Source organism: Schistocerca cancellata, chromosome 2 (genome assembly GCF_023864275.1).
Source record: "Schistocerca cancellata isolate TAMUIC-IGC-003103 chromosome 2, iqSchCanc2.1, whole genome shotgun sequence".
NCBI classification, from domain to species: Eukaryota; Metazoa; Arthropoda; class Insecta; order Orthoptera; family Acrididae; genus Schistocerca; species Schistocerca cancellata.
The window spans coordinates 140,670,403-140,952,671 of record NC_064627.1 but is presented as its reverse complement, the minus strand read 5'-3'; the positions used below and the strand labels follow the sequence as shown (position 1 = coordinate 140,952,671).

General features: G+C 40.3%; 2 protein-coding genes across 3 annotated transcripts; one reads left to right on the top strand and one right to left on the bottom strand.

The window, feature by feature from the left end:
• Positions 1 to 73,751: 73,751 nt before the first annotated feature.
• Positions 73,752 to 174,592, bottom strand: LOC126161419 (CDP-diacylglycerol--glycerol-3-phosphate 3-phosphatidyltransferase, mitochondrial). 2 transcript variants are annotated; one of them, XM_049917213.1, is made up of 10 exons: positions 174,442 to 174,592; positions 169,262 to 169,472; positions 144,367 to 144,489; positions 143,910 to 144,056; positions 107,384 to 107,511; positions 105,636 to 105,907; positions 104,975 to 105,183; positions 95,840 to 96,065; positions 75,639 to 75,852; positions 73,753 to 73,915 (listed from the first exon to the last, which is right to left on the bottom strand). In XM_049917213.1, exons 1-9 carry the CDS (start codon positions 174,483 to 174,485, stop codon positions 75,650 to 75,652), a joined length of 1,563 nt encoding a protein of 520 aa, XP_049773170.1. In that variant the 5' UTR covers positions 174,486 to 174,592; the 3' UTR covers positions 73,753 to 73,915; positions 75,639 to 75,649. The 2 variants fall into 2 exon arrangements, with proteins under 2 accessions (XP_049773171.1, XP_049773170.1); XM_049917214.1 differs by lacking the exon at positions 174,442 to 174,592 and having other exon boundaries at positions 73,752 to 73,915; positions 169,270 to 169,405.
• A 4,818-nt stretch (positions 174,593 to 179,410) lies between these two features.
• Positions 179,411 to 256,067, top strand: LOC126151928 (inactive peptidyl-prolyl cis-trans isomerase FKBP6). The gene is made up of 8 exons (XM_049915974.1): positions 179,411 to 179,627; positions 180,611 to 180,851; positions 212,578 to 212,842; positions 213,416 to 213,608; positions 219,997 to 220,194; positions 225,983 to 226,094; positions 230,326 to 230,421; positions 252,409 to 256,067. The coding sequence occupies exons 1-8, from the start codon at positions 179,542 to 179,544 to the stop codon at positions 252,631 to 252,633; spliced, it is 1,416 nt and encodes a 471-aa protein (XP_049771931.1). The 5' UTR covers positions 179,411 to 179,541; the 3' UTR covers positions 252,634 to 256,067.
• The last annotated feature ends 26,202 nt before the right edge of the window (positions 256,068 to 282,269 follow it).

The following is a 282,269-nucleotide window of genomic DNA, read 5'->3' as shown; positions in this document are numbered from 1 at the left end:
TCTGCTTTATTAGAAATTTTGATCTATTATATTGTATAAAATGCTTTTTTTTCTACAAGCCATTTCTTGTCGCGTTTTTAAACATAGCCTGTGACACATTGTGTGCCTGTACTGGCAACATGTTAATAGTTTTACCCCCTACATATATATAACTATCGTGAGAAACTTAGAATGAAGAGGGATATAACTGTTGGTATCTTTACTTTTTTAAAATGTGATCTGGGGAGTCATTATTTCTGACTCCACAGATGCTTTCTTTTGTCACATGAGAACTTTTTTTTTGCTTAAGGGAATTCCCCCTTATCAACAGCATTTGTCAAGCTGATGCAGTAGTTTAATTCTAACACAAAAATTTAGTTTATATATAACATCCTCACTTAGTACAGAATACAGATATAACCGGCGTGACTCTTCGATATAAATTTTCAATCAAGATATATCCGAAGAAGTTTCGAGGAACCTCAGTCATTGGCACCATCTTTAATGCATAAGCTAAAGAGAATATTTACAGTTTTTCAATGATTAATACACAATTCACTGATTTCGAACCATTTACTGGCTGCTCTGAGACGATCCCTCCTGCTTCAGTGTTCCTAAGTCTTTCCCAAACGACAAAAGTTGTATTATGTGGTTAGAGTGTGGATTTACACAACATAATACTGGGCAAGAAATTTACATGTATTATGAACAATAAATGAACCCTGTGGAATGCCCTGCGTCATATCCAAGAAATTTGACCTCATATAGTTGAACTGTACAGTCTTTATTCTGTCACTCGGATATTATCTCATCACAGATAGTTCTGAACCACTAAAATCATTGTTGTAGAGGTTTTATAGCGCATTTACGTGGATGACTTGAGTCAAGTGCCTTGGTGAGATTCAGAAGTATAGCACTTACACATAATCTCGACTGAAATGAAGATAGCATAAATGAAACAATACTGTCAACTGTGACTACATATGCTTTCCTGTTGTAATAACTGGTAATATTCTTTTTGGTTCTGCAGGTGGATCATGAGTGATCTTGACATAATATTTCCTTGATCCATTTGGGCGCCATCTTCAAGTGAATATGTCGGTGCACGAACTCACCATAAACAGTTCCGGTGACTACGTGCACCAGCATACTCACTTGAAGATTGCAGCCAAGTGGATGGCTGTCGAATTGTGTTAATATGATTCATGATCGCGCTGGAGCCCTGAGAAGAATATTATCAATATTTTCAACAGCTTTTTTTGACTAGAAGCTGGACGTGAAGCTATATTGTGAGTCACGAAGAATGTTATTCACAGACAGATGTTGAGTGATTTGGAACTTAAAGCAATATTCCAGTAGTACTTTCGAAAGGATGGGTACAAGTGACTGGGTGGTAATTATTAGGACAAGACTTGTCACCTTTCTTGTGCAGAGAAGCAACAACCGTCATTTAACTAAACATCTCTTCAAGTCTCTTTAAAACGTCTCTCAGAAAGCGAGTCGTGCAGAGATGTCAGTCACTATTTATTTTATGTATTTATTTATTTTCAGTTGGTCCAGTAAATCACGTTTATTACATTGTTCATACACATGACATAGGACTAGGCAGGGGTAACATAGTTAATTTATAATTACAATCGTTATTAAGTGAGACTACATGATGAACGCAATGCACACAACAGTAACATTAAATAACATAAAGTGCTACACTCTTTGTATGTACAATATAGGGCAAACGAGGAGGAACACAATTAATTTATCACTATAGTAGTTAATAAGTGAGACCACATGATCTACACAATCAAGATCAGTAATAATATAAACTGACATAAAATATAATTATACAATAAAATATTTGGTTAATTAGGTTTAGTGATTATGACGTTTCAGAAAGAGAGTTGAAGCATCAGTTAAGCAAGAACTGTTCCATCTTTACTTTAAATGTATTTAATGTCAGTATACATTTTAAATAAGAAGGTATATGGTTATATATCTTGATGCTGTTTTAAAGCGAGTCACTCATTAAAAACATCATAAAAGTGAAGTAATTCTAGAAGACTAATACAAAACCAACAAAGGACAACCAACAATAGTCTGTAGTGAACCCAAGAAGTTTCTATAATGACAACTGACAACATTCAAAGATCTATAACATTAAATAAACACTGATACTTTCACACTCTCCCACAACCTTTTATATATGTGATGAAGCAGACACAATACCAACAAGTACCTTCGTCATCTGTAGCCTTGTAAATGGTAACCCTTTGGTCAGAATGTTTGGTGCCTGTCCTCTAGTTGGTGTGTAATCCTCCCTTACCCTCTTCGCAGTAACCGGTTGACAAATGTAATGATACATTCTCTTTATGTTTTTTGATTGTGTATAAAACAGTGATCCATTAATTAATTTGGTAGCATTTTAGTTTTCTACTTGCAAAATAGGAGCTGAGGACTCATCCACAGCTGTAATTTCTTTCAGAAGTCGATTGAACCATACAAGTGATTTGCAAGATCCATTTGTAGCCACATATTATCTCTCTATCCAAAAATAAGCAACATGTTACTGTAAGTAACTTTTCTATGCATCTGATCCCCATGAAACTTGAGGAGACTGCCACTTGTTGATATCTTCGGCCTCTATCCCCATCACGATCAGCATCACTCTAAGCTTCAGTGTTACAGTATTCATCCTTCTCAAACTTAATATCATCTGCAATTGTTGATTTATGATTCCCAAATATTCGTTTGAGCAATGCAAAATACATCTGTGTTGCCGAGGAATCTTGAACTTTCTATGCAATATCAACAGCATGTGATAAATCTGGTCTTATAACTTGTCTTAGCTACGTCAAACGCAAACAATTTCCCACTGAATTTAAGTATTATTAAAAGGAAGAGACTCACCCAGTATCCACCCTAGTTAAATTCATGGAAATAATGGTTTGTAATCCAGCATACCACATTTTTCTAAAACTCTCTTCCCATGTATAGACTGATTTACTCGAATAAAATCGTCAAATTTCTTGATTTGCAAGTCCAGGAAATAATCTGTCTTTTCTACAGAGATCTGAAATCATTTACCCAACTGTTCAATAAACTCAGCCGTTGCATCAATAGAGCCCATAGCAAACCCATCAACATAAAACAGCAGTAGCGGCTTTTCCCCATAGAACACACGTGGATCTATACAGCTCCCTGTGCACTATATTCAGTAAGATATTTAACAGGACATCCACACCGCCATTTTGAGGCTTGCTTTTAACCATACAGATTCTTCAGTAATTTGCATACACACCCTTTACCATCATCAAAGACCTCTGCTTGATAAATGTAGACTTCCTCCTCCAAAATATTATTGGGAAGTGTTGTCCAAAATGCCTTATACACCAATCATGTTGAATTCCAAAACTCAACAGTGCGCACGTGATCTCAAAATTGTCACAGGGCTAAATGTGTCAATGTACACTATTCTAAAACGTTGATCAAAATCATTTAATGTTGCAGCAAAAACGCAACAGTTTTTGATCGCGATATTTGTTTTAGTTCTGCAAACTACTTCCTATATTTTATTTTTCTACAGAGCATTCATTTGTTCCTCCATTCTTTTCTTCCATTCTTCAATATTTTCGGACCGCATTGCTTGTTTATAATTCCTCCTTTGCATACGCACATACATTTTCACCACTGGATGTTACAACCGAAATTGCAATATTGTTTTTGAAAAAGACCTATTATTTGCCACCATTTTTAACTATTTGATTTATTTCTTTTTGTTGAGTTTTCTTAACAAAGAATGAGTTACAAGGTTCACCTGGGCATAATCAAACATCTTCAAAATATCACTCTATTCCTTTATGTCCATTGAATACCTGTACATTAATTTGTCCTGTACCACATGCTTCAATTTGTACATCATTTTTGGCATTATCCACCTCCTTGAAGTTTGAAATATTTCATATGTAGCGAACCACTCACGTTTATTCGTTTTGCGATGTGTCACAGTACTGTCAATGTACCATTCATCACACTATAGTTTCTTTATACGTAAGGGAAAAAAATCTGGTGTCTCACCATTGTAACTTTATTCTCAGTTTTTTAACTACCTGCATGGAAATGACTTCTTCATCTTCCCACTGTTGTTAAACTAGTTGACAATATAGTACAGTCTTTTCTTTTGTCTACACTAGTACATTCATTTGATCAGTGGCCATTTTACTTACATAAATCAAATTAAACTCTTTTCATGGGTGACCTACTTACTATGTGAAAAGCATTTTCTATGTTCATTCTGTTTTTATAATGAGCGTTTTGATATACTTGCTTTATATGTAATTTGATTGCACCATTGTTGCTGTCTGCTATACTTCATTTTCGACATCATTGCTGTAGCAATACTTTTATCATCATGACCTGTTATTTTCAGCTCATAATTTGACCACTGTTTTCGTAATGTATTCCATGTTTCCTCTTCAACAGGAAAATTGTACCATGTAACATAAATCGTAGTTGAACTTATTGAGCAAAATTAGCAAAAATTGTCCACAAAGATCACTGTCATCGATCAGTTCGTTATCAAAGGAAGTTGATTTTGTATGACATCAAATTTGGCTAGATGGCCTTCTATACCACCAGCAGTTTCTCTGATAATGTCATGAAATTTATATCTAAGTAAATCAGTTAACATCAGAAACCTTATCTAGCTTATCACAAATATTCTAGGTGATCTTGCATTCCCCAATAAGAGGTTAAAGGCTTTGGGTCAAGCGATAGTATAAATGGTTTTCTTACATTGGTTGACTGTTCCATCATTGCATTATGAATGAAACACACACAATGTTGAAGTAATACTCTACAGTATTGTAGAATATTGCGCAATTATTGTGTATGTTTCATTCATAATGCAGTTCCTTGTTCTTGCATTAGCTATAGCCTATTTATCAAGATTGGTTTCGTAATTTTGCCCATATATTTCTTGCTTGATCAGCTCACCATTTATGACATCAAAAATTTCGTCACACTCTAAGATGCTTCTTATTATGTTTCTCCAGGTTCCACAATTTTCTTCACTAATAAGTTTTTCAATTTGCTCTCTTTCGTTGGACATTGCGTCGCCTTTTGCATTTCTATAACTTCGTGTTATCGATAAAATCTGCTGCAACTGTTGCACTTCGTGATAACTTTACCAACCACACTCTGCTAACATGTTGATAAAACACACACACACACACACACACACACACACACACACACACACACACACATATATATATATATATATATATATATATATATATATATATATATATTAAACCTTGATACTTGCATGATATAACTCAAGTAGTAGATAATTCTGTTTTGCATAAGCTTGTACCCACTGTGTTTGTGGGTAGGTTAAGTTTCTGCCTGGCTTCTTATGTGTGTGAATCATAGTTCAGTTTGAGGACATTTTCTTTTTTAAACTACTACCTTCATAAAGGTTAGTATTTAATACATGTACAAACAAGGCAGAGGCAAATTTATTCTTTTAAAGGAGGTCTCCACGAATTTAGCTTTCCTTTTTTCTGTATTTTAAAGTTTTTTAAGTTGTGGAATTGTTCTGTATATCAGCAGAAAATCAGATAGTGCCCTGATACACAGCCATCACTGACGAGCAGCTTACATTTTTAGTAAGATAATGATGATATTTGGTTTGTGGGGCACTTAACAGAGCGGTTATCATCGCCTATACAAATTCCCAGTCTTTACTCAGTCCAGCCTCGATACTTCCATGAATGATGATGAAACGATGAGGACAACTGAAATACCCAGTCCCCAGGTGGAGAAAATCACCAACCCAGCCAGGAATCGAACCCGGGACTCTGTGTTCCAGAGGCAGCAACGTTAGCCACTAGACCATGAGCTGCAGACGTTTTTACTAAGAATCCTAATGGCTTACATAAGTCTATTTAGTTTTTTATTTACATTCTTAAGGTACATCTATCACATCATATCCTCCTCAATACATATCCCTGAAAATTTTGTATGACTCAAATTTGAAACATTTTTCCCTTTAATGTTGAAATTAGTGTTTGCAGGATGGAGGTTTTGTATGATACAAAAGTTAACTACCACAGATTTTTTTAGGTTTTTTGGTTATCCAGTTGGTCCTGAACCATTCTACTAAACTTTTCCTAGTTGATGCCACAGTTTCCTGAAGATTTTTCTCACCTTCTGATGTAGTTAGTATGTTAGTGTCATCTGCAAAGAGTATGTGGCACTGTCATTTATTTTATTGCCCATTCACTTAAATTCAGGAGAAACAGTACAGGTGCCAGGACAAGCCCTTGTGGGACGATATACTTGATTTCTTTATTTCTTATTACTGTTAAAACCAGAAATTTTGTGTGTTTCGTTGACTTTGTATTGGATGCTTGGATCCATATTTTGGACTGCCCTGCAGTTACGCAACATCTTTTCCTTTATAAGGTTGAAGCTATTGCTGCCATCAAGAAATGTTATAGATGCGGTACTTCATTTAAAAAATTAAAATTTGCTGATTTGACTTTCCCATACTGCAAGTTTTTATTAGTATTTCTTTATTCGAGAAGGCTTTTCTGAGGAACATTTTTTTCCATAATTTTTTTGAAGCCTGAAAAAACTGAACCTGGCCTACAACCAGCAGTTTCGGATTTGGCACCATTTTTATGCAGTGTTATAAATTTGGCAGTTTTTAGTCTTTACCCCTACTTGATTTTGTGTTGATAATCCTGTACTGACTTGATCTAAAGCCCTGTAATTCCTGCCACCACACTTCACCAGCCGGCCAGTTTTGGCTGAATGGTTCTAAGCGCTTCAGTCTGGAAGAGCGCGACCGCTACGGTCGCAGGTTCGAACCCTGCCTTGGGCATGAATGTGTGTGTTGTCCTTAGGTTAGTTAGGTTTAAGTAGTTCTAAGTTCTAGGGGACTGATGACCTCAGATGTTAAGTCCCATAGTGCTCAGAGCCATTTGAACACTTCACCAATTCCTATAATATTTAACTTCAACCCATCCATTTCCCTTTTCAAATTCTCTAACCTACCCACCTACATGATTAAGGGATCTATCATTCCACACTCTGATCTGTAGAATGCCACTTTTGTTTCTCCTGATGACGACATTCTCCTGAGTAGTCCCCTCCCAGAGATCTGAATGGGGAACAGTTTTAACTTCGGAATATTTTACACAATGAGACGCCGTCATCATTTAACTATACAGCCGAGCTGTACACGCTTGGGAAAGTTATCGCTGTAGTTTCCCCTTGCTTTCAGCCACATGCAGTACTAACATAGCAAAGTCAGATTGGCTATTGTAACAGGGCCAAGTCAGTAAATTATCAACTACCGAAAAAGCTGCTGCACCTCTTCAGGAACCACAGGTTAGTCTGGCCTCTCCACAGATACCCCTGGGCTGTGGTTGTATCTACAGTATGGTTACCTGTAACACTGAGACACACCAAGCCTCTACACCTTGACAAGGTCCGTGGTTCATGGCATTCTGGCCAGAATGGTGGGAAACAGCAGTCTTGTGTGCTTGACGTGTGCTAGCTTTTTGTTGCGCCTGTCTGAAAGTCAATGCGTCATCTTTACAGTGAGTATCCATCTATCATTTTTATAATATTTTTCGTGGAACTAGTTTTCACATGTGAACACCACATCTAATCAAAGCTGGCAGTTGATATAATCATTCTGATCCATACAAAGGTTGTGCTGACCAACCTCACATATTAAAATCTATCCTAATGCATGTCTCAAACCTGTGATCTGCACACACTAGTCACTGATACTATCCTCATACCACAGATGTCTGCTGTGCTCACTCATGCGACACCTAGATATGTAGCAACCAAAACACTATAATGTACACTGGTCGTTATTACCCATATTTCTGGGTGACTTATAGAGACTGCTGTAGCTTCCCATATTTCTAGTCGCTAAGCAACTTCATTAGTTTCTTTAGAACTTGTTTCCAAAACATTTTACCTGCATGTTTTTCCACAATCAATTTTGAAAGTTAATGTAAGAATTCGTTCCATAATTCTACATATTCGTTGTTTAAAATATACTACACAGGCCTTCAGTCACAAAGGATGCAGATCAAAGAATGTAGATACGGGAACCATCGGTATAACAGTTGTAAATTGTCATAGCTGTGTTGGGAAAGTATCAGAGCCCCAAGCGATAATAGAAAGCTCAAATCGTTAAAGGCACTGAAAGCTAGCTAAGCCAGAAATAAGCTCAGTTGTAATTTTTGCAAAGAACCTAACGGTGTTCTGAAAGGACAGGCTAAACACAGTTGGCAGTGGAGTGTTTGCTGCTGTTAGAAATAGTTCATCTTGCTGCGAAATTGAAGTAGGGAGTTCCTATGAGTTAGTATTGGCAGAGGTAACTGTTAGCAACCGGTATAATAATAATATTTGGATCCTTTTACCAACCTCCCAATTGAGATGATATAATTGCTGAAAGGTTCAAAGAAAACTTTAGTTTGATTTCAAAAATGTGCCCAACTCAAACAATTAAATATAGTGATGACTTTAATTTACCCTTCTTATGTTGACCAAAATACATGTTTAATTCCAGAGGTACACATAAGACACCATCCAAAATTGTGTTAAACACATTCTCTGAAAATTATTTCGAGCAATTAGTTCACGAGCCCACACGAATAGTTAATGATTGTGAAAACACACTTAACCACTTAGCAACGAATAATCCTGAGATAATAACGAGTATCAAAACAGATACAGAGATTAGTGAACATGGTTTGTTGCAGCGAGACTGAATATTGTAATTCTCAAATCCGCCAAAACTAAACGAAAAATATACCTATTCAAAAAAGCAGATAAAAATTCACTTGATGCCTTCCAGAGAGACAATCTGTACTCCTTCCAAATTAACAATATAAGTGTAGATCACATGTGGCTTGAATTCAAAGAAATCATGTTGGCAACCAATGAAAGATTTATATCAAATAAATTAACAAATGACGTAGCTGATCCTCTTTGGTACACAAAACTGGTCAGAACCCTGTTGCAGAAACAACGAAAAAGCATGTCAAATTTAAACAGATGCAAAATCTCTAAGATTGGCGATCTTTTACATAAGCTCGAAATTTAGGACGGACCTCAATGCGAGATGCTTATGATAGTTTCCACAGTGAAACTTATCTCTAAACCTGGCAGAAAATCCAGAGAGATTCTGGTTGTATGTGAAGTATGCTAGTTGCAAGATGTGATGGCAGTGGAGCTACTATTGAAGACAGTGGTGCCAAAGCAGAGATACTAAACACAGCCTTCCCAAGTAAATATTCCTGAATTCGAATAAAGAACAGCTGCCAACTCGAGTAACATGGAAGTAGATATCCTCGGAGTGGTGAATAACTTAAATCACTTAACGAATTCGATCCATACTGTATACCAATTAGGTTACTTTCAGAGTATGCTGATGCAATAGCTCCATACTTAATGAACATTATATGAAAGCATCATTTTACAAATGCTAATGCACTGAATTTAAAACAAAAAAGTTTTTTTAGTTATTTATAAGTTAATGAACATGTAATACAACAACTATAATACTTATTTACAATGAACACATTACTGCACTGAAATGGTGCAGAAGTTAGATTGTACTTACACACACACACACACACACACACACACACACACACACACATATCTATATATATATATATATATATATATATACAAATCAATTGGTTCTACTGAGAAATTCATCAATGGAGTAGAAGGAGTTCGCCACCAATAAATCCTTTAGGGTTTTCTTAAACTGAATTGCATTGGTTGTTAAGCTTTTTATGGCTGCTGGCAAGTTATTGAAAATGTGTGTTCCTGAATAATGCACACCTTTTTGTATAAGAGTAAGTGACTTTAAATCCTTGTGAAGATTATTCTTATTTCTAGTATTGATTCCATGAATTGAGCTGTTGGTTTGAAAAGTGATATATTTTTAATGACAAATTTCATTAAAGAATAAATATATTGGGAAGCAGTAGTAAGTATTCCTGGTTCCCTAAAAAGGTTTCTGCAGGATATTCTTGAGTTCTCACCACATATAACTCTTACTGCACATTTTTGTGCCCAGAAAACTTTAGCTTGGCTTGATGAATTACCCCAAGAAATAATCCCATCTGACATTGCGGAATGAAAGTGAGAATAGTATGCTAGCTTTTTCATTTTTATACCCCAGATCACAAAATATACCAGTTGCCTGCAATTTTTTATCTAATGAATTAAGCACATTACACTGCAAGTGTAGATACTTATGAAATGTTCGTTAAAAAGTTCTACAACACTATACATATCTGTCACCAATATCACCTATGTCTGACACAATTCGCATTACAAATAGAGATGCTTCAGCAGTTCTGTGGTTTGCTTTTCCCAATTGACTTTATTATCAAGCTGTAATCCCAAGAATTTAACACTGTCCACTTTTTCTCTCTGCTTGTCATCATATGTTAGGCATATACTCGTGGGACACCCCTTACAAGTTCTGAACAGCATGTAGTGTGTTTTTTTAAAGTTTAGTGATAAAGAATTGGTTAGGAACCTGTGGTTAATGTCCACAAATATTTTATTAGCTGATTTTCTAAGACTACAGTTGATTTGCTATTTATTGCAATGTTTGTATCATCGGCAAACAAAACGAACTTGGCATGTGGTAATGTTACTAATGAAAGGTCATTGATATACACAATAAAAAGTAAGGGCCCTAAAATGGAACCTTGTGGGACCCTACATGTAATTAGTTCCCAGTTGGATGATGCCTGGTAGCTTGATACATGTCTCTTTCCTAATAAAACCCTTTGTTTACTGACAGAGATATAAAATTTGAACCATTTTGCAGCATTTCCTGTCACAATATAATATTCTAATTTACTTAAAAGGATATTGTGATTTACACAGTCAAATGCCTTTGACAGATTGCAAAATATACCAGTTGCCTGCAATTTTTTATCTAATGAATTAAGCACATTACACTGTAAGTGTAGATACTTATGAAATGTTCCTTAAAAAGTTCTACAACACTATACACATTTGTCACCAATGTATCATTTATTCTTAATGCTATTTGTCCCTCTTCAGGTCTGGTTCTACTGGTCTCCTCCTTCACTATATCCCATATTGTCTTTATTTTGTTATCTGATATGACTATCTTTTCTTTGTAATATATTTGCTTTGATGTCCATATTACAGTCTTCAATAGTTTGCAGTATTTCTTGTAATGTGCTATAACATCAACATCGGAACTGTATTGGATTGACAGATACAGTTTTCTTTTTGTTTTACAAGATACCCCTATTCCTTGAGTAATCCCTGGCTTCTTTGTAGACTTAGCTGTAACCTTGGTAAGCTTTTGGGGAAAACAGTGTTCGAATAAGGTAAGCACTTTATTAGCAAAAGTGTTATATTTTTCATTCCTGCCATGAGCACTGTGAACATCAGTCTAGTGAATATCTCTGAGGAGTGTCCTAAAATAATCAATTTTTGGCTTATTGATTACCCTCTTGAGCTCAGATTTAACAGATTTTATATCATGTTCAGTGTTAACATTTAACAGAAGGAACTGAATGTCATGATTTGAGAGGCCATTGACTATTGGTTTTGTAATGTAATTTTGTTCATTGGGCTTTTCTATGAAGATATGGCTGTTTGTGAGAAATTGGCTACCCTAGTGGGGAACTTTACAGTGGGAATTAAGTTGAATGATAGTGTTAATAACTCAAATAAGTTCTTATTGGGAGAGTATTTCAGGAAATCTACATTGAAATCACCAGCAACCACTATTTCTTTGTTTTTGGTTGTTAAATGGGCCGGTACAGATTCAAGGTGGTTTATGAACAGATTAAAGTTACCTGCAGGTGCTCGATATACACTTAATATTATGAAGGATATTTTGTGAAATTCTACTTCTGTTGCACATGCTTCCATATGGTGTCCTAGGCAAAATTTATGAATGTCTATGTTCTTAAATTTATGACAGTTCCTGATGAATGTGGCAATTCCTCCTTTCTCCATTTCTGATCTACAAAAGTCAGACGCTAACCTAAACCCTGTAACACTTAAAAGTTCGATACCAGTGGTCACATGATGTTCAGAGAGGCAGATTATGTCAGCTGGATTTGAAAACTCAAATTCATCTATGCAGATAATTAATTCATTAATTTTATTTCTCAGTCCTCGAATATTTTGATGCAATAAAGATAGCTGACATTCGACATTGACTGAGTAAAAATTGGGTAGAGTTAAAACATCTGCTGACTGTTGAAAATTCTTAACAAATGGCTCCTTATGCTGATGTAATAACCTAGAATTATGTTTTTTGGTTTCTTTCTCAAACTGAAGTCCTAACCTCTTCCTAACCTCTCTTAAAATTTGGTTTCTTTCTGTCCTCACTACCGTAAAAAGTGTCTTTCCTTAACCCTATAACCACTTGTATTTTATCGCTCATGACAGTGCCTCCCCCCTTTAAATTTCCAGCTATTTTCCCAACCAGTTTACCCTTCCCCTTCCTGTTGAGGTGAAGGTCATGCCTAGTATAATCCCACCTATTGAGAGAATCAACAGGAACCACACCAATGTGTGACCCTGCACCCGACATAAGCAACCGTTCCAACTCCAAATTAACTCTCTTGACAGAAGAGTTCAAATGAGGTCGGTCATGGCACCCAAGAACAGATACAAACTCAACACTAATATGCTTCGATGCTGATGCAATCTATGCCAGGTCACACTCTATACTGTACCCAGGATCTCTGTCAATACTATTACCTGCCCCACCCACTATAACCACGATGTCTTCCTTAGTGAAATCTTTGCAAAGTGATCCTAAATCCTCTGTCACCTGCTCCAGACAAGCACCAGGCTTAAAAAATTGGTGACCTGGTATTCTGATCGTAGTTCATCTTGCAAAAGTTGGCCAACACCTCTTCCAAGGGAACTACCTGACAACAACACTTTCTTTCTCTTTACTGATTTCCCTACTTTCTTACTTTTCAATTTGCTGCTGAAAGTTTGTTGTGCCCTGTCTACACCTGCAACTGCTTGAGGCTCACCAGTTTCTAACTGACGCAACAGGTCAAATCTATTTTCCACATTCACCATGAAGCTGTCAGATAAAGTTCTTGCCTGTTCCTCCTGTTGCCTGTTGCCACTTCCCACCTCTCTTTACCCTTCTCCCTCCTTAACATGTCAAGATCTCCCATGGCCCAAGGACTGGAAAGTTGCACAAGTCACATCAACATTCAAGAAAGGTGGTAGGAGTAATCCACTAAATTACAGGTCCATAACATTAACGTCGATATGCAGCAGGATTTTGGAACATATGTTGTGTTTGAACATTATGAAATTGTGGTACAGAAAATGGCCCAGAGATCACCAGTGTGTGAGTGTGTGTGTGTGTGTGTGTGTGTGTGTGTGTGTGTGTGTAGTGAGTGAAGTGTTGTGAAACAATGTGTGTATAGTGTGTGCAGTGACTGACAGTGAGATATGAGTGAACAGTGTGGCATCACATTATTTAATAATATATAATAATATTTAATATGTATTTAATATGTTATATATTAATGTACATGGGTAATCACAAAAGTGAGGTCTCCCATTTTTATAAGTACATAGACTGTTTATTGCTACAAGCGTTAACATCTGTTTACAGCTTGAACATTTAACTGGCCCAGAGATCAGCTGTGTGTGTGAGTTTGTGTGTGTAGTGAGTGAAGTGTAATGCAAAAATGTGTGTATAGTGTGGGCAGTGACTGACAGTGAGATATGAGTGAACAGTGTGGCATCACATTATTTAATAATATACACTCCTGGAAATTGAAATAAGAACACCGTGAATTCATTGTCCCAGGAAGGCGAAAGTTTATTGACACATTCCCGGGGTCAGATACATCACATGATCACACTGACAGAACCACAGGCACATAGACACAGGCAACAGAGCATGCACAATGTCGGCACTAGTACAGTGTATATCCACCTTTCGCAGCAATGCAGGCTGCTATTCTCCCATGGAGACGATCATAGAGATGCTGGATGTAGTCCTGTGGAACAGCTTGCCATGCCATTTCCACCTCGCGCCTCAGTTGGACCAGCGTGACACATTGACACCGGTGTGTCAGACCCTCCATACTTGCTCCGGACACTGCGAGAGGGCTGTACAAGCAATGATCACACGCATGGCACAGCGGACACACCAGGAACCGCGGTGTTGGCCGTCGAATGGCGCTAGCTGCGCAGCATTTGTGCACCGCCGCCGTCAGTGTCAGCCAGTTTGCCGTGGCATACGGAGCTCCATCGCAGTCTTTAACACTGGTAGCATGCCGCGACAGCGTGGACGTGAACCGTATGTGCAGTTGACGGACTTTGAGCGAGGGCGTATAGTAAGCATGCGGGAGGCCGGGTGGACGTACCGCCGAATTGCTCAACATGTGGGGCGTGAGGTCTCCACAGTACATCGATGTTGTCGCCAGTGGTCGGCGGAAGGTGCACGTGCCCGTCGACCTGGGACCGGACCGCAGCGACGCACGGATGCACGCCAAGACCGTAGGATCCTACGCAGTGCCGTAGGGGACCGCACAGCCACTTTCCAGCAAATTAGGGACACTGTTGCTCCTGGGGTATCAGCGAGGACCATTCGCAAACGTCTCCATGAAGCTGGGCTACGGTCCCGCACACCGTTAGGCCGTCTTCCGCTCACGCCCCAACATCGTGCAGCCCGCCTCCAGTGATGTCGCGACAGGCGTGAATGGAGGGACGAATGGAGACGTGTCGTCTTCAGCGATGAGAGTCGCTTCTGTCTTGGTGCCAATGATGGTCGTATGCGTGTTTGGCGCCGTGCAGGTGAGCGCCACAATCAGGACTGCATACGACCGAGGCACACAGGGCCAACACCCGGCATCATGGTGTGGGGAGCGATCTCCTACACTGGCCGTACACCACTGGTGATCGTCGAGGGGACACTGAATAGTGCACGGTACATCCAAACCGTCATCGAACCCATCGTTCTACCATTCCTAGACCGGCAAGGGAACTTGCTGTTCCAACAGGACAATGCACGTCCGCATGTATCCCGTGCCACCCAACGTGCTCTAGAAGGTGTAAGTCAACTACCCTGGCCAGCAAGATCTCCGGATCTGTCCCCCATTGAGCATGTTTGGGACTGGATGAAGCGTCGTCTCACGCGGTCTGCACATCCAGCACGAACGCTGGTCCAACTGAGGCGCCAGGTGGAAATGGCATGGCAAGCCGTTCCACAGGACTACGTCCAGCTTCTCTACGATCGTCTCCATGGGAGAATAGCAGCCTGCATTGCTGCGAAAGGTGGATATACACTGTACTAGTGCCGACATTGTGCATGCTCTGTTGCCTGTGTCTATATGCCTGTGGTTCTGTCAGTGTGATCATGTATCTGACCCCAGGAATGTGTCAATAAAGTTTCCCCTACCTGGGACAATTAATTCACGGTGTTCTTATTTCAATTTCCAGGAGTGTATTTTTTAGTTTTTGAACAGTTTTATTGACTTTATTCTCTGTGATTGGAAGTAACATCATTGTATTTAGTGTATTATTATTTAATGTGTTATATTTGGTTTGGGGAATTTTTGCTGTAACTTGTCTGCAATACATGAAAATTGCTTATGTACAGTCTTAGACATAAAAACTGACCGCTGGCCGGCCGCTACAGAGACTAAGTCCGAGTCGTTCACTTAAGGTGGCCAAAAAAAGTGACCGCCCCTGACAACTCTAAGTCCGGCTGTCTGTACAATCTGGCAACACTGTAAGATGCGGAAGTGTCGAGGGAAGTGTTGTCTCCTTCCGACACGTTGTAGCATTGTGTGAGCCTGTGGTCTAGTGGATACCGTCGGGCATTCTAAACTTATGGTCGCCTGTTCACGTCCAACTGTACTTTCTTTATTCTTTTTTTTTTACCACTTTTCGGCCCTCGTCGTAAAGTTATGAGTCTGACTGAACATCGAACATAATTAGTTTCACATTATACACACCAGCAATAACAAGAACTTCCAGAAGCAATTCCGCAGGACAGCTCCTGGCTGCGTCGTGATCAGACAGCTTATGCTCGAGCGTTTCCTCGCGCTGCAGCGGCTACCGGCCATCGGCCAGACGTCACCCGCCGCCTGAAATCCGGCGCTTCCCATGTGCACGCGGCGCGGCGCCGTCAGTGTATGTATCAACTGTCATTTTCGAATTTGAAGTTCTAGTTACCATCTCGCAGTTAAGCATTGGATATTGCATACTCGAAAATCATGACCTACGGTTAAGCGCTGTAAAATTGAGTCGCAAGTGGAAAAAGATGTAACATCTGCAACACGATATTTACTTTTGGTATAACAGATGGATGAATGCGGAGGAGGCAGCTAGAAAGATTTGAATTGTGTGTGGAGCGAGTGCTTTTGGGAAAAACACGCCAGAAAAAGATATTCTTGTTTCAACAAAGATCGTTCTGGCATGAATGATTTTCCACATTAAGGAAGTCTCGACTACTGATATATGTGATGGATTACCATTCAACCATCAAGCGACATTTGCATTCAACAGGGAAAGTTCAGAAGTCTGCTCTAATTCGAAACAACAAAAATCAACGGAGTGACTATTATTGAACGTCATCAGGTCGCTCACTGAGCATTTCTATGCAGCACTGTTGCTGGTGACGAGTTTATCGTTAACTTCTAAGAAGAAATGAAAGGCTGAGCCCCACCAAAAGACATAAACTCGAGCAAAGGGTAGTGTGAACATAATAGTTTACATCTGATAGCTCCAAAAATGTGTTTTGGGCTAGGAATTCTGCCACAAGGAGTGTGTGTATCACAGCAGGAATTTGTTGCTAACAGCTGAGACACCTTTCGGTCGCAGTGTAAGAAAATCGACCGACAAAACTACATCACCTGTACTACTGTATGATAACGCACTCTGTTGATTTGAGAAACAAAACTATACAGGAGATTGATGGAAAAGTCGTCTCTCAGGCACTTGTATTGATAGGGAAGTCCTCTCTCAAGCACTTGTCTCTCTCGTCACATTCTCTTAGAATTTTACCTTTCCTGTTCTTAATCGATCAACCGTCAAGGCAATTCATTTCTAGACGAAAATATTCTTCAAACTACACTCTACACTGATTTCTACCGGCGTGGAATTTGTAAACTACTTTAGCATTGTCAGATTGTTTTAGATATCGTGAAAGAAAATTCTGCTGCTGCTTAATTTGTCTTTGATGATTACTTTTGCGTTCAGTAAACTAATGGAAAACGCAATTAAAATATTTACTGCACTAACACAAATTAAATTCAGCTTACTACAGAAACATTACGACAGCAGGAAAGCGTTAAGTATCTGTAAGACGATTGAGCCTATTTTAACACTAATTAGTAGGATATTACCGACTTTTGACTTCGAAAAGGTCTGTATTCGCTTCATTTCTTGTGCCATTCGCAAGTATTATGAAAAAGAGGCAGTTCATAGATAAAATTATGTATTCACAACAAAAAATATGTCGGCTGAAAACAATAGTGGAATTATGAATTTTGAGGTACCGTAAGGTTTTCTCTCTGACTCTAAAAGGTACTAAAAGCAGCAAGACGAATTTTGCTGGAGCGTTGTCTTACGATTCCCTTATTGAGTTCGTATCTGCCTGCTTGTAGCACTGCAACAGAATTAAAAATCTGGCTTTCAGCGAGTCTCGAAAGGCGAACGAAAGCAGTTTGCACCTGGTAACCAAGCATGTTACCTGAGAACTGGTTTTTTCCTTAATTGGGTAGACATCATTTTGAGGTTGAATTGCTGGCAAATGTCAGTCCGACGTGTGCCGCTGGGGTAAGTGCTTTGGTGTGTTGAATTTGTACCAATGATTTTTCTATAGGTTTTTTCTGTCCCAAATCGAGAGTTGAAGTCTCCCATTAGTATTTTTACGTCTCTTGGTGAATTTTGCTTATAGTTTTTTCATGTGCATTACAGACTTTTTCGACATTTTCGGTGTTTTTCTTATTTTCGATGTTGGTGGAGGCATGTGCATTGATGAGAGTATATTTTTGTTTGTTCCTCTGAATGAGCATAGTCATACGACGATTGTTGATGGGTGTGATTTCTTTGACAGAGGTGTTGATAGATCTGAGTTCGAGAAATGTCATGCTGAAGATTGGTGCGCCTTTCGCTACCTTTTATTGTGTTTCGCTCTTGAAGATGCGATGATTTCCGTAAGGCAAGGTTTCATTGTCAGTTAGGCGTGGTTCATGAAGAGCAAGGATGGAATTTTTTGCCAGCCAATTTTTTATGTGAGATTATTTAGTTTTAGTTTTCGGATCAATGTATCGATGTTTGGTCTGCAAATGCATGTTTTCTGGTTGTAGGGAAATTTACCAGAGATCTCCGATATTCTCTGCCGTGCTAGCCTGGACTCCCCAGAATCCGAAAATCCAGCAGCCGCCTTTCGACGGGCGGGTTGTGTACCATCTGCAGTAAAGTTGTCTTTGCTTGCACAGTTCATGATTGCTTGTGTTTCATTGGTATGGCCTGGGCGATACCAGGAACAGACAGGACCAGAGTGTGCTGAAGCCTTTGGAAGCAAATTTTTTCAGCCGAGCTCATTGAGCTAACAGGCGGTGATCAGAGCACCGGAGATTTTCACTCAGACGTATCTGGATTTTGTGTTCAGCAGATTAAGTAGCCGTTCAGAATTGTGTTAGTATTTGGTTCACCCCAAGTATTTGATTTCATCGCTACCACCCATATGTGGGAGGCTTTCTCCTATCCGTCACACGGTATTATTGTTATTATTATTATTATTATACAAATTTGGCCGTTAAAGAGCGTGAAAACAGTTATTTCTTGCGCTTCTGGGAAGTCTTCTTTCTCTCAGTCCACACTTCTTTCATTCTTGCGCTGAAGGCGTTTTTTTCTCTTCAGACCATTTAGTTCCACAAGTCTTCTTAATTTTCACACCGAAACCCGTGAATGAATTAAGTTTTTTTCTGAAAAGGTTTCTGTTAAATATTGTTTCCTGATCTATGTCCATTTCTTTTAGATCTCTTTCTGTGTTGATAAACCATAAATTTTTATTTTTTAGATTTGCGATGTACGAAAATATTTGTTTTGTTAGCCTATTCGGGTTCATCCTCATGATGTGAGCATAAAAGGAGCATCTTCTTTTTCTAATTTCGTCTGTAATTTTGGTGTACTTCGTATACACTTCTTTGTTGCTTTTTAGTCTGTATACAGGCTTGCCTTGATCATCTGTTATTTTCCTGTGTCCAAGAATTGTCCTCACAATTCTTTCACGATTTTCTATCAGTTCTGCGTATGTAAAATTTGCCAGTGTTTCTGATGCATATAGTATCTGCGGTCTAATGACAGTCTGGTAGTGTCTGAGTTTAATGTTTTTGGATACAAATTTTTTTGAATACATTTGTCTGCAGTAGTGAGTTGCTGTATCTAGTTTTTGTATTCTAGCCCTGCAGGCTGGATGACCTTTTGCCACAGGCTGAATTAGTTCACCAAGATATTTAAAATGTTTAGATACCTGTATTTTCCCGTATTTCGTAGTTATTTTCTTTGGTGGATTTTTGATATTTGTAATGATTTCTATCTTTTCAAATGAAATTTGCAAGCCTGCTTTTTCAGCAGTTTCTTTAAGCAATTCTATTTGTTTTATTGTGTCTTTTTGTGTGTAAGCTAAACAGGCGAGATCGTCAGCGAAGGCAAAACAGTTGGTTTCAATGGCTTTGTAGCACTTCCCTCCAATTTGGACTTTCTCAACTCCATGTTTTTGCGTGAGTTTTCTCCATTCTGCTACGACTTTATCCAGAACACAGTTGAAGAGTACCGGGGACAGCGCATCTCCTTGTCTGACGCCGATTTTGGCCTCGAAATGCCGTGAAATTTCTCCTTGGAATTTTACTTTTGATGTTGTATTTGTTAATGTTTCTTTGATTATGGTGATTGTTGCTTCATCTATTTCATATTCTCGAAGTGTTTTGATGAGTGTGTCCCTATCGATTGAGTCATAAGCTTTTTTGAAATCAATGAATGTTATGAAATATTTCTTGCTCCTTGTAGATAAATAGTTCATTGTTGTTTTGAGGTTAAAAATTTGTTCGGCGCAGTATCTTCCTGGTCTGAAGCCAGCTTGATATTCTCCAAGTTTTCCTTCTATAATTGGTGATACACGATTGAGCAGGGCTTTTGATAGAATTTTGTATGGGACTGGGAGAAGCGATATTCCACGATAGTTGTTAACATCCCTTTTGTCACCTTTTTTAAACAAAGGGTTAATTAGGGCAGTTTTCCAGTGACTTGGGATTTTCTTGGTTATGTCATCAGCAAATCAGATATGGTGTATCTTCCCATCACTGAAGTAGATGTGTATTGTTCGATTCAATATTTCCATCACGTAAATGTGGGTTATAATTACGTTACATTGCTGCTAGTAGACATATTTCTCACTTTTTCTTATACAGTTGCTGAATGATACTCCATCAAAGGAATTATGTGCCCAGCATTGTTGCAATACAGAAGTTCAAATTATCCGATTTCAGTAATTTCATTTCGATACCAGATCGTTCTAATCGGATTCAGCAAGTCCATCTTAATGTGGAAATCCGACTACGGCTCTCATCATACGATAGACTGGGTAAACCACATTCTTAATCGGACTGTTGAATCGGGATCACTTCCCTATGACAGGGCCTGAATTCTTAAATACTATGGAAAATACTAATAACTGCACTTCAGACTTCATTCAGTAAGACGTCAGGAGATGGACGGAAACGTCAAATTAACGTCACTTTCCGAGTCGTATTCAATCCACAATGACGTGTTATTAAGGTAGTCGACCGTTCTAGCAATTACACTTTGATAATTTCCATATGAGTATTACGATAGCAAAAAGAACCCGTTATTGTGATACCATCGGGAACTCAATTAATGGCGGCTTGGTGGCCGTGCGGTTCTAGGCGCTTCAGTCCGGAACCGCGTGACTACTATGGTCGCAGATTCGAATCCTGTCTCGGGCATGGATGTGTGTGATGTGCTTAAGTTAGTTAGGTTTAAGTAGTTCTACGTTCTAGGGGACTGATGACCTAAAATGTTAAGTCCCATAGTGCTCAGAGCCATTTGCACCATTTGAACTCAATTAATATCAGACTGCAAGAACTTGAGACAATACGTCGACTCTTCTCCTCGCTTTGTAACCTGTTATTATTATTTAGGATTCTTTCCGTCCCAGGCGTAATGCAAATGGAGCTTCACATTCATGAGGCGCTTTCCGCTATTCTTGACAAACATAAGCAACTTGTAATCACTGCGAGTTACAACTTCGTGTTGATAATGGTACAGGTCGTCAGTAGTTGTGGTGGTGTTGTTGTCAAACCGCTTACAATGACTTAAGTAAAGATAGTGTGGTGGCGTCCTAGCTTCTCTTTATTTGGTATCAGCTTTAGTAATCCGATTTAACGAACATAGTACTCCATCCACGAGCTGCTAATGATACAGTATGACTACAGAGATCATCATGCGGGTATTACATTAATTCTGCAGTGAATTGCTTAACAAATATTACCCTCAGCTACGCAGCTGGAATGACCATTACACAGGTACTCTACGTTGGACTTGGTTAAGTGATCAGTTCGCTGCAATCCTGCTTCTACTGTTCGTAAATACTTGTATACTGACCATTCGTTATTTGACTAAATATGCGCTACAATCTGATTCGCATGTATATGACATGGATTAGCGCCGTGACAAAGCAATGACTAACGGTTGGATGCCGGTGAAGTCCCGTTACATTGATGGCAAGACAAATGTTCGCAAATCACTTCTATTGTCTCAAAAAACAATTGCATCTTAAATAGCGAAGGACCGACTACCACACTGTCACAGCGCGTTGAAATACAGCAAGGACGGCAGATGAAAATTTGTGTCCGACCGGGCTTCGAACCTGGACCTCCTTCTTACTAGACAGACGCGCTGACCACTGCACATTTTTTTTTTTTTAAGTTAGAGAAGACTTTCAGCACCAGGTAGGCGGAGGCAAAGAGGACAGGGGTCGAAGATCCGAGGTCTGGCCACAATGCCTCCCCCATTGCTGTCACTGAGTAGCTGCCTTAATCCCATGTATTCAATGTTTGTTCCCTATTTGTGCTTTAAATTGTAGAACAAAATTGAAGTAGTAATTAAGATAAAATAAATTACAGATTGCCGCCTCCAATGGCGTGCGTTCGTTAAGAACGTAACTTATAACAGTCAAAAGGGTGACGGGAAAATACATAACAAACATTCATTCAGAAACATATTCACAATTTAAGTTATTATGCACTGGATGCATATGAGATCTGTAAGGAAGCCATATATTTTTCAACAAATGAAAGAAATTTCGGAGTCGGAGGATTTTTGCCAAATTAGAACAGTTCTGACTTTACAACCAACGTAAAAGAAGATTCCAGGAATAAAAAAAGTGAAAGGATAGTATTCTGCTTCTAATCAAACAGGTCACAAAGCGAAGAGAAGAGCCGACGTATTGTCTCAAGATCTTGCAGTCTGATATTAATTGAGTTCAAATGGTGCAAATGGCTCTGAGCACTATGGGACTTAACATCTTAGGTCATCAGTCCCCTAGAACGTAAAACTACTTAAACCTAACTAACCTAAGCACATCACACACATCCATGCCCGAGGCAGGATTCGAATCTGCGACCATAGTAGTCACGCGGTTCCGGACTGAAGCGCCTAGAACCGCACGGCCACCAAACCGCCATTAATTGAGTTCCCGATGGTATCACAATAACGGGTTCTTTTTACTATCGTAATACTCATATGGAAATTATCAAAGTGTAATTGCTAGAACGGTCGACTACCTTAATAACACGTCATTGTGGATTGAATACGACTCGGAAAGTGACGTTAATTTGACGTTTCCGTCCATCTCCTGACGTCTTACTGAATGAAGTCTGAAGTGCAGTTATTAGTATTTTCCATAGTATTTAAGAATTCAGGCCCTGTCATAAGGAAGTGATCCCGATTCAACAGTCCGATTAAGAATGTGGTTTACCCAGTCTATCGTATGATGAGAGCCGTAGTCGGATTTCCACATTAAGATGGACTTGCTGAATCCGATTAGACTGATCTGGTATCGAAATGAAATTACTGAAATCGGATAATTTGAACTTCTGTATTGCAACAATGCTGGGCACATAATTCCTTTGATGGAGTATCATTCAGCAACTGTATAAGAAAAAGTGAGAAATATGTCTACTAGCAGCAATGTAACGTAATTATAACCCACATTTACGTGATGGAAATATTGAATCGAACAATACACATCTACTTCAGTGGTGAAAAGATACACCATATCTGATTTGCTGATGACATAATAATAATAATAATAATTCCGTGTGACGGATAGGAGAAAACCTCCCACATATTGGTGGTAGCGATGAAATCAAATACTTGGGGTGAACCAAATACTAACATAATTCTGAACACAAAATCCAGACACGTCTGAGTGAAAATCTCCGGTGCTCTGATCACCGCCTGTTAGCTCAATGAGCTCGGCTGAAAAAATTTGCTTCCAAAGGCTTCAGCACACTCTGGTCCTGTCTGTTCCTGGTATCGCCCAGGCCATACCAATGAAACACAAGCAAACATGAACTGTGCAAGCAAAGTCAACTTTACCGCAGATGGTACACAACCCGCCCGTCGAAAGGCGGCTGCTGGATTTTCGGATTCTGGGGAGTCCAGGCTAGCACGGCAGAGAATATCGGAGATCTCTGGTAAATTTCCCTACAACCAGAAAACATGCATTTGCAGACCAAACATCGATACATTGATCCGAAAACTAAAACTAAATAATCTCACATAAGAAATTGACTGGCAAAAAATTCCATCCTTGCTCTTCAAGAACAACGACTAACTGACAATGAAACCTTGCCTTACGGAAATCATCGCATCTTCAAGAGCGAAACACAATAAAAGGTAGCGAAAGGCGCACCAATCTTCAGCATGACATTTCTCGAACTCAGATCTATCAACACCTCTGTCAAAGAAATCACACCCATCAACAATCGTCGTATGACTATGCTCATTCAGAGGAACAAACAAAAATATACTCTCATCAATGCACATCCCCCAACAACATCGAAAATAAGAAAAACACCGAAAATGTCGAAAAAGTCTGTAATGCACATGAAAAAACTATAAGCAAAATTCACCAAGAGACGTAAAAATACTAATGGGAGACTTCAACTCTCGATTTGGGACAGAAAAAACCTACAGAAAAATCATTGGTACAAATTCAACACACCAAAGCACTTACCCCAGCGGCACACGTCGGACTGACATTTGCCAGCAATTCAACCTCAAAATGATGTCTACCCAATTAAGGAAAAAACCAGTTCTCAGGTAACATGCTTGGTTACCAGGTGCAAGCTGCTTTCGTTCGCCTTTCGATACTCGCTGAAAGCCAGATTTTTAATTCTGTTGCAGTGCTACAAGCAGGCAGATACGAACTCAATAAGGGAATCGTAAGACAACGCTCCAGCAAAATTCGTCTTGCTGCTTTTAGTACCTTTTAGAGTCAGAGAGAAAACCTTACGGTACCGCAAAATTCATAATTCCACTATTGTTTTCAGCCGACATATTTTTTGTTGTGAATACATAATTTTATCTATGAACTGCCTCTTTTTCATAATACTTGCAAATGGCACAAGAAATGAAGCGAATACAGACCTTTTCGAAGTCAAAAGTCGGTAATATCCTACTAATTAGTGTTAAAATAGGCTCAAACGTCTTACAGATACTTAACGCTTTCCTGCCGTCGTGATGTGTCTTTAGTAAGCTGAATTTAATTTGTGTTAGTACAGTAAATATTTTAATTGCGTTTTCCATTAGTTTACTGAACGCAAAAGTAATCATCAAAGAGAAATTAATCAGCAGCAGAATTTTCTTTCACGATATCTAGAACAATCTGGCAATGCTAAAGTAGTTTACAAATTCCACGCCTGTAGAAACCAGTGTAGAGTGTAGTTTGAAGAGTATTTTCGTCTAGAAATGTATTGCCTTGACGGTTGATCGATTAAGAACAGGAAAGGTAAAATTCTAAGAGAATGTGACGAGAGAGACAAGTGCTTGAGAGAGGACTTCCCTATCAATACAAGTGCCTGAGAGACGACTTTCCTATCAATCTCCTGGATAGTTTTGTTTCTCAAATCAACAGAGTGTGTTATCATGCAGTGGCACAGGTGATGTAGTTTTGTCGGTCGATTTTCTTACACTGCGACCGAAAGGTATCTCAGTTGTTGGCAACAAATTCCTGTTGTGATACACACACTCCTTGTGGCAGGATTCCTAGCCCAAATACCATTTTTGGAGCTATCAGATGTAAACTATTATGTTCACACTACTCTTTGCTCGAGTTTATGTCCTTTGGTGGGGCTCAGCCTTTCATTTCTTCTTAGAAGTTAACGATAAATGCATCATAACTCGTCACCAGTTACAGTACTGCATAGGAATGCTCAATGAGCGACCTGATGACGTCAATAATAGTCACTCCGTTGATTTCTGTTGCTTCGAATTAGAACAAGCACTACTCCTACACCAGACTTCTGAACTTTCCCTGTTGAATGCAAATGTCGCATGATGGTTAAATGGTAGTCCATCACATATATCAGTAGTCGAGACTTCCTTAATGTGGAAAATCATTCATGCCAGAACGATCTTTGTTGAAACAAGAATATCTTTTTCTGGCGTGTTTTTCCCAAAAGCACTCGCTCCACACACAATTCAAATCTTTCTAGCTGCCTCCTCTGCATTCATCCCTCTGTTATACCAGAAGTAATTATTGTGTTGCAGATGTTACACCTTTTTCCACTTACGACTCAATTTTACAATGCTTAACCGTAGTTTATGATTTTCAGGTATGCAAAATCCAATGCTTCACTGTAAGATGATAATTAGAGCTTCATATTCGAAAATGACAGTTGACACATACACTGACAGCGTCGGGCCGCATTCACCTGAGCGGATTTCAGGCGGCGGGTGGCGTCTTTTACAGGGGGTGCTGCGTCTGGCCGGTGGCCGGTAGCCGCTGCAGCGTGAGGAAACGCTCTAGCGTAAGTTGTTCTGATCACGACGCAGCCATGAGCTGTCCTGCGGAATTGTTTCTGGAAGTTCTTGTTATTGCTGGTGGGTAGAATGTGAATTATGTTCGATGTTCAGTCAGACTCATAACTTTAGACGAGGGCCGAAAAATGGTAAAAAAAAAAAGAAAGATACAGTTGGACGCGAACAGGCGACCATAAGTTTAGAATGCCCGACGGTATCCTTTTTTTTTTAATCTCATTTTGTTCGCTTTTGTTCGTTGCATCTGCTCGGGGCGGACATCGTAAGACATCCGTTTAAGTTCGTTATTGATCGATTAGCTCAGTTTTTTTTTTATTACAGTGGGCAGCTAACCCTCTGACCGAACACGCTGAGCTACCGTGCCGGCTGCCGACTAGACCACGGGCCCACACAATGCGACAACATGCCGCAAGTAGACAACACTTCCCCTTGATTCTTCCGCATCTTACAGTGTTGCTAGATTGTGCAGACAGCCGGACTTAGAGTTGTCAGGGGCGGTCATTTGTTTTCGCCACCTTAAGCGAACGACTCGGACTTAGTCTCTGTAGTGGCCGGCAGGCGGCCAGTTTTTATGTCTAAGACTGAACATAGTTTGCTAAGTGTTGTGGATCATTTATTACACTACCTCCCTCCCTTAGCAGTACGTGATTCTGCATTTGTTTGCCTCTCCCCAATTCCTTTTTTTACAACATCCCAGACTGCTTTGCTTTTTTCTGTGCATTATATATTGTTTTGTCATTAAATGACTTGTTTGCAGCAATCAGCACCTTCCTATATATTTTTTGTGTCTACGATATAAATTTAAGAATTCTCGAACATTTTGACTCTTTTTTTCATGGAACTGAGGTGTTCAAGTGTTTAGGGAGGACTTCTTAATACCTACTGTTATCCATCTGTTTTTGCGAGATGTTGATACAGACATGCATAATTTTGGAAATGCCTTTTCAGAGTTCAGTTTTGTGGAGAATTTAGAGAATTTCATATTCAAATTGGTTTCCTTATACACTTCATTGTAGCTTTGTTTTGCTAGTTCTTTTGAAAAATCTTTTATTTTGATTTCTGATAGATGTCGTTTGTAGGTTTGTAGTTTATGGAATGATTTTATGCCTGCTTTTAATGTTGTTATTTGACAGAGATGATCTGATAGCCTGAGATCTTTTGCAGCTACATCGCATTTTTCCCTGTCCATATTTGTGGCCACCTGGTCAATTACTGATGCAGTCATTGTAGTAAACCTTGTTGCACTACTGACCAATAGGGACAAGCCAAAACTTTCAAGGATATTTATTAGGGTGCTGCTGCATTCATTTATGATATTAGTGTTAATGTTGATGTCCTCACACAGAATTATGTCACCTTTGTTCTTGAGACTGTATCTAGAACTTCTGTAAATTTATTGAAAAAAGTGTCCACACTTCCACTGCTGGAGATATTCTTTAGGCAGTGGAACCTGTTGTCTGGATTTATCCTAAAAAAGACTTACTTTGCCTACCCATGACAACAGGTATTTGACCATGTGTGATCCACCCCCTATACTTTAATGATTCAGCTGTACCAACCTTCCCTTCCCAGTACTGTATAGGTATAGTCCATGCCTATTGAAACCCCATCTGCTGATAGTCCTGATAGGCACCAGTGAAACATAAGCAAAGTTGGCTGCCCTCAGAGCCATCAATAACCCCACATTGATTCACCTCACAGCCCCATCAAGTTGTGGCCGTACATGACGCTGGCACAGCTCAACAAAGTTTACGTTGGTGAAATGAGTCAGGGAAGCTATCTTGCCCAGATCACCACCTATGTTATACGCCCCATCCCTGTCCAAACTGTTACCTGCCCCACCCACTATCACTACATGATCCTCTTTTGTAAAGTCCTTACATAATGACGCTAAGTCCTGTATCACATGACTTAGCCCTGCATTTGGCTTGAAGATACTGGTGGCCTGGTACGCTGCCTCTAAACTTTCCTGTAACTGAAGGCCTACACCTCGCCCGTGGCTACTACCTTGCAGCAGCAATTTCTTCTTCCTAACACTTTGTATACTCCTAGGCTTCTTGGCCTTGGTTGAAGTGTGCTGCACATTTTCTGCTCCTTGTTCTATCTGAGGCTCTTCTCCCCTTAACACTGGCAGTGGTAGATACCTGTTTTTGGCACTGATGATAAAAGTGTCAGATCGCGTTCTTTTCTTCCTATCCTCTTATCAGCTGCCAGTTCCCAACCACCTTCCTGCCCCCTACCTCCCTTGGTTGCTCCAACTGTGCCTGAAAGGCACAGATGTTCCTTTCCTGTTCCCCAATCAGAATGTTCCTACTGCATACTCTTCTGCCTCGTCTGTTCTCCCAACATTCTCTGCACTGCATCCCTATTGGCAACAAATCCCTCTACTCACTATCCTACGGGAGGACGACGGTTCAATCCCGTCTCCGGCCATCCTGATTTAGGTTTTCCGTGATTTCCCTAAATCGTTTCAGGCAAATGCCGGGATGGTTCCTTTGAAAGGGCACGGCCGATTTCCTTCCCAATCCTTCCCTAACCCGAGCTTGCGCTCCGTCTCTAATGACCTCGTTGTCGACGGGACGTTAAACCCTAACCACCACCACCAACACTATCCTATAACAGCTCCCACAGTTCTCACTCATGATCAGTTTCGAAAAAATAATTAAATTTAAGGATGTTTTAAATTTGTCAAGGCCGCGAGATTGGCTGTATGTAAACAAAAAACGACACAAAGGTCTTATGTGCGGTTTTTGTTATTTTTGTACTGATTTAGAGATATGATGACAGAAGAATGAATTAACAATTACTTTGCTTTTTAGAGAACTTACGTATCAAGCGTGTTTGGTCAGGTTTTTAAACTTTTATAACTTGGAAAATTTAGATCTAGATCGCGTCTATCTAACTAGTAAACAATAGGAAATGTGTTAGTTAAATACGATTTAGAAACAATTAATTTCACTTTTATTGCGACAGTAGACACTGATGAAACTAGTAGATGTCTTTTTTAACGAATTCTGCACTATCAAGAAAACCTGAATAGAATTTTTTGTGTTTATGTCAGGCAAAATTTCCAGTTATGTCGCGATTATCGGGACTTCAGACAACACGAAGTTTTTTCATGAACAAGTTCTGCTGGGACGCTAATATTCAGTTGTGCGACAAGAACAGACTCTACAGCAAGTATATGAAACAAAGAAAATTTAAATTTAACGCTATTTCCTCTTAAATAAGTTCTTTTAGCGGACGAAGAAAATACCTGTGATCTCACTCGTCGGTAATCTTGAACATACGTTTGATGAACCCTCTGCCAAGCACATAAATGTGATTTGCACACTATCCATGTAGATGTAGCTGTAGATGTATGGTGTTCATTTTAACTGAAGACATTGAAATATCTCGAAAACTACAAATCACATAAAAAAATAATTCTAATTTGTTTGTATCAGAGGGGGACATCCAACGCTCGACCCGCCACACCATGCTATGCACGGGTGGAAACTTTGAAATCTTCAGTAGGAACCCCGTTTTTATTGCAGATTACGATTCTGTGGCAAAATCTAGAAACGCTTCGTTTGATGCATTTTCTTCATTTCGCCACAGATGGCGATATAATCGGAGGAATAGAAATGGTATACAATCGTAATTTACCAGATGCTATTCAATGGCCCTTGAGTATCAGATGGCACGTGGAATCCAACTTCCATGCTGTGATGGTAAGACAGCCGAGTAATTCATAAGGTCTAATTGGAAACCCGATTCACATCATTGTATTCCTCCAACATAACGAACTACTCGATGCGCCTCTGTGGTTGTGGCTTGAGGCGAACGCTACTCAAAAAGTTCAAATGTGTGTGAAATCTTATGGGACTTAACTGCTAAGGTCATCAGTCCCTAAGCTTACACACTACGTAACCTAAATTATCCTAAGGACAAACACACACACCTAGCGAACGCTACTCTACCTTTCCAAATTAAAGTAAGTGTTCAAACGTAGTACCATCAACTTCAATACACCTAGTGATCCAATTTTCAAATGACTGTGCACAGGACAGAAGCAGATCTGAGGGAATTTCAGCACCGGCGTTTATGATGCAGTCAACCATGTCTTCATGGCCTGTTGGCACTTGCTGGTATGCCTTATCTTTTAAGTATCCCTACAGAAAGAAATTTGGCGACACCAAATCCGGTGACCTAGTGGGACAATTAATAGGGCCACCTCTGCCAAACCACCGACCATGTAAACACAATCTAATGCCTCCTGAGCTACAATTGCATAAAGCAGAGGTTCCTGTTCCAAAAATGTTCGATATTTGAGTCCATTCAACGTGCCGTCGATAAAATACGAACAATAAGTTTGTTACCCATGATGCCACTCCATATGTTAACTGACCAATGTTTAGTTTTCGAGCTATTTCAATAGTGGTAGGGTAATGGGGCTCTTGGTGTAATTTTGATATCAAATTGATATCCAAATTAATTAAATTGACCAATTAAATGCCTCCCATCCCACCTCACCCTTCGATGGCGTGAAGTATTTTTCATAGCTGGCACATTGTTCTTTGCCTCCTCCCCCTCTCCCCTCACGTATCCTACTGGTGATGATAATTTCTAATTTTGGCTGGAATTTCGAATTTTGGAGGGAATTTCTTTGCTCCAGCGCTATGCTGATGCCCCACTGCACCCCCCACCTGGGAATCGGCAGGAAACTGAAAATGGCGGCTGCCGTTTCTGGCACCCGAACCCCGGTCCTTCTGGACAAAAATCTCTTGTTCACCCCCCCCCCCCACGAACACATGGTAACTGTCCAGATGCAGGAGAGGAAGCATGTGTTAGGGTACATAACACTACACAAGAAACTCCTAAAATCGCGGTAGTTCAAAAATTGACAATGTCATACAACTGGTGTTATTCTACTGGAAAAAAAATTCACAATACCACTCTAAACGAGTGGCAGACATACTCAGACTCTACCCTTCACCTACAAGCTGGCGGGGAAAGGGTGGGAGTGGAAGGTACTATCTTTATTTTTTGGCAGGAACTGTGTTCAACTGACCAGATGCTGGTGTTAGAGAGAGAATAGTTGAATCAGTGCATTACCTGTAAGCATACAGCTGAGGACTGTATCTACCACTGCTTGACGTTAGAGTTCGCTACAGATGCCTCCCGCTGCATTGCTTGACACTCACCCTGCAGGCCATATAATCGAAGATAAGGAAAGCCAAAACACAGTACCATAACAGATGGAAAATGCTTCACTGTTCTAATTATATATCGAAATTGCCGTGAAAAAACCAGCACTCATAATCAATGGGTCATAATGCAACACTATTGGGGATGGGGAAAAATCATCATCCCAAAAGATTGCACCAGGAGAGGGGGGCACCAGTTGAACGTGCATTCTCCTCCATGTACAGTCACGAAATACTGAAATTAGAGGCACTCGCACCTCTTCTCATCTCTCCCTCTCCTCACCATAGGTGGGGATACAGGGTGTTTCAAATGGCCAGCTGCTACCACTTCCATGTGGCCCCTATGACGATAACAGACTCCCGTCAGTCTGGTGGCAGAGTCTTTGACCAGAGGAGCACGTGGCTGGGGGGTCGCCGCCCAGGGACAAAGCGAGATGAATGATAGGCACCCCGAGTACAACTTGCTTGTCTGTCTAAAATGTAGCCGTGTCCTGGCCAGAGCACAGCTACCTTGGATGATCACACAATCACTGGACCCATCCCCCACCCAAACAAGCATGCCATTCTGTGATGGAGAACACTTGTATTGAATGTCAACGCACCTCCCATAACTGAGCATCTATTAAGAAAAAGGAAAACACAATCGTGATGATAATAAATATCTTCTTTCCACGAATATAGATGCAGTCCATTTTCTTTTAGTTTTATGAGCAAAATCGGCATAGTTTTTACATTTGACTGCAGGATACAATACACAACACAGTACAATTTTTTTGTCATATCCAACGAACTTAATAGCAACTACAGCTGATTACAGATGACCAAACTGCAGAGGTCTGGGTGCTTTCTTTCACTTTGATGGTTGAAATGACATGGCTTGGGAGCATCTCTCACATTCAAATCAGTGTCTGTAAATAAATAGTCATGCACATGTGTATTACAAATATTTCAGACATGTGAAATACATTACAGAATGCAGCCTTTCACTCCATTTGCTCACATATCGGAAAAACACAATTATTTTATGTTCGACAACAAGAAGCTATAATTCAAGAGGATATTGTTTTTAACACTATGACAGTCCCCGTCTTACCAAGGCAATGCTATACCACACTGGCGTTTACGAAATAAATTGTGAGAGCATGTCTTGTAATAGAAGCTTTTAACATCATTTGGTAGAGAATCCTATAAGATTTTTCTGATACACTGAAAACAAATACCGTTTGTGTGATTATGTTTGACATTTTTGCTCTGTAATTCCCCTCTGCCGACCTAAGTGTACAGTTTCTATCATCCAGCAGTCAGTCATTAGCAATAGGAGCAGATTCTTGTGTCCTAGTTTCGTAAGCAATCTGATCATCACAAAACAGCTTGTTTCACGCAATCTACTCACATCTCAGGAATAACACTATCATTTATAGGTTCCTCAATGGGCTATAATTCAAGTGGTGTCTACTTTATACTTAGAGGTTTGACGTATGAAATAACACAGGACTTGATGTAACATCTATTTTTAAACACACAGTCATGACGATAATAATAAAAACAGTCATGATTCCATGAGAATAGATACAGTCGATTTATGTTAGTTTTATGAGCAAAATCAATGTAGTTTGAGAGCATTACACATGTCCAAATTACTAATTGCTGTGCACAATAGCATTATATTCATTTCATATGTATGAAACTCTGATACAGATCAGCATCTATACAGTCATTTATTATGTCCGAGAACAATCATCATCATTATTTGTAATAACCAGAGTAGATAAAAAATATTATCTATTGGCATCCAAACTTTAATCAGTGATACCTCTTCTTGTAATAGAATAGATTTTACTGCATATAGTGAGAAACAAATACCTTATGCATGTTGACATCGAGAATATTACATATAAATGTTTTGCTCCATTGGAGTAGGTGGCCATTAGCCGAAGTCGCTTGCACAGACCTGTACTGGAGGAAGACCATATCCAATAGACTATCAATCACAAGAGAGGTTTCCTATGTTGTCCTTTCGTAAGGTATTTAATACATTGTTTTTCAGTTGTAACACATACATGCTGTGTATGACTACATCTTTGTACACCATCATACATTTTGTTTTTCTGCCATGACTTTGAGGTCTGTGTCAGGACTGTGTGACATTAATACTTTTCGATACACTGGCTCTCACAGAAAGCTGGACTTTTCATGGTGTTAACTATGCTGCTCCGGTAACACAAATGCTGTTAGAAATAAAACACAGGGGCGATGTTTCTTATTGACAAAAATGTGGAAAACGTCGCAACATATGGAAACTGAAAGTTTGCTGCATTATGGAAAATTTCCAAACAGCTGTCTGAAGGTGATGACCTATACAATTAACCTCATCTTCCACAGTGGTGGGGTAACAGATGTCTAGTGTTCCACCAAGACTACTCAAAGAGTGTCCGGCATTAAATGATATGGACACTGCTCTGTATTATACCATTCCACAGAAGTTATCTTCCAACCAGAGCACCATAACTGGCATTCAGATCAGACGAATTCGATGGCTAAGGTGTGTTCATCAAACTAAAGTGACTTACAGTAGATGGTTAATGATAGATGTGGTTTGTGTGGGTTGATGGATATCTAAAATGTATTGAAAAGTGCTAAAACGCTGTTTAGTAACTTCGAAGTCTCCGACTGGAACGAGCACGCATATTTACTATATCGGTCCGACTCTGTTCATTACTGCAACATGGCGCTGCACTCCTAGTTAAACAGGAAGAGCGAACTTATTCAGATTAAAGACTGCGTCACCTCCTGAGCTGAAGAGGCACCCAGTGTCTTCAAACTGAATAACAAATGAGTCTTTTTAACGGGATCCGATGGGTGCTACACCTTTGGATACTTTTGAGAGGGTAAATATGCGTTTAAATTCTCTTTCTGGACTTGCTGTCACCATAAAAAACTCTATTACAACCAAAATACAGACTATTGCAGATATATATATATATATATATATATATATATATATATATATATATATATATATATATATATATATATATATATATTGCTGTTGTCATAGCAGGCAGGCAGATGCAGGAAATAGCGAATGCATTTCCCTGTCTTTGTTAATGACCAGCGTAGGTGCCCAATTTGCGCTCTCCACATGGCTCAGTGGGCGAGTAGCAAAACAACAGCTATTTGTTCTGGTCAGCTGTGGAGAATAGTGGGCAGACCTCTCTACCATGACCTGACACAAGATAAAAAATGTTTTCCTCGAGCGAAGCACTGGACTTGTTGTTAGATTAGATTAGATTAATGCTAGTTCCATGGATCATGAATACGATATTTCGTAATGATGTGGAACGAATCAAATTTTCCAATAAATGACATAATTAAGTTAATTTAACAGCATAATTAAGTTAATATAACAACTTTTTGTTTTTTTAATTATTTTTATAATTTGTTTTTTTTCTTTTTTTTTAATTTATATCTAAAAAATTCCTCTATGGAGTAGAAGGAGTTGTCATTCAGAAATTCTTTTAATTTCTTCTTAAATACTTGTTGGTTATCTGTCAGACTTTTGATACTATTTGGTAAGTGACCAAAGACATTAGTGGCAGTATAATTCAGCCCTTTTTGCGCCAAAGTTAGATTTAATCTTGAATAGTGAAGATCATCCTTTCTCCTAGTATTGTTGTTATGCACACTGCTATTACTTTTGAATTGTGTTTGGTTGTTACTAACAAATTTCATAAGAGAGTATATATACTGAGAAGCTACTGTGAATATCCCTAGATCCTTAAATAAATGTCTGCAGGATGGTCTTGGGTGGACTCCAGCTATTATTCTGATTACACGCTTTTGTGCAATAAATACTTTATTCCTCAGTGATGAATTACCCCAAAATATGATGCCATATGCAAGCAATGAGTGAAAATTTACTAAGCTGTTTATCACCAAAATTTGCAATGACCCTTATTGCATAAGTAGCTGAACTCAAACGTTTCAGCAGATCTAGCTGACTAGTGCAGCTGTGAGGTCTTTGGTTCTTATTTGGCAGCTCCACATGTTGAAGCAACATTTCTCCGGTGGTCTGCAGTTGGTGGGACCCTGTGGCTGTGTCTGTGGGGGGCACACCCTTGAGAGTGGACTGCAGACAAATAATGTTTTCTTCGAGTGAGGCATTGGACTCATTGTCAGTGGACTAGAACAGCTGTGAGTCTTTGGTTCTTATTTGGTGGCTGCAGGAATCCTGTGGGTGAGTCTCTGTGAGCCTACATCCTGTCTTACAGCCTTTTTAATCCGAGCACTTCGTTCTTGGTCGTCCACTCTTATTATTCCCTCTTGGTTCTTGCACATATTATACAATGAATAGCCATAGAAACTGGTACATCTGCCTAATATTGTTAGGGGTCCCACAAGCATGCAGAAGTGCTGCAACACAATGTGGCATAGGCTCGACTAGTGTCTGAAGTTGCGCTGGAGGAAATTGACACCATAAATTCTGCAAGGCTGTCCATAAATCCGTAATACTACGAGGGAGTGTAGAGCTCTTCTGAACAGCCCCTTGCAAGACAACCCAGATATCCTCAATAATGTTCATGTCTGGGGAGTTTGGTGGTCAGTGGAAGTGTTTAAACTCAGAAGAATGTTCCTGGAGCCACTTTGTATCAGTTCTGGACTTGTGGGTGTCGCATTGTCCTGCTGAAATCGCCCAAGTCCGTCGGAATGCAAAATGGACATGAATGGATACAGATGATGAGAGAGGTCTCTTACGTTTGTGTCAGCTATCAGTGTCATATCTATACCTATCAGGGGCCTCATATCACTCCAACCGCACATGCCCCACAACATTACAGAGTCTCCCTCAACTTGAAAAGTCCCCTGCTGACATGCATGACTCATGGATTCATATGATTGTCTCCACACCTGTACTCGTGCATCTGCTCAATACAGTTTGAAACAAGACTCGTCCAACCAGGCAAAATGTTTCCAGTCATCAACAGTACAATGTCAGTGTTAATGGGCCCAGGCGAGGCATAAAGCTTTGTGTCCTGTGGTCATCAAGGGTATGCGACTGGTCCTTATGTTCCAAAATCCCATATTGATGATGTTTCATTGAATGGTTCACACTTGTTGATGGCCCAGTATTAAAATCTGCAGCAGTTTGAGGAAGGGTTGCACTTCTGTCGTGTTGAACGATTCTCTTCAGTCATCATTGGTCCTGTTCCTGCAGGATCTTTTTCCGGCCACAGTGATGTTGGATATTTGATTTTTTACTGGATTACTGATACTCATGGTACACTTGTGAAATGGTCCTATGGAAAAAATCACCACTTCATCACTACCTTGGAAATGCTGTGTCCGATCGCTCGTGTGCCGACTCTAAGACTACATTCAAACTCACTTAAATCTTGATAACCTGCAATTGCAGGGGCCGTGATCGATCTAACAACTGCGCCATTATAGAGGTGGGGCCCCTCCACGTCAGCACCAACGTGGTGACCAGACCAAAAGTTCTACTGTCACCTCCGTCAACATGTTAGTTATCCAATAGGTGGGTCACAGGATGCTGGGCTGTGATGTTATCCATGCGTCTGGGTAAGACTACGCATTAACACGATCCATCAGGTGATAGATAGCGGACGAAACGCAAATGAGGGTAGCAATTTGAAGAGCAAAGAGAAAAAACCGACAAGGTTCCTGCTGTGGGAAAAAAAACCTCTGTGACAGTGGGATGGGTAGTAAGAGCAGTAGTGGCTTACTAGCTGTGATAGTTCATGCAAGGTTGGGTTTGTTAGTTTGGGTATCATGCATCATTACCGTGGCAAGCGATGGCGATGTATCCCAGTTTGCTGCAGCCGTTGCATTCCTGGAACAATCAAGATCGTTATATAGTAGGGGGAGATCGGCCATAGATCATCTCATTGTATGGGGTGTGTGTGGAGCTTGTCTGCATGCAGTTTACGGTACAGCTTCCCTGTGTGGTGTCAGTTATTCGGCAAGTGTGTTCCAGCTGGATATCCAGTAATGGCTCTGATTAACAGGGGCTCACCTGTACCGTTGTGTTTGCGTGTACTTGGCCATAGTTGTTAGGTCCTTACAAGTATGTCTTTTGGTCTTTTATGTTTCCATCTATGGTTGTGGTCGTAGTTCCCCAGATTCAGAATAAACGGGTTCTGCGAATGTCTGGAGTTTCTGTATAGTCTTGTGGTGAGTTTGTGGATTACCTCCGTGAGAGTCTCAAGTCGGTATTCCTGGTGAAGGTCCGTGAAGCGTGTGTATCGTGGAGCATTGCTTATGATTTTGAGTACTTTGTTTTGTATGAGCTGCAGACGGCGAAGGCGTGTGGGCGCAGCGTATCCCCTGACAGGAGCTGCGTACGTCATCAGGGGTCGAATAAGTGTCATGTACATGGACCTCGACACCCTTGTGTTCAGTGTGCTACGCCTGTTGAGCATAGGGTAGAACTGTTTGAGCCTTGCGCTTGCTCGGTCGGTCATGTGTTTTATGTGGTCCCCCCCATAGTAATTTCCAGTGCAGCCAGACACCGAGGTATTTGACTTTCTCACGGAAACGTATTGGGCGTGCATGTAGAGTTATTGGTCTGCAGTGTCGGTGTTTGCACTGTTGCTTCGCTCTTTTAGCGAACAGAATGGCTTCACACTTGTCGACGTTTACTCTAACACGTCATTTCTCCAAAAAAGGCTCAGCCACTCTGAGTGCAGTCTGCAAGCGTGACGTAATGTTTGATGGTTTCCGATCTTGCGCGAGGATGGCTGTGTCATCCGCATAGATTGCCATCGTTGTGTTGTGTGTGGTTGGGAGATCGTTTATGTAGAGGTTAAACAGTAGGGGCCCTAGGATGCTTCCCTGGGGTACTCCCACGTGTATACCGTGTCGCGTTGATTGTTTTCCCTGCACATCAGTGTTGAAACTCCTGTCTGTGAGGTATGAGTGCATGAGACGCACCAGCCCGTCGGGGAATCCCGCGTTTCTGAGTTTGCAAATGAGGCCATTGTGCCATAGACAGTCGAAAGCCTTTTCGATATCCAGGAACACTGCCCGTTGCTTTGTTTGTATTGAAGCCATGTGTTATATGTTCAACAACCCATAAGAGTTGTTGTGTTGTGGAGCCTTGATTCCTGAAGCCGAATTGCTCCAGTCTCAGGATGTCATTTGTTATACAGTGCCTAGTGATGCGTTTGAGGATCACCTTCTCAACAATCTTGATGAGCGAGCTCAGAAGGCTGATGGGTCAGTAATTTTGCGGCAGGCTGTGGTCTGTCCCTGGCCTCCTGAACATCAGGACCTTGGCCGTCTTCCAAAAGGCGGGGAAGTGTTGGTGTTTTAGTATGGCATTCATTATGTGTGTTAGGTATTCAGTGGCTTTATCCATGAACTCCTGGAGGACACGGTTTTGAATGCCATCATGACCAGGAGCTTTCCTAGCAGCGGAATGCATTATAGCCCAGGAGACTTCGGCTGTACTAGCATGTCGTCGCGCGATGGTGGGCTAAAATGCGTGTAACCTCCTGGTCAGTAGCAAGTGTGAACACTGGATCTGATCGTACCAGGTTCAGTGTGAATGACGCTGCGAGTGTGCAGGGCATTAGTTCTGCTTTCTCTTCCGCTGAGTATGCAGGTCCGTCAGGCCCTTGAAGTGTTGGGGTGAACATTTTCTCCATGGTGAAGTGTTGGGCTAGTTGCCACAGGCCAGATCACGCGGTGTCCAGCCCTTCGAGTTTTTGATTCCACTGTTGTGTTCTATGTGTTTGTATTTTGTCGTGTATGATGCCCTGTAGCCTGTTAAGGTGCCGTTTGAAGTACTGACGCCTGGTGCGCTGCCATTGTCACCTGAGGCGATTCATCATTGAGATTAGGCCCAGGATTTCCTGGGGCAGGGCCGCACTGTCTTGTTGTGAGGCGCGATCAGGTATAGTGCCCGCCATTGCGTCCTGGACGGCGTTAGTGAGGGTTTCTACTGCCACGTCAATTTGTGCTGTTTCGTTTATTTCTTGTATGGGTGGGATGTGGCTATCGAGCGTTTTCTTGAACAATGTCCAATTTGCATGCCCATAGTCCAACATCCTGTGTTGTTCCATGTGCTGCAGTGTTCCCTCAATGTATAGTATTACAAGTTGGTGATTTGAGGGCAGATGGTTTTCAATGGCATCGTTGAGTGTCGATATAATGCCCTTGATGAGGGCCATGTCTAACACGTCTGGCCTGTGTCCCCTCTGATAGGGAATGTGCGTCGGTTCAGTCGGCACTAGTAAAATGTAGTTTCTGCCTAGTGAATGTTCATACACTGGGATTTCGTATGCGTGAATTCCATTCTGGGTGCTTTGCGTTCAGATCTTCAGCCACTATTACTCGCGGTGAGATGTTGAGTAGTGTGTTGATGTCGCGTGTTGAAATGCCTGCAGGACTTTTGTATACCGATATCAGTGTGGTGTAGGATCCGTTGAACTTGACTCTGACGGCCGTGGCCTCGATTTTTTCCAGTTCAGGGAGCTTTATGTTTGTGTGCTCAATGTCTTTGTGTATGACGATTGCAGTTCCGCCTGCCACAGCGTCGCCCGGTCGGTCGGTACGATAGACGCAGTAGCCAGGAAAGTTTAATTGTTTGTGCGGTTTAAGCTTAGTCTCGCTCAGTAGTGCGACAAGGATTCCCTTGCGCTCCATGAACGCAGCAAATTCTGCCCTTTTGTTGTGGATCGAGTCTGCATTCCAGAACAGGATCTGTGATAGTGTGTGTGGATTTGCGTTACGGGCCGGGTGTGGTATGTTATTCATGTAAGAGTGTGAAAGAGTGTTGCGATGGCAGTGTGTATGACAGCCCAGTGTTGCCCGGGTTCGGCGCTCATGAGCTAGGTGATGAGTGTAGTGACGGCTGTCAGCACCTTGGTAAGGATTTGAACGGTCGTGTGTCGAGAGAATAGTGTTTCCAATATTCCCCCAGGAGATGTGTTGGTGTTGGTTGTGGCAGCCTGCGGTGCTGTTGTAGAGTTAGCGGCCACTTGTGTGGGTATTGGTGTGTTGTCAGGAGTGGCATTTGTGTTTATGTTTTGTGGCAGAGGTTGTGGCGCCTGTGTTACTTCTGTGGTGAGGGGGATGGTAGTGTGGGTTACAGTCTCGATGTCTTGTTGACTGTTTTCCTGTGTGTTATTGGTCTGTTGTTGCTGGGTGGCCTGTTGTGGTGATTTGGTGTTCCCCGCCCTGTGTTTACATGTACATCTATTCCTCCTCTGGGCTTGGGGTTCTTGTGTGGGTGTGTTTTCCTGTATTACAACTGGGCCATAGACTTGCTGTCTTATATAGGTGTTGCCGACAGCAGCACCGTATTTTGCCTGTTTACGTATCTCTGAATTTCAGTACACACGCCTATACCAGTTTCTTTGGTGCTTCAGTGTATATTACAAGTCTCTCTCTATAACTTACCCCCACAGAATTTCGAACATCTTGCAGGATTTTAGATTGACGAAAGCTTTTTCAAGGTCGACAAATCCTTTGAAGGTGTCTTGCCTTTTCTTAAGTCTTTCTTCCATTATCAACTGCAAGATCAGACTTGTGTCTCCAATGTTTTTACCTTTCCTAAAGCCAAAATGATCGTCATCTAACACATCCTCAATTTTCTTTACTATTCTCGCACTTGTTAGCTCCTGCTGTCTTCGTTATCGTGTTATTTTGCAAAAGTCAGATGGTATGTCGCCTGACTCATACCTTCTACACACAAATGTGTATAGTCGATTTGTTGCCACTTCCCCATCGATTTTAGAAATTCTCATGGAATGTTATGTATCCGTTCTGCCTTAATCATATGCCCTCCAAAGGTTTCTTAAATTCCGAATGAATACGAACCAGTGCAGTAGAAAACAAAAATAGATTGTTGGCTGTCACATATTACTCCAAAATTCGAGCACTGACCTTGTATCTTTTTTTTGTGCATAGTGTATGGTTTTACTTTTCTAATGAGATGACGAAAATATTTTATACTTATTTTACTTGTCTATGAAAGGTGGAAGGGTAAAGAAAGAAAAACTGAAAATAGTAATGGGCAGGCAGGCAATACCAATCACTTACAGTATTTACTGGAAAAATTTCATGTTCTCAAACGCGTCGTTTTTTCGTGACCCCTCGGCGCCGTCTACAGCGTCATTGAAATGTAATTAATTGGAAAAGAGATTCGACAATATGAATAACTGCAATAGAAAATGTAAAGATATCTTCTCTGCTGTAACTTCGTATGCTGTTAGCGAAAAACGAAAATAAACTGGAACATGAGCTATGATACTGTGGCGAAAAGCACAATACCATTGTTCTTGGCATCTTTAAGGGGTGATGTAATGGAAAATGTAAACATTTATTTAAAAAATCATTACAGCATGTAAAAATCTAAAATTTTGCATGTATAAAGTAAAAGCCATGTGTTTTAACGGAAAAATGTAATAAAATATGCAGGATTAATATTTTGCCAGAAATTTGAATTTTTAATTTTTTTAATTGTCTTTTTTGTAAAAATCCATAACTCAATTTCTAAATAATCTAATTAATCTGAAAATTTTATGTAGTGTCCTGAGAAGGTTATAAGACCATTGAACTACAGTTATTAATTTAAGGTACAAAAAGTATAATTAACAAAGTTTTTAATTTTGCACATAAAAATTAACTTTTTTCTACATACAATCATCTAGAAATCAGAATGTAATTGTAGGATTTCATATTTTTTAGTTCCACGGAGACAGCAATACGTTGCAAACAGTTTCTGAAAATTTCATAGCATTAGCGCATATACTTTTTGACAAAAGCCTTCCAATAACGTAAAAAATGTAAAACAGAGAAAGTGAGGTTCAAAGATTTTCTTCTCATACATGTAACAAGCTTACCTTAATTTTAAAATCCTCCATACTGATACTCCTCATCCTCCAGGTTTCTCTTTTCTCCTCTTTGAATCTGCCCTGCCTGTCTTTACACGTAAGACACTGACCTGGTAGCTTTCTTGACCCTGCTCTCATCAATGGTGTAAAATTCTTTTGTTGTAAACACACTTCAATTCTGCTATTATTTCCGTTATTGTAACATAAAATTGAATCATACTCACCTATGTTGAGTACTTCAAGTCCACAGAATGTCCTTTTTGAGCATCTAATCCAAATTAAATTATTGAGGCTTTCGTTTGCATTTTCAGGGTGTATATGTGGACAAGGAAAAAAAATTCCCGGATTTCTCCCGGATTTCCTGGTTAAAAATACACTTTCTCCCGGGTAGAAACAGTTTTTCCCCATTAATTGACAGTATATTTTCTCTCAGAACTGTATAACTTATCAATACTTTGAATGGTTATATTTATACATGGGCATAGAATTTCCCGGCACTTTAGAAGATGAAACACCGTTTGGAAAGATGTTTGATGTGCAGTAACATGTACGCTGCATATTTTCGTATTACGAATGTATAAATTCGAATTCCACCAAACACCGCATGTTACTTTCCGAGGCACTGAAATCGAGATTGCGATGCATATTTGTAAGCCAGTCATAGCTCATGTCACGTGATCTCGCCAGCCGATGACAGCGGATATTCAGAGCTTCGGACACGTGGTGTAGTCAGCCAATAGCAACATCACTGTTAAGTAGCGCGAACACATGAACAGGAAAAGTTAATGGTTTAAATTAATATATGTTAACGTTGCTACAAGAAAAACAAAGCTTTCACATATAATATTGGTCTCTAAGGCCAATACACTGGAAGAGAAGTTAAGATTTCACATATAATGTTGGTCTTTTATGCACGTATCACATTTTAAGATATATCACACAAATTTTATAATAACGACATAAAAGTGTGATCTTCTGGGCTATAAATTCTTCTAAGTGGCTCGTCATCAAAGAGCTGATTTTTAAATGAGTCCCAGATTCCCAGTGAAGTAGACATCGACCTGGTATTAAGTTTTTCAATGTGATTTTGGGATGTAAATTTCATTGGGTACCAGTACTTTGTTATCTCATGTCTGTTTCTTTGTTATGGCATAATGACATACGTGCTAGAAGATGAAACGTACACTTGCAATGCACTGAACAGTTGAAACTAGCCAATAGTTTGAAATTAAATCCTTTCTTTAAAATATATTGACTGCCTCAGCGGAAAAGATTAATAAAAGAAAATTTCTTCAGCAAACCGATAAAAACAGCTTCATTGTTCTGCATGGCAATTAATGCTTGACTGTCAGAAAGATGGAAATAAAATAAAATCTGGAACTAATAACGTATTTTAGCCTTCCGAATGAATTTTAATTCACATGATAACTCCCAGCCAAAGAAATCAATTTTGTTTTCATTTGACGTGAGTGCAGTAGACAAAGAGGAAACAGCAAAATCACTAAATGTAAACACGGGTCACATAGAGACTACCCGCTTCCCTATAACAACTCAAGACTGCTCTGCGCATCAGACCCGTATCTACGATATTTCCGAACCGGGGCAATAATAGACAGTGGTGTCCCTCGAGCGTTTGAGATAGGACGTCAAAAATTTTAAAAACAATCGAATTTTCAACAATACGTTCATTTTGTAGGGCACATCTTCCTGAAAACTTTGATACATAAAACATACGTGTCCGAGGAATTGTAAAACATGTTATCTGATGTTAAGTGTGCCAAAGCGCAGCGCCACACCTCTTCACACAGCATTCTTCTATCGCACATCACTGTATTTCGGTCAGTGGAATTGAAACGTGTATATTTTGTACTGGATGCCATCATACTATATTCAGGTGCCTCTCCTGCCTCCACTCGGCCGGTTTGACATCCTGCCCCTCTTTTTTTTCTTCAAAATACTCTTCAGAAAATTTGTACTCTTTATTTCCTATTAGCTAACAACTTGCTGCTTTGTGTGACATAAAATTAAGTATAGGATACATAAAACCAGTAAAGAGAAGAGACAAGCAAGACTACACATTTCTTCAATCCTTAGCTCCTAGAATTTTTTTCTCTCTAATCTTGCTACAGCTTTACATGACGTGCTTTCCTTTCTGCGAAAGGATCTGTTACCTCATCAAAGTTCGTCACACGTTTTGCTACATGAAAAATCGAAATGTCGTTGTCTAATACTGAAAAATCTGTAATTACAAATAGGCCCAAGACAGGTGTGGTTTCTCGACCTGATTACCTATATTTCGTCACTGCGAGATAAAATTAAAAAGGCCTTTATAATACTGCAGCAATTGTAACACACGCCAAATAAACGAGGCTGTTTTGGCAGAAATGGTCATTTTTATAACACGACGGAATATAATTCACAAAGTATCAATATCAAATGCCTAATAGGCCTACCACAAGCAAAAAGCTTTACGTTAGGAAATAGTTTTACACTTCATTCATATGCTCCAGTTTCTCAAGCATGAGATCGAAAACTAGTAGTGCGAAATTTTTATATAAATTTGGAATAGTCTTATTCTTCCATAATTTGTGTGATGTATCCGTTTCTTCTCCTTCCTCGTTCTATCAAACAATGTTGTCATCACTAATTTTGTATCTATTCCTGGCAATGTCAAAGCTTATTCGCCGGTAAACTTGACTAACTCTGCCAGAATCACCAGTTTAGTTATCCCGCGATTATTCTCTGGTTAGGCATCGTTACGTGCTCGTACAATGCGTTTCCCGCCGTACTTCCAGAACAGACCTTAAAGAGGCTGCTAGCCGGAGACTGTACAACTGGCCCTTGCTAGTATAGCGATCTGGCCAAAAATTTTCTGTCAAAATTTCATTTTCTTGGATACACCGAGAAGACAATACGTAATCTTTCTTACCTGTTATTCCTGTTAGTCGTTTATTCGCACTCTAGTAGTCTGAATCTATGGATTTCGCTGGTAATCGTAACAACACTCACCATTCGCAAACCCAATCAACCACATAATCAGACAGTGGTTGGCTTTCTTTCGTTCGGCTGTACTCTGCTCAGTTCGTATAGCCCCTTTTGTCTGCAGGAAAGCAACTGGAATCACTCAACAGAGGAAAGTCCACTGGGCCTGACGGGATACCAATTCGATTCTACACAGAGTACGCGAAAGAACTTGCCCCCCTTCTAACAGCCGTGTACCGCAAGTCTCTAGAGGAACGGAAGGTTCCAAATGATTGGAAAAGAGCACACGTAGTCCCAGTCTTCAAGAAGGGTCGTCGAGCAGATGCGCAAAACTATAGACCTATTCTAACAGCCGTGTACCGCAAGTCTCTAGAGGAACGGAAGGTTCCAAATGATTGGAAAAGAGCACACGTAGTCCCAGTCTTCAAGAAGGGTCGTCGAGCAGATGCGCAAAACTATAGACCTATTCTAACAGCCGTGTACCGCAAGTCTCTAGAGGAACGGAAGGTTCCAAATGATTGGAAAAGAGCACACGTAGTCCCAGTCTTCAAGAACGGTCGTCGAGCAGATGCGCAAAACTATAGACCTATATCTCTGACGTCGATCTGTTGTAGAATTTTAGAACATGTTTTTTGCTCGAGTATCATGTCGTTTTTGGAAACTCAGAATCTACTACGTAGGAATCAACACGGATTCCGGAAACAGCGATCGTGTGAGACCCAACTCGCTTTTATTTGTTCATGAGACCCAGAAAATATTAGATACAGGCTCCAAGGTAGATGCTATTTTTCTTGACTTCCGGAAGGCGTTCGATACAGTTCCGCACTGTCGCCTGATAAACAAAGTAAGAGCCTACGGAATATCAGACCAGCTGTGTGGCTGGATTGAAGAGTTTTTAGCAAACAGAACACAGCATGTTGTTATCAATGGAGAGACGTCTACAGACGTTAAAGTAACCTCTGGCGTGCCACAGGGGAGTGTTATGAGACCATTGCTTTTCACAATATATATAAATGACCTAGTAGATAGTGTCGGAAGTTCCATGCGGCTTTTCGCGGATGATGCTGTGGTATACAGAGAAGTTGCAGCATTAGAAAATTGTAGCGAAATGCAGGAAGATCTGCAGCGGATAGGCACTTGGTGCAGGGAGTGGCAACTGAGCCTTAACATAGACAAATGTAATGTATTGCGAATACATAGAAAGAAGGATCCTTTATTGTACGATTATATGATAGCGGAACAAACACTGGTAGCAGTTACTTCTGTAAAATATCTGGGAGTATGCGTGCGGAACGATTTGAAGTGGAATGATCACATAAAATTAATTGTTGGTAAGGCGGGTACCAGGTTGAGATTCATTGGGAGTGTCCTTAGAAAATGTAGTCCATCAACAAAGGAGGTGGCTTACAAAACACTCGTTCGACCTATACTTGAGTATTGCTCATCAGTGTGGGATCCGTACCAAATCGGGTTGACGGAGGAGATAGAGAAGATCCAAAGAAGAGCGGCGCGTTTCGTCACAGGGTTATTTGGTAACCGTGATAGCGTTACGGAGATGTTTAACAAACTCAAGTGGCAGACTCTGCAAGAGAGGCGCTCTGCATCGCAGTGTAGCTTGCTCGTCAGGTTTCGAGAGGGTGCGTTTCTGGATGAGGTATCGAATATATTGCTTCCCCCTACTTATACCTCCCGAGGAGATCACGAATGTAAAATTAGAGAGATTAGAGCACGCACGGAGGCTTTCAGACAGTCGTTCTTCCCGCGAACCATACGCGACTGGCACAGGAAAGGGAGGTAATGACAGTGGCACGTAAAGTGCCCTCCGCCACACACCGTTGGGTGGCTTGCGGAGTATAAATGTAGATGTAGATGTGACGAGGATTCCACTGACAGACATCACGTACACTATCCACGCATTCACATATCAGCTTATGGTTCATTCAGAAATCAACTTAGAATGTGTTCAACAATGTTCAAAAACCGACAGGGACATGTTTCAAAGTCATAGGACGCTGGCTGCTAGATGCTTTGTGAAACAGCCACGTTTCTGTCGCCAGAAGCGGAAGAAGATACTACTCAAGTGCACATGCACATGATCCCACTTGTAACTGCTAAAACAAATCTAATGTTAACAGTTGTGACGTCATGCTCATCGGAGGCAATTTGTTGTTACGAAGCATTGCATAGTCTTCCTAAAGCCTTTGACACATTTTGCTGCTGGCAGACGCTGTGTTTTGTTGCTGTATATGGCGCATTTCCTTTGCAATTTAAGTTTTATATTAGTTTTTCCTCTCGTTCATGTTTTATTGATGCAGTATTATTCTGCAGTAGCAGAATACAGTAATATCCTTTGTTAGAGTATTGGTTCTTACCAGTCAAAATTACAAAACTTTAACTGAGAACAAAAACAATGAAAAATTCCCAGAATTTAAAAAAATTTCCCGTGTTTTTCCCGGATGAAAAAATTCCCGGGTTTTTCCCAGATCTCCCGGTTGTCCCGGGTCATAGACACCCTGATATTGTATCTTTCCATGAAGACACTTCCTCAATAAATTAGGGTTTGCAAGAAACCTGAATGTGGGCTCAGTTGCAATCATAACAGGTTCTGATAATGAGTGTTTATGTGAATACGTCTAATTTCTGTTGTTAAAGTTACACCAATCATCTTTCAGACACAGATTGCGCATTGGTGTTTGGTCAGTAGATAGTTTGTGGGAAAAAAAATGCCCACATATCATGCCTCATGTGTGTTTTCGTGACAGCTCTCCCATAAAATAGAGAACCACTTTCTTTCAGAGGAAGCCTACGTTTTCCTCCTAGTGGTATTCCATCCTTAATTCCTTCACCTTTCTTCTCTTTCAGCAAGTGATGAAGTCTACAACCAAGCCTCCTATGGATGTGGCCAACACATTCCAAATTTTCTATTGTTTTACTATACGGATTTTTATGGTACAACTTTGAACTAAGAGGAGTCCCTAAGGTATTTAGTATATGTAACACCATACTGCTCCTTAGATCGGGAGAACATCCTGACAACAGCAGCAGCCACCATACTCCCACTTGAGCCACTATAATTTTTAGAGCTTGCTACTGCATGCTTTTTTTGCCACAGTGTCTCACTACCTTCATTGTTGGACATTTTACTTGTTGCACACTGGTGGCAGTATTTAGACATAATTTCTACGCTGAAAACATTACCTGAGTCAATATCAATAACAGATGCAACTCCATACAGAGATGTGAGAGCCCTTTATGTCCATCCCATCTACAGACACACACAGCACACAGGTCAGTGACATACGTAAGAGATCCACTGACATGAATATCCGCACCAGGATCTATTTCTTTTTGGATTATTTCCACCAATTCCGTCGCTGCTTTCTTCATGTTAACTTTGGTAATATTGCAAACAGCATCAGACATTTACTTATTAATTTTTCAAACCTTGCACAAGATGTAGGTATGTTCACAAAACCACACAATAAATTACCTCTTTCCTTGCCCTGTCCAAGGCATTTCATTTCAGAGCACATGCTAACCTAAAATTGCTTTCATAGGTTCCTGCGACAGATTTTTTTGGACGAGGAAAATGAAAATTCATAGCCACACGAATTACAAATTAACTTAAGATTACAAGCTGTTCCCACTCTTCTTTCTTCAACAATGATCATCCATTCTGTATTTTTGCAGCTAACATATGAACATGAAAACTTCATAGCCTGGCAGAGAAGCTGTAAATCAATAAGTCTGGATCCAGTGGAATCCATATTAACATCATTCAGGCAGCTGTACAATTCTCCCGTCCCAAGTTTCGATGCTGAAGCTGAGAGATTATGTTCTTTGTTCTTCATTTCGAGCTGCTTCCTCTTTTTTGTTGGTAATCCGATTCCCATGAAACCTCCGTTTCCTAAACACAGATTTTCCATCACCCATTACGCATAAATCTTGACTTCCACGTAAAGGTTTGGGAATTCAACCTTCCACCTACTAACATGTGTTAGTATTGTCAAAACGTAAATAAACCACACGCAAGAAAATATTCAGGCAAAAATATAGATGTCAGCCAGAGATATACATATCAGCCAAAGCTATCGAAAGAAAATAGCCTTCACACTGACAAAAATTTTGCTGAAGCAAGCAGTTTCCCAAGTGTCTGAAAAGGTGGGAGTGGCTGCCAGTACAGAGTCAATCAGTTTAACAATTTAAAGGCATTTCTATAGCTGCTATCATGATAAAATTCACGCACAATATAGATTAAACTGTGTAGATCAAGAAAATAATATTTTTGAAAATCGATTTTTTGGACCAAAATCCACATTACATCCCCCCTAAGCCAACTTCAGTTTCTGTTATCAAATTGTTAAGGTATGTGTAAAATGCGTATACAAAGTTCACAGTACTTAAGAAGATGAAATATCTGTAACAGCGAATAAACAACACCCGTATTGCGTCCCAATCTGTGCATCCGAATGTTCACTCCATAGATATTTATGCTTATTACCACAGTCTGGACTGTGCCTATCACTCAAAAGTGGTTATATCACTACATCTTCTGCATTTTTTCCTTTTTGTAGTCATTGCAATTAATATTGTCAACTGTAAAGAGTTGAATCAGTTCATTTCCTTGATTTATTCACGAAACCCTGAAATGTAGAATGATTGAAGTTTTTCTGTTAATTATAAACAAAACAGTCAATCAGTAACCATCAATAACATTCAATATTCGGTTATCACTTTATGTTTCATTATACATAATTACATGCAGTCGCTGTGGTAATAACTGATGAATGTCAGGTATACAACATTCACTTTCTCTATGGAAAATATGGCAAATTGACAGCTAAAATGAAAGTCTAATTGTATTCCAAAACTTGCCAGGCCCACTAGTGTGGACCAATGACCTCGCTGTTTGGTCCCCTTCCCCAAATCAACCACTCAACCAGGCCCATTAGTGCCACTACCTTGTGACGATGCTGTATAGAGTCTATGTTTCCTCAGCTGACATTCAGGCCCATAATTTCCTTGGCCTGTATGCAGTGAGTGAGCGTCGCATGATTGCGAGTGATGAACTGCTGGAAATACACGTGGGAAACAAGTGAGGGCAGCGAGAACTAATTGCATAGATGTAGTTCTCTAATGTGAACCATGTGTTGTACTTCCTGTATCTTAATATCACTGAGAGGTGACAGCTAGAGTAGGGGTAGACTGTAAATTCCGGTGTCTGACTGGGATTCGTCACTGCGACCTTATGGCCTCAAGGCTCGCACTTTACCAATAGGTCAACAAGCTTATAGCAGTTAATAATGAAAGGGGATAGATAAAAGCAGTACCCTGTCAGATAATAAGACATAATCACAATATACTGCTTTTACAATAACTTCATGTGCCAAGATAGTGGTTTTTTGTCATCTTCCGGAGCACAAAATCTCAATCATCCGAGGGCTTGCTGAGAAAATTTTTCAGGTAGCCTGAGAGGAGGACATAAGATGTGCATGGGACATAGCTACATGTTTATGAGTCCAGAGTCAGTTTTCTGAACGGGCTGGAATTAGTGTAAGAGGCATAGCAATATGTTTGTGGTCCAGGAGTCACCAGCAGCTGTCGATGTGTGCAGTGATCAAAAGCAAACCTACATTTCATATTACAGGTTGTGTGTAAATTGAAGAACATTGTACAGTCTAGACCAACCAAACGAGGCAGGGCAGTTGTTAAGATGCTGATCTCGTATTTGGGTGGATACAATCTGCTCTGTCCAGCCACCCTATTTAAGTTTTCCTAAATCATTTAAGGTAAATGTTGGGATGGTTTCTTTATCAAGGCCACAGCTAACCACCTGTCCCATATATATATATATATGTATATATATATATATATATATATATATATATATATATATATAATAGAGGGAAACATTCCACGTGGGAAAAATATATTTAAAAAGAAAGATGATGAGACTTACCAAACAAAAGCGCTGGCAGGTCGATAGACACACAAACAAACACAAACATACACACAAAATTCTAGCTTTCGCAACCAACGATTGCCTCGTCAGTAAAGAGGGAAGGAGAAGGAAAGACAAAAGGATATGGGTTTTACGGGAGAGGGTAAGGAGTCATTCCAATCCCGGGAGCGGAAAGACATGTCTGCTTGTGTCTGTGTATGTGTGGATGGATATGTGTGTGTGTGTGTGTGTGCAAGTGTATACCTGTCCTTTTTTCCCTCTAAGGTAAGTCTTTCCGCTCCCGGGATTGGAATGACTCCATACCCTCTCCCTTAAAACCCATATCTTTTTGTCTTTCCTTCTCCTTCCCTCTTTACTGACGAGGCAACCGTTGGTTGCGAAAGCTAGAATTTTGTGTGTAAGTTTGTGTTTGTTTGTGTGTCTATCGACCTGCCAGCGCTTTTGTTTGGTAAGTCTCATCATCTTTCTTTTTAAATATATATATATATATATATGAGAGAGAGAGAGAGATTTAACTAAATATTGTTGACAAACTCTTGTTCCATTGTGAGATGATCCCTGGATGAATAAATAAATATAGTTTTTTCAGTTTTGAAGTGGGTTTTGTCAAAATATTTATAGTCTGAAACTTCTTTGCAGATTAAAACTGTATGCCGGACCAAGAATCGACCTCGGGACTTTTGCCTTTCGCGGGCAAGTGCTCTGCCAACTGAGCTACCCAAGCACGACTCACGCCCTGTCCTCACAGCTTGACTTCCGCCAGTACCTCGTCTCCTACCTTGTAGTCTGTCTCCAAGTATCTGCAAGTTCACGTTTTCCAGCATCTCTGTGATGCTGTCCTACAGGTCAAACAAATCTGTGACCATTCAAGGTGCCCTTCTTTGTGTATGTACAATGCCCTGTTTGTTCTACTTGGTACAGGACCCACCACTTGAACTATATTCTAGGATAGGACGTTTTGTTGTTGTTGGTGTTGTTGTGGTCTTCAGTCCTGAGACTGGTTTGATGCAGCTCTCCATGCTACTCTATCCTTCCCTTTCATGTCCCTCGACTCTTATAACTGCCATCTGCTTTCTGTATAAATTGTAAATAGCCTTTCACTCCCTGTATTTTACCACTGCCACCTTCAGAATATGAAAGAGAGTATTCCAGTCAACATTGTCAAAAGCTTTCTCTAAATCTATAAATGCTAGAAACGTAGGTTTGCCTTTCCTTAATCTTTCTTCAGTATTGCCTCATGTTGTGTTCCAACATTTCTACGGAATCCAAACTGATCTTCCCCGAGGTCAGCTTCTACCAGTTTTTCCATTCGTCTGTAAAGAATTCGCGTTAGTATTTTGCAGCTGTGACTTGTTAAGCTGATAGTTCGGTAATTTTCACATCTGTCAGCACCTGCTTTCTTTGGGTTTGGAATTATTATATTCCTCTAAAAGTCTGAGGGAATTTCACCTGTCTCATTGCTCACCAGATGGTAGAGTTTTGTCAGGCCTGGCTCTCCCAAGGCTGCCAGTAGTTCTAATGGAATGTTGTCTACTCTTCACGCAGTATCATATCTCTCATTTCATCTTCATCTACATCCTCTTCCATTTCCATAATATTGTCCTCAAGACCATCGCCCCTGTATAGACCCTCTATATACTCCTTCCACCTTTCTGCTTTCCCTTCTTTGCTCAGAACTGGGTTTCCATCTGAGCTCTTGATATTCGATATTCATACAAATGGTTCTCTTTTCTCCAAGGGTCTCTTTAATTTTCCTGTAGGCAGTATCTATCTTACCCCTCGTGAGTTAAGCCTCTACAGCCTTACATTTGTCCTCTAGCCATCCCTGCTTAGCCATTTTGCACGACGTGTCGATCTCATTTTTGAGATATTTGTATTCCTTTTTGCCTGCTTCATTTTTGTATTTTCTCCTTTCATCAGTTAAATTCAGTATCTCTTCTGTTATCCAAGGATTTCTACTAGCCCCCGTCTTTTTACCTACTTGATCCTCTGCTGCCTTCACTATTTCATCCCTCAAAGCTACCCATTCTTCTTCTACTGTATTTCTTTCCCCCATTCCTGTCAATTGTTCCCTTATGCTCTCCCTGAAAATCTGTACAACCTCTGGTTCTTTCAGTTTATCCAGGTCCCATCTCCTTAAATTCCCATCTTGTTGCAGTTTCTTCAGTTTTAATCTATAGTTCATAACCAATAGATTGTGGTCAGAGTCCTCATCTGCCCCCGGAAATGTCTTACAATTTAAAACCTGGTTCCTAAATCTCTGTCTTACCATTATATAATCTATCTGAAACCTTCTAGTATCTCCAGGGTTCTTCCATGTATACAACCTCCTTTCATGATTCCTGAACCAAATGTTAGCTATGATTAAGTTATGCTCTGTGCAAAATTCTACCAGGCGGCTTCCTCTTGCATTTCTTAGCCCTAATCCATATTCTCCTACTACGTTTCCTTCTCTTACTTTTCCTACTGTTGATTTCCAGTCACCCATGACTATTAAATTTTCGTCTCCCTTCACTACCTGAATAATTTCTTTTATCTCATCATACATTTTATCAATTTCTTCATCATCTGCAGAGCTAGTTGGCATATAAACTTGTACTACTGTAGTAGGCATGGGCTTCGTGTCTATCTTGTCCACAATAATGGGTTCACTATGCTGTTTGTAGTAGCTTACCTGCACTCCTATTTTTTTTATTCATTATTAAACCTACTCCTGCATTACCCCTATTTGATTTTGTATTTATAACCCTGTATTCACCTGACCAAAAGTCTTGTTCCTCCTGCCACTGAACTTCACTAATTCCCACTATACCTAACTTTAATCTATCCATTTCCCTTTTTAAATTTTCTAACCTACCTGCCCGATAGGATGTAAGAGTGTAGGAGGTTTGTCCGGAAAATACGTATACAAGTTGAATAATGTCTTTATGTTACAAGTTGCAGTCACTGCCAGGTGGGACTACTGCTGTAATCAATCCCATCAACACTCAGTTCGAGTCAGAGCACTCTGCGTGAAGGTGGGAGTGTGCGGCAGCTTGTTGACAGTTATCCTTTTTCACCTGCCGTTGGCATGGAGCTCTCTCTGATTGAGGAACAGCGTGTCAACATCAAGTTTCTTGCAAAGCTAGGAAAGAATGGCAGTGAGATTTCTGAGTGTTTGAAACAGGTTTACGGAGACAATTCTCTGAAGGAACCAACCATTAACAAGTGGTTAAAAAGGTTCCAGGATGGCCGAGAAGAAGTGAACAAGCTCAAATCTCAAAGCAAGAAATGGAAACTAGCAGGAGAACCGAGAACAAAAAAGTCGCGAAAATCAAGGTCCAATGTGAAGACAATATTGATTCTAGGGGCACTGTTCACAAGGAATTTGTCCCTCCCGGCCAGAGAGTGAACGGAAATTTTTACGTTGAACTTCTGACACGTCTAAGAGCTCATGTGGCCCGAGTTGGCAAAAGGGGCAGGGGGATCCTTCATCACGGCAATGCGCCCGCTCACACGTCGCTCGTTGTGCACGAGTTTTTGGCCCGAAGCTCAATCACCGTGACAGACCACCCACCTAATTCACCCGATTTAGCCCCGTGTGACTTCTTCGTGTTGCCGAAATGCAAAATGGTGCTTCGGGGGCGGCACTTGGGAGATGTGGAAGCCATCAAGGCGGAAACGACACAGCAACTGAACAACATCACAACTGAAGACTTTCAGCAATGTTATCAACAGTTAAACGGCATTGGCAGAAGTGTATTGAGTCTCAGGGCGAGAACTTTGAAGGAGACCATATTGTAATACTTGAATAATTGTAAAATAAAGTTATTATTCAACTTTTATACGTATTTTTCGGACAAACCCCGTATTATAAGCAATCTCCTTTGTACAATGGTAGCATTTTCCTAATATTTTACCAGTGAACCTGTGTCTAATATCTTCTGTACTTATAACCAAGCCTGTGTGGTCACATCATGTCATACTCATACAAATTGTTATACCCACGTATTTGTATGGATTAGCCAGTTCCAGTTGTGACTCATTGATGTTGTATCCATTGTTTCATTTTGTGAAGCATACAATTTTACATTTATGAACATATAAAAGAAGTTGCCAATCCTCACACCACTTTGAAATCTTACAAACATTCAGTTGAATATTTGTGTGGTCTCTCCCCCCCCCTCTTCAGGCAGTTTTGTTACATATAGCCATATCAGCTGCAAGAAACTGATTATACTGTTAATATTGCCTAGAAGGTCATTAATAAACATCATTTACAACATAATTCCCAAAAAAAATACTACCCAGTGCCACTAACGAATACGTTGAGGATTCATGTAGATAAGGTGGTCACTGAGGCATAAACCACAATAAAACAGTGGAGAAATTAGCAAATAGAGCATTTTACAATGCAGAAGACAGAGGGTATTGCTTCCACACACAGGTATTCTTCACAAAGTAAAATAAGGTGCCAACTACTGAGCTAGAGTTCGAGGCAGTGGAATCATCCCCATGCAAGAGAGTAAAATGTTACACTTTCATCCAACCCTTCATATATCACAACCTTGGCACAGTTAGACCAATCTTACAAGAAGACATTCAGGTACCATTACTAGAATTTGATTAGGTCTTGCATACTGCTCAGCTTATAATATAAAGTCGACAATTCATGCAGTTGAAACCAGAACTAGTAACTCTTTTTTTCTGGTAACTAAACAAACACTCAGAAACCAAGATCACTAAAAAATTTTTATTGGCTGACTTGTTTTGATAAAGCTGTGCTGACATTATTGGACCTTATGTTTTAGAATATATTATCCATCAGTGTTACAAGCCGCTTCAGATTGTACATGTACATCCCACTACCAAGAAGGTCGCTACACATCAGCATGTGTAACGTAAAAGTATTATGTACAAACATAAACATAATATTATTGTGCCAATTGCAAGTGTTCATGTTCACTACCAGCTGGCAACTTCAGTTACCACACATTGCAGGTCACCTCCAGGCTGACCATGTTAAGAATATATGTACCTCTTATCCATATGTAAATTTTTTATAAATGTTATACACACTGATCACACTGATTATGTTTGAAATTTGTAAAATGTGTTCACTGAGAGTTGCAAGGACATAAAATTTGTACTGTTAGGATTAGCTGGTCTTCTAAAGTTGGTAACAAAATAAAAGAAGGCTGCATGAAATCACTCTGATGGTCTCGCATTGTTGTTTTGGAAAAAGTGATCTGAAGACACGACTTCTTGCCGCTGTGTTTCAGGCACACTGGAATAATTTGGAATCTCCCAGGTGCACCAAGGCACAGGGATGTGCACAAGAGTCTTCATTCTGTGCTCGCAATGTATTTACACAGCAGTAAATCCACTCAAACATCTAAATTAAAAGAACCAATGCTGGAATAACTAATCAGTAATTAAATCTCTGTCGATCCATCGTGGATACAGGACAGCGGCTGGTCAGATATTTACCCAAGAAAAATTGTCAAACAACCGTATGTTTTCAGATGTTATTTTATTTAGACTAACACTTTCAGCACCTCATTAATGTCGTCTTCAGTCCCCTGTGCAATCCATGTATAGACAATCAGATACATTGAGGAATGCACAACTGGAGCCATCAATATTTGGATTCCATGAAATTTGTTGTGGAGTGTGGCAGTCAAGTCTTCGAAGAACACACTCCACGTAAATTTCCTGAAACCCAGATATAGATGGCTCCAATTATGCAAGAATTGGTGTCTATACATGGAGTGGATAGGGACCTGAAGATGGCATTATAATGAGATGCTGAAACTGTTCGTCTAAACAAAATAACTTCTGAAAACATACACCTGTTTGGTGATTTTTCTTTGATAAATTAGTAATCAGTTACATGGTGGAACTGTGCATAGTGTTCTGGTGACCATATTGTTTTTGTAATGATTATATTGTTCTTTTCATTTTTTGCACATAACGAACACTTCCCCTGCTTCAGTGATTAGCAATACATTTAAATTGCCTTATTTTCAAACTTTTTAAGGTCTGGTCAAATAGGGAGCTGGCAGCAGCTCCACACTGTAGTAATGTCTCTGTAGCAGTCTTCTCCTCCTCCTCCTCCTCCTCCCCCCCCCCTCTCTAATCTTCACCTCAGAGTAGCATTTGCATGCAGTTTCTTAGTCTTCAGTTATTTGTTGGTTACATTCCAATCTCTGTCTTCCTCTACAGTCTTTAGTCTCTATAGCTCTCTCTACTATCATGGATATTTTTCCTTTATGTCTTAACTCATGTCCTCTCATCTTGTCCCTCCTTCTTTTCAAGTGTTTTTCACATTTACCTTTCCTCACCGATTCTGCAAAGAACCTCCTCATTCGACATCTTACTGTCTAGGTGCAGCGTACACTGGGACCGGCCAAGAGCACCTACACAAGTTTGGCCGTTCAACTGTGGCAGGAGCCTGGACTGCTGAAGGCACTGATAGAGGTCTCTGCAGTTCACAGTACAGTGATCCTACACTGAGGTAGTCACTGTAGCAGATAAATTAAAGCAGCAGCTCATTATATACTCAACTGGTCCTTTCATTGAAATTTTTGGAGCTCTTGCCGTCTTTTCTTCCTTTGTAAATGACAAACTCATACTCACGATTTGCATACTGGTACGTTTTAGAAAAAAGAACACTAACATGCGATTACGATAATTTACTATAAATTGCTGGAGTTATAATACAAAATTTAATACAGTGATTCTGAACTAGAAGGCTCATAATAAATTCTGAAAAACCAGTGACACTCAATTTCTATACACCCTGCAGCACTGATTTTTAACACTGATACAAAAACTTTCCCACCAGTAAGTGAGAAAAAATTGTTAGGTACATATGAGGGTGGTTCACAAAGTAAGGTCCATTTTGCTGTAAATAAAGAACTTCCGTATAAAAAAAGTTGTTACCTATCTCTTCAAACTGCAGCCTTTTCTTTATTTTTCAATACAGTCCCCATTTAAACTTAAGTATTTGTCATAGCATTTTAGTAGTTTAAAAATCCCTTCTTCATAAAATTATTTGCCTGGGTGCATCGCCAATCTTTCACAGTGTTTTGTAGTTCGCCGTCACTTTCAAAGTGTTGTGACCCAAGTCACTTCTTCATTTGAGTGAAGAGATCAAAATCACTTGGCGCCAAGTCTGGGCTGTTAAGGAATGTTCAAAAATGTCTCATTTGAGTTGCTTTAAAATCAGAAAGCCTATCACTTCTCTTTTCACCATGAATGTTCCATCATTTCTAAAAATCAGACCTATTGCCACACAAAACCTTCACTCACAATGTTTGGACTGTACGCAGTGCACACCGAACAATGAATGTCTACTGCTGAAACATCCTGTGCTGAAATAAATCTTATTACTGCTTGCACATTGGGGAACTTTTTATTGCAGTGCTCATATTTTGAGCGAATGTGCGAAAGAACTACTTCATACTTTCACGGCTGGGTGCTTACTGAATCAGAGAACATACAGATGTGACAACAGCAGCACTCCACGCACAAATACTAGCGCCACACTAGAGTGATGGTCACTTTTTGAACCAACATAGTACACTCTGGAAAACCTAAAATAGGAGACGCACTCTTATTGTCAGAATAATAAAACATGATCAGGATTGCTACAAGTTGCCCAGAGTGATAGTCCCTGATTTCCAGCCAAGTTTTAGCATTTTTCCCTGAAACATTTTGAGATCTCAACGGTAAGCAAATACACAAGTTGACAAAAAAATGTAAGAACTTCTGTATTTTTGAACATGCGAGCAAAAATCTTAAGTACTAACATGAAAATCTTCTGTAATGAACTGTTTTCAGGTAGTGAAAACAAGGCAAATGGTACATATGTCGCATTAAAACCACTATTGTTATTTTATTTCAATAAAACAAAACATATTTGATGACAAAAATACGCATTTCATTGGAGTCACAAGACAGATTTAAAATACCTTCAATAATTTCAGAAATAATGTTAGAAAATAATAGGCCTCTTGAAAGAAGTGTATAAGACAGGGAAAAGGTGTATAAACCACCACTATAGGTGACTGCCAATACAATGTTGGTTCTACTACGTTCATTATTGTCATTTATTACCCACTGTGTTATGTCTATTATTTTACAGGTATTGTGTAGTTTTTCTTTCAAGAAATACTGAGTACATAGCATACAACCTGCCAGCGACTGCTACAATTTTCTTCTTCTTATCCTCCATATTTTCTAATATACAAACTACTTTTGAAGTGCCAAAAGGCACTAGAATAAATAAAATGTCTATAAAGTGCTGCAGTGTACAATGTAATTGCAGTAAGACAGCTGCAGTTCCTGAAATCCATCCCCGTGGCCTCTAGCCCACCAAGGAACACCATAGTCCTGGGTCCATGGATAAACCACGAAAATCCACTGCATTATGCCACACACAAACAGACCTGGCCTGCGGGCAGATTGATGACATTAGATCCGATGGGCAGGGCCTGCATATTTGTGGGAAGCAACGGACTTCAGATCAACGGGCCTGATCTGTTAGAGATACCCAGGAAATGACCTGCGGTTTTGGTGCGTCACAGAAGTCCACTCATGTGGCCAGCTTTTCACATGTCACAGACACCATGTTGATGAAATGAGGCTGTGGTGATCAATCCATGCAACAGATAACTTGCGCAAATACTCTGAGAATCAATACTAATGAAGACAGGTAGCAACTCACAGTAAAGACGATCATTGACCTGCAGACAGGCACATACAAAAGACAATGACACTCTCACAACTAAATTTTTGGACATAGCCTTTGTCAGAGAATGAGACCACACAAACATTCACACAATCACTCAGACACAACTCGTGTATAAATGACCGCCGTCTCCAGCTGCTGTGTCAACAGTCTCTGAGAATCAGATCCAAACAAACCACTCCCTAGGCCTCCTTGCCTCTCGTTGGCAGCTGCTTGGCTAGTGGCAAGATGTGGTGGCAGCACTGGCTGCCAGCTGATGGAGTGGTAGAGAGGGTAGAAGCAGTACGAATGAGGAGTACAGTAGTGGCGCATGTACTCAGCTGCACCCAGCCAGCGACGATGGATGACATTTCAGTAACCAAACCATTTCATCTACTGAGACAAAAACAAGATTTTTCCAGTGTTTTTTTCTGAATTTTCCTGTTTTCCAGAACTTGTGGCAACCCTCAAGCTACACGCAGGGATTCCTGCAGATCAATATTCAAAAGTCTCAATGTACTGTCTCTGCCTTGTTTATCTATCTATCAAGTAATAACCTTCACAAAAGGCAAAAGCTTAAAAGAAGCAAATATATCCAAGTATAACTGATTTCGCATGTAATACTGAAAGTAAAAAAACACTTGTACAAGAAGGAGATATCATTCTCACATTATGCTGCGTAACCTCATGCATCCAGTTTCAAACAGATGCCAAATTTACATGAATTTAAAATCAAACTGAAAAGGAACTTGCTTGACCACAGCCTGGGAAGAATGGCTCCTTAAATGTCTTTGTGGACATGGTAGTTAGTCTAATCTTATCTTGGCAGGCCCTAATGGGGCATATATGCCGGGGGCTAAAGAAATAATATCTTTTTTGAAACCCTATAACTCCCACACATTGCAATGCTTAAGTTTCATATTTGGCTCAAAGGTGCCTACAACCTCCCTCTGCAATGGTGCAAAAGTATGGTGCACTGCAACATCACTCTTGGGCTTGACTGCTACAAACAGCAAGGTGCTGAGAGAGAAAAAAAAAGTCCATGTTCTGTTTAAGATGGGTTAACGATGTCACATTGGCACCAAATTTCACCACAATTCTGCTCAATGCCACTGTGGATGTGCCAAATGATCAGAAGATCATCAGATCTTCTGTTCCCCACATTTCATCCCTTCTTTCGATGCTTCAACAATGGTGGTCAAAACCTCTGTGATGGAGGTCAAAACCACAATTCTGAGTGTTTAAATTACATGGTTTTCTTATGAATGGTCAAGGAAAACTTTCTAGATACACTGCCACTCAGAATCGGTGTGAAAAGGTCACCGGGGGGAGGGGGGCGGGGGGGGTCGGAAGGGGGAGGGGTGCAGCATAAAGGGTGTCAATGAAACCACACCTTTCTCTGGGGCATTGATTCCCACACATTTTGCAGTTGCAAACGACAGTTCGCAGTTTGAGGAGCAACAGGAAGACTTTCTCCACAACCTCTGACACTCATTAGCATTTACACCCTTCTATAAGGACACTGTTGGGCTGCATCCCCACAGAAAGTGATCACATCAATTTGGAGTGCAGCTTGACCGCAACTCTGCTCTCCTGTACAGGTTGGAACCAATAGGGACTGTTGAAAGCCATTCCACAAAATTTTACAATGATCCGAAGCAGCTAAGGGTGCTTACGCTCTTTTAGCACCTCTAATTTGCATCCTCCTGTGGCATTATCATAGGGTGGGGAGGGGAGGGGGGGTTCTGGGGTGGGATATGACATTAACACATACATGAATGAAACGACGAAGGGTCTTCCCCCCTCCCCCACCCAAGCAAAACCAGTTGTGCCACCTGCCCACCTTTATTATGAATTTGAAAAATCTATCTGCACAGAAAGAACTCGTGACGAGAGTATCACACAGCAGAAGGCAGGCTACCCTGCTGCCTTTCGTCTAAACAGTATGCTGTTGAGCCTGATAGTAGACCATCCAGAATCAGAGAATGTCGAAGAGGTTTCCAATCAGCAAGGACCTAGTACTTTATCACAGGTTCTATCTGTACAGGTAGATTTTAAATGAAGGTGGGAGGGTGGCACCTAGGGTTCTTCTGAACTTGGGGGGGGGGGGGGGGGGTTATAATTCATGGACAGTCATCTGCAAAATGTCTGATGTTACCACTGATATTTTTATGTTAGCTTTTTAATGTATAACATGAATAACAAGGAGCATAATACACTTACCTGGGGAACGCCAAAGGTTACTTCAACTGATAACTCTCCATTCACAACAACGTGCTGTGTCCTGCTTACCAAGAAATCCTCAATCCACCCACAAACTTTGTTTGATACCACATAAAATCAGACTTTTGTTAATAAACATTGGTGTGGTACTGCGGCGTCTGCTTTCCAGAGGACTAGAAATTTTCTATCCACCAGATTGCCTTGATCTACAGCTTTTAAGATGTCGTGAGAAAAGCAAAGGTTGGATTATGTATGATAGACATTTTTGGAATCTGTGCTTGTACACACAGAGATGGCCATTCTGTTTACGATACCTGAAGAAAAGGCCATCACAAGACAACAGTTTGTTGCAACAATGGTTAAATTCACCATAGCCCTCTTGTTTGCTGCTAATATGATATGAGTGTGAATGAAAGCAACCGTTAGTAATCACTGGATCTACAATTCATTTTTACTAAAACAGCAGTTGACTCATTCACGAGTGCTATTCAAATCTGAGTGTCTATATGCACAGGCTTATAAGTTAGCTAAAAGGCAGACACTGTCCAACAGCTCAGGACCATTTTCAAACTTATGTATGTTCCTTTCAACTGCTCAATTCTTCAGCTATATGATGAGATGTTACCTTTACTCCTTCCATTACTTGCACTCCAGCCAAGGAGACTTTTCAGTATCATATAACACAATATTCCGTAACATTCCAGGGAGACTGAATGGCTGGATAGTACTTACTTTCAGGAGGCAAAACCAAGTATTACCAATAGGGAATGGTTGGGAGAGGTTTGAAAGGAAGGAAATATCACTCATCTGACAACTTGAGAGGTGCCCACATAGTATGGGGACAAGTGGAGGCAAAGCTGAAGGGGGACGACCAGGGGGAGTTAGGATAATCACTGTGCTAGCTTCAGTTCTCAGACATGATAGGTTAGTGTGAGGAGTAAAGACACGTCAGAGATGGTGAAAAATGAAAAGTGAAAATAGTAATGAAATTAAGAAAGTGGAGGAATAGGAAATAGGTGGGCAGAAACAAGGAGGGAAAACAGAGCGTGAGAGTGAGTGAGTAACAGGGAGAGAGAGAGGTAAATGAAAATAAAGCAATAATTGATTAAATAATGAAATTCTGTGATAAGGAAAATGTGTGTGTATGTGTGTGGGACAGGGAGGTGCCATTGGAGGTGAAGTCTAGGAGGGCGGCGGGATAAGAGGAAATGTTGAAGAGCAGGTTTTCATCTCCAACATTGTGATACTGGACAGAAGGATCCAAACAGCCCTTGTGATATAGCAGGCACCACTCATTATGTCAGCCATGTCCAATCATTACTATATAAAAAACTGGGGCATGGATATGTAACCTAGCAAACAACATAGGTCAGCTTGTATGGAATATTGGGAACTCTCAGAGAAACTAAATTTACTAGAGAAGTAAGGGAAATCTCAGAGAATTCTAAAACACTTAAGGAATTCTGCAAAATTAGACGAACTGAATTTTTCATTGACAGAAAAAAATGCTTGGAGTTATCTCACTCTGAGGTATTGCTTTGGCAACAATCTGTTGTAGAGCAGTGAACGGAAAGGTGAAGAAGGGCACTGATTTGTTGTAATGTTTTTTGCTTGATCATGGCAACTCACAGTGAGCTCGCTGAACTCCATTATTGTTAATACAATTTCAGACTCAAATTTTCATTTCCCTTGCTTGACTATGAGTATGATGGAGTGTAATGTGTGAATAACAAGAACACATATAGTTGTTAATTTGTCATTCACACTAAAGAAAAAGTACGTTTTTTAATTCTATAAAAATCTGCCACAAAGTACAGGTGTGTCTGCAATTGGTGGTGGTGGTGGTGGTGGTGGTGGTGAAGGCCAAGAGGATGCGTTTGCTCCTCATCCCTAGCCCCCACCCCCTTGCAGTCTGGTTGGTTTGTGTTGTGTACAAAGTTCCGCGTAGTCAGCGCGTACACAACTTTCCCACTAGAGCGTGCCCCGCTAAGCACAACAGCGCAGGCGCAGCGCTCGTCCGTCTCCGCACTACGAGATGGCGCTGTCTTAGAGACGGACCAAATTCTGCTTCCGCCGATCCGCGTATTAATATGTAACGCAGCCAATGAGATTGCTGCTAACGTAGAACCTTTTCTTCTCGCGGATCACACTCGTGCAGTGATACATAAACGCATGAGGTATTATAACGAGTGTACAGACCTCTGATTAGTCAGTTTGCACCAGTCTGCATTAGTCTACATTAGTCTGTACCAGTCTATAGCCAAGTTTCAGTCTGCACCTAATAAGATTACCATATTCCTGTACATAGCCATGAAGATAAATGACTGGACAATTTGTCAAGTATCAGAGATATGTGAGAATAAGATTAACATACCAAGACCAAAGGAACTTCAGATTGTCAATTGTAAACAGCATCCAGAATCAAGTTACATAATATCTATGATTTTTATTATTTTAATAAATGTGTGTGAAAATTAATCAAGTTCTGTTTAAAGTTGGTCACCGTCAATCTGCTACTCTAAGTGTGCAAGTGGCATTTCTATTGTCTGACCTAACGGCAGAAGATAAACATGCTACGATAAGACCACGAGACATATTGCTGACACTCGCCTATTTCGTTAGAGCAACAAGTCAAATAATCTGATGGTGTGTGTACTGAAGGTCTTACAGTACGCACAACACAGTTTGTAGAGAAAGGGACCAAACTAAAAGGTCATCCAGTCCCTATTGCAGCCTGGAGTATAGATTCTTTAGTCAGTAGAGAATCCTCAGACACTACTCTACGACATATATAAGCAGACTAAGTGACGAATTAAGATCTGTCCCAAGGCCAGGATTTGAACCTGGGTATCCTTTTACAAATGATTGTTTAATCCACAGATTTAGGTAATGCTACAATAACTTGGCTGACCACAATTGAAATACTTTGGCTTCAGCAAGTGCTACACAACTTCTGTTTATTTAGCTATCACACTGTTCACTGGAAATATTTTCTTTGATGTAGATTTCTTTTTTTTTCTGCTTAAAGCTCAAGACACTCAAACTTTTGCAGAACACTGCTAAAAGAGCCCAAATTTTTATTTCTGTTGATTTCCTGTACCCGCTGTTATTAGGTACTGATCAGTGTGCAGAGATTATTCAGTTTTACGCGGTAAAATGTTGGACTGGTCCCTGAAGAAAACAGTTGTTCTATAAAGCAGCTGTGCTTGTTTCAATTGCAGAAAGGCCTTTGTACAAAATTGTTGGTCATCTGAATAGTAAGGAACATTTCTTGAAACATTAATAATCAGGATTTTATTTAGCTCTTAGTCAATAGTGTGTTCAACATTGTCAATTTGTATGGAAGTTTTTATTTTTCTGGGCTGTCATAAAAATCTGTCTTTTAAAACTCCTGTAAATATTTTGGTACAATTTTCTTGGTGACTGTCAAAAGCAGACTTTACTGCTTTTTATGCTTTATGTACCCATTTATTCATGCCAGTAATATCCAGGGTGTACCCTGGGGTATGTCTCATCATGCCCTCTAACTTGACTACAAAAAAGTACTTCATATCTTTATTAATCACTTTTGAATGTCTGTAAGTGGCCTTGAAACAAAAATTTCAACAAATGAAGCTCTGCTTTATTACACAGTATACAATTTGAGTATAACAGTAATATCTGTGCACTGGAAGAAGACTCTCGGCATGTGGACTGATTGTAGCAACTGCATCAATTGAAATCGAAGGCTGGTAACTTGTACTGACTCCTTACTGACTGCTAGCAACTTTAGACAGTAGTCAACACTTGAAAGGGCCTAACATGTCAATAAATACCGTATTTACTCGAATCTAAGCCGCACTCGAATCTAAGCTGCACCTGAAAGATGAGACTCGAAATAAAGGAAAAAAAAAAAATTCCCAAATTTAAGCCGCACCTGAAATTTGAGACTCGAAATTCAAGGGGAGAGAAAACTTTTAGGCCGCACCTCCAAATCGAAACAAAGTTGACCCATTGTAATATGAGACACAATTTAGGTCGAATGAATGACGATACAGCTACAGTAGTTTGGTTCGAGTCGTAAGCTTAGCAGTTAAGCTTTACCAAGTAGCCATTGTTATGCGTCAGGCGCTCCGTCCGTATTTATACGGATACCGTTCCTTTTTCACGTGCTTCGTCTGGTTTGAATTGATTGCTTATTTTGCTTTGATCTGATAAGTGCCGCTTTCTATGTTATAGGTGTTTACATCAGTCACTCTAAGCTGAAAATGCATTACTATACTGTGTCATGCATTGTTTGTCGCATTCTGATAGTACGTGTTTACGGCCTGTCGCTGCTCACGGCATGGCTTGCTTTTGTGCGTGCTACCGCCGCCTACAATTAAAAAAAGAGAGGAATCGTCTCATTAGCGAAACAATGGCAAGAGACTGCTATTTGTTGTTACTTACACTGCTGCTTTCTTTGATAATGATCAACAAAAACCAAATAATAGACTGCGTATGATATAACATGTTCTGAACGAGTGTCTGGCGAAAATTTTTCTCCGTTTGAAAATCTTTGCGGCCGCTTCTTTAGTACATCAAATTCTGCACAGAATTTAGTCATCTTAGATTTAAAAATCTAGTCAGTTGCCGTGCTTCATTTCTGACTGTATCACTATTAGGCATAAGAGTAATACGAATATAAACATGACACGATACATATATTCTTCCGCGTTTGCTGTTGTCTCACTCTAGTTTCATAGTTTATTAGGCATACAGGATTTAAATGAGATAGAAGCAAACACGAAAGAATACATGACAAAATGTTTATATTTGTATTATTCTTATGGTGAAGAGAATACTGCATGTGACTCACATTTCATCAGGTTCCTATTAGCAACCATCTCTTCTCACAGGTAGGAAAAAATTCAGAACGTAGAGTTGGCCATACTGACAAAAATCCCAGTCTTGCCAGTCGGATTTTCGTAGTACATTGAAATTCTGCTACATTCGAAGGCGAACAATATGGAATTTGTATTTACTTCGTTGGATAATGTATGAAAATGCAGTGGTCGAAACTCGGGCGGAGAAAAAAAGCTTGTCTTCCAATTTTTTTTGTTTTAATTTTATTTACTGATGCAGAGGTTTAGGCGCCAGTATTTATTTTTGTGCCTACAAAGGATGCCTGTGGAGCGCTACATATATTCGACGGCAGAAGTTAGTTGTGGCGGCACCTACTGACATTTTTCAGAACCTCCGCTTGCTTTGCACTCGATTCTAAGTCGCAGGCAGTTTTTTGGATTACAAAAACCGGAAAAAGAGTGCAGCTTAGATTTGAGTAAATACGGTAAGGTAATTCCAAAGGTCCAGTTGCAAACCACTTTTCAGCAGTCATTAACTCATTGTGTCACTTGAGTTCACACAGATGTAGAAGCAGTAAGCCAGGGCTTAACGACTTACTGATTTCGATTTCGAGCGTGAGCACTAGCACCTGCTTGTGCTTTTCCTCACAAGTGGAGCAGTTGTGAGGAGTGAGGGGAAATGAACTCACATTGTGGACAAGACAACAGAGAAGAAACCATATGGAAAATGGGGGGAGGGGGGAGGAGGATCAATGCCTAATCAGTTTTGTGTAACAGTGGTAAGTTTTTGCATTTCAACCTCCAGTGGGAAGAATCTTCAGTTTTGCAAGTTTCCACTATCAAACATGACAGTCATGCACTGCACGTATGACACGGCAGACGATGTTCACATACAGCTTGTAAATATCTTTCTAAAGAGTTTGTTAAGGCACAGCTAGCCATTTTTATCAGATGTGTAAGTAGTGAACTTGAGACTGGGAGCAGTAATGAAGTAGTAGTAGTAAAGAAGAACATTCTTATCAGCATTGAAGAACTTGTAGAAAATATAGCTTTACCATGGAATTTATTAGCTTCTGTGTCTAGAGACAGAGCACCAGTCATCTTTTAATAAATCTGGACTATTAGTGCAACTCAATGAGAAAATGAAAGACCTCCAGTATCCAATGAAATCAGAGGTATTCTCTGCTTGTCTCCAATGAAATCAGAGGTATTCTATGCTTGTCTCATGAGGAGAATGTATGGGGAAAGAACGTCAGTTTGAAAAATGTAATGAGTGTAGTTTATACAATTAATAATATGTACAGCATGGACTTCAACAGTGCCAATTACAGAACCTTATTGAAGATATCCACAGCTACCAAAGAAGTCTGTCTTATTATAATGATGTGCACAGGCTTAGTAGAAGCTACTTGTTAAATCAATTTTTTTTTTTGTTTTTTGTTTTTGGTCTTTGTTTCACTCTGGTCTGCAACTTGAAGTAAGTGACCTGCAGTGCAACACTGAACAAAAGGACAAATTCAATAATGAGAAATATTCTAGATTTCTACAATCAGTTCCCTCAGGACTGATTTCCTTGATCACACAAGATGGCTGCTGGCATAACATTAATGTTATTTTACACCTGTGAACAACTGTTTTCAAATATGAGGAACGATAACATACATATGAGAAACTCATTTTCAGACTGTAGCCTAAACAGCAAGCTAGATCTGTGATGCCCATGAATGTTCCCGTGAAAGGGAAAAAGAACAAGAAGACTAGAGTGTGAGAGTTAGTTAAAAATCATTACATGTACAGCAACTGATTAAGGAATGTGATAAATATGTACCTAATTAATAATGAAATGATGTGGGAGTGTTACTTTTTGGTTCATTTGTCAAGGAATGGAAAATCCACATTGGAATATCAAATGATTCCAGTTGAAGCTGCCGATGGTAGCGGTCATGAGTGCATGAGGTGAGATTGCTTGTGTGAATGTGTGTGTGTGTGTGTGTGTGTATTTTTTTTTCCTGGAGAAGGCTTTGACCAAAAGCAGTAATGTGTAACAGTCTTTTCATTGTGCCTGCTTGCAACTCAACAAGTCGTCTTTATGATGAGTAGCCATCTTTCCTAATGTTGTTTAGTTTATTTGTTTAATTTATAGCAGAGAAATCTCATTTACAGTGAAATACATACTTCTGATTGCAATATTAATTAGTCTGACAAATATGCGACGTCCCATCTCAAATGTTCAAATTTGTGTGAATTTCTAACAGACCAAACTGCTTAAGTCATCGGTCCTGAGACTTACACACTACTTAAACTAACTTAACTTAACTTATGCTAAGAACAGCACACACACCCATGCCCGAGGGAGGAGGGAGGACTTGAACCCCCGGCAAGAAGCACTGTGCAGTCAGTGCATTGGCACCTCTAATCGCGCGGTGATATTCCATCCATCGCAAATTTCCATATGGCTCTTTCCCCCCCACCCCCCCCCACCCGCCCCCCCCTTTCCACCTTCCACAACCTTTGATGAGATGATGTTTGGGAGAGAGTACATGATTACATTAGTTGCTGATTGCAGACCTGCACTTGCTGGCTACTTGCAAAGCAAATTGGATGCAAAGCCTGGTATTAAACACTGTTGTTTGCTATATTTCATGTTTGCAAAGCCAAGAAACAGTTGATGCTAGTCAATGTCATTTGAATTCTATAGATTTATGTAGTCTCATCAGTCATCTCGCCAACTTGACAACGCAACAACAGAAATTGGCATGGCAAGAAAAAGAGCATGTTTTTTTCTCAATCCTTTCTTGCACTGTATGTCTAGACCTACACATTTACCCCGCAAGCCACCATATTGTGCATGGTGGAGGGTCCCTTTTACCACTACCCTACTCTTTCCTGTTCCACTCGCAAATGGAGCCAGGGAAAAAACGACTATATATGAAGGCAGTATCTGTTCCCAAAAGAACAGATACCACTGATGACAGTGCAGCTTCTCTAGAATGAAATGATAATTAAATCGACACCCTCGCTGCAAACAGGTGTCGATATACATCATTGGGGATATGCTGAAAATGTGTGCCCCAACCGGGACTCAAACCCGTGATCTCCTGCTTACAAGGCAGACACATTATCTATGTGAGCCACCAAGGGTGCAGAGGATAGTGTGCCTGCAGGGTCTTATCCCTCGCACGCTCCCTGGGAGACTCACATTCCCAACATGTTCACACCACTACATTAGTAGTGCACCTAATAGATGTTTGCCCATCACACCCATTACTCGTGGCAGATTAATCTACCAAGTTCCGTACTAGTTGGGCCATAGCGTGTGTATTCACACAAGAAGGTCAATGACCGGGTAGCCATATTTTAACTATATATGAAGGTAGTGTCTGTTCCCGAAAGAACAGATACCATTGATGACCGTGCAGCTTCTCTAGAATGAAACGATAATTAAATCGACACCCTAGCTGCAAACAGGCACATTTTCAACATGTCCTCAATGATGTATATCAATGCCTGTTTGCAGAAAGGGTGTCGATTTAATTATCACTTCATACTAGAGAAGCTGCACGGTCACCAATGGTATCTGTTCTTTTGGGAACAGGTACTACCTTCATATATAATTAAAATTTGGCTACCCGGCTAGCGACCTCCTTGTGCGAATGCACACGCTACGTCCCAACTCATATGGGACTTGGTAGATTAATCTACCACGAGTAATGGGTACGATGGGCAAATATCTATTAGATGCACTACAAATGTAGTCATGTGGACATGTTGGGAATGTGAGTCTCACGGGGAGCATGCAAGGGATAAGTCCCTGCAGGCACACTATCCTCTGTGCCTTCGGTGGCTCAGATGGATAGAGCATCTGCCATGTAAGTAGGAGATCCCGGGTTTGAGTCCCAGTCGGGGCACACATTTTCAACATGTCCCCAATGATGATATCAACACCTGTTTGCAGCAAGGGGGTCGAAAAAATGACTGTCTGTATGCCTCCACAGGAGCCCTAATTTGTCCTGTCTCCATGGTGCTTACACCACAGTATGTTAGTGGCAGTAGAATGGTTCTGCAGTCAGCTGCAAATTCTGCTTCTTTAAATCTTCTCTCAATAGTGTTTCATGGAAAGAATGCCTTCTTTACTTAGGGATTCCCATTAGACTCAGTGAACATTTATGTATTACCTCCTTGTTGATTGAATCTACTGGTAACAAATCTAGCTGCACACCTCTGAATTTATTTGATGTCTTCCTTTAATTGGACGTTGTGCAGATCCCGAACACTCAAGCAGTACTCAAGAATTGGTCACACACCTGGTCTGTATATGGTTGCCCATATAGATGAGCTACACTTTCCTAGAACTCTCCCAATGAACAGAAGTCGACCGTTTGCCTTCTCCACTACTGATCTTACGTGCTCATTCCATTTCATATCATTGTGCAACATTGTGCCTAGATACTTAATTGACCTGATTATGCCAAGTAGCACACAACTGATTTGAACATTACATGATTGTTTTTGCTACACAACAGCATTAAGTTATATCTTTTTACATTTAGAGTAAGCTGCCATTCATCACATCAAATAGAAATTGTCTAAGTCATCCTGTATTCTCCATCAGCCACTCAGTAGTGACAGCAATAAGTTAAAAAATGAGGAAGGGAGCATGACTTGCAAATGAATGAATTCTGCGCTCCGTAACCGACTGCCTTGTTTTACTCTGTCTCACTAGAATCTGTCCCCTATAAAATTAGTTCCTGTGGTAGCACACATTTCCAAATTGAATTATATAAAAAAATGGCAATTTTAGAGTCTTAGTACACCCTCTACATTGCCTAAATTTACATGGATGCCCAATGGACATTTTAGTTCAATGACAACAGTTCAAAGTGTGTTCCCAGGAGATTTTGCATGTAATTTAGGTTATTGTACAAAGATATGGGAGGGTGATGGCCAATGGTAATGAAGATATTTTTTAGGGATGGCAAGAGCTTACAACTTGCCAAATTGTTCATGAAACTGTAAATCCCTGCTGCAATTCATTAATAATTAAAGTGGCAACTCAAAAAAATTCATTTGCTAACTAAGAAAGTAAGACATGGTCTCACATGCACCAAAAGTTGACGTATGGAAAAATATGGAAATGATGAAATGAAGTTGCCATCTAGTTTTACAGGTAGCTCTGCCTTTACTATTGTAGGATTACGAGGGAGGGGGGGGGGGGCACTGGGTGAGACAGAATAAAATAATATTGGTGTGCCCATAGGCTGGTTTTACAGTGGGAACAATCTCAAACACAAAAATCTAGGTGTAGGGATAATGGTCTGGGAACATCATATGGTTTGACAAGGATCTTACACTATTAGGTATATGGTGGGTGATAGTGAATGGTGTGGGAAAACAATATTTCTATTGCATGACTGATGACTAAATGCTTTATTTACAGTCAGTGCATGAACTCATAAGATGATTCCATAAGACAACAGGGAATGAAATGTGCAAACTTGCCTCTGGGTGAAATAAATAAATCCATAAAGAGGCTTATATGTACAAAAAGTATCAAACTGAGATTTTCATTCATTTATCTGTTATAACTTTTTACCGAGTTGGATTCCAAGCAATTTTACACACTGAGTTTGTATTAGAGTATGACTGTTAATGTCAACTTGCAGAATTAGACCACAGTTGTGTCTTTTGTGACCAGTCCACCTTATATCTGTGAAGATTTTGAGTTCATTTATTCTCCAATGAAGTGGCATTGGCCTCACATGGAGATGCTGCCACATCTACTACTGTTTTTGCCAGTTGATCGATAATTTGATTCCGTACTAACTGTTTTCACTAACTTTTTTTCCAAGGAATTAATGGCCACATGACATCTTTTGAAAGTGTATAGGATGAGATAATTATTATTATTATGAGCTCAATGAAAATTGTTTTGTTTATGTCATTTTCTGATGTCATTTCCTTTTGAAACTCACATCAGTCATTTTGCTTTAGTACAAGTTCATGTTTTCCTCATCATCACCTCTTTTGTGTTACTTCAAAATTGTCCGACTATGTATTACAGTACTTCATACAGGGTATTATCTGCAAGAAAGAGAAAGAGAGTGAGAGAGAGAGAGAGAGAGAGAGAGAGAGAGAGAGAGAGAGAGAGATACTATCACTAAGGAACTATTTCTCACGACATTACGTTGTTTTTGGTCATGAATGATGTCCTTATTCTGTTCAAAAGAAATCATTTCAGTAGTAGTAGAAGAGCAGTTTTCTTCAGAGACATTCTTGTACTCTGATGGAAAATGTTGTATACAAGTTCTGATGCAAAGGCAAGACCAATGCTGAAAATCTGTCCACATACCAAGTACGTTCAATCAGTGGAGGGTACGTTAATATTTTCCTTTAGAGCCTACACTTCTAAATTCATTCAGGTGCTCAAAGCATTACTGTATGTCATTTTTCACAAGATTGCCGATCAGCTCTATTGTTTTGACTTCTGATAACCTTGTCACAGAAAAAGGACAGAGTGCAAGTTGGGAAGGTGGAAAATGAACAAGCACTAATGTACGATGAGAACTAGGTTCATAGTCAATGGGGCAGTCTTAATTCTTCTTGTCATATGAGTACCCATTGATTAATGCATTTTTCAGAATTTGTCTGCAAAAGATTTTTAAAATGTAGAATAATATCTGCATGTGTTAAAATTTTGCAGCCTCAATTCAAATGCAGTAAAAAACAATTACATATTTGAGACTGTTCATATTCTTTTTTCACTTTCAAGGAGGCATAATGATTTTCCATTTGGCTCATACTAATGCAAGAGACCTTTTTTATATTTGATAATACTGTAATTTTAATATATTAAAATGTTTTACAGATTCATAACATTTGTGCTATCAATTAACACTCTCATTATTTTGATCAATTTCCAACAAATCAGGTGGATAAAGAAATACAGTGTGTGTAATAATCTGAGTCACATTGACTGTCATGATGATCTTCATAGGCTCGAAGATTTAACGAATTGCAGCCTTAAAAAAAGAATTATAAAATAAACAAAATCTTTAATAAAAAAACACATTTTAGTTAGCATTTAATGAAGACATATTTGAAGCTATATATTGCAGGGTAAAAAAAAGAAATACAGGAAAGTACAATCAAGCTTCAATATTTTGCATTAATCGTGTGTACTTATCTGAAGTACATGAACACGTATTGAGATGAAAATTAATTTCCTTTTATTTTCCAGTAGTTATAGCACTTCATATACATTCATTTAAAATTTAGCAAGACACATGAAAATCTATACTCACAGGAATGTATGATTTAAATTGAATAATCCAGGGAAGGTATGGAAGAAAGACCAAAGAGAATTTGCCAGTATGCAACAATCAGCATGAGAAGACATTACTTTCGACATTCAAATGAAAACACATTGTTCCAATCACAATAAGGAGCGTTTATTTTTCAACAACACTTCCACGACTGTTATTATTTTTGAATAGTTACATTACTGAGAAATAATATTAAGAAAAAATATAATTTACATACACAAAGTAACAGTATTGTAACACAGAGGGGCAACATGAGTTTTTTAGAAATGCTCGTGGATAGAAAGGAGAGTTATAGTCAGAATTTCATTAAATTTCACAAATGCACCAATGAAATGGCCAGTGTTTATCTTAAAGAGGCACAACTCCCAGCATAACTGATACTGTGGTGGTCGAGATGCTTCTGGCACTCTCCGGACTGTGAATGGGGGTGGGGAAGGGGAGGAAGGTGATACGTAAAGTTAAACGAACATTACCATTATTAGTGTCAAATCTATAGTTACCTGGTTTGGTTGAGTCACTGTTGATTACATTAAAGTTTATTGACAAATTATGAATCGCCAATTTTGGCTTTAAGAATGATCATCAGTACAAGCGAAAGACATGAGCACTGTTTTGTTTTATATGATTGTAGCAGATGATACATTCTGCAGCATCTCCATTTAACAACACATTCACCACTGAATATGATGGATGGATTTAAATGATTAGCTAAGACCAAAACAGAATTTGAAGCACATGTTCAAAAGTTGTGTGAATCACTTGAAAATAGCATCATTCATTTCAACGCACTTCAATCCTTTCACAATATTCCTTGTGGCAGTGTAAGCTGTGTCATGCACCAGCTCTGTCCCCCTGTGTTGTTATTCCCACATACCCCATGGGGGAACCGCTAACAGTGGGGTTTGGAAATCATAGGTGGAAATATCAGTGACAAATTTTGAGTCAAGTCTGCAGGTGCTCTCAGAACAGTGAAAGTCACTGCTTATAGGTAAGCAGGAAATCTTGGCTTGAGTCCTGGTCTGGCACAGTTTTTCAATTCTCAGTATATATTCATCACATTATTGTTGTTTACATCTTAATGTTTTGTAACTCACGACTATGGTGTCTCTCATACCTGGATTCAAGAGCAACTGTCAATGACAAAATTGCACCTAGTAGCTAACAACATAAAATGAGGAAGCTCTGAAATTTCCTACAGATATTAGGAAATGCACACTGACCAATCAACTCTGCATACGGTGTTGAATAAAAGTGATAAGCAAATAAGGGCAGTAAAAGAACACTAAAACATGGACAGATAAGTTAGTGGCCTCCTACTTTATGATCTAGAGAAATTTCTCAATAAATTAGTTTAGTCAGTAGCACTTTTCAAAGAAGCATTTTCACACAAGCTGCCCAAACACAATAAACTGAAACTTACCTCTATTACTCTTAGAAGTAATGCCTGAATAATTTTACTACAGTATGAACCCAGAGAGCTGTCTCCTGTTTGGAATCCGCAACTGTCTTTTCTGTGAATGGAATTCCCCTGGAATAAAGTTGCTCTTGCTCTTCTTTGAGTGCCTTTTGCAGCTTCTTATTTGTTGTTACAATTACTACTTGTGTTTCAAGGTCTTTATAAACCGAACGGCTTCCTGGAACATTTGATAGGACAAATTTTTGAACTCAAAAGGTGTAAGAACAATAAGATAATTGTAACTGATATGTTATTTATGACTATTTCTTACAAATCTAGTGTTGGACATTTCTTAAAACCATCAAATAATTTAAAACAATTTGTGCAAGTTGTTACTTTAAGAACCCCACAACTCAACATTTTTTCAGTTTTCTTAGACATAAAGGTGTATCCTAATTAATGGTGTAAATGCATACAGTTGAAAGCACACAATAATAGAAGCAACAAAGTCTAATAAAAATGGGCTGTAAAATTCATACCTCAAGGGCTATGGATGACGACACTACTACTACTACTACTACTACTAACTACTACCACCACCACCACCACCACCACCACCACCACCTACTATTACTACCACCATTACATCTTCAATAATGTGAAACAAATCTCTTCTACTGCAAGCTCTTTGCTTTCCATATTTTGAGAGATGGTAGCATGGACCATAGCAAGTAAAAATGTCTATTAAATATGGACACTTAAGTGCATACCTTAAGAGCTATGAGCGCACTTTCATCTTCACTACTGCGAAATATCTCTTCTCCTGAAGAAGTGCACATAGATCTTAAAGTATGCACTTAAGAACTGAAGCCATTTTTATTGGGAATTTTTTTTTGGTCCATATTATCTTTCAAAATATGGAAAGCAAAGAGCTTGCAGTAGAAGAGTTTTGTTTTACAGTATCGAAGATGAAGTACCCACAGCTCTTCAGGTATGCATTTTAGATCCCTTATGTACCAGACTTTTTTGCTTCTAGTATCATGTACTTTCAATGTATGTGTTTATGCCATTAATTATTATAGACCCTGCATAATCCTTGAGAAGTGTGACATTTTAAAATACATTCTTAGAGTGCAGAAGGTATTAAATTATTTCCGCGAGCTCAGGATGATGATGATGATTGGTTTGTGGGGTGCTCAACTGGTCTGTCATCAGTGCCCGTACGAAGTCCCAATTTTGTTACCCTCCAATTTTTACACAGTCCAATCTAGCCACTATCACAAATAATGATGATGATGATGATGATGATGATGATGATGATGATGATGATGATGATAATGAAATGATGAGGACAACACAAACACCCAGTCCCTGCGCAGAGAAAATCCTCTACACTGCCAGGAATTGAACCCAGGACCCTGTGATCCAGATGCAGCAACGATAGCCACAAGAACACGAGCTGTGGACTCTCGAGCTCAGTATGAAACTAGATGATAAAATATGTAACACATTTGTCTATCTGTTTCCAGAATGAGATTTTCATTCTGCAGCGGAGTGCGAGCTGATATGAAACTTCCTAGCAGATTAAAACTGTGTGCCGGACTGAGACTCGAACTCGGGACCTTTGCCTTACGCGGGCAAGTGCTCTACCACCTGAGCTACCCAAAGACGACTCACGCCCCATCCTCACAGTTTTAGCCCTACCAGTACCTCGTCTCGTATCTTCCAAACTTTACAGAAGCTCTCCTGCGAACCTTGCAGAACTAGCACTTCTGAAAGAAAGGATATTGCGGATGAATGGCTTAGCCACAGCCTGGGGGATGTTTCCAGAATGAGATATTCACTCTGCAGCAGAGTGTGTGCTGATATGAAACTTCCTGGCAGATTAAAACTGCGTACCGCACCGCGACTCGTAGAGTAGCAATGAGGATGAGGCGTGAGTCGTGCTTGGGTAGCTCAGATGGTAGAGCACTTGCCCACAAAAGGCAAAGGTCCTGAGTTTGAGTCTCGGTCCGGCACACAGTTTTAATCTGGCAGGAAGATACTTTTATCTCTCTGTTACCTGAATTACAGCACGTATTCCAAGATAAACGAATATCAAGCCTGGTGACTAGGGGTAAAAGCATGTGCCTGTAATCTGAAAAGTTGCAAGATATAATCCTGACTGGACCTTTACTTCTCAATAATGTGAAGATAAAGCAGAAACTACACATGCTTCAGATTCCACGATAAACTACAGGTCCCCTTACCACAGGGGGATTACTGGGGATGCCAAACTGCCATCTAAGTATATCATTTTAACCTGGCCATTGAGCCACACTGACTAATAGTAATTACTACTACTGTTACTATTATTTTAGGTAAACAACTTATTGCCTCTCTTTATTGAGATAAAGTTGAACATCTATGCTCGACATTCAAGAAGAATGATTATTCCAACAAGGAGATAGATTGAGCACTTTGCCCTAGGGAGAGAATCAGGATCAACAAGGAATGACGACTGCCCATGGGGGCAAGTTTTCCTTCCTTGTATCAGTGAGCTTACAGACTGCATTAGGAAAGTGTTGAGCAAGTACGGTGTGGAAACTACCTTCATACTCACCAGCAAGATTAAAGAACGTTTAAGATTGGCAGGAGATATACGACTTCCTTTAGCTACAACAGGTCTAAACAAAATTCCTTGTAGTTGTGACTGGTTTATATTGGTACCATGAAAAGAAGTGTTAGCATCTGTCTGGTTAACACAAGAGAAATTGCCACCTGGAACTTATATATAAATCAGCTATAGTGGAAAATGTTTACCAAGACAGTGACCAAGAACTAAAATTCAGTGAAACGAGCGTCATGTTGAAAACATAACATTATTGCACACTTATATAGAGAGGCTATTAAGACTTATAAAAACCATAACAATTTCAACAGGAAAGAGGGCGATGTTAAATTAGATAAAATTTGGATGTCAACACTGCAACAAGAATGACAATCGACTACTTTCAATTGAGAATGTTGGCGCTACCAGAGATAATTTCATAGCCGACGTAATATGATAGACTGTGGTCCCCTCTACACTGCCCATATATTTGGGGATCCCTCAAGTTTTGGGTACAGCTTGCCACTTTACCTCTGAAGATGTCTCCTGTAGTTGGAAAGGAATCGCTAGGAAAAAGTTTTACACATCAACCACAGCCTATTAGCATGGAAGTTTTAAGTAGTATATAAACTCCTTTCCCCATTCCATATCCATCTCTTCCTCTCCCCACTTTCTTGTCCAGCCCAACCTCCCAACTATCTGTCCATCTCCTCCTACCCCTCTTTTCCCCCCTGCTGACCCTTCACTCCCTGGGCATCCTGCCTTGACCCCCTCTCTCCCTATCTATCCTGTGTTGCCCTCCCCTCTCTTCCTAACTATCCTGTGCTGCCCCTCCTCTCCCCCTCTCCATCCTGTCTTGCCACCCCCCCCCCCTCACTCCCTATCCATCCTGTATTGCTACCTCCCTCTCTCCCTATCCATCCTTTCTTGCCACATCCCCCCTCTCTCCACCTATTCATTCTGTCTTGCCCCCCCCCACTCCTCCTCTGTCCATTCTGTCTTGCCCCCTCCCCCCTCTCACTATACATCCTGTCTTGCCCCTGTCTCTCCCTATTCATCCTTTCTTGCCCCTGTAAAACAAAGTAAGAGACAATTGTTGCCCAAAGAACAGATACTAAACATAATTATGTACATGGAAGATAATCTGAGTGAATATGAACAGATTTGAAATAAGTCTGCAGCAATATGATGTGTAGTGCATGAGAAAAACTATGGCTATTCAAGGGAGAACAAGGCACACTTGTTACAAAAAATGGTATATGCATGTTTCAAGGATGCACGATACAATTTAGAGGCTGTGCATGATAATGACCTACTACATTATGCACATCAAATTGCACATAACATACACTCCTGGAAATTGAAATAAGAACACCGTGAATTCATTGTCCCAGGAAGGGGAAACTTTATTGACACATTCCTGGGGTCAGATACATCACATGATCACACTGACAGAACCACAGGCACATAGACACAGGCAACAGAGCATGCACAATGTCGGCACTAGTACAGTGTATATCCACCTTTCGCAGCAATGCAGGCTGCTATTCTCCCATGGAGACGATCGTAGAGATGCTGGATGTAGTCCTGTGGAACGGCTTACCATGCCATTTCCACCTGGCGCCTCAGTTGGACCAGCGTTCGTGCTGGGCGTGCAGACCGGGTGAGACGACGCTTCATCCAGTCCCAAACATGCTCAATGGGGGACAGATCCGGAGATCTTGCTGGCCAGGGTAGTTGACTTACACCTTCTAGAGCACGTTGGGTGGCACGGGATACATGCGGACGTGCATTGTCCTGTTGGAACAGCAAGTTCCCTTGCTGGTCTAGGAATGGTAGAACGATGGGTTCGATGACGGTTTGGATGTACCATGCACTATTCAGTGTCCCCTCGACGATCACCAGTGGTGTACGGCCAGTGTAGGAGATCGCTCCCCACACCATGATGCCGGGTGTTGGCCCTGTGTGCCTCTGTCGTATGCAGTCCTGATTGTGGCGCTCACCTGCACGGCACCAAACACGCATACGACCATCACTGGCACCAAGGCAGAAGCGACTCTCATCGCTGAAGATGACACGTCTCCATTCGTCCCTCCATTCACGCCTGTCGCGACACCACTGGAGGCGGGCTGCACGATGTTGGGGCGTGAGCGGAAGACGGCCTAACGGTGTGCGGGACCGTAGCCCAGCTTCATGGAGACGGTTGCGAATGGTCCTCGCCAATACCCCAGGAGCAACAGTGTCCCTAATTTGCTGGGAAGTGGCGGTGCGGTCCCCTACGGCACTGCATAGGATCCTACGGTCTTGGCGTGCACCCGTGCGTCGCTGCGGTCCGGTCCCAGGTCGACGGGCACGTGCACCTTCCGCCGACCACTGGCGACAACATCGATGTACTGTGGAGACCTCACGCCCCACGTGTTGAGCAATTCGGCGGTACGTCCACCCGGCCTCCCGCATGCCCACTACACGCCCTCGCTCAAAGTCTGTCAACTGCACATACGGTTCACGTCCACGTTGTCGCGGCATGCTACCAGTGTTAAAGACTGCGATGGAGCTCCGTATGCCACGGCAAACTGGCTGACACTGACGGCGGCGGTGCACAAATGCTGCGCAGCTAGCGCCATTCGACGGCCAACACCGCGGTTCCTGGTGTGTCCGCTGTGCCGTGCGTGGGATCATTGCTTGTACAGCCCTCTCGCAGTGTCCGGAGCAAGTATGGTGGGTCTGACACACCGGTGTCAATGTGTTCTTTTTTCCATTTCCAGGAGTGTAGATTGTACTGACTTCAAGGGAAACAGTGGATGGTTGCATAACTTCAAACAATGCTACAGAATTATAATGTAATTGGATGGATAGAAAAAAAATCTACTAACCAAGCAGTGGCAGGAGGCCACACATACAAAAAAAGGTTTTATTTATGAAAGCTTTCAGAGCCAATGGCTCCTCCTCCTGGGAGAAGAGTTAGGGGGGAAAGAAGAAGAGTGAAGGGAAAGGAATTGGAATTGTTTAGGAAAAGGGGTTTTATCTATCTAGTTATATTATATTGTGAAAAACTGATTATTGCCACTGTTATATTAGTCTACAGAACTGGAACACATAAGATAATAGAATATGAAACAAAGCATCAACTTGACAATGCACAGCAAACTGCAGAATCAGTCTGAAAATTTGTAGAGGAGATGATGAAACTTATCTCATTCTTCAGTAAGAAATTGGTTTTCAACTACAACCAATCTGGATTTGAAGAAAAATGCATATGGAAGGAACCCTGGAAATTATGGTAAATAGGCTGGAAAGTTATTTATTGTGCTTTGAGAAGTTGAAAGTGCTCTGCCTCTATGATTCTTTCTTGTGTGCGTGATCTTGCAAGGGCAGTAGGGAATATTGATGTTACAGCAAACTAGAGTGGGTAAATAGGCATAAGAGACCTACAACTATGTTATGAGCACTCCTTTTGGCCAACAGCTGGTCAAAACAACTTGCTTTTGCTAAATTCCTAGTCTGCATACAAAAATCATACTCCTTTAGAGCAAATTATCCTTCCTGGCAAGTGTGTGACATTGCAATTCATATCCCCTGAAACCACTGCACCAATTTAGTTTCTGGATGCCCTTTTTTTTTTTTCCATGCCTATAAAACATATAATCACATTATCTGCAGCTACACCTTAAAAGCTAGAATTTCATGATAAGCTCCATAACAGACTGTTTCGCTTTCGGTTGGACACCATCTCATCATCCCGTTATGCCAATATGATTCTAAAAGCATTCTTTAAGAGTGGATACCTAGCTGAACGTCCTGCAAGGTTTATAATTCCTGAAGAGTTCGCCTTTGATCTTGATGGTGCAAATCTTTGTGATCACTATAGCTTGCCATTTTTCATTTGGTGTTCATGGTGCAAGTTAATGGTTTGTCTTGAATATTTCATGAATGTAGACAATGTCCATTTTTTGAAGTGTAATACATACATCCCATAGAAAGTTGACCTCTGCACCTCCCAACACTCATTTTATGTCATCCTCCTCATGCACATGGTGAGTAATTAGCATCGAATATGTTTTCTGTCCTAATTGTTAGCACAAAAATTTCAAGTGAGCCTTACTCAAGATTGAACTTGCGAACTTTTACTTAAGGGGTTCCTAATCAGACTGATTGGAAGAATCCCCAGCAAGTGTAGTTCACATATGAATGAGGTCACTTATTAAATCCTTACTCATCTAATTCATGTGTAATTTTTAAGTACTGTCTGATGGCGTGCGATCCTTACTACATTGGTTTAGCAAGGATATTGGGAAAATTCAAAGAAAAGCTGCATGCTTTGTCCAAGTTCGTTCAATCAGTGAAGTGCGTCCTAGGAATTTTTAATAAACTGCAGGGAAAAGAGCTACAGGACACAGAGAGCTTTGTCCACAAAATTACAAGAATCACAAGAGGAGGAGGAGGAGGAAGAGGAGGAGGAGGAGGAGGAGGATGGGATGAATCTGGTGATATATATATACCCACTGTATGGTGGCTTGTAAAAAACAGCAATGGAATTTGCACACAGGAAGCCAATGACTTGTAATTAACAAATAAAAACAGATGAGAGATCTTCTGTGAAAAAGTTTTTTTTCTCAAAAGTGATACTGAATTAGACATGTGCAACAGTTACTGACATGCACATTTTTTACATTGTAATCATAGCAACTAGGTAAGGCAGAGAGAGAGAGAGAGAGAGAGAGAGAGAGAGAGAGAGAGAGAGAGAGAGAGAGAGAAAACAGTTAATTCTACATAAGGCATGTTGATTCCATGTGTTGTTCAATGCCACGCTTATATGAGTGTGAAAAGGTTGAGATTAGAATTGTCTAAATTATGTTGTGAGGTGTTTCTGATGAGTTAGTATACAACCTGCTTGGGAAGCAGTGTTGATATGTTTTATTTTTTACTGTCACATTAGTTTTACTGAAGACCTAAAAGAAGCATTATCCAATCAATGTACGAAGGTTATTTGGAAAGTAAAGTCCGAATCACCGTAGTTAATTGAATGTTGTGCAAACACTGAAATGCGCACGTGTACCACTTCCCAGCATGCCTTGCTCATCAAATGCTGTTTGCACTGGTATTGTTGCAATTTGCTGATGACAGAGTCAGTTCGAAAGGTTTAAAACTACTGATCAACACACAAATGCGAAATACGGTCAGTGATTTGATTTCTGACCGCAAGGAACATTGCAGCTACAGAATTTCATCAGCACATAAGTGAGAAGTATGGTTCCAATGCAATGAGAGACAGCAAAGTGCCTATGTGGATGAGAGCTTTCAAGGATGGATGGGATAACGTCCAAGATGAACTGCAATCAGACCAACCATCAGTGATCTCAGAAAATTTTGTCAATTCATAAAGACCAGTGATTCACAACTTTAGCAACATTTCTGAATGTGTGAAGAATGATGTCGCACAAAATTTTGTCAAAGCTGTGGATGAAATGATTCATAAAGACCAGTGATTCACAACTTTAGCAACATTTCTGAGTGTGTGAAGAACGATGTCGCACAAAACTGTCTCCCAAAATCGCAATTTCACAAATAGAGCACACATTTGGTTTCAAGGCTGCTTACTGAGAAACACAAAATGGAAAGAATGACTTGTGCTCTTGATTTTTTGGACATGTATCATAAGGAAGGTGAGCAACTTTTACAAAACATTTCCACAAGGGATCAGACGGAGGTTTCTCACATGACCCCAGAGTTTAACTGTCAGTTAATGGAATGGTGTCACACGACATCACCAATCGAAGTTAAGACCAAGCAGACAATCTCGACATGCAAGGTTCTAGCAACAGTACTTTGGGATAGACATGGAGTCTTGTTAGTCACGTTTATGCAGCCTGACTAAACTTCAACAGAATAAGCAATGTGGAGTTTTGTTGTGCATGACAATACTAGACCCTGTTCCGCACACCCAAAATCTGATCAGATCTTTGGTTCAAATGACTCTGAGCACTATGGGTCTTAACTGCTGTGGTCATCAGTCCCCTAGAACTTAGAACTACTTAAACCTAACTAACCTAAGGACATCACACACATCCGTGCCCAAGGCAGGATTCGAACCTGCGACCGGATCAGATCTTTTAGATGGGAATAAATTGGACTGTATGGTGGCTGGACAGACTTGGCAGTGAGTGATTTTTGTTTGTCCCACTACCTATAGGAGCTTCTCGGTGGCAATCACTTTGCAACAGATGATAAAGTGAAAGAAGCAGTTAAAGATGGGTTATCCCAACAAGTGGCACACATCTATAACTTACGGGTACAAAAGACTGTAGATCGATATGGCAAATGTTGAAACAAATACAGAGCTATGTAGAAAAACAGAGAAACGTGTAAGGAATTAAATAAAAACAGAGTTTTGAAAAAAAAATGATTGTTTACGTTTTATAAGAAACTGGACTTTACTTTCCAAATAACCCTCATACTTCGTCAGACAGTGAAAATGAGATTTTTCAACAATTATACCCATAACTGCACTTACAATCAGATTCTTTTAAACCTACTATGAGGCACTCCTACAGCCTACAAGTAAACCTTTCAATTAACTTTGAAAGGATGTTTATCACCAATTTTTCTACTTCTGTTTGAATCTTACTGAAAACAGAACCTACAGAATAGTTTACATTTTCTGTATAATGGTTACGGAAATATGGTACAAGTGCAAGTATTTTTTTTTAACTAACATTCAATAAGTGAATGTTGCAGCTTCTTTTGAATGAACCTATCTTCCTCCTTTTCCAGTATTCTTTGCTGGTGCAGTCTCCTTAAATTTCCTTTCCCCAGAACTGGCTCTGTCAGAAAACATCTATTTTCTGCACCTATAAATTATTTTTATATCTGCCACCATTGTTATTGTTGTTATTGTCATCACCACCCTCAATGGCAGCAGCAGTAGTAATAGAAATACTGTCAGTATTAACTTCATTATTTCACAGTATTATTTACTCAACTGTCTCTATACACACTCTGAGCATTTTATATTATTTACCTCATTAAAATTGTTGTTTCTTAGGTAACTATGATGTAAAAAAGGAGTTGCATGTGTGTACTCCTGGTCCAACGTAAGAAAGGGTCTAAATGGTCCTAATCAGACCAGTTTAAATAAAATAAATAATCACCCACTGTTCTCAAGACAGGTTATACAAGCAGGGATGACACAGGTAAAATTCTGAAACCCTTACAACAGTCTGTGCCATATTTACAAGCTGACACCACCGGTCAACCTGATATATTTGTCTTATCTAGGCATACTCATTGTGAGTGCACAGAGTTGTACCAAAACATGGTAGGACAGAACATTATGCATGTAAGAAATGTGTCAGTGACAGTGAAGACATTTTCTGCAAAAAATTGTGAATGAAATGCTTCCAAGAAAGGTTCTGCAATTTAGTCCTAAGAATTTATAAAGTTCAACTTAAATGACAATTTTATCATCATCTGATTGTAAAATGTCATTTTTATGAGAGTGTAGTGTCAAGACGTATATGCACTTCATGTTGTTGAAGTTAAATTACAATGTCTTTAAGATACAAGGTAATTGGTGTAATGAATATTTGAGAAATATAATTCAGTATGTCATACTGGACACTGAATGTTCTGCACAAATGAACACAACATTGGGTGTGCCAAGTGTAATAGGACCACTAATGTTCTCCATATACATAAACATTTTGTCACAGAGGCTCAGCAACATTACGAGATAGTTCACTGACAATGCTGTAGTCTACAGGAATGTATCGTCTCTGGATGATCCTAAGGAAATGCGGAAAGACAGTGACAAGATTTTTGCTTGGTATAATGAATGAGGCTGTCTTTAAATGTATATAAATGTAAGATAACTCTTATAACAAGAAAGAAACTGAAATCACCCAATTCAAGATTAGTGGTGAACATCTTGAGCATTCAACACTGTATAAGTATTTAGGGGTAATACTATGAAGTGATATGAAATGAAAATTACATACAGCTGGAGATCATGTCAAATATGCATGACAACAGACATTGAATGAATTTATAAACATGCTAGGTTCATAACAGGTCAATGTAACCCATGTGAAACTGTAACACGAATATTTTTTTTGCCAACATCATATATCTGACATACGAATGATGAGAACAAATAAGCTAGATTACGACATGTATGGAGGCAAAATATATCTTAATTTTTTCCCCTCACTCAATATTCAAATGGGATATGACACGCCATTCATTATATTGGTATGAAGCACACACTGCCATTCACTGTACAGTGGCTTGCTATGTGTATACATAAATGTAGCTGTTACCTGCTATCCTGTTTGCCTCGTCATTTATATTACACTTCCAATCATCCAGAACAGAAGTTTTGTCACATCTTGAGAGCAATACCTACCATTTCTTATTGCCTAGTTTCCATCAGCAAAGGCTCATGCTTTTTCTGCCAAAGAAGTTGCCTACTTTCAGGAAATTTCCTGTAGTTTTACTTTGAATGGAAAGAGACACTGTCTTCCTTCAAACACGTTTTTTAGAGTACACAACTGAATGCACTTTTGGAATCACAGATGTTACATTAAAAATGCCTTGTAAGTTAACAGAATCACCATTACGACCTTCATTATGAATGTGCAGCTGTGTGCTGCAGAGATTCACAAGTCCCTGAGAACCTAGAAGAATGTCTTTGCACAACAGAAAATGAAATTCAGTTTTTTACTTAAGCCTTCTTCAATTAAAAAAAGTCAGATAGCATCAATGGTATTACCTGCTAAGCTACACTCTGCACCTCCTTTAAAATAATGACAAAATGTTCCAAAGAACGCATTCGTTGCAATGACTTCTGTCTCATGGATTCCATACAGAGCTAAACCTAAATGGAACGAGTGTGTGTCAGGGCCACTACACTGCTGAAATACTCTTACAGTGTATGGCTACCCTACAATGAGTACTTCAGAATCAGGGTACTGACTTAAAATAAACCTCAGTGCTTTACTGTAAGATTTAAAGGTGCTAAAATTTGCTTTTCTTCCCACAAAAAAATTAAAAAGAGGATAATATGTAGTAGTTCTTACAGCGTGAACCACATCAGTTATTCATACTAACACAGGTAGTGAGTGGATGCACAGTTGAATTCACAATGAAACAGAACTGAGACCAAATCTATATCTACAATGATTCTCTATGAGCCACCATACAGCACATGGCAGAGGGTAGTCATTTCTCTTCCTGTTCTACACGCAAATAGAACGAGTGAAAAATGACTGTCTATATGCCTCCTTATGAGCCCTAATTTCTCATGCCTTATCTTCATGGTTCTTACGTGCGATGTATGTTGGTGGCAGTAAAACTGTTCAGCAGTCAGCTTCAGATGCTGGTTCTCTAAATTATCTCAATAGTGTTTCTTGAAAAGAACATTTCCTTGCCTCCAGGGATTCCCATTTGAGTCCCTGAAGCATCTCCATAACATTCACATGTTGTTCAAACCTACTGGTAACAAATCTCTTAGTTTGCTTCTGAATTGCTTCAATGTCTTCCTTCAATCCATGTTGGTACAGACCCCAAACACTCAAGCAGTACTCAAGAATAGGTTGCACCAGCCTCCTATATGTGGTTTCTTTTACACGTGAACCCCTCTTTCCTAAAATACTCCAATAAACCTAAGTCAATCATTCGTCTTCCCTACCACAGTTACCACATGCTCATTCCACCTCATATCGCTTTGCAACATTGTACCCAGGTATTTAAACAACTTGACTATGTCAAGCATGACACTAGTAATACTGTATCTGAACATCACAGATTGGATCTTCCTACTCATCTGCATTAACTTTCATTTTTCCACATTTAGGGCTATATGCCATTTATCACACAAGCTGAAAATATAGGCTAAGGCATCTTGTATCTTCCTACAGTCAATCAACTTTGACACCTTACCGTACACCACAGCACCATCAGCAAACAAGTGCAGATTGCTGCCCACCCTGTGCGCCAAATCATTTATGTATCAAACGGTCCCTTCCCTACAGCTTAGGTCTTCGTGGCAAATGAATCTTCTCCAGTCCTGAATCCCTTAACCGTTACACCAATAACCTGAAAACAGCTTTCACATCCCACAACTACCCTCCCGACCTGGTACAGAAGCAAATAACCAGAGCCACTTACTCATCCCCTCAAACCCGGAACCTCCCACAGAAGAACCCCAAAAGTGCCCCACTTGTGACAGGATACTTTCCGGGACTGGATCAGACCCTGAATGTGGCTCTCCAGCAGGGATACGATTTCCTCAAATCCTGCCCTGAAATGAGATCCATCCTTCACGAAATCCTCCCCACTCCACCAAGAGTGTCTTTCCACTGTCCACCTAACCTTCGTAACCTCTTGGTTCATCCCTACTAAATCCCCAAACCACTTTCCCTACCCTCTGGCTCCTACCCTTGCAATAGTCCCCGGTGTAAAACCTGTCACAAGCACCCTCCCACCACCACCTACTCCAGTCCTGTAACCCGGAAGTTGTACACGATCAATGGCAGAGCCACGTGTGAAAGCACCCACGTGATTTACCAACTGACATGCCAACACTGTGAAGCCTTCTATGTGGGAATGACCAGCAACAAACTGTCCATTCGCATGAACGGACAAAGGCAGACAGTGTTTGTTGGTAATGAGGATCACCCTGTGGCTAAACATGCCTTGGTGCACGGCCAGCACATCTTGGCACAGTATTACACTGTCCGGGTTATCTGGATACTTCCCACTGACACCTGCCTATCAGAACTCCGGAAATGGGAACTTGCCCTTCAATATATTCTCTCTTCCCGTTACCCACCAGGCCCCAACCGCCGCTAATTTCAAGTTGCCGCCCCTTGTACATCACCTGTCATTCAACATCTTTGCCTCTGTACTTATGCTTTGACTGACATCCCTGCCCAACCTCCTTGCATTTACACATGTCTGCCTGTGTGTGTGTGTGTGTGTGTGTGTGTGTGTGTGTGTGTGTGTGTGCGCGCGCGCACGCGCACGAGTGTATACCTGTCTTTTTTTCCCTCTAAGGTAAGTCTTTCCACTCCCGGGATTGAAATGACTCCTTACCCTCGCCCTTAAAACCCACATCCTTTCGTCTTTCCCTCTCCTTCCCTCTTTCCTGATGAAGCAACCTTGGGTTGCGAAAGCTTGAAATTTGTGTGTGTGTGTGTGTGTGTGTGTGTGTGTGTGTGTGTGTGTGTGTGTGTGTGTGTGTGTGTGTGTTTTTTTATTGTGTCTATCTACCAGCGCTTTCCCGTTTGGTAAGTCACAGCATCTTTGTTTTTTATATATAAATCATTTATGTATATAGAGAACAACAGTGATTCTATCACACTCCCCTGGGGCACTCCTGATTATACCCTTGTCTCTGATGAACACTCGCCTTTGAGGACAACATATGGGTTTCTATTACTTAAGACGTCTTCAAGCCACTCAGGTATCAGTACCTTCATTAATAGGCTGCAATGGGGCACACTTTCTGCAAATCTAGAAATATGGAATCTGTCTTTTGCCCTTCATCCTTTGTGAGAAAAGTGCTAGATGAGATTCGCACGAGCGATGCTTTTTAAGACCACACTGATTCGTGGACATAGGCTTCCCAGTCCCACGAAAGTTTATTATATTGAGCTGGGAATAAGTTCAAGGATTCTGCAGCAAACTGAAGTTAAGGATATTGTCTGTAATTTTGTGGGTCTGTTCTCCTACCCTTCTTATATACTGGAGGTACCTGCACTTTTTTCCAATTGCTCGGGACTTTGTGCTGGGCAAGTGATTCATGATATATGCAAGCTAGTATGCCGTAAAGTACTCCTTGTACAACTGAACTGGGATTCCACCCAGAACTGGTGATTTATTTGCTTTCAAATCTTTCAGGTGTTCCTCTGCACCAGGGATGCTTATTACTATCTCGTCCATAAGGGAGTCTGTCCGATATTCAAATGACGGTATGCTTGCACGATTCTCCTGTGAGAATGATTTCTTTAATTTGAAATTTAAAACTTGAACTTTCATTTTACTATCCTCAACTGCCATACTAGACTGGTCAACAAGGGTCTGAATTGAAGCCTTAGACCTAAATCCCATCACAACTGATCAAAAACGCAAAAATAAACAAACACAGTTTTCCTAACTTTTGGAATCTTAGGAGGAGGTTGGAAAGAAATTCTCAGTTACCAAGAGCTCCCAACACAGCAAAGCTTCTGTCCACAAATCGGCACAGATTTAGAAAGCATTACTCATGCAAAACTCCGCTTCCCCTTTTCTCAAAAGATTTCATGTGAACTATGGATTAAGGGCAACAGGCAGATTTCACATCTCTAGGTTTCTGAAGATTACTTGTGCAGTGCGCTGCAGACTGGAAGGTACCAGCATATGGAATAGGGTCTCAAATACATCAGTGGCTCTAAGCCTTCTTAAGTAATAGAACCCATTACATTGTTCTCGAAGGCAAGTGTTCATCAGAGGCAAGGGTATCATCAGGAGTGACCCATGGAAGTGTGAAAGGACTGCTCTCAGTCTCTACATATATAAATGATCTGAGAGACGGGGTGAGCAGCATTCTATGTCTATATCTACATCTACATGGATACTCTGCAAATCACATTTAAGTGCCTGGCAGAAGGTGCATTGAACCACCTTCACAATAATTCTCTATTATTCCAATCGCATAAGGCGCTTGGAAAAAAAAAGACACCTACATCTTTCCACGCAAACTCCGACTTCCCTTATTTTATTATGATGATTGTCCCTCCCTATGTAGGTCAGATTCAGCAAAATATTTTCGTATTTGCAGGAGAAATTTTGTAGTAGAAATTTCATGATGAGATTCACCACAATGAAAAATGCTTTTGTTTTAATGATGTCCACTCCAAATCCCATATCATTTCAGTGAGACTCTCCTCCCTATTTCGCAATAATACAAAGCGTGCTGCCCTTCTTTGAACTCCGTCAGTTCTATCTGGTATGGCTCTCACACCATGCAACAATATTCTAAAAAAGGATGGACACGCATAGTGTAGGCAATCTTCTTAGTAGATCTGTTACATTTTCTAAGTGTCCTGCCAATAAAACGCACTCTTTGGTTGGCCTTTCCCACAACGTTTTGTACATGTTCTTTTCAATTTAAGTTGTTCATAATTGTAATTCGATGTTTTCTAAATCCGTGTTGATTGTGTGTCAATAAATAATTCTCTTTGAGGTAATACAATTTGTGTTCCAAAATCCTGCTGCATATCGACATTAATGATATGGACCTGTAATTTAATGGATCACTCCTACCATCTTTTCGTGAATATTGGTGTGGCCTGTGCAGCTTTCCAGTCTTTGGGTACGGATTTTTGTCAGGCCAACAGTTGTACATGATTGTTAGTATGGAGCTACTATATCAGCATAGTCAGAAAGGAACCTAACTGGTATACAGTCTGGACCAGAAGACTCTTTTGTTGAGTTATTTAAGTTGCATCACAACTCCAAGATTATCTATTACTGCGTTACTCATGTTTGCAGCTGTTCTCGATTCAAATTCTGGAATATTTACTTCATCTTCTTTGGTGAAGGAATTTCAGAAATCTGTTTTTAGCAGATCTGCTATAGCGGCACTGTTGTTTATAGTATTTCCACTGCTACTGCACAGGGAAGGCATTGGTTGTGTCTTGCAACTACCATACTTCACATATGACCAGAACCTCTTTGAATTTTCTGCCCGGTTTTGAGACAAAATTTTGTTGTGGAAGCTATTATAAGCATCTCGTGCTAAGTCCGCTCTAAATTCGAGTGTCTGTAAAAGATTGTCAATCTTGGAGATTTTGCACCTGTTTAAATTTGGCATGTTATTTTTAATATTTCTTCAACAGTGTTCTGACCCATTTTGTGTACCAAGGAGGATCAGCTCCATTGTTTGTTAATTAATGTGGTATAAATCTCTCAATTGCTGCCAATACTATTTCTTTAATTCAAGTCACATACGATCTACACTCAAGCTGTTTATTTGGAAGGAGTGGAGATTGTCTCTCAGGAAGGAGTCAAGTGAATTATCATCTACTTTTTGGAATAGGTATATTTTTCATTTACTTTTGTAGACTTTTGGGGATTAACAATATTCAATCTTGCTACGACAACCCTGTTTTCACTAATCCCTGTATCCGTTTTGATGCTTGTTATTGGCTCAGGATTATTTGTTGCTAAGAGGTAAAGTGTGTTTTCAAAACCATTTACTATTTGCGTGGGCTCATGAACTAACCACTCGAAATAATTTTTAGAGTATGCATTTAGCACAATTTGAGATGATGTTTTATGTGTATCTCCCAATTTAAACATGTATTTTCACCAACATATCATGGGTGAATTAAAGTCACCACCAACTATTATCGTATGAATCGGGTACATGTTTGAAATCAAACTCAAGTTTTTTTAACCCTTCAGCAATTGTATCATCTGAATTGGGAGGTCAGCAAAAGGATCCAATTATTATTTTATTCCAGTTGCCAAGAATTACCCCTATCCATACTAACTCAAAGGAACCATCTACTTTAATTTTGCAACAAAATAAACTACTACTACTACTACTAGCAATAAACACGCCACCACCGTGTTTAGCCTACTCTTCCGGAACACCTTTAGGTTCTTCGCAAAAATTTTAGCTGAAATTATCTGTGGTTTTAGCCAGCTTGAAATGTCTATAACGATTTGAGCACAAATGCTTTCTATTAGCACTTGGAATCAGCACTTGGAGCTATAGTACTCACCCACCACAGCTACAACACCTTACGACTGTTATACCGATGGTTTCTGTATCTAAGTTCGAACTGTGTTCTGCCTGCACCCTGTGAGACTTAAGCCCTTTTTGTGTTTTCATGAGACCCTCTAACCTAAAACCTGCCCAGTCCATGTCATACAGCCCCTGCTACCCATGTAGTTGTCTCCTGCATGTAGTAGACTCCTGACCTATTCAGCAGAACCTGAAACCCCACTACCCTATGGCGCAAGTCAAGGTATCTGCAGCCTACACGGTCACAGAATTGTCTGAGCCACTGATTCAGACTCTACAATCTGCTCTGTACCAAAGATCTGCAATTGGTCCTGTCGACTATGCTGCACATGGCGTGCTCCGTTTTCAACTCAAAAGGAAGACTGGCACCCTTTAGCACTTCCAATAGCTGCTCGAAACCAGATAGAATCTCTTCCAATCCAAAGCAACACACATCTTTGGCACTGACGTTAGCCACCACCTGCAGTAGGCTGCACCCTGTGCTCTTGATGGCATCCGGAGGGACCCGTTCCATATCTAGAATGACTCCACCCAGTATGCACACTGAGTGTACATGGCTTTCTTCCCCTTCTTTGCAGCCATGTCCCTAAGGGGCCCCACAATGTGCGTAACATTGGAGCTCCAAACTACCAATAATCCCACCCTCTGTGATTGCCTGGATCTTGCAGGCTGAGAGGTTTCCTTTGAAACTGGCCACAGAGAGCACCTGGAACCTGTTTGTCAGACTAACTGGGGAGGCCTTCCATGCAGCTCCCTGGAAGTTTTTCACCACCTGCCATTCCCTGAGGTGACCTCCCACTCGACCACGGATGAGGGGTCAACCTCAGTGCAAACAGTAACAGGGCTGGCCACCGGTGAGGACTGATCAAAGGACTCGAACATGCTAAGCGTCCATTGGATCCCCACAGCTGGCCCACATCAATGATGCCTGCTGCAGTTTCAAGCTGTGTAACCGAAGCCATCAAAGCCTGGAGCTGAGAGTGAAGTGTCACCAACTCATCTCGCATCCGCACACAACAGTCACTAAAGATTGTGAAAAACTACACTACTAAGACAAATGGACTATAAACATGTGCTGCAGTACTCTACTATAGACCCTGACAAAAACAGAAGAATTGTATCTAATAAATTAAATTAATACACAGTGACTCCGAAAGTGAACCAGTGAAGCACTCATGTGACACTAAATAATTCGCCACTGGTTAGCAACTTGTACTATGTCACAAAATCGGTTTACTTTCTGAAGCAAACAAAAACACGAGAACTGTGTATTAGATATTGAATTAACACACAAAAACTCAAGAAACTAAACCATCAAAGCACACAGATGAAATTATACAATTTGCTCTTTGTTAGGAACTCGTAAAAGTCACAAAACCAGTTATTTCCCAGTTGCTGATTCTGTCTTGGCTGCCTGCTCCTGTCTGACTGACTGCGACTGTTTACTGATGACTCTGTGATGTATAGGAAGGCATTGTCGAGTGACTGTAGGACGATACAAGATGACAGACAAAATTCCTAGTTGGTGTGATGAATGGCAACTTAATCTAAATGTAAAAAATGTAAGTTACTACAGATGGATTTAATGCTGGCTGCAAAACAATTCTGCTGCTGCCAATATACATTTTGCATAAGAAGCACGAAGATAAGAGAAATTAGGACTCGTGGGGGCATATAGACAGTGTCTTTTTCCTTGCTCTATTTGCGAGTGGAACAGTAAGGGAAATGACTAGTAGTGGTATAAGGAACCTTCCAGCATGTACTATACAATGTACGTATGAAGATGTAGATGTTGGCTATGCTGAGAGCTGTTTCAGTTGATGGTAAATATGGGTCAGCCCATCTGTCTCTTTGTGAATTCAAAATTAATTTTGTTTGGAATTTTAATTTTTGGCACTGTGTGTGTCACGTAGGTCTATCTGCAGGCAATTTCTTTTACATAAAGAATATTTTTGATACTTTTTATTTCTAATTATCTCAGTGCAATCAGGATTATTCCCGCCTGAAGGAAACATAGCAACAATTGGTAAAATGATGTAAGCAAAGTTACTTTCAATTATACAGCAAACAGCATAAGAAAATATGATGAAGAAAGAATAAACAAGTGAGATAAATAAAGTAGCATAAGGAGGATGGTGTGTATATGTAATATTTAATGGATTGAAATTAATTATTTCTTGATCGTAGCCACTGTGCAATTGTATTTGTAATACATTTATGCATGTAGAAAATTACCCAAGAAAAGATATAGTCAAACAAAAGGATGATGTCTAAATACAAATGAAGCTGACTGACTCCATGAATAACTGCTAAGAAAATCACACACATTTAATTCATTCTGCAATACTTTTTACAAATAATTTATCATCACTGTCTTTTCAAGATTATATAAATCAACAGGTGCTATTGCTTTGGTTTTGTTACACCACACTTACTGTATCATTCTCTGCCCTTTGTACTCTCCTTTATAACTGTAGTTAGATGTGAAATCGTGGCTCATGTTCTCAAACAGGAGGCCAAATACAAGTGGCTTAGACAATAAAAATGGACTGTCTCTATCAATTTTAACAACTTCAAATTTTCTAATATTAGTTCAATAGGTGCATCATGATGCTACCCTCATCTACAGAAGTATTCTATGACCCAACAAAAAACTGAATGTGTATCTTCCTGCGGAAGTTCTTGTAACTTGAACAAACTGTGCCAGTTTCAGTTTCACATTTGATAAATGTGAAAGAAAATATTAAAAATAATTCATCAGGAATGAGCAGTTAAAACTGATAAACAGCAATGAGTTAGTGAATGGTTTAGTGTCAAAATGTGTGTTACCTTGATCGCACTTACCAAAGTTTGAAGATCCAACAAGGGTGAGAATTGGCAAGTTCTGCAATGGCAGGGTATACCAAAGTCCTTTGGCATGGTATGTCCATCCAGGTCTGAAGTATTCAAGAAGGCTCACACGGTCCTCCTGGCCTGCATTCTGTACTTTGTGCAAGAATGCAGCAGCAAGTTGGCGATATGCAGCTGGAATCCCACCTGCAGGGCCAGCAGCTCCAAGAAACCCATTTGCCTGAAAATTTTGGACATGGGAACAAAATAATGTGATGCAATGTGAATGAACTTCTCTCTCTCTCTCTCTCTCTCTCTCTCTCTCTCTCTCTCCTTCCCTCTCTATTATGACAGAGTCCCAATCCATGTAATCTTTTGTCCTGTTATTTCTTTCGCCTACTAAGGCATCCAGAAAAAGATATACTATATTAAGGCACAATTCAGTTACACATCTTTTTAGTGTAGCAGTGCATCATCTTTAAGAGTAAGGTTAAAAAGGCATGTGCTAACTGTACACTGCACTGATTAAGAAGTGAAGTTTACGGCAGAACTGCATTATATTAAAAATGACATGGGCGTGCTGAAAAGTAACAGCTCCAAATATTTTATGTGAAACTCTTACAGCTTTTTAAACAAAACAAACTTTATCAACATTCTACATCTTATGTTTCATGTCTACATATTCATTTCTCAACACAGTCACCCTGACGATGAACACATCTCTCCCAACAAGAGAAGGGTTTGTTAATACCATCACTGCAGAATGTCTGATATTGTTGATGGAGCCTCAACCTCACCTCAGCTTGCACCACTTCATCGCTAGCAAAGTGAAGTCCTCAAAGGTATTCTGTAAGTTTTGGAAACAGGTGAAAGTCAGATGGGGCCAAGTCAGGACTGTAAGGATGATGATTAATGACAGTGAACCCAAGATGTTGGATTGTTGTAGATGTCACAGTGAGGATGTTCCACATCACCTTGTCATATGCTACCATTTGGAGCCCTCTAGCAGTGGAGGGCTGGAAATATGTAGACATGAAGAACAAAGATGTAGAATGTTAATAATATTTATTTTTATAAAAAAGCTTTAAGAGTGTTTACTTTAAAAAATCAAAGGTATTACCTTTCAGCACACCCTCATACTCTCCTTTGTTTGCTCTATATGAATGACACAATATTAATTATTTAATTTTAATTATATTTGTTGTTCCCACAAAAGATGACATCCAGAAGATCACTTGCTAACGTTCAAACCAACTGTTGCACTAATTCTTTGATGACCCATGTGTTTTGATTCACATTCACCAAATCCAAATAATCACAAGTGGAACATACAAAAGATACCACTGTAATTAAAAATTATAGAAATTAATTATTTATGAATTTTGATAGCAGCTTGTTTCTGTTTAACAAAGAAACAACATAACTGAATTTTTGGAAATCAAACTGCTCCACAACAATTTTTGCACCACCCTTATGACTCCCTTAATTTATGTTTTTTTAAGATCAGAAACTTTTCTCAATACTCCTTTCAACGGAAGAAATTGCTTCATACGTCACTGCCAAATGTTTTTAAACCACTGTCAGATGTTTAAAAAAAGGAGCTTAGACAGTGGCTTATACTCAAATATCCATTTAACATGGAACCGGCTTAAATTGTATTGGAAACATAATGATAAACTTCTGTAAATGTAATGATAAATAAATATCACATTGTTAGATACATAACTTTTACACTTCATGCAATACGGAATGTGTAACTTTTGTGTAGAGATATCAGGTATGTTGAGATCCTGACATTGCCCAAGCGCATGATAATTATCTTACAAGTCTAAAGTTAAATATTTAAAGGTGAGCACTATATGCAGGCACTTGTGTAGTGAAGGTAAAAGTAAAACTACATTCTCAGCTTAGTTCAATATAGAATATGTCTTCCATTGCAAACAGGACAATGCAGCTTGCATATACCTTGCAATATGCATCACAATATCACATGAGGTTCAAACTGTGTGCACTTTGTCACTTTACAGAAATGAGGTTATCACATTGCCCGCCAAAATGACAAACACCACAGTGATGATGATTGATCATTCAGCTGCTGCCATAGCACACAATTATCGAGAAACATTGAAAGACTTGCATCATCGTCACTGACTGTGGTCAACAGCACCTGCTGATAACTGTCTACAAATCATAGTTTGTAGTTTTACCAAGAAGAATGCATCAGAACTGCACAATACATTGTTGGAGGGACCTGGGAGACCTGTGTTGATCCAGACAGTACACAGTTATCTACAAATAATCAGTTTCAGTTCTAGGTGTCAGTCATGAACAACATCATAAACCAGGGCCGGCCAAACGCTGCACAGTGTGCAGACGTGCGGAAGTGCTGCACATGTGCGCAAGTGTGCGACAGCGACATCTGTTATTAGACATGTGCCCTAATTGAACAGCGGCGGCTCCACTTCCCTGTGGTACAAGCAAGAGCGCAACATATCCAGCCTCGTTTACCCCTGGTGACCGTAACCTTAACAGAGAAGTACTGAGAAATGGCAAGTACTGTGAAAAAGCAAAGGATGGGAGATCTATGTTCTCAGTCATTTAAAAATGACTGGGAACTGCAATTCTTTTTGTAGCCGTTGGTGAAAACTCACAGTTTTTGCTGTGCCGCTGAATAATAGGGGGCCAGCGTAAGTTTTCAATTGAAAGACATTGCAATACATATCACAAAGACTAGTGTAGTGTACTCAACAGTGAAGAACGGCAAGCAAAATTAAATGTCCTAAGAAAATGGATGGGACACATCAACTCGATTTTACTGTACGTCAAAGTAACTGATACTTCTTGAACTCTTAGTTTCTTGTGTTACATTTATGTCTGTTTTACTGTACGCTGTACAATGTACTGTTTTCAATTTTCCAGAATGACAACCACACTAAATCTTCACTGCGAGCAAGTTTTCAAATCGCATTAAGAATTGCACAATCTCGGAAACCCTTTTCCGAAGGGGAGTTTGTGAAAGGGTGTCTGATTGATGCTGCAGAACTTGTGTGTCCCACGAACGTTAGGTTTCAAGAAATCAGACCATCCAAACAAACAGTGACAAGACGTATCAGTGCTATGGCCGGCGATCTGCACAGGCAGCTAATAAAGAAGGCTAAATATTTTGTTGCTTTCTCTGTTACGCTCGAAGAAGCAACAGATCTTACAGATACAGCCCACGTTGTGATATACAAACGAGATGTCGATAACGCACTTTGTGTAACAGAGGAGCGACATCTGTGTGTAGAAACATGCACTACATGAACGCTGACGGCTGCGGCGTGCTCGCTGTGACCCGGAAGTTGCACATATGCAAGAGCACCGCACGCATGCAGAATTTCTGGCCGGCCCTGTCATAAACCCTCCAGCACTATGGTGTGCAAAGACGGTGACCTGGAATGGAGTCTGTATCATTGGCAATACGTTCTCTTCAGCACTAGTGCAGAATTTATCCAACACCTGACGATACTATAGAAGAGCTTGAAGGTGGCCAGATACCAAAACATACCTCTAAACTGGTACTGAGCATAATTTGAGGGACGTGCAGTAGCAAGACAGAATCGTCCAATCTATCATTCAGCCTTATAGAAAACATTTCAGAAATGGGTTTTTCTTTGAAGAAGATAATGCATGTGCACACCATGAGCAACTCTAGAACATCTTCCCCCAGATGGCAGGAATAAATCAAATGGAATGGTCTGTGGTACCTGCTGACAAGAATGCGACTAAGTAAGTATGCCTCAGACCAGTTGAAATTCGCAGTGTGTTGACACAGGAACCCTCCTGTCACAGGAACTAGCTGATCTCAGGAAGGCCACTGTGAAAACTGGAATATGCTTGAGCAGTAATGTCTCTCCCATATTACTGACAGCATGTCAAGGGCATACAAACATGTTACAGTGTACAGGACACAGTAACACAGTATTGACTGCTATTCAGCAGCAGATTTTAATTCCACAGATACGCAAAGAGCGCACATTTGAACTGACTGCCTCTTTTGGTTATTGTTTTGTTTTGTTTTTACACTGAAGGACCAAAGAAACCAGTATAGCCACGTGTATTCAAATACAGAGATATGTAAACAGGCAGAATACAGTGCTGTGTCAGTAATGCTTATATAAGGCAACAAGTGACTGGCGCAGCACAGTTGTTAGATTGGTTACTGCTGCTACAAAGGCAGGCTATCAAGAGTTAAGTGAGTTTGACATGGTGCTATAGTCAGCACACAAGCTTAATGATGAAGTGGGAATTTTCCCGTATGACATTTCACGAGTGTACTGTGAATATCAGGAATCCGGTAAAACTTTAAATCTCCAACATCGCTACGGCCGCAAAACAATCCTGCAAGAACAGGGCCAACTTCCGCATATTGCTGCAGATTTCAATGGTGGGCCACCAACAAATGCGTACTATTCAATGAAACATCATCAATATGGGCTCTCGGAGCCAAACACCCATGTGTGTACCCTTGATGACTGCATGACACAAAGCTATACGCCGTGTCTGGGTCTGTCAACACCAACATTGGACTTTTGATGGCTGGAAACTTGTTGCCTGGTCAGACGAGTCATGTTTCATATTGTATCAAGTTAATGGAGGTGTACAGGTACGGAGATCAACCTCATAAATCCATGGACCCTGCATGTCAGCAGGGGACTGTTCAAGCTGTGGAGGTTCTGTAATGGTGTGGGGCGTGTGCAGTTGGAGTGATATGGGGATCCTGATACGTCTAGATACAACTCTGACAGGTGACACGTAAGTGACCTTCTGATCACCTGCATCCATTCATGTACATTGTGGATTCTGACGGACTTTGGCAATTCCAGCAGGATAATGCAACACCCCACATGTCCAGAACTGCTACAGAGTGGTTCCAGGAGCACTCTTCTGAGTTTAAACACTTCCGCTGGCCACCAAACTCCCCAGATACGAACATTATTGAGCATATCTGGGATGCCTTGCAACATGCTGTTCACAAGAGATCTGCACCACCTCGTACTCTTACTGATTTATGGACAGCCCTGCAGGATTCATGGTATAAGTTCTCTCCAGCACAACTTCTGACATTAGTCATCTCCACGCCACTTCATGTTGCAGCACTTCTGTGTGCTCGGGAGGGGGGCTTGATGTTAGACAGGTGTACAAGTTTTTTGGCTCTTCAGTGTGTTTATAGTAAGTCAAATCTCTCTTTTTTTCTCCGTAAGGGTCATTCTTTCACTCTCTCCTTCCCTTGAATCACGTCACAATAAGACGGTGATGAAAACATTTTTTTTAGCAGTTTAAATGACACACGCAGTTCATCATAATATTAATTTGTGAACATGAAAATTGAAGTACTGATTTTTAAGATTAACTGTACAAGATGGCCCATGATCCTTATGTAATTCAAAAGGTACTTTGCAACCGATTTACACAAGAAAAAATAATGCATGTATGTAGCCATTACAAGTGGTAAAAGGACGTAGAAGCTTTCACGTTCATAACACTGATGTTACATTCTCTATCACATATTTAAATTTCCAATATCTGAACATCAAAAATTTAAGAGCTACCATCTGCCCTGCACACCAGTCAGGTGCTACGGCAGAAATGACACACGAAAGTAACAACATTTCATGAAATCAAATTCTAGGGGCTTTCATATTTACATGGTTCAGTTGCAGTAAAACATGCACACTGGTCAGCTACAACACAACAACTGCTACATCGATGATGTTGCCAACAGCGAAAATCAACATATCATAGTAACCAAGTCTGTAAATAACATTGTATATCGGCGTCATTATTTCAGTCACTTTTCTGTACGAGCAGTTGTGTAGTCATTTGCTGCCATTACCAGAAAATTTGAAGTAAGTTCCTAATTTTTAATTTCTTCATTTTGAATAACTACGACAACTGAATTCTCTTACTATGCAGAAACTATATTTGTTTTAGGGTATGCCTTGATGGAGAAAGCCAATGAGTCAGACTGAAAGATGCACAACTAGACAGACAATTTTTGTGTAGAGAAGGTAATAGCAATGTGGACATTCATAATGATAATACATCTGTTTTATTTAATGATCATATTATTAATACTAGAGTACTGAAAATTGAAGTAGTGATTTTTAAAATTAATTATACAAGGAGGCCAATGAAACTTACATCATTCAAAAGGAACTCTGTTGTATATGTGCACAAATAATAATAATAATAATAATAATAATAATAATAATAATAATAATAAAAGCATGTATACGTAGCCATCAGGAGAGGTAAAAGGAAGTAGACACACACACGTGAGGAAAGCTTCCTTTTGTCTCTGACAATGCTACCAACTTCTACTACACATAACGATCAGATACTACTGTAGAAACGACACACAAAAGTAACAAAATTTTGTCAAGTTGCATGCTAGGGACATTCATGTTTAAATGTTGCTGATAGTTCAATTGCAGTAACACACACATACCAGAGAGCTACAATGCCACAACTGCTATGACACTGATGTTGTCAACAGTGGAAAACGAAACGTAGTAAAGAAGTTGTGAGGGACATCAAACACTGTTTATTAGTGTTTTTTAAATTAGTCTGGTTTAAGAGTAAATGGAACTAACTCTACGTTTGTTTGCTGCCGTCACTACAAAATTTAGTGTGTTTCTAATTTTCAGTGTCTTCATTTTGAGTAGCTACAACATCCTTATTATAAGGAAACTTACTTGGTTTTAGGCTGTTCCTTAAAAGAGAATATTAATAGGTCAGACTGAATGACAAAGATGCAAACACACATTCCCACAAGCAAGCACACCTCACACTGACACTGACTGCTACCTCTGGCCATTTCTGCCCAAGGTAGCAGTCGCATGTTTATGTGTGAGAGATGTGCTTGCTTATGTGAATGTATGTTTGCATTTCTCATTTCTGAAGAAGCTTTGGCCGAAAGCTAATGTGTAACAGTCTTTTCATTGTGTCTGCCTGCAACTGGACTTTCCATTGTTTGAAAATGTATTTAGAGCATAAAAGCCATCCAAAACAGGTCTAAATTCAATACCTTGGTGCTGTTTATTTCAAAACAAACTCTTCTTTTTTACTTTTTCATAAAAACGACCAATACATAAAAGTTTAATCATCCCAACAATTATGCATACAAATGACATTTAGAAAGAACGCACATTTGAATGAAAAATGTTCTGTTGCATACAAACTGTTCATACCAACATGTTTCTTCTGGCTTCAATACATCATTTTCTTATGATTTTGGGGATGATAACAGTTCAAATTATCTAAATCATTCTTTTTGTTTTGACTGTCTAAATAAGAAGATAGATTAAAAGTTTCAGTAACTATTCCTATGACTGACTTCTTTATTGCAGTACCCTGTGGATACAAAAATATGTCTAATGCTAGAGAACTGTACTATTGATCTATTGATTAAATAGCTGAGTAATTCATTACATGAAACCGTCATGGTGTTTTCAGTTATGGATTTTCCTCAGCACAATCAAACTACTTAAATCCATTTAACTTGGTTGCAATGCATTGGCAAAAATAATAAAGCAATTCTGGAATATAAATTTGCAGCTTAGTTACTAAATGAGTGGCCTTATATATATTTATACATGCAGATTGAAGTGATGAATGAAAATTTGTACTAAGGCCGGGATTCAAACCAGGTCTCTTGCTCACTAGGCAGATGTACTAACCACTACACCACCCTGGCACAGTGGATTTGCACAACTGCACATACTACCCTAGCATGCCTCTCTCCTCAATCCAAATTACCAGTCACACCTCAACCCACTTGGTATTCCCTCTAAATTCGAACAGAGGCTCTCCAACTATACTGGAATAGCACCTCAACATCAAACGAGAAGGGGGATCCTGCCTGAAACCCAGGCACAGATGCTTTAGTCAGTCCCGTCCTTGGTAAAAATTTTCATTTGTCAATTCAGTCTGCACATATATGTCATAAATGTTTGTGACTTGAAAATATCCCCGGAACCGTATTGTTTCATTTGCCCTCACATATGTTCAAACAAAGTTCAACATACATTGTGCTAAAGTGGTTCATATTAGGTTAGAGAAATCAAGACACATATGACATGTTTAATAATGCAACAGCTTCAAAATAATCATATTTCAATGGCTCTTTTACAAATAAACATATGGTATTTATAGAAAGTGTGTTTTGACATAAGCATCAAGTCACAACAACAAAAGTGCAAAACAAATGTGGACTAAAGTCTAGACCAGGGCCAATAGCAGTACTGGAGGTGCGTATCTATTGCTCATAGGCTGGCAATACATCAGTTTCATGAAGCCAGTTGGATGATTCTTTGACATAACCAATAAGAGGAGAGCAGAGAGGCAATGTATTTCTAGCACCAAAATTGAAAGCATTGTCTTGTTTCCTGTTGTCTGGTGTATTAATGAATGAAATATTTTCTGATTATGGCAGTGAGTGCTGTAAAATGGACTGACGTTGGTGCATGTCTCACGGATTAATTGCAGAGACACAACAATGTATCAAATGAGGTGGTGAATTGCATTCATAAAAGAGTTGCACATCTGATGTATTAATAAACATTGATCCACGTATCTTCTCCCACAATTTAATTAAAAAACACTGATCCACCTACATTCTTTCATGATTTAATTAAAAACAATGATCCACCTACCTCCTCTAAACCACTGATCCACTTACTCAGGGTGCTCATGCAGACTGATTGCTCAGCAGAGCAAGGGAACAATTCACTGCTTTTTCAGATATATCTTGGGTTGTGACAATGTCCTCGGTTTGCAGATGCTAACACAGTTTAAACAGCTATGACTCACACAAGGAACAATTAAATTTATAATCCTCATATACAGGACAGTTGCACCTTTTCTTACCAATCTATTACTTCAAAATACGTTGTCTGCTTGCCGCTTCTTTTGTTCCCATTGCACCTCATGGGGAGCACTAACATTCCTGCATGGAACATGTAAGTATGCCACTGGCCCTATTCTAGAGTTTTACCTAAAGATGCACTGCATTTAAACCATATGCCTAGTTATATCAAGTAGATACGAATTCAGTGTGTACAGCTGTTGACAGCAAAAAGGTAATAAAGTTAAGTTCACAAAACTTACAGTGGGGTGAGCCATGAGGACAGAATACGCTGCTGCAGACTGATGTATGATGCTTTCCATATACTGTGCAGTTAGGTTGAAGTACCCTGTGGCAAGATGCACGGTGGAGCCAGAAGCTGCACATTTCAGTAGTTGCAAAGTAACACGGCTATCTTGTCGGACACCAAGCTGGCCCATCTCCACAAGTGGGAAAATGCAAGTATCACCATCTGGAGCACATAGAAAACACTTCACCGCAAGTAATTCCACACAGGACCCACACTAAATATCCTCACATATAATTGTACACAATTTGTAGAATGCTTAACAGGACCCCCCCCCCCCCCAAACACATATACATTTTACTTACTAATGGCAAATCGAAATATATCTTTCCATTAGACATAATTTTATGGATGATTTTTTGTGATTTAAGCTACATTTACTTATATATTTGGGCTAGTTCACTACTGCAGGAGCAAGAAAGATAATGACTGCATTAGAATTAACAATAAGAGAACACAAACTTCCTACAAATTCTTCTTTCAAAGAATGTACAGTGAGGCATAATAAACATAGGTGGCTTTCACTCTTGCTTATTTTATTTACTCTCTTTTTGTAATTCTGAAGCAACTATAATTTGACACTACCAAGATAGTATGTTTAGGGCATCAACACTGACTATGTGACTGTTGTTGTGTTTGATGCAAAGCATTGTCCAAGAAATTATGAATGTTTGCACGAGCAGCAGCTGCAAATTCTTCATAACGTCCTTTAAATGGATGAATGTTCCATTTGTGATGAAGTTGTATTCTATTGCCTGGACAAAGTTGCAGTGAAAATTCACTGACTCGCTCAACAAGGTCATCATAAAAGTCTGCCAGTGGACGACAATCCTCCACCAATATATAGCGATCTTGTCTATTTGTGAAGTAGTCGTTACTCAGATTTGCCCTGAAAAGTGTACAAATGAATGTGAATACATGGAATATATACCACTTTATACAGAATTTATTACATCAGTATTTACACAACCCATCACTTAGCCCTAGCATGGCACAACAGAAACAAGTGAGGCATTCATCCATAAAAAAATTTTGATCACCTACCAAGTGATGTAAGGAAATTAATGGATAGTAAAATTAAATTCAAACACAAACTGAAATCCTATCTGCTGGTAAACTATTACTACTCTAGAGAAGAATTTCTGAATGAATAATGGTCAGCATCTTGCTGTGTTTTCTGCTAAGATGATGTACTATAATTGTAAAACTGACATTCTATATCATAGCAAGACATCACAATTATGGTCCACAGAACATACAAACACCTAAATAACTACAGCACTCTAAAGTATGCTATACACAGAGCATGATCCAACCCTTACAGGTTGTGCAATTCAGAATTCCAAGCAATATTTTTCTTTGTGTCTGTCTTGTACCACTGTCTCAGGCATGCTCAAACTTTCACTTATGACAAGCTCACTGATTAATTTTGCCATCCTGATCTTCTCCATGGCATGCAGTAATCAGTCTTATGTGAATCAGAGAAGCAAAGAGCACTTAATAAGGCACATTGGCTGATGCTGCAAGATGTGGTACAGCCACACTAACTTCTGAGGGGGCAAGAAAAGTTAATACTGATGAATAGCTTGACACTGAGATTTTACTCAAACAACAGACATCCTAGGTCTTTAACAAAAAGTGATTAGTGAACAAGTAGGGTGCATTTACAGTGAACACTTTCTCTTTACACAAATAGTACCATCTTAAGAATTTCATGCCCATAAATCTTCAGTAACACATTATAATGTGGTACATATTACAGATAGATACAAAGCTACTATAAAAACAACTGAGATCATAAAGGGGCAAGTTTTTTGGTTAATGGCAATTCTGCTAGACTGGAGAGGTGCAGGTAGGTCACAGACACGAAACTTCTCTACATATTATCTAACTTGAAGAGAGAGATTGAAAATTTCTTGCAACTGATGAGGACTGAACAATGCTGGATAAATTACAATCAACTGAAAAAAATCTAGTGTGTACTGCAGTATTCAGAAAATGAAAGAAGCCCAAATCAACTGACGCAAAGTCTGCCCATCCACCTACTAATGTAACCACGGAAAAAAAAGATATGTTACAGTAAATTTAAGGAACCAATCAAAACAACAGAAAAAGTAATAAACCCATGTCAATATCTCGTGTGACAACTACGATGTGAAGCTACTTAATTTCCATGTCAAAGAAAATAAATCATTTAGAGCTACCATTAACAGGTAATTCTCATTTCATGGGAATGCTAAGAGATTTAACTGCTGTGAAGAGGTATCCCACCTTTATTCCTAGATTCTTGACTCTTCTGCATCCAAAACACAGTAATTTTAATCCAATCCTTCATGAATTACTTTATGGCATGAAATGTACATACCCACTAATGAGCAGTGAATCATCAAAGAGATATATTTTCATGTGCTGTAGACCAACAAGTTCACTGTATCGAGGAGGAAGTAGTCTACGTAGAGGTCCACGGAGTGCTGGAGTGTGGTAAAGAGCAACCTGGAACCATAGAAATGTACGTACAGTAGCTCAGCAAAATTTCCATTTCTGACAGTCGAAACTGACACACTACATGTTTGGAAAATGAAGATGAAATACGTGATGCTCATCTGAACAACTGACAAACTGTAAGCCTTGTTAGAATACAAGGACAGACCCTTCGAAACATGAGTTACTATACAGACATGTACTTCATGTACAAATTCCTAAGGCAGTTCCTATACATTGCAAAATGTATTCAATGGTTCTTGACATAAAACCTTGACCTTTCTCTACTGTAATATTAGTCTCCAAATGAAAATGAATTATACAAATTATTTTACATTACACTGATAACTGCCCTGTGTGGTGTCAGCTCACGTAGCCCACCAGTATGACATACTGCCCCGCTAACTGTCAAAGCCCAAGAGTCCAAGGCCCATGACAATGCAAGCAAAACAGACTGTCATTAAGGCAACAGAAAGAACAAGCCAAATTATGGAGAACAACTCCAGATGCCACCGCTGCACCTACGGGTGCTCACCTTCCCTACAGACACTGTCAGAAGCGTTTAGTAGGGCAGAGACTTTGACTGATAACTATTCGTGTGAATTTATGCTGCAAGTAAGGGAAGAGTGAATTTCTGTTATTAGTAATAAACCTGTTGTTCATTGTTTACATGGATGTTAGTTTTTACAAACAGAGTGTGGGCCACTTAACACACTTTTCATCCTGTGCAGTGTGAAGTAATTTTACTTTCTTCGTAAATGTATTCAGCAGTGGCAAGTTACAGTTTCATCAGGAAGATACTAGTTTTTCATGCATGAGGACTGGGTACATACTCAAGTCGTGGGGAGGTAATGATTATGTACATATGTCTAATATATCTGACATATCTGGTTGTGGTCTTCAGTCCTGAGACTGGTTTGATGCAGCTCTCCATGCTACTCTATCCTGTGCAAGCTGCTTCATCTCCCAGTACCTACTGCAGCCTACATCCTGAATTTGCTTAGTGTACTCATCTCTTGGTCTCCCTCTACGATTTTTACCCTCCATGCTGCCCCCCCAATACTAAATTGGTGATCCCTTAATGCCTCAGAACATGTCCTACCAACCGATCCTTTCTCCTAGTCAAGTTGTGTCACAAACTCCTCTTCTCCCCAATTCTATTCAATACCACCTCATTAGTTATGTGATCTACCCATCTAATCTAGCATTCTTCTGTAGCACATTTCAAAAGCTTCTATTCTCTTCTTGACCAAACTATTTATCGTCCATGTTTCACTTCCATACATGGCTACACTCCATACAAATACTTTCAGAAACGGCTTCCTGACACTTAAATCTATACTCGATGTTAACAAATTTCTCTTCTTCAGAAATGCTTTCCTTGCCATTGCCAGTCTACATTTTATATCCTTTCTACTTCGACCATCATCAGTTATTTTGCTCCCCAAATAGCAAAACTCCTTTACTACTTTAAGTGTCTCATTTCCTAATCTAATTCCCTCAGCATCACATGAGTTAACTCAACTACATTCCATTATCCTCGTTTCGCTTTTGTTGATGTTCATCTTATATCCTCCTTTCAAGACACTGTCCATTACGTTCGACTGCTCTTCCAAGTCCTTTGCTGTCTCTGACAGAATTACAATGGCAAAAATTGTTTTCCAAACTGATACTTTGTTCATCTACTAAAGTTCATCAGGAAGATACTAGTTTTTCATGCATGAGAACTGGGTACACACTCAAGTCATAGAGAGGTAATGATTATGTACATAAGTCTGATATATCTGACATATAAATGGCAAAAATTATTTTCCAAACCGATACTTTGTTCATCTACTAAAGTTTCAGAAAAAAATAGTTCCATTATCAAGTCTATACAGTAGAGTCCTGGTGATTCAAGCCCTGGTATTATGAGGTTCTGTGTAATTTGAGCTGGTCTTAAGAAAATTAAAATTTTACAAAAAAGTACAGTAAAAATCTGTTTTCATATGTTGTCACATGTACATTTTAAGCACTTTCGAATGTATTACTTTTTGAACTTACTTTCAAATTTCCATGTACAATACAGGTACAACTGTCCCATTTAGGGTTTCCGTTCACAATGCACAAAAACAATCTTGTTCTCAGACAGCTTATCATTTCTATTACAGGTGGACAGGTACCATTAGGTTTTGAGGAGTGCACTTGCTGTTTCTTTGTCAACCCTTCACTAATTGGCACCACCTGACAATCAGTTGACATTACATGACATCCTTCTTGTTATCCCTGTTGTTGTGCCTCCTCAGCAAGAGTAGTCATTAAAATGCAGTACACCTAAATACCCACACAGTATACATTTTACGACACTGAGTGATCATTGTTTTATGTTCTGTACTGTGGTTGGTTGTGTAGTAACATCTGTACTGTAATGAGACCACCCATGCCACATTAAAGTTGTATCTGCAGTGTACTACACGTATGTACATGTGGAAAAATAAACCATTATCATATTTATGCTGTGTAGGCCACCCACACTTTCATTAGTTTACTGTTTGGTTTTGTTTGTCTCTGAATCAAAACCAATTAAGGGTATACAGAATGAGTTTTTCGATGAAAAATCGATTTTTGGGTAAATGCATTTTCGAAAAATTTAGACTCTCCCATTTAATACCATGTATAAAATATTTGGATGACATGAATAGAACTATTTTAAATAATTTTTTAAAATAATTTCGTCACACGATGTTCCGCACCTGGTATATGAGACGGGAAATATACCTGATATAGACAGCCTTGCCAGAGATATAATTGAGCACAAGAGAGTTAGCTTTTCTGTTGGCTACACTGCTAGACAGTTGACAATAGATTCTGCACCATTTGTATTGTTTCCTTTGTGAGTACATCCATGTCATTGTTGTGAAAGTCGTATGTGGAGAAGTCATTGAGTTTTCTTTCCTTCAACATGCCAAGACCTAGTCTGAGGGTATTTAGAAAGCGTGTACATTGGCGCAAGAAAGTAAAGTGTACTAAAAATTCGTCTGATTCATCTTCATCAGTATCTGATGTCCCAGTAGCGACTAACCTCAACACTGGTAGTGATGCATTGAGTGATGCTGCTGCCACTACACCGGAAAGTGCTTCAAGAAGAAAACTAGCTGGAATTGAAGAAGAATACAAGAAACTAAATGCTGGGACTACAAAATATGAGGTAATTAACGTCTCTTTATTATCAGACATTTTGGAGAACAATGTGTGCTGCAAACAATGTGGAAAATGTGGTGTTTCATTGAAAACAAACTTACATGTAGGACTTGCTTGTGAATTAGAGTTGATGTGCAGTTATTGCAAACACAGTGTTACTTTCTTCAATTCCTCACATGTTACTGCAGATACAGGTAAACTATACGATATAAACATTAGACTGGTTTATGGATTACTGTGTATAGGAAAGGGCAGGGCTGCAGGTGCTATGTTGTGTGGTGTAATGAACCTCCCTCCTCCACCTTCAAAATTTAACAAACACATAATTGCAATAGGGTCTGCTGTAGAAGATGTGGCACAGGAAAACATGAAAGATGCTGTTGAGGAAGCAGTTGTCGAAAATAATAATAGCAGAGACTTGTCCATAGCTTTTGTTGGAAGCTGGCAGAAGAGAGGCCACACATCTCTGAATGGTGTAGTAACAGCTACAAGTGTGGACACTGGTAAGGTAGTTGATGTGGCAATACTTTCCAAGCATTGCAGATGCAAGGAGAAAATGAAAAATAAACATGAAGAGGAGTGCATGGCAAATTACTATGGGTCAAGTGGTGGTATGGAAGTTGCTGGTGTACGAAGTATTTATCAACGCTCAGTAAAATGGTACAAAGTTAGATACATAAATTATCTTGGAGATGGTGACTCAAAGGCTTTCAAAGAAATTGAGGAACTGAGACCCTATGGTAACGATGTGAAAATTTCCAAACTGGAGTGTGTTGGCCATGTTCAGAAAAGGATGGGATCAAGACTTCGACGGCTCAAGGCTAGCATGAAAGGCAAGAAATTGAGCGATGGAAAAACTTTAGATGGGAAAAATAGACTGACAGATGCTACAATAGATCATATTCAGAAGTGCTATGGTCTAGCAATAAGACAGAATACAGCAGATGCAGAATTAATGAGAAGAGCAGTCTGGGGTCTGTTTTTTCATACAGCTTCAAACAATGAGAATCCCCAACATGGGCTATGTCCAAAAGGAGATGATAGTTGGCGCAAGTACAACAGAGGCAAGGTAACTAAGAAACAATACAATCACCCTAATCACCTGCCACCTGCCATAATGGATGAAATAAAACCAATATTCCGAGACCTCGCAGATATTAGTCTACTAAAGAAATGTCTTCATGGCCGGACTCAAAATCCAAATGAGTGTTTGAACCATGTGATATGGAATAGACTACCTAAAACTGTGTTTGTGGGTATAAACCCACTTCACTTTGGTGTTTATGATGCTGTTTCATCATTCAATCAGGGCAGTATAACAAAGTGCAAAGTTCTGCAGAAGTTGGGGCTCTGTGTAGGACTACGAACTGCCGCAGCTATGCTTTGTTTGGACAAGGAACGGCTCAGGTCTTCAGAAAATGCCATAAAAGTATATTCAAAGATGGCTAGACAGCATAGTAGAGCCATCAAGAGGAAGCTGTTGGACAATTCTGATGATACAAGCTATGGAGCAGGCTTGTACCGAAGTAAAAACTTTCAAGCTAATTTCCCGTAACTTTAGTTTTTTTGTGTATAAGGTACATTTTCTCAGGGTCTATTTATAGTAGAAAGATGAAATTTTCTGTAGTTGTTCCTTAAGACCTTCTAATATATCTAAATTAAAAGATATGTGGAATTATTTTGTATTAATGGATGTAAATTTTAAAATACTTGTTAAAATGTATAACTTTTTTAACATTTACAAAAAATAAAATATCTGAAAAACTATACATTATTTTTTCCAAAATTAATAATTCAGCATAAAAGCAGAACATATCTCTGCGTTCTGTGAAAAAATCAAGAGTATCGTCCAAATAACAAATGAGAAAATGTTCCTAACTTTTAGCTCAATTTAACATTGTAAGCATAGGGTGTTCCATATATCCTTAATGAGTTGCTATTGGTGTTTATTTTCGGCAATAACAACAGACTGACACTTGAAAGTTCAAACAGTTCATTCCGCATATCAATTATTCATTACCCTGCTCATCGCATACCATATGTGAAATAAATGCAACTTACTGGTTTCATCAGTAAGTTGAAGTAACATGTGATTTTGAGTATTGGAGTCAAAACTAAAATAATGAGTGTTTCTCAATATGTCTCTTCTCCTTTTTGAATTTTCAGAACCAACAAGCATAACATTTTTCAATGCCAAACTTCATCTTTTATTTTATTCCTCTGATTACTGGAGCTTTGCTTTTCAAAAGGTTCAGTAGTATTTACTTATTTATTCATGTCAAAAACATCAAACTTCAACATACAAGATAAATACATACGAGGGAGGCACTGAGAACCATCATGGAGCCCACATTTATGTGAATATCAGGGAAACTGGTGAGACAGCTGTTCGGGAATGTTGGTATATACAATATGGACCTAAAGCAAAGATAAACTTGACTCACCATAAGATCAAGAGATGTCAGAAGCATTAATAAATGCTACACTCTCACAATCAAAAATGGTGTGCTTTAAGTCCTTATGGTCCTCAGTTCCTCATACACATATACACATAATAGTATCTATAAACTACTTGCTAATTTAAATTTGAAGACAATGGTGCATTTGCAGTACATAATCTTCACTGGTGTAAGTGCACTCATAGATTATTGAACTCTGCAGTCACAAAGGGTTGATGGTGTGGAACAACTCCACTTCTGCAAATTGTCTTTTGACCTTGCAACCCTGTTTTGAGCCTGTTCAGAGTTTACTACATGGGCCATTCTTCAGTGAAACCAGCAGGTAGACTTTCCAATGGTTTCACCTAATGGTGTACAGACCCCATCTTCCATACAGATAGATGGGATCACATCTGTTGATCACGTAACATGTTGACGTCATGAAACTTTTCCCGGGCACTAATCTTTAAGAGGGTACCTTATGACTGATGTCTGGAGGTGCAATTCCAGCTAATGGCAGACTTTATCTCATGGTGTAGATTTCAGACAGCCAGTAATGAGCCTACATGACTCATTAAGAGCAATATCCACTAGTTTAGGTGTGCAGAGTTGTACCAAATATAGGTAGCATATCCACCAGCTGTATATCATGAAGATAAAGCTGTAGTTTTCACTGTTGCTGCACCCCTGAGAGGTTCACATAACTTCACACAACATGTTGTGTCTTGCACATACATTTTGCTTTAAATTCAAACATGCAGCCCATTTTTGGGCTGGAAACTGCGTTCCAACTGCAATCCTCCCCAAATCACTAGAAGTTCCCTGAGGGGTTATTTGTGCCTCAGGTGGACTGCGCAAACTTGGGTTTTGCTGAGATTTGGTTTTAACTGGTTTTTACAATAGTATTTACCTAATTTCCCCAAGCAGTGTTAAGGTGTAATTCCACCTGTTCAAACGTGTCACTCTGTCCAGAGATGGTAAGATCATCCGCACAGATGAAACTTCATATATTATTAGGAAGGGGTTGATCACTGGTAAAAATAAGGGAGGAGACAACATGTCCTTTGGGACCCTCCATCGGCTGCACTATGAAAAATCTATTTTGAAGGAAATCTTGAATTAATCACATACAATTGTAATATTTAGTTATTCCATACATTTTGTGCAGAACATCCGATAACTGATTGTGCTTAAGCTGCTGTCAAATCAACAAATGCTATCCTAGTGTCCTCTATTGCCTCAAAAATGTCTTCTGTATGTGATGTTAGATTTAATACCTATTATGTATGATCCTTACTGGTCTAATCCAATTTGCTGTGGGGTTGTGAGATGTTCATCTGCTTCCAAGAGTCTATTATGGATCATTTGTTCAAAGAGCTTGTGCAGACAACATAAGGGAGAGATTGGTTCATCAGCTTACTTGCCTCAAGAAATATCTTCATCACTAAATTACAATTCATTAAAGAGATCAGAAACAAGCCCCATAAACTCACTTTAAACTTGCCAGCGGGTCTATGAAGTCATCTCCAAACTTGTCATGTCTTTACACACTAAGACTTGACTCTCCAGTCCCTGCCGCTGGCCATGTAAGGAACAACATGTCACTTGAGTCTGTTGGCTGGTACCACTGCACTTTACCAGCATGGAAAGCAGCGCACATACACAAGTATAAGGGAGCACTTGTGACATTGCCATTAGACACCCAATGGTTGGAAATGACTTATCTCTACATATTATTACTGAAAGTCCCCTGCTGTGTTTTTCTGTCTGTATGTGGAGGCTAATCTCAGGAACTACTGTAGGGCTTTTGATATGGTTTTACTAAAAGACAAATTGATCAACAAGGAGGATTGGTGTATAAAATTTATTATTGCAATCACAGACAAGTTGTCTAGATGTCGATACTTAGGTGTCACCCATATGAACCTAATGTGAATCGTTAGTTATTTACTAATACTGATGGGTTAGCTGTGAATAATGTTCTATGCTTTCTTTGCAAAGACAATTGCAAATTTATTTTAATATATGTTCTTTTCAGAGAAAGTCTAACAATCTCACACACACACACACACACACACACACACACACACACACACACACAAACGCGCGCACGAGCGCCCCCTGTTGACAAGTTACCAAATATGACAACAGAACAAAAAAAACAGGATACGAGGATGAAGTGGATTCTGTGAATAGTGACTAAATATTATAATAAATTTACAGCAGATGTCAAAAAATTACAGAAACGAATGAAACTCTAACCAGCATGTTATTAACCTACAAACGCAAATCAGCATTACCAAAAAATACACAAACTGATGTACTTGAATTATTAGTACATATTACTAGTCTCTTTCCATTAACACTGTAAACAGCAGTCTACCTTGTGCTACCATAGACTGCTTTACAATACCTGTTCCTAGGTGTGTGGGTTTAAAACCAGCCCAGCATCACTTAATGACCCTTATGAGCAACATGACAATGCTGTGTCATTGGTTATCAGAACGTTAAGAAATTGCCGAGAGACGTTGGTCCACCAACTAGGTGTTTTTAGGAGAGCATTGGAAAGGATCATTAAATTTATATAGCATTGCATCAGAGTATTATTTTAATATATGAGTAGTATCAACATCAATTAATCTAAATCACAAGTATTTAACAGATCACTTTTACTGCGAACCAATAAAAGGTCATCCTCAACATCAGGGTCCAGCAATGCTCGGAAACGACCAAACTTGCACCCCTGAATTTCCTCTCACTGGAGCTGCTTGAGGCTGGAATACACAGTACACACTCTTACCCACACATGCCAGAGAAGGCAAGGTCTTTTCATGCTCTTCCCACAATCCAAGAATATCACTTCCCCACCTTCATCTCTTTGGTAACAACAATCGAGAGGTATAATGCTACTTCAAAGTGCTTGTCCACATGGTCCGCACTTTCAATTGATGTGGTAGTTTCGATAAGTCTTATGTACCTTTTGTGAACTACAAGTAACAAGAGAGAACGGAAGTCAAAATCTGTAACAACATTAACTCATAATCGTGCTCCAGGAGCACAGAATAATAAGTGTATACAGTTGCTCACTCACCTGAAACATTTACACACACAGCTCCAAACTCTTTGAAAACATTATCTCTCTCTTCAGTGCTCAGCATCAAAAGATCACAATATGAGACACAAAAATGTTCCTATCTTGTGGTACAAGTACAGTTTAATCTTATCATTCCATCTATGTAACTTCTGCATTTTATTTTAACTACTGCCATGGCAATGCTATATAATTCACTAGGGCACAAGTAGTCGCCCAGAAGTTTACACTGCCAGAGAAGTACCAAATGGATAATCAGATAATTGTCTTGTTTTAAATCATTGATAGCTTCTTTGAATGGCTTGAGGAACAGGACAAGCTCATTTAGGCTCTGTTGATCAATATTCTGAAGTGTACTTAAATTTTTGAGGGAGACACTCCTTAACCTCAATCACAGTGTGACATATTGGAACCAGGAAGTCTAACAAAGTATTCCATGAAACTTTGACCTTTTGTTTGAGTGATTTTCTGAGTCTCTTTGGAAGACCAACACTCTTACAACATGCCACTAATGCTTTACATGAGTTTATTGTCTCTCCCACATGAGTTAGTGCTGGCTATGATGCTAAAAGCTCTGACTTACACTTATCACTGAGCGAAGTTCTAAGACAACAACAACTGCAAGGAAGTCTAATGAAGCTGCCACTAAGATACAACTTTGATCTGTTAAGAAAAGTGCTGAGTTCATTAAATCCCCATAAATTTGCAAGGATATGAAATGGCAAACAACAGCTCTAATGAAACAGCTGTTTTTTCCTCATCAGGATATGGGATGGTAAACACTACTTTTGTACTTTGACCAACATATGCCGCATTTCGCTAATAGTGGATACAGTCACTGTTCTGTAGGTTATTTTGTGTGTATTATTCATCCACACATCAATATGAAAAGAGACCCTTATCAGTAACAGCAGCAGTACAGCCTCCACAGCCACCTCACAACACACTTCAGCTCTTGCAGATATGAGTTTGGGCTACCTTTTTGAAACGAGAACCATGAACCATACTGAATGATCTAAGTTCTTTGCATTTCAAGTGTCATTGAATCACATATGGCTCAGTGATGACGTTCTGTGCCCTGTTTTCATTCGATGGAGCATGTATGTTGTATGTTTTCCCATGGTTGACGTGGAATAAACAAGAATACAACTATTTTGTACGTTTTCCACATGCAGATTGGACTACAGTGTTGAACTTTTTCCACATGTCAGTCTTTCTCTCCTGGAGAACATCTGCAGTTACATACACTTTATCATTTAATTTTCCTTTTACATAATCTACAGTTGCACAACCCTGGATTTGGATTTGTACTTGCTCCACCCCAAGTGACTACAGCACATACTGCACACAGATCCCAAATGGCCTTGTTACTCATGGGTGATTGGAAAAAGGGTGTTTCAGAGCTGGACAAGCAACAGTTTGGTACACAGGTAAATTTGGAACTGTGAGGAACTTACATGCCTGATGCACCATGAGGAGTTGCCATAGGACTGTAAGTGATGGTTCACCAGCCTCAGCACAGAAACTGTTTACAAGTCTGGTCCTATAAGCACCTTGGCCAGGCTAATCCCCTCACTGCGCACAGCATCAACGATCTCCAAATACAAAGGCCACGCTGATCCATCTGCGAATGCACAAAAGTCCTATAAAAATGGAGCAGATATGCCCTATCTGCTTCCCAAGACCTTTAGCTAAGGCACTTTATGATGTTCAGTGTTCTGGCTCTCATGTCTCTTACGTATTGCAACCACAGCAGTTTGGAGTCAAAAATAAGGCCCTGAAATCTCACCAAGTTGCAGCCCACTCCTCTAACCCCCGCACTTTAAGTTGCGGCTGATGGCTCGTTCTTCAGACACTGGAGGAGGAACACTAAACAGCATGGTCGTCCACAAATAAGGAGCACTGTACAGGACTCCTTACTGTAGACATGATACTGTTTATGGTTATGGCAAAGAGGGCAACACTTAAAGCACAGTCCTGAGGAACACCATTCTCCTACTCAAAATGATCTGACAGCGTGTCACCAACTAGGGACTAAAAAACCGCAAAGACAGAAAACAATGAGTGAAGCTGGGGCGGTAGCCACAAAAGCCCTACTGATGCAGTTACGAGAGAACACTGTGTCTCAAAGTAGTGTAATATGCCATACTGATATCAAAGAATATGCCGATATAGTGTTTACGTAGGTAAATGTGCTGAGTTGCTGACTCTGGCAGGGTCAAATTGTCAACAGTGGACTGAAATCTCCAGAATCCAACCTGAGAGCAGCTAAGGATTTGCCTGTTCTCTAGCAACCAGAAGACAGTTAACCATTCACTTCAGGGTCTTTCCTACACAGGCAATGCTCTGGTGAGTACTGGAAGATGTGTGGACCTTTTCCAGCTTGAGGAAAGGTATCAGAATTGCCTCTCTCCACAAGATGGGGAAGTTGCCTACCCTGTCATACAAGATTAAAACATTCAAATAGGATTTCCTTTGACACTCCTGGCAAATATCAAAGCATGCCATACCGGATTTCATCATGGCTGGTTTAAGTGTCACAAGTCTCAGACAATGCCGATTCCAGCTCCCATATGGAGAAAGGGGAGTTGTAGGACTCAGAACTGTTGGATCTGAAGTCCAACTTGCCCCTCTCTACAGACGCATGGTAGTGATGAAATGCTGGATCCTGACTTGCACTGGCAGCAGTGTTTGCAAAATGCTTGGCCAGTGTCTGAGCAATGTCTCTGGGTGTTACTTGGAGAAAGCCCTTTTCAGCACTGCTGCAAATGGTAACTGATTGTGTGGCTCTCATGACTCTCTCAGCTTTGAGGTTGTTTGCTGTTGGGCAGCATTTAAACTGTCTAAGAGCAGTACGCCTGTCCCAGATTGCTGAATGGCACTCATCTGTCCATCAAGGTACAGGTCTTCTCCTAAGATGACCTGAGGACATTGGGACTGACAGGCCATTGGCATGATGGATCGCTCATATTATGTGGTCTACCCATTTCTTGACATTCTTGTGATGTTCATACACAGCCAGCTGGCTGAACAGTGCCCTGTTAGCCCTGCTCATCATGCATTTTGGTGGCTTCTGTTCAAGCAATCCTCCTTCCCGTAGGTGGACCCACAGTGGAGAGTGGTCACAGGAATTAAGGTGGTCAATTTATTCCCACTGTGCTCAGTCTCCAAGACATGGAGAGCAGAAGGAGAGTTCGATGGCTGAGGATAATAGCCTGTGTTGAGGATGCATAGCTCCTGAGACGTCCCGAGGTTCTCCAAGACTCGACCCCTGGGACAAGTACAGTTTGTGCCCACAATAAATTATGGGCACTGAAATCACCCAGTAGAAGGGAAGTTGCTTGCAAGAGCCTCAGACCCTATAGCATTCTGCGGAGGTAAGCACAAGGAGCAGATAGTGATGATTTGACTAATATGAACGGCAATGGCTACTGCTTGTAGCTCAGCAACCAAGGAGAGAGAACAGGGGTGGCATGTGTTACTGACGAAGACAAATAGAACAACAAATCTCTTGGCTCTTTCCCCAGCCAGGTCATTCTTTTGGTGGAGGGTATAGCCTGTTAGCACAGGGGCATCAGTGGCTTTGAAATGTGTTTCCTATCAACACAAGCACAGGGGTTGCACCTGTGCCAGGAGTTTCAGTTCCTCCACAAGAGTCCTGATGAACCCACCCATGTTCCACTGTACTATGGGAGCCATTTATCACGAAGGTTGCAGTTTCACCCAGTCTTTCCACTGGGCTGGTGAGCCCACAATGGGTGGAGGTTCAACCTTGGGGTAAGGTGGTTGCCCTGGGCTGACTTCGAATTCCATAGGCACTGAAGCAGAAACAGCAGAACAGTCATGCCAAATAACATCAACATGCTCTGACACTCTACTGTGTGGCCTTACAGATATTCTTCGCCTCACCGTATGGTATGTGTTTCGATGTTTTAATTTCCTATATTTTCCTTTCTTCACGGAAGACACTGCAATCCCTACTCGAGACAGGGTGATTCCCACCGCAATTTCCACACTTCAGGGGTGAGGAGGAACCACCTCTGTCATGGGTGGCTCTGTCACATTTGCCCCAATTGGCTTCACCCTTACAACTTAAGGTGGTGTGCCCAAAGTGCTGGCATTTAAAACAGTGCATGGGGTTGGGGACATGAGGCTGTACACTTAGGTGAAAGAAACCTGCTTTAACATGCTCCAGGAGTTTCGTGCTATTGAAGGTAAGGATGAAGGAGTCAGATTTTAATAGATACCATCCACACTTTTCAATATATTCTGCACATTGACAACCCCTTCCTGAGTCCACTCATTCTTCCATTCCTCCTTGTGAATGTCTACCAGATGCTGACACGACACGACACGACAACACAACACAACACAACGCAACACAACACAACACCTTTGCTCAAGTTCAAGATGTCGTGGAGCTCCATTTGTATGGCATACGAGTTCTGTTAGAAAAGTATCTAACCTTTTTTTGTTTTTTGGATTTGAATCTAGCGCACTTCCATGAGTTGACCTTTAACCTTCATGCGTATGTGTCACTTTTTTCCCATCTGTCAATAGTGTGAGTTGCTGGCAAGCAGCAGCTGAGTGAGGTAATGTATAGTGCTTATGTTAGTTTTTCATTTCAAGGGAAATGGTGGAACAACTGGAGGAGTGCTATTGCAACCAATTTTGACAGAAACTGGGCGACAGCCTAGTGGAAACCATGTGGAAGATTCAGAGGGTTTTCAGTGATTATGCTATGTGCATCACACAGACTAAGGCGTGGAACACCCATTTAGAGATGGCTGCTCATCGGTGGAGAGCAAGTCATGGTCCAGTCGGTCATCGGTACTTTTTTGACACATTCCACTGCGACCGAAGATTTGGCCAGGAAGAAAGAGTCGACAAAATTTGTGACAAAGCTATTGCTGGTGGAGCAAAAGCAACTTTGTGTTGAAGTCTCACAGGACATGCCAGACTACACACACACACACACACACACACACACACACACACACACAGGATCAAACAACCACCGAAGATTACTACAGGGATGTCCTCTATCACCTACGTGATACTTCGCACACAAGAGACTGGAATTGCAGTCAACAGGAAATTGGTGCCTCCATCAGGACAATGCTTCATTCTCCGCACTTGATTCACATTTTTTGGCAAAAAATGAGATTCCTTTGTTTCAACAGGCCCCTTACTTTTGTGATATGGGCCCCTGGAACTTCTGGCAGTTCCTCAAACTCAAGGGGCCATTGAAACGAACATGATTTTAGACAAGAGAGGGCCTTACGGCAGCAATGACAACCGAGCTAAACTCCATTCCAAACGAGGCCATTTCAGTGTGCTTCCAACAATGGCAGCACCACTGGGAGAAGTGTGTGGAGTCCTAAGGGAACTACTTTGAGGGTGATTAGGTGTCCTATGCTCCAGGTAAGCCATTTTTTCCCCAGCCTAAGGTCACATACTTTTCTAACAGATCTTGTGTAATCCAACGAACATAGCTTTCTGGAGATTTGTTGCTTGCTGGGTACTAGCAGTTACAACCAACAGTATGCCATTACATAATTTCCCGACACATTTTAGAGTAGCTACAATGCCCTCCAAACCTTTTTGAATATAAAAGGACAAAACCTTCTCTCAACTGCCCTCTTCCCATATCACAATCAAAAACACTTTCTGACCAGCAGCATGCATTTCTCTTACTATTCTTGGACACATTCTGTGTAACCCCTGAATCTGGAGGACTGGCTACATGAGCCCTCTTATTTGATTGGTTGTTAGTGCCTACCAGCAGCCCACGAATTCCACTGGGAGGAGAAGGAGAAAACTTTGAGGGTTCCATTTCAGTACCACAAGCAGCTAGGGAAAGAAGGGTCCATTCAAACAAAGCCCCATGTGCCTAAGTTAGCCTTATACAACCGAGATGCAGAAGGTTCCCCAGAGGTTGTCCACTAATGACTGTTCCATCTTAATAGCCATCTCATCCGTGTACAGCACACCTTGAGATTGAGGGTTTGTTCCATTGATGCGCATACAGTAGTCACTAAAACATGTCCAGAGCTTACGGTGACGGGGGACTGGCAGTGCTTAGCAGTGATACTTTAAGCATCCAGAGTGCTCTCTGAGAGGACGACGATCTACTCCACAGTTGTTCAGGCCATTAATAAGTTCTGGGGATATTTATTTGGTAAACTATTCACTACTGGCTGACTAGCCTGAAGTATCCGATGGGTCAACTGATGAGGTGAGCACTGAGGCTTCAAGAGCGCAGCGTCACAGCGATAAACAAAAGCATAGGCAAAAACAAGGACACTACCTGCCTTTCAAGGAATCCTTTGGTGGAACTCAGCTGTGTGGACCAGTGTCAACAAGGGGCATTAATGGTAAGTCATATCCCAGCTCATCTACATCCAGCTTTTCTGAAGTATTCTCATGATGCTTCAATGTCTGATCACCTTGGATCTCTGAAGACTCTACACAGAATCTGATCCAGGTGTCATTGGCCAGGTCTTCACCAGTCCATTGGACACTATTTGAGGTACCGTAAGAAATGCCAGTAACGAAGCACATGCCGCAATTACCTCTGGGGCATCTGGTACCAATTCCAGTGGCATCGCCATTTCACCAAACTGGAATCGATCTCTTGGGATGGTTCCTATGCTGACAAGTAGGAACCAATAGATAGTAGTCTTCACTGATTACCTTACCCACTGCATTGAAATCAGAGCTCTATTGGCTGTTGAAGCCTCAGAAATTGCTAAGTTCCTTGCAGAAGACCTTATTTTGAACCTCGTGGAAAAGTTTTCCAGTTGAGACTAGTATCAGAGTTGATTTCACACTTTGACATCATCTGCAGAGTGATGACTGCCTATCATACCTGGACGAATGGCCTCACAGAATGCTTTAATAAGACATTAGCAGATACATTCTTGATGTACAATGTTGTCGAACAGAGAGATTGCGATACAATACTATCTTTCGTCACATCTGCTTACAACACAGTGAAGTAATACACTACAGGTTACACGCCTTCTTTCTGCTCCAGGGTCATGAGGCTGAAATGACATTGGATACACTGTTTCTGTTACATTGGGATGATACTCACAACCTACTCACTACATGAAACATCTCTTAACCAGGACTGAAGATACAAGACAGCAGGCTCACGTACGGACTCTGGATGCCCAAGAGAAGGATTGAGAGCACTGTAATGAAAAGTACTGGCCAATGACATACAGACCAGGAGACTTGGTTTGGACTTTTACAGCTATGTAAATTACGACTGAAGTGCTACTTTGAACCATCTCATATTCTTTGTCACTTGCAGGATGTCACATACAAAGTCGAGGATTATGACCTTTCAGTAAGAAAACAAAAGTGGACACACATCATCCATGTCCTCTGCATGAAGCCCTACTACAGTCCTAAGATGCAGATCGATGATGAGACATCTTGTTCTAGGTAAGTGAATGCCCACTCAATGATCCAAAAATTTTGATGGGAGTGGTACCTCTGATGCTCATTATAGTGAAGAGGAAGTAAGACTATAACCAGAATCTGAGGGTCCACCGGCAGTGCCATACAGAGGGCCACTGACAAGATCTAGAGCCAGGGTGCTGCAATCAACTCCAATGAGAACTTTTGAAACAGATGTCCACTGTTTTTCCAAGGTGCAAACTGTGGTGCATGCAGTGTGGTCTAGCTGTTGGCGTCACTGGCTCGCATGCTACAGTTCACCATTCAAACTCTACCACCAGTAATTATTTGTTATTTAGTATTTATCATTTCTGGAAATTTCTTATTTTTGTATACTCTGGAATATTTGCTAATAGCAGCACACTCTATCCAGGAGTTCAGTTCTGTTCTGTTCTGGCTATACACTGGTGTTCGTAATAAACATGCTCTCAGTGACAAGTATTGAATTGTACTGACAACCCAGTTTTAAGATTTGGACTCTAGTGTGGTTACAATGTGACACTATTAAGTGGAAATGAAATTTTCCTACATAGAATGGGTGGAGTTTCTAAGGAGAAAATCATTCAAGTTATGTTTGGAAACCTGCACTTTTCTTTCCACCAGCACTTAAGAATTTACAGTTATTTGGAAGTGGAGCTACATAATTATTTTCAACCAGTAGTAATACTCTCTTCCACAAATATTAATGTTAAATTTGCGAAAAGGAACACCTACTATGTTAGTCAATTCAGCTGTAATAACGTTTATAAACATATCTATATTTTTTGGGATATGTCTTTTCCATTTGCAACTAGAAAGCAAATTAGTAGATTGATCCAACCTTTTATTTTGTAGTACATCCACAGCAAAGTCTCATGTTCTAAACACCTCATTTCAAATACAAAATACACACTCCACTTAATAGCATGATATAGACAAGAATTAACTGGCTGCTTTTAATAATGTAGTGTACAACCATAGAAAATGACTGTGCAGTACAATCATCCATTCCAAAGAAATTAATTCTTATATATTGAGTGATTATAATTAAAGTGCAGATACTAACAGAGTGTGGGCTGTAATTATAATGAGAGTGAATCATGAAAGATATGCCAACGCATTAAAGCTGAACCAATTTACGCTGGGAGGGGGGGGGGGGGGGGGAGTTCCAGTTTAGGCCACCAGGTGTAATTCTGGTGCTCTGGATGCAAGAAAGACGTACAGAAATGTTTCCATACGTAATGGATTAGGAACAGGAAGTGGATAGAAAAGGCCAAACAAGTGAGAGGGGTATAATGTTAATTTTATTATTAACTGCCACACAGTTTGTTCAATATGGACATTGGAGACGTCAACAAGGTGCTGTATCCATAGAACAATGTGATCAACAGCTGCTCACACCAGCTCCACTAGAATCTGCGCAATGTTTTTCTGTATACTGGCCTTCACATCATGTAGAGATCGAATGTGTCCCTGCTAAACACGTTCTTTTATATATTTCAGAATCAAAAGTAACTTGCAGAATGTGGAAAACCTCTGGAGATAATATGTTCAGGGAAGGATGCATTAAGATCTTCCACTGGGCGAGTGACATGTGGTGTTGCCCCATTTAACATAAAAAACATTGGATTCCACACAGTTGCTCTCTTCCAAAGCAAGCTGAACAAGAAGGTTTCAATAATGTGCAGACAGTATGGTACACCTGAAAGGCCCTCTGGGAGTATTCTCTTCAAAGAACAATGGACCTAGAATAAAGGTGCTTGTGAATCCACACCACACCACACACGGAGAGTGCAATGACTCTTCATGCACCAGTACCCCAAATCTGGCTGTTCTGTGCATTCAGTGTAAAATGTGCCTTGGGACTACACGGAATATCGCCCAGTCACAGTTCATCAACTTCGATTAGTGCCAGAAACCAAAGAGCAAAATTACAACATTGCTGCAGTCATGAGGTTTCAGTTGCTGCATCATCTGGGTACCAGTGTAATATAGACCACAAAACTTTCCATACTGTTGGCCATGGTATGAACAATTCTCGTGACACTGCATGAGCACTAGCACTACGCATGGCATGTTCTGCATGGTCACTTAAGGCAACAGCAACCTCATCACCAGGATAAGACTCCTATCTCTTGCAGGTGCCATACCAAGCTCACCTGAGGTTTTGAATTTGATTATCATCATCATCTTTAAACCATTTAATGACATTGGACCTCTCCTCACACCTTCCAGTCTGTGATACTCTCTCAATGCAACACTGTAATTGTTGCTCCTCACATAAAACAGTTTCACTGATAGTCTGCGATACTCTCTCAATGCAGTGCTGTAACTGCTACTGTTCACATTAAACAGTTTCACTAACAGTGCATGGTATCTCTTCTCAATACCTATTTTGTTCACCGACATTGTTGCTTGTCAAATGACAGCGTAGCTGCCATACCATCACACAAACAGTGTACTGTGCTAGATTTGCATTTGGCAGTCACAATTAGAACAATTTTTTTCCAGCATAAATCAGTGCCACATTAACATATCAGCATACCTACCAAGTTTCACTGCCATGCAATAATTACAGCCCACACTTGACCTTCATGAGTAGCTGCACTTTAATTCTAACCACCCAGTACTTGGAATTCTCTGTTCATAAATGCTTAAAGTAACTTTTGGGTCCAACACTAGGCTTACATAGATAAACAGTAATTCATTTTCCTATCCTGCAGTGTTCGAAGCTAACCTTGAAGATGCATGGAATATCACACAGTTGCGATCACAGTACAAACACCATTCAATAACTCACACTTACTTCAGAAAGATATTAGTATCACACTCAATTCAGAAACTCTTACACTAGCAACTATATTTCACTCACAGCAATACATGGTCTAAAATATTGTGAATGCTAAGCTATGTTCTATCACACTTTTTTTAAATGCCTTTCTAAATCAAGTGCACATTGTCCACAAGTAGCATAATTTCGCAATGACTACGACAAATTATCAAAATGTATGTAGTTCATTATGAAGCTAAGGTATAACACTAGCATAAGTTTAAAAAAACAAATCAGATTTATTAACCAAATACTTTCTTCAGAGAAAGTTGAGAATTACTGTGGAATTAATCATGCTAAATGGGAAGTAGCCCTTTTTTTCAAAGGGAAAGTATAACATTACAGAAATATGTCCAGAAGCATGTTTGTCATAGTGCCATATACTGGGAACTAATAACTGTATGAGCACCAAACCTGGTAGCATTAATGCCCAGAGTATGGGGTGCAGGAGTTCCATGCGCCACAGTGACACCGTCCAGTTTCAACGATGGCCACCAAGTGCTGTGATCAGTCATCGTGATTCACAGTCTCGCACACGTGACCAGTCACAGTGTCTTGTTGACATGTCAACACGAACTTGGACAAAAGACTGAGGGCATTATTAGTGACGCTCTATTATCAAAACAACAGTATTGCTGCAGCTGAATATCACCGTCTGGAAGGGTTACAGAACGGTCCTTTTTCTCCACCTGCTGCATGGAGCATGACGAAGTAGTTCGAATGAAATGGAGAACTGAGTGTCACTCCAGGAAGACACTGACAACCACTAGCACCATAGGTGGTTGACGAAATCGCTGTTGCTATGGCAGACAACAATATGTACAATTTCCAATCACCAGGCAGTGCGCATACTGTGTCATGACAGTTGAACATCCCATGAACACTGTACAGAAGATTCTTCGAACCATTCTCAAATGGTATCCATGCGAGATCCATAACATACAGCAGCTTGCACCACAGGACACACAATGATGTGTTAACTTCGCTCTCCACTTTCTCGTAAGGATTGAAGTTGACGATGGCTGGCTCTGGACCATTCTATGGACAGACAAAGCTCATTTTTCTCTGACAGGTAAACACACAGAATTGCTAAGTGTATGGATCTTCACCTAGAGTCACTGTGCATAAAGTTCCTCTATATGATGAACGTGTCACCGTATGGTATGGATTCATAGCTACGTTCATCATTGGCCCTTTCGTTTTTGAACAGGTTAGCTCTCAAGGACAAAAGACGCGCAGTGTGAATGGTCAGCGTTACTGTGATATGCTTCAACAGAATGATGGGGCCCCACCGCGCATCGCTCTTGCAGTTAGCCTGTTTCTCTGAAATACATTTGGAAACAATCGCATTATCAGATGATTGTTTCCAAATGTTTGACTGGCATGATCACTTGATCTCTCTCCCTATGAGTATTGGTAGTGAGACTGCCTGAAGGACAGGGTTTACCATGGGAACATTCAGAGATGTGCTGATCTGATGCACAGCATATCAAGAAAGGTAGTCAGCATACCTATGGGCATGCTTCGTTCTGCTGTGCAGAATGCAATCCAGCACATTCAGACTCTTCTGGACACTGATGGGAGCCATATTGGGCCCCTTTTGTAGCAGTAATGGTACCGGTATGTAATCCTATGATGTACCACAGCATCACATTAAAAGTGTTTCAATTGAACTGATTCTGCACTATCTCTCTCCCCCATGTCCTTGACATTAATGCCACCCAGTTTGGTCCTTGTCCAGTAATTATTTTCCGTGTTATAATGTGTTAAATAGGGAAAGTTTAATTATAGCCACCCGTTACATTCAAATGTTTTCTTAGCTCTAATATCAGTCATAAAAGTGATCAACACACAACCAGTAGTTTCAATATTTTTGACACATATATAGCAACTCCTTTTCTCATACTGACTTTGCATGGAGATAACGTTAGCCTGTAATCACTTCCATCTATACTATATCCTTGTGCGCACAAGGTGTTTAGACAGGTATAGAATATACAAGGTGGTCCATTGATAGTGACTGGGCCAAATATCTCACGAAATAAGCATCAAACAAAAAAACTACAAAGAACAAAACTCGTCTAGTTTGAAGGGGGAAACCAGATGGCGCAATGGTTGGCCCGCTAGATGGCGCTGCCATAGGTCAAACGGATATCAACTGTGTTTCTTTAAATAGGAACCCCCATTTTTATTACATATTCATGAAGTAAATAAAGAAATATGAACATTTTAGTTGGACCACTTTTTTCACTTTGTGATAGATGGCACTGTAATAGTCACAAACGTATAAAATCCACCAGTGCGGACAGTATTTGCTTCGTGATACATTACCCGTGTTAAAATAAACCATTTACCAATTGCGGAAAATGTCGATATCATGTTGATGCATAGCTATTGTGATCAAAATGCCCAACGGGTGTGTGCTATGTATGCTGCTCAGTATCCTGGATGACATCATCCAAGTGTCCGGACCATTCGCCGGATAGTTACGTTATTTAAGGAAACAGGAAGTGTTCAGCCACATGTGAAACTTCAACCACGATCTGCAACAAATGATGATGCACAAGTAGGTGTTAGAGCTGCTGTCACGGCTAATCTGCAAATCTGTAGCACACAAACTGCGTGAGAATCGGGAATCTCAAAAACATCGGTGTTGAGAATGCTACATCAACATCAATTGCACCCGTACCGTATTTCTGTGCACCAGGAATTGCATGGCGATGACTCTGAACATCGTGTATAGTTCTGCCACTGGGCAAAAGAGAAATTATGGGACAATGACAGATTTTTTGCACGTGTTCTATTTAGCGACGAAGCGTCATTCACCAACAGTGGTAATGTAAACCGGCATAATATGCACTATTGGGCAATGGAAAATCCACAATGGCTGCGACAAGTGGAACATCAGCGACCTTGGTGGGTTAATGTATGGCGGGGTATTATGGGAGGAACGATAATTGGCCCCCATTTTATCGATGGCAATCTAAATGGTGCAATGTGATTTCCTACATAATGTTCTACCGATGTTACTACAAGATGTTTCACTGCATTACAGGATGGTGATGTACTTCCAACATGATGGATGTCCAGCACATAGCTCATGTGTGGTTGAAGTGGTATTGAATAGCATATTTCATGACAGATGGATTGGTCGTTGAAGCACCATACCATGGCCCGCATGTTCACTGGATCTGATGTCCCCGGATTTCTTTCTGTGGGGGAAAGTTGAAGGATATTTGCTATCGTGATCCACCAATAACGCCTGACAATATGCGTCAGTGCATTGTCAATGCATGTGCGAACATTACGGAAGGCGAATTACTTGCTGTTGAGAGGAATGTCGTTACACGTATTGCCAAATGCATTGAGGTTGACGAACATAATTTTGATCATTTATTGCATTAATGCGGTATTTACAGGTAATCATGCTGTAACAGACGCATTCTCAGAAATGATAAGTTCACAAAGGTACCATCAAACGGGATCATTTGGGACACCGGGGCGAATTCAGACAGTATGGCTTATTTGCACTTTGCCACTGCATAGAAACAAAGATCTACTTATTTTAACGTCTGTGCACCAGTTATTTTAAGTGCAAGATTGCATTTATCACTTTCCACAACTTTTATTTTGCATCAATTGTTTCCCGAGGTGAATAATTGACGAGCAGTTTCAGTGTTAAAAATCCATGCATTATCATAAAGTGGAAACTTTCTATTGTTGCACCAAGCGGGAAGTTATTGTAACCATAATTGTCAATGCGCTCAGTAGCTAACAGCATTGAGACAATTTCTGTACAAGTTTGTCGAGTTTCTTGTGCAAGATTATAAAATAACGAAGGTTTTTATAAAACTGTGTACTGTGTGGGGTGATTTTGGACAAAGCCAAGAACGTTTAAGAGCAGGAGAGGTGCTACAGTATGGTGTAATTATGACCTGGAACTTTCAGATAAAGCTGTTCGTGATATTCAGAGTGGTAAATTGTCATACAGGAAAGCATGAGATTTGTATGGTATACCAAAATCAACCCTACAAAATAAAGTGCAGAAAGCACATAAAAAAATGGGAGGACACCCAGTGCTAAATAAAGAAGACGAAGAAGAAGAAGAAGAAATGTTGAAGCAAGTTATCTTGAGGGCTGCACATTGGGGATTTCCCTTCACTAAATTTGATATTAGATATTTAGTTAAAGGCTACTTTGATAACTCTGGATGAAAACAGAAGAAATTTCGTAATAATTTGCCAGGAGAAGAATGGGTGCATTTATTCCTCAAATGACAGTCAGAAGATCTTTCTGTTCACTTGGGTGAAAATATTAAATGAGCTCTTCCAGAACTTATCTGTAATATATAAAATTCATTATATCATTCCGTATCACTTATTTGTAACAAAAGGTTACCTTAAAATGTGTAAAATGTCACCAAAATAAAATAAAAAGCATGTAGAATTTTTAAAAAAGGCAGTAACTGTCCGAATTCGCCCTCTATATACTGTAACTTTGGACAGAGATTTAAAGAACACACGTGTCCGAAATCACTGCAATCCATGCGGCGACTTCGGACACTTTATTTAACTGCCTCAGATAAATATATCTACACATACACTTTCTGGTTCTGGGATATTTAATTTGTTACACATATACCCTACCACTTCCATAACAATCAATTTAATCTAACAATATATATGAAAGTTACAATCAAAATAATGACAAAACTGTCCGAAATCATCCGGTTTTATGGTACATATACCACATTGGAACAACCAAAATAAAATGTTCAAACATCCCTAGGTTCTGTATTTTAATTTAAAAAACCTACCTGTTACCAACTGTTCGTCTAAAATCGTGAGCCATATGTTTGTGACTATTACAGCACCATCTATCACAAAGCGAAAAAAGTGGTCCAACTAAAACATTCATATTTCTTTACGTACTACACGAATATGTAATAAAACATGGGGGTTCCTATTTTAAAAAACGCAGTTGATTTCCGTTTGACCTATGGCAGCGCCATCTAGAGTGCCAACCATAGTGCCATCTGGTTTCCCACTTCAAGCTAGACAAGTTTCGTTCTTTGTAGTTTTTTCATTTGACGCTTATTTTGTGAGATATTTGGCCCGGTCACGATCAATGGACCACCCTGTATATCTTCTCTGAATTCTGTAAATCATTCTAACATAAAAGAAAATCTTCTGCCATGTATTTCAGCCACCCAATGTGTCTATCAAACAAAGTAACTTTACTTTTCTGAATGTGGAATAATTTGGGGGCCTGTTCTTATTTCTTTTCTTTCATGACTGCATTTCTGTAATCTGTTTAACCTAAAATACATACCCCTCTGACTCCAGTAATCACAAGGATTTTGCTTCGTCGGCTTCTGGTATGCTTCTGACTCCTTGTAAGATCAGATAGTCTATCTAAACCCCAACGCCTCCCTCATACTGTCCCTCACTTCAGGAACAGGCCATCATTACTATATCCTCATTTCCCAATTTCTGCAACAGACATAGCACTTTGCTGCAGTCAAAAGCAACCCAACCCACTAAATTCTTTGTTTACATGGTTGACAGCTGTTACAGCACTGCAAAATCTATGCAAGTCCCATACATCTGTGTGCTTTTGCTGCTCCTTTTAGTTCCAGACCATATTTACTGCTACAGCCCAAACCATTAGATTGGCTACTTCCCATTCCTTCTAGCATGTGAAACTGATCTGTTTCTTCAAAATCCTGCTACAGCCTTAACCATTAGATTGGCTACTTCCCATTCCTTCTAGCATGTGAAACTGATCTTTTTCACCAAAATCTATGTACAAGGCCCTTATGATCTATTTAACTTGATTTCATGATACTTGGGACTTGACATCTTACATCTGAATTTTCTTTCAGCATCTGAACACCATCCCTCCAGTGACTGCTGCCTAGTAACTTACTTTGTACTCATTTTGCTTTCAACCTAAACTTAGGGTGGTGAGCACCAACCAGGAGTAAGAGAAACTAAAATAGTAAGTTACTAAGAGAGAAGGAAATCAGCGACTTCCAGTCGATAGTACTGAAGTAAAGAAGTAAATTACTCAAGGAGTAAATTTTTCATTTGTTTCTGAAGTAAATTTATTTATTTCATTACTGGTGGAGAGCACCAGTGAAGAGTATGCTACTGGGTTAGTAACTTAAGGAGGAAACAAGGCCAAAATTTACTCCTACAAATAGTACGAGTAAAGTCAGAGGGTAAGGCCCAATCTTTGAGATCTGTGGTTTAAGTGTCAAATTCTATGAGTTACCTGGACTACGAAGAGTATCTGGAGATGGAGGAAGAGGTGAACATCCCAAAAATGAGGGTTGTAATGGAGAGAAGAAACACATTTGTGATGTATAGCAACAGTGATTTCAAAGAGCAGTTAGCGTTTTGTAAGGAATCTTTAGAGTTGCTGCTTCATATGCTGGCACCCTTACTACAGCATAATTCTGACAGGAACTGTGCTTTGTCTCCTAGAGTAAAACTTCTTTACAGACTGCAAATCTTCTGCACAGTTACTTATCAAATCGTAGCAGGAGATCTCATTAAAATCCATCGTACTATTGCTGGAAGAGCTTTCAGCAGTGTGATAAAACAGTTTAACTGCCTTAAAACCACCGTATGAGTTCATGCCACAGAGCCAAGAAAATATATCATCTACATCTACATCCATACTTCGCAAGCCACTTGTCGGTGTGTGGCGGAGGGTACCCTGAGTACCTCTATCGGTTCTCCCTTCTATTCCAGTCTCGTATTGTTCGTGGAAAGAAGGATTGTTGGTATGCCTCTGTGTAGGCTCTAATATCTCTGATTTTATCCTCATGGTTTCTTCGCGAGATATACGTAGGAGGGAGCAATATACTGCTCGACTCTTGGGTGAAAGTATGTTCTCGAAGGTTTTAACAAAAGCCCGTACCTAGCTACTGAGCGTCTCTCCTGCAGAGTCTTCCACTGGAGTTTATCTATCATCTCCATAATGCTTACGTGATTACTAAATGATCCTGTAACGAAGCACATTGCTCTCCGTTGGATCTTCTCTATCTCTTCTATCAACCCTATCTGGTACGGATCCCACACTGCCGAGCAGTATTCAAGCAGTGGGCGAACAAGCGTACTGTAACCTACTTCCTTTGTTTTCGGATTGAATTTCCTTAGGATTCTTCCAATGAATCTCAGTCGGGCATCTGCTTTACCAACGATCAACTTTATATGATCATTCCATTTTAAATCACTCCTAATGCATACTCCCAGATAATTTATTTGCTTCCACAGCAGTTTTCTAACTCAGTTGTTGTACCACGGTGGCTCTTTTCCATCTCTTACGATCTTGCTTGGTACATATCAAAGAACAAAAGGGAATTCTATTGAACTGGTGGATTCCCAAATGTCAAAGGGGCAATCAATTGTGTACATATACCCATATCCTGCTGGAGCACAAGCAAAACTATATAGTAATCGCAAGAATTTCTTTTTTATCAATACACAAATCATCTGTGACGCCAATATGGAGGTGCTAAATGTGGTAATATGCTGGGCAGGTTCCACACATGATGCATGCATTTGGGACAATAGTAGAGTTGCTGCAGAATTTGAAAATGGACAATATGATGGGTTGCTTGTTGGAGACAGTGGATATGCTCTCTCCAAATATCTTATGATACCTGTGTTCTGAGTCCACACAGGAGCCAAACAGTGCTACAATAGAGACCATATTGCTACCAGATGTGAAATAGAGTGAGCATTTGTTGTCTGGAAGAAACATTTCCAAATTCTCACTAAAACAATGCGATTTAAACCAAACAAGTGTGGGAATGTTGTTGTGGTTGTTGCAGTTCTACACAACTTTGGAATATAAGTTAGAGATGCATTTCACCCTGATGCTGTGGAGATGAACGACATCGAACAATATGCGTTTCAGCCAGAAGCAGCTGCCGCAGGCCAAGTTGTCAAAAAGTCTATTGTATTTAATTACTTTAATTAAAGTTGTACCTAGTTTTCTAGTAAAATTAGATGTTAGTGTAAAGACTTTTCCCTCTTAAATGAATTAATAAGCCACCTGATTGTCACTGCTGCAGTGAAAAGTGACTCATTTTATTTATGTGTAATTTTATAGTTGTGTTCTTTTTTTTCCTTTCTTTTTTCTTTTTGCTAGGGGTTTACCATTCTCATTTTATTTCTTCACGAAGTATACAAAGTCATATAATGTTTTGATTATTTAAAAAAAAAAGACTTCTTTTGTAATATTGCAAATTCAGATAAATATAGAATGTGGTATTAACAAAAATTAGTACCGATGCTGAATTGATAACTGCCGTCTGTGTCACGTCTGCTGTGCAGTGAGCTACGTTAATTTAAGTATTAACTTACTTGTCACTACTTCTTCCGTGTGTTTTTGCTTTTAGGAAGCTTTAATTGTGGAGTGCCAGTAATAGTGTTGGCGGAGTTGGTGAAGGGGGAAAGACTCGCTCCTGGGGTGGAATCTGAGCTAACTATTTGTAGTATTGTTCCCAGAACCGATCGCGGTCCTCTGGTTTGGAGCCGAGTGGAAGGCTTAAACCTGAGGCTCAGACGATTCTGCAGAGATCTGGGGTGCAAATTTCTCGACCTTCACTATCGGGTGGAGAAATGTAGGGTCCCCCTGAATAGGTCAGGCATGCACTACACGCAGGAAGCGGCTACAAGAGTAGCGGAGTATGTGTGGAATGCACATGTGGGTTTTTTAGGTTAGAGAATTCCCTCCCTAGGCCCGACAAGACGCCTCCTTAGACATGGCAAGGTAGGAGTAGGCAAAATGCAACAGGGAATAACAATATTAATCTGCTAATAGTAAACTGCAGGAGCATCTATAGAAAGGTCCCAGAACTGCTCTCATTAATAAACGGTCACAATGCTCATATCGTACTAGGGACAGAAAGCTGGCTGAAACCAGATGTAAACAGTAATTGAAATTCTAAACTCAGATTGGAATGTATACCGCAGAGACAGGCTGGACAGTGAAGGGGGAGGCGTGTTTATAGCGATAAGAAGTGCAATAGTACCGAAGGAAATTGACGGAGATCCGAAATGTGAAATAATTTGGGTGAAGGTCACGGTGAAAGCAGGCTCAGACATGGTAATTGGATGTCTCTATAGGCCCCCTGGCTCAGCAGCTGTTGTGGCTGAGCACCTGAAGGATAATTTGGAAAATATTTTGAGTAGATTTCCCCACCATGTTATAGTTCTGGGTGGAGATTTTAATTTGCCCGATATAGACTGGGAGACTCAAACGTTCATAACGGGTGGCAGAGACAAGGAATAACATATTAGACCTTCTGGACACAAACAGACCCGAACTATTGGTAACAGTTAACGCAGAACAGGGAATCAGCGATCATAAAGCGATTACTGCATCGATGATGATGATGATGTTTGGTTTGTGGGGCGCTCAACTGCGTGGTTATCAGCGCCCGTACAATTTCCAAATCTTTGCTCAGTCCAATTTCGCCACTTTCCTGGATGATGATGAAATGATGAGGACAACACAAACACCCAGTCATCTCGAGGCAGGTGAAAATCCCTGACCCCGCCGGGAATCGAACCCGGGACCCCGTGCTCGGGAAGCGAGAACGCTACCGCGAGACCACGAGCGGCGGACAATTACTGCATCGATGATTTCAGCCGTAAATATTAATAAAGGTAGGAAGATTTTTCTGTTTAGCAAAAGTGACAAAAAGCAGATTTCAGAGTACCTGATGGCTCAACACAAAAGTTTTGTCTTAAGTACAGATAGTGTTGAGGATCAGTGGACAAAGTTCAAAACCATCGTACAATATGTGTTAGATGAGTATGTGCCAAGCAAGATCGTAAGAGATGGAAAAGAGCCACCGCGGTATAACAACAGAGTTAGAAAACTGATGTAGAAGCAAAGGGAACTTCACAGCAAACATAAACATAGCCAAAGCCTTGCAGACAAACAAAAATTACGCGAAGTGAAATGTAATGTGAGGAGGGCTATGCGAGAGGCGTTCAATGAATTCGAAAGTAAAGTTCTATGTACTGACTTGTCAGAAAATCCTAAGAAATTTTGGTCTTATGTCAAAGCGGTAGGTGGATCAAAACAAAATGTTCAGACACTCTGTGACCAAAATGGTACTGAAACAGAGGATGACAGACTAAAGGCCGAAATACTAAATGTCTTTTTCCAAAGCTGTTTCACAGAGGAAGACTGCACTGTAGTTCCTTCTCTAGATTGTCACACAGATGACAAAATGGTAGTTATCAAAACAGACGACAGAGGGATAGAGAAACAATTAAAATCACTCAAAAGAGGAAAGGCCGCTGGACCTGATGGGATACCAGTTAGGTTTTACACAGAGTACGCGAAAGAACTTGTCCCCCTTCTTGCAGCAGTGTTCCGTAGGTCTCTAGAAGAGCGTAGCGTTCCAAAGGATTGGAAAATGGCACAGGACATCAAACAGATGTGCAGAACTATAGACCTATATCTCTAATGTCTATCAGTTGTAGAATTTTGGAATACGTATTATGTTTGAGTATAATGACTTTTCTGGAGACTAGAAATCTACTCTGTAGGAATCAGCATGGGTTTCGAAAAAGACGATCATGTGAAACCCAGCTCGCGCTATTCGTCCACGAGAGACAGAGGGCCATAGACACGGGTTCCCAGGTAGATGCCGTGTTTCTTGACTTCCGCAAGGCATTCAATACAGTTCCCCACAGTCGTTTAATGAACAAAGGAAGAGCATATGGACTATCAGACCAATTGTATGATTGGATTGAAGAGTTCCTAGATAACAGAACACAGCATGTCATTCTCAATGGAGAGAAGTCTTCCGAAGTAAGAGTGATTTCTGGTGTGCCACAGGGGAGTGTCGTAGGACCGTTGCTATTCACAATATACATAAATGACCTTGTGGATGACATCGAAAGTTCACTGAGGCTTTTTGCGGATGATGCTGTGGTATATCTAGAGGTTGTAACAATGGAAATTGTACTGAAATGCAGGAGGATCTGCAGCGAATTGACACATGGTGCAGGGAATGGCAATTGAATCTTAATGTAGACAAGTGTAATGTACTGTGAATACATATAAAGATAGATTCCTTATCATTTAGCTACAATATAGCAGGTCAGCAACTGGAAGCAGTTGATTCCATAAATTATCTGAGAGTACGCATTAGGAGTGATTTAAAATGGAATAATCAGATAAAGTTGATAGTCGGTAAAGCATATGCCAGACTGAGATTTGTTGGAAGAATCATAAGGAAATGCAATCCGAAAACAAAGGAAGTAGGTTACAGTACGCTTGTTCGCCCACTGCTTGAATACTGCTTGGCAGTGTGGGATCCGTACCAGATAGGGTTGATAGAAGAGAGAGAGAAGATCCAACGGAGAACAGCCCGCTTCGTTACAGGATCATTTAGTAATTCCGAAAGCGTTACGGTGATGATAGATAAACTCCAGTGGAAGACTCTGCAGGGGAGACGCTCAGTAGCTTGGTACGGGCTTTTGTTGAAGTTTCGAGAACAGACCTTCACCGAGGAGTCAAGCAGTACATTACTTCCTCCTACGTATATCTCGCGAAGAGACCATGAGGATAAAATCAGAGATATGAGAGCCCACACAGAGGCATACCGACAATCCTTCTTTCCACAAACAATACGAGACTGGAATAGAAGGGAGAACCAATAGAGGTACTCAAGGTACCCTCCGCCACACACCGTCAGGTGGTTTGCAGAGTATGGATGTAGATGTAGATGTAGAAATACAGAGTGACGCAGAAAAACAAGAACATTTCCACAATCCAATAACACTACAAGTGATGAAGGAAAGAAATTTCATTCATAGTAATTGAAACCTTGCAACTTTGCCATTTACAAAACATTGATGGCATTTATCATTTTTTAAAATTACATCCTTTAGATGGTGTCCTCCTGTACGAATGCATTTGTGAAATCTGCTGTTCAGATTCCTCATTGACCGCTGCAACATCTCAGCTGAGATACTGTGAATTGCATCCCGAATTCTCAGTTTTAACTCATCCAGGGTTCTTGGTCGAGTCATGTAGACTTTGCTGTTGAGGTACCCCACGAGGAGGGGGGGATCTAGGGGGCACAGGGAATGTTACCAAATCGTCAGATCACACACTTGTCAAACAATTCTCGCACATATGCCATTGATTGCCTTGCAATGTGTGATGTTGCTCCATCCTGTTGAAATCGGGCTTCTTGAACGTTTGGAAAGTTGTTGAATATAGGTGTAACAAAAGTTCGTAACATCTCAGCATAACAATCAGCATTGACAGTTATTGTGTTTCCTGTTCATTTGCGGAAAAATATGGTCCGATAATCCCATGTGATGAATCACTACACCATACTGTCACTTAATTAGCATGTAACGGGTGCTCATGAAAGTCATTAGGATTCATGTCTGCCCAGAAACGGTACTTCTGTTTATTCACATACTCTGTGAGACGAAAATGTGCCTCATTTGACTTCCATAACTTGTTTAGAGATTCATCACCATTGTTCATTTTTGTCATCATTTGTTGACAGAATCCTAATCGTGACCAGTAATCGTTGTCCTTCAATTATTGCACCATCTGTAGTTTGTACGGATGAAATTTTAAATCAAGATGAAGAATTCTGTGAACACTCGCCCGGGACATTCCAACCACTGCTGGTTGCTTATGAATTGAACCCCGTGGGCTGCGTAAGACAGACTCGCATACAACATCAATGTTCGCTGGAGAACACACTCTTCTTGGTCGTCCTGTTGGTTTCTTCTTGAGGGCAGATCCAGTCTCTTCAAAGTCATTAATCCAACATTTTATCATGCGTTTCAGTGGAACGGCATCATGACATCCTAAATTATAAAAATGTCAAAACTCCCTCTTCACTGCTACCAAACTATCATTGTTTTTATAAAAAAATTTTATGGCTAACGCACACTGTTGTCTGTTCCACTGATCCATGATTACTGAAATGGTGGACTGTTTACTCGCTAACTATCATGAACCCGCAGTGCTGCCCCCTGCTCATGGCCGCCACTATTAATTTCAAACATTCCCATTATTCTGTGTCACCATGTACTATGCCACACAAGAAACAAGAACACATTAACCATTTGAAAAAAGTATTATGGAAATATACATATGAATATTTTCTTATTCATTCACAAAAACCTGAATTTCTCGAGCATATTTCCTGAAGATCTGGAACCTGAAGTTTGCTAAATTACGTCTTGAACTTATTCATAATTTCCATTTTAAGGTTATGATCTTCTTCCATGATTTCTCTTTGTCTTTCTATTAATAACATTTTTGCATTGTATTCCCGTCGTATTAAACACATTTTTAAGGAGTGAAGCTCGTCTGCTTTTTTCAACAACTCTCAGTTCTTCACTACAACTGCATGTTCTCTTCCTCTTTTGCTGGCCACATTATCTGATAAGCTCCCACTCGAGAATGCAGACCGATGAAGTTCCACCTTCAGCTGTTTCATTTCTACCTTCAGAGCAGTTAACATCATTGAAGTTGTTTGAAAGTATCACATTATCTTCTGATGTGTCATTGTCATTAACTTCAGATATCCCCCCGAAAATTTGTGGGATCATATCACAACCATTTGGCTTACATCGTTTATCTTTGTCTCACCTACTCCACCGCCATTTTGAAATTTTTCTCAATTATATTTCACTTTCATTTTCTTTGCTTTCACTTTCATGTCCTTCCAAATTACTTTAAGCTGCTCTTGTAATCTTTATGTAAGAGCTTCTGTGTTGTATTCAACATGTATTTTTCCCCAAGCATCCTTTTTTAGCATGTTGACAGCATGCTTTTTAGATGTATTTATGTACTTTTTCATTATTTCAGCAAAATGCTCTTTTTCATTTTCTGGCAGGTTTTTTGAATGTTTCTTGGCTACCTCCATGTTGCTGCTAGCTCATATCTCAAACCAGCACTTAAATTAACATGTGTCACCAACCAACAATGGACACAGGTAGCTGTATGGTGTGGTTAACAACAGATTCATCCATTAATAGCACATCTCTTTTTCATAATACACAGATCTTATCATTAATTAGTACAATAGCCTTTAGATTTTCCAATTCCAATAATTCAATTTCATAATCCTTTTTAGTTTCTAAAATTATAGCAATGAACATAAATTATGCAAAAGGCGATGCAATAATGAATAAAACTCTCTCAGTGTACGTGCCGCGTCAATTCAGGATATAACTCCAAGCTTTCGACCACTACCTCCGTGGTCGTCATCAGGGCTAAAACTGACTGTTGTAAACTAGCAGGGCTCCCACTTTTATATGCAAAGGACGGCTTCTGATTGGCTGGAATATGTCATAGCAACAGCATTATGGTGCGTAGTGAAGTGGTGCCCTCTACTTCCATAGATGTAGTTTCTACCACGCATTGCTTGCAGCGCCATCCCTTGAATCAGGAGGTAAAGTGCAGGAAGTTTTCCTCTGCGATTTTTCTTTATCCAGTGCACTCTTCCAGGTGTTGCTAAGTGCATAGCCATTGTCTCTGTTAAAGTTATTATTGCTGAGTCTAATTTCGACTGCTTCCCGGATCACAGAATCCCAGTAATTCGATGCGTGGGCTATTACTCTCGTTTCTTCAAATATAATCTTAACCACTGATTTTTCCAAATACCTGTATTTCAGGTGGCGCTGCTGCTCGATGCAACAGTTGGCCACGGTTCTTACAGACTGGCCCACATAATTCTTGCCGCATTCACAGGAATACTATAAATTCACAGCACGCTTAAGCTGAGACTATCTTTGACTGGTCACAACATTTCCTTAATTTTCCTAGGTGGTCGGAAAACTGGTTTTATTCCTTGCCTCTTTAGGACTCTGCCTATCTTGCTTGTTGTAGCACCGCAAAATGGAAGTTGCGCTATGTGTTGGTCGTCTTCTTGTTTATGGACGGCATCGTGTCTTACTTTCTTGGACATTACTGATTTAATTTCACCAGCAGAATGACCATTCCTCTTGAAGACAGTCGTCAAATGGTTAATCTCAGGACCGAGGTGGTCCTCGTCAGAAATAGTACTGGCTCTGTGTACTAAATTATTCAGCATAGCTCTCTTCTGAGGCGAATGATAGAAGCTGTGGCTATGCAGATATAAGTCTGTATGCGTTGGCTTCCTGTACACAGAATGGCCCAGTCATCCATCTGGTTTTTGCTCCACCAACACATCTAAAAAAGATAACTTCCCTTCCTTCTCTACCTCCATCATAAATTTTATGTTTGGGTGTACACCATTCAAATATTCGATGAACTGCTGCAACGTGTCACTGCCATGTGGGCAGATTAAAAAAGTGTCGTCGACTTATCTGTAGAAGCTTGATGAGCAGTGCTCAACGCTCGTTCTTCAAAATCCTCCATGAAAAAATTTACTATTGCTGGTGATAGTGGCGAACCCATGGATGTTCCATTCGTCATTTCCACTGTATAAAAAGCAAGTGGTCATCAAGGTATGCCGGAACAGCTTCAAAATTTCTGAGGAAAAATGAGCAGCCAACAGTTGTAATGTGTCATCCACAGGTGCTTTGGCGAACAGGGAAACCATGTCGAGGCTGACCATGATATCATTTGAGCCTATCTTCATCTGTTTTATGATATCAACAAACATTTTTGAATTCTTAATATGATGTGGGCAGTGACCAACTATAGGCGCCAACAATTTAGTTAAGTGTTTTGCAAGCCTGTACGTAGGAGAGCCAATAGCACTAACAATCGGTCTCAATGGGACATTCTCCTAATGAACCTTTGGCAAACCGTACAATCTTGGTGGCCTAAGTGCTCTCGGCCGCAAGTTCTTCACCAGTTCGTCGGAGAGGCCAGAGTTTTTTAGTAGCTCCCTTGTCTTCCTGCTGAGAGCCGATGTGGGATTGCATCTGAGAATCCGATATGTGCTATCCTCCAGTAACAATCCAACTTTATTGTGGTAATCTGTAGCATTGAGGATTACCGTGGCCTTCCCCTTGTCAGCAGGTAGAACAACTAGATCGTCATCCTTCTGCAACAATATCAGTCCTTGTCTCTACTCTCTGCTGATGTTTGACTTAGGCAGCTTGGATGTAGCTAAAATCCCGCTAGTAGCAAGCCTTACGTCACCGCTGCTTCTTGAGGAAGATGACGAACTGCTTGTTCCACTCCACTAATAATCTCAACCACAGGTAACTTACGTGGAGCTGGGGCAAAGTTCAGTCCTTCACTGATGCAATAATGTCTGCCGACAATCAAAATTTTCTGAGAGGGAATGTGATACATGTGCCAGCAGTGTACAGAAATGGCTTACTTCTTTAGTAAAAAGGCGTTACATCTTTAATTACAACTAAGGAAGTAAATAGAAATTGAGCTCTCCAACAGTTACCGAAAGAGTATATTACTAGAGAAGTAATTTACTAAAGTAGTCGAGACTAAAGAAGTAAGAGTTACTACAACAGTAATTTATACTAGTTTGTGCTTGCCAGTCTTAATCTTTTTCCTATTAGTCCGTCACATCCTGCTGTGCTGTAGAGATATTTAATGTTTCTCATTTTCTATCTCATGTAACAAATCAAACTGACTTCTATCTAGAATTTCAATTATGCTTTCAGTATTTTTCTCCTTTCCATTTTTACTTGTTACTGTTTGTCAGTTTTCATCACCCCCTTACCTTCCGTCCGATATAATTAAAAACACAATTTTCAACTCTTTCTGGAGGGTACAAACATTTATTCCTTATCTGTACCTTATTTCAACTTCATAATCTGCAGGTCCATGGGAGACCAGCATTAAGTCTTTATTAGCCTTCCCACTAGCCAAGCCATGTAATTTCTGCCACACAATTCTTGCATTCTTTCCATACTGACTAAGCTACGGCAACGTCACATTTATCACAAATTATGCTCATTTTATAATTACACACATTTCAACTGCAGTAAACAAAGAACTACTGAATATCTGCAAACTTCTCCTCTTATGATGAGCTGGGTGGCAAAACAAGTAAGTGAACTGGTCAGCAGACAAAAATGAGAAAGTAAACACCACACAGATATCATTGTAAAAAATATTGTTACATTTCATCCTGCATTTTCCATTGTTAAATATTAATGTAAAGTAGGTTCCAGCTCAAATAAAATATGACATGAATAATAATTTGTTACTACTGTTTCCCAAGAAAATATAACACAGGCATTATCAGAAAAAATATGAGAAGCATCACAATTAATGAAAATAAAACGGAGCATTCCGAACTGCCTCCAGTTGCTGATGACTTCTCACTGAAGAGTGAGTCACTTATGTACCATACACAATTCTGGCCATACCTGTATAGATATTTTCCAAGTTTTCTGAACTGTTTAAATTAAGAGACATTTGTCAACTTCGTTAACCAACAAATTACCTGACAATACTTCTTATGCTTCTCCAATAACGGTAAGAGCATATGGCGTGAATTGAAATTTCCCCTCGATCCTCGGCTAAAATCCAACAATACTTTCACTTTTAAGTTCCCTGAAGAAGTCTCCAGATTCTTGGCAATTGCAGATACCTGTAATGTATCATAAGTTTGTTTAAGAAAAGGTTCCACTGGTATACAACACAAATTGTCAATTAGAAAATAACTGAATATTTTGATCCTACACAAATATTTTCTGGACAGGGATCAGATCAGAATGCTTTCCATAAACCTGCATTTACAGTAAGCTATTATTCACAGCAATAGGCAGAAACTGCATTGTTACTCTTTTATGGTATTTCAAACAGACAGAGGGAGGGGCGAGATGGGGTGAGTTAATAATCAGTTGTCATAGATCAATCAAAATCACCATTTTGATTAAATTATTTAGTTTTCCACATACCAGCTCTTTCTCCAGGGTCCCTGTGCCCAGGTATAAAGATGCAAGTGTGATTCTCCTCTTGGCTGCTTTGCTCCTCTCTAAGAGTGTTTCATAAAATTTACTTGGTTCTGTAATAACAGTGACCTAGAAAATGAATTAAATTATGAAAGCTCATGTTGTTAATAATCAATTTCACAGCACAATTAAGTCGTTGTAACTGTACATCCAAAAAATCCACAATTCATCAGTGGCAACACTCAAGCAGCACAAATGAAGAAGTCATACACATTTATTATTCATAGCTGTGCTCTAGTTTTAGGTGTCAATAAGAGTTTTCAAGAGAGCTAATAACATGGACCTCATGCTCAATAATTACATTTGGTTCCATATGTTCTTGTTTTGTCCTAAAAATAAGTAATGTCACTTCTTTATTACAATGTATCCTTTCCAAGGTTACCTTTCATCACATATATTCAATACATTCTTTGGATGTCCTCCTCTAACCAGTGTAATTATTTCGATTACAACACAAAGTTACTCACTACAGAGGTGGTGTTGAGTGGGACAGGCACTAGACTGTTCATACCAGCTTTCAGATATAGTCCTCCATCATATAAAGAAAAGGACTATATCTGAAAGCTATTATCTAAGTGTCTACTTTGAGATGTACCTGTCTGCTATTTAAAACCACCTCTATGTGGTGTGTAGCATTTTGTTGTAATTCATATCGATTTTGTTATTGTTATTTCACTTTGGATTTTCCACTGCTATAATTTAATGGCTTCATTAATGCTAAAACTTTCACTCAGGCAAATGCCAAGAAATTATTATTATTATTATTATTATTATTATTATTTTGCACCTCATGCTTTCCCTAATCTACTCTGACACATGGTTATTAATCTTACACACACACACACACACACACACACACACACACACACACACACGAACTCATTAATAGCATTTTATTAACGTTAACAATAGGATTCTGAAAATTATATAATTTTATTTAGTCCGTCTCCTGTTCTCCAACTATGTAATGTCTACCCTGCTCAATGAATTTAAACTGATTTTCCTGTTGTAATAAGAAGTAATTATTCGTAATCATTGTGTTTTGTTGACATATGCACTCAGTTTTTCAATATCACTAGGACATCACCAACGTTTGGAAAAACACACAATCTGAGCAGTCTGAAGATATGCAAAAACATAGTAGAGTGAGCATGGCTCTCTGAAATATATTTTCTGTTAATTATAATCATAAATTACCTTTCAAATCAATTCCTACAATCTTTGTCCAAACTGAACGAATCTCTTTTTCTTCACCCCAAAATTTATGCAGATTGTTGCTATGCACATCTCATGAGCCATGGTATATTTTTTCCCAAGTGCATATTATTTTAAATTAGCGTTATCTTCCTGTTAATTCTCATGCGAATTGATAATACTACTCTTCTCTCATTTTTCAAGCAAAACATTTGGTGTAAAAGCCGAAGTTCTATGAGACACTATACAGAAAATCTTTTGATTCTTAAGATAAGAGTGTTTTCTTAATATCTGGGCACTGATCAAATCAAATTACTCTTCAGAGAACTCAGTTCCCCATTATTTTTGAGAGGGAAAAAAATGGAATGGGAAAGGAGTTATGTCCATTTTAAGTAGGACGATAAACATGAAGTGCTCAAAAAACTATTGCTGAAGTGCCCTATGTATCTCTCTGCTAGAGACGCTACAGTTGTGCAACACATTTTCCTGGTTTACCAGATAAATTACAAAGACACAGCACTTCTTATACACAGTTTCTCTCTCTAAGGTTACACCAGAAAGATACTTTTTAGTACAGTTCAAGACCTTTATTGATAATTTTCCTTACTAATCTAACCTAATTAAAATAAAGACTATGGATGCTAATGTCCAAGTGCAAGGATTATTTGGAACACTTTATCCATGTTTCACGTATTTTTATACCATTAGGTAAAAACTGTTTAATTTGACCATCTTTTGGATTCCATGCTTAATTTTACAACTCTGCAGAAGTGGTTGAGAGACCTGATTTACAGCTCAGTGCAACTATAACACATACCACCTGTAACAGGACCTCCTTGTAGTCAAACTGTAGTGTCACAAAATTGTTGAAACTGTCATCCATACTCCTATTGCTCACTCAGTCAAAGGTGATGTCAAATTTTGTCACATTATGTAATTCAGTGCCTCATTACGAACCTAATACATATTCTGTTGTAATGCACTACAATTTTAAAATATTTTTTGTAAAGATTGACTGGGCTTTATTGCCTTTTTTCATGTGGAGTGAGCTAGTGCCACTGTCGACTGAAGTTCACCCACTATGAGTTGTAAACTGGTCACTATTTCACCTCCCAAAGATGACAAGAAGATGAACTTCAGGATGTTGCTTAGCTGATGTACTTTTTTATTTCTTAAGAACATTTTGTATTAAATTAATTGTTTCACTGAAAAATGTTTGAAGCCAAGATAATGTTCATACGTTAATTAGTTCTGCTAACCAGGATGTAATACTGATGAAGAAAATATGTAAAATATCAGTAAGATACTTCATATTGACAGTATTTTATGTAGGAAAAAAAAGGTCAAATGTAATTTTTTCCAAGTAAGCAGCCATTTTTTTCCTACAATCACTGAACCTATAATTTTAAGAAAATATTGGGAAAGAAACAGTTTAAAACCTAACTTCTGGTTAATGATTGGTACTTGTGAATCATTTACAGAATTCTATGCATATTGAAATAGTCTCCAATTTTTGCATTCAGTATGTAGTCTAGCTGCGAGATTCCTTCCAGCACTGCAAGCAGTCACATTTTACCACAGAGCACTACCTTATCCAAGGTACTTTCAATGGTAAATGGGAAGATTTGCATGATCCAATGAAGTCAATGGCTATTGCAGCAAGTAGTGTAGCTAGCAGAAGGTTGTCCAAGCCAGACATGCCTTGACAAAGGAGTCAGACTAATTGCGGCTCACATCATAGGGCAGGAAGAATTCTTGGAAGAGCAGTGAAACAAACTTCCCTGGAAGAGTAGACACCAAAAAGAAATTCTGTTGCCTCAGAGACAGTGGATTGGCAGCACCACAAGTGGCCTTATCTGGCACAACTTTCTGTGGCCAGTAGACACTATGTACTGATGAGCTCCTAAACAGGAATAGCTGATGGACACTGCAGGAGAAATAAGGACAAGAGATTTGGTACTGTGGAACATCATAAAATGATGATGAAGTTCGCTCAGGAACTTCATGTGGCAAGTTAGAATGAAATGTAAACTCTCTCAGGTCAGAAGATTATAATGGTTAGTTGAAATCAGTAATTGGAAAAAGTAATATTATGTTATATTCAATGACTAAATAAAATAGTTCTTATATGAGCTGCTTTAAATCACTGATTCGATCACTGGCATAACGTCTGTTTTTTCATATTCTTTATAGCTTTTACTTACATATGAAATTATTGTTTATACATACAGTTGAGTATAAAACTGAAATCCTATGTAATAGAACAGTCCTACTTGACACTTTTTTCTATGCATAATGAGATAGCTTTATCATACCATCACATGACATGTCTAATAACGGCTTCATCTGTAGATTCATAATTTTTCGTAAATCCTATCACAGGATAACCTTCAGGGATGTAGGGATGTTATACGAGTCGAGTTATACACCAACAGAGGCACATAATGCACAGAAACTTACTAACAAAACAGTACTATACTGTTCAACAACAATATGTAAAGGATAGGTTGGTACTCATCATATAGAGAAGATATTGAGTTTGCAGACAGGTACAGTGAGAAAGATCGCTAAAATATTTAAGTTTTTGGACAAAGCCCACCTTCCAAAGTAGAAAACACACACACATTCACACAAGCATAATTCTCACACACGTGGCCACTGTCTGCGGGTGCAGGGGCCCGACTGCGACTATGACATGCAGCAATCTGCTGGTGTGGGTCATGTGGGTAAGGAGGAGGCATGGGTCAGGGAGGGGGAGCAAAGGTGGGGTAAGGGTGGGTGGAAGATGCTACGCTGCCTGTGGAAGCATACAGGGCCGTGGTGGGGACAGGGCTGGAGTGGAGAAGGGGGAGGGGAGCAGGAAATGGAGAGGGGAGAGGAGAGAAGTAGGAAAAGACTAGTAGGTGCATTGGCATGGTGAAGATGTATGTGGTGTTGAAGTAGGAACTGGGTAGGTGGAGCAGCAGTCTTTTCTCCTTCTCTACTTGTCTCCTCTCCTATCTTCCACCACCCCTCCACTCAGCATGGCCTTCCAACCCTGCACCTTTCACCCCCAACCTGTCCCCACCACATCCCTGCACACTCCCACAGGATATTCCTCCAAGTCTACCCTGCTATAACCTCCCCTTCTCCACCCCGCGTTGCCTTCTTACCTCTGCCATCCACCCCAACAGATTGCTGCTCATGTCAAACGCAGTCGCACACGGCTCCCATAGCCCAGAGACAGTGGCCACATGCCAGAGTTGTGCTTGTGTGAATGTGTGTGCATTTTCCACTTCAGGAGGAGGACAGTGTCCAAAAGCTTAAACATATTAGCAGCCTATCTCATTGTGCCTGTCTGTGACTCAACACCTCTATGTGGGGAGTAGCAATCTATTCTTAGCATATTACTGTTAATCTATAATAGACTTTCTACTGTTTGTTTTTACTATACTGTTAAATACTATTTGTCCTTAAACTGTTAAATATAACCTAGGAAATTAGAAGAACAGCCGATAATTTGAAAAACAGCTGCATTCTCATGTATGTTAAGTGGCTGCTGTTTATATTGTATCAGACACACAATACTTGCATTTCCAAAGAAAATGAATCCTATATTACCCACATCTGCAGCAACACCAGGCCTGCAATCAATACACTACTACTTGTCACATAGCTGACATCTATGTCCAATACTTGAATACAGATATTCAGTTTGTCATGGCAGTAGGTAGTGAGATGCATTTTAATTTTCTTTGAAATGGTCTATGTTAGATTGGATCTTACTGAAAATCTTTGCACTAGAGTACAGGGCGGCACCCAAAATTTCTGAGAAAATTCCTGTATGAATCAAAAAATTTACTTTGTATAAGTCTTCATTGTCACCTCCAAAGTAGCCTCCTGTGTGAGCATGCAGTACTTTCAGCAATTTTGCCATTGCCGGAAGGAGTGCTGGAAGCCTGATGGTTGAATTGTGTTCAAAATTAATTGCGATTCTGCTTGATTCTCATCTATGGAATCAAGGGACGATCATTTAAACTTTAATTTTGGAGAGAACGAAATTTCAAGGGGGCTAGATCAGATGTGTAGGGTGGTAGGGAACAAATATGATGATGTTCTTGGCAGCTATTGCATAAAAGAACAAGGTATGTGCATAAGCATTGTCATGATGCAGCAATCAATTTTTGTTTTCTAATCTCACAGGCTGTTTGAGTCTAACATCTTCTCTCAACTTCCTCAAAACATAACAACAGAACTTACCTGTGACTGACAATATGGAAGAAATTTTTTATGGGTGGTTGACTTGATGCTGCTGCACACATGGTAAGCATTTTCGTTCAGTGGTGAGGATGGTGTCTTCCACTGCAAAGACTGCCATTTTGTTTATGATCATAACCACACACACATGGTTTGGCAGCTATGGCCCCAGAGAGGAACTTTGGGTCATCTCTAACTGTTGTTTGCAGTTCTGTGTGCACCAGATCCCAATGGTCTTCTCAGTTGGTGTTCAAAAGACAAAAAACACACATCACTGCAATTCACCTCATATCCAATTCCTCAGCTACAATGTGTTATAATGTCCTGCATAAAATTCCAACAGTTTCATCATGAAGTATAAGCCTTGGATCACTTCACGCACTTGCGCAATCGTTTCTGAAGTTGCGCATGACAACGCTCGGCCTAAATGTTTGTCATTGTTCATAGACTTCTGGTCATCTTTACATCACTGAAACCACTCAGATGCTCTTGTTTCACTCAAAGCTCACTCACCAACCTCCACGCATCCCCTAGCATGTGGTGAGTTTCAGCTGCAGTTTTGCTTAGCTTAAAACAAATCTTAATTTAGATCCTTTGTTACTTCAAGCTGGTAATTTCAAAATGCATAGACACAGAGGAAATAAATAACAATGTTGACACCAATGCATTCACAATGACATCACATGGCAGTCTGGCAATTTTAAGACACAACTAGAGGTGTCAAGCAGGGGATGCTTGTATTGCTGATTGATTTGTGTCTAATATGCAAATTTTAAGAAATTTGGGGAAGAGCATTGTCAATTATATTTCATCTGTGCTTCATTCTTGTAACTCCCACTTCCATAGTAATGACATCCAGTTGTATGTAAGTGTCAGCACTAAGAATATTGTTGCTACTGTATCAGGTTTGAATAACAGCCTTTGTTCAGTGTCATGATGGGCACAAAACCTGAGTCTTAAGAGAAAACCTAAGAAGTCACAGGTCATATTGTATCATACCAAAAATTGATCAGCGGACTTTTTGTAGATTAGTTATTCCCACATTTCATAATGGCATCCAATTATCACTTCAGAAAACAGTATAACACCTTGGTATAATCTTGATGATCATCTAAATTGGTAAGAATAAACAGTTGTAGCATGCTGGAATCTCTCTCCTGCCTACATGCAATCCAAAAATTTAGAAGGCTGTTTCCACCTCAAATTAATGAAAAATTAGTGCACTCTTTAGTTTTGCCAAATCTTAACTACTCTGATGTAGTCAAACACAGTACAAATAGTGAAAACACCAGAAAACTCAAGCTAGCTATAAATGCTTGGATAAGATATGTGCATGAAACATTCAACTGCTTGAACACAGCAGGTCCCCCTATGCTCAGTTAGACTGGACGAGATTAGACACTGACATGTGATGTGATTTCACATGTTCTGTTTAATTCTTCAGAGTCTTAGCACTGTTTGTTATGGTCTTCAGTCCAGACTGGTTTGATGCAGCTCTCCATGCTACTCTATCCTGTGCAAGCTGCTTCATCTCCCAGTACCTACTGCAACCTACATCCTTCTGAATTTGCTTAGTGTATTCATCTCTTGGTCTCTCTCTACGATTTTTACCCTCCACGCTGCCCTCCAATACTAAACTGGTGATCCCTTGATGCCTCAGAACATGTCCTACCAACCAATCCACTCTACTGGTCAAGTTGTGCCACAAATTTCTCTTCTCCCCAATTCTATTCAATACCTCCTCATTAGTTATGTGATCTACCCATCTAACCTTCAGCATTCTTCTGTAGCACCACATTTCGAAAGCTTCTATTCTCTTCTTGTCCTAACTATTTATCGTCCACATTTCACTTCCATACATGGCTACACTCCATACAAATACTTTCAGAAACGACTTCCTGAAACTTAAATATATACTCGATGTTAACAAATTTCTCTTCTTCAGAAACGCTTTCCTTGCCATTGCCAGTATACATTTTATATCCTCTCTACTTCGACCATCATCAGTTATTTTGCTCCCCAAATAGCAAAACTAATTTACTACTTTAAGCATCTCATTTCCTAATGCAATACCCTCAGCATCACCCGACTTAATTTGACTACATTCTATTATCCTCGTTTTGCTTTTGTTGATGTTCATCTTATATCCGTCTTTCAAGTCATTGTCCATTTCATTCAACTGCTCTTCCAAGTCCTTTGCTGTCTCTGACAGAATTACAATGTCATTGGCGAACCTCAAAGTTTTTATTACCCAAGGATTTCTATTAATCCTTTTCTTTTTACCTACTCGACCCTCTACTGCCATCACTATTTCATCTCTCAAAGCCACACATTCTTCTTCTACTGTATTTCTTTCCCTCATTTTTGTCAATCGCCCCCTAATGCTCTCCCTGAAACTCTCTACAACTTCTGGTTCTGTCAGTTTATCCAGGTCCCATCTCCTTAAATTCCCACCTTTTTGCAGTTTCTTCAGTTTTAACCTACAGTTCATAACCAATAGATTGTGGTCAGCGTCCACATCTGCCCAGGAAATGTCTTACAATTTAAAACCTGATTCCTAAATCTCTGTCTTAGCATTATATAATCTATCTGAATCCTTCGAGTATCCCCAGGCTTCTTCCATGTATATACCCTTCTTTCATGATCCTTGAACCAAGTGTTAGTTATGATTAAGTTATGTTCTGTGCAAAATTCTACCAGGCGGCTTCCTCTTTCATTTCTTACCCCCAATCCATATTCACCTACTACGTTTCCTTCTCTTCCTTTTCCTGCTGTCGAATTCCAGTCACCCATCACTCATCACTATTAAATTTTCGTCTCCCTCCACTATCTGAATAATTTCTTTTATCTCATGATACACTTCATCAATATCTTCATCATCTGCAGAGCTAGTTGTCATATAAACATTTACTACTGTGGTAGGCGTGGGCTTCGTATCTATTTTAGCCACAATAATGCGTTCACTATGCTGTTTGTAGTAGCTTACCCGAACTCCTCTTTTTTTATTCATTATTAAACTTAATCCTGCATTACCCCTATTTTATTTTGTATTTATAACCCTGTATTCACCTGACCAAAAGTCTTGTTCCTCCTGCCACCGAACTTCACTAAATCCCACTATATCTTACTTTAACCTATCCATTTCCCTTTTTAAATTTTCTAACCTACCTGCCCGATTAAGGGATCTGACATTCCACGCTCCGATCCGTAGAATGCCAGTTTTCTTTCTCCTGATAACGATGTCCTCCTGAGTAGTCCCCACCCGGAGATCCGAAGGGGGGACTATTTTACCTCCGGAATATTTTACCCAAGAGGACGCCATCATCATTTAACCATACAGTAAAGCTGCGTGCCCTCGGGTAAAATTACGGGCTATAGTTTCTCCTTGCTTTCAGCCGTTTGCAGTACCAGCACGGCAAGGCCGTTTTGATTAGTGTTACAAGGCCAGATCAGTCAGTCATCCACATTGTTCCCCCTGCAACTACTGAAAAGGCTGCCGCCCCTCTTCAGGAACCACACATTTGTCTGGCCTCTCAACTGATACCCCTCCGTTGTGGTTGCACCTATGGTACGGCTGTCTGTATCGCTGGGACACACAAGCCTCCCCACCAACGGCAAGGTCCATGGTTCATGGGGGTGGGGGGTGGGGGTGGGGGGGTGTCTTAGCACTAGCACCTTCAATATAACTCCTTCCTCACATATTAACCACCTATCATTATTTCATAACTGTGCAACCAGAATGGGTTATGTCCAGTTGTATCTTTGTGTAACACTAAATATTTCTCCACATTATCCTCTGTTTCAGCCATATGAATGTGGAACAAACTACTCTGTAATCTGTGTCTTACCCAAAACCACTCTGCATTTGAAAGGAGATTAAAGCTGTTATCACTGGCATAGGTTCCCTCTCAGCATATCCTGGCTGTTTTCTTTCAATTCACTCACACTTCCCTCATCCATTTCTATTTCTATTTTGTTTCTTCCATTTCAACTGCTAATCTAATCCCATTATGTCTCACTCTTCCTATGACCAGTCAATGACTTCTCAACATTGATTTCTCCTACTACCGCCACACACTTCTGCTAGATGTCATTATTTGTATTCTACAGTGTGGCACCAAAAAACCAGCTGCAAGTAGAGACTACTAGTCAATTACACATGAATTATTGTCATAAGCAGATACAACAACAAATAGTTATACATGTAATAATTAGATAATAAAGAAATAACAAATAAGCTAATGGAAGCAACAGCTTTGATAAAATAGATGACAACTGGTGGGCGACAATGGGCAGTCTAGTACTCGGGCCTGGTTTTTCCATGTGCCACCCCATATAACAAAATTATAGGTATATGGGGTTTAAGAAACGTTAATCTTATTAACAAATCATCATTACAGGGTGTTTGAAAACTCCTTTACAAACTTCTAGGACTTGTAGATGGCAGTGAGTGTATAATATTTTGAATAATAGGAACCCATGTCCAGAAACATACCATTTCCATTCTGCACCAGTTTTAATTCAGATGAGTTATGTGTAAATTTCTGCTGAGGGAAAGTGAAAAGTCTCAGACCTGCTAGACCTGGTACACAATATGGCAGACAGGATGATGCCTACTACGTCAGTCAGTCACCTGACATCATATAATGTCTGGCTTGTTGCGAGACTTATTCAATGTCAGTGCATCTCTGATACAGTAAACATGGTTTGGTACACATTTTTTGAATACACAGACATGCTCCTTATGTATGGCACTGCTCAAGGCAATGGAAGAACTGATAGTCATCTGTAGCACATACGTTTTCCACAGTGTAGCATGCCATCATACAAACTTTCTGCCTAAGTTATGCAGCAGCTCTGAAATACACACTTTCCCCATGAGGGGGTAGGGTAGGATTTGTTGCTCCATGGCAATGCTGCACACACAAATTTGAAGAAGATGTACTGCATCGTGTTGAAGAGAGCGTGTCAACGAGTACTCAAATAATTGCGTGTGCAATGGGTGTTAGTGACAGTATGTCTAGGACGTTCTGTGTGAGCAACAATTACATCTGTACCACTTACAAAAGGTACACACTATGAGTCCGATCGATTTTCCTCAACAGGTTCCTGTACCACTACATTGACACATTCCCGTTTCCACACCAAGTTCTGTCCACAGATAAATGTAGGTCACTAGGGACTGTGTTCTGAATTCACAAAACAGCCATGTCTGGGCAGACGAAAATCCTCGCGCCATGCACGTTCAGGGATTTCAGAACCAGTTTCGTATTATCATGTAGGCAGGTATTCTGAATGGTCAGCTGACTGGGCCATACCTCTTTTCACTCAAGCTAACTGGCCCTGCACACATGATCTTGCTACAAAACATATTGGACCTGTTCTTGGAAGCTGTGCCTCTTAATGTCCATCATGAAAAGTTGCTTCAGCATAATGGTGCACCACCTCACTTTTCTCACATGTGGTTTGGAAACATCTCAAGAGATGATATGGTGAAAGATGGATAAGCAGAGGTGATCCAACCATGTGGCTGCCACGATCCAATCGCGTGACTGCCCAGACCACCAAATTTAACTCCTATGGACTATTGCTTGTGGGGTAGCATGCAAAGTTCAATCTACAAGTTTCCTGTAAAGACAGAGGAAGATCTGCTGGCACAAGTTCTGGCCACTGCACTAAAAACTGAAGAGGCACCGGGTGGGGTGGGATGGTGAGTGTGTTTCAGAACATGCTTCATAGGTACACTGTCTGTAACAGCATTGGAGGTCGCCACATCAAGCCGCCGTTGTAATGCATCAGTACTGTCCTGCACATACAATAAGCTGGGTTCTTTTTTGTTTTGAAATACTGTAAACACAATGTTTAAGCATTAATACAAACAAATGAACTTCAGTAATAAATGGATTTCTTTTTGTTTCCTTTCGAATTGTTGCCTGCTATACTGCGTCATGTCTAATTCCTAAAGCAGAAATGGACGAGTTAAACATCTGAATTGAAACCATCGTAGAAAGCAAATGGTACATTTCCGGATGTGGGTTCCTATTCATCAAGCGGCCTGTTATTGGTCATGTACTGCACACATAATGGTTATTCACTCATATCTCTGATGAGATGTAAGATAGAACCTGAAGACCCTAATTTTGTCAGGTTAAATACTTTATGCAATATGGGTCTAGCACAAAGTCTGATGATACATGGTGCCACTGGGTATGCAACATGATTGCCTCTGGTTCACATAGCTTATAATTTGTACAACAACCAAAAAGTTTTTGATGTGTTATGGCTGGTGGCAATGCCCATCTTCAAGCATTTCTAAAAGATAATGCAAGACGGCACAAAGGACATTCGAATGTTTACCTGGTCAGCACTTTCTCTAGATCTCTTAACCAATGAAAACATCTCGTCATGGGTTGCTGAAAGACTGGCACATCACCATTCACCAGCCACTATCATTGATGAACTTTGGCACCGAGTTTAAGAAGTATTAAATGGCGTACCAGTATCACTCAAACTTAGTTCATCTTAGTGCCCAGCTGGGTTATCGATATTGTTGTTGCCAGAGGTGACAGACCTGTGTACTAAATTTCACACCTGTATATCCCCAATAACCTACACATTTGCAAAGATATTCTTCCTACTATACTGTATATGCATGATAACTGAAGTTTCATTATTTGCTTTCGTTCCTGATTTTTTAATTATAATGGCTAGCCATGTACTTTATTGACTTTAGGTGCAGTGCTCCAGAGAATAATTCTATTAAGAAAACCAGGAGAAAACACATGTAAAATAAGACAACGCTCCTGTTATGAGGATAACACTGTGAGAGATACTGCTTCGAGCAGAAAAACTAAGTTTCTTGAATAATTTATCAATGTGTTGAATCAGTTTCAGTTTGTTATCCAGTTTGACCAAAAAGAAGTTTAGGTTCAGTAATTTGTTTAGTTTTTAACCATTAATGTCTAATTTTGATTCTAGCAGATTTGTCCTTGCTCATTTGAAATTGATTAATGTGGGACTGTGAGATTACGACTTAAACTGTTACCACTAAACTAGTTGCATGCTGTTTAGCTATCACCGGAGATGGCTCTGGTACAGTTGAGTTTAGACCTTGATTAGTACGACTAATTAGACCAAAAACCAAATGAGTAAAAATAAATATTCGAATTTTTTCAAGAAACATATTGGATTTCAGTAGTAGTAGTAGCAGCAGCAGCAGCAGCAGCAGCAGCAGCAGCAACAACATGTTCCATGAGATATTATGTCTCAAATTATTGAGTGCTGCATGTTTGTCAAAAGACCTATAACAGACAAGTGTCCTATAGTTCGTATTATTTTGAGGCTATTTCCAACTTGCTATGCAGTTTATTTCTAAGATGACTTCATTGTTTCTTACTGATCTTCAAAATTGTAATTTCTTGTTACAGTGTTGTTACAAAGCTCATGTAACAATGAATCCTGAATTAAGTTCTCATATGCTATGAAAGCAAGGGGAAAATACAGCTGCATTTTACTGTATGATTAAATGATGATGGCATCCTCTTGGGTGAAAATTCCGGAGGTAACATAGTCCCCCATTCGGATCTCCGGGCGGGGACTACTCAAAAGGACATTGTTATCAGGAGAAAGAAAACTGGCATTCTATGGATCGGAGTGTGGAATGTCAGATCCCTTAATCGGACAGGTAGGTTAGAAAATTTAAAAAGGAAATGGATAGGTTAAAGTTAGATGTAGTGGGAATTAGTGAAGTTTGATGGCAAAAGGAACAAGATTTTTGATCAGGTGAATACAGGGTTATAAACACAAAGTCAAATAGGGGTAATGCAGGAGTAGGTTTAATAATGAATAGGAAAATAGGAATGCGGGTAAGCTACTACAAACAGCATAGTGAACGCATTATTGTGGCCAAGATAGATACGAAGCTCACGCCTACCACAGTAGAACACGTTTATATGCCAACTAGCTCTGCAGATGATGAAGAAATTGATGAAATGTATGATGAGATAAAAGAAATTATTCAGGTAGTGAAGGGAGACGAAAATTTAATAGTCATGGGAGACTGGAATTTGACAGCAGGAAAAGGGAGAGAAGGAAAAATAGTAGGTGAATATGGATTGGGGCTAAGAAACGAAAGAGGAAGTCGCCTGGTAGAATGTTGCGCAGAGCATAACTTAATCATAGTTAACACTTGGTTTAAGAATCATGAAAGAATGTTGTATACATGGAAGAACCCTGGAGATACTAAGGTGTATCAGATAGATTATATAATGGTAAGACAGATTTAGGAACCATGTTTTAAATTGTAAGACATTTCCAGGGGCAGATGTGATCTCTGACCACAATCTATTGGTTATGAACTTTAGATTAAAACTGAAGAAACTGCAAAGAGGTGGGAATTTCAGGAGATGGGACCTGGATAAACTGAAAGAACCAGAGGTTATACAGATTTTCAGGGAGAGCATAAGGGAACAATTGACAAGAATGGGGGAAAGAAATACAGTAGAAGAAGAATGGGTAACTTTGAGAGATGAAATAGTGAAGGCAGCAGAGGATCAAGTAGGTAAAAAGACGAGGGCTAGTAGAAACCCTTGGGTAACAGAAGAAATACTGAATTTAATTGATGAAAGGAGAAAATATAAAAATGCAGTAAATGAAGCAGGCAAAAATGAATACAAACGTCTCAAACATGAGATCGACATGAAATGCAAAATGGCTAAGCAGGGATGGCTAGAGGACAAATGTAAGGATGCAGAGGCTTATCTCACTAGGGGTAAGATAGATATTGCCTACAGGAAAATTAAAGGAGACCTTTGGAGAAAAGAGAGCCACTTGTATGAATATCAAGAGCTCAGATGGAAATCCAGTTCTAAGCAAAGAAGGGAAAGCAGAAAGGTGGAAGGAGTATATAGAGGATCTATACAAGGGCGATGTACTTGAGGACAATATTATGGAAATGGAAGAGGATGTAGATGAAGATTAAATGGGAGATATGATACTGCATGAAGAGTTTGACAGAGCACTGTAAGACCTGAGTCGAAACAAGGCCCCGGGAGTAGACAACATTCCATTAGAACTACTGACAGCCTTGGGAGCCAGTCCTGACAAAACTCTACCACCTGGTGAGCAAGATGTATGAGACAGGTGAAATACCCTCAGACTTCAAGAAGAATATAATAATTCCACTCCCAAGGAAAGCAGGTGTTGACAGATGTGAAAATTACCGAACTATCAGTTTAATAAGTCACAGATGCAAAATACTAGCACGAATTCTTTACACACGAATGGAAAAACTGGTAGAAGCCAACCTCGGGGAAGATCAGTATGGATTCCGTAGAAATGTTGGAACACGTGAGGCAATACTGACCCTACGACTTATCTTAGAAGATAGATTAAGGAAAGGCAAACCTATGTTTCTAGCATTTGTAGACTTAGAGAAAGCTTTTGACAATGTTGACTGGAATACTCTCCTTCAAATTCTGAAGGTTGCAGGGGTAAAATACAGGGAGCAAAAGGCTATTTACAATTTGTACAGAAAGCAGATGGCAGTTATAAGAGTCGAGGGATATGAAAGGGAAGCAGTGGTTGTGGAAGGGAGTGAGACAGGGTTGTAGCCTCTCCCCGATGTTATTCAATCTGTATATTGAGCAAGCAATAAAGGAAACAAAAGAAAATTTCGGAGTAGGTATTAAAATCCATAGAGAAGAAATAAAAACCTTGAGGTTCGCCAATGACATTATAATTCTATCAGACAGCAAAGGACTTGGAAGAGCAGTTGAACGGAATGGACAGTCGCTTGAAAGGAGGGTATAAGATGAACATCAACAAAAGCAAAACGAGGATAATAGAATGTAGTCAAGTTAACTCGTGTGATGCTGAGGGAATTAGATTAGGAAATGAGACACTTAAAGTAGTAAAGGAGTTTTGCTATTTGAGGAGCAAAATAACTGATGATGGTTGAAGTAGAGAGGATATAAAATGTAGACTGGCAATGGCAAGGAAAGCGTTTCTGAAGAAGAAAAATTTGTTAACATCGAGTATAGATTTAAATGTCAGGAAGTCGTTTCTGAAAGTATTTGTATGGAGTGTAGCCATGTATGGAAGTGAAACGTGGACGATAAATAGTTTAGACAAGAAGAGAATAGGAGCTTTCGAATTGTGGTGCTGCAGAAGAATGCTGAAGATTAGATCACATAAATAATGAGGAGGTATTGAATAGAATTCAGGAGAAGAGGAGCTTGTGGCACAACTTGACAAGTAGAAGGGATCGGTTGGTAGGAGATATTCTGAGACATCGGGGGATCACCAATTTAGTATTGGAGGGCAGCGTGGAGGGTAAAAATCGTAGAGGGAGACCAAGAGATGAATACACTAAGCAAATTCAGAAGGATGTAGGCTGCAGTAGGTACTGGGAGATGAAGAAGCTTGCACAGGATAGAGTAGCATGGAGAGCTGCATCAAACCAGTCTCAGGACTGAAGACGACGACAACAACGACAACAACAACAACAACAACAACAACAACAACAACAACATGCTATTATTGACTAACAAAAATGTAGATCAGTTCCAAGAACGTAACTGTCAACGACGCCACATTTATATGCAAGAAAGGAAACCCACAAGTGAATAAAGAAGCCTCAACAGTGGACAAAGTTCAGTGCTTGATAAACAGTGATAATTCAAATAACAAAAACAGTGCATCTAAAATTGTAGCAGACGACAACACGTGTACACAAAACACTTGTGGTTGCGTAAGAAAAAGTTCCGATCGCGTATGTAAACAAACACAACGGAAAAATAACGTAAAAATATTTGGAGACAGTCATGCTCGCAATATTTCGACATGCATGTCGAACTCTGCTCAAGATGGTTCGTGTATATCAGCAATTGTTAAACCAGGAGCAAAATTCGTGAATGTGGTAGAAGACATACACACAGAATGTGCTAAATTCACGGAAAAAGACTGTGTTGCGATAATCGCAGGAGCAAACGATGTTTATTGCAACGAGGCCAGCACTTTCGTTAAAAAGCTACTCATATTGCTGCAGTTATTACAGCATACAAACATAATACTAACAACTGTGCCCACGAGATATGACCTGGCAGACTGGTCTTTTGTGAACAGAGAAATTCGCCTAACGAATAGTAAACTGAAACACTTTTGCACTAAGTTTACGAATGTGACACTACTGGATACAGACAGGTATGAGAGACACTGTTTCACAAAGCATGGACTACATCTAAATCAGTTTGGCAAAAATAAACTAGCAGCAGACATTGGAAAAGCTTTTCATGAAATAATAGGCCTAAACAATAACGTCATGAAAGCAGACCAGTCATAGCCCTAACTAATGAGGGAAACTAGTGAGCTGGGCCAACTCTAGCAGGATTTGGTCCAGTAACAAAAATCTGCAACAAGTAATTAATACACAAACGAAAGTTCACTCAAACAGCAATACAATTAAAGACAAACAAAAGTTAACAGTGTTTCATCAGAACATAAGAGGCCTATACTGCAAGCTGGATCAGTTCACAGCAAATATAGAAGACACAAAAGGTATAAACAGTGCCCACATTCTGTGTCTAACAGAACACCACATCACTGCTGGTATTGAAGTGGTCCCTATTCCCAACTATGTTTTGACAACGTCTTATTGCAGGAACTATATGGACAAAGGAGGAGTAGCTGTATATGTAAAAAACAATGTCTTGTTCACGGCAATAGATGTACAAAGATTCTGCTTTGAGCTACATTTTGAAGTATGCGCTATAGAGGTGCCAGACACTGTCTCCAGATTAACAGTTGTGGCAGTTTACAGGGCACCATCTGGTAATTTTAAAGTGTTTGTTAAACAATTAGATACTCTTATGTTGTACTTAAGTAGAAAAAATAGGGGCATGGTAGTTGTTGGGGATTTTAACATAGATTTCTTGGTTAATTCTTCCTACAAGGTGGAGTTTGAAAATCTCATGTGCACGTACAACCTTGTTCCCGTGGTTAGCTCGCCCACCAGAACCACAACCTCTTCCAGTACTCTCATTGATAACGTTTTTGTTGATCAGAGTAAAGTCAACCATATTAATATTGAAATGGTTATAAATGGTCTGTCTGACCATGACGGACAACGAATTACTTTCAACAGCTTGGAAATTCCTCTGAGTGACACCTCACTTAGATGGAAAACAGAAAGGAAAATAAGTGAGGAAGCAATTCAAACGTTCAGATCATGTCTTCAGCATACTGACTGGATACCTGTTTATCTAGCAGAAACTGCTAATTCAAAATACAATTTATTCACAAATGAGATAGCAGGTACCTTTGAAAGTGTATTTCCAAAAAAGTCATACAGAGTCCAACCTGCTAGGTCTGCAAAAAAACCATGGCTCACTAAGGGCATCATAGCTTCCTGTCAGAGAAAAAGACAACTCTACATAGCATCAAAGACTTCTAACAACCCTGCTCAGCTAAAACATTATAAACTCTACTGTAAAATTCTTGCCAAAGTAATTAAAAACTCTAAAATGGTTATAAATGGTCTGTCTGACCATGACGGACAACGAATTACTTTCAACAGCTTGGAAATTCCTCTGAGTGACACCTCACTTAGATGGAAAACAGAAAGGAAAATAAGTGAGGAAGCAATTCAAACGTTCAGATCATGTCTTCAGCATACTGACTGGATACCTGTTTATCTAGCAGAAACTGCTAATTCAAAATACAATTTATTCACAAATGAGATAGCAGGTACCTTTGAAAGTGTATTTCCAAAAAAGTCATACAGAGTCCAACCTGCTAGGTCTGCAAAAAAACCATGGCTCACTAAGGGCATCATAGCTTCCTGTCAGAGAAAAAGACAACTCTACATAGCATCAAAGACTTCTAACAACCCTGCTCAGCTAAAACATTATAAACTCTACTGTAAAATTCTTGCCAAAGTAATTAAAAACTCTAAAAGTATGTATGTTGTTGTTGTTATGGTCTTCAGTCCAGAGACTGGTTTGATGCAGCTCTCCATGCTACTCTATCCTGTGCAAGCTTCTTCATCTCCCAGTACCTACTGCAACCTACATCCTTCTGAATCTACTTAGTGTATTCATCTCTTGGTCTCCCCCTACGATTTTTACCCTCCACGCTGCCCTCCAATACTAAATTGGTGATCCCTTGATGCCTCAGAACATGTCCTACCAACCGATCCCTTCTTCTGGTCAAGTTGTGCCACAAACTTCTCTTCTCCCCAATCCTATTCAATACTTCCTCATTAGTTATGTGATCTACCCATCTAATCTTCAGCATTCTTCTGTAGCACCACATTTCGAAAGCTTCTATTCTCTTCTTGTCCAAACTATTTACCATCCATGTTTCACTTCCATACATGGCTACACTCCATACAAATACTTTCAGAAATGACTTCCTGACACTTAAATCTATACTCGATGTTAACAAATTTCTCTTCTTCAGAAACGCTTTCCTTGCCATTGCCAGTCTACATTTTATATCCTCTCTACTTCGACCATCATCAGTTATTTTGCTCCCCAAATAGCAAAACTCCTTTACTACTTTAAGTGTCTCATTTCCTAATCTAATACCCTCAACATCACCAGACTTAATTCGACTACATTCCATTATCCTCGTTTTGCTTTTGTTGATGTTCATCTTACATCCTCCCTTCAAGACACCATCCATTCCATTCAACTGCTCTTCCAAGTCCTTTGCTGTCTCTGACAGAATTACAATGTCATCGGCGAACCTCAACGTTTTTATTTCTTCTCTATGGATTTTAATACCTACTCCGAATTTTTCTTTTGTTTCCTTTACTGCTTGCTCAATATACAGATTGAATAACATCGGGGATAGGCTACAACCCTGTCTTACTCCCTTCCCCACCGCTGCTTCCCTTTCATGTCCCTCGACTCTTATAACTGCCATCTGGTTTCTGTACAAATTGTAAATAGCCTTTTGCTCCCTGTATTTTACCCCTGCCACCTTTAGAATTTGAAAGAGAGTATTCCAGTCAACATTGTCAAAAGCTTTCTCTAAGTCTACAAATGCTAGAAACGTAGGTTTGCCTTTCCTTAATCTTTCTTCTAAGATAAGTCGTAAGGTCAGTATTGCCTCACGTGTTCCAACATTTCTACGGAATCCAAACTGATCTTCCCCGAGGTCGGCTTCTACCAGTTTTTCCATTCGTCTGTAAAGAATTCGTGTTAGTATTTTGCAGCTGTGGCTTATTAAACTGATTGTTCGGTAATTTTCACATCTGTCAACACCTGCTTTCTTTGGGATTGGAATTATTATATTCTTCTTGAAGTCTGAGGGTATTTCGCCTGTCTCATACATCGTGCTCACCAGATGGTAGAGTTTTGTCAGGACTGGCTCTCCCAAGGCCGTCAGTAGTTCCAATGGAATGTTGTCTACTCCGGGGGCCTTGTTTCGACTCAGGTCTTTCAGTGCTCTGGCAAACTCTTCACGCAGTATCGTATCTCCCATTTCATCTTCATCTACATCCTCTTCCATTTCCATAATATTGTCCTCAAGTTCATTGCCCTTGTATAGACCCTCTATATACTCCTTCCACCTTTCTGCTTTCCCTTCTTTGCTTAGAACTGGGTTTCCATCTGAGCTCTTGATGTTCATACAAGTGGTTCTCTTATCTCCAAAGGTCTCTTTAATTTTCCTGTAGGCAGTATCTATCTTACCCCTAGTGAGATAAGCCTCTACATCCTTACATTTGTCCTCTAGCCATCCCTGCTTAGCCATTTTGCACTTCCTGTCGATCTCATTTTTGAGACGTTTGTATTCCTTTTTGCCTGCTTCACTTATTGCATTTTTATATTTTCTCCTTTCATCAATTAAATTCAATATTTCTTCTGTTACCCAAGGATTTCTACTAGCCCTCGTCTTTTTACCTACTTGATCCTCTGCTGCCTTCACTACTTCATCCCTCAAAGCTACCCATTCTTCTTCTACTGTATTTCTTTCCCCCATTCCTGCCAATTGCTCCCTTATGCTCTCCCTGAAACTCTGTACAACCTCTGGTTCTTTCAGTTTATCCAGGTCCCATCTCCTTAAATTCCCACCTTTTTGCAGTTTCTTCAGTTTTAATCTACAGGTCATAACCAATAGATTGTGGTCAGAGTCCACATCTGCCCCTGGAAATGTCTTACAATTTAAAACCTGGTTCCTAAATCTCTGTCTTACCATTATATAATCTATCTGATACCTTTTAGTATCTCCAAGGTTCTTCCATGTATACAACCTTCTATCATGATTCTTAAACCAAGTGTTAGCTATGATTAAGTTGTGCTCTGTGCAAAATTCTACCAGGCGGCTTCCTCTTTCATTTCTTAGCCCCAATCCATATTCACCTACTACATTTCCTTCTCTCCCTTTTCCTACACTCGAATTCCAGTCACCCATGACTATTAAATTTTCGTCTCCCTTCACTATCTGAATAATTTCTTTTATTTCATCATACATTTCTTCAATTTCTTCGTCATCTGCAGAGCTAGTTGGCATATAAACTTGTACTACTGTAGTAGGTGTGGGCTTCGTATCTATCTTGGCCACAATAATGCGTTCACTATGCTGTTTGTAGTAGCTTACCCGCATTCCTATTTTCCTATTCATTATTAAACCTACTCCTGCATTACCCCTATTTTACTTTGTGTTTATAACCCTGTAGTCACCTGACCAGAAGTCTTCTTCCTCCTGCCACCGAACTGCACTAATTCCCACTATATCTAACTTTAACCTATCCATTTCCCTTTTTAAATTTTCTAATCTACCTGCCCGATTAAGGGATCTGACATTCCACGCTCCGATCCGTAGAACGCCAGTTTTCTTTCTCCTGATAACGACATCCTCTTGAGTAGTCCCCGCCCGGAGATCCGAATGGGGAATATTTTACCTCCGGAATATTTTACCCAAGAGGACGCCATCATCATTTAATCATACAGTCAAGCTGCATGCCCTCGGGAAAAATTACGGCCGTAGTTTCCCCTTGCTTTCAGCCGTTCGCAGTACCAGCACAGCAAGGCCGTTTTGGTTATTGTTACAAGGCCAGATCAGTCAATCATCCAGACTGTTGCCCTTGCAACTACTGAAAAGGCTGCTGCCCCTCTTCAGGAACCACACGTTTGTCTGGCCTCTCAACAGATACCCCTCCGTTGTGGTTGTACCTACGGTACGGCTATCTGTATCGCTGAGGCACGCAAGCCTCCCCACCAACGGCAAGGTCCATGGTTCATAGGGGGGGGGGGGGGGGGGGGGGGGGGGGGGGGGGGGGGAAGTATGTGTATAGCATCTGAAATTACTAATTCTGAAAATAAAATTAAAACAATCTGGAATGTGATAAAGAGAGAAACAGGGACTTTAAACTACACCAAAGACAAAAATATTGTTTTAACTGTTGACAACTCAGAGATAACTAATAGTGAGGAAATTGCTGAAATCTTTAACCAACATTTTTAACTGTCCCAACACAGATAGGTTGCCATGGTTCTGTAGATAAAGCTGCCTGTATAATGAAAAATACTTTTCCAGAACCTTTCAGTCAAATAAGTGTGCTTCCCATTACTGCCAATGAAATCAAAAAAAATCATACAGTCTTTGAAAAATAAACATTCTGCTGGTATCGACGATATTTCAAGCAAGCTGTTGAAGGCTTGCTGTAGTGAAGTGACCAAAGTTTTGTCTCACATCTGCAACACATCCATGCAACAAGGAGTGTTTCCAGACAGAATGAAATACTCTGTTGTCAGGCCCCTGTACAAAGCAGGGGATGCTACAAATGTGTCAAACTATCGCCCTATGTCTCTATTAACAACATTTTCAAAAGTCCTAGAAAAAGCTCTGTACAACAGGATTGTGGCACACCTTGGTGACCTGAACATCATTAACAGTCAGCACTTTGGTTTTTAAAAGGGAGTTTCAATAGATAACGCAATTTTCTCATTCACAAATGATGTTCTAGAGTCTATAAACAGCAAGAGGCTGCCAATTGGTGTCTTATGCGACCTATCAAAGGCGTTCGACTGTGTAGATCACCAGATACTCTTCAAGAAGGCCTGTCATTATGGAATTACAGGACCTGTAGGGAACTGGTTAAAATCATACCTCGAAAATAGGAAGCAGATGATTATTCTAGATGTTTCAGATAGTGTATCACAATATATAGTGGACTCTGAGTGGGGAATTGTGCAGCATGGAGTGCCACAGCGATCAGTGCTTGGGCCCTTGCTGTTCCTCATATATGTTAATAACTTGCCTTTATCCATCAATAAGCAATGTAAATTTACAATGTTCGCTGATGATACGAGCATTGTGGTGGATAATGTGTCAACTACTGACTTAGAATCCGAGGTCAATGATATCCTTAAAGTAGTTCTGGGTTGGTTTAGTATTAAATCCCTTTCAATAAACCTGGAGGAAAAAAAAAAAAAAAAAAAAAAAAAAAAAAATATTTATCCAGTTCCAGACAACCCACAAAAACCCAAAAGAAATAGTTATCACACAGAATGATCAGATGATAAAGCAAGTGTACTTATCAAAATTCCTAGGCGTATACGTGGACAGCAGGCTGAACTGGGAAGATCACATTCTACAAACACTAAAACGGCTGACGTTGGCAACATTTGCTTTACGAATTTTGTCACGCTTCAATGACATTACCATCTAAAAGTCAGCTTACTTTGGCTATTTTCATTCAGTCATGTGTTATGGCATCATCTTCTGGGGCAATACACCTGCCGCAAAGAAAATTCTCACAGCACAAAAAAGAGCAATAAGAATCATTTGTGGTGTACCCCCACGAACCTCATGTCGAAATCTTTTTAAACAACTTGAAATACTGACAGCAACATCTCAGTACATATATTCACTGATGTGCTTCATAATAAATAACCCCACTCTGTATGAAATGAATTGCCTACATCATGAACATAACACCAGAAGAAAAGAGGATTTCCACTGTGAGTTAAAGAACTTGACACTTATTCAGAAAGGGGTAAAGTACGCTGGAATGAAAATTTTCAATTCCCTACCCAACAGCATCAAAAGTATAAGGAGTAGTACATCAGTATTTAAACGTAGCTTGAAAAATTATTTACTTGAGACCTCACTTTATTCACTAGAGGAATTCTTTCAGAGAAATAAGTAAAACCCAGATTGGAAAGATGTTTTTAAATTTTTTGACACTGTTTACTGTTAAACTAATGTAATGCCCTAATGTAAAAATTCCTGTTTTTCTCATTTCCATTTTTGGGTCACTTTTAAACCAAAAGTGGGAAGTTTTGATTACTGTTCAAGGTTAAAGTAGATGCAATAATGCCCTAAATATGAAACTGCTATCTTCACATTTATGTTGACTAGTTTTTAAGCTAATAAGTATGACTTTTGTGCACTGTTATTAATACTATAACAACGTCTTTATTCTATGTATTTTTTTTATGTACATTGACACGTTCCACATCTGAGTGACTTGCTCACATGTACAAATCTATGGAACAAGTATATAAATAAATAAATAAAATATTCATTGTCCAATGTACTAAATTTAACTGGGATTCTGTACAGAGTTGTTATACCTATGCAGTTTGAGGTAAAAATGCACTTACTGTATCTACAGCTTTTGCATTGCATGCCGATGTTGGTTGGTAACGACTCACGTGACAAATGATGGGAACTGAATACAACAAATCGTGGTTCAGTTGGTAGCCATCAAGATTGCTTTTTCATAATTTATAATATGGTATTTTGTTCTATTGCATTAGAATTTAACCCCAACACCCAATATGACAAATGTATAACTCAGGCTAAACTAGACATCAATCTGTTATGGAAACGATATTTTTGCGTTGAGATTTATTAGTTTCACCAACTCATATGCAAAAGGGTACATTCCAACCTACTTAGGCCTTGGGCTATGCTTATTGGTCAGTCTATGAGCACGCCTAGTTTTTTCCCACTCACATTCAATGGCTTCACCAACTCTCAATTAAACTGTTATAATCTTTATCTAACCTAGACCTCAAGCTACAAGCCAGTCTGTAAGCACAACTAGTTTTCTTCCCACCACCCATATCGAAAACAAATGTAATCAGTTTGTATATTCTGATAATAGAAATCATTCAACAATTCTATTGGCTAATGTATACAATCACCCCATTGGTTATGACCAACTTCAAAGAACTTCCAACATCAACACATAAGTGCACTTTTGGGAGGTTTCATTATTTTTGTAAACTAATTAGCCTATTGTACAGACATTAACAAACACTCATTTCTCACCAAAATGAGAAATACCTTCAATTCATTCTAATAAAAATCAAACTATAAGCAATATCTCCACTTAAACAATATTACAAATCAACATTTTATTATAAATTCAAACACCGACAAGTGATTACTATACCTTCTCACCATCTAATGTGAAGAATGGTGCTACAGAATGCAACCACTGAAAGGAGGAGGCACTTGTTGGAAGCTTCTGATCTCGACAAGCCATCACAATCTCTTCAGGAACAATATCTTCTGTCTTATGTCTATGAAGAAAAGAGCTCAAATGTTTTGCTGTGTATAATACTGGCAACACATTCAGATTGTTTCCACAGTCATCTGTGTATCTGTGAAAAAACATGTTGCATAAATGAAATGGTTATAACTGTAAAGACCAGTAACTCCTAAACTATTGATATCTAAAGAAAACGGAAATGTAATCCTGAAGCTGGAAGAGAAGAAATAAATTTAAAAAAATGTGTATTGTCCATTTCAAGCTATCTTCAATTTCCTCCTCTCCAGAATGGTCTCTACAACAAAATAAACTGTACTCACAGTAGCAAAAATGCAGAGTCAACGAAACTAGGCTGTTTCTTATGGAGCAAATATTCTAACATAAATGTTAAGCACAGCTTGAACAATCAAGATTTTGAAACACTAGATTCATGGGGAACCTACAAACACAATGCATAGACTGGTAACACTGCAAAAAGGGAGATGGAAGCAGAATGCATCTTATAGACATAGTAGCAATAGCAGTGCTGCCTCATTGACAAAGTCAATGCAAATACTTGTGCACTTTGTGAAACAATATAGGCAGCACTTGCCATGAGGTGTGATGTGACCACATGGAGGTATAGAAAGTACCCTCAGAGAGCAAAAGGCAGCTCAAATAATTGTGCCAAATCCTGATATCAGTATGACCCCAAAATGCATAATGTATTCAGAAACAGAGAGCTCATTAGGCCAAAGTCTGCAAGATATTTGCCAGGGCCAAAATAATTTTCTGGATCATGGTTCATTCTTTGCTCCTCCATCAGTCTCCTAACTGGTCTGATGTGCTCCGGCAAGACTTCCTGTCCTACGCCAACGTCTTCATCTCAGTGTAGCAACAAACATCCTCAATCAGTTGGTGAATATTTTCCTGTCTCTAACTTCCCATACAATTTTTACTCTCTGCAACTCCCTCTAGCACCACAGAAGTTATTCCCTGATGTCTTAACACATGTCCTATCATCTTGTCACTTCTTCCTGTCAGTGTTACCCACAAATTCATTTCCGCGTCAATTCTGCAAAAAACCTCTCCACATTTATTATGTCAGTCCTCCTAATTTTCAACATCCTTCTACAGCCAACATTCAAATGCTCCGCCTCTACTTTTTCAGTTTTCCCACAGTCCAAGATTCATTCCCATACTATTTTCTGCTCTATACATGTATACTCAGATATTTCTTCCTCAATCTACATCTACATGGATAATCTACAAAACACAGTTAAGAGCCTGACAGAGGGTTCATCGAACACCTTCACAATTCTGTTATTCTACTCTTGTATAGTGCGCCAAAAGAACGAACACCTATATCTTGCCGAACGAGCTCTGATTTCCATTATTTTATCTTGGTGATCGTTTCTCCCTATGTAGGTCGCTGTCAACAAAATATTCCTTTTAGCACTCATGTGGATGACCTCACACTCTTCGTTATTTAGAGTCAAAAGACAATTTTCACACCATACAAATATCTTTTCTAAATCATTTTGCAGTTTGTTTTGATCTTCTGATGACTTTATTAGTTGATAAATGACAGCGTCCTCTGAAACAACCTAAGATGGCTGCTCAGATTGTCTCCGTAATTGTTTATATAGATAAGGAGCAGCAAAGGGCATATAACACTAACTTGGGGAAAGCCAGAAATCACTTCTGTTTTACTCGACGAACTCTCCATCAATTATTACAAACTATGACCTCTCTGACAGGAAATCACAAATCCAGTGACATAACTAAGACAATATTCCATAAGCACACAATTTCACTACAATCCGCTTGTGTAGTACAGTTTCAAAAGCCTTCTGGTAATCCAGAAATAGGGAATCAATCCGAAATCCCTTGTCAACAGTGCTCAACATTTCATGCAAATAAAGAACTAGTTGTGTTTCACAAGAACGATGTTTTCTAAATCCATGAAATTTAAATGGCGGTTTCTTGTACCATATCTCCCGGCACTCGCAATTCACAGTCTGTCATTTTCCAGCCTAACAAAGAGCTTGAGCTGTGTTACAAATTTAAGGCTGATGTTTAATACCAGTAGGCCTACACTTCTTTCAGTCAGGAATGCCCTTTTTTTCCTGTGTGTCTACTTTTTAGTATCCCCTTGCTTCTTCCATCATGTATTATTTTGCTTCCAAGGAAGCAGAATTCCTTCACTTCATCTAATTTGGAGTTCCTAATTTTGGTGTTAAGTTTATTGCTGATCTCATTTCTGCTATTCTTTGTCTTCTCAATTTATATTCTGTACACATCAGACTGTTCATGCCATTCAACAGGTGCCAGAAATCTTTCACCAACAATAACCATGTTGTTAGTGAACCTTATCACTGAGGCCTTTCACCTTTAGTTTTAGTTCCACTCTTGAACCATTCCTTGCTTCTATGATGTGGATACTGAACAGTGGGGATGAACCACTGTATCACTGTCTTACACGCTTTTTAATCCAATCACTTTGTTCTTGGTCTTCCATTAAATTGTTACCTGTTGGTTATTGTACGTATTGTATATTATCCATTTTTTTTTCTAAAGCTTACATCTATTTTTGGAGGGAATTTTGTACATCTTCCATTGTCAAATGCTTTTACTAGGTCAACAAATCCTATGAATGTATCATGATTTTTCTTTAGTCTTGCTTCTGTTATCAAATGCAATGTCAAAACTGCCTCTCTGGTGCCTTTACTGTTCCTAAGGCCAAAGTAATCATCATCTATCAAAGTCTCAATTTTCTTTCCCATTCTTCTGAGTATCATTTATGTTGCCTTAGCTACCTTTGGCTATTGATACACAGCTGAATTCAATACTTGAACTGTGCAGTAACTGTAGCAAATATGTTCCTCGTATTACATTTATTTCCTCTGGCAACTCACAATCTGATGCCTCACCCCAAACCTATCCTTAACTACAGGTATGCTACTTATCAATCTGTTGTCACAGTACTCATTGCGATAATTTAAATGGTGGCTTCTTGTGCCACAACTGCTGGCATTGACAATTCACAGGCTGTCATTTTCCAACCTAACAAAAAGCTTGAGCTGTGTTACAAATCAGTGTCACCACAACTGCCATTCCTCAACAGTACAAACAATATTGTTGGTTGGTTGGTTGATCAATTTGGGGGAGGACGACGATCGGATTAGGGAAGGATCGGTAAGGAAACGGCCGTACCCTTTCAGAGGAACCATACTGGCATTTGCCTGAAGTGATTTAGGGAAATCATGGAAAACCTAAATCAGAATGCCAAGACACGTGATTGAACCATCATCTTCCCAAATGCGAGTCCAGTGTTCCACCTCGCTCAGTAAAATATTGATGTCATTATAGGAGTATTTAGGTCAAACTTTATAACCTAATGTAAAGTCAAACAATCTGCGAAGATAACTAAATGATATCAGTTTCAGCACTCATCACTTTTCTCACCTCTTGCTGACTATCTAATGCTATGCTCCAACTGCATACACAGAACACACATTAACCTGTGTACTGTGGAAGAAAGGTGCTCTTGCTGGGTGGCACTTTCCCTGTTCAAGACTTCAGCTAAAGCAGTGACTGTAAAACAGATCCTGTACAAACATCAGAGATGGAGATGATGATGATGATGATGATGATGATGATGATGATGATAGGTGAACACTGAGTGTACCTTCTAAGTGCTATTGATAATATTGTAAAAGTTGTGAAGTGTCCCCTCCCCCCCTTTTGCATTTTTCAATATGGTGCAGATGTAAACACTAGGCTTCACTACTGATCAGACTGTAACCATAATCAGATTTTATGCTTCGCCAACTATTAACCAAATCGCAACCTTGCACCCTAATGTAGACCTCAGGCTGCACAACATATCAGTGTGTTACCACAACCAAGATTTCAGAGGGAACTGAAAATTCAATTCACACTTGCCTAATCTGATCCAAGTTTGTAGATGTTTTATTTAGGTTTCATTTATACTTGTAATGCATCTGAAATGTCCTATACTACTGTGCTGAATGTTCAAATGAAAAATAAATAAAACTGTTATAAATGCAAAGTATGATATTACTGGCGATTTTTTTTAAAATGACCTGTGCTACAGATCAGTCTGTCATCACAACAAAGTTTTTTTTTTAGCATCACATTTGATGGCTTCACAAACTCACAACCAAACTGTTACCTTCCAACCTAACCTATACCTTGGACTAAACGACAGATCAACTATCACAGCCAGATTGTATTGTTTTCATATTTTTTGTCTATGCCAACTAGCAACAAAGTTGAATATATGAACAAAAAGGTGGCATGACAGCAGCCATTAGCATTATGTCACTAGTCAAAGCTTACAACTCTGATCAAACATTCCTCTTGACCACAGTATTTTATGTATGCTTGTCAAAGGCTGATATATATATATATATATAAATATGAGTGACAACTTAATGATAAGGGTTATGCATACAGCCAGACAAAGTGAAGTACCAAAATTGTTTGTCGAATTTCTCACTATCAAAAATCTACATTATGCTCTAATGGAAGATTAGCAAACCACACCAGGAAACCATGGCAAGAAATTATAATGTGTGAAATTGCAAATTGTAATAACTGAAGAAGTCTTGAAGACAATGTGAGCGATGGATAAAGGGCAGAAGATGATGAATAAAACAAGAATACGAACAAATACAAGGAGCGGCAGAATGTTTAACAGTTTCACTGAAAATACATGGATCGTTGAAAACTATAACAAATTATATAGCCTGTAAAGTTGTACAGTCATCAATACAATGAGGGTGTCGACTTGAGTCAATGACAAATTTAACAGACTATTTTCATCTGATACTAGAGGCCACTAGAACATAGACTACTGTGTGATAGCTGCTATACAACACCGAAAACCAAATAACGCACGTTCAGTCGTTTGCGATATGTAAAAACACGAAACGATGTGCTAGCAGAGAGTATCTACGAATACTTTGGAAGATAAGCGTTTAACATCCAACCGAGGATGGAATCAAAATAATGTACGTTTGCGAATACCTTATAACATTGCCTTCAAACTCGTTAGCTATAAAACAAAAACTTACCGACGAATGCCAATACACACGATCTTATGAAATAAATGAGCCATTCTTGTTATATTTATCACATGGCTACCATCTGAATGTAAAAAATCTTCAGCAACGATTCTCACGTGCAATCGTGCAGACGCAAGTTGACAGTAAACATTGGGTCAAAGCTACGATAACGCACAAGTAAATCCTCTTTCCATAGGCAACGAAAACTTGCACAAGCATTGCCCCGCCATAGCAATGGTCAGTCATCTAACCTGTAGGAACACCCTACTGACTCACTGTCACGCAAGCTAGCCTGACAAAAAAGTTAACTGCCATTCAACTATAAAGGCCAGTCTATACACACCAAACTGTCTGCGCAAATATCAGTGCACATCGTATCTACGTAGACGGGTCGTAACGCACTGAGCGGAATTTTACACAGCAGTCACATGTGCTCAAACATGGAAGTCGGAGGTTTGAACTAAGTTGCTCAAACTTGTCAACCCAAAACACGTCTGTTCAGACAAATCGTAGCGTGTGGACTGGAAATCGTCGTGAGTCTTGCACACGTCCGATCAGTACAAGTGCTTCTCTTTGCGAGCATATTTAATTCTGGAACGACCAATATACGTCAGCAGCGCTTTAGAGAGTTAATCGCTAAATATATTCAAGTAGACAAATACACTGCCTGGCAAAGAAAGTAAAGCATCCAGAAGCGGAGGAGATAACAATATGAAACTTCAGTGTCGAGAGACGATTAATAACTTGGCAATATGAGTTCCTTGATCAGTATGACGTTGTACCCTCTCTGACCTGGTTGCATGCATTAATTCGATTGAGAATGTAGCCGTAAAAACTTGTATTCTTTCCCGAGGCAAAGCGGCCCACAACTGTTGTAACTGGTCAACGATATCCTAGATACTGACACTCATATGGACCTGATGTCAGAGCTAGTCCCACACAAGTTCTATCAGAGACAGATCTGGGATCTTGTTAGCCATGATAGTACCTCAGCATAATGCAGAATTCATAGACACATGTGTTATGTATGAATGAGCATTGTCCTCTTGAAAAGTGTCAATATGATACTGGTACATGACAGGTTACACATGAGGTGCATCCTGCTCGTCACCTACCATTGTGCCATCAGAATTTCATCGTCACTCTTAACCATGATTTGAGCCATACCCGATGGCTCCCCATACCAAGACATCAGGGTAACACTTCTGTGTCTCTCTAAAACAACGGAAAAATGGGATCTCTCCCCAGGTCATCACAATATTCCCCAATGATGGTCATCTGGGGTAGTGCAGAACGCATTGCTGAATACAGTGCAATGCCATTCATCAACAGTCCATGCTTCCTGGTCATGGCACCACTCCAAATACTGCTGGCTGTGTTGTGGCGCCAATAGCATCATATGTATGGAACAGTAATTCCCTAGTAGGGCCACTGCTAGTCTCCAACCAGTGGTGGAGAATAACACAAAATGTTGCAGGGAGTCCACACTTATATGCAGGTGGCAGGGGCAGGTGTGAAGGGGTTAAGTGAGCTTGGTGCACAATATGTCAGTCCTCCCTAGTGACAGTCAGCTGTAATCAATTGGAACCCTAATGGTGTGTATACCTGCCATCACATTTCCATATAGTCCAACATTGAGTCACTGTCTCATGCGAGTGCCCCATAAATCTCGATATTGCTTGATTCAACCAGTGGGGCAAATGGAGCCCCAATATGAGGCCCCTTTCAGATTCTGTCAGGCGCTGACAACTCTGTCCCACGAGAGTACGAAGCATCTCTGTGTCCTTCACAGTGACCACTCAACACCTGACACTGCGCACGCCCCTAATATTGCACCGCAAATGCGGAAATGAGAAGTGCTATTGATGTGCGGTTTCCACAAATGAAATGGTAGCCAAGGGCTCATATTGTTAGCCAATATCATATTGTAATAAAACTTCGAAAGTGTAACTTTTGTGCAGACTTACATGTACCCTAGGTATAATGTTGTTATGTTTGCTTACACTGTGAGTGTTTACTCTTTGAGTGAATTGCGACGTGCTAGTCAGTCAGTGTGGACAGCCCAAGGAGTAAGTCATGAACGAGCGACGGTATTTACCAATGCAGAAAAAGCTGATATGCCCATGGGGTATGGGGAGTGTAGGAAGAATGCAGTTAGTTCCTGTATAGTGTATTTGGTAAGATATCCAAATCGACATTAATCATCTGAGTAATTCTGTATGAACTTCTTCAAACACATAAGTGAAAGTGTTAGCGCAACACCTAAACAATATAACAGAAGGAAACAAGTTACGACAAAAGACAGGGAAATTACATTCTTGCTGCTGTTGCAGATGATCCTCACATTACCTCCTGTGCGATCACACAAGAAAGTGGCATGAATCAGGTAAGTGTCCTATGCATTCTCCATCGATATAGGTTCCGTCCCTATTACAACTCTCTCCATCAAGAGCTGCATAGAAACGATTATGAGAATAATGTTAAATTCTGTATATGGGCATTAAGACAGGGTACTTCAGATGTATCATGTATCTTGTTTAGTGATGAAACCACATTTACCATAAATCGTCAGGTAAACCACTGAAACATGCACTATTGATCTCCATTGGTTTCGTCGCGTGGGAAATCAGCGTCCATGGAGTGTAAACGTGTGGTATGGTATAGTGAACCATAAGTTCATTGGCCTGATTTTCATAGAAGGAACAGTGAAAGCAAAAAAAATATTGCAGACTCCTAACAGCCTATCTTCCAAGGATACCAGAAGACATTACTCGGCAGACTAGGAGAAAACTGTGGAACCAACATCATGGCTGTCCAGCTCATATTGCAAGAAGTACTGCAGCATGTCACCACGAATTGTTTCCAAATCATTGTACTGGACACAAGAACCTGTACCTTGGCCGAGTCATTATCTGGACTTGACACCTGTAGACTTTTTTCTGTGGGGAGGGCTGAAAGACGATGTCTACAAGAACATACAAACTATACCTGATGATATACAAATATGCATTACTACAGCCTGTTCGAACATCTCCACTGAAATGCTAGAACATTTGTAGCAGTCACTCCATACGAGACTGGAAGCATGTACTGACGCTGCCAGTTGTCATTTTGAACCAGCCAGTGATGGTCAATTGTCTCGTTACTGATCAGAATCCACGCAACTAGTCTATGCACTTATGTTGTTCTTTAGTATGTAGTACCACAGGTACTGTACAACTGTGAGTGTGGGAACTTTTCAAAATGTGGTTTATTGTAAAAGAGTCGCACTAGACTCCTGCAACAAACACCACTGACATTCTTATACATTCTCATTTACCTTACTTTTGGTTTGTTAATGTAAATAGGCATTACCGAGCAAGGTGGCATGGTGGTTAGCACACTGGACTCGCAATTAGGAGGGCGATGGTTCAATCCCAGGTCCGGCCATCCTGATTTAGGTTTTCCGTGATTTCCCTAAATCGCTCGAAGCAAATGCTGGGATGATTCATTTCAAAGGGCATGGCCAACTTCCTCCACCATCCTTCCGTAATCCAATGAGACCGATGACCTCACTGTCTGGTCTCCTCCCCCAAAACAACCCAACCACACTCAACAGGCATTGCTATATTTAGAAAAGTGTATGTCTACATACAAAATACACTTTCTAAGTGTTATTACAATTTGTTTATTGACTGACAATACGAACCTCTGACTACCAATCATTCTGCGAAAACTGCACATCAATAGCACTTGCCATTTCCGCAATATTTGTTGTGCAACTTTTGGGTTGGTTGACTTGGAGGAAGGGACCAAACAGCGAGGTCATCGGTCCCATCAGATTAGGAAAGGATGGGGAATGAAGTCGGCCATGTCTTTTCAAAGGAACCACCCTAGGGTTTGCCTGAAGCGATTTAGGGAAATCACAGAAAACCTAAATCAGGATGGCCGGACAGGGGTTTGAACCGTTGTCCTCACGAATGCGAGTCCAGTGTGCTAATCACTGCGTCACCTTGCTCCGTTAAAGTTTAGGTAATTAACCCTGTATACCCTTCCAGTCCTGGTAACAACACTTAACACACATAAAACTAACGCTTTCTGGTGGTCATTCTAACTGTCACAGAGAACTGCGACTTTAATCACTTAATTACCCGCTGATAATGGTGTGTAGGTGTACTAAGTTACACTAATATCCCCCCCCCCCAATGTCTTCACTTTTTTTGTGTGAGACAGTGTGTGTAGGTGTCACATACTTTCGTGGAAAGTTAAAGGCGAAGTGGAAAGAGATCGTAGTAAGAAGGCAGTTGCTTATAAAGAAAAGCTAAGAACACTTGACACTGCGGCAAACAGATAAACGGAAATAAAAACAGATTCTTTATGGAACATTTATTGCAAAAAGGTAAACAAAGGAACGCAAACTATTCGACCTAGCGCTGTATAACCAAATATGTAAGCCAAGTTCGTGGTATGTTGACCTCCTGATATAGGGAGAGTCAGTAGAAATACGATTGGGGACGAGACTGGACAGGCAGTTTCACAGAAAATTAATTATTATGACCGCCAATAGATATTTGTATGCCCTGTGACCAATCGAAAATAATTTCAACAATCGTTACTGTATCTCACGACGTAAATTAGTGTGTGTAAGTTACCGTCGCTTATCTTCACTATTAAGGTCATTCTTGCCGTTTCTATAACTTAGTGCGTTTCTTTCTTTGTTTGTTTTTCTGCAAAAACTGTTATGATCACAGGTCACAGAAAAATTTTGTGCGTTACAAGCTAGGTGTTGAGCTGAAAACCTTTTGTGAGAATGTGGCGGATTGTCGTTGAAATTTCTTTCCTAGTTGGACAGATAGTAGGCCTACCATATACTGAAACTGTGTCGTGTGTGCGCACGAGATTTGTGGCGATTATTTGCATGCACAATGCACATTCTGCACAGATACTTGTGCAAACAGGTAGTTTGTGTTTACATCTGTGGTCAGAGCGAAGAGCGCGATCGGTGTTTTGTATCGGAGTCGGCTACGGGCCATGTGTTGCTGAGAGGAAGTTTGTTTTTGTGTATGCTTGCGTTATTGTTGTGGACAGGAACAATAGTTTATCTGATTTACCCCATCTTTTTCCCTCACAATGGATCCAGACCAGTCTGACGATGGCTTTGATTTTGAGGAAGAAACCGAACCGTGTACAAGACTTACAGACGGCATAAATATCCAGTAAGACTGCTTTTGTCATAGTAATCATCTGTATAACGTATGGTTAATGATTTCTAACTCTATGGGTTCTAAAACCAAATAAACCTGAATGGTATTGTAAAAAATAAAGTAAGCGAGTTTGTTTTACAGTGCTTGTACATATGACTTCACTCTTCCAAAGTGTTCCCGCATCTTGAACATCAGCGCCGGGATAGATTCTATTGGTCGAAGATCATGTGAACATTGGTTATCACGTCAAGGTTTATTAGAGCGCTCCTGAAACCATTGTAAAAACCACACAACATTAATATGTTGCAAATTTCGATTGCTGAATATCAGTTACAATAAACTTACACGGGCATGTTGATGTGGGTGCGGATTACATGGGCATGTAGATGTGGGTGTGGATAGGATTTTGTGTAGCCAGCTCCTCATGGATAGTTCATACTGTCAGCATATTACAACACCAACATCCAGAACAAAGCAAGGGACAGATAGTAGAAATTTTGAGGCGTAGTTACCTGAAACAAATTGTATGTGAATCTGGGGACATTATACAGTAGGGACTTACTGAATGAGGTAGTGCTGCCCTGAAGTCACTGGCCTCATATCCGGGAGGATGGAGTTGCTCTGTCCATTCATTCTGGTTTGGGTTTTACATAGTGTCCCTGGATTGCTAAGGCAAGTGCCGCCAGGATGGTTCCTTAATCAATACCATTGCCAGCCATCTGTCCTGTCGTCATAAAGCATGTTATGTACAGTTTGCTGTGTCTTGTATATTTTGATGTAGTGATTTGCACTTTATTATCTGAACAAATGCCATATTGTTGTGAGATGACAATTGGATGAAGAAATAAATTAAACATATGAGAGTCCTTTTTTTCTAATGATTTCATGCTTTTATAAAAAAAAATTGATAGCAGCATAAAATGTTACTGTATATTTTATTTTGTTCTTATAGTGTTATATAGTAGAAATGTTCAATTCAATCGGTATTGTTTCAGAGAACTGATAAGTAACTCCTCTGCAACATTTGAGGTAAACACGAGTAGTGAAGCTGCACTTGAAGAGAGTTATGGAAGTTACTTCAGTGAAAAAGATGTACTGGACTACGTCAATTTAGACTGTGTTGATGCCGGTTCAGATGATGAAACAATAGGGCAAGGAGCTCCGGAGAATACGCCATTTGAAAGAATTGCTACCAAAATGAAGAACATTACAGAAGATGGAAAAGTTAAGAAAAGAGTAAGTATTTATAGTCTTCTGTCAATTATACTTGATCTGTGTAGATTACAATTAAACCCTGTGTAGGGGAGATTTACTGGTTGAGATGAGAAGCAAAGACTTTCCTCTCTTGAACACGAGTCTGGGTGACTTTTCTAAACCCTCCACATTCCCTAAGCCTCACCAGTCCTTTAATTTCATTCCTCTTCCTTAACCTTCAATCCTTCTAATCAGAAAATGAACATGATCACACCTTCTATTCTGTTCATCATTGTCACATGAATCGCTATCTCAGGTGCCAGTTGTCCCAGTTAGTTGTGGATAGCACTTGGAGCTGATAACTTAACAAATATGATTTGATTGTGTATTTTGTCTGTGTGCTGCATGTTTTATTTATTTATTTATTTATTTATTTATTATTTGTCCCGTGGATCAAATCAGTACAATGACTTGTACAACTGATATGGGATAAGTCAATACAAATATACAGTTTACAGGAGTCTAAGATAGTAGACAAGAATACAGAGGAAAGATTATTTTACATTACCTACAAAATTATGTTACTTAAAGTTACAGCTTTACAGAGAATTGTTACATGATGTGACAAAACTGACTTAACAACATTCAGCTTTGATACTTTATCATGCACTAAGACAATTTTGATTCCAAATATTCCTGGATGGTATATAAGCATTCTTTTAATAAAAGAGATTTCACTGTCTGTCTGAATTTATTTATTTCTTGGATTTCTTGTATAAAAGTTGGAAGATGATTATATAATTTTATTCCCATGTACTTGACACCATCACTGTACAGTTTTGTTGAGTGGGGAAGTATTCTTAGAGAGGTTTTTGATCTTGTGTCATAATCGTGGTAGTCCATATTTTTGCTAATTTTGTTGATACGTTTTTTGGTAAAGAATAATAATTCTAGTATGTATTGGCATGGGAGGGGCAAAATATTTAGTTTCTTAAATAATGGTTTACTAGTGTTTCTTTGTTTTTTGAACATAATTGTTCTGACTGCCTTCTTTTGCAGTTTGAATATCTTAATTGATTCAGAATTTTGGCCCCAGAAGATGATTCCGTAGTTAAGTACGGAGTGAAAGAGCGCATGGTACATTGTGGTTAGGGTACTTGTGTTAGTGACGTTCCTTATTGATCTAATCATGAAGCATACTTTACTAAGTTTTGTGCTGGTAACGTCAATGTGCCTTTTCCATGTGAGTGTATCAGTAATAGTGACCCCCAAAAATTTTATTTCATTTTCAAGTTTAACATTATTTTTTTCCAGTGATATAGTTGGTTGTAATGAATTTCCGTTTTGGGCAGTGTGAAAGGTTATTCCAATTGTCTTTTTTGCATTAATCAGCAGCCTATTACTTTGAAGCCATCGACTTATTTGATCTGTGGTTCTATCTATATTGGATTGGAGAATTTGTTCGGGCGCAGATATGAGTATAGAGGTGTCGTCAGCAAATAAAAGGGTTTTTGTGTTTGGTAGGCTGTGAGGAAGGTCATTTATGTAAAGTAAGAACAGCAAAGGGCCCAGGACGGAGCCTTGGGGAACACCTTGCTTTATGGTATGTATGGAGGAATGTACAGTGCTAGCTGTACCTGAGAGCTTAGTTTCATTTAATTCGACATACTGCTGTCGATCTTCCAGATAGCTTTTAAACCAGTCATAGGCATTTCCTCTTATTCCATAGGAATGCAGCTTTTGCAGAAGTATACTATGATTAACCATGTCGAATGCCTTTGTTAGATCTAGGAATATACCTATGGCTGGGAGTTTTTTGTCCACAAGATCCAGTGCATGATCTAGAAATTCTTGTATTGCATCTGTTGTAGCTTTCTTACTTTGGAAGCTGAACTGAGCAGGTGACAGGATATTTTCTTTGTCTAGAAAGGACATGATTCTGGTGGCCATTATATATTCAAATACTTTACTAAAAGTTGAAAGCAGTGCAATGGGTCGATAATTACTGGGATCCTCTTTGCTTCCTTTTTTGTGGACAGGTATAATTTTTGCAATTTTGAGCATGCCAGGAAATGTACCATTCAGGAATGAGAAGTTTATTATGTGAGCGAGGGGTTTGCTGATAGAGTTACTGCAATTATGAAGGAGGAAGCATGGGATTTGATCTTGTCCAGCAGATGATTTTTTTTAAATTTTGCTATGAAGTGTCTTTTCTATTTCGATTTCAGATGTAGGCCTTAGAAATAGAGTCTCAGAGCATAAGTTTGGTTCTAGTTGTAAGGGACAGCTATTTTTAAGATGGTTAGCCAGGTTTTCTACTGTTTCTGTAAAGTAGTTATTGAATTCCTCTGCTGTTTCTTTCCCACAGGAGACTAATTTTCCATTTATTTTTAGGCTAATGTCACTTTGTAGCTGTTTTCCTCTATTAGTATTCATATTAATAAGTTGCCACATGCTTTTGCTCTTATTTGATGACAATTTGAGGTAGTTATCATCCTGTAGCTTTTTGGCTGCATTTACTACGTTCTTTAATTATCTTTTTATATAGAGTAAAGTATGACTTAAATGCTTCACTACTGCCTAGTTTGGATTTGCTCATGTAAAAAAGTTCTCTTTTTCTTTGTGATGATCTAATGATTCCTGGGGTGATCCAGCTGGAGAGTTTTCTATCTTTGGTGATACATTTTGTTTGTAAGGGAAAGTGGCAATTAAAATAATAACAGAAAATATCCAAGAATGCTTCATATTTGCTGTCTACTGTTTGAGCCTCGTATACATTTTGCCAGTTTTCATTTTGTATATCAAAGAGGAAAGTATGCATGTGGGTTTTATTGAAGTTTCTCCTCTGTACAGTGATTTTATTGTGTTCGTGACTGTTATTTTGCAACCAGACCTGCATAATTAATGCATTGTGGTCTGAAAATCCTAGTTTGACGGAGGATACAGTACAATTTATATTGCTTGCTACTTGATCCAGACAAGTGGTACTGTGATTTGTTATCCTGGTTGGAGTGTTAACCATTAGGTCTAGGTTGTAGCTGTTCATAAAATTTTTAATGCTTAGATGGCTGGGGTTTTCTGAGAGAAAATCTATATTATAGTCACCACATATTAGAACACTATATGATTTTCTTTTACTTATATTTTCTATTACTGGTGCTAGATTTTTGTAGAAAGTCCCTATGTTACCAGAGGGTGACCTGTAAAGTGCTATTATATAAACATTTAGATCTGTAAGCTCTACACCTGACAGTTCTATATCTTTTTCAATACTATACGAGTTGCAAATATCAAGAGGTGTAGCAGTAATGTTGTCTTTTACAAATATGCAACTGCCTCCACCTTTGTAAGATGTTCTTGAGAAGTGACCCACGAGTTTAAAATTTGGTATCACAACACTTTCTATTTCAAAAGACCTCAAGAAATGTTCATTAAAACATAATATCTGAGTATCTGACAGTTCACTTGCACTTGATAACAAAATTTCTAATTCATTAAGTTTGCTTTTGAGCCCTTGTACATTATGGATGTATACTTTTAGATCAAGAATTTTTTTGTTTAATTTTTTTACACATTGGTGAGGAGGTTCAGACTTTACCTTATTTACTACAATTTGCTGATGGAATCCTTTGCCAGTTTTATGGTGTATCTTTAACTTGTTTGATGATGCTAAGTTTTTTCTTTTCTCAGAGGGGGATAGAAAAAATCCTCCTTCTTGGGTATATTCCGCCTTGATCTTAAATTTACTCTTACAGGTGTAGCTGCTGCAATCCTTTGTGGATCTTCTGATGTCTCCTCTTTCCTGCTTTCTTCGTTCTTGTCGAATTTGCTTTCCTCATTTTTGCTTGTAAGTCTTTCAGGAAGCTGATAGACTGATCTATTTCGTAATAGTCTTTTTTTAATTATTTCACTGATGTGATCGCACATAATACTTTTTCCGTCATAATTAAGGTGCATTCCGTGTTTGGTGTGTAGGTTTCGATGTAGTTTACTTACGTCCAGTACATCGCACTTTGGGTATTCTGCACACAATTTCTTAATTTTGATGTTAGTTTTCCTGATTTCTTTATTAACACACGATCTGTAAATTAGGTCGTGTCTATGAGGCACAGTGGCTACTATTATGTTCCTAGATTTATTCACTTCTAGAAAGTTCTGTAGCGTTTTAACCCAGGCATCGGCTTCATTTTTAGCTATGTCATTCGAACCCACTATACATACAATAAAGTCATTATCCTCTATTGTGTTCATCTGAAGATCAATATCTACGACATGGTGTGTTCCCGCTCCAGGTTTCACTATGCTAGTCACTGCCGTTTCTCGATTTTTCTCATGCTTGATATCTTTCTGCCGTGGCTGTCGGCAAGCAAGAGAATACCACACTTTTCCCTTAATGATACGTGTTTGCCCTTACCACTGTTTCCAAGTTTACTGTTGGTGTTCGGATTGCAGGTTTTTACAGCGTCACGATCGGTTGTACACTCGTTATGAAACATCATATTTGTTTTTTTCTCTAAGAAAGTAACACTTTTAACAGTTTTCGTGATTTGAGACCGAACTTTTTGCGACACTGCTATCCACTTGGATGATTTATCACATGTATCTTGTTTCACTTCACACGAATTTTCCACTGTTTGTACTTCGCCGATTTCTTTCTTCAGTCCAGCTATTTCCCTTTTTAAATTATTGACTATGAATTGTAGGCTTGAAATTCGTTCGTTTAGGGTTGTAATTTCAACTTTACAATTTTCACAGGTTTTCTTTTTAGCTACATAACTATAACTACTTCTCGTGTTAAAATTATCGGCTTCCACACTCGTGGCCATCTTGAATGGTCCGTTGTCATACATGACAATATTCTAAAGTAGCTGTGAATCCTGTCAGAAAAGTGATAATGCTATTACCATGCAGCTAAGTATATCCAATACTGCATGTTAAATCGCAGTGTGGAATTATTTCCAGAAAGCATAGTCCATATCAATTCAGGCAGGCTAAGAAAAAATCTTACCTTCATAGTCTCAGATGTTACTGAATTTAGTGTACGTTAATCTGAAGGGCTAAGTAAGGAACATGTATCTTTTTGTTTTCTCCAAAAAAACTTCTGCTCTAACAGGCTCATAAAAATCATAACCTAGCATTATTTAATATAATTTTAGTTCTGGAAGATGAGTAAGAGACTCATTTTTCAAGGATTTTAAATGATTCCAAAATGCATGTGAAAGGTCTAAAGACTTAAAGGTTTCAATTTATACAACTTCTGTGCACTCTGTTTTGTACTGAACTAAAAATGTGTTCCACTGCTTCAGTATCTTCCTTTGATATAGAGTGATACCTTCCTGTTGAATCAATAGGAACTGGAGCACTTACAGTCTTCAAAACATTATGAACAGGAAGTGATCACTGATGGCGTTGTTGCCGTCCTTCAGCTGGAAACCTATATCCAGCAGCTGGTCCATGTGTCTTCTGAATTCCTTTCACAGGAATAGTTTGTTTGGACCGTCAGCCATCATCCAACTGGGAACTAGTTACAGGTGGGACCCCACAAGGTTCCATCTTAGGGCATTTACTTTTTCTTTTATATGTCAATGACCTTTCATCATTAATGTTACCAGTTGCCAAGTTTGTTTTGTTTGCCGATGATACAAACATTGCAGTAAGTTGCAATTCAAGTGTAGTCTTAGAATGATCAGCTAATAAAATATTTGTGGACATTAATCACTGGTTTCTAGCCAATCCATTGTCACTAAACTTTGAAAAACACACTACATGCAGTTCAGAACTTGTAAGGGGTGTCCCACGAGTATATGCGTGACATATGATGACAAGCAGATAGAAGAAGTGGACAGTGTTTAATTCTTGGGATTACAGCTTGATAATAAATTCAACTAGGAGGAGCACACCACAGAACTGCTGAAGCGTCTAAACAAATCTCTATTTGCAATGCGAATTCTGTTGGACATAGGGGATATAAAAATGAAAAATCTGGCATGCTATGTTTACTTTCACTCCATAATGTCATATGGGATTATTTTTTGGGGTAAAGTTTTCTGGGCACAAAAATGTACAATAAGAGTTATATGTGGTGTGAACTCAAGAACATCCTGCAGAGGCCTATTTAGGAAACTAGGGATACTAACTGCTGCTTCCCAATATATTTTTTCCTCAATGAAATTTGTCATTAAAAATATATCACTTTTTCAAACCAACAGCTCAGTTCATTGAATCAGTACTAGAAATAAGAATAATCTTCACAAGGATTTAAAGTCACTTACTCTTGTACAAAAAGGTGTGCATTATTCAGGAACACACATTTTCAGTATCTTGCCAGCAGCCATAAAAAGCTTAACAACCATTGAAATTCAGTTTAAGAGAAGCCTACAGGATTTATTGGTAGCCAACTCCTCCTACTCCATTGATGAATTTCTTGGTAGAAACAATTTTGTGTGTGTGTGTGTGTGTGTGTGTGTGTGTGTGTGTGTGTGTGTGTAAAGTACAATCTGACTTCTGCGCCATTTCAGTGCAGTAATGTGTTCATTGTAAATAAATATTGTAGTAGACCTCTTATATGTTTATTACTTTATAAAAAAATTATATTTTAAGTTCAGTGCATTAATGCCATCTTAGTAAATGAGTGTTGTAAAATGATCCTTTCATATAGTGTTCATTAAAAAAAAAAAGACAGTTAATCCACTTGGGACCTGTGGAAGGTACATTAACTTATTTGCTTTAGTTGTAAATATTTGTCATGTATTATTGTTTTCTGGCATGTTCTACATCCTAGAGGACCTCCTCACTATGGATCAATTGGAATGAAAGTAAATCTCACCTGATCCAATAAAAAAACTTGAAACCTGGTCATTACTCCAATGATACCCGTGTACTTCATGTGGGAGAATTACAGACCAGTTCTCAGCAAAATCACGGTGAAGCGCTAAACATAGTTCTTCAGCCTGTACACACCCTTTCACTTCTGCAATGTGTTTTTGTTGCAATTTCTTCAGATGCTGGTGTTTTTCTGCTTTCACTCACCATTTACCAAGTTCATCAGTGAAACTGTCAAAGACAACAGTTTTCTTAATTAGTTTATTTTCCTCCCATGTTGCATATATAATTTCTGCAGAGTTATCTGCTGCATCTTCCAGGCAAGTATCTGTAAAGACAGCCCTCCCTTTCCAGGGCAGTCACCACATTCTTGAAACAAACAAGTCTCTTCCTTTACATCACAGACTACTAATGACTTCACACGCCCAACCAAGATGTCGTATGTCACGTGTTCCAGTAAGTTCTTCAAAGTTACCACACAGAATTCAAAATTCACACAGTACACACATAAACAGACATCTCTAGGTGGGTGTGGAACTTACAACTTTTTGACCTTCAGGTGTTACAGTTATAGTGTCTTTTTTGTTATCATTCTGGCGAGAACAGTCCCATTTATCTTCCAGATAAAATGACTGCACTATTTGAACTTGAGTTGCTTTTAGAGGATGACCATAATAGGATCTGGTCTTTCAAAGACTCCTTTTGCAGATCTCACATTCCTTAATTTGTCTACCATGTCGTTTGATACCCGCTGGAATGTGGTTCAAGATTGTTTTCTTTGACTATGTCTCTGTAATAATAGTTTAAACTTGTACCTTTTCACTGTAGGATGTACACTATTCAACAGCTGAATTGATATTTGTGAAAAATTCCTGGCAAGAGGTCCAAGAGTGCTTTGGTTCATTTTATTCTGAAGATGGAATTTCTACTTTGAAGAGTGTGGTCAGTTTTGCTGTAGTGTATTCACCTGTAGCTTTAGTAATTTCTCTGCACTTTCTTGATGCATAGAGCATATGACTCGACTTCACTGACCATGGTTTGTTAACAGGACTAACACCTACCTCTGTAGTTGATTGATTCACAGTATTTAATTCTTCCTCTGTTGATAACAAAATCTGCATCATCTGCACCATGGGAGGCTTCACCTTGTTCAGATACTATCATTATTGTTATTCGTCACTGGAAACATCTTCATATAGCTCTTTTATTGATATGCAAAGAGTCAGCACACTTCACTCTCCTGTGGCCCCAGTGAGAAGAAATTTCAAACGTCCTTTTCACAAAACACACTGCAGCTGTGTCAACTGGCAAATTCCTCACGAAAACACAGAACTCACTGGGTGGTGTCATATCTCTTAGAAGCTTCTTCAGTAAGCAAATTAGCACTGAACACATACAGAAACCTGCAATGAACAACCACAACAGAGAAACTTGACAGGAAACTACAACAAAGTGTAAGAAGTAACTGCAACAAAGAAAGTGAAAAGAAATAATTGCAACGAAATAAGTGATAATAAATAACTTAGTGCAACAAAGCCAATAGAAATAAACATTGTGACAAAGAAATTAGTAAGAAACAACTTCAGTGAAGACATATATTGCCCTTGAAAGTTAAAAAAAAAAGATTTTTTAAAATTAAACCTGTCCAACTGAAAAGTGGAAGCTCTTCTTTGCAGAGAAGATGGTACTAATCGACAGAAAAAATCTTAACTTTTCTGGATTGGCATTTTCGAAAACAAGATTTTTTTTGTAAATTATTTGAAAAATTCAAAAGGCAACAGTAAAAGAACTTTGACAGATATGTCCAAATGGGAGATACCATTATAATCATAAAGCAATTATCTTTCAAATTAAAAAAACTCATGCAAAATATCTAAAACTGTTACAGATATACAGCATTTTAAAAACTTCCCCGAAATTCGCATCTTCAAAATGGCGTTCGTAGTGCCATCTTTGGAAGCCTGTATCTCGTGGCAGGAATTTTTTTTGTAGGAAAAAAATACATGTTTCTTACTTTTCCTGAATTTTAACATATGCTAAATTCAATAACATCCGAGACTATGAATGTAACCCCCCGTGCCTGAAGTGATACGGATTATGCCAAAAGCAAACATAGTTAGTAGCTGAAAAACTTAAAACAGTCCAAGAGTATGGCAAAAGCAATTCGTAACATTATTAAACAAAGAAAAATAGTAAACTAAAAAAGATAACAACATAGGAAATAAGTGTAACAAACATAGTGACACTTCAGATCATTACCCACCATATCAAGTGATTACTTTCCCCACTCTTACAGCAAATATTGAACCCGCCAACAAACTACGTAACACAAATCTATTAGATTTAACTGCACCAACACTGCTTGGGAAAACAAGAAGTAGTAGTGTGTGTTTTCTGCTAAATATGTGCTCTGCAATTTACCCTACAGTATGGTGGGGAGTACTTTTGGTACCACTATCGTTCTGGCTGCCCCCTCCTGCAACCACACTCCCTTTTTACCTCTGTAATTCATAAACTTTCCATTCGGGATCAAAGAGATGAAACGGTTTTTGAGATAAAGCAATTTAAAGGTTTTGTTATAAAAACTGAGTACTTTCTAATAGCTTTTTGCAAACCTTTCTAAGGTAAATAAAAAGTAAAAAGTGTATTTGATTCATGTTTTCTATTAGATGTTTCATATTCTCGTCACTTGGTGGACAGCTGATGAAATATTTTGTGAAATCCACATCATTACATTTGTCAAATTCTTAACTTAATGACTGATGCGTACAGCTGTAAGTAATATTAGAATATTAGAAAGTACTGCAGCTATGCTGGTAATGTCTTTATCAATATAGATCACTGTGAATGTGACTGCAATACACAAGAGAACTGTTTTTTTAGCAAGTTTACTGTCAGTCTGTGAAGGAGAATACATAAAGGCCATTGTTGGTCTGTAGTAATACTTAACTTGTAATAAATAATTGAGAGCTAGCAGAAACAAGAATCATGTGGTTAGTGCTTTATCACAGCTGTTTACTGTTTGTGCATTATTGTTTCAAACATGATAAAACATAGACATTTGGACTAGTAATGTAAGCCAAAAGTGGCTTCCATGCAACGGCTAACATGATGAACTAGCAACAATTAAAGGAGGCCAAAATAAGAAAAAGACATGAAGTATAATCCTGTGATTCCTAAATGTTTCCCTCATTTTCCAATTCATTAGCAGTGTTGAGTCCTTGATATAATGTGTGATACCTAGGAAGTATAACACTATTATTAAATAAATCTATAAGTTCTTTTTCTTTTTGTTACTTATGCAGAGAGGACCATCATATCATAGAATATTGTCTTCAGGTACCGAATTTTCGTGGGCCAGATCTTCTCCTGATGTGACAAATTTGAAATTCACGATCATCATCGGAATACTTTGAAAATATTATATCAGTTTGATGTTTCCGCTATTGCATTTCAGCAGTTGTAAGCCATTTTACAGTTTCTCCATTTTCAGCAATTTTCTATTCCAAATTAGTTTCTTATGAAGCTGATTGAATTCTAGAATTTGAGTACGATTGACTGATCTGGCCTTGTAACACTAACCAAAACGGCCTAGCTGTGCTGGTACTGCGAATGGCTGAAAGCAAGGGGAAACTACAGCTGTAATTTTTCCTGATGGCATGCAGCTATACTGTATGATTAAATGATGATGGCGTCCTCTTGGGTAAAATATTCCGGAGGTAAAATAGTCCCCCATTCGGATCTCCGGGTGGGGACTACTCAAGAGGATGTCGTTATCAGGAGAAAGAAAACTGGCATTCTATGGATTGGAGTGTGGAATGTCAGATCCCTTAATCAGGCAGGTAGGTTAGAAAATTTAAAAAGGGAAATGGATAGGTTAAAGTTAGATATAGTGGCAATTAGTGAAGTTCGGTGGCAGGAGGAACAAGACTTCTGGTCAGGTGACTACAGGGTTATAAACACAAAATCAAACAGGTGTAATGCAGGAGTAGGTTTAATAATGAATAGGAAACTAGGAATGCGGGTAAGCTACTACAAACAGCATAGTGAACACATTATTGTGGCCAAGATAGATACGAAGCCCACGCCTAAGACAGTAGTACAAGTTTATATGCCAACTAGTTCTGCAGATGACGAAGAAATTGAAGAAATGTATGATGAAATAAAAGAAATTATTCAGATAGTGAAGGGACACAAAAATTTAATAGTCATGGGTGACTGGAATTTGTCAGTAGGAAAAGGGAGAGAGGGAAACGTAGTAGGTGAATATGGATTGGGGGTAAGAAACGAAAGAGGAAGCCGCCTGGTAGAATTTTGCGCAGAGCACAACTTAATCATAGCTAACACTTGGTTCAAGAATCATAAAAGAAGATTGTATACATGGAAGAAACCTGGAGATACTGACAGGTTTCAGATAGATTATATAATGGCAAGACAGAGATTTAGGAACCAGGTTTTTTAATTGTAAGACATTTCCTGGGCAGATCTGGACTCTGACCACAATCTATTTATTTATTTATTTATTTATTTAACCTGGCAAGATTAGTGCCATCAAGCCCTCTCTTACATCTAACCAGGCATTCTACTTATTTTACATTCATACGTTTTAGTAGGCATGTTAAACTACATCTAGTACAAAAAGTGAAATAAACAATTAGAAATACATACATATAGAGTTTATATTTGTAGATCATAAGTACTGTTATAATTAGACAATATTGAAGAGACAAATTTTCGATAGGAGTGCTGGCAGCAGGGAGTGTGTGGGAGACTCATGGTGAAGGGAGAAGAAGAATAGAGAGACATGATGAAACATAATTAAGGAAATATAAAGGAAAAGAAGATTGCATGGCTAATAGAGATAGATGAAGAGGAGGGCATCTCAGGAGCAAGATAGGAGACGCTATCTTTGCTGTTTGACGGATGAGAGGATTGGCCTGGTACATTAATTTTGTGGAGAACTTTATGAAGATGATAGTAGGAAATGCTTCAACTTCTTCTTAAAAGCAGCAGGAGATTGAATTTTGCGCAAGGTAAGGGGCAGTTTGTTCCAGAGGCGGACAGCGGCAGCTGAGAAGGAGTTTGCAAAAGTTTTTGTTTTGTGAGTGGGCACAGTTAGGATACCAAATAAGAGTGACCTCGTGTTTCGATTATGATGGCATGACAGGTTTTTAATCTCTGAAGCAAGGTACTGGGGTGCTTGCGCGACGAGGAGTCTGTGAAGTAGACATAGAGTGTGGTAGTTACGCAATTTGTCCGGCCGCAGCCACCCTAGCTCGGAATATGAAGCACTAACATGATCATATCGGCGAATGTTGCAGGTGTAACGCACACAGGCATTCATGGTTAGCTCTAGCCGTCTTTTGTTTTCACTACTCGTGCCTTGCTGAATCACATCACAATAGTGGAGGTTCGGTAGAACGAGCGCTTGCACGAGCTGGCGTTTCAAGTCCTGTGGAAATATGCTCCGAAACTTTTTGAGAGCATAGAGACAAGCAGACGTCTTTCGGCAAACTGCGACTGTATTCTCCGCCCAGTTGAGATGCTCATCCAAAGTTACACCCAAGTTCTTCACTGTTTTCTGATATGGTATTGGAGTACCGTCGAGCAGAATAGGAGGTAGCCATTCGCAGAAATCTGAACTTATTAATTTCTGATGGGCTATTAAGATTACTTGCGTCTTTTTTGCATTTAGTTTAAGCCCCAGGTTTTTCGCCCATGTCTCTACTGAAGACAGATCATCATTCATCTGAGCGATTGCAGTGTTTACGTCTTCGGGTCTGACGCTTAGGTAGAGTTGGAGGTCGTCGGCATAGAAATGATATTTACAGGAGGACAGAACCGACGAAATATCGTTGACATATAAAGAAAACAAAAGTGGTCCTAGGACTGATCCTTGTGGCACTCTCGAGGAAACATGTTTCCAGGAAGAGTTTTCATTTACGCAGACAACACATTGCTGTCTGTCTTTTAAGTAGCTTTCAAACCATCTCATTGCACTATCAGAGAAATTAAGCTGTTGCATTTTTCTGAGCAATATGTCAAAGTTAACAGTGTCAAAAGCTTTGCTGAAGTCCAGTAGCATCAATACTGTTGCCTTTCGATTGTCGATGGCACATTTCAGATCATCAGTTACTTTAATTAGAGCAGTGTTTGTGCTGTGATGTTTACGGAAACCGGATTGAAATTTGTCATATAGGCTGAATTCATGCAAGTGTTCAGTGATTTGGTCATGAACAATATATTCAAGTGCTTTGGAAACAGCAGGCAGTATGCCAGTTGGTCGGTAATCACTAGGCAGTTGCGGGTTTTCGATCTTAGGGATGGGTCGAATTATGCTTCTTTTCCATGCAGTGGGGTATATTCCGTTCACGAGGGAAAAATTAAATATGTCAGTTAAGACAGGTACTAAGATATCGGCAACATTCTTAATCATGGTTATACCGATACTGTCGTTGCCTATTGCATCAGAAGAGATTCTCATTAATGCTTTTCTTGCCGTATTTGTTGTTACATGTTTTAGATGGAAGGTATCGTTGTTAGTTATCCTGTTTGGGGACTCTTGTGGACGGTAATTATCAGCCGTGCTGGTATTCGGAGGTGCAGAGAAGAATTCATTTAATTCGTTAGCTGACACATGAAAAGTAGTTTCCGATTTTGCCTTTCCGACCCCCAAGCTACGGAGATTCTTCCATAGAGTCGTGGGCGTCAGATCGCTGCATACAAGGGAGCGAGCGTGCCTGATTTTAGCATTGGGAATGCATTGTTTCACTCTGTTCCGTAGATTTCTGTATTCTTCGAAATGCTCGGGTTTCGGATCTGCCTTGAAATGCCTGTGGGCAGCATCCCTATTAGTCATCATTTGACGTAATTCAGCTGTCAGCCATGGAGCAGGAGATTTTCTATTGGTTACGAACTGTAGATTAAAACTGAAGAAACTGCAAAAAGGTGGTAATTTAAGGAGATGGGACCTGGATAAACTGAAAGAACCAGAGGTTGTAGAGTGTTTCAGGGAGAGCATAAGGGAACAATTGACAAGAATGGGGGAAAGAAATACATTAGAAGAAGAATGGAAGAAGGGATGAAGTAGTGAAGGCAGCAGAGGATCAAGTAGGAAAAAAGACGAGGGCTAGTAGAAATCCTTGGGTAACAGAAGAAATATTGAATTTAATTGATGAAAGGAGAAAATATAAAAATGCAGTAACTGAAGCAGGCAAAAAGGAATACAAACGTCTCCAAAATGAGATTGACAGGAAGTGCAAAATGGCTAAGCAGGGATGGCTAGAGGACAAATGTAAGGATATAGAGGCTTATCTCACTAGGGGTAAGATAGATACTGCCTACAGGAAAATTAAAGAGACCTTTGGAGAAAAGAGAACCACTTGTATGAATATCAAGAGCTCAGATGGAAACCCAGTTCTAAGCAAAGAAGGGAAAGCAGAAAGGTGGAAGGAGTATATAGAGGGTCTATACAAGGGCGATGTACTTGAGGTCAATATTTTGGAAGTGGAAGAGGATGTAGATGAAGATGAAATGGGAGATATGATACTGCGTGAAGAGTTTGACAGAGCACTGAAAGACCTGAGTTGAAACAAGGCCCCCGGAGTAGGCAACATTCCATTGGAACTACAGATAGCCTCGGGAGAGCCAGCCATGACAAAACTCTTCCATCTGGTGAGCAAGATGTATGAGACAGGTGAAATACCCTCATACTTCAAGAAAAATATAATAATTCCAATCCCAAAGAAAGCAGGTGTTGACAGATGTGAGAATTACCGAACAATCAGTTTAATAAGCCACAGCTGCAAAATACTAACACGAATTCTTTGCAGACGAATGGAAAAACTAGTAGAAGCCGACCTCGGGGAATATCAGTTTGGATTCCGTAGAAATACTGGAACACGTGAGGCAATACTGACCTTACGACTTATCTTAGAAGCTGTTAAGAACTGATACTCGAACAACAATTTTACTTTAGCCCGCTACTGCAGAATAATACTGCACCAATAAAACATAAATGAGAGAATAACACCAAAATAGAACTTAAATTGCAAAGAAAGTGCGCCATATGCAGCAACGAAACACAGTGCACACACAAGCATCTGCCAACAGCGAAAGGTGTTGAAGGATTTAGGACTGAGACTGTGCTATACTTTGTAGCAGTGAACTGCTTTCAGTGAATGTGATATGACAACTGCTAACATTTCTGACAGACAGCAACAAAATATTGTGAATGGTGGTTTAAGAAGTGTTACTTTCAAATTAAATTTTCTTTTACGCAAGATGAATTATATTACATGTGAGAATCCGCAAAGAAATCGGGGAGTGTTTGACCCTCATTCATAACTTACTATTCTGAGGACCAGTCATTTAGGCAATTATTTAAAATTTAACTGGTGCACTTGTGTTTGGTGTATCTTAAAGGGTAACACATGCTAAAAGACCAAACTTCGAGGTTAGTTTTTCATATTTATTTTAGTTTTTTCATAGATTACAAATTATACAACAACATGGCAAAAAGTAGTTGTCCTTCAAAAAAGTGCAAGGTGAGTTCTTGAGCAATTTCACATGCAGTTGGCTTTTCTATGGAAAAGTCAAATTGCTCGACTGAACATGTATTCAGTCAGGTAACACATGAAATGTTCGATGCACAACAGTGAAATTTATAATTGCGTGTGTCCGAAATATTAATGTGCTCCAATTTAAGCAGAACTCTTAGAATCCTGCTTAACCACACATTTAGGGGGGGGGGGGGGGGGAGTGAGAGAGAGAGAGAAGGGGGGGGGGAGGGCAAAAAATTTTAGTGACCGATATTATTTGTGAAAGTTGAGATTTTCCTGTAGCTGTATTTAAAATACATTAGTTTAAACCATTAACTTTTCCTGTTTGTGTGTTTGTGCTACTCAGCAGTGATATTGCTGTTGGCTGACTACATCACGTGGCCTATGCTCTGAATATCTTCTGTCATTGACTGGCAAGATCACATGATATGAGCTATGACTGGCTGATAAAAAACTCAATTTCAGTTGTTCAGAAGCTTCTGTGTTGTATTTGGTAGAATTATTGTTTATAGATTCGTAATATTTCAATACAAACACATTCCTTTAAGGTCTTGTATATCACCAGAGGGAGAAGTTGTGAATCAGATTTATTATTACTATCAATCTAATGTGCCACGGTGCTTCAGTGATCAAAAGGAACATTTATAGGCAGCTCATAGAAAGCAGTCTGAGCTCACGGTGCCCCTTGCCATCCACCCCATCGTTGTCTGCATTATTTGTCTTGCCACCTGGTTGAGACGCAAACCACCTGTACACCTACAAGCCTGTTTACAGCAGCGTCTGGAGCATTTGACCGGGAATCTCATAGACTGGTGTGAAATAGTCTATAGTGATGAGTGTCACTTCGAATTGAGCCCAATGACTAGAGAAGAAATTTCTGGAGACACCCCAAACAGTGATGGGATATCAACGTGACCATTGCCCACCACACGGCCTGACAAACAGGAGTGTTGGTGTGGAGTGCCTTCTCATTTCATCCATTTGTAATAATTTGAATCAATTATATAAGGTTGCCTATAGTACTATAACTATTCCAAAACCCAAATATCATCCCTAGAACCGGGTTATGATGATCATGCGATTGCTCCAATCTGTGTTTGCTCTACACAGGACTTTTAGCTTATGGGGTCTTTTCTTGTGTCCCATATTTTACTGAAAAATCCATGTTATCTTAATCTAGTGCTGTGCTGGGTGCAGCATTCAGATGCCATCCACCCCATTGTTGTCTGCATTATTTTCCTTGTCACCTGGTTGAGACGCAAACCACCAGCTTTCTGCAATCTATGTGTAAGTGGTTGAAGTGCTGGCTTGATGAGTGTACAGATTAGCTTCCTCAAATGACAGAAGTTGATGTTTACTGCACCGAACAGGTCTTTGAGGCTGGGCGGTAGCATGGCAGGGAAGAAGTGATGTTGGTTGGTAGATTATAAGACTGACATTAGTGTGTTGGGCCTGGGCAACAACCCTCCACATTGTCCTTGAGGGCAACAAACCCCCTTGGTTGCCCCTAGTCCTAGAGTGTCACTTATATATCTGTAGCTTTTGTGGAGGGTGTTGATTGTCGATTTGTTGTGGGGCACATTCATTCTGATGGCAGTAGAACTCTGCGTGCTCTCAGTATTGATGGTAAATATGTGATGCATGTGTCATATCACAACATTTGTTACTTGTGTCCAGCCCACCCTGTGTCAGTGCATTTGCACTTGGACAGTAGCATTACTGCTGTGCTGGGTCCAATGTGGGTGGGACTCAACCTTTGGAGTCTGACGAAGGAGTTCAGCTAGGCTCTTCTCATTGAGGGGTGTGGTCCTTTGTGTACTCAGGGATACTGAGGGAACAGTCTTGAAGGGTGCTTCCCCCAAACTCTTGTTCTAAATCTACATACATACTCTGTAAGTCACCACATGCTACATATCAAAGGATACCCTGTTCCAAGTGGATCGAGAGAAAAATGACTGTCTGTACACTTCTGTAGAAGCCTTATTTTCTCTTATCTTGTCTTTGTGGTCCTTATGCAAATTGCACATTGGTGGCGGTAGAATTGTTCTGCAAACAGCTGCAGATGCTGGTTCTCAAAATTTTCTGAATAATGTTTTCAAAAAGAAAGTTGCCTTCCCTCCATGGATTCCCATTCGAGTTCACTGAGCATTTTCTAATATGGCCAGTAACAAATTTAGCAGCATACCTCAGATTTGCTTTGATGTGTACCTTATCAGACCCGGTGGGGCCCAGAAACACTTGAGCAGTACTCAAGAACAGGTTGCACACATGTGTTCTGTGTGTTGTTTCCTTTATAAATCATCTACACTTTCCCAAAATTCTCCCAATAAACTGACGTCAGGTACTACAAGAGAGGCATTGTGCAGCACGGAGAGGTTTACTATTGAAATTGCGAGAGCGTATTTGTTAAGCCCATAGACATATCAAGGAATGAGCGCAATGACAAAGTGTGAGCAATGAGTACTAATAATGTGGCTCATTGATAACTATTCCTCCCACACATAATTCACAAATGAAATGGGCAAGGGGAAATCAGACACCCAAAGTGCCCTTCATCGTACACCGTAAGATGGCTTATAGACATAGGTGGCTATAATACGGAACTAAGGTTACGGTGTGTATAGTAGATGGACATGCTGGATGGTATAGTGTGCTATTTTCAGTTGTTGTTGTTGTTGTTGTTGTTGTTGTTGTGGTCGTGGTCTTCAGTCCTGAGACTGGTTTGATGCAGCTCTCCATGCTACTCTATCCTGTGCAAGCTTCTTCATCTCCCAGTACCTACTGCAACCTACATCCTTCTGTATCTGTTTGGTGTATTCATCTCTTGGTCTCCCTCTACGATTTTTATCCTCCACGCTGCCCTCCAGTACCAATTGGTGATCCCTTGATGCCTCACAACATGTCCTACCAACCGATCCCTTCTTCTAGTCAAGTTGTGCCAAAAATTTCTCACTCTTAAATGATGGTTCCTTCACACACTCTAGCGTGGCGCATGGCACATACTCCGCCATCAACCTTTCGATCTGTAGCCCTCGCCTCTTACCGTCTGTCTAATGGAGTGTGTATGACGACCTGTGTGGCAGTGACCACTTTCCGATCCTTCTGTCACTGCCACAACGTCACTCTTCTGGGCGCCTCAGCAGATGGGCTGTGAATAAGGCTGACTGGGACTTGTTTTCCTCCACTGCCACTCTTGAGCCTCTCTCAAGTGATGACATTGATGCAGTGGTTCAATCGGTCACCACCGGCATCGTTACTGCTGCCGAATCTGCCATTCCCCGTTCTTCTGGGTCCCCTCAGCGGAGGGCTGTGCCTTGGTGGTTGCCTGAGATCGCTGAAGCGATTAAAGATCGCCGGCGGGCGCTCCAACGTCACAAGCGACATCCCTCCACCGACCACCTTATCGCCTTCAAACGGCTGCGTGCGCGGGCCCGCCTCCGTATCCACCAAGGCAAGAAGGAATGCTGGGAGCGGTATGTGTCCACCATTGGCCTCCATGTCACTCCATCGCAGGTCTGGACCAAGATTCGACGCGTCTACGGCTATTGGACCCCTGTCAGCGTCCCTGCGCTCTCACTGAATGGAGCAGTTTGTACTGACTCCGACGTCATTGCAAACCGCTTAGCAGAGCATTTTGCTATGAGTTCCGCTTCTGCGAATTACCCCCAGGCCTTCCGCTCCATTAAAGAGCGGATGGAACGTCGGAGCCTTTCTTTTTGCACCCACCATTCTGAATCGTACAATGCTCCATTCAGTAAGTGGGAATTTCACAGTGCCCTTGCCGCTTGCCCTGATACCGCTCCCGGGCCGGATCGCGTCCACTGTCAGATGCTGAAACACCTTTCAGTGGGCTGCAAGTGACGCCTCCTCGACCTTTACAACCGTCTCTGGGTCGAGGGTGAATTTCCGTCACAATGGCGGGATAGCATTGTCATCACCGATTTGAAACCGGGCAAGAGCCCTTTGGAGGTGGACAGCTACCGCCCCATTAGCCTCACCAACGTTCTTTGCAAGCTTCTCAAACTGATGGTGAGCCGGCGCTTGAATTGGGTACTGGAGTCTCGGGGCCTTCTGGCTCTGTCTCAGGGTGGGTTCCGTAAAGGCCGCTCCGCCACCGACAATCTGGTGAGTCTGGAGTCGGCCATCCGTACTACCTTTGCCCGCCCACAGCACCTGGTCGCTGTCTTTTTCGACATGCGGAAGGCGTACGATACGACATGGCGTCATCACATACTTTCTATGCTTCATGGATGGGGTCTTCGGGGCCCTCTGCCGATCTTTATCCGAAATTTTCTGTCGTATCGTACCTTCCGTGTGCAAGTCGCGGCCTCTCATAGTTCCTCCCGAGTCCAGGAGAATGGGGTACCACAGGGATATGTCCTCAGTGTCTGCCTGTTTTTAATCGCAATAAATAGGCTCGCTGCAGCGGTGGGAAGTTCTGTATCCGCTTCCCTGTATGCTGACGACTTCTGCCTTTACTACAGCTCTACTGGCATTGCAGCTGTTGAACGTCAGCTACAGGGCGCTATCCGCAAGGCGCAGTCTTGGGCTGTAGCGCATGGTTTTCAGTTTTCAGCTGCCAGAACCCGCGTTATGCATTTCTGCCGGCGCCGAACAGTCCATCCTGAGCCGCGGCTTTATCTTGCCGATGCACTCTTTGCTGTGGTGGAGACCCACAGGCTTTTGGGTGTAGTTTTTGATGCCCGGTTGACTTGGCTGCCTCATATTCGGCAGCTTAAACAGGTGTGTTGGCGGCATCCAAACGCTCTGAGATGCTTGAGCCACACCCGCTGGGGCACCGACCGATCTACCCTGTTACGGCTCTACCAGGCGTTAATCCAGTCCCGTCTGGATTATGGGAGCCTGGCTTATGGCTCAGCATCCCCATCTGCGTTGCAGGTGCTGGACCCAATTCTCCACAGCGGGATATGCCTTGCCACTGGTGCTTTCCGTACCAACCCTGTGGACAGCATACTAGTGGAGGCGGGTGTCCCCCCACTGCGATTAAGCCGCCAACGTTTGCTGGATTCTTATGCTGCCCATGTTTTCAGCTTGCCCGGGCATCCAATTATCGTCTCCTGTTCCCGCAGTCGGTCGTCCATCTGCCAGAATGTCGGCCCCGGTCAGGTTGTACAATCGCGGTCCGCGTCAGAGAGCTTCTCTCCGGGCTTAGGGTTTTCACTGTTCCACCTCCTTTCCGGGCCACTTTGCGTACACCCCCATGGTGTGTTCCTCGCCCTTGCCTTCGGCTCGACTTGGCACAGGGCCCGAAGGACTCAGTCCCTCCAGAGGCCTTCCGCCGCCGCTTTTATTCCATCCTGGCCACATATCAGGGCTCTGGCATTGTTTACACTGACGGCTCGATGGTTGCTGGTCGAGTCGGTTATGCGCTAACTCTAGGGGACCATTCCAAACAACGTTCCTTGCCGGCTAGCTGCAGCATTTACACTGCTGAGCTGGTCGCCATCTTTCAAGCCCTAGAGTATATCCGCTCCTGCTCAGGTGAGTCCTTTGTTCTCGTCTGGTGATGGCTATCCGTGAGTCCCTGCATACTCTTGCACGTTGCGGCCGCTCTGTGGTCTTCGTGTGGACCCCAGGCTATGTTGGGATACCCGGCAATGAGAATGTCGACCGCCTGGCGAAAGAGGCGACCCGTACACCATCTCTGGACATTGGCCTCCCAGAGACAGATTTGCGAGCGTTCCTACGCAGCAAAATTCTGGACCTTTGGGACACTGCATGGCGCGCCCTGCCTTCATGAAACAAACTTCGGGCCATCAAGGAGGCTACCGGTGTGTGGCGCTCCTCCTTGTGGGTCTCTCGCAAGGAGTCTGTTGTCCTGTGCCATCTGCGCATTGGGCACACATGGATGACGCACGGCCACCTATTGCGGCGTGAGGACCCAACTTTATGTCGCTGTGGCTCCGTTTTGACAGTGGTCCACATTTTATTGGACTGTCCACTTTTAGCTGTGCTCAGGCGGTCGTTCGCACTGCCTGACTCGCTCCCTGCCCTTTTAACAGATGGCTCTGCTATGGCTGACTTAGTTTTACGTTTTATTCGGGCAGGGTTTTTTTATCATTTAATCTGAGTGTTTCTGTTTTATCTTATTGTTTTGTGTTGATTCTGGCCTTTGGCCTCCGATTTTAAACTGATTTTATATGTGTTTCTAAGTGGTTGGCTTTTCCTTTTTTATTTCTATGGTCACGCTCTGTGTGATTTTAGTTCATTTTGTCTGGTCTTTGTCTCCGTTTCTCTTGTTCTGTGTCGTCTGTGTTCTATTCTGTTAATCGTTTTTATTCTCTGTGGGTGTTTTTAGTATTTGGAAAAAGGGACCGATGACCGTAGCAGTCTGGTCCCTTTAATCCCACAAACCAAGACAAGACAAATTTCTCTTCTCCCCAATTCTGTTCAATATCTCCTCGCCCCCAGGGGCTCAGCTTTCATTTGCTGGGTACAGGCTTGGCGACCCCGGGGTTCCTGAGCTGGTGACTGTAAGCGCCGCCAGTCCTCTGTCACCGTAACCTCTGGGCATACTTCACCGTGCGGCGCAGCGGTGGAATGTTGTGTGTCTCAGGTAGTGGGGATCTTGGCTTGACCGCCCGGATCGCGAGGATGGAATAAACCTCTATAAACAACCCCTCAATCTCAAGGTGAGCTGCGCGCTGATGAGATGCATGGCTGTTGAGGTGGAACATTCATTAGCGGGCAACCTCTGGGGAACCTGCCGCACCTCAGTTGTATAAGGCTTACCTAGGCACGCGGGGCTCTGTCTAGGTGGACTTGTAGTTCCCTAGCTGCTCATGGGACCGAGATGGATCCTTCGAAATCCTCTTTTCTTCCTCCCAGCGGAAAGGGTGGGCCGCTAGAAGGTTCTAACACCCAGTCTCTTAAGAGGGCTCGTGCAGTCAGTCCCCCTGACTCCGGCACTTCTTTGACAAGTCCAGTCTTAGGTAACAGAATGCCTCCTGGTAATCCGAATGTGTTTCTCATTGTGAAATGGAAGGAGGGTAGTTTCGAGAAGGTTTCGCCCTTCTATATACAAAAGGGATTGGAGGGAATCTGTGGCTCCTTAAAATCGGTGAAGCGCTTACGTAATGGTACCTTGCTAGTGGAAACTTCCACTTCCCAGCAAGCAACTAACCTCCAATCTGCTAAATGCCTTGGAGAGTATGCCATAGACACTGAACTGCACAGCACCTTGAACTACAGCAAAGGTGTTGTGACATGCCGGGATCTAGTTGACATTCCCAAGGAAGAACTGCAACGTGAGTGGGCTCCGGAAGGTATCGTTGATGTCCAACACATCATGAAGAGGGTTGATGGCAATCTTGTCAAATCCGACTCCTTTATTCTGACCTTCAGTAGCACAAAACTTCCTGAACATGTTAAAGCTGGCTTCATTCGCCTCAGTGTGAGGCCTTATTTCCCGACCCCAATGCGCTGTTTTAAATGCCAGCATTTTGGGCATACCACCTTAGGATGTAAAGACGAAGCGACTTGTGGAAACTGTGGTAAGGCTGCTCATGAAGGAGTTGGTTGCTCGTCTCCGGCTAAATGTATTAATTGCTCTGGGAACCACCCTGTTTGGAGTAGGGACTGCCGAATATTTTTAGAGGAACGCAAGGTCCAGGACATAAAAAAAAACACCAAGCGTATCCCCTATGGTGAGGCCAAGAAGATCTATAAGTCGATGCAACCTCCCACATTTGCTACATCTTTTGCATCCCTGGTTCGGAAGCCTACTCCAAAAGTCGATGCCTCAACGCAGACCGAGGTGGTGAGTGTTGGCACTAACACCTGCAGCTGTCAGTGCACTTGCAACGCAGCCAGTGTTTCAGAGCCAGTAGCCCCTCCTCAAATGGCAGACAAAGGTACAGTGGCGAACTTGGGCCAGCCCCTGGCACCTCCAACAGCTGAGGCTGTTCGCAAGCCCAGTGCGCCAATTACCACTGCCACATCAGCTCCCCCAAAGCCCACCAAACCACAGAAAGCTCCTGTATAGCAGCAACAGCGGGTCAAATCCAGTGGTAAACCATCTGACCATGTGGATGTTGTTTTACGTGAGGCTTCATCTGACTCTTCCCGAGAGTTGATGGAATACGATGTATGTGTGGGGGCAATCATCTCGTCCCACACCTGCCCCTCCACCTGCTGCGGTCTCCCCGCCCCGTCGGAGAGACAGGATGAAGGTGCTACCCCCTACATAGATGGCTCCCATACTTCAGTGGAACTTGCAAGGGTTCAGGACGCATGTGGAGGAACTTCGTCTACCCCCTCAGGGTAGACCACTGTGTCTATGTCTCCAGGAGACGTATTTCCATCCATCATACTCCCCTGAGATACGAGGCTATACACTCCACAAAAAGGACGACCTGCGTGGGGAGAGAGCTAGAGGCGGCGTAGGTATTTTCGTCAGGACGGACTACCACTCCTCGCCTCTCTCACTTACGACGACTTTACAGGCCGTTGCTGTGTCTGTGCATGTGCGTCATCCATTGACTGTATGTTCGCTTTACTTGCCCCCACATGATGCACTTGATGAAGCGGCCCTTACCGACCTTCTTACACAGCTCCCCCAGCCATTCATTATTTGTGGTGATTTTAATGCCCACAGTGTGCTTTGGGGCTCTGCAATTACCTGCCCCACGGGTAGAGCAATTGAGAGGCTTCTCCTGTCATCCTGTGCCTACTTGCTCAATGGAGGTCAGAGTACTCATATCTGCAGAGCGACTAGGTCATTCTCTGCCATTGATCTCTCGCTTTGCTCTCCAGCTCTTGCTGCCAGTGCTCACTGGGAAGTGGTCGCTGACTTGCACGGCAGTGATTATTTCCCAATCTGGATTCACCTGCCAGATGGCGTGGGCCCCGAAAGGAGACCACCACGATGGGTGCTCAGTGGAGCTGACTGGACACTTTATAGCCAGTTGGCCCAATTCGAACACTGTGCGAATGTTGAGGTGTGGGTGGATCATATCACCAAAACGGTCCATTACGCCGCTGCAGCATCCATTCCACAGTCCACAGGCTACCGGAAGAGGCCACCTGTGCCTTGGTGGAGTGCTGAATGCCGCTCTGCAATCAGGACCAGCCGTGCGGCTCTGCGTCGGTTCAAGTGTCGGCCGACTGCTGAGAATCTTGCAGCCTTTCGGGTGGCGAGGGCAAGATGTCGCCGCATTATTCGTGAGAGCCAGAAGAGGTCATGGCAACAGTTCCTGAACACCACTAATCGTCCCACCAAAAGTTCCATTGTGTGGGAGACCATCAGGAGAATTTCTGGCAGAGGAGGGAGGTGCCCCATAGCTGCTGTAATGAATAACGGCACTCTCCACACGGATCCGCAAGACATTGCCCAGACTATGGCAGCGTATTTTGCCACAGTTACTGCAACAACCAGTCAGGATCCAGGTTTCCAGCGCCATAGAGCCGTTGCTGAGAGATGTAGTCTGGACTTCCAGTCCACCTCTCATGTAGTTTACAACTGCCAATTTTCTATGTGGGAGCTGGATTCTGCATTGTCTGGAGCTCGTGACACATCTCCTGGTGACTACAGGATCCATTACGGTATGCTATGGCACCTCACAATGTGCAACAAAGAAATCCTCCTCGCACTTTTTAATGCCATTTGGGCGTCGGGTCACTTTTCTGATGCGTGGCGTGAGGCAGTTGTAATTCCTTTTTTAAAACCTGGGAAAGACCGCACGAGCCCGAGTAGCTACCGTAGTGTTGCCCTCACTAGTTGCATCGGGAAGACCTTGGAGCGGATGGTCAACCGCCGCCTTGTCTGGATGTTAGAATCCCGGCAACTCCTGAGTCGCTTTCAGTGTGGGTTCAGGATGTTTCGTTCCACCTTCGATAACCTTGCCCTCCTGGAGGCGGCTATACAACAAGCTTTCCTACGCCGTCATCACCTTCTAGGTGTATTTTTTGACATGGAGAAGGCCTATGATACCACTTGGAGGCGTCTCATCCTGGAGCAGCTTCATGAATGGGGTTTTCGTGGTTGTCTTCCTCTTTTTATTCAGTCTTTCCTCTTGCCACAATATTTTAGATACTGCATTGGTGACGTCCTGTCTGATCGCTTTGAGCAGGAGAACAGTGTCCCTCAGGGTAGTGTTTTAAGTGTGACTCTCTTTGCCATCGCTATTAATAGCATTACATCCATAGTGAAAAGTCCTGTCCAGTGTTCCTTGTTTGTGGATGGTTTTTCTTTGTTTTCCTCGTCTTCAAGCCTTGCAACAACAACACGTCAGTTGCAACTTACTATTAGACGTTTGGATGACTGGGCGCAGACGAGTGGTTTTAAGTTTTCCACCGAGAAGTCTGTATGTGTTCTTTTTAACCGTTCTCGTTCGATTTTCACTTTTCCAGAGTTGAGGATGATGGCCACTATTCTTACTTTTGAAGACACGGTGAGATTTCTGGGGCTCATTTTTGACTCGAAGCTTACGTGGTTACCTCATCTTAAAGACCTGAAACGGCGGTCGCTTCAGGCTTTAAGTATTTTAAAATGTCTTAGCCACAGTACATGGGGAGCTGACAGGACTTGTCTGCTCCAGTTTTACAGGGTGTTTGTGCGATCTCAGCTTGATTATGGGTGCACGATGTATGGGTCTGCGAGGCCTTCTTACTTGAAAATGTTGGACGTTGTGCACCATGAAGGGCTTCGGTTGGCCACTGGGGCATTCCGAACTAGCCCCATACCAAGCCTCTGTGCAGAGGCTGGTGAACCGCCACTTCATATGCGGCGACGGCTACTTACAGTATGCCAGGCATATAAAACTTTTTCCACACCATACACCCCTGCATACCATACTCTTGCTCAGCCTCCTCTGGCACGATTATTTCATAACCGGCAACGTGCGACGCAGCCCTATGGGATTCGTGCTCAGGATTGCCTCGCTGCGATGTCTATGTCTGGTCTTCGGTTTTACGTCGCGGTTGGAGCAGATCTCCACCTTGGCTCCTCCGGAGACCCAACCTTATTTTAGATTTGAATAATTTTAAGAAAGATGGCACACCAGATTTTACATTCCAATCTCTGTTTTTTTAACATTTTAGATGTGCACCATGGTTTCACTGTCGTTTACACTGATGGCTCCAAACACGAGAATTTCCTAGGCTGTTCTGTGGTGTTCCCTGATCATGTTACCCGGATTCGCCTCCCTGCTGAATATACCGTTTTCGCAGCGGAGCTCCACGCGATCCTGAAGGCACTGGAGCAGATGCATCGTGTTCGGGGCGATTGATTTCTTCTCTGCTCCGATTCTCTTAGTGCCTTACAATCTCTGCAGAACCTATACCCGACTGAGGAGATGGTGCAGCTGATATATGACCAACTGTACTTGCTCCAACGGCGGGGTAAAGAGGTATCCTTCTGCTGGGTGCCTGGTCATGTCGGAATATGGGGCAATGAACAGGCCGATCGGGCTGCCAAGGAGGCCTGCAGAGAGCAGGATGTGGTCCAGTGTCCTATCTCCTTGCAGTCAGTCATCGCTGCACTCCACAGGAAGTGCATGGAGTTGTGGGAGGACGAATGGCTGGCGGTGACTGCTAATAAACTGCGGTTGGTAAAGTCAACCACTCGGCCGTGGCGTTCCTCCTGCCGGTTGCTCAGGCGGGAAGAGGTGGCCCTCACACGTGTTCGGATCGGGCACTGTCCTCTCACACATAGCTTTTTATTACGGCGGGAGGGTCCTCCGTTTTGTGATGCTTGTGGTGTGCACATCTCTGTCCGGCACATTTTAGCAAACTGCATTTTATACTGTGATGCAAGGGCAGAAGCACAAGTTGATGGGGATCTGCCTTCTGTGCTAGCTAATGATGAGACGTGTGTGTCTAGGGTTTTTAAGTTTTGTCATGTGTCTGGACTCCGGCATAAACTTTTAGGCTGGAGGTTTTAGTGTATTGTAGAGTGGCTGTCTCCTCCCCTTTTTTCCTTGCAGTCAGCCAGCCACTTCCATCTGCTACATTGTTTTAGCTCCCTCTACCATTTTCTTCCTGTGTTGTCCATGTTTTACTGCTGACACCCTGCTTCATCCCACGCTTCGGTGTGGGTGAGCACATATTTTTCAACGATTGTTCCCCCGTGTTTTATGTTCCGTTTTATATTCCTGTTCTGGGATTTTTCTTGACACCCGTCTCACTATGTTACTGAACGGGCGCTGAAGACCTTGCTGTCGTGCGCCCAAAAAACCCCTCTACCCCCCCCCCCCCCCCCCCCCCAATATCTCCTCATTAGTTACGTGATCTACCCATCTAATCTTCAACATTCTTCTGTAGCACCACATTTCAAAAGCTTCTATTCTCTTCTTGTCCAAACTATGTATCGTCCATGTTTCACTTCCATACATGGCTACACTCCATACAAATACGTTCAGAAACGACTTCCTGACACTTAAATCTATACTCGATGTTAACAAATTTCTCTTCTTCAGAAATGCTTTCCTTGCCATTGCCAGTCTACATTTTATATCCTCTCTACTTCGACCATCATCAGTTATTTTGCTCCCCAAATAGCAAAACTCCTTTACTACTTTAAGTGTCTCATTTCCTAATCTAATTCCCTCAGCATAACCCGACTTAATTTGACTACATTCCATTATCCTCGTTTTGCTTTTGTTGATGTTCATCTTATACCCTCCTTTCAAGACACTGTCCATTCCGTTCAGCTGCTCTTCCAAGTCCTTTGCTGTCTCTGACAGAATTACAATGTCATCGGCGAACCTCAAAGTTTTTATTTCTTCTCCATGGATTTTAATACCTGCTCCGAATTTTTCTTTTGATTCCTTCACTGCTTGCTCAATATACAGATTGAATAACATCAGGGATAGGCTACAACCCTGTCTCACTCCCTTCCCAGCCACTGCTTCCCTTTGATGCCCCTCGACTCTTATAACTGCCATCTGGTTTCTGTACAAATTGTAAACAGCTTTTCGCTCGCTGTATTTTACCCCTGCCACCTTCAGAATTTGAAAGAGAGTATTCCAGTCAACATTGTCAAAAGCTTTCTCTAAGTCTACAAATGCTAGAAACATAGGTTTGCCTTTCCTTAATCTAGCTTCTTAGGTAAGTCGTAAGGTCAGTATTGCCTCACGTGTTCAGATATATCTACGGAATCCAAACTGATGTTCCCCGAGGTCAGCTTCTACTAGTTTTTCCATTCATCTGTAAAGAATTTGCATTAGTATTTTGCAGCCGTGACTTATTAAACTGATAGTTCGGAAATTTTCACATCTGTCAACACCTGCTTTCTTTGGGATTGGAATTATTATATTCTTCTTGAAGTCTGAGGGTATTTCGCCTGTCTCATACATCTTGCTCACCAGATAGTAGAGTTTTGTCAGGACTGGCTCTCCCAAGGCTGTCATTAGTTCTAATGGAATGTTGTCTACTCCCGGGGCCTTGTTTCGACTATGGTCTTTCAGTGCTCTGTCAAACTCTTCACGCAGTATCATATCTCCCATTTAATCCTCATCTACATCCTCTTATGTTTGTATTCCTTTTTGCCTCCTTCATTTACTGCATTTTTATATTTTCTCCTTTCATCAATTAAATTCAATATTTCTTCTGTTACCCAAGGATTTCTACTAGCCCTCGTCTTTTTACCTACTTGATTCTCTGCTGCCTTTACTACTTCATCCCTCAAAGCTACCCATTCTTCTTCTACTGTATTTCTTTCCCCCATTCCTGTCAACTGTTCCCCTATGCTCTCCCTGAAACTCTGTACAACCTCTGGTTTAGTCAGTTTATCCAGGTCCCATCTCCTTAAATTACCACCTTTTTTTTAGTTTCTTCAGTTTTAATCTACAGTTCATAACCAACAGATTGTGGTCAGAGTCCACATTTGCCCCTGGAAATGTCTTACAATTTAAAACCTGGTTGCTAAATCTCTGTCTTACCATTACATAATCTATCTGAAACCTGTCAGTATCTCCAGGTTTCTTCCATGTATACAGCCTTCTTTCATGATTCTTGAACCAAGTGTTAGCTATCATTAAGTTATGCTCTGTGCAAAATTCTACCATGCGGCTTCCTCTTTCATTTCTTAGCCCCAATCCATATTCACCTACTACGTTTCCTTCTCTCCCTTTTCCTACTGACGAATTCCAGTCACCCATGACTATTAAATTTTCTTCTCCCGTCACTATCTGAATAATTTCTTTTATTTCATCATGCATTTCTTCAATTTCTTCATCATCTGCAGAGCTAGTCGGCATGTAAACTTGTACTACTGTCGTAGGCATGGGCTTCGTATCTATCTTGGCCACAATAATGCGTTCACTATGCTGTTTGTAGTAGCTTACCCGCATTCCTACTTTCCTATTCATTATTAAACATACTCCTGCATTACCCCTATTTGATTTTGTGTTTATAACCCTGTATTCACCTGACCAAAAGTCTTGTTCCTCCTGCCACCGAACTTCGCCAATTCCCACTATATCTAACTTTAACCTATCCATTTCCCTTTTTAAATTTTCTAACCTACCTGCCCGATTAAGGGATCTGACATTCCACACTCCGATCCGTAGAACGCCAGTTTTCTTTCTTCTGATAATGACATCCTCTTGAGTAGTCCCCGCCCAGAGATCCGAATGGGGGACTATTTTACCTCCGGAATATTTTACCCAAGAGGACGCCATCATCATTTAACCATACAATAAAGCTGCATGCCCTCGGGAAAAATTACAGCTGTAGTTTCCCCTTGCTTTCAGCCGTTCACAGTACCAGCACAGCTAGGCCGTTTTGATTAGTGTTACAAGGCCAGATCAGTCAATCATCCAGACTGTTGCCCCTGCAACTACTGAAAAGGCGGCTGCCCCTCTTCAGGAACCACACGTTTGTCTGGCCTCTCAACAGATACCCCTCTGTTGTGGTTGCACCTACGGTACGGCTATCTGTATCGCTGAGACACGCAAGCCTTCCCATCAACGGCAACGTCTATGGTTCATGGGGGAGGCTATTTTCAGTATGAATATAAATTGTTTAGGCATTCAGAACTGCAGATCCAGGGAAATATTGCTAGGCATGTACATTTAGTCGTAACTGCTAAATGTTACTGGCATCACATGCACTCTAGGGTGCCCATTATATTTTTTTTTTAAATTTCTATATAATTTCCCATTCCTAAATACATTCCACAAAATGAGATTCAATATATGTGAAAGTTTTTCATTCATACATATATTAGTTCGTACATATATTGGTAATTACTTGCTTGGTCCAAAGGTTGGAAATTTGTAAAATCTGCAAGTTTTACCCCAGTAAGTAGAGCCATAGCCAAACTTTGAGCCCATTTGTTGGACCATATAGTGTCAATGACTGTGATAAACTCAGATATTGTATTTATTTACACAAATACAACACAGAAAATGCAAAGAATATGATGTGCTTGTCATCAGCAGTATGGTTGGTTTCAGGCAGCTCTTAATTCCTTTTCAGCTGTTTACCACAATATCATCAGTGTCCCTTATGCATTCATACCTGGGCTACTCCTGCAACCCCTTTCCCTCTGCCATCCCTTTAACCACTGATTTTTCAGCAACAACTCACGAACGAGATGTTCCAGAAAACAGTGCAACCCTTTCCCTCTACCATACCTTCAACCATCGGTTTTTCAACAGTGAGTTGTTCCAGAAAACAGTGATTGAAGGGATATTAGAGGGAAAGGGTTGCAGGAGTAGGCCTAGGTAGGAGTGCATAAGGGAGATTGTTGATGATGTGGGATGCAGCAGTCATGCTGGAATGAAGAGGAAAGCTGGTAACTGAAGGGAATGAAAAGCTGTAAGAGACCAACCTTAGTGCCTGTGGTAAGCACATCATATTCCTTGCACTTTTTGTGTTGTTCTAGTGTAAATATATACAAACTCCATGTATGTCACATTCATTCATGCTATATGGACCAACAAATAGGAACAGAGTTTGACTATGGCTCTACTTACTGATGTGACCATATCATAAATAAGTGCGGCACTACAGTAAGAGGCAAACTTCATGTTCTACTAGATAGCAAATATTGAGAATGTATATACCTGTAGCCCCCAGTCACTGCTTTACTTTGAAAGTTGTTAAAAACAAAGGAAGTCAAATGTTTGTAAATGGTAAGTTTTATTGTACTGTCACGCTGAATGGGTACCAATTTAATTTGTTCGGACAAATCTGCCATATAAGACAGTGAAATATTATTGATTGAAGCTTAAACAAAAAGCTGTCTTTCACTCATTTGTACATGTTGTCTCTTGGGTAAATTTGGGAATGACTTATTTCCGCAGTACAGCCTTTGCTAAAGAACTGATTGTTGATTCAGTTTTGTGCATCTCTTTTCAAGAAATGAATATTATATAAATAAATAAATACAAAATAAAACCTTTTTCTCTGTTTATTAGGTTATTAAGCCAGGTAATGGGCCAATGGTAGAAAAAGACTCTGTTGTAATGATAAATTACAATGCTTATGTAGAATACAGTGAAGAGCCCTATGACTCTTCATATTTGCGAGGGCGCCCAGTAAGACAAAAAATGAATGAAGGAAACTTCATAGCAGGTTTAGAGGTTGGAATAAGCACTATGAAGAAGGGTGAAGTGGCACAGTTCTTAATTCATCCAGATTATGGATATGGCAAGCTAGGATGTCCTCCACGAATACCACCAGGTATGTTGTCCAAGAATTTTTTATTTTTTTTTTATAGATCTTCATGAAATGTGACTATTGTTGAATTTTCCTTCCTGACTATTTGTTTCAATAATCACAGCTGCAGCTTGATGACTGCTTTAATTGTGAAGGTGGATGAAATTGTAAAAAAAGTGAAGTTCTCAACAATCTCAAGGTTTGCTTGAACATAACAGAGCTTTATCATACATGGTTCTGTTGGAGGTGGTACGTTATTGCCTTCCTCCAATATTTAAACTGACTTACCAGCCAGTTATAGGGGGACCTACAATTTAATTCAGAAGTCGGCATTTTTTACATCTGCAAATATTTTTGGTGGTGAAAGTAGTGATAAGTGACAGATAAAATGTCTATGATTGGCGGAGAATTGAACTAAGACCTTTGGATCAGACTACTGAGTCACTGAGCTGGACTCCTTTATCCTGGATTTAATTGGACTAGAACAACCTTTTCAGTATTCTTATTTTAAGATTGTCACTCTAATGTGTGTTTGATAATTTTGAGAATGTTAAGAAAATTTGCAAAATAAATTTTAACCATTTACTTCTTTTATAGAGGCTGAGCTTCTAATACAAGTTGAGTTACTGCGTATCACAGATCCAAGTTCACTTGAAACAGTTGTTCAGAGTGAAGGAAGTGAAAAGCCTACATTTGATCAAATAATAAGGAAAGCTGAAAGCTTGCACATTATGGGAAACGATTTGTACAAAAAAAAACGCTGTGAGTGCAGCAATATCAAAGTAAGTTTGTAGTATTTGTAAAGCCTACTTTTTTCTTGCGTAATAAGTTACTTATTATTCTCAAAGAGTTGTTGTCTCAATGTTTTATTAGTCTAATATATGGCAATTAATAAAAAATGTAAATGTACCCAATTGACTGACCTAAAATCTTTGAACCAAAAAGGATAAACTGTCTTAAATCAGATGTATGATACGTAAAGCACAGCAAATATTAGCTATGGTTATGTTGGAGGTGATATGTCCTTGCTGGCCTTTGATTTAACTTAGACAGTTATAGCTGAACTTGAAGCTAAACATGGACTTCAAACTACAGTGCAATTTGACACATTTTGCGTTATAAAATGATTGCAAAAGGCCAAAGAAATGATTAAGAGACATGAAAAATCATAGAACAATAATGCAGAACAAAAACCTTTCATATATAAGTAACTAGTTTAATAATCCATTACTACCATAGATCTTCATTAAGCTTATTTTGGAAATGACTTCATTGAGGGTTGACAGAGACTAGATTGTGAATAAATTAACCATAACAACAGAACCACTTTGTTTCTCTCCATTAATAAACTGTTGGAAATGAAGGAGTAGATCTCTGTAAACCTTCAACTTCAGATGAGTTACTTTAGCAAATAAATTGAAAAAATGCTTTATTTATTATAATGAAACATAAACCATTACTATTTTGGGAAGCCATATAAACAAAACTGTTTTACAAATTATGCTTAAATCGAACAATGGAAAATCCAGGATGGAATGTAACAATATAATGAGAAGGAAAGTTGCTACTCATCATATAGCAGAGATGCTGAGTTGCAGATAGGCACAACAAAAAGACTCACACAATTAAAGCTTTCAGCCATTAAGGCCTTTGTCAAAACACACACACACACACACACACACACACACACACACACGACTGCAGACTCAGGCAACTTAAACCACACATTATGTATATGCTTTGCTTAATTAATTCTATACCAACATAACAAAACAAAATGTTATTATTATTATTATTATTATTATTATTATTATTATTATTATTATTTTGACTTGCCCTCATATAGTAAAACATCATTGATATTGATATTATTATTATTATTATTATTATTATTATTATTATTATTTTGACTTGCCCTCATATAGTAATTTTATACAAAACATCCAACTTAAATGGCACACCTCTAACAGCAAAAAAGTAAAAGTACAAAACTTGTCTACTATATTGCATGATTCTATGGAATTTTACGAAGGTAGTATTTGTGTACAGGCAGTGTAAGAAACATTTCAAATTTTGCAATCTGTGGATTACCTAAATGTCTTAATACAGTTGGAGATAGTGAGTAGGATAAAATCTGCTAGCTTAGCTTTAATTAAGAACTTGAAGTTAATGCCATTACTTTTTGACCACACTTAGTTTTATATAAACCTTCACTAGAGCTGTTGTCTATGAGCCGGACACGGCACCCTAACAAAGCGATGTGAGTGGAGTGAGCAACAATGATAAAAGCTGGGAGAGTTGTAGTGTGTTTGTATTTTCGATAAAATAGCATAGTCTGTTGTGGCAAGCTTTGATGTGATGCTCAAATAACTGCTAATTGCTTTTATTGCTTTTGCTGTTTGAGCAGATGATTACATAAACATGAAGCATGTTCCACTGTGTGTGTGTGTGTGTGTGTGTGTGTGTGTGTGTGTGTGTGTGTGTGTGTGTGTGTGTGTGTGTGTGTGCCTGCCTGCCTGCCTGCCTGCGTGTGTCCGCGCACTCGCACCTCAGGGGTGTCTCTGCATAAAGATATTTTATAAGCATATCGTCTTTTCTTTTTATAGTTTTGATTGTATTAATTTTAAGTCCTCATTAATGTAATCAAAGCGAAGTTATCATTGCATTATTGTTTGCTGCAAATTAATGACAGTTGTTAGTTAATTTCATTTGTATCGCATTCCACATTTCCTGTGTGGCACATGAACTTAGTAATAGACCTCTGAGTGGTCTTATGTTCTTACCTTTCCTAAGTTTTGAGAGTTGTGTGTCCCTGACTGAATGCTTAATTTCTGCTCAAGATCCCAATAGATGCAATTTACAAAGAGTTATGTTTATATATAGGAAAATATATAATGGACATTGTGTTGGTGATGTAATTGGTCCTTACGTACCTCACAAAACACATTCAAAAGACAGCATTGAGTTTCATTTTGTGTGGACTGACTAACCCTGGATCCACTGGATTGACTGCTCTCTCTCTCTCTCTCTCTCTCTCTCTCTCTCTCTCTCTCTCTCTCTCTCCCCCCCCCCCCTCCCCCTCCCCCTCCCCCCTCTCCCCCCCCCCTCCCACCCTTACATTTATGTTATCAAAAGAATCTTATACATGAAAATTAGTCAGAGTTAATGCTAGTCCTAAGAAATCCATTGCCATTAAGTGGGAGAAAACACCTATGTGATGAGAGCTATGTTAACAGTTAAGTTTAATGTGTAAAATTCATTTTTCTGAATATTTGCTCTGTTGTTCACTTCCCCTGTCCTCTTCAGCCGACTGGATCATCATCTGGACATTGAGCTCCACATCTCTGATGGCGTCATCCATACATCTGTCCACATCCAGCCCACTAACCATCAACAGAATCTACGTTTTGACAACTGTCATCCCTTCCACATTAAAAAGTTATCTCCATATAGCCTTGCAAAACGTGCAGTGTGCATCTGCAGTGATAAGAATTCCCTTGCCCAGTGTACTGAAGACCCCATTAAGGCCGACACTATCAGACACTATTCCCAGACCTACACTGCACACAAATTTACTTCGCCATATCCTCACACACCCCTAATTCTCCCAAAACCTCAAAGATCTAGGTACAAAGAGGCCCTGCATCATCATCCTGATTGGAACAACTGAACCATATCCTCCTCCAGGGCTTAGACTATCTAATCATCGTGCCCAGAAATGAAGAACCTCCTACCCATATTCCCTTCCATTCCCTCCTAAAGTGGTGTATCTCTACCTGTCTAGTCTATGCAATATCCTGCTCCACCTCTGTGTCACACCACTCCCAACCCCTTGCTACGTGGGTCATATACCTAAGGGAGACCCAGATGCTAGACCTTTCTGAATTACCAGTCCAGCACATCCTACTCCAGTCCCATACAGGCTTATCCTATCCTAGCCTATCCCGTACCATCACATGCAGAGCCATCTATGAAAGCAGCCATGTCATATACCAACTGTGCTGCAATAACTGCACAGCATTTTCATGGGCATGTCTACCAACTAACTGTCCTCCCAAATACAGTGAAACCTTTTCATAACGTTCCTCCATATAACGTTTTCCTCTATGTTACGTCCATTTTATTTGGTCCCAACTAAAAGCTCATATAAACAATGTTAAATTTTCCTCTTTACTGCGTTTCCTCTATATTCCAATTTCCTCTATGTAACGCTCATATTTTTGGAACCCTGGTCAGTTATTTACCACTTTATAACATTTAAGTGACTGGATGTAGATGCATCATTTTCCGTTCTGTGGATTCACAGTTGGCACCGGCTCAGAAAGCCCGCACTCAGTGTGTTTCATACGTCAGCGGCAGAACCCGATCACGTGATATGTGACGCACATTCTGCTTGCAATCTTTTTGGCGCCATTTCATTTTCTCAGAGAATTTTCTGCCAAAATGGGGAGTGCTGCATAAAAAGTGCTGCTGTTTGTGCGGCACATCCACCAAACGTATCCTTTCTGAGAAATGTGAAAGTATTTTACAGGCAATGAATTTAATTATGTAATCATGGAGGGAAGTCAGTGCTGAAACTATGAAAAACTGTTTCACAAAAGCGGGATTCTGTGAGAATGAGATGGCAGCTCCTGTGAAAGATGTTGCAAGTGATTTGCAAGAGTTTCCGGAATTAATAGGCAGTGATTCTGTCACTTTTGAGGACTTTGTGGTTGTGGATGACAACGTGGCAACCACAAGAGTAAAAAGTATTGAGGAGCTGACTGCAGAGAGAAGCTTGGAGAATAATAGTGTAGTGAAAGTGACAGTGACAAGGAAGATGACCCTGTGCCCTCATATACTAAGACAGCTTGAAGGCTTTGAAACATTCAGGAGCTATATGATGGCCCATAGACTTGAGGACAGAACAGTAGTTCAACTTGCCCATTTGGAGCAAGAAAAGATTGCCATAGAGTCTAGGAGAAATAGAAAACAAACATGCTTGCTTGAATATTTTAAAAATCATAGGTATGTGATTTTCAGATTGCATAGGTTTCTAGAGTTTTGTGCAAATTTAAGTTCCATTTCATAATTTAATTATTAAAGTAATTTTTTGTAACTAATTTTTTTTAATCTGCACCATTTACTGTGTTTTTATGTAATATGTTCAGTATATCATAAACAAAATTTGGCTCATATTCTATAATTGGGCCAACTGAAGAACGGGATACCACCTGTCAGCTTTGGACAATGATGTCATATCTTAAGAATCTGTTATAACTTTTTACAAAAACTTTTTACAAACTGATCTGTTTCCTTTCACCCATCCACCTACCAGGCCCCATGTTTTAATTACAAAAAAACTAATCATTTGATACATTGATCATTTTCAATGAATATCATATTACAGTGTTGTGTAAATTTAAAATGTCATCTATGGCACAATTTGTCAAAGCTGATTAGTGGTATCCCAGTCTTCAGAAATGCCCTATAATTATTATTTGGAAGCCTTCCTCTTTATAGTGTTTTCCTCTATACAGTGTTCAGAATTTGTGGTCCTTTGGAAAACCTTATATAGAGGTTTCACTGTAAATTGCCACTGCAAAATTGTGGCAAAGATCAAAATTTCCCCACCCCCTTCCACAAGCTACAGCTTTTGTGAGCTACGTAGATGGGAGTTATTCTTGCAACATATCTTTCATTACCATAATCCTTGTGGCTGCCTATCCCAACACCTGACTTCACTCATCCTGCACCCACACCCTCTTCCCCACAGTCTCCCCTTCCTCTGTTCTGTCACCTCTTCCCAATCAATTCCTCCTTGTCATTATCAGTGTGCACTGCACGAGCATAGTGGTGCTGGTGTGTCACATGTTTATATGCCTATCAGAAAGTCAGCGTCTCTACTACTTGGTGGGTAGTTACCTTTACACCTAAATTATTTGCAAGCTGCTTCATTGTTCATTTCTGATAACAACATTGTTTGGGGGAAGTGTTGGTGTAAGATCAAACCAGATATTTAAACTGCCAAGTATTTATTCATGAGAAATCAACAACTTAAAAACTTCTTGCTTCTAAAGTATGTGTCCATTCATCCTGTTTTTCATGAGCAGTCCCTTTTTTTCTGCAATGTCCTGCTGTACTGAAAGTTTTCTTTGAGACACTAGAATGCCCCATTTGTTTTGTAATTCTGCTTGGCTAAAGTATTTTACACTAGCAGTTTACTGCTTAAGTATATACACTAAGAAGCACCACTTGTACAACTTGCTCTACAATCTTTGTTTACCTTTAATATTATGCACCATTCGTAGTAACAATTCATGCTAAGTTGTATTTTTGATTGGTTTAGATAGCAAAAATTTCTATTTCCATTGTACTAAGCAGTCTTAAACATTATACTGGGTATGTGACAATTTTAAATCAAATGGAATTACTATTTCATCATGCCAAAATGCAAGTGCAATTTTGACAACGACCAGGATATAAAAAGTAAGTTCCTTTTATCACTGTTAGTGAAGAAATTGTGAAATGTCCGTTTGTTTTTATAGTGGTCAGGTGAAAAAAACAATGAAACTGGAAATAGTGAAGATCTTACCTATTGCTAAAACACCCTTTCATAGGGTTTCATATGCCGACTTTAATGACAAAAGTCACAAGCAAATGCACTTCTTGATAAAATGCATGAAAGTGAAAAGTACGATGACAGTGTAGCAGAATTATTGTATAGCCATTTCGGGTCATGTGAATGATGCAAAGCTAACTTCTATGTCTATCAAAACTTGTCTTGTTAATACAATTTGCGTTCCTTTTTTCCCCTTAATTGTCTCCGTTTTTTCTAAACTTTTTAAAAAGTCCCAATTTTTAATAAAAATGAAATGGACACCCTTTTCCAAACATATGTTCAAAGAATTATAGGATACCAAAATTAAACTGCTTCTGCTCTGTTTGAGGTATCTTACTTCTGTTCCTGTCACTAAGTAGCTCTTTTGTTATCTTGCTCCAAGTCGAACTGAATTGTTAAAAACCTTTTACTTCTTAGCCACATTGAAAGTGACACACCTGATACTTCTTGAAAGCGGATCGTATTCACATGTATTGTTTCACTTTCTTTTTGTTTGTGCTGTTCTATGTAATGTTTAAATGATGAATGGAAAATTTTCAAATGGAAATCTCATACAATTGGCATTTATTATGGACAGATATCGAAAGGCATCGTCAATTCTTAACAGCATGAATTTGGCTAATGAAGAAGAACAAAAGAAACAGCAGAAGCTACTCTGCAAGTTGCATATAAATTCAGCAATATGTTACAACAGGATCAATAACTATAGAATGGCATGTGTTACTTGCCGACTGGCTCTTGATATTCAGCCAAGGAATGCCAAAGCACTTTTCAAGTAAGTATATCATTACATTATAGTAGTAAAATAGATACAGTGATATGATCTATCCCAGTGAATATAATTCCCATTAATAGCTCAAGGCCACTTGTAATATAATGAATGGGTGAGACAATGTCTCTCTCTTTTATAAAGATTCAGCTAATGTAGGACCTATATTAATTTTATAACATTGTTTTCATGAACAGTTAATGCAGTAACTACAGAAATTATTTTTCCACTTAAAACAGTGCATCATATACTTGACAAAAATATTTTAAAACTAAGCAGATATATGTTATGGAACTTACCTAAAGAGAAACTCACTGCATTAAATTTAATTCATACTCAGTGAGGTTGTGGGGTGATTACCGAATGAAGTGGCACAATGGTTAAGATTCTGGATTTACATTTGGAAGGATGGTGATTAAAATTGCTGACCAGACATCTAAATTTCCTTTAACTATCTTTACACTTTCAGTCCCAGACCATTTGAAGCTTTCATGTCACAGGCTTCCAGAAATTTTTGGCACCTCCTTAAGTACTACCATTTCATTCTTATAATCTTAATGTACAAATATGGATACATTTTTTTAGAGGTAGAAAGTTTCTTCTTCACGTTTACTGCAGATTTAGCATGTCAAATTTATTTAAATATCAACACATGTTTATTGACAAAAAAGTTCTGCATAGATTTTTTTTTATTACAAATAACTAATTTGCCCTTGTGTGGTACAACTGGAAACATTCTGGCATGCAGAGTGGAACTTTACAGTCAAGGCACCACCATATTGTTTCTTTTCTTGAAGACTTTTTCACTGAACAGTTTTGTTTCTTCTGACCAGACTTTGCACATTCTTGTGGGTTCACCTCCTTTTCCGTGGAAGAAATTCTGTCAGAAAAATGCTTTCCTAGAAATCTGTTACTACACCTGTTTTGGGGAGTAGCACTACATTAATGTATGTCCCCTTTCTTTGCAAACTCATCACACAATTGAAGTAGAAAAATTTGTGTAATGGTAGCCCTCGTTTCCAGTTATTTCTTGTTGCACTGCTGCCATCATAAAAAAAAGTGGCAAAATAGTTTCATTTACCATTTCATTTAGCTTCTCGTGAAAGGGTTGTACGATATCAGTTGATCATTCTTGTTAATACCAGTTTTGTTGAGATTATAGTCTAGAATGGCATTAGATTGTATCTTCTTTGTCATGTCTGTTTTGGTATGAATCTCTACTTATTTTTTTGTTCTCTTGTGAAGATTTGACAAGCATAGAATATTTCTTGTGTTGCTCTATTTCAGACACAACAAATGTTCATTCCTCATAAGTATACAGTCACCTTTCTGTAGCTTTTTTTCAGAAACACTCTATGATAAGGCATGCATGTTCCCACAGCATTGGTCTTGTTTCCCACAGAAAATCAAAAACAGCTGGTGAACTGTAATATATGTTCATGTAAATGGTATATTCCTTGTTGAGGTAGACAGACAAGTCTCTGAAAAAAGGCGGTAGCTGAATTCTCTTCCCTCCCTTTGCCTGTGTAAACTTCATTGCATAAAACATGTAATGTCTTTGAACCACAAAAGTTAAACAGTGGGATTCCATATTTATCATGTTTATTTTTTATAGAAAGACAGAAAACAATACTTCCGCTGAGTTCACACATGCACCCTCATCAATGGTAAGATTTTCTTTGGGTGAAAATACTGCAGGAAACTCTGAAAGTAAATAATTTACAAAAGGTCTGATGTTATATGTGGAATCATAATGATGATTGTTTCTTGGCATGTAGAGGCATTGTCATTTACATGCAGGCAGGAGAAAATAGCAAAGAACGTATTGTTAACTAGAACTGAACCTGAAAATGGTATGGAAACAAAGTTATTTTTAGGCCAGTAATCACACAGTCTGTTTTTCGTTGCTAACCACATGTGGTTTATAACAAAAAACAATAATACATTTCGTGAAGCTTTAACCCAGCATGTGTGTGCCACATGCTTGTGGGTTTCATGTTGTTAGATTGTCTCATTTTATTTGCAGTGGATTTCATATCCTTTTACAGTTTCTGCTTTGATGTGCCTGATCATTGAATCAGGGGGAAAAACTGAAAAAAAATATCGAAAGGATTGCTGCCGTCATCCCCTTCTGCCACACATCTACTTTCTTCTTTGAATTCAGGCATTGATGGTTGGTCATCTAATGTGGTATGTTCTAATTCCACATCAGAAAATTTTTCAATGCTAGAACATCACCTCTTGCATTGGGACTCTAAAGATGTACAAAATTATTTAATGCACTGTCGGTAGCAGAATTTCATATGAAAACGTAATGGAAATATAACTTCACATAGCAGATTTTTCAAGTGAATAAAACAATGAAGCAGTAATATTGAAGTATTGTAGTTTTCATACCTCAGTGTGATTTGAAAACAAAATTACTGTATTTGGTTACAAAAAAAACATCCACTTCAGAACCAGACCATTCAAACAGTTCACTCTAAAGGTTCTCGATCTCAGTATTCGTCAAAAAGTTAGGCATATTTATTGAAATACACCCACAGTGGTCTTGAACAAGTGAGGGTTGACCTTAAGGATGCCAAAATGATTTTACATCTACATCTACATATATACTCCGCTAGCCACCAAGGGGTGTGTGGCGGAGGGCACAATTCGCGCCAAAGTCATATTCCCCTCCCCCTCTGTTCCACTCGCGGATCGCGGAAGGGAAAAATGACTGTCTGAACGCCTCAGTACGAGCTCTAATTTCCCTTATCTTTGTATGGTGATCATTACGCAATTTGAAAGTTGGTATTAATAATATATGCTCTACATCCTCGGTGTAGATCGGATTTCAGAATTTAGTGAGCAGCCCCTTCCGTTTAGCGCGCCATCTATCTGCAAGTGTTTCCCACTTCAAATTTTCTATGAGATTTGTAATGCTCTCGCGATGGCTAAATGTACCAGTCATGAATCTTGCCGCTCTTCTTTGGACCTTCTCAATCTCTTGAATCGGACCCAACTGGTAAGGGTCCCATACAGACGAACAATACTCTAAGACTTGACAAACTAATGTATTGTAAGCTATTTCCTTTGTTGAAGGACTGTATCCTTTCAGAATTCTACCAATAAACCGCAATCTAGAATTTGCCTTGCCCGTTACTTGTGTATTCTGATCATTCCATTAGAGATCATTTCGAATAGTGACAACCAGATACTTGACGGATGTTACTGCTTCCAGAGACTGGGCATTTATTTTGTACTCGTACATTAGTGGGGATTTTTGCCTTGTTATACACAGTGGGTTGCACTTACTAATATTGAGAGATAACTGCCAGTCATTACACCTCGCATTTATTTTCTGCAAATCCTCATCAATTTGTTCACAACTTCCATGTGATACTACTTTGCTGTAGAGTACAGCATCATCGGCAACCAGATTGTTTATGGAAATCGTAAAAAGCAGCAGACCTGTTATGCTGCCCTGGGGCTTACCTAAAGTTACGCTTGTTTCTGTTGAAGTCACTCCGTTCAGGACGACATACTGCTCCCTGTCTGTTAGAAAACTTTCTATCCAATTGCATATATCATCGGATAGATCGTAAGTGCGCACTTTTTGGAGCAAATGACAGTATGGAACTGAGTCGAACGCCTTTCAAAAGTCAAGAAATATGGCATCAACCTGGGAACCGGTATCTAGAGCCTGTTGTATATTTTGCACAAAGAGGGCCAGCTGTGTCTCACATGAGCGCTGTTTCCTAAAACTGTGCTGGTTTCTGCAAATGAGCATCTCAGAGTCTAGAAAGGTCATTATGTCTGAACACAAAATATGTTCCGTGATTGTACAACAAGTTGATGTCAGTGAAATTGGCTGGTAATTATGTGCATCCGATTTTCTACCCTTTTCATAGTTTGCTATGACCTAGGCCTTCTTCTAGTCCTGTGGAACTTTCCGCTGTTCCAATGATCTCTGATAGATGATGGATAAGAATGGTTTTAGAAACATCCACATGATAGCAGCACCATGCAGAGGCCATTTCTCAGTGATCGGGCCCACATAGAAGCCTTGAGCACAGTGAAAACAACAAGAATGTATCTAGGATGAAATTTTCACTCTACAGCGGAGTGTGCGCTGATATGAAACTTTCTGGCAGATTAAAACTGTGTGCCGGACTGAGACTCGAACTCGGGACCTTTACCTTTCGCGGGCAATGCTCTACCAACTGAGCTACCCAAGCACATCTCACGCCCCGTCCTCACAACTTTAATTCCACCAGTACCTCGTCTCCTACCTTCCAAACTTGAGTGTCGGTCTGGCACACAGTTTTAATCTGCCAGGAAGTTTCATATCAGTGAAAATTTCATTCTAGAAACATCCCCCAGGCTGTGGCTAAGCCATGTCTCCGCAGTATCCTTTCTTCCAGGAGTGCTAGTTCTGCAAGGTTCGCAGGAGAGCTTCTGTAAAGTTTGGAAGGTAGGAGACGAGGTACTGGCGGAATTAAAGCTGTGAGGACGTGGCGTGAGTCGTGCTTTGGTAGCTCAGTTGGTAGAGCACTTGCCCGCGAAAGGCAAAGGTCCCGAGTTCGAGTCTCGGTCTGGCACACAGTTTTAATCTGCCAGAAAGTTTCATATCAGTGCGCACTCTGCTGTAGAGTGAAAATTTCATTCTAGAAACATCCCTCAGGCTGTGGCTAAGCCATGTCTCGGCAATATCCTTTCTTCCAGGAGTGCTAGTTCTGCAAGGTTCGCCAGAAAGCTTCTGTGAAGTTTGGAAGGTAGGAGACAAGGTACTGGCGGAATTAAAGCTGTGAGGACAGAGTGTGAGTCGTGCTTGGGTAGCTCAGTTGGTAGAGCACTTGCCCGCGAAAGGCAAAGGTCCCGAGTTCCTGTCTTGGTCCGGCACACAGTTTTAATCTGCCAGGAAGTAACAACACTGGCAACATGCCCACCATATGAGCTGTGCTTGTGTTGGGACTCAGTGTTAAGGCAAATGTCAGGATTGTTCCTTTGCACAGGACATATCAAATTTACTTCCTCTATCTGATCTTATGGTTTGCCTCTTTATCCTGTGCAGTGGTTCGGATGTGCTGTTTTCTCTCTCTCTCTCTCTCTCTCTCTCTCTCTCTCTCTCTTTCTCTCTCTGTCTCTGTCTCTGTCTCTCTTCCTCCTCCTCCCCCCCCCCCCTTCCCCGTCTCTTTCTTCTGGACGAGAAAAATTCAAATTCGATTACCCTGATTAATGTTCATCATTTTCTTCCTAAACCATTTATAGCAAATGTCAAGTTATTCCTTTTGGCAAGGTCGCAACATATTTCCTTTGCCATCCTTGCACAATTGAGATACTGCTTCATTACTGATGACTTTCACAACTAAACTTCTGCTGGTATTGAAATCATCCTTCAAAAAGCTTGCAGTCTCTCTTCAAATGATTTCTCTGAATGTGTACCTCTTTATTTGAATGTTCATGTACATCTTTGGGAACTGTAGATTTTCAAGAAGTGGTAACCTTTTTGGTAATTATGTGTGTACCAGATGTGTATTTTGATATTTGCTGTAGAGTATTACAGTTACTGAGACATACAAGAGTTTTGTTGTACCATTAATGTTGGGCAATTTTATTTTTCTCACTGTTTTGAAGCAATAGATTTAAGAATGTATTTTTGTGGTTTTAAGAGACTTAGTGGCTTTAACAGAAACTTGGGAATCACTGCTGCAGATAACATTATCTGAATTTGCCACAGAACATATAGTCAGCAGTTTATACATAAAGCATTGAACAGTTTTCATTAATCATTGATACTGTTACGTTGCAGCTATGGGCGAGCATTGATAGGCTTAGGAGATTACAACCAAGCAAAATCTTTCTTGACGAGAGCACAGAGGGAAGAAAGAAATAACAGAGAAATCAATGAAGAACTGGAAAAGGTTTGTATTGCTTTAAATTATTTTGTGCCCTTAGTACTTATAGAGTAGTACTTCACTGAAACATTAAAGCAGCTGAAGAGAACACCATTTCCTTTGATGAACCAATAAATTTTGTCTACAGAAACAAATAATGAAAAGGAGGTGCTAAACAGAGGAAAGTATAGTATAGGATCAGTGTAGAAAAATGATTATAGTTTAATAAGATACAGTTCCTATAAATAGAATTCAGCAGGAGAAAACTATTACTCTGTAGATGAAATCTCACATAGACAGGTCTTACATTCCCCCAACCAACAATGTAGCAAGTAGTCTCATATTTTTTGGGCTAAAGTCGTGTAATTTTACGGTACAATCTTCTTTGTTTTATATTGCTATCCTGATTTTGACCTACAGCCAATATCAAGTACAGCACTGAAAAAATATTTGTAACAAGTGCATATAAAATGAAAAGGACCAAAATTTAACATCATTATGCCATTCTAATGCCGGATTAAAAATCATTGAAATAATACTAATTGCAAGTTGGGTATAACTGGACTTTGTTAAGTGAAGTCTTCATCAAGATCTATTAAACTGGATGTTGCAGACTGGTAGCAAACACCTTTTCCAACCATAGAACAATTGAACCACAGAATAAACATCAATGCGGTCTTTACATTTGCAGTGAACGTTGCCTGAAAATATACTATCAAAGTTACTGGTTGACTGGTGGTCAAAGATGTAGGGTACACTTTTCAGAATGATGTCGTATTTTTGTGCTATATTCACAGATAACACACATCTTCCAAAGATGTATTCACAGATAACACTTCTTCCAAAGATGTATGAATGCATTTTAGTTCTATGTATTAAATGTTCTTTGCATAATCATGGAATATGTAACATAGACTTACAGCCTACGCTAATTTGTCTTTGACCACCAGTCAACCAGTAACTTTTATAGTATATTTCGTAGCACATGTAACGACTGTATCCCTCCAGAGGTGACACTTCATACAGCAGTCCGATGAAAGCAAGACCTCAAGGATTCCCTGTTCTTATTTCTTGCTTATGATAGAACAGCAGATGAACAGGTTTTATGCGTTGTCTGGGAGAGTGAGTTCTGTTCCCACCTTTAACACTGACAACAACGGATTGGGATGGGACTATTGTAGGAGGGACTCCTCCTGCCACATACAGAACCTTGGGGCACTCAGCTACACCACTCACCTACTGACTCGATTGTTTCACTCGCCTTATTTTATTATTGTCAGATCCACTGTTGTTTGTTACACTTTAAGCCTGTTCACTTTTACTAGTATGGACATCCTTTCTACCCGCCTAGTAGTAATTCCATTACCCATTACTGTCTTATTCCTGCATGTGGGAGATGTTCCCTTCTCAGGGGCCTCATCATCTGCTCTCTAAACTGATACATATAATAATTTTGTCACTCATTCAGTCATTTCCCATCTTTGGCATGAATATTGCTTTTAGTGTCTCAGTTTCACCACACTTACATAATATCACAATTTGACTAAATTTGTAGCTGCTGTCCTTAACTCGAAATGGGCTATCTCATGAATGAGGGACTGATGACCCCACTTTTTAGTCCCTTAACACCCCCCTCCCACACTCCACCAACGAACAAGAAAACCTTTTGCTGATATTTGACAGTAATGGATACCATCTCTCAAAACAAAAATTCTTTCAGTGTCTTTGTTGCTTTGTGTGTCAGCATCGACACTCTCAGTTATAGCATTTGAAGAGTCATTGTTAATTATGAAGCTACCATGTCAGCACAAGTAATACAGCTTAACAAATGAAACTTCCTGGCAGATTAAAACTGTGTGCCCGACCGAGACTTGAACTCGGGACCTTTGCCTTTCACTGGCAAATGCTCTACCATCTGAACTACCGAAGCACAACTCACGCCCGGTCCTCACAGCTTAAGGTAGGAGACGAGATACTGGCAGAAGTAAAGCTGTGAGGACCGGGCGTGAGTCGTGCTTCGGTAGCTCAGATGGTAGAGCACTTGCCCGTGAAAGGCAAAGGTCCCGAGTTCGAGTCTCGGTTGGGCACACAGTTTTAATCTGCCAGGAAGTTTCATATCAGCGCACACCCCGCTGCAGAGTGAAAACCTCATTCTGGAAGCTTAACAAATGATTGCAGGATCTCTAAATTCAACTATTTTACTGTCTGAGCTTGTTCGTAAATTCACATTTCATCATGTTGGTTTGCTTTTAATTATCAATAATCTTTCAAATACTGAATTCCATTATTAATAAAAATACACAAGAGACATTTAGCAGATTTTACAACAAGTTCTTAAATGCTAAGTTGTACAAAAACTATAAAAGTCCAGGTCTTAAGTAAAGTTAGTCAGTGGGTCATTGTGGTTTGCCCAAACACTTGTGGATGATTATGATCTGGAAACGATGGCAGAATAGATGCTGAAATATTAAATTGTGTCTTCCTAAACTGGTTCACCAACAAAATATCACAAAATGAATGCGGTATGGAAAAATAATTGAAGACAGTTGATAAAGAAAAGGAGTACCAGATTGATTCTTTTCAAAGGAACAGGCTTTTTTTTCTTTAACAGCAGCTTATTCCATATTGCTAAAAACAATGAAAAAAAACAATGGGAAAAAATAAAATAAGAAGGTAGGCAGCAATGCATTCACTATCTTACGAGGGTTGTTTTTTAAGTAAGGGCCGTTCGCACTTATAGTCCCGTAGTTCACGCGGACGCCGCAAAAAGCCACTGCGCCACTTGCCAGCATCCTTCCCGTTCACACTGATGCAAGTTTCAGCTCTGTAGCTGACGTGTATGCATCGCTGTGCTACTTTATAATGTTTACGATTATTGAATCGCCCGCTGCGTGTGAGATACGGTCAGTGATACGTTTTTTGACCGCGAGAAAACTATCAGCTGCAGTAATTCATCGTCAGTTAACAGAAGTTTATGGCTTGAATGCAATGAGTGAAGGTAAAGTGCATCAATGGGTTAGAGAGTTTAAAAATGGCCGTCAAAACGTCAATGACGAAGAACGTTCTGGCCGGCCCTCTGTGATCACTGATGATTTGGTGGCTGCAGGTGAAACAAAGATTCGTGAGGACAGAAGATTCACAATTTCCACTCTTTCTTTGGAATTTCCACAAGTTTCAAGATTGGTTTTGTACAAAATTGTGTCTGAAAACCTAAACTTTAAGAAACTGTGTTCTCGGTGGGTACCTAGACTCCTAACAGAGGACCAAAAAGGGAAGAGATTTGCCACTTCATTGGACTTTGATTCGTTACGAGGAAGAAGGGGATAACATGTTGAGTCAAATTGTCACTGGAGATGAAACATGGGTATCCCATATCACTCCCGAAAGCAAGCGACAATCGATGGAATGGTGACACACAACCTCACTCGTCAAGGTCAAAGCCAAACAGACGCTGTCAAAGCGCAAGATTATGGCAACTGTGTTCTGGGACCGGCGCGGTGTTTTGCTAGTGGACATTATGCCACGATAAACGACAATCAACAAAAGGAGTTTTGCTCCTGCACGATAACGCTAGGCCTTACACCTCTCAAAAGACTCAGGATTTGATTGATTCTTTTGGCTGGGAAGTTTTGGACCATGTGCCATACAGCCCCGACCTTGCTCCGGTACCTGAAACACCATCTTGGCGGGCAGCGCTTCAATGACGATGATGAAGTGAAAGCGGCCGTGAACTCTTGGCTGTCGGAGCAGGCGGCCGAATTCTTTGGAGAGGGAATTAAAAACTTAGTTGTACGGTATGACAAGTGCTTAAATAAACAAGGCAACTATGTAGAAAAATAGGTAAAAGTGTGTAGAATCAGAAAATAAAAGTTTTTTTACAAAAGTATTTGTATCTTTTTTTAAAAATAAAAACGGGCCTTACTTAAAAAACAACCCTCGTACTTGTGGCTAATTTTATCTCAGGCAGAGATCAATCGCTGAATTATTCATTTATATTTTATTTAAAAAAATTGATGAATGTAATTCCTCCCCACAGTGGAATGCAGAGTTACATTGTAATAAAATTGTCACAAATTTCACCATTTTCTTCCTCCTTTCTTTTATTCCTTTATTACATAAAATAATAGCTTCTATGTCACGAATTACAAGAACATCATTTGGTATGGTGGAAACTGTGAACTATAAGTAATAATATCAGTAATAAATGTATAATATAGTATCATTAATGATTATCTTAAAGGCCTATACTTTTGTATAGCTGGACAAGAAGATGAGGGCTTACAAGAATGATATGTCTGCCATATCCAAGAGAATGTTCAGCATGGAGCTGTCACAAAAAGATAATAAACCTGAGGTAAGCCATTTAATTTCTGTTAATTATTAAAGTCCTGTAAATGATCTGTTTTTCCTTTCACCATCTTCACAGTTTTTTCCTTTTTGCTGTAGTAGCACGAAATAGCTTTTCCAAAAGCTCAGATACTTGTGTGTGTTCAGAATTACATTTCTCAACAAAGCCATCAGTAGTCCCAGCTGTAGTGAGAATTAATTTAGTCTTGTAACTATGTGCAACCAGGATCCATTTAAAAGTATTTCACATTGTTACCTTGCAGAGTGAAGATGGAAAGTGGTCATGTAAAATGTGTTGAAGGATAGGCATGACAGCTTTCCATTCAAGTCATTAAATTTATGTATGATAAGCAATAGAAAGAAGCATTGGTGCCAGTGGATGAGGTGACTGTACCAGGATGGGGATTTTTCGGGAATATCTAGTATTACATTTTACCTGGAAAAATAAGGGAAATGTGAGGGAATTTCATAAAATCTCAGAGAAATCTGCGTTTTTAACCTAGCGTTGTAATTTAATTTTATTGAGCTTTTATTATAAATCACAAGTTTTAAAATACTTAATATTTCAAATTGTGTTAATTATATGAATATTACACCATATAAATTATTGATGTTTAAAAACTGTTATTTAACTGCTGCTTATCAGGGAAGGTCTAAAGTTGTTCCTGTAATGTGAGGTTTGAGTTATCAATCTGAGTATCCTTCCAAGGTAAATTAGGACAAACACAGTGCTGAGGAGAGTAGAAATCTAGTATTTATTTCAAACAAGTAGTAACAACGTTCTCACAGTAAATAGTCCTTTGACAGTATTGATAATTTGCTATTGGGCAACAATTCCTATAATAACTTGAACAATGTAAAGAACTACAAACTCGGAATTGCACTCTCGGTAATTGTGAATAAAGCTAACTGTTAAAGGTGGAAATGGGGGTCTCAAAAAATCATCCGTAATATTAATTGTGTGTCTCAAAATCATCTGTACACAGTCTTCATAATCTGGTGCCAATAGTGACCAACTTATTATTTGTGGAATGTAACAATATTATGAAAAGGATAGTTTCTCCTCATTATACAGTGGAGATGCTGAGTTGTAGATAGGCACAACAACAAAACTGTCAGAAAATGAGCTTTTGGCCTTCACTGGAGATCAAGAACACACACACACACACACACACACACACAACTGCAGTCTCTGGATGCTGAAGCCACACTGAGAGCAGCTGCACATGATGGGAGATGCAACCATGTGGTGGGTTGAGGAGGAGGCTGAGGCAGGGAGTAGGAAGGAGAGCAGGGTAGGGATGGGGGATAATAATGTGCTGCTTGGAGCAGCATACAGGGACAAGGTGGAGAGAGGGTAGGGCAGCTAGGTGCAATCAGAAGGTTAGACTGAGGGGGTTAGTGTGGAAGGGTAGAAGTAAAAAGACTGTGGGTGCATTGGTGGAGTGAGGACTGTGTAGTGCTGGAATGGGAACATGGAAGGCACTAGAGTGTAAGGACAAAGGATAACAAAAGTTGAGGTCAGGGGTATAGTGCAGGGAGAGCTCCCCCAGTTAAATTCAGAAAAGTTGGCATTGGTGGGAAAGATCCATAGGCACAGTCTATGAAGCAGTCATTGAAATGAAGAATGTTGTGTTGGGCGGTGTGCTCAAGATGGGTGGTCTAGCTGTTTCTTGCCCACAGTTTGCTGGTGGCCATTAATGCGGACAGACAGCTTGTAACTTGTCATGGCCATGTAGAATGCAGCACAATGGCTGCAGTTGTCGAAGATCATGCGACTCATTTCACAGATAGCGCTGCCTTTGATGGGATAAGTGATTCCCATGCCTGGACTGGAGTAGGTTTTTGTGGGAGGAAATATGTGACAGGTATTGCATCTATGTCTATTACAGGGATATGAGCCATGAGGCGAGGGGTTGGGAGCAGGAGTGGTGCAGGAATTAATGAGGATATTGTGTAGGTTTGGTGGGCAGTGGAATACTGCTGTGGGAGGGGTGGGAAGGATAGTGGGTAGGACGTTCCTCATTTCAGGGCATGACGAGAGCTAGTCTAAACCCTGGCAGAGAATTTGATTCAGTTATTCCAGTGCTGGGTGGTATTAAGTCATGAGCGGAATGTGGCTGGATGGTGGGACTTTGGGAGGTGGTGAGCGACTGGAGAGATAATGCCGATGTGTTTTTGTACAAGTTTGGGAGGGTAATTATGGTCGGTGAAGGCCTCAGTGAGACTCTTGGTGTATTTCAAGAAGGACCAGTTGTCACTACAGATGCGGCGGCCATGGGTGGCTAGGCTGCACATGTGGGAACTTTCCGGGCAATATATTCTATGTTCCTATAACCCTCCTGACTTCAGCCTTCATTAGCTTTTGTCCTTACCCTTTAACCCCTTCCCTGTTCCCATTCCAGCACTACACAGTCCTCATTCCATCAACACACCCACAGTCTTCACTTCTCTCCTTTCCTGCTAACCCCCCACCCTCAATCTAACCCCCTGACTGCATCTAGCTGTCCTACCTTTTCTTCACCTCATCCCTGTCCCCCAGGGGGCTTGCTGCTCTTTGCTGGGTTCATGTTTGGCTACCACGGGGCCCCAGCCTTTGCAGCGTCTTTTCCCTTCGATGCTGCACTTCTGTCCTCTTGCTATTCTTTTCCCCACCGCTTGGGGAACATGTCTGAAATCTTTTTGGGAATGTGTTGTGCATTTTCAGTAGATGACGTAAGAACGGTCTCACCACTGTTTTTTGTTCCTTTTTTCCTTTCTCTGTTCACCTTCTATTCTTCCTCCACTTCAGCATTTGAGGCTCTTCTTTTTCTTCTTCCTCTCTATGCACTCCTGAAGGCCGGCCCACGTGTCTGACGCATAACAGGTAACTGGGTAACACATAATTCCCAGCCACGGGTCAGCAAGTAGATTTCACATGTACCTTGTGGTACAATCCACACCCTAGAAGGGGTGATTGCATGAGCTGCTATCTTCTCAAATTGCCGATTGGTCCCTTTGTCAGGTGATCAGAGGGTGTGACCTGAGGTGCCAACAATCACTTAAGGTGGTTGGGTGAGCCCCGATGGGTAGGGGGGGGGGGGGGGGGGGGGGGCAGTTGGAAGGAGCGCACTATCGGAGATCGTACAGTCATGGGGGTTTTCTTGCAATGAACCAATCATCATCTTTGCAGCCCACGTGTACCAGATGTAAACGAAATGAAACTCCCAATCCAAAGACCCTCCCAGCTGCACCATGTTTCCCTGTGGTTTCACATACTGAAGATGGTCAGCCCTTTGCAGTGGTAAATCTATTTCTTATTCCGGAAGATGTTGATGCAATTGCCAGCCATGTAAAGTCCTGCTCTCATTTACACAATGGGACTTTGCTTTTGGAGACTACTTCTGACTCTCAAGCAAAACAACTGATTGCTGCTTTGCTTCTCCACTGCTATCCTGTTAATGTCAAGGACCATAGAACTCTCGAATCCTTCCCATGGTGTTATTTACACTAGGCTACTCGATGGTTTGACCAAGGCAGAAATCCAAATGTATCTGTCTGATCAGTGTGTCATTGCAGTCCATCGGGTGATGAAAAAGGTAGATGCATCCTTAATGCCCAACGCACTCTTTTTTTCTTATTTTTTGTCGAGTAATACTCCCATTCAAGACCAAAGCAGGTTACGAAGTTATCACGGTACATTCCGAACCCGATAAGCTGTTACCAGTGTCATCGTTTCAACCCCGCTCAAGTGTATTGTCGTACCCCAGCCAAATGTATAACCTCTTGTAGGGATGCATATGAGGGAGATTGTCTGCCGCCTCCTCCTCCTCCTCCTCCTCACTGTGTCAACTGCAATGGCGACTGTGCTGCCTCCTCTCGAGATTGTCCCGTGTATCTCTATGAGTAGGCTTACCCTGTCGCTCGCAAGTTATTGGCCAGTCGCAAACCCTATGTTCTACCATCTGGCACTTACAGTATCGTTCTTGCTACATCTTGCTCCATGAAGGACATGGCCATGCTGACATCCAAGCTCAAATTCAGCACTGTGGTTGGGATATTGCCCAGCATCATGGCCGTCTCCTCGTCCAGCTGTGCAAGAAGCCACCAAACATTCGCCTACCAGGGTGAAGTCACCTGCTCCACAGCCAGTAGGCTGGAAAGGGCAGGAGGAATACTCTCACGAAGACTTCTTATGTCCCTCCAGCCAACAAAATACCTGAGTCATCTTTTGCCAACCGGAAAGGCTCCAAGAAGTCAAACAAAGGCAAACGGTTTTCTCCTTCAATGACTCGGAGTCCTCTTCGACAGTATCCTCACCCAGCCAACCACTGTGTCGCCAGTGCACACTGCCAATTGTTTTTCTGCACTGGACTCTGCAGATCAACAGAGGGAGAATGCCAACGCCTCTGTAGATCTCATGGAGCAGGATCCTCCAGCCTCTGTGCCCTGTACAAGTGAGTCTTGGAAGGCCAGCACTCAGCAGCTGCCGAGATGGCACCGCTTCATTTTTTCCCTCCACCCCTCTCCTCGTTATGACTCTCCTTCAATGAAACATTTGTGGCCTTTGATCAAACAGAGGATTTACGGCTGCTCTTAGAATTGTAGTGTCCGCTTGTTCTCTAACTCAATGAAACAAAATTGCATCCTCATGACCGTTTTGAGGTCTTGTATTTCTTCCTGGTTTGTTTTGACCTTCCCCCCAAGGATGGCATTCCATCTCATGGGAGGGAGAATCATGCTGCTCATCCGGGATGACGCTCATAGTAACCCCATCTCCCTGACTACCTGCCTTCAAACTGTTGCAGTTCACCTTTTCCTTCCTCACTTGACCTTTTCCCTTTGTACCGTTTACATCCCTCCATCCTTCGATGTCAGCAGGCCAGAGTTCCTCCAGCTTATTGGGCATCTACCTTACCCCTTTCTGCTGCTCAGTGACTTAAATGTGCAATCATCCCCTGTGTAATTCTCTCAGAACCTTTCCGAGAGGTGCCCTCTTGACTCCTTCTCAATCAGCTTAACCTCCTCTGCCTTAAGGGGACACTCCCCTTAATGGTCTGCATTTTTAACATTATCTTCACCCTCATAGAGCAACTGATCTATAAATGAGAGAGAGCTCAAAATTCATACACACAATTATGGTCATTAGTCAAAGCATTTCCCAAAAAAATCATTGAGTTATTTATATAAATTGTTACTGACAACAATATTTATAATAGTATAAAAAATGGAACACTATTTCACTGTGGTACCATTTTCTTTGGAACCACTGACTGCACAGCTTGGAAAAAGTGCCAGAGTACAGACAACATTCACATAAGTGTTTTATGCCTCCAATTTCCTTCCCTGATGCTGATCTGTGATAAAGACAAGTAATTTATTTTACTACAACAAAAATATTTTAAAATGCAGCTCAAATAACATCGACGTTATCATCATGTTATAAATTTTTCAGGAAATAGTAGGCAAGGAAGGTAGAGGAGGTCATTCTAAATATCTGTACCAATTTTCGTGAGTTTAACTTCAGTCATTTAGGAGAAAAGTGTACCTGAATGATGAAAATTCAGGTTATCGGTAAATCACAAAAATTTACAGATTTATTAACTTACCACTATGCCCGTTTAGAACATGCCAGTGCATATTCCAGTTGTCGTCCTGTTTTCTTATCCTCCATACTCTTTCTCTTCATTCTTTTCTTTATCCTTGACTCCTTGGTAGCAGCTTCTGCAGCTGTCTCTGATTCGGTTACCTGCCACTTATCAATAGCAGTTAGAGCTGCAGCCATATTCCTTCGTGTCTGGATGTTCAGTTTCTTCATAACATCAATCCTTGAAATTGCACCTTCATTGAATGTTGTTATTGCATCTATTACACCAATCTTCAGCACTGTTAGGCCAACAAATACAGTTTTGGGTATTCTCTCCTGTATACAGCTGCTGAAGCTTTCATTTGCATTCTGAGAGAGACTATGTATAAATCTCCTAAGTAGATTTTTATTTGCCAGATCCCTATATATAGGTCTAATTGTCTCCATTACAGCAAGTGGTAACGAATGCTTGTGGGTATATCGTATGCCTGTTGCATTGCTCAACCAGTACTTTCACCACAAATTTTCCGCGTTTGGACACAAACCATGCTGTGGGGTTTCATCTGTTGACACTCTGTGAAACCATTTTGCCCAAAGAGCTTGTCTCATGTTCTCCAAATCTCCTACATTTCTCCTCATTGCTAGCCCGTAATATTGAGTCAAAGAATCAATTACACTTTTTGTAAGACAACCTGGACCACCTATGTGTTTTCCGCCTGACAGTTTTTCTCCACTGAAGTCTTTAAATAATTTTCTCAGCCGAGCTCCCATTCCCTTTTGTACATGCCCAACATGTTCAAGCTTTTCTATTAGTGTTCCCATGTGGTCTGTCGTTAACAACAGTAGTGTGTCCTTTACAGTCTCCATCCCCAAGGCAGCCTACATATCTCACACCACGACTGACCTCTGATCTTCTGAAAATGTTTATAACTCCTTTCGTTTCCATGTTTCCATTTGGGCCATCAAAGTTCATTACACAAACATGGATGCAAATAAACTTACTTGAACAACCCTGGCAGTGCTTTGTTAGACATTCATAATCTAGTATCTTACCAGTTTCAATAAATGTGGCAGTTACAACCCCATTCAGAGAAGTATGACCTCTCATCTGCCAAGATCCATCAAATGGTGCTGCAATGTCTGTATTCTCAGACAAGGCTACTGCTTCTTCTGCTGCTGTTTTCATTGAATGTTCACGTACATCACATGAAGCAGTATCTCATAATTTATTGTAGCTGTCAAACCTCAGTAGAAGTGGAGGCAAATCCATCACTGCACAAAAAGTCTGGCCAGCTCCCCTTCCCCTTCCAATACATTGCATTGCATAAGCAGACTGAATATGTACACTGTAATGTCGACTATAAGTTACTGCTGATGTCATAGTATCACTGTGCATCTTACACGAGTTACAGGCAATCACTAACCGATGTGAAAGACCCTTCCTTGCTGAAATATCCTCAGTAACGTCAATACTATCTTCACAATTGCAGTACTCAAAAGTCTTGACAGCACATTTGGGTTCATAACAACATTTCCGTCATTATTGCTGCTCACAGTACTACTAGGCTTGTTCTTATTACATCCAGAAAATGAATGTTTACGTCTAGAAGCACTGCCTGTAGAGACAGTTTCTGCGGGCGACTTTTGAAGTATATTATTCAGTTGCGTTTGGAACTGGTTGCCGCGAAACTTTCATTTGGGGCTCAATTTCTTTACTATCGGCATTTGTAGCACAGGAAACACACACACAGAAACAAAAAAACACACAATAACTACAAAACCACATGCATATGAAATTCCAAAATCATATATTCTCAGTTCTTTGTTTACATTCAAACCATAGACTTCTAGACATGTCTGTACTTTGGTTCCGGGAGTCAGTGCCTTCTAGAATACACCTGTGTTAACGATGTGTAACTAACGATGAAAAAAAAACGGAAAAACAAAGTAATGCATCATGTATTCTGACACACTTCAAACTGGCAAATGGGTGTGGCGTGTGGCCCCGGTGCAACATCATGTTCAACCTCAATTTTAGAATGAACGGAAAATGATAATGCCCATAAACTGTACATTTCTGAAATCAGGATGAAATGCTCTTTTCTATAGACCAAGAATTTTTTTTTTCCAAATTTTTGGTCATTTTCATGAGCATGTCCCTCAACACAGGAGTACCCACATTCCTTTCAGACTCCACGCATTTGGACGTATCCTTCTGCACTGCGCAGCTTGTCCCTGGTCTCGAGTGGTCCGTTCTCTTTCTCCAGCCAAGGCTGCAGTCCTCATACCTCAGCTGCTGGTTGTTATATTCCCTCCGATGATCCCTGTGTTGCCGTCTGTCAGCAGGTGGTGTCACTTTGGCATCACCACTGGCCTCCCTTCGTGGGAACAAGCCCCGTGCTATTAAGCCTCTCCCAGTAGCTTGGTTGACATCCTCTCAGCCCTCTCACCGTGAGTAGTTCATTTTAGCTAGGTTGCGTATTGGTCACTGTCTTTTTAGCCATCACAATTTGTTAAGTGGTGCTCCCCCACCGCTTTGTACTCATTGTGCTCAACCTTTGATGGTCTATTATTTCCTGACGGAATGCCTTTTTTTCTTTTAACCAGTTACATTCTCGTTTGTGTTTGCCATCTGAGTTACCGGCCGTTTTAGCGAACGACATGTGGGCTGTCGATCTCATTTTACTTTTCATCCGTCATAGCAATATGGTGAAGGCCATTTAATTTTTAGTTCATGACCTCCATTTCTCTAAGGCATATTTTATAGACCTTTCTCCACATTCATGTTTTTAGCTGTCTTCTCTTCCATCAATTGGGATTAACATGTAGCTGTTTTTAACTCCTCTCTTTGTCTTTGTGTTCTACAGTTCTGACATGGACTTGTATAACTCTAGTTATTGCATCCTAAAACAGAACAACCAAACAAACCTCGTCCTTGTATGCTCCCGCAAGCAGCACTTTACTGTCTCCCACCTCTACTTTGCTCTCTCTTCCCCTCCCCAAGCCACCCTTCACCTTACCCATCCACCTGGTTGCATCTCCCATTATGCACAGCTGCTCACATTGTGGTCTCAGCAGCCAGAGACTTTGATAATGTGTGTGTGAGTTGCATTTGCGTGCACGCAGGTGTGTGTGCGTGCGTGCGCTTTCTCTGACGGAGGCCTGCTTGGCCGAAAGCTCATTTTCTGACAGTCTTGTTGTTGTAACTATCTGCGACTGAGCATCTCCTCTATATGGTGAGCAGCAATTATCCTTTTCATAATATTGTTACATTCCATCCTGTTTTTTGTTATTATTATTTGTGTATTTTTATTTCCATTCTGTGACATGTAAATAGGATCTTGCTCGCTACAGAGTGGGGCGATTTCGTCTCAAATCATACAGATTGAGAGTGATTGTGTCACGTCATTATTTGACACTTCTCTGAAAACATTATATGTAGAAGTTCCAAGTGATAGTTCTCAAAAACTAAAATATTTTGATTTTCTGATGATTTTTTAAAGCATTATAGACCTCCCTAAATGAAAGTATTTGTGAAAAAGTCATAATGAAGACTAAATTTTAAAAAAAGAAAAATGTAATAACAAACTACAAGCGATAGATATCTGAAATTATTTTCAATGAAAACCTTGTTTGTAGTTCTAGCAGGCATGATTAACATATGCATACTTCTGAGCTATTTTTCATTTTTAATTTGGAAAAATAAACTATTAAGATTTGTAACTTTTAGCAGCTTCAAAATTATGTTTTGAAAATATGAATAGTTACACAATGATAAATGTCGTGAGAAATTATAAAATGGAGAGGCTGATAACTGTCAACTATGACTTTAATGCCTGAAATTCTTAAACCATCAAAATATTTCTACGTAAAGATGAGAGATTCTGAAATTTTTTTGATTCTTTATAAATCATTTTCTCTAAAACCCCCAACATGAATATTTTAAAAATTGTGTGACATGTTAGTTGGTCATTGTACTTATGGATGGTACAATGAGAGTGGGCAATATTTTGAGATGTAAAATTTGAGAAATTATTATGTTAGGCCTAGCTACACTCGAGGTCAAAAAATCCTAGACACTAAAAATTTAAATTGATTAGAATGTTGAGTAACTGTAATGCAAAACTGGTATATCTTAGTCATAATAACTATTTTACAGCCCTATAAGTGAGTGGAAATGCAAATGTTCATTTTGTTACACTGTAACAGTTGACACTGCACTGTTGAAAATATTTCTCTCTCTTCCTTTTTTTTCCCCATCTGCTCCTCATTGAACTTGTATAGCTGAGCTGAATTTGCACATGACAAGGATGACCCAACAAGAGCAGTACTTGAGAAATGCACACTGATCTGATGATGATGATCAGTTGACAGAATTTGCTGGACCATGGAGTGTCGTAAAGAAGATGGTTACATCTTGCAGCTCATGAGAGACACTAATTATCTGTCCCATCCACGACTGATTGTCATACACACAAGAAATGAAGTTGCTCACAATAAAGTCTTCTAAAGAATATTTAGGTCTCTGAATTTCACTCACAGCAACAGCCTGCATTTTTGTAGAGAACCGTTCTTGCACTGTATATGCCCCTCCAGGATGCAACGCAGCAGTGAATTCATTGAATTCCTACCACTGGCTTCATAGCAAACCTCTTTACTCTCTTTGAAATGGAATTCCCCTAATGTATTTTCATTTAGAAATAAGAGTTTCATGTTTTGTAGTAATCTTGACAAGGTCTGTATAAATCCAATAACATCTCTTACAGTATCAACAGCTTCATACTGGAGATTAAGTCTTTTTGCACGATGTTTATAGAGACCTACTACCCCATCACATGCACTTTTTCCGTGACCTGTTGCTGAAAATATCCATTTTTTGTCTTAATTCCTGTACAGTGTTTTGCAAGCTCGTAAAGCTGAAAGCAGTTTTTAAAATGATATGTGTGCAGTCAGTCACATAAACATATTAAGGAAATTCTGCCCTCTAGATGCTATGTCATCAATTATCATGCTGACAACATAGGATGCTTGTACACTGTCATGAATGAGATCATCACTGACAATAGCAAAATAGTGTGATATTCCAAGGAAGTGAGCAACACATGTGAATACTGACACTTATGATGGTGCCAGCAGTAACTTCAAACTTCATTCTGTGTTGAAACAGATCGTTTCTTAGCAAAGTCGAAATGAAAAACTAATATGTCATTATTCTGGGATGTGGCTGATTTTACTTATGCTGTGGCATGTCTGTAAATGCTGCAGATATGAAGATGAGCTACTGCTTTCGTCACCCATTGCCTAACCTCTGTAACAAACTTCTTGAGCTCCACTGTCTTCTTCACCAACTCTTCTCTGCCCCACAATGCATAGGTTACGTCATGATCACTACCCAGAAGGTGTAATGCTTCAACAGTCATCCCTACAACACTAGGACTCCCCCCACACTCCTGCAACCAATATCTATCTTGTGGCTCTTGACATATACCCAAAAACATCAGATCCATATGCATGTACTTCTTCCTAATTACAGTGAAATAAATAAGGTCTGGCTCGGTGTAATTCTTCATATTTATGGTGAAACAAATAAGTTACAAATTTGTGCAGTAAATACATGTGTTAACTTCCCTCACTGGCTGGCATTTTATCCATTTTGTTAGACCAATTTTTAATACTGGGTTCTCCGTTTTCATTACTGATCGTGTTGTATATATTTTTCACCATTTTCACTAACAGAGATAGCATCAGCCTGATTAGGACTCAGCCTTCTGCAGTCTTTATCATCACTTCGGTAACATTGCAGAGAAATGTTAAACATATCATCTTGTGATAGATGCCCACAGTTGGAATGTGGGTATGCCCAAATACCCTTTTCATTCTTTATTTACGAGCTTTTGAAATTAATTAATGTGAGGACGTTGGTATCCATTTCTGTATCTGCTGCTACTTGGATTAGTTATCTGATATCAGTGTCAGATACCATTTTCTTCTTCTTGTGCCCCCTGTCTTCCATTTAAGGGGGATATTCCACTTCTCTTTGTATATACCATTTTCTTCTTGTGCTTCCTATCTTCCATTTAAGTGGGATATATTAGGGGCAATAACAGAAGTGCTAGCCTTCAGCACGTCAACAAATTCACACCCAGGAATATATGTGCACTGTCTTCTTCCTATTTCACATTCCGGTGATGTGATTGTTCAAGTGGGTTACAACTAAATTTCTTGTTGTAGTGAGTATAGCAATTCCTGCACAATGGATGTGATGGTAGCACAGTTACTTGAGGACCAAGGCATTTCTGCAATATCTCTTGACAGATTTGAAACAATCGTGTTTTTACTCTTCTTAAACACCACATTCTTGTGTCTTTTTTTTTTTTCATACATCACACATGTCTCACTTTCACTACTGTATTTTCTATTCTCTCTAACAAAACGTTTAAATCAAAACGTAAAACACTATGCAGAATAATTAATGTGCAAGCTCCCACTCACTTGTTATAAACAGAAGAGAGCTGGGAACAGTGTTGCCAACATACATATTTTACACTAGAAAGTCACTGATGCCAAACATGCAGAATGTTGAAGAATTTCTAACACTTTACAGAGAAAAATGTTGCCCACTTTGACTGCAGTAACTATAAGTAGAAAAAAATTAAAAATTTGTATTTTCTTCTTAAATTTGTGAGTTAAAAGAAAGCTCACATGTGTGTGTGTGTGTGTGTGTGTGTGTGTGTGTGTGTGTGTGTGTGAACTAAATTTGAACATATAAAGAGGGAGCTTTAAAACAAAACATTGCCATGTCTCCAGTGCTTTTGGTTTATTAGTTATATTTTTTTTGTTACATACTGTTTTCAGAGTTATTTACAAAATATACTCTTTTCAGAGCAGTGTACCACTTACAAAAACCAATATTAAATGAAAGTATTTTATTTCTTAACACATATGATACAGAGATATAACTTTTTTTTTTTCTTTTTTTTTCCCAGAGAAATTCATGGTCACCATTTGACATGTCCTGTATGATTTGAAATGAAATTAGCCAGTAGCTGTTTGTGTTTCTTACTTAGAAGACAATTTTCATCCATTCCAAGTTATAAAAATATATATATATTTTTTAAAGAAATTATATGAAAGTTCCGTCAACAACATACTCCCTTCATGAATTATTTGGCATCCTCAGGCAAATGAATATATGACTGAGAGGAACAGTTGTCCTCAAGTGTTTCTCATGTTTGTTTGTATTAAGTACTCCAAAGAATAATAAAATATACGAAATCGGAAGACTTAGTCAGGGATGATTTTTTGAAAGGCAAGCGGCAGCTTCAGTTTGCTTTTTCTAAAAAGTACTAGGTATCTATATGAAATATTATGACTTCCCTAAAAATAATTATACTGATGTCCATTTTGATACTATAACATTGTTTTGGGGAATTGTTCAAAATTCATTACACCTAATGCTTTCTCATCATTGACTGTGACATTCTGAGTTCTAACAAAGAGATAGAGGGGCTGGCCAGTACTTACCGCAGCTCAGTACAGCCGATAGATACACAAAACAGAACAGAAAATTTATGTACCCTAGCTTTCGGAACTTTGTTCCTTCGTCAGGGAGGAGAGAGGGGAAAAGGGGAAGAAGGGAAAGTGGATTCAGTTACTGACAACCCAGGTTATGAAGCAACAGGGGAAAGGTAAACAGGGTGGGTAGCAAAGATGGAGGCATTGGTGTCAAAGGGAAGCCAAAGATATATATAAATATAAAGATATATTAAAAACAAAGATTCCATGACTTACCAAACGGGAAAGCGCTGGTAGATAGGCGCAATAAAAAACACACAGACAAAATTTCGAGCTTTCGCAACCCCCGGTTGCTTCGTCAGGAAAGAGGGAAGGAGAGGGAAAGATGAAAGGATGTGGGTTTTAAGGGAGAGGGTAAGGAGTCATTCCATTCCCAGGAGCGGAAAGACTTACGTTAGGGGGAAAAAAGTACAGGTATACACTCGCGCACACACACACACACACACACACACACACACACACACACACACACATATCCATCCACACATATTACGTTGGAGAAGAAAAATGTTGCCCACTTTGACTGCAGTAACTATAAGTAGAAAAAAATTAAAAATTTGTATTTTCTTCTTAAATTTGTGAGTTAAAAGAAAGCCCACATGTGTGGATGGATATGTGTGTGTGTGCGAGTGTATACCTGTCCTTTAGGGGGAAAAAAGGACAGGTATACACTCGCGCGCGCGCACACACACACACACACACACACACACATACACACATATCCATTCACACATATTATGTGTGGATATATTTTTCCCATGTGGAATGTTTCTTTCTATTTTATAAATATAAAGATATATATAAATATCTTTGGTGGTCAAAGATCAGCAGTCTCTAAGCGATGAAGGTCTAACTTCAATGCTAAGAAATATGACTCCAAATCGTTCCCCCTCCCGGCCACACCATGGGAGGAACATGGGTGACACATTACCCGAGAACGTCTGGGTGATGGTCTACTGCTGTGATGTCAAGCAATATACCCCTCCCCCGATGCGGTCCTTTTAAGTGCTGGAAGTTTTGCCGTATGTCTTCCCACTATACTTCCAGCATTAAATATCGAGATTGTGGATATGTATCACATCCCAATACTCCATGTGCCCCGCCTCCCATCTGTGTCAGCTGCAGCGAGCAACATTCCCCTTGCTCGCTGGACTGTAGGACTCTACAGAAGGAAAGGAAAATAATGGAATATAAGACCCTGGACCGACTGACCTACACTGAGGATAAGAGAAAATGTAGAGGCTACATCCTGTGCTTACGACATCAGCTTACGCCGCCTCTACGTCAATGGGTGTAGCACCTTCCATTCCGCTTTGTGCAGTTGGCTCTCAGAGCCGTCAGACTCTGCCTGCCACCTTTGATGGTGGGGGGCATTTCCCTCATTGTTGCTCCTGCACCACCTACTTTGGGAGCAACACCCCCCCCCCTCCCCTCCCCCCCCCCCAATTCATCGGGGACGTTAGTCCCCCTTCTCAGCCAGAGAAACGTAAGTCTTCTTCTGGTCCTCTCACTAGGAAGGGGTCCCTTGAGTCACTCCCTTCCCAGGTTCCTACCAGTGGCAAAACGGACACCCGCTAGTGGCTGAAGCACCCACAGGTAGCTGGTTGTAGGGCTTCACGGTCCTCCTCAATCCTTGAGACTGAATCAATGAAGCTCTCCCAGCCAGACAAACCTAAGGAGCAGCGAGAGAAATCAAAAAAGAAAAACGCCCCCAAGAACCAAGGCACTGCCATGGTACCCACACCACTGCTACCTACAAGCTCTGCATCTGAGGATGGACTGGAGATTCTGGCATCCGCTGAGGACCTAAATCTCGCTGGGCCCTCGGACACAATGGATGTTTTCACGCAGGTACTCATTTGGTGGTAGCAGGTGACCCTGAGGCGTAGACTGCCTCAATGAGTGTTTCATGCCTTCCCAGTCTCACGGTCATGTCATCCTCCAATGGTTTTTTCCACCACCTGGGTGAGCTACGGCAATTGTTAAGCTTTGCACCTGCTTTCTGCATTGCCCTCCAGGAAACCTGATTCCCAGCAATGTGGACCCCTGCCCTTCGTGGCTACAAGGGATATTACGAGAACCATATCAAATATAATATGGTGTCATGTGGAGTTTGCGTCTATGTCCTGATGTCAGTGTATAGTGAACCCGTGCCTCTTCAAACTCCTCTTGAAGCTGTGGCTCTCAGAATATGACCAACACAGGAAATAACTGTCTGCAATGTATATGTTTCTCCAGATGGTGCATTACCTCTGAACGTATTGGCTGCACTGTATGATCAACACCCTAAACCTTTCCTACTTTTGGGAGATTTTAATGCCCATGTCCGCTTGTGGTGTGGCTCTGTGCTTACTGGCCGAGATAGAGATGTCAAAAATTTATTGTCACAACTCGATCTCTGCCTCTTAAATACAGGTGCCCCCATACATTCCAGTGTGGCACATGGCACATATTCAGCCATTGATCTCTCGGTTTGCAGTCCTGGCCCTCTCCCATCTATCGACTGGAGAGCACATGACAACCCGTGTGGTAGTGACCACTTCCCCATCTTCCTGTCACTCCCTCGGTGTCATGCCCATGGATGCCTATCCAGATGGGCTTTCAGCTTTCAACAACGCAGACTGGGAAGCATTCACCTCTGCTGTGGCCGTTCCCCACATGGTGCCATTGATGTTGTCATTGGCAGGTCACTACTACGATAGTTTCTGCAGTGGAAAATGCGATCCCTCATTCTTTAGGGTGCCTCGGAGAAAGTCAGTACCTTGGTGGTCGCTGGAAGTTCCTGATGCAATTAAAGTGTGTCGGTGAGTTCTACAGCAACATAAGCAGCACCCTTCCCTAGAGCATCTAACAGCCTTTAAACGGCTCCGTGCCCACGTCCACCAGCTTAATAAAAAAATGGAAACAGGAGTGTTGGGAGAGGTACGTGTCAACCATTGGGTACCATACATCACTTTCCCAAAGTCTGGACAAAGATCAGACATGTTTTTGGGTACCAGACCCCAACAGCCAACAGGTATCCTGGCGTTGCCATCGATGGCATGTTATCTGCGGACGCGAAAGCGATTGTCAAGCCCTTTGCTGAACACTATGCTCGAGCCTCTGTGTCAGAGAATTACCTCCCATCCTTTCGCACTCTCAGACAGCGGCTGGAAGGTATAGTCCTTTCGTTCACTACATGCCACAGTGAACCCTATAACACTCCATTTACAGAGTGGGAGCTCCTCATTGCGCTTGCACATTGCCCCAACACAGCTCCTGGGGCAGATCGGATCCACAGTAGGATGATTAAACATCTCTCGTCTTACTGCAAGTGACACCTCCTCGTCATCTTCAACCGGATCTGGTGTGATGGCATCTTTCCATCGCAGTGCTGGGGGAGCGCTATCGTACTACTGCTCAAACCCAGTAAAAACTCACTTGATGTGGATAGCTATCGGTCCATCACCTCACCAATGTTCTTTGTAAGCTGCTAGAACATATGGTGTGTCGGCAGTTGGTTTGGGTCGTGGAGTCATGTGGCCTACTGACTCCATGCCAGGGCTGTTTCAGCCAGGGTCGCTCTACCACTGATAATCGTGTGTCCCTTGAGTCTGACATCCAAACAGCCTACACATTGTTGCTTTTTTTTTTGCTTACCTAAAACTTACAACATGACAACATGACCTGGCGACATCGTGTCCTTGCCACATTGTATGAGTGGGATCTCCAGTGCCCGCTCCCAATTTTTATCCACAATTTCCTGTCGCTCCGTACTTTCCATGTCTAGGTTGGTGCCTCCTATTGTTCCCCCATATCCAGGAGAATGGTGTCCCGCAGGGCTCTGTATTGAGCAACTCACTATTTTTAGTGGCTATTAACGGCCTAGCGGCAGCTGTAGGACCGTCTGTCTCACCTTCTCTGTTTGCAGACAATTTCTGCGTTTCGTACTGCTGCTCCAGTACTGGTGTTGCTGTGCAGCGCCTACAGGGAACGATCCACAAGGCGCAGTCCTGGGCTCTAGCCCCCAGTTTTCAACCACAAAGTCGTGTGTTATACACTTCTGTCAACGTTGAACCAGAACTTTACCTTAATGACAATCCACTCACTGTAGTGGAGACATATCGATTCTTAGGACTGGTTTTCGACACCTGATTGACTTGGCTTCCTCACCTTTGTCAGCTTAAGTGGAATTGCTGGCAGCACCTCAATGCCCTCCGGTGCCCTCAGTGTTGTATTTATTCGACCTAGTGCACCCCTCTTGTGTTTGCCAAGTGACGGGTGCTGTTAGAACAAATCCAGTAATCATCATCCTGGTGGAGGCTAAAGTCCCTCCATTGAAGGTTAGGCGTGAAAAACTGCTTGCCAGTAATGTTGCACACATTCATAGTTCTCCTGAGCATCTGAATTACCATCTCCTTCTCCCACCCATGGCGGTTTGTCTCCCGCATCGATGGCCCAGGTCAGGGCTCACGATTGCAGTTCGTGTCCAATCCCTTCTATCTAAACTGGAGTCATTCCCTTTACTGCCTCCCATCCAGGTCCAGCCGCATACACCTCCATGGTGTACACCTAGGCTGCATATTCGTCTGGACCTTTTGCGTGACCCTAAGGACTCAGTTACTCCCGCAGCTCTCTGCTGTCAGTTCCTCTCAATTTGTGACAGGTTCCGGGGCTCTGAAATGGTTTACACTAACAGCTTGATGGCTGATGGTCATGTTGACTTCACCTACGTCCACAGAGACCATATTGAACAGCATTCCTTGCCCGAAGGCTGCAGTGTATTCACTGTAGCGCTGGTGGCCATATCTCATGCACTTCAGTATATCCATTCATGCTCTGGGGAGTCGTTTCTTCTGTGTACTGACTCCTTGAGCAGTCTGCAAGCTATCGACTAGTGCTACCCTCGTCATCCTTTGGCAGCGACTATCCACCAGTCCATCTATGCCCTGGAATGGTCCAGTCGTTCCGTGGTGTTTGTCTGGACCCCGGGACATGTTGGAATCCCAGGCAACGAACTTGCTGACAGGCTGGCCAAACAGGCTATGCGGAAACAGCTTCTGGAGATAGGAGTCTCTGAATCTGACCTGCCTTCATTATTATGCCGCCAGGTTTTTCGGCTTTGGAAAACGGAATGGCATAACCTCCGCATGCACAACAAACTGCATGTCATTAAGGAGACTACGAATGTGTGGACGTCCTTCATGCGGGCCTCTCGCAGGGACTCTGTGGTTCTCTGTTGGCTTCGCATTGGCCACGCTTGGGTGACCCACAGCTACCTCCTGCGCCGTGAAATCCTGCCTCAGTGTTGGTGTGGCGCCCGGTTGACAGTAGCCCATATTCTGGTGCTCTGTCCCACTCTGACTGCCCTGCAATGGAATCTTGGGTTACCGGACTCGTTGCCGCTAATTTTATGTGACAGTACCTCATCGGCTGATATAGTTTTACTTCATATTCGTGAGGGTGGATTTTATCATTTGATCTAAGTTTTAGCAGATATCCTTTGTCCCTCTGTGTCCTCCACCCTAGTGCTTTTAGGGTGGAGGTTTTAATGTGTTGCAGAGTGGCTGGCTTCTCCTTGTTATTCTTGTGGTCAGCCAACCATGGTAATCTGCTTTCTTATTTTCATATCTTCTACTTGTTTCTTGTGTCTCTCTGTGGTATTCTTGTCTAATTTTGTCCATTTTAGTGTTTGTTGCCCTTCTGTTGTTCTTGTGGTGGTTTTTTCTTTCTTCCAGCTGTGTTTTGTATGTCTCTATTGTTTTCCTCCCACACTTGTGGAATTATTTTAATCGAACGGAGGGACCAATGACCTAGCAGTTTGGTCCCTCCTCCTCTCTCACTGGTGGTAGGTGGCAACACTAGTGCGGGGGGGGGGGGGGGGGGGGTAGATAATGTATGTCAGGAAATATGGAAAACAGAGCAGAGCAGTTGTTGTCATAATACAGAAATGGAGTGATTTGTCTGACGTCCAATCCAAATGGGCATGATCCATTGGCTATAGAGCAAAGGGTAGAAGCATAAGCTGCCGTGGTTAAAGTATACCGTGCATGGCAAAATGGCACTATCCAAACCTAGCTCCAAGGCAACTGTGCTGCATCATGGGCCATAGATAACAGGGGTGAACAGTGGTTGCAGAGATGTGTATGGGTGAATAGGTGTGAGAGATGTAATTGGTGAGCAACTTATTACCCAGATGAACCAAGGGGATACCAACACTACCTCCTCAAAAACAGTTCAGCTAAAGTTGCTGCATATTGGTCTCCACAGCAGGCACCTAGTTCATGCACCCCTGCTGACTGCTGTTTATCGGTGACGAAGGCTGGAATTTGCACACCAATACTGCACTCAGATGCCCACTAAATGGCAGAAAGTGGCCTTTTCCGATGAATCGCATTTTGTGCTCCATTGAACAGATTGTCGTTGGAGTGTGCAACATGTCTGATAGCAAACAACCTGCAACAACCATCAGAAGTATCCAGGCCAGAGGAGGTAGCATTACGGTGTGAGGAATGTTTTTCATGGCAGTCCCTAGATAATCTTGTCATTCGGGAAGGCACAGTGGATTAACACAAATATGTATCTATCCGTGGGAACCATGTCCACCCCACATGCAATTTGTTTTTGTGTGGCATAATGACATCTATCAGCAGGGCAATGCAACGTATCATCCAGGTTGCAGTGTATGCACATGATTCAGAGACTACCTGGATGACTTTATCTTACTCCTCTGGCAGCAAACTCTTTGGAATTGAGAATATGTGGGACCAACTTGGCAGCTGGCCACGGTACTGGAGCCTGCATGGCTCTTTATCCCTGTCGGAACCTTTCAGAATCTCATTGACTACCTTCCTGGATTTCTCACAATTGTCCATGCTGCAAAAGATAGTTATTCACATTAATGTGACTGGGCAGCGTGTGTGACCTGACAAGTTATAGTGAGGCAGCTACAACAGGAAATCTGAAAGCTCTTATTATCCTGTCAGCCCTGCAAATATTTTGCTCTTGCCACACATTTCTATTTACCAAAGCTATTTGTCCATTTCATTCTCATATCTTTCGTCTCCTGTGTCACTCATTTTCATAAGCATTTGTAATCTTCATTCTGATGTTTCCACAGCCACCACAGTTGGTCTTTGAACTGCACCTCTGTTTTATTTGTTATTTTCCCATTGTAGTTTTTCAGATCAAGTGGTCATCAATATAATTTCATTGTATTTCACCCCTTAAGGCACAGCTGTTTGTAAAGCGATTTAGCTCTATGAAGTTCATTGTCGTAATTACATATTAAGGAAGCTTCCATTGGAAGAATGCATTGTTAGGCAAACCTGAATACAGTGTGATGATTATGTAATAACAAAACTGGAATTGGATGGTTTTATATAATTCCAGCTGTCAGTTGGGATTATTGTTAAGTTACATATTATCTTCAGTGCATAGAGAAAGAAACAAACTAGATAGTGTACTAAGGTAATTTCCCATTATTCTTTCTTCTGTTACATCCAGCTGAAGACTTCTATTCTTAATCATTTTTCACTTTAAAATATAGAGAAGCTGATAATATGTACAAAAACTATAAACTTTGCAGTATTCAAACAACATGGAATAAACAGTTAGAAAACAACAAATAGTCATAGAGTCTGCCACCAGGTGTTTATTGATATCTGGTAGGCATCTGATGGAACTTTTGTAGGTGTGAGAAATGGATTGTGACATTTTTAATTAGCTGTCTCGTGGTTTTATGTGTATCAAATGCTTCTTTTAGAGCTTGAATGTAATTCCCCCTCAATGATAACAGAGGAGTGTACTTGTTCACTTTCTACTAGGAGGTTAAGTAGTGTTTTAAATTTTTACTAATTCAGGTTCGTGATGTCTGATACTTATGATGCAGATGGTTATTAGAAGTCATCTTAAGCTGGAGGAATCATACACATCGACCTCATGGGTGACGAGTGTGGAGCTTGTTCAATACAGTTTCATGACATAATCAAGCTTATTGTCTAATGCTGTTGAATTATCCAGTACTAACTACTGGGTATGACAATGGCTCTTTCATTTTGAATCTTGGTGACATATTAAAACCATATGCAGTACAAAAACTTGATTCCTGCCTTTGTGGTGCATGTTATCTCAGATAAGTCATCCAAACTATCTTCATAAACTTCCTCAAAGCTCTGGTCTGTCACTTTTGCTCTATGTCCCACATTTGTTGTCTTGAAATACAGGACCAGTAGATGTAAGAGAGAGAATAAAATGGAGGATGTTTTGATCACAAGACTTGTATCTAATAACCATCTATCAGTTATTAGTTCCATGTGAATTGACGTGAAACTTACTAAGAGTTTTTTGGAAGTTCAACAACCGAGCAAGGTGGTGCAGTGGTTAGCACAATGGACTTCTACCTAGCAGGATGACTGTTTGAATCTGCATCTGACCATCCTGATTTAGGTATAATCACACCAGGAATATGCTGGGATGGTTCTTTTGAAAGTGTGCAACTGATTTCCTTCACCATCCTTGGACCAATTCAAGCTTGTTCTCTGTCTCTAAAGACCTCATTGTCAATTGAACATCAAACACTAATCTCCCTCCCTCCCTTCCTTCCTTCAAGTTCAAAATACCGTGAGAAGTTGTGACAGGTTGGGGCATTGAGCAGGTTTGGTAGAGACTGCTTACATTATTCAACTGGAAGAGCACTGCCTCATAAAAAAAAGTCAGGCTAGCATATTTTTTGATTTTTAATTTAAAATGTTTCTTTGCTCATAATTTTCAAACAAACCATATGTTCTCTTTGTTAGCAATTGACTTTAGATGATTAATTGTGCAGTATCTTGTGACTAGAGAATGAAATACTTCCTTTCTTTTCTTTTTCAGGGCAAAGAAAACTACAGTATTTCTGCATTTGCAAATGATGTGAAAAAATGGCTTGATTCATTTGTTAAACAACCAAATGTTCAAACTCTGCCATTGCCAAGTGGCATGACACATGAAGAGGTGGCAGCATTCAAAACTGAAGCAGAAAAGCGTGGGCTTCAGTGGCAAGTGTCATTCACCAAAGGGCAACGGCAAATTTATGTTGTGAAACCTCCTCCTCAGTGATTCCCATATCTGGCAATTGGCCTTGCTTGGAAATGAAATTAAAGACCATTACTATTAGCTTACAAACACTGAAATAGATGGGCTGTGAAGTACAAGAGTTCTCTTTAGTTTTGTTCAGTGGGTTCAGTGTTGCAGTATGCACTCTGAAAAAGAATTGTAATGTTCATGGAGAATGTAACTTATTTTGTATCTCCTTTATTTAATTTATAATTTGTATGCAAGCAGCAATTCTGAATACCTATGGTTTTTTTTATCTACTTCATCTGTGTACAACAGAGGTTTTGGTGTCATACTCAGAGGTTCAAAATAACTGTTCAAAGTTTCCATCTCCCTGTGTTACTGTTGATTTATTTTTTAATCAATATTGGAATAGATTTTCATGTTAAATTGTTTTTGTAGCTGCTATTCAGAGAATCATTTCTACTAAAAATGTAGTCTGTACAGTTTTTCATGCTAGCTCGGCACTCTAGTCATCCATCAGCAAACGTGTGGAGATTATGGCATATTCTACCTGTGTCAGCAGATACCATCCTTTGTGGTCAACCATCATTTCAGCAGATGAGTAGACCCTGTGCCATTGTTCATTCTTTTTATTTTTAGTCAAGGTATTTTGTGAAAACATGATTGCTATGTAGAAATATATGAGATTATTTTCTGCTGTTATTTTAAAAAGCAGTTTAAGCTTCAGTTATATGAAATATTAAAAAATTCATTGTTTCTAATGTCATTGCAGTACTTGGTAACACTGCATGGGGAAGCTGGAGATTTACTTTTTTTTTTTTTTTTAATTGGTCAAGAAACATATTAGTTATGTTCATAAAGAGTCTAGTCTTTCTCATCATTTGTGGGTTTTTATATGTTTAAATATTGATCTGCACACATTTGTTTTCCTCTGGTCATTATTACACTATTTATAGTAATGGCCTTCATTGTGATGCTCATTCCAACTTAATGGCGTATACTTCCTAACGGGAGATCCAACTAGTACCACCAAAACACTTTCATTGGTGACTCAGGTGTCCTATGCAAGAGCCCACTAGGCATCCATAGATACTGCAAGGGTGTATCACCCTGAAAGAGGGGTTTGTCATTGGTGCTTGTCTACATGATTGTTTCAAAACTAAGTCGTTGAGCAGCCAAGTATTGTCATGGAACTTGTTGCTGTCTTTGACAAGTTTCCAGAATGTGCTGCAGTCTTCATTGAGCCCCTTTCATTTGTTGCAGTCTATATTAAAAGTTTTCATATTGTGCTTGATGCACTCTTTCAGGCACAGTGCAGATCTTCTAGGTGGCCTCTTGGTAAGTGATATCTTAGCAGTGAGTGTAAGGGAAGACGTGAGTGGTCCACATGATGCAAGTGTCCTAGTCACAACATGCATTGTTCCTTGAGGTGGCGATGATATCTAGTATCTTCAAAGTATTAAAGATTGTCTCATTTGTCACATGATCCCTCCATGTTATGCATAGAATATTTTGTAAGGAGAGCAAATGTAAGATGTTGAGCTTACATTCTTGGATGGAATGTAACAGTATTATGAGAAGGAAAGTTACTACTAACCATATTGTGGAGATGCTAAGTCGCAGATAGGCACAACAAAAAAACTCTCACAATTAAAGCTTTCGGCCATTGAGGTCTTCGTCATCACTACACACACACACACACACACACACACACACACACAAAACTGAAGCCACACTTCTTGTTAAGCATATAATATACAAGCCATACACAGGGATGCTCAGCACACATACTGGATAGACTAGTATGTTTGTGGGCACCATATGGAGCTTGTTGCCCTATATTCTTATGTGGAGTCCCTTGAATGTATTTGCTGCTTTGCCAGTTCTTGCATTTATTTCGTCCTCCAGAGAGAGACCTCCAACACCAGTGAGCCAACGTAGCAGACTTTGTCACCTACATTCAACAGGGAGTCGCCCAATTTTGTGGTAGGCATAGCCATGTATCCTTGCATCACTCTCAAGACTTCTTTACATTCATGTACACTCACTTGTACACAATAGCAGATTTGTCCATAAACCTTTGAAAGTCATCTTGAGTTAGTGCTACAAATGCTGTATCGTCTGTGAATAAAAGGTTACATACAGGTAAGTCCTCGCAATAGTGGTTAGGTCGAAATAGCAACATCTTTTAAAGTTTCCCATCAGCACTGGTTTGTAGATGGATATCCAGGTTTGTTTCACCAAAAGCAAGCTCAAGAAGTAGTGAGAAGAATATACAAACATGGCAGGGGCCAGTATGCAACCTTGACCAACTTCTCTTTGCACAGCAAACAGATCAGATGTGCTTCCATCAAATATTACAGTGCCCTATATACCATTGTGAAAGCCCTGTCATCTTCAGAAGATTTGGAGGACACAATACCTTCACTAGTAAAATGACCTTGTCAATTGTTTTATGTAGATCGATGAAAACAATGAACAGTGGGATCTTCTGCTCACAACACGTTTCTTGAATTTGTTGCAATGTGAAGATATTATCACATCACTGAGCTTGAAACCCACATTTTGATACCTAAGTGTAGCCCACCAATGTTCCCTGCAGTGACACACACCTGTATATTTGTGCAAAGTTCCTCCCATTACCATGTTAATGCAGTTTCTAAGTGTCAGGCAACTTTCACCTGGCACTCAAACCCTTGCAGTGTTACTCACAAGATTTAAACAAAACAAAGGCACTTGCTCAGTGAACTTTCATTTAAAATAGCCCAAAACTTAACCTGAAATGAAAAACTGCCAAAAACTGTTTATATTTTTATAAAAATTAAGTTTGTAAGAAACAATGTGTTTATATTTGACAAATGTGTAACATACCATGTTTTGGTATATTTTTCTAAATACATCAGCATAATAATTTGTTTATCTTTGTTACTATAACTTGCCTATCACTCATCTCAAATATGATCCTAATTTTAAACCCAGCCCTCAGTGTCACAATTCTATTCTCACATTTCTTCACTGGAGTGTACAAAAGTCATGTTGGAGAATGGCGTGTTCACTGTCAGATTACTTTTATTAAGCAGTGCCTTTTTACTAGCACTGCACAATTTTTAATGTGAAATGTTTCTTGTTAATTGTGAAGAGTTATCCAACAAGAAAATTTTTGTTGTGCTTTATGCGTAACGGTGATGGCATGCAAGATTATGTTCTGCTGGTTGCATTCATTACTGGAATCCATTCCAATACCATAAGGCTTGGAGGAAATTTCATTTTGTTGTATAATTTAGCATTAGTATGTCACATATTTTAGTCTTGTAAACTTTTGTCTCAAAGGCGTACAGTTTCAGTGTTACGGGTGGTTTCATACTGGAAAGGCACAAATTGTTGGAACAAAATGAAACATCTGCTCATTCAATACCTCATTATTCAGGCATATCAGATTTCTTTCACGGATGTTGCATGTAGGAGCCCATGCAGAAGACAGTGAAAGGTATTGTGGCAAAAAAGTTCATGGTGCTTCAAAATGAAACTCATTTTTATATAAAACTGAAAACTTGTGCATACTCTTTCATTGATTGTTTCAATATTCATTTGTGTTATGATATATTGTAAAATTTCAATCATTTCTGTGTACTGCGACAAACTCGTACTGTTATCGCCCATTGTAGGCTTAAAATGATTTGTGCTCTTTTAAAATTTTTGAGAACATAAGGCCTATCCTCATTCACAACATTTGCAAGTTTGTTAGTGACTATACTTAACCTCAAAAAGTTTTAGGAAACTAGTAATTTTTAACACAGATTTTTCAGTTGTCTTAATAGAAACCTTGTTTTGTCTATTTGCTTAAATTACTATAATAAATTAGTAATTTTTTAGCTTTACAGATTCAAAGGTAGTGAGCAGGCTTAGTTTAGCTGTTTGTTCATTGACCTGTAAAAGATTGCATAAGCCACATTGCAGCACCACTGTGAATGCTGTTTTCAAATCTGGTAGGAGTTAGTTGACGTTTGTCAAATGATTGGGAACTGCTGCAAATTCCTCCTGTGTATCCTGTCACCTCCGCAGGAAATACGGGATGTGCCAGTACTCATTCATCTGACTGCAAGTGGCATGTCAATCATAGATCTAGGCATCCTGTGTAGGGTAGACAGTAACCAGGAAGGACTCATGGTGTTACACTGATCCCCTTCACCAACAAATTCGAGGTGCTGTCTTTCATTGAAACTGAAACAGAGCCATTGTGACTCTCTTCACCTGTTTTGGGAAAACATGCATAGTCCTGTGTCAAGAGGAGCAAACACAAAGGAAGGGGTCTATTAATCTTTGGCAGTTCAGTTATACGGCAAATAATGGTACCTCTTAGGGAAATAGCAACGGGGGACAGGAAGGAACACCAGGTGCACTCAGTGTGTATGCCCGGGAGCCTCATTCAACAGGTTGAAGAAGCTATTTCAGCAGCTGCTGAGGGAGCAGGATATAATCAACTGCAGATTGTGATGCACTTTGGAACTAACGATGCCTGTCATCTAGGATCTGTGGTCATACTCTGATCATTCCAGTGACTTGTAGAGGAGATTGAAAAGACAAGCCTTGTGCATGGAGTTTCAATAAAGCTCACAATTTGCAGCATTGTTCCCAGAACTGATCTTTGCCACCTAGTTCTGGGTTGAGTGGAATGACTGAACCAGAGACTTTGAAGGTTCTGTAACATGCTACACTGAAACTTCCTGAACTTGCGCCATAAGGTTGAGAACTGTAAGGTGTCCCCCCTCCCCCCTAAATGAGCAAGGTGTGCAGTACACATCACAGGCTGCTACTCAAGTAGCTGACTGTGTGCAGGGTGCACACAAGGTTCTTTTTAGATTCTCCGTCCAGTCCAGATAACGACACCTTAGGAGACCCAGAAATATAAGTGTAAGGTCCAAAAGAACACCCCCTATAGGTGAGAGTATAAAAATCCTAGTAATTGTCTACCAAAGAGCAAAGTGCCAGAGTTTGAAGTGCTCCTGAAAAGCAGTGAAGCTCACATAATATGAGGTACAGTAATCTGTCTGAAACTTGAATTGACAGCAGTGAGATTTTTGGGAAAATTTAAGTATTTATCGAAAGAATAGGTTAATGAAAAATGGAGGTTGTGTATTTATCACTGTAGAAAAGAAACTCACAACCACTGAGATAGAAATTTAAGTTGCGTGTGAGATTGTGTGGGCAAATCTCAGTATCAGGGATGGGCATAAAATGGTAATTAGATCCTTCTATTTCCCACCAGACGCACCTCATGATGTAATCAAAAACTTAGAGAAAAACTCAGTTTCATCGATGAAGACTTAAACCATCCAACAGTCAATTGGGAGAACTACAGTTTTGTTACTGGTGGCGTGACAAGACATCCCGTGAAACATTAAAAAAGTCTTCTCTGAAAACTTCCGAGAACAGATAGAACCCCACTCATGATGGAAATGTATTAGATGTAATGGCAACAAGAGGACTTGACCTGTTTGAGGATGCCCACATTGAAACTCGTCTCAGTGACAATGATTACCAAAGTACAAAGGACAAATAAAACAAGTAGAAAGATATATATGTTCAATAAACTAGATTAAAAAAAAAAAATAATAATAATAAAATGGGGCAGTAGTATTACATCTCAATGACGACCTTGAAACTTTCAGCGCAGAACAGGGTCGTGTAGACAAACTATAGCTCAAGTTTAAAAGAATAGTTGACAATGCACCTAGTAAAATGGTTCATAATGGGAGGTACACCGCTTGGTATGCAGTCACTGAAAAGATACTTCTAAAGAAACAGACTACTGCACAATAAGTGTAAAAAGCTTAACGCTATATACAGGGTGTTACAAAAAGGTACGGCCAAACTTTCAGGAAACATTCCTCACACACAAAGAAAGAAAATATGTTATGTGGACATGTGTCTGGAAATGCTTACTTGCCATGTTAGAGCTCATTTTATTACTTCTCTTCAAATCACATTAATCATGGAATGGAAACACACAGCAACAGAATGTACCAGCGTGACTTCAAACACTTTGTTACAGGAAATGTTCAAAATGTCCTCTGGTAGCGAGGACACATGCACCCACCCTCCGTCGCATGGAATCCCTGATGTGCTGATGCAGCCCTGGAGAATGGCGTATTGTATCACAGCCGTCCACAATACAAGCACGAAGAGTCTCTACATTTGGTACCGGGGTTGCGTAGACGAGAGCTTTCAAATGCCCCCATAAATGAAAGTCAAGAGGGTTGAAGTCAGGAGAGTGTGGTGGCCATGGAATTGGTCCGCCTCTACCAATCCATCGGTCACCGAATCTGTTGTTGAGAAGTGTACGAACACTTTGACTGAAATGTGCAGGAGCTCCATGTGCATGAACCGCATGTTGTGTCGTACTTGTAAAGGCACATGTTGTAGCAGCACAGGTAGAGTATCCCGTATGAAATCATGGCGGTGAATTGAGGAAGTACAGTACATACTGACGAAACTAAAATGAGCTCTAACATGGAAATTAAGCGTTTCTGGACTCATGTCCACATAACATCTTTTCTTTATTTATGTGAGGAATGTTTCCTGAAATTTTGACGGTACCTTTTTGCAACACCCTGTATAGAGAGATGCTGAATGAAACACATTTGGCTGTCGAGAGGAATGCGTGAAGCCTTCAGTGATTACCATAGCAGAATATTGTCAAATGATATTGCAGAAAATTCAAAGAAATACTAGTCATATGTATGGCCTGTTAGTGACTCCAAAGTTAATATCCAGTCACAGGAGCTGAAATTGAGGGTAGCAAAGCAAAAGCTGAAATGCTTCATTCCATTTTCAAATGTATTTTTACAAAGGAAAACCCAGGAGAATTCCTCCCATTTAATCCTTGTGCCACTGAAAATTCTAGGTCATAACGCCCTATCAGATTCTGTACTGAATTTGCAGCTGATTAGCCTCTCTTCTTACTATAATCTATTATAGATCCCTTGAACGAAAAACTGGTCCCAGTAGTTGGAAGACAGCACAGGTCGCACCATTTAAAAAAGGGTAGTAGAAGTGTTCCACATTACTACCTTCCAAAACCCTAGACATTGATTTGTTATAGAGACTTAGCCCATTTTCTTGACTCAAAACATAATGAGGTATCTCGAACAGAATGACCTCTTCCATGCCAATCAGGATTGATTCCGAAAACATCGATCATGCAAAGCCCAACTCTCACTTTTCTCACATGACACACTGAAAGCTTTGGACCAATGCAGTCATATAGGTGCAGTTATTGTCAAAAATATATAATGATAATATAGGGTAACAAGTGAAATTTGTGACTGGATTGGTTAGGAGGATGCAGCATATTATCTTGAATGGAGAGTCATCGTCAGATGTGGAAGTAACTTTGTGTGTGTCCTAGGAAAGTGTGTTGGGATCCTTGCTGTTGATGTAGTATATTAATAACTTTGCAGGCAATATTAATAGCAATCTCAAACTTTTTGCAGATGACACGGTTATCTGTAGTGAAGTACTGACCGAAAGAAGCTGCATAAATATTCAGTCAGATCTTGATAAGTGGTGGAAAGATTGGCAGCTTATGTTAAATATTTAGAAATGTAAAATTATGCACATCATAAAATGAGAAGGCATAGTATCCTTTGACTATGACATAAATGGGCCACAGTTGGAATTGGCTAAATTGTACAAATACTTGTGTGTATCACTTTGTAGGGATATGAAATGGAATGATCACATAAGCGCAGTTGCAGATAAAGCAAGTGGTAGCCTTGGGTTTATTGGTAGAATACAGGTAACATTCTCTACAAAGGTGATTGCTTATAAATCATTTGTGCAATCCATTCTGGAATATTGCTCAAGTGTGTGGGACCTGTACTAAATAGGACTAACAGGGGACATTGAACACATACAGAGAAGGGCAGAACAAATGGTCAGAGGTTTGTTTGACCTGTGGGTGAGTGTCACAGAGATGCTGAAGTAACTGAATTGGCATACTCTTGAAGATAGACTCAAACAATCCTGTGAAACCCAGTTTACAAAGTTTCAAGAACCGGCCTTAAATGAAGACTTTAGGAATATACTACAACCCCCTACATATTGCTCACAAAGGAATTGTGAGGACAATATTAGATTACTCACAGCACACACAGAGGCATTTAAACAATCATTTTTCCCATGCTCCATACACGAATCAAACAGGAAGTGCCTTGGACAAAATGTATGTTGTTTCACCATTAATTATTTTGTAAAGGTTATCTTATGGGATTTAAAATTTGTCAGCAGTTGACTGTGGATCTATTTGTGAATTATATGAGGCGTGTTTTTTAAGTAAGTACTGTTTTGCCCCATCGCGGCCGCAGCGCTGCGGTCAGCGTTCTGCACATGTGCACTGGGTACCTACATCTGTTGTCTATGCACTGACACCATTACAGTCTGATTCTTCCTTGTTTATGTTGTGTACTGGGTGTTTAAGATGCCACCGATAATTGTGAGTCCCGCGACTGTGAAGTATGGGTTGTTATAAGATTTCTTAGTGCTAAAGGCCTAAAAGCAATAAATATTTATCATGAGATCTGTGCAGTTTATGGAGAAATCATTATGAGTGATAGAATGGTAAAAAAGTGGTGAGTGCATTTGAATCTCTGACTGCAGAAACAGCATTAGTCCATGCATGTTGATTTTGAGAAAAACGGAAAAATAAGTTTGTGGGCCTGAGAATTCTATTTTCTTTGACAGCTCTATTTTACTTTGAACGGCACAGTTTCTGGTGATATCCAGACACTGTTTTCAATGAAGTAATGATTAGAGTATATAATGATTTAAATACGCAAAGTTCATGGACATGTGCTGTTTCTGAAATCAGTTGGTTGCCAGAAATGTAAGTCTGTGTTACTCAGCAGTTCATTTGTAAAGTTATTATGTTCAGTACAAAAAATTGTTATTATTAGGCTACATAACAGTTTCTGAAGATCAGCTGTATTATTTCTCATTACCAAAATTCTTATTTTATGTGTACATAACAGATTCTGAACAACTACTTTTAAGTACAAATTACAATCAGGTAAAGAGCAAGCTTAATGAAATATTGCTTGTACCCATGTCTGTTACTCACTGTCAAGCCCTCTGCTGTCTACTGAAGGCCAGTTGTAGAGAACTCTGTAAATGCATAGGTTCTTTTCAGGGACATATGGCTCCAATTTCTTGAGGTCAGCTAGTTTCTTCTCACTTAGTGGTACACACTTTTCGTATGCTGCAGCTGTCGCTAGAGTTACTGTTGTTTTTAAATCAAGAAGTAAACGAAAAGTGTGAGTCACCAGGCTTCCAATGTATGGTTTGGCAATGACATTCCCACAACACTCACTGTTGTATTCAAATTACATGAATTCTGAAATGGTGAAGGATTGTTTCTCATTCCTTGTGAGCACTTTGCTGTTCATTGTTTCTAAAGACAAGGCATTGTGTTTGTAAAATTTAGGCCACCATTGTTTGAAAGCCAGTACAAACTCTGTTGAAACAACGTTAACCTGGTATTTGTTAAAGGTACTTGCAGCAACAATAAGTTCTACAAACTGCATGATGCTGTAAATCCTATCAACAGCTTGAATTTTCCTTTTAATCACTGCAAAGTCCCTGTCACAGGGAAAGGATGAATGGCCCCTGACCAGGAAATAATGATAAATTCTGAGTACACGCTGAGATGCTGCAACTGCCATGACAAACCTGACCATAGTATTATCCTTATTCTGCTCTGGGCAGCCATCTGAAAATATATGCGGGTATTTTATGCTTGGTGGCAACTTGTTTCGTATGTAATCCAGCGGAAACGTGCAGACTTCATCGGGACCCTTCTTTGCTACACCTTTGTGATAAATGTAGAATGTTGCATATCCTGTCTTCAGCTTGTGGATATTGAATACATTAACATCGAGTTGCCAAAGATAGAAAACTTCCTGAACTGGAATGGTAGGAAGGGACAAATTTTGCATAAAATCTATGGCAATACCTGCAACATCCTCGTCTTTTTGACACAGTACTTGTACTTCACAAATACGAGCAGAAAATTTCGCAGCCCTGCGATTATGAACCATCATTTCTGCAGCGGCAACCCTATTAGCCTTTTCATTCGGTGTTTTGTTTGGTAATTTATTTTGAAGCGCTTCACAAGTACCACATATGTCAACTTGTGGTCAATGAAATGTAAGTGAAAAACGTTCTTTGAATATTTTTAAATAAAATTCGTACTTAATATTACTTGCTTGGGGATGTCGTAATCTGAACTGCTCATGCATGATTTTGACATTAAGTTGGCTATTTAAATAATGCTGTTCTATTGTGCCATAGTGAGTAATTTTTTTGGGGTAGGAATTTATGTGATCAATTAAGGTGCGATTCTGAACACGGCGACAGCGACCGACCGCGGCTGCAGAAGTCAGATGGCAACGCTGCCGCCTGCAGTCAGTGCGTTGCGGAACGCAGCGACAGACAAGCTATGCAGTTGCCAGGAACAACTGCGTGCGGCGAGATGTCTGTTAGCACCACCACTGTTATTGCGCTGTTGTTGGAAGAGGAGGACGATGACATTTTATTGTTGCATTCCAGGAAAAGATGAAAGCTGGTAATGCCTTTATATAAAAGTAGAACTGCAGAAGGTGGTTACACAGCACTGATAAAAATACATTTGTTAGGTGATGAAAATATCTTCAGGAACTACTGTCGTTTAAATAAAAGACAGTTTAATTTTGTGCTCAGTTTTATCAAAGATGACATAATGCCACAGTGCCTAAGAAACGTAATAAGTGCATAAGAAAAATTATATTTGAAGCTAAGTCCACAAAATGTTATATATTATGAATATAATTGAGGGAAACATTCCACGTGGGAAAAATATATCTAAAAACAAAGATGATGAGACTTACCAAACAAACGCGCTGGCAGGTCAATAGACACACAAACAAACACAAACATACACACAAAATTCAAGCTTTCACAACAAACGGTTGCTTCGTCAGGAAAGAGGGAAGGAGAGGGAAAGACGAAAGGATGTGGGTTTTAAGGGAGAGGGTAAGGAGTCATTCCAATCCCGGGAGCGGAAAGACTTACCTTAGGGGGAAAAAAGGACAGGTATACACTCGCACACACACACACACACATATCCATCCGCACATACACAGACACAAGCAGACATTTGTAAAGGCAAAGAGTTTGGGCAGAGATGTCAGTCGAGGCGGAAGTACAGAGGCAAAGGTGTTGTTGAAAGACAGGTGAGGTATGAGCGGCGGCAAATTGAAATTAGAAATTAGCAGAGATTGAGGCCTGGCGGATAGCGAGAAGAGAGGATATGCTGAAGGGCAAGTTCCCATCTCCGGAGTTCTGACAGGTTGGTGTTAGTGGGAAGTAACCAGATAACCCGGATGGTGTAACACTGTGCCAAGATGTGCTGGCCGTGCACCAAGGCATGTTTAGCCACAGGCTGATCCTCATTACCAACAAACACTGTCTGCCTGTGTCCATTCATGCGAATGGACAGTTTGTTGCTGGTCATTCCCACATAGAAGGCTTCACAGTGTAGGCAGGTCAGTTGGTAAATCACGTGGGTGCTTTCACACGTGGCTCTGCCTTTGATCGTGTACGCCTTCTGGGTTAGGTGAATACCATGTCACCCTCACAACACCTCCACAATGACCCCATTAAGTTTTATTTACATTCCCTCCGCAAACATGCCTTCACCCTAGCCAGATTACACTCCCATATTTATTTTCTCAGGCTTGTCTGACATTTGGCATCACCCCCAAAGGCCTCACACTTAAAGTTCCCATCTCTGGCTGCAACCCTTCTTTCCATCAGTCCCTGTACCAGTTCCAAACTGAACAATCCATAGCCCTCACCCACCTAATCCTTCACCTACACATCAACTCAGCCAATCAACACACCTGTCAACTCCCATCCTTAATAAAAATCCTCAATCTTTCCTCTCCCACATCCACACCGGCTGTTCAGAGCATCCTCCTACAGGCCAACCGCAAATTAGAACAGCATGCCACCCTCCACCTTAAAAAACTATCCAATCTCCTGGTTTCCCACCTCCGGAAAGGCAACTCACTCACCCTTCACAACCTTTCCAGCAAACCTCAACCTCCTCTCATTGCACACAACCCAGTCTCTCCCATCTACTCAATCTCCCACTTCCAGCTCCACTCCCTCCAAAACCTCAAAATTCCAATCAACGCAATCTGGAACCACAACACCCTAATTCAGTAGTTAGCCTTTCCTCCAAACCTCTCTCCCAATCCGAAACCTCTGTCCTATCCAAAGGCCTCACCTTCAGCCCCACTCCCAGATTTAACCAAACAGCCCTCGTCAAAGATTTACTGTCCTACACCCGTACTCTCTGCTGGAAATATCACTTTGCCACGAAGAAAAATGATCCTAATCCTACTCCCAATGATCCAACTCCCCAAGACACTATCCAAATTGAACCCTGCCTGGAACAGTTCCGTCCTCCGTCACAGCGGGACCCACCTCCTCTTCCTCAAAATCACCCTCTCCAAATCTTCCAGGAATTTCTGACTTCCAGCCTTGCCTCTCAATCCTTCTTAAAAAACCTTAATCCTACTTCCAACATCACCACTGCTGAAGCCCAGGCTATCCGTGATCTGAAGGCTGACCGATCCATCGTCATTCTTCCGGAGGACAAGGGTTCCATGACCATGGTACTTGATCGTCGGGAGTATGTGGCTGAGGGACTGCGTCAGCTTTCAGACAACACTACTTACAAAGTTTGCCAAGGTAATCCCATTCCTGATGTCCAGGTGGAGCTTCAAGGAATCCTCAGAACCTTAGGCCCCCTACAAAACCTTTCACCTGACTCCGTCAACCTCCTGACCCCACCAACACCCCGCACCCCTACCTTCTACCTTCTTCCTAAAATTCACAAACCCAATCATCCTGGCCGTCCCATTGTAGCTGGTTACCAAGCCCCCACAGAACGCATCTCTGCCTACGTAGATCAACACCTTCAACCCATTACATGCAGTCTCCCATCCTTCATCAAAGACAGCAACCACTTTCTCGAATGCCTGGAATCCCTACCCAGTCTGTTACCCCCGGAAACCATCCTTGTAACCATTGATGCCACTTACTTATACACAAATATTCTGCATGTCCAGGGCCTCACTGCGATGGAGCACTTCCTTTCACGCCGATCACCTGCCACCCTACCTAAAACCTCTTCCCTCATTACCTTAGCCAGCTTCATCCTGACCCACAACTTCTTCACTTTCGAAGGCCAGACATACCAACAATTGAAGGGAACAGCCATGGGTACCAGGATGGCCCCCTCGTACGCCAACCTATTCATGGGTCGCTTAGAGGAAGCCTTCTTGGTTACCCAGGCCTGCCAACCCAAAGTTTGGTACAGATTTATTGATGATATTTTCATGATCTGGACTCACAGTGAAGAAGAACTCCAGAATTTCCTCTCCAACCTCAACTCCTTTGGTTCCATCAGATTCACCTGGTCCTACTCTAAATCCCATGCCACTTTCCTTGACGTTGACCTCCACCTGTCCAATGGCCAGCTTCACACGTCCGTCCACATCAAACCCACCAACAAGCAACAGTACCTCAATTATGACAGCTGCCACCCATTCCACATCAAACGGTCCCTTCCCTACAGCCTAGGTCTTCGTGGCAAACGAATCTGCTCCAGTCCGGAATCCCTGAACCATTACACCAACAACCTGAAAACAGCTTTCGCATCCCGCAACTACCCTCCCGACCTGGTACAGAAGCAAATAACCAGAGCCACTTCCTCATCTCCTCAAACCCGGAACCTCCCACAGAATAACCCCAAAAGTGCCCCACTTGTGACAGAATACTTTCTGGGACTGGATCAGACTCTGAATGTGGCTCTCCAGCAGGGATAGGACTTCCTTAAATCCTGCCCTGAAATGAGATCCATCCTTCATGAAATCCTCCCCACTCCACCAAGAGTGTCTTTCCGCTGTCCACCTAACCTTCGTAACCTCTTAGTTCATCCCTATGAAATCCCCAAACCACCTTCCCTACCCTCTGGCTCCTACCATTGTAACCGCCCCCGGTGTAAAACCTGTCCCATGCACCCTCCCACCACCACCTACTCCAGTCCTGTAACCCGGAAGGCGTACACGATCAAAGGCAGAGCCACGTGTGAAAGCACCCACGTGATTTACCAACTGACCTGCCTACACTGTGAAGCCTTCTATGTGGGAATGACCAGCAACAAACTGTCCATTCGCATGAATGGACACAGGCAGACAGTGTTTGTTGGTAATGAGGATCAGCCTGTGGCTAAACATGCCTTGGTGCACAGCCAGCACATCTTGGCACAGTGTTACACCGTCCGGGTTATCTGGATACTTCCCACTAACGCCAACCTGTCAGAACTCCGGAGATAGGAACTTGCCCTTCAGCGTATCCTCTCTTCTCGCTATCCGCCAGGCCTCAATCTCCGCTAATTTCTAATTTCAATTTGCCGCCGCTCATACCTCACCTGTCTTTCAACAACATCTTTGCCTCTGTTCTTCCGCCTCGACTGACATCTCTGCCCTAACTCTTTGCCTTTACAAATGTCTGCTTGTGTCTGTGTATGTGCGGATGGATATGTGTGTGTGTGCGAGTGTATACCTGTCCTTTTTCCCCCTAAGGTAAGTCTTTCCGCTCCCGGGATTGGAATGACTCCTTACCCTCTCCCTTAAAACCCACATCCTTTCGTCTTTCCCTCTCCTTCCCTCTTTCCTGACGAAGCAACTGTTTGTTGCGAAAGCTTGAATTTTGTGTGTATGTCTGTGTTTGTTTGTGTGTCTATTGACCTGCCAGCGCTTTTGTTTGGTAAGTCTCATCATCTTTGTTTTTAGATATAAATGTTATATATTATTAGATTGTGCTGCAGTTCCAAGACTGTGAGAGAGTTGTGGAGGTTGAAGGGCTGCTGTCATCACTTGGCTGATGTGTGTTGCACTGTGCAGCCATTATTTCATAATCAGAAACGATCATACTAATTTTTCTTTTGGCTTCTGCCTTATAAACTGGAGGTAAACTCCTGACAACTGTGCTGATTTGACGGAAAAATAAGTCAATATCATCATCATTGTGTTCCATAAACATTTTTAGTAAATTTTGCCTAATTTCGGCTCTTTCTTTCCACATTTGTAATATTGTATCATCATTACTACGAACTTTACTGCATTTTCTTTTCCGTGCTGGCACATAATGTCCATCGTTTGTTACCACAGATGTTTCACCACTATTTCCTATTGTATGTGTTTCTGCCGTATCTTCTTCCTGTCATGCTGAAAGGTCCACTGTCTTCTTGGCTTTCTTGTATTGTTGTCTGTGATGATGTCAATGTAATATTTATTCCTCCAGATCTGTGTTGCGCAATACTGTCAAGGAATGATAGCTATTTGTTTTTGAATTTTTTGAGGCAGCAGAGCCCGTTCCTAATTTGCTTTTCTTCTTGAACCTCTGGTAACCATCCCTTAAAAATTTCCACTTCTTCTTACAGTCATCACCTGTAAATGGAAATTATATTAGCTGTATGTTTTCATTTGTTTCAGATTCTTGGCCACAGCCGAAAGTTACCGGTCTTTATCATTTGCCTATCGTATATCACCATCTTACATATCAAGAGTTGTTAAAAATGTTTTGAAGATATTAAGAACAAGGCTGCAGCCCATGTTGATGCCACCTTCTACTGAATCAGATTTCAGACATATTGAAGAAGAATTTTGGCTTAAATGCAATATACCTAATTGTGTAGCTGCTATAGATGGAAAACATGTTCGCATAAGGGCACCAGAGAAAAGTGGACTTTGTTTTTTAATTACAAAGATTTTTTTCAATTGTTCTGCTGGCTAATGTGGACGCAAATTGTAAATTCATTAGCGTTGATGTCAGTGCTTACGGAAAAGAGTCTGATAACGGTATGTTTCAGAAATCGGCTATGGGGAAGAAAATTGCTGCAAAGGAGTTTAATATACCTCCACCAAAATGTTGCCAGGCACAAATGTGGGTATATTCGGCCTGTAAAAGCTGTCTCCGGTGGGTATGCGGTTCGGCGGCAGCGGCACCACTGGTCCCTGACCAGATGTGCGGTCTGCCGCCGAAGCAGGTATATGACGGCAGACGACACTGCCGCCGCGTTCAGCACGCCTCACATTGCAAACAATGGCAACCAGTGATGCTGCCTGCAGCCGGTTGGTGCAGTCTGCGGTCGTGTTCGGAATCGCACCTTTATCAAACTTATTTCTGCACTACTGATTTGATTTCCCGATGCATTTTTACCCCTCTGGTCACTAGGTGACTTTCCACAAGCAAGCAGATTGCGTATCCTCCTTACCCTTTGGTTTGTGACACCATGGATACTTAAGAAAGCTTTCTTGCATACCTCTGATCGTCCAGTGCTGGAATTAATAAAATACGAAAATTGTTGCATCTTGGTTTGCAGTTGCCTCCTTCTGGTACTCTTCTTTGTCTTCCGGAAATATTACCTGCAGTAATCAGCCCTTGGAGATAAAAATCTTGTGCGTCCTTTGATGTCATGTTGTAGAAAAGTGAAAATACTTCATTTCTTCCCTCTTCAGGAATTCTTACAAAGCAGTTTCTACGACATCTACAAAATTACACAGATATTTCAGTCGCGCAATAAATCATTAGTTTACTATTTTACTGACATATAACATTACTTACTTGCAGTCCACACCAGTGCTTTTCTTTGAAACTAACTTTCCACTGTAGTTTTTATACTCTAAACCTTTAATTCGCGACCTCTTTATGATTTCACACTGATACTCAACATTCTTTACACCTTTTTTCCTCTTTCTACTTTCACCACCGTCATGTACATCCATATCGTCCCTGTTCAACATTGCTGTGCTTCACAAAGAAAAACCGTGCGAACACAGAGACAATATTACACAACAGGCTAGCCAATGTTGACTGCAGAAATAGCACTAGTCCTGGACAAGTGTTCTTTCTCCTCTCACTCAAAACATCAGGATCTTGTTTGTCCCATTAAGAATGATGGACAAATGTTGTTTCTGCATTCATTCGATAGAGGGAGCGCCATAACATGGAGATCAGCTCGTAACTCAATTTAACCAAAAAGTGGACAAGTGTTGTTTGTGCAATCAGCGATTCATTTAATGGCCGCACAAATGTGCATGATGAACAATGGAGTGGGCGTCCTTCGGTCGTTAATGAAAGTTTGGTGCAGGAAGTGGATAATAAGGTGAGAGAAAACAGACGCTTTACGATTTCCTCCTTGCGGGATGACTTTCCTAATGTTTCTCGTAGTGTTTTGTATGGCATTGTGACCGAGCACTTGAATTACTGAAAATTGTGCGCACATTGGGTACCGAAAATGTTGACGGATGTGCACAAAACCAAATGTTTAGACAGTGCATTGACTTTTCCTTGAGCAGTACCACAATGACGGTGATGATTTCTTAAGCCAAATTGTTACGGGCAATGAAACATTGGTGGCCTACGTCACAACAGAATTAAAGCAACAGTCCATGAAATGGCATTCAGATTCACCCAGAAAAGTGAAGTTTTTAGCAAACAATTTCTGCCTGGAAAATCATGTGCACAGTTTTTTGGGACGGGAAAGGAGTATTCCTTGTGGAATTTCTGCCTTGTAATGAGACAATCAATGCAGCAGCTTACTGTAAGACATTGCACAATCTGCACCGTTCAATTCAGAACAAAAGACATGGCAAGTTGAGCAAGGGAATCGTTTCGCTGCAAGACAATGCCCGTCTGTATGTTGTGAATCAGACCAAAGATCTCATCACACCTTTTTGATGGGAAACTCTAGATCATCCTCCGTACAACCTTGAACTTGCACCCAGTGACTACCATCTGTTCCTGCACTTGAAGAAACACCTTTGTGGTCAGCGTCTTCAAGACGATGACAAAGTCAAAACAGTAGAGATGCAGTAGTTAACAAGTCAGGCGGCAGACTTCTACGAGGAGGGTGTTCAAAAACTGGTATAACGTTATGACAAGTGCCTCTATATTGACGGAAATTATATAGAAAAGTAGATCAAGGCACAGGCTTTCATGTAAAAATAAAATTATTGGATCAAGGCACAGGCTTTCATGTAAAAATAAAATTATTGAGATATCTTAGCACGTCTTTTTTTAATTTCAGAACAGTTCTTACTTAAAAACATGCCTCGTAATTAAGATTTGATCAGTGTTAACCCTTAAGATAACAATTTATTATTACACCCTACTGATGCCAATGTCGTCAGAACGCTGTTTACTTTCTCACTGCTTACAAAATTCACTTCTAGATGTAAGTAGCATGCTCAGTATTGATGCTCAATCTTTCAGTTTACATGTACGTCAATAGTTATCTATTTTTGAGCATTATTGCAATGACTTACCATCAATTGATAACTCTAATACTGTGTTGTTCGTTTGTTGACATCATTCTTCGTAACACTGTTTACAATGTGTTATTTCATCTGACGTTGTTTTTATGCACTATTGTTATTTAGTTTATTTCATTCACTTTTTCAATTTTGTAATAAAAGACAGAAGTTGTGAGTTGTTGGTAAATACTAATCATAGAGAATATTTTAGTGAAACTAGCAGCAGTTGAAAGATGATGTTTGTGCTGGTATAGAGATTGAAAATGATGACAGAACGGAAAATACACAATACATTGAAGTGATTACATCTGAAACACCACAGATGCTACCACATCCAATTCACAATGTGTCTGAACTGCAGCATATGCCATCACTGGGCTCTTTTTCAATTGAATATTTCAATTTAGTTTTCACTGCAGTGTTACTTCAACTAACTGTCACTGAAACAAATTGATCAGATAAGCAATTTATATTTAAACATGTGGCTACTTTGTGCAGCCCATCTAAAAAATGAAAAAAAGTCACAAGAGCTGAGGGAAGAGGTTTCATAGCATGCTTACTGAATATGGGACTCAACAAAAGACCTATATTGTATTCATTCTCATGCACAGAATCATAGACATTTCCATGGTTTGGCAAAATGTATTTTCTTCCAGAACACAAGTGTTAGGTGTGACAGGACTGCATACATCAGGCAGAACTTTATGTACTGTACAGTTATTGTAATTATTATCTCTGTAAATAATGTTAAAAATTTTGTTTTTCTCAGAAATTTGTATGGGTTTTATGGACAATTATATGGAAACAAAAGCAAATTTCTATTATTTTTTTAAAAATACTTTTTATTTCATCACTTATAAACAATTTAAAGTGAAGATATATGAGAATCTGGGTATGCTTTGTAAACTACAATGAATAAGTGGCATTTCTTTCATATTTTTAAATTGAATGCAGCATAATATATGGCTGTTGAAATGAAACACTTCATGACAGTATAAAAACATATGATACTTTTAGCATTCACGGTTCAAAATGGCTGACTGCAAAAGGGTTAAGAAAGATAAATGTATAATGTACTGTAAAATGAATGGATTTCAGTATCATGAGTGCCTCTGATTGAACTATTGTCAGCCATTTTGAACCTGGATCAGTCTGGTACAAACTTTCAGTGTGACACATCATGAGTGGTTTTAAGTGAGATTTCTTGAATGATTAACCTACTTGCACATTTTGAAAATGAACAAAGGAACCTGGGCTAGACTACGATTGGGATTCTGACAACCTTAGAACTATTTTCACAGTGAGTTTTGCTGATTTGTAATTGAGACAGCTAAATGCTGTGGAAGTGGTGATATTACTACATATGATAAAAAGCACTCCGTCATTAGGCCACAAGTGGCCCATTGGGACCATCCGACCGCTGTGTCTTCCTCAGCTGAGGATGCAGATAGAAGGGGCGCACGGTCGTACTCCGCTTTCCCGGTCGTTACGATGGTTTTCTTTGACCGGAGCAGCTACTATTCGGTAAAGTAGCTCCTCAATTGGCATCATGAGGCTGAGTGCACCCCGAAAAATGGCAACAGCACATGGCGGCCCGGATGGTCACCCATCATGCCCGACAGCACTTAATTTTGGTGATGTGACGGGAACCGTTGTATCCACTCCAGTAAGGTCCTTGCCACTACATATGATAGAGACTCTTTTTTTATTTTCACCTTAAAGGAACCTTAATATGTGTGCTGAACTGGTTATAACCAAAGAGAACGGTCTTCTGTCATACTACAAATATTCTGAACTTGTGTGAACAAACAGTTTTAATGAGAATTTAATTTGATGATGTAGGAAACAGTTAATCCCAGCCACCTTTATGCCATCTGCATCTTTTATTAACTGGGAATGAACACTGCACTGAGCATTTTGCAACAAATGGTTGGCTACTCTTCCATTTATTTTAAAAAAATAGTTGGCCTCTCTGCACAGCCAGTTGTTAGTATAAGAGGTGGAATCTAAAATTTTCGGGGCTGGTGCTGCCATCTGGGTAAGTAGGAGTAGTAGATCTTTGCACCGCTAGGTAGCGAGAGCTGCATATCTGATGAGTCAGTGTGCGGAGTGGCATTCAACTGGGAGGACTTGTTGCGTGTCCACAGTGATTTCCATAATACTCTGTGTTTGGTGTGTGGCAATTTTACAATGGGTCCATGAACAGAACAGTGTGTGTGTATCAAATTCTGTGCGAATCTCGGGAAAAGTGCTATGGAGACCCTTGCAATGATTCAACAAGTGTTGGGGGCCAGAGCATGAGCCACTCGCATGTGTTTTAGTGGCATGCTCGGTTCAGGGCTGGCCGTACAGACATTGAAGATGATGATGCTCGCACTGGAAGGCCCATTAGCTGCACAATGCCAGACATTGTTGCCAAACTTCAACAATTGTTTCTTGCGGATCAACATCGAACCATTCAAGACCTTGCGGATGAAGTGGGTATTGGTTATGGAACATGTCAACGAATGTTGACTGGTGAATTGGGCATGCATCGTGTCACCACAAAATTTGTGCCAAGGATCTTGACTGCCGATCGGAAGGCACAGCGTGTTGAAGCAGGCTTGGACCTTCATCAGACGGCATCTGATCCATCCTTCTTATCACGGGTTATCACCAGCAACGAGAGCTGAATTTACGGTTATGACCCAGAGCCAAAGCAACAACCGTCCCAGGGGAAGAGCCCAGGCTCTCCAAGACCCAAAAAAGCGAGACAGGTGAAGAGCATGATCATCGTTTTCTTTGATACCAAGGGAATTGTGCACAAAGAATTTGTCCCACCCAACCAAACAGTGAATTCCGTGTACTTTTGTGACATTTAGCGATGGCTCCGTGAAAACGTGGGGCAACAATGGCCCGAACTTTGGCGTCAAGGGAACTGGCTGCTGCATCACGATGACGCGCCCTGTCAGACGTCCTTGCTCACCAGGGCCTTTTTGGCAAAAAACAAGATGGCAGTTCTACCTCACCCACCATACTCGCCAGATTTGGCACCTTGCAACTTCACGCTACTCCCAAAACTGAAACTCAAGTTGAAAGGCCATTGGTTCGACGCTCTAGAAAGGAGTCAAGAAGCATCACTGGCGGTGATAAACACCCTCAAAGACAGGACTTCCAGAAAACGTTTGACCAGTGGCAGAAGCACTGGGACTGGTGTGTACGTGCAGATGGGAACTACTTCAAGGGTGATGGTGACCATTAGTCCAAAGGTAAGGTTTTCAACAGATGGTAGCACCAGTCCCAAAATTTTTGGATAGCACTTCTTGATTCTTTGTTGTTTTACACCATACAGCTCCAGAGAGGATGTTTATTATTTGTGATATTTAGCTGTGAGGCATGATCTTTGGTCTCAAAACCTATTGAAAAAATTATTGACTTGCTGTAGTGCTCATTCTCGCAATCTGGCTGACATTGAACAGCACATATAAGAGACAAATTGCAGTTCATACTTTTAAAGTATTCCAAGAAATACCAACAGGTTGCTTTAGAAAATATTTACACATCACTCCATTCTCATCCCCATTCCCATCACTAGGGGTATCTTACTCCCACAGTACTTTTATTGAAAAATAAATAAAATAAAATGTCATGTTGATATCAGATTTAGTTGAAATTGCTCCAGGCATTCCTGAATGATGCTTTTATGTCACCCCTTTTCACCTTCACTCTCAGCTGTAGGTTGCCAAGGGGTGTTTTCAAGGTTTCACATTATTTGTGTACTGAATTGGTAGAAATTGTTTCAGGTGTTGAAGAGGTGAACACACACGCACGCGCGCGCGCACACACACGCACACCTAGGGGCGAAAAATAATCAGGACTGTCATCAGTGAACCTATCAACCCCAAAAACTATGGATTCAATATTGGTCCTTATTGAATATTTTTAAATGTCATGGCTTCTCACCCCCACACCCACCTCTAGGTATGGCAGTTAGGGATGTATTACCCGCAAAGCATTTTTATACAAATAATGACTGGCATATATACAAGATTTGGTTAAAATTGCTCCAGACACTCCTGAGCTGCGCTTCTGTGTCACCCAGTCTTCACCAGCTCCTCCTCGTCTCACTCCCCCCAACCCTATCTAAGGTATGTGGTTCTTTCTCACACAGGTAATAAATAATACATGTATCAAGTCTTGTTGAAACTATCAATTGGTTTAGGAGGAATGATTATATACACATGTATTAATGGGGTGTTTGGTTGCTTTTTTAACCATGATCATCAAAATTTTGAGTTGACAATTTGTAACTGAATATTGTTCCTTTTTTCTGCGAATAATCTTCAAACATCTGTTCAGTTGGGCTTTTATGAAAAATTGTCTATAACGAAAGCGACATATCAGCTCTCAAACTCAGTTTTTGTGGAAATAAGCAAGCAACATTCATCTGTTGGAATTTTCTCTAATCGTGACAACATGTTCAGTCATGTAGATCACAAAATCTGTTAAGGAAACTTAAACATTACTGTGTTCGAAAAATTCCTATTGTATGGATGGAGACATATTGTAGTAACAGATACCATACAGCCACATTAATAAATAATGCCACTGGAATGATTCTAAATTTGGTTTGGAAAACATTAAATATGGTTTCTTATGAGTCAGTACATGAAATACTGTTGTTCTTTACTTACATAAATAATTTAGTAAAGGCATTTCAAAAACTGCATTGTTTTCTGATAACAGACTTATACTGATAGAGGCTGTCCCTTGGCCACAGTTTGGCAGGGCCATTCATGCGGACAGATAGCATGTTAGTGGTCATATCCATGTAGAGAGCCACACAGTAGTTGCTGCTTAGTTGGTAGACTACATTGTTGCTTTTACAGTTGGCTCTGCCTTTGATGGAGGTAGGAATTGCATGTGACTGGACTGGAGTAAGTGGTAGTGGGAAGATGTATGGGGACAAGTCTTGTATCAAGGTCTTTTACAGGGATATGAACCCACCTCCATAGCTGAGGTCACTAACATATGCCTGTGAGGTGGCACTAAAGTCCCTGATCATTATTCTTTGTGCCAATGTCCGGAATTAAAATCATGCCTTTCTGTAGCAACTCATGATGTGAGGGCATGTGATGCTGTTGACAGTGGTCTGTCCATTGGATGGAGATGTTAAGCCCTGTGACATCCTTGGTGCTGTTCGAAAGGAGTAGGCATGTATCAGCACTGGGTTTCATCATTCCCTTCTCTCCTCCTCTTACCATCATCATCATCACCATACAAAACAAACATAACACCACAGAATACATATATACATATACTGCAATCACCGACACTCAACAAATACATATAAGACAATCCCCCATATCTGCAAGGAAATAGGCCATTATGCATGGAGGAGGAAAAGTCTTGCTGACTACGTGGCTAAATCTACCGCTTGGGTTCTCCAAGCCAACAATGCCATGTGACTTCAGAGGAAAATGAGCTGTGGGCCAAGGAGTTGTGAGCAGAGGAAGAATAAGGAAAGACAAGGATGTTGCATAGGTTGTGTGGGCTGTGGACTACCACTGTGGGAGGGGTAGGAAGGATACTTCTCATTTCAGGGTTGTCTAAACACTGGTCGAGAACACGATTTAATTGCTCTTGCACTTTCTGGACGAGATGGGGGAAGTTTAGTTCGTCTGCAAAGGCCTCAGCAAGACCCTTGGCATATTCAGAGGAACTGCTCGTCACTTCATATGTGATAACCACAGGTAGCTACGTTTGATGTGGATAGAGGTACTGATTGTGCCATCTGTGAGGTAGAGATTGGCATTGAAGGAGGTCATATGTTGGGCCGAGGAGGGCTAGGTGAAGTGAATGGGGGAGAAAGAATTGAGGATAGGATGTCCTCAATCTCAGTCCAGATCACGAAGATGTCATCAGTGAATCTGAACCAGATGAGGGGTTTGGGATTCTGGGTAGCTGGAAAGGATCCTTCTAAATGGCATGAATAGGTTTGCATAGGATGGTACCATATGAGTGCCGGCTGCACAACAGATATATTTAAAGGTGACACCTTCAAAGGAGAAGTAATGATTGGTGAGGACGTAGTTGGTCAAGGTGACTAGAAAGAAGGTTTCAGTTCTGGAGCCAGTAGAGCAAGCCTGTAGGCATTGGGGATTTATTGTAGAGGGAGATGGCCACCAATAGTAACAAGCAGGGTGGTAAAGAGACAGGAACTGTGCAGAGTCTGTAGTGAAAATAGTTCCTGTCTTTTTCAAACAGGAGGATAGGCAACCCTACAGGTAATAGGGCAGAGATTTTCTCTGTGGGGGCGCAGTAGTCAGCCACGAGGCGGTGTCCTGGATAGTTTGGTTTACATATATTAGGAAGCATGTAGAAGGTTTGAGTGCAGGGACTGGTTGAAGTGAGGAGGGAGATAGACTTAGGGGAGAGGTCCCGGAATGGACTTAGAGGTTTGACAAGGGACTGAAGACCATTTGAAAAGTTACTGCTAGAATGGGGTCACTGTGGCACAGCTTGTAGGTGGACGTGTGTAACAGCTAGTGGAGACCACCAGCCAGGTAATTCCTGCAGTTCATAACATCAGCGATGGAACCTTTGTCAGCAGGTAGGATTATAAGTTCAGGATATTTTTTTAGGTGGTAAATTGCAGTCCTTTCTTTGGCTGTGAGCTTGGTTTCCATGTTGAGAGGTGTGGGGAATGATGGTGAGACAAAGTTTGAGGTTAGGAAATGCAAGAAAGTTACAGGGGATTATTGTGGGGGTGGTTAGATTGAGTTCAGTATTGGTTGTGGGCCTAGACTGGTAGGTTTGGTGGCAAAAAAGTGATCCCATGCAGAGACCAAGAGATGGAAAGAAGGTCCGTAACAAGCCCAGTGTGTTTGGATTTGGGAGTGGGGCAAAAGGTGAGGCCTTTGATAGGAACTGATACACTTTTGGAGGACAACTTCACAACCATATTGTGGGTCTGTTTAGGCTCTGGGTTTTGTAAGGTGGTAGGAAGGAGTTTAAGGGTAAGGCAGATATAGTAGATCTGCAAGACAGGGTTTAGCTGCTAAGATGGGGTATTGGGAAGTTTTCATGTAGGTTCGTGGAGGTAATTGTGGCGGTTAGTTGCAGTCTCAGGCAGGAGTAAGATAGAGAAATTGGGACAGTTTCTTCAAGAGGTGTTCTGTACCAGAAATAGAGACCAACCGGCACACTAAATTAAACTCTAGCTCAGAATTTCATACATTCAGGCAGAAGCATTATTGAAAATTGTCACATATTCAACAACAAATTGAAGGAGTACATTATTAGCAACTGTCTTCCATAATTTATCTAAACATTTGTACTCCATGAGGAATGTACCTGTACCTATTGATACTAATATTCATATTAAATAAGTACTAACTTTTCCATTATATAAAGAGCTGATAGTGTTCTGTGAAGTGAGAGACCTTACATAAGTGCTTAGTATTAAGTAACAAAAAGTTGCTGATCATTGTAAGAGAAAATTCTTTTCAAAGTAGGTGCTGTTCTAATATATTAATCTAGAAGTAATTCCCTCTAGTTGAATTTTTTGTTAATATAATTTCCAGGAGCAGCCTTCAACCAGTTACGAGTTAATGGCAGTGAGACGTAAACTCCAAACGCAAAAAAAGGGGGGGGGGGGGGGGGGTTCTCAGTCAACAATTGAGAGATAAGTGATGATAATTGATAGGAGAGACATGAAAACAGAGAAAGTGGATGAGGGAACAATCTGGAGTGGAACACATGTTAATGAGTGGACAGAACATACAGCCAGGCAAAAGGATGGTGAAAGGAGCAATGAAATACTTAACTGGACATGAAGAGATAATGGAGAGCCATGAAGATGACCTAATGGAAGGGTAGAAAATAACATTTGAAAACATGTAGCAGCAACATGGATGCATGTAGCTGAATATAATAATGCACGGAGTAGTCTGGAAAAGATGCTTGCCCATCAGTGGCTGTCTGACTTGTGCTGAGAGTTATGGCAATGTGTAGGATAGATGTAAAGCCGGAGGTGACTGATACTTACTGTAATGTATTCTTTCATAGGTGTTACCTAATCGCATTGAAGGCAGACATTGTTGTTCTTATGGTTTTCAGATCGAAGACTGGTTTGATTCAGCTCTCCGTGATAGCCTATCCTGTCTTTTTATCTCTACATTACTAGTGTAATTTCCATCCATTGAAACATACACAAGATTGTTGCCCCTCTTCAGGGATGAGATGTTAGTTGGGAGGAAGGGGTTAGCAAAGAGTAGGTAGATGTATGCATTTAAAATTTCACTTACAAATGCCATAGTTTACCCAGATCACTACAAGATTGAGATGAAAGCAACTTACAGCGAAAGACGTATGCTGGGAAACAGGTATCATATGTCATTTTCATTATTGCAAGATTTCAAAGACCTTGAGATATATCTGCGGTTATTATTTTGGTGTAAGAGGTGAGCCCCGTCAGTAGTTTCTCACGTCCAGATTTCCCATAGATATACTTATTGTTAGCAGAGTAATTTTCTGGCAATATCTGATTGGAACTGTGAGATTTATTATACACATTAACATGTTAAACATGGTTACATGAATATTGTATTGTACAATCCACACAATAAAAAATAAGTGTCCATAGCAACACAAAAGATATATACACAATCAAGGTACAGATTCTAAATTCTCACACCCCTAGAATCATGACCCCCCCCCCCACAAAAAACCAATTTTTTCAGGTCAAACTGTTGTAGCAGCAGATTATGGTGAGACTTTGGCACAGATTTTGTCATCATGTCTGCCATCATTTGCTCTAAAAATATGTGGTCCATAGTGATGGGCTGATTATCTATGTCTCTTATAAAGTGGTGTCTAGTGTCTTTATATTTGGTTCGACTCTTGTAGCCACTGTCAATTGTAGCTTTGTGTCACATTATAGTTTGATAGGGTCCTTCTCGGGGTTTCAAGATATTTCATTGTCTAACCTTTGAAGCAGTAAAGCCTTCTGACTTGCTGAGGTCAGGGCCATATATTCTGCCTCAGTTATGGATAAGGCTACAGTTACATAAGCAGGATATTACTGCTCCTTGAGATGTAAACAGATATCCACATGTTGACTTCCTGTCTTCGGAATCTGTGGCCCAGTCTGCATCACAGTAACCTATTATGTGGCTGTCCTCTGCTTTAGAAAACAATAGCTTCATGTGCTTCATTCCTTTTAGATATCTAAAGATTGTTTTGAGTGTGTGCCACTGTGGCATGTCTGGATTATTGCAAAAATGACTGACATTTACTGTCAAATAATATAGGACTGGCCTTTTTCCTAACTGAGCATACATTAAACTTCCTATTGCTTCATGATTGGGTATGTTGTTCATAGCTTCTCGCTCCTGTTCTGTTTTTGGTTTCATGTCATGAGTGAGCACCTGGTTACTATCTAGTGGTGAAGAAATTGGGTTACACTCTTTTGTATTCAATCTGTTTAAAATTTGCTCCACATAGTGTGTCTGGTCTATCCATAGATAACCTTCTTTGTGGTTCCGAGTAACACCAAGATCTTTGATTTTAAATTTTTCTCTTAAACTGTTTTTGAAAACTTCTTTGCCTTGTGAATTGTTACTGAAACTTAGCATATATCCACATAAACAACAACTATATACAAGGATCAGTGGTTGATTTTTTGAAGTTTAGATTCAACAGTGTACTGTCTAATTTCAAACATTTTCTTTAATCCATATACTGCCCTTTTTAGTCTTTTAATACCAGTATATTTCAGTATCTTTGCAACAGGGTCTACTTCTGGAACTTTCACATAAATCTCTTCATGTAAGTCACCTTGCAAGAAAGCCATGACAACACTGAGATGATCAGTGTCCAGATCATGTTTAGCAAACACAGCAAATAAATACCTTTATGAGTTATATCTAATAACTGGCGCGTAAGTTTCATCATAATCCATGACTTGCTTCTGACCACAACCTTTTACTACTAGCCATTTGTTTATAGCATACAATGTGGCTTTTCAAATCTTTTTTTGTTTTAAACACCCATTTCACATTTATTGGTTTCTTATTTAAAGGTGAAATAGCAGACTCCCATGTGCAGTTCTCTTTATGCGATTATGACTCTTCTTGTATTGCTTTCGACCAGTATTCGGCTTTGTCTAACATCATTGCTTCTTCCAGTGACAAGGGATCGTTGTCAGATGACTGTTTGGACTGATGAGTTACAAAGTCATGTAGCTTATTCGATTTTGGGATTCTGGATGACTTTTATATTGACTCAAGTTGCTGCGGTTGCTCATTATCATTATTTGCATTATCTACTTTTGGTTGCTCATTGCAGCTAGTATTCCTCAAGTTACTACTGGTTGTGCTAGTCTCAGGTTTGGTTTCAAATTCAACTTTCATTTTGCTGCTTTTCTGTCAGTGGGAGAAACAATCAACTGTTTAGAAGTACATTAATCAAAAATAACGTCCCTTGTTTTTTATGAGTCTCTGGCAATTAGGTTCAAAAAGACTGTAGGCTTTTGATTCTTCACAGTATCCTACCAAGGTACACTCAGTACTTTTTTGTACTATTTTCATTGGTTGGCTCTCGGAATGTGAACATAGGCCTTGCTTTTAAATATTTTGAGATGTCGAAGATCCGGGCTCTTGTTTGTCTGAGTTTCTTCTGGAGTCTTCCTTTTTGGTGCTTTGTCGAAGATCTGTTAATTAAATAGACTAGAGTGAAGATTGCTTCTGCCCAGAATTTATTTGGCACATTTGCTTTGAACAGTAGGCATCTTGGTTTTTCTACTATTGCACTGTTATAATCCTCAGCTACTGCAATTTGTTCTGGTGTATATGGCACTGTAGTCTGATTTCGGATCCCTTCTTGTCTGAAATGGTTTACCTGTTTATCGCTCATGTATTCTGTCAGTATCTGTGCTTAGAGTGCAGATCATTTTTCCAGTTTGCCTTTCAACTTGATTTTTAAAGTCTTCAATCAGCTGTGGTACTTGATTTTTATTTTTGACACTATATACAAATACTTCCCTCGAATAGTCATCAATTAAAGTAAGGAAGTATTTGGCTCCGCCAACTGACAACGTGTGCATTGGTCCACACAGATCTGAATGAACTAGCTTGAGGATTTCTGTGGCTCTTGAGCCAGATTGTGAAAAAGGAAGTCTTGTTTGTTGGCTGTCTAAGCAAAAAGAACAGGAGTATTAACTGCTCCCTCCAATTAAATTCCACTCCCCAAGCCTTGGTGAAGTGTGTG

Bases quoted from the DNA above. Each gene is read 5' to 3' on its own strand.
- LOC126161419 (XM_049917213.1), bottom strand. From the start codon at position 174,485: ATGGCTCATTTATTTCATAAGATCGTGTGTATTGGCATTCGTCG. The intron at 107,512-143,909 runs GTAATTTGTTGG...CTATGGTTCCAG, and splicing joins AGCATAAGAAGTATTGTCAG to GTTGCTCTTTACCACACTCC. The intron at 105,184-105,635 runs GTCAGTGTTGAT...TATGTGCTCCAG, and splicing joins AACACAACAACAGTCACATA to ATGGTGATACTTGCATTTTC.
- LOC126151928 (XM_049915974.1), top strand. From the start codon at position 179,542: ATGGATCCAGACCAGTCTGACGATGGCTTTGATTTTGAGGAAGAAACC. The intron at 220,195-225,982 runs GTAAGTATATCA...GTTACGTTGCAG, and splicing joins AATGCCAAAGCACTTTTCAA to CTATGGGCGAGCATTGATAG. The intron at 226,095-230,325 runs GTTTGTATTGCT...ACTTTTGTATAG, and splicing joins TCAATGAAGAACTGGAAAAG to CTGGACAAGAAGATGAGGGC.